Genomic DNA, 257626 nt, shown 5'->3' on the forward strand with positions numbered 1-257626 from the left:
GAAAGAAAGAAAGATCTCATATACCCTACTTCTTCCATTTTATTTTCCCCACTTATCTTCTCTTCCCTTTCCAACTCTGCCTCTTCTCCCCTTTTTACACTGCATTCTCCTTTTACCCTGATTTGTACTTTTCCTTTCCTTTCTCTTTCCTTTTTTAAAAAACTTTTTATTTCACATTGGCACATAGCCAATTAACAGTGTTTAGTGATAGTTTCAGGTGCACAGCAGAGTGAACCAGCCGAACATCTACATATGTCCATTCCCTGGTGGCTCAGTTCTAAGCCACCTACAATGAAGGAGCCACAGGAGACGTGGGTTTTATCTCTGGGCCATGGGAAGATTCCCTGGAGGAGGGCATGGCAACCCAGTCCAGTTTTCTTCTTTTGGCTCTGATGGTAAAGATCTGCCTGCAATGCAGGAGACCTGAGTTTGATCCCTGTGCCAGGAAGATCTCCTGGAGAAGGGAATGGCAACTCACTCCAGTATTCTTGCCTGGAGAATCCTATGGATAGAGAAGCCTGGCGGGCTACAATCCATAGGGTTGCAAAGAGTCAGACACGACTAAAGCAACTTAGCACACTTTCAACCCCAAACTCCCCTCCCATCCATGCCACAACATAACACTGAGCAGAGTCCCTTGTGCCATACAGTAGGTCCTTGTTGGTTATCCATTTTAAATACTATTTTTGTTCCTTTCTGTTTTTTCCCTTTGGCTTAGTTTCTTCACCTCTTAACAGTCTATTGAACAGCCAGCAATGGCTTTACTGTTTCTATATGAATGAGAGAACTGCTACAACTATTTAATTCTACTGACCGCAGATTTTTAATGCTCTTACCATTTATCTTTATGGGCCTTTCCAAAAGGTTTTTCACTAGTGAATAATCATATACAGAATTAAACTTTCTATGGTGGACACTGCTGATTATCCACAGAAGTCTGTTCTCCCTTATAGTAATTATTGCTAGAAATAAGTGCCCAGGTGCAATAAAATGTACATGGAGATGGGATCTAACAAGGTTTTACTTAATACTTTATTGTAATATGTTGACTTTGCATACAGTAAAATGTGCAGTTTTTGGTGTACAGTTCTATGTGTTGTGAAAGAGGAATAAAGTCATATAATCACCACCACTGGCTTCCATGGTGGGTCAGTGGTAAAGAACCCACCTGCCACTGCAGGAAATGGGGATTCGATCCCTGGGTTGGAAAGATCCCCTGAAAAAGGAAATGGCAACCCACTTCAGGATTCTTGACTGGGAAATCCCGTGGAGAGAGGAGCCTGGTGAACCTGGTGTGTCCATAGTGTCACGAAAGAGTTGGACATGACTTAGCGACTAAACAACAATAATCACTGCCATCACAATCAGGGAACATAATCGTTTCTTTACCTAAGAAAAGGTTTCTCATGCTACTCCTTTGTAACCAAGTACCATCCAGAACCCAAACCCACAACCAACGATCTGTCCTCTACCCTATGATTCTGCCTTTGCCATAATATTATATATTTGGAATTGTACAGTATGCAGCCTCTTAAGTATGATTTTTTAAATCTGGCATGATGCATTGAGGTTTACTCTTGTTTTTGTGGTATTAATAGCTTTTTTAAAAATATTGCTGAGTAATATTCATTTTTATGAATGTAATAGAGTTTACCACTCACCAGAAGACATTTGGGTTGTTTCCAAATTCTGGCAGTTATAAATTAAACTACTATGCACATCCTTGTACAGATTTTGAATGAACATAAGTTTGTATTTTTCTTGGATAAATATCTAGGAATAGGATTGCTGAATCACACAGTAAGTGTATACCTGGTGGTGGTGGTTTAGTGGCTAAGTGTCTGACTCTTAAGACCCAGTGGACTGTAGCTCACCAGGCCCCACTGTTCATAGGATTTCCCAGGCAAGAATACTGGAGTGGGTTGCCATTTCCTTCTCCAGGGGATCTTCCTGACCCAGGGATCAAATCCAAGTCTTCTGCACTGCAGAAGGAACCAAGGAAGTTCAGAGTGTATACTTAGCATTATAAGAAAATGCAAACTGTTTTCCCACGTGACAGTACCATTTTGGATCCCCATTTATCACATGTGAAACTTTTAATTGCTTTGCATACTCACCAGCATTTAGTATTGGTAATGGCTTTTAATTAAATTTATATAATTAATCAATTAAGCTATTTAACAGATGTGTGGTGATACTATAGTTTTAAATAAGTATTCATTATTCATAATGAATAATGATGACAAACATCTATGTGTTTATTTTCCATTTGTATTTCTATTTTGTTAAAGTGTCTATTGATATCATTTGTCATTTTTGAAAAACTGAAATGTTTGTTTTCTCATTCCTAAGTTTTGAAAGTTCTTTATTCTAGATACCAGTTTTTTGTCAGTAATGTTTTCTCAAATATAAATATTTTCTCAAATTCTGTGGATTTTCATTTCATTCTCTTTATAGTGTCTGTCAGAGATGGAAATACTGTAAATTTGATGAAATACACTTTATCAACTTTTTTAAAAAATGACTTAGCGACTAGATCATCAGTATTTTGCAAACTTGCTATTCATTTATTAGTTCTAGGTGCTTTTTTATAGCTTCCTTTGGAATTTCTATGTAGATAGTTATGTAATCTAAAAGTAGAGAAAATTTTATTTGTTCCTTTCTTACCTGCAAGCTAGTTATTCTTTTACTGTTTTATTGCACTGGTTAGAACTTCCAGTATAATACTTCATAGGAAGGGTGGAAGTAGATATCCTTACTTCATTATTGATCTTAGCAGCAAAATTTTTAGTCTTATCAATAAGTGTTAGGTAGAATGTAGGGTTTTCTGAGTATTTTTGTAGATGTTCATTATCAGTGGCAAAGCATTCAATCATTCATCATTTAAGTGGGAGGCAGAATACAGGTTTTGTGTAGATATATTTTATTAGGTTAACGAAGTTTGTATTCCTAGTTTGCTAAAGGTTTATATCATGAATGGATGTTGAATTTTGTAAATTGCTCGCTTTCTGTATCTGTTGAGATAACTTTGTAGTTTTTCTTCTTCTAAAGTTATGAAATACATTGATCGTTATCCTTGAATTCTTAGGAAACAGCCACTTGGTCATGATGTATTATCCTTTTAACACATGGTAGGATTCTATTTACTAATATTTTGCTGAAAAGTCTTGTGTTTGTATTCTTTTTTAAATTTATTTTTGATTATTCTTGATGGATAATTTTATCTAGTCTTTATTTCTTGTAATGTCTGTGTGTGGTCTTGGTATTAGGTAGTGCTGGAGTCATAACATAAGCGGAGATGTGTTTCTTCCTTTTCTTTTTCCTGAGGAGATTATATAGAACTGGTGTTATTTCCTCTTTGAATACCTGGTAGAATTTGACAGTCAAACACTTTGTATATGGAATTTTTGTTTTAGTTGTTTCTTTTTGAGTGAGTTTTAGTAGTTTTTCAAAGAATTTTGAAAATTCATTTAAGGGATTATTTTATTTTATCCACATTTCATATTATGGTCATAGAGAAACTGGTAGTGTTTGCTGTTTGTCTTTTTAGTGTCTACATGGTCTATAGTAATAGTTCTTCTTTCTTTTCTGTCATTAGCAATGTGTATCTTCTCTGTTTTTCCCTGAGAGGCCTATCATTTTTATAATTTGATTCAAGTAATTGGCTTTTAGTTTTATTTATTTTTTCCTAAACTCCAATACTTTGGCCACCTCATGCGACGAGTTGACTCACTGGAAAAGAGTCTGATGCTGGGAGGGATTGAGGGTGGGAGGAGACGGGGACGACAGAGAATGAGATGGCTGGATGGCATCACCGAGTCGATGGACATGAGTTTGAGTGAACTCCGGGAGTTGGTGATGGACAGGAAGGCCTGGTGTGCTGTGATTCATGGGGTCTCAAAGAGTCGGACATGACTGAGCGACTGAACTGAACTGAACTGAACTGAAAAGTCTAAGTCACTGATTTCCGCTTTTTTTCTGTTGTTATTTTCTTTGTTTTGAATTCAAAATTTGGTCTTCATTTTTTAGTTTCTTTAAGTGGAATCTTAAATGACTAATTTGAGACATTGTTTCTAGCACAAACTCTTAATTAATTATATTTATATCAAATGTAAATAGTCTAAGCACATTATATATCTATCTATATATAATATATCATTTCAGTCGCAGAGTCGTGTCTGACTCTTTGCAACCCCATGAATCATAGCACGCCAGGCCTCCCTGTCAATCACCAGCTCCTGGAGTTCACTCAAACTCAGGTCCATCGAGTCGGTGATGCCATCCAGCCATCTCATTCTCTGTCGTCCCCTTCTCCTCCTGCCCCCAATCCCTCCCAGCATCAGAGTCTTTTCCAGTGAGTCAACTCATTGCATGAAGTGGCCAAAGTATTGGAGCTTCAGCTTCAGCATCAGTCCTTCCAATGAACACCCAGGACTGATCTCCTTTAGAATGGACTGGTTGGATCTCCTTGCAGTCCAAGGGACTCTCAAGAGTCTTCTCCAGCACCACACTTCAAAAGTGTCAATTCTTCGGTGATCAGCTTTCTTCACAGTCCAACTCTCACATCCATACATGACCACAGGAAAAACCATAGCCTTGACTAGACGGACCTTGGTTGGCAAAGTAATGTCTCTGCTTTTTAATATGCTCTCTAGGCTGGTCATAACTTTCCTTCCAAGGAGTAAGCGTCTTTTAATTTCGTGGCTGCAATCAGCATCCGCAGTGATTTTGGAGCCCATAAAAACCAAAGTCTGACACTGTTTCCACTGTTTCCCCATCTATTTCCCATGAAATGATGGGACCAGATGCCACTAATTCCTGATTTAGTAGCCCACTACAAATTTTGATATGTTGTGTGTTCATTTTTATTCAGTTTAAATGACTTTTAAACTTTTCCACAACTTGCTTAACCCTTACAGCATTTAGAAGCAAGTTGTTTAATTTTCATTTGTAGGAGGGAATTTTCCATATATCTTTCTATTATTGACTTTTCCCTAGACTTCCCAGTAAGTACAGCTAAAAATCCTGGACAGCATATCGAAAGCAAACAGAGAAGACTTTGAAAGACAGAGAGAAAGAAGGAAGACTAGGGGCTCGGCATTGTCACCGGCAGAGTTCCTTCCTGATACTGTTGCTGTTGTTGATTAATATCCCCTGGCCTGGGTGCTGCAGAAGAAAACGTGGAAACACCAAGGTAATGATGATTAGTTGCTCAATAGTGTCCAACTCTTTGTGACCCCTTGGACTGTAAACCGCCAGGCTCCTCTGTCTATGGGATTCTCCAGGCAGGAATACTGGAGTGGGTAACCATTCCCTTCTCTAGGGGATCTTCCCAACCTCGGGATCGAACTCGGGTCTCCTGCACTGTAGGCAGATTCTTTACCAGAATCTGAGCAACCAGGGAAACCCTTACTTTACCACTAGCACAAATGTGTATAGCAAAAAATCTTTCAAGAAAAACTGACTCTCTCTAGCCAAAGGACCAAGAAGGTGGAAGATGAGCAAGAAAGAAATCTGTTAGCTGCTAACAACCCTAATGCAACCCACTAAAACCCTGAATAAATAGTTGCCATATGTTCTTCTTCCAAGGCTGAGGAGGCTAGAGTTCACCCTCACCCAGCTGTAATGACTCTCCTCACCTCCTCCCCCTGCCTGCGGTATCAGTAGAGAGCATGGGGACACGGACTTCAGTGTCCACCTGGGAGTAATGGGGAAGTTCCACTTCTCCCCAACTGGCCTGGTGTTAAACATCTGCTAAATCAGAGGTTTAAATGAGTCTCATGTCAATACTGAACATGTCCAGAATACTACCAGAATCACTCATCCTAAGAATCAGTAAAACCATAATATATAAGTGTGTGTGTGCATGTGTTTTAGCCACTTGGTTGTGTCCAAACTCTTTGTGACCCCATGGACTGTAGCTCACTAGACGACTCTGTCCTGGGAATTCTCCAGGCAAGAATACTGAAATGGGTTGCTATTTTTTTGGTCCTCTGGAAGGAAAAAAGATTTCTCTTTGAGTTTTTGTTATCTTATTTGCTGTGCAGTGGGCCACCCTTGGGTCAACGTAGGGTGATAAGGGGAGGAAAAAATTTAAAAATTCACTATCATACAGATTATTTGATTCTTCTTCCCAGTCTCCCTGCTACTTTTTAATTTTTAAAGCTCTCAGGAGGGCACTTTTGTGTCTTGTCCAGAGTTGTAATTGGGCTAGAGTAGATGGCCAGAGTGGAAATCTAAACACATTTTGAAGCTAAGTTGTTAGTCAACCTGCCCTAGGTTTGAAGTTGTGAAAGATCTGTGACAAATTACCTGGCGCAAATCTTACCTATGAAATTTGGACTCTAAAATTTTGACTTGTTTTTGGTCTATGTCTGTTTTGCAAATAAGATCATCTATATGTGGAATCTAAAATTTTGACTTTTGAGGAATTGGTAAAATACATTGAGAAGGAGAGGCAAAATAAGGAATAAGTGGCCAGAAATACAGTCCTCTGATTACAGCAAATTGCTTTCATGAAAATTAAACCCCTGATGGGGCTAAGGGAAAAAAAAAACAATGTCAGACAACATAAAGCAGTTCTTCAGAAACCAAAAGGAAATGTACTGACTCTGCACATTACCAGATTGCACATTATTGCTAGCTGGGAAGAGAAAAACTCCTTCCGTACAGGTGACCAGCTTGCCTAAAAGGTCTTGTCAAGTTCATTCTATTTGTTCCAGCTTGGATAAATTTAAATTCATTAGTACTGTTGGGGAGTGGAAGAAGGATGTGTGAGGAGGGTGCTGAGTTTGCTCTACCCAAGTGGTGAAAGAAAAGATGATTGACTTGAGTCCTACGGGAGGGGTCCAAGGCTATATGCTATGGCTAAACTAAATAGCCTTGGGTGATACAGTTATAGCATACTGGTGAATGATGTACTGCAGCACTTGTTCTGTAGAGCTAGGAAAAATCAGGAGACCAAAAACAAATCTTTAGGGATATGGTGATTTACAATGTGAAGAACTAGCATTATGACAAAAATATTATTTGGAAAGTGAGAAACAAAAGAACCATATCAAAAAAAAAAAACAATAAAACCTCCTAAATGCAAAAACCTGTAGTGGCATTACCTATGTACCTGAGTGCATAGTTGGAGTAAATACACTTGTGAATGAAGGGCGTTGCCATTGTGTGCAATATCTGTTGTTTGATTTTAATTGGTCATATTAATTATGGATTTTTAGAATTGCCTACACTCTCCTCCCTGCTAAATACTAAACAATACCAAGACCTAAGAAAATAACAAGGACTTTCAGTTTTAATTTTTAAATGTTTTAAATTTTAATTTAAATATTTTAAAGGATATTAATTCTCAGCAACTTGCTCTGCAACCATCCTCTCTAGTCTGTGAGGCAAAAAAAAATACAAAAACAGGTGACTCATGGAGATGAAGTGCTGTTTATTGTGATTAAAGCAAGTAGTTCTGCTGATCACTCCTGCTGTGTCACATGTGTGGAAAGCTGCTCAGAAAATGCAGTAAGCTGACTGGGATGTTGTTATGCTGCTGCTGCTGCTAAGTCACTTCAGTCGTGTCCAACTCTGTGTGACCCCATAGACGGAAGCCCACTAAGCTCCCCCATCCCTGGGATTCTCCAGGCAAGAACACTGGAGTGGGCCCTCTCCAATGTGTGAAAGTGAAGAGTGAAAGTGAAGTTGCTCAGTCGTGTCCGACCCTTAGCGACCCCACGGACTGCAGCCTACCAGGCCCCTCCATTCATGGGATTTTCTAGGCAATAGTACTGGAGTGGCTTGCCATTGCCTTCTCCGGGGATGCTGTTATAGTCTTGGCTAATACTTTCTTTACTGTCCCAGTCTTAGAAGCAAGTCACGCAAAGTTCTCCTTTTACGTAGAACTCACTGATATACATTCACCATCCTCTCCCAAGGGTTATTGAATTTTCCAGTGTCTTTTGACAACCTGGGGAGGTTTAGCCCAACCACAGTCAAAGGCTGTGAATATATGCATTAATGATCATATAAAGGTTTCCCTCTCAGAGAAGGAAGACCCCAGGATTTGAAAACAGCACTGGTACATATGACTAGTTGAAGATGGTTAATATAAGTGGCTAACACACAGAGCTGAGCTCATCAGTTAAATGACACAGAGCTGAGTTCATCACCTAAACGCCTGGAAATTCCTTGGGTTGGAGACCATGAGAGGCCACCCAAGGCAGGGAAGAAACTGACGTATTTGCCAAGCCCTGCTAATAAGATAGTCTTCGCGGGTGGCGCTAGTGGCAAAGAACCCACCTGCATTGCAGGTTAGCCGTAAAAGACACAGGCTCAATCCCTGGGTTGGGAAGATCCCCTGGAGGAGGAAACAGCAACCTACTCAAGTATTCTTGCCTGGAGAATCTCAAGGACAGAGGAGCTAATAAGATACAGAACTTATGGGGCACTTTGGGTTTGGGGGGACACCGTTGACTGTTCCTGAGCATCTTGCAAGCACTAATATATTAAATGACAAGAAAGAAATCTGAAGATCCAAAGCAAAACCAGGCTTTTTGAGAGACTTGCAGAGGAGGGTTGTAGCCTCAAGTAGTACCATTTGGATTAGCCTAATACACAGATAATTGTGGAGGCTTTTACTATCTAAATACACACAGACTAGTCTCTTGCAGAAGTCTTTAACACTACGCTTCCCTGCCCAAGTGATAGTTGCTGAAATATTGGATTCAAGGTTCCCTGATGCTGAAAAGAGATACAACTCTTGAGAGATAATTATCAGCCTTTTACTGGGCATTAATGGATATGTTCCTGCCACTCAGGGATTTAAAATAATTCTGAGATTCGAAATACCTTCATGTCTTGGGCAATGTCAGAATCATGCCATTTAGAAACAAGCAGCTCAGAAGAGCTCAGTATTAAAATGGAAATGATATATATAGGAATATCCCACAGACTATGGCCCTGGGGATGTATTAAAACATTGCATCCATAATTATATCACCACCCATAATTATATAGCCAACCACAGGAGCCTCCCAAACTGGCAGCTCTTAGTGCTAAATGATTTGAATCATCGGTTTCTCTTGTTAAAGCAAAGTCAGTTTCCTGATTTACTGATAGAAGTTTCCAAAGTGGAGAATGCTTTGCAGTCTAGAAATTTGTCCCATTTGATCAGTGGGTCAGAAGACCTGGGCTGCTAAAGCAAGGGGGAGTTTGAACAGCCGTTGAAATTGAGGGCAATATATCTGTGATACAGCAAGATCTTGGTCTTACTAAGATCTTAATGTATAGTCAGGCAATGCTTTGTGGAGAATGTAATTATGAAAATTCCTATAGGAATTCCAAGGATGAATTGAAGTGGCCTATGTAGATGCCAATGAGGGAAGCCCAGTGGGTGCCTCAGAAGGGGACTGGAATGTAGAACTGTCATTGTCCAGCCCCTGAAAATAGCTACCCAGATACATGAACTGAGCTGCATGAAGATGCTCAAGTTATGAAATGTCGGTGAAAACATGACAAATTCCTTTGCCTCCTCCTGAAGCTGCTAATGAACTAAAAGACATGAAGATGCTCAAGTTATGAAATGTTGGTGAAAACATGACAAATTCCTTTGCCTCCTCCTGAAGCTGCTAATGAACTAAAAGATGGTAGAAAACGTCAAGAAGAAAAGATGGCTGAAGACGGCTTTGGATAAGAGTCTCTGAGTTCAAGAGCCAGCATTTAGCCAACAAGTGGATAGTAGGACTCTCATGAGTAGACCTAGCTGGCTTCCAGTGGGTCCTCAGAGTTGGTCTGTGTTTCCCCAGTGACCTCAGCAATGGCTGAGAAACTCATTTAAGGTATGGGGCACCAGCTATGCATTAGCTGGTCCCCAGGACCAGAGTTCATTGGACCAAAGTATGCATTTAGTTGCTGGTTATGTACAGAACTGGACTAAAGAAAGTAATAACATGTGGACAGATGTCCCTGAACCACACACAGAGTAGAAGTTTGGTTGAGAGCTAGAATGACCAATTAAAGCACCTAATAACAAACCTGGGGGTGATAAGGCAAGAAAAGATGGCTGACTCATATGGATGAATGCGTGTTTCATCTGATTATATGGGTAGTAAATGGGAGACACCTTTGGACAAGTTTCTGGAATGCGTATTGGGAAGAAAGGAGTGGAATTTGATGCACTCACAATTCTGCTTTCTTCCTGTCTCATAACATTTTTTTCTTGTTTTCCCTCATTCAAATGGGCTGGTTCTGAGACTGCTCTTGTGGGTCTGGAAAAGGAAAATAGTATTCAGAACACTATTTTTTAAAAGAGAAATGTTTTTAAAAATTATTTGTTTACTGTTGGCTGCACTAGATCTTTGTTGCTCTGTGCGGACTTTCTCTAGTTGGAGCAAGTGGGGGCTACTCTCTAGCTGTGGTGCGTGGGCTTCTCATTGTGGTGGCTACTCTTGCTGCAGAGCACAGGCTTGAGGCACGTGGGCTTCAGCAGTTGTGGCTCCCAGGCTCTGGAGCTCAGGCTCAGTAGTTGTGGCACAAGCAGTTTGTTGTCCCGCAACATGTGGGATCTTCCTGGACCAGGGATCAAACTCATGTCTCCTGCCCTGGCAGGCTGATTCTTAACCACTGCACCACCAGGGAAGTCCCAGAACACTGTTTTATTTGCTTTGAATTTGACTAGGTGTATTCTTAAGGGAACAGTGAGGTGGGTGGCATGTCATGTGCTTAAACCAGACTAGTGGTGGAAACAGGCTCATCACCCTTACTCTAACTCTAGTCCTGTTTTTTCAGCAAGGACAGAAGAGGAAACTCTGGCAAGGCTGTGCCTGCAGCCTGCTCTATGGTTAGGCAGGAACTCTCAGCCAGGAAGGCTGAAAAAAGGTAATAAATGAAAGCAAATGGAAACTGCAGGGGATGGAAAGGAATTAGGTAGCTGGGTGATGATGCTAGGAATAGGCATCATCACATTTTTCCTGGGAGAACATTCTCAGAACAAGAGAATCAATACTCGTAGCTGTTTCAGATGTACTGTTGAGTCATAACCAAGGCTAGGCAAAGCCCCCAGATTTGTTTTCCCCTGAGAAGGAGAACTGGACTGAAGCCATACTATAAGATTCATCTGAAGAATGTACTTGGGAAACTTGGAGAAAAGCTTAATCAACAGCATCTTATGATGACTCATTTGAATGAGAGCAGGTTGCAAGTGCCATTTGGGTGATGTTCTATTGATTGTGTTTATTGTATTGAATCTTTTGTGGTTTTAAAAGACACCTATCTTTGAACTGGAAGAGGAATCACAGGTTTAGCATCTATAGCTGATACCATGGCTTGCTGTGAACCAAGATGACAGCCTGCTGAGGCAACTGGGTATGATGGGAGATAATTTGCTGCCTGCCTTAGATATCAGGATCTACTTTGTTCTTTCAACAATACCAGATGTGAATGCAGATAGAGTGATTTACAAGCCTGTCTTGATAGAATCGGGATGATCCTCCAGAGGGCGAATACTGGTTTGATATGATTATCATATATCATTGGTAATTTATGCCTGGAACTTCAAAAAGAAAAATTATGGAGAGTTTTACGGTTTACTCAAAATGAACTGTATCTAGGAGTTTCATAGGCTCAATGAACACAACTTCTGAATGTCACTCAAACCACAAACATATGGTGGGAAACATCTGTTGTGCCCTAATTAATATTGGCCACAGTCTACCAAGAGGGACTTTCGGGTTTGGGGCATTGGATTTGGTACATGAAGACAAGTGGAGATGGGGGTGGTATTATGATAGAAAAGATCTGTTAAGCTGGAAAATGATAACTAGTGAGATAGCTACAGGCTTGGCATTGGGTCTGGAAAGATGAAGCAATAGGAGAACGGACTTCCCTTATTTCTAATCTGATGGAGGGCCAGGCTTGATAACATCTCTGCGGGAAGGCATGAACCTTGGCATGTTGCTTACAACAGAATGTGATATACTTAAAAGGGCAGTGCCCAAGGGTACAATGGAGGTTGAGACTGGGGCGGGGACATTTGCAGAAAAACTGAACCCAGCCTAAGCTATGGCAAGATATCACTGGAAAGTAGGTTCTTATTTTTGGTTCCATTACACCATGGTGCCATAAATTAAAAAGATATTTATATTCCCTGTGGCATATGTTGGTTAGATTTTGACAAGGATCATTGTTGACCACACAGAATAGCAGGCCCGAACTCCAAACCTTACGAAATTGAATCTGCATTTTAACAAGACCCCCAGATGAACTGTATGTGCATTAAAGTTTGGGAGACACTGGAATAGGCTTTTTTTAATCCTTCTTATGGTATAGGATTGCTTCTATTTCTATCAGTAGATCTGAAAGAATAACTAGGGACTTTGCCTGGTTTTAATATTTGTGTGTGTGTGTACTCAGTTGTTGAGTCGTGTCTGACTCTTTGCAACCCCATGGTCTGTAGTCCGCCAGGCTCCTCTGTCCATGGAATTTTTCAGGCAAGAATACTGGAGTGGGTTGCCATGCCCTCCTCCAGGGGATCTTCCCAATCCAGGGATCAAACACACGTTTTTTTGTGCCTCCTGCATTGGTAGGTGGGATTCTTTACCAATAGCGCCACCTGGGAAGCTATATTGTCTAGTGTAAAAGAGACTTGTCAAGTGCCAAGTGTTTATCCTTTCCCTTTTTTATCAGCTTCCCTTGTGGCTCAGCTGATAAAGAATCCACCTGCAATGCAGGAGACCTGGGTTCGATCCCTGGGTTGGGAAGATGCCCTGGAGAAGGAAAAGGTTACCCACGCCAGTATTCTGGCCTGGAGAATTCCGTAGACTGTATAGTCTGTGGTGTCGCAAAGAGTCGGACATGACTGAACAACTTTCACACACTCACTCAAATGTCTATCCACAATGCCGAGGTTAAGTTTTTCTTGCTTCATTTCACCCAAACATCTCTATCGGTAGATGGTTGGGGACAGCTCTGAGTTTCACTCAGACCACAAATACACAGTGGGAATATCTGTTGTGCCCAGATCAATACTGGCCACAGTATACTAAGAGGGACTTGTGGGTTTGTGGAGTTAGACATAGCTACATCTAAATTCTCTCCTGGCTCCTTTGACCTCATCTTCCCACATTTCATTTTCATCTTACAACTTGTATTAGAGGTCTCCTGAGACACGGAACCAATGGAAAATACATGCATATATATATATATATATATAGCAATCATGCATATATATATATATATATATTCCTATATATAGGAATTGTCTTACATGATTATGGAGGCTGAGAAGTGCTGTGATCTTCCATCTGTCTGTAAGCTGGGGACACAGGAAGAAGTTGGTGGTATAATTCCAGTCTGAGTCTGAAGGCTGGAGAATCAGGGGAGTTGATGGTATAAATTCCGGTGCAATTGATGGTATAAATTCCGGTGCAAGATCAAAAGATGAATAATCCAGCTTGAGCAAGGAGGCAGAAAGACAGAAGGGAAAAATTCCTCCTTTCTCTGCTTTTTGTTCTGTTTTGGCTCTAAATGGATTGCATAATGCTTACCCATACTGGGGAGGCCAGTATATACTTTACTTTGTCCACTGATTTTGAAGGAGGAAGCACAACAGTCTATATCTTGAAAGCAGGACTCTGTCTTGGGCTGGACTGTGGACCTTGAGCTATACGCCCAGTATCTATGGAAATGACATACCAACCGGAAAACCAGGCCCCCAGAAGGAAGAGCCCCAGGACTCTCCATCGCCTAAAAGAATATCCTAATTATTTGTGTAACTGAATAAAATCATACATTCTATTATGCTTACTGGGGTATGACCACAGTTCAGTTCAGTTCATTTCAGTTGCTCAGTCATGTCCAACTCTTTGTGACACTGTGAACTGCATCATGCCAGGCCTCCCTGTCCATCACCAACTCCTGGAGTCCACCCATACCCATGTCCATTGTGTCAGTGATATCCAACCATCTCATCCTCTGTCGTACTCTTCTCCTCTTGCCCTCAATCTTTCCCAGCATCAGGGTCTTTACAAATGAGTCAGCTTTCCACACCAGGAGGCCAAAGTATTGGAGTTTCAGCTTCAACATCAGTCCCTCCAATGAATACCCAAGACTGATCTCCTTTAGGATGGACTGGTTGGATCTCCTTGCAGTCCAAGGGACTCTCAAGAGTCTTCTCCACCACCACAGTTCAAAAGCATCAATTCTTCGGCGCTCAGCTTTCTTATAGTCCAACTGTCACATCCACACATGACCACTGCAAAAACCATATCCTTGACTGGATGGACCTTTGTTGGCAAAGTAATGTCTCTGCTTTTTAATATGTTGTCTAGGTTGGTCATAACTTTCCTTCCAAGGAGTAAGTATCTTTTAATTTCAAGGCTGCAGTCACCATCCACAGTGATTTTGGAGCCCAAAAAATAAAGTCTGACACTGTTTCCACTGTTTCCCCATCTATTTCCCATGAAGTGATGGGACCAGAGGCCATGATCTTAGTTTTCTGAATGTTGAGCTTTAAGCCAACTTTTTCACTCTCCTCTTTCACTTTCATCAAGAGGCTCTTTAGTTCTTCTTCACTTTCTGCCATAAGGGTGGTGTTATCTGCATATCTGAGATGATTGATATTCCTCCGGGCAATCTTGATTCCAGCTTGTGCTTCCTCCAGCCCAGCATTTCTCATGATGTACTCTGTATATAAGTTAAATAAGCAGGGTGACAATATACAGCCTTGACATATTCCTTTTCCTATTTGGAACCAGTCTGTTGTTCCATGTCCAGTTCTAACTGTTGCTTCCTGAACTGCATGAAACCTTCCAGGTTTCTCAAGAGGCAGGTCAGGTGGTCTGGTATTCCCATCTCTTTCAGAATTTTCCACAGTTTATTGTGATCCACACAGTCAAAGGTTTTGGCATAGTCAATGAAGCAGAAATAGATGTCTTTCTGGAGCTCTCTTGCTCTTTCAATGATCCAGCAGATGTTGGCAATTTGATGACCACAGGTCTATTGATAACTGCCCACTGTTAACTACCTAGGTTAAGGCCTATGATCACAGGTTAACTTTGATCATATCTTTATTTTTCCTTTGTTCAGACTAGTTTCAAGGAAACTTACACACTTAGGGTATATAACGTTTTCACAAAAACTGGTCAGGGTCCTTGGCTAAGAGGAGACTCTGCTTTGGGCCCACCAGTGTAATAAACTGCACTCCACTATCTGCATTGTCCTTCTGAGTGAGTTTGTTTCCTGGAATGCATGGCTATAACAATTTCAACGCTAATCTCATGAAGAAACACCCTTACAGACACACCCAGAAATAAGGCTTAATTCTGGGCAACCTGTTAGATTGATAAAGAAAATTAACCATCACACAATCAAAGAAATTCTTTTGTTCTCCACCTTTTCTACGTTTGTCACTCCAATTTTAACTCTAGGTGCTGTGACTGTAAGAATAATTGTAGAATTTTAGAACTAGAGGGACATTCAAGATAAGCAGGCACAATTCCCTAATTTTAGAAGAGAGAACTATGTGGCCTAGAAAAATTAAGTGACTTTGTAATCTATTGTGGGTGGAATTTCATATAGTGTACATATTGACATTTAGGAAAAATAAATAAATTATGCCAGATGGAGTGGGCAGTAGTCTCCAATGGGTCTCATAAAATAGATTATCTTACAAAGTACACAAAGAATCTATTTGAAAAAGGCGCTGTGATAAAAATCACCCTAGGCCACTGAAACAGCATTCAATACAAGTTTCCCTCTGGATGTTTTTACTGACAGGAGCAAAGATATTGGACTATGGAAGGTGGTTAGGCTCACCACTATACCATCAACACCCTAAGGTATTTGATTCTGAAAGAGAGGAAATGTCTTTGCTTTAGGCTGTGAACTTGGGAATACTGACTTGTCTTGATAAACACTTTTTTCTGTTTCACAAGCACTTTGTATAACATAAAAGTCTGTCTTACGATATGGTAGTGGAATTATGGGTAGGAAAAGTCACTGAATACCGGTTTTATCTCCATTAATAACACAAAAGACGATTAGTGCCAAAAAGGATGGGATTTAAGCAGTGTGTGAACTGGGACTGTGTCTGTTTTGTTCATAGTTGTATTTTTATACCTACATAGTGGTTTGGCCTTGAAAGATAGCCTTTTATTTGTATTTGATGTTACTTAAGTCATTTAAAATTTAACTGAGGAGGGAAATCATGTAAATTTAATATATAGGTGGGAAGCGTAAGGTATAGTTCGGGCCGAAGCAGAAAAGAAGGAGAGATGACCTCAACGGAAGCAGGTTACCTTTATTCAGGCAAGGAGGGGCAACAGTTGGCCTAACAACCAGACTGAGAGCAAGAGGGATCAGGGAGGCTTCATATTGAAAGGGAGGTTTGTGGAAGCGATAAGAGAAACTTTAGTCAGGCGGGATGTTTTGGGTATTCTTTAGTTAAGATGGCATTTGTAGTTGGGAAGGGGGAAGATAAGTCCTCTGGGCAGAGGGTGATAAGTCCCTGGCACATGTAGTGGGTGGAAGGTTTCTGGACAGGGAGTGATAGGTCCTTGGTAGATACAACTGGCTTGGAGTATCAGGGCGGGACCTAAAGTTCAATTTCGTTTTCCCAGAAGTTAGATGATTCAGCAAGGGCCTTTGAGACTGTTGTTTTCTTTTCTAGGCCCAAAGACTCCTTCAGGAAGACAAAATGAAAATTCAAACCATGTTGAAATTGTTCTAGAAGCACTGCTAAAGGAGGTTTATAGATATTGGCATAAAATCAACCAGGGGAGATATGACCGTGGCTTGGAATATTGTGGGGAGAAATGAACATTCATGAAAAAGATGGGATTTGAAGATGGGCGAGATCTACACAGGCAGAATGTTAAATGAAGCTTGTATAAACAAAGTAAGCACAAGAAAAGTAGGAACATGAATAGAATAACTTGGTTGGAGGCAGTGTCTTGCATGGGAATACAAGTCTGAGAATAATGATTGGAACAATTATGGTGCATGCATCCTGCTCAACTATGGATTTGTTTAGACACACATACATGGAAACTGGGAGTCCTTGTTTAATGGCAGGATGACACAATTAAGAGTTTCTTAGAAATAAGCATGTCAATAGTCCACAAGATGGAGGAGCAAAAGGGCTGCAGGCAAGGATTAGTTTAGGAGATAAAATCAGAAGCAGACTCTTGGGAGCAACTCAGGAAGATTGGATTCGAAAGATACACAAAAAATTAGCCGAACTTAGTACCCATTAGATTGGAGAAGGAAATGGCAACCCACTCCAGTGTTCTTGCCTGGAGAATCCCAGGGATGGGGGAGCCTGATGGGCTGCCGTCTATGGGGTCGCACAGAGTCGGACACGACTAAAGCGACTTAGCAGCAGCAGCAGCAGCAGTACCCATTAGACGAGATACATTCACTAATGCTTCATTCTTTCTATCTGTAACCTAGGGACTTAGAATTTTCTTAAAGAAAGATGAATACCATATGTAGAGTTAATCAATAATATAGTCTTTTCAATGTGAACAGATTAACACACTTTTATTAGCAATCTCTGAAGGTATGGGGGAAGAATAATATCCCAATACCCTTCAGTTCTGCTGCTTAGGGTTACTCCATGAGGGAATTACCCCTTTTTAAAAAGTTTTTCTCAAGATATTTCTAGGCAGACCTTGAAAAAGAATAAAATGTTGTAAATTGTTGAGCCTTTATATGCCTCAGATTGCTCCATTGAAAAATGAGGATAACAACATATAAGCACCCCAGGAGCTATCCTGAGGATTAAATGAGTTAAAACATGTGAAATGTCCCACAAAGTGTCTCAGGATGTCTTAGCTCCCTTCCCCGACTCTTCCTCCTTTTTATATTTACTCCACCTGAAGTAGCCATTTTTGAAATCATGCAACTGTTATACCAAAATGGCATTTCATCCCAAATACAGTTTGTTAAAATTGTATAGTATCAAATAATTAACTATCAGCTCACAAAATTTTGATGTTTCATGACCAGATTTCTCAGACCACCTCAAAAGTACATACCACTTGAAGGAACATGTATTTTTTTTTATACACCATGGGTCAGGCCTTCCTCTGTTCTCATACTCAGTTCAGTTGCTCAGCTGTGTCTGACTCTGTGAATCCCATGGACTGCAGCATGCCAGGTTTCCCTGTCCATGACCAACTTCTGGAGCTTGCTCAAACTCATGTCCATTGAGTCAGTGATGCCATCCAACCATCTCATCCTCTGTTGTACCCTTCTCCTCCTGCCTTCAATCTTTCCCAGCATCAGGGTCTTTTCCAATGAGTCAGTTCTTCACATCAGGTGGCCAAAATATTGGAGTTTCATACTTTATTCTTTAGTTATTGGAGTCTCACACTTTATTCTCTTATATTCTGTGGCATTAGACCCTCTGGGGTTTCATTCCACCTCTCGGACCAGTCTGTTTCTAACTCTTCTACAGACTCACCCTCTTCTATCTGGCTGCCTGAATGCAGAGTATTCATCTCTCAATCCTGGACACTGTTTTCTCCTCTGTGTTTTCCTTCACTAAACAATTTCATCTATGTCAGCCTCTGCACACATGCATGCTAAGTCACTTCAGACTATAGCCCACAAGGCTCCTTGTCCATGGGATTCTCCAGGCAAGAATACTGGAATGGGTTGTCATGCCCTCCTCCAGGGGATCTTCCTAATCCCAGGATTGAACCTGCGTTCTTACGACTCCTGCATTGGCAGGCATGTTGTTTACCACTAGCACTACCTGGGAAGCCCCATGTAGGTCTCCAGTTCCCAAGTATATATTATGCCCAAACCTCTCCTCTGAGCTCCACATACAAATGGGTCCCTGCCTAGAATATATTTCTCCTTGGATTTCTCAAAGGCACCACAAATCCACATGTCCAAAACAAAACTTAAGTCCTCAGATCCAACTTGCTCCTTTTCTAGTATTTGCTGTCTTTAAAAATTGCACCTTTTATTATTTAGCCAGAAAACTATGAGTTATTCTCAATATATATCACTCTCATGTCTATTACCAAATTCATCACCAGCTGCCATCAATTTTACCTCCTAAATGTATCTCTAATCAACCCTCTTTTTTTTTTTTTAATATCTATTTGTTTATTTGGCTGCACCACGTCTTAGTTGCAGCATGGGGGATCTTCAATTTTTGTTGTGGCATGCAGCATCTTTCAGTTGTGGTATGTGAGATCTAGTTCCCTGACCAGGGAACAAACCTGTGCCCCCTGCATTGGGAGGGAAGTGCCCCTTGCAATGGACCACCAGGGAAGTCCCAGTTCTCTTTTCTTAATCTCCACTGCAAACATCCCAGACTCAACGATCTCCCTGAACATCCTTTGGCTCCTCTACTTAATTAATATTTTCTTTCTTTTAAGAATTTATTTTCTGTTTTACAAAGTGAATAAAGACATCAGGTAGTAGCTTAAAATAGTAAATGAATTTAAAAAACAAACACACAAATAAACAAATAAGTGCTCCCTGCTCCATCTATTATTCCTTACTCCACGTAAATCACTTTAAGCTCTTTTGTTAGATAATACTCCATTTTTCTAAATAATGTGCTTATGTTGCCTTTTCTTGTTCTCAAAAAAAAAGATTATGGATTAAATTCTCTCTGAGGATTTTGTTATTTTATACCCCCATTATACCTTACCCTTTTTTTTTTTGGTTAAGTTAGTATTTATTATTTATGTTATTAAGATTATGGATTGAGTGTATGAAAATGTTTCTTTTCTTGTATAACTTTTTACTTTGATCAGGAGTTAGTTATTACATTATTTTCACGTTGGCTTAGTTTTTTATGTACCTGTTCGTATTTCAACTCCAAACTAGTTAACACAAGTGTCTAATCTCAACACATTCAAACATAACAGGAGGTTGCTCAGTTTCTTTTTCTTTCCTTTCTTTCTTACTTTTCTTCTTCTTCTTATTTATTTATTTTTTGAGAACTCTTTTCTCAGACCCTCTGTATTCTGGGTCCAGTTTAGACTGGCTACTCTCTTTCCTTCTCTTTTCCAGTTCTCTACGGTTTTAACTGAGCACTCTGCTCTTCTCTTAGCATATTATTAATAGTTATACTTCTTTCGAAAAATTCTTTGTTACCGCAGAGATTGCAATACACATTTCTAGTTAATCTCAGTCCATTTTAAACAACGCTGTGCTGCTTCATGTGCAGTGCAGGTACCTCTGAGCAGAGTGTTTCCGGTTCCTCCCTCCTGATCCTTCCTCTGACATTGCTGGCCTTCATTCTACTTATTGGAGAAGGAAATGGCAACCCACTCCAGTGTTCTTGCCTGGAGAATCCCAGGGGCGGGGGAGCCTGGTGGGCTGCCGTCTATGGGGTCACACAGAGGCGGACACGACTGAGGTGACTTAGCAGCAGCAGCAGCATTCTACTTATACATCTGCTGTAAATACCCTATAAATTGTTATTGCTATTACTTTTAGCAATCATCTTTAGCTGCTGGGAAAGATTGGGGGCGGGAGGAGAAGGGGACGACAGAGTGAGATGGCTGGATGGCATCACCGACTCGATGGACATGAGTTTGGGTGAACTCCGGGAGTTGGTGATGGACAGGGAGGCCTGGCGTGCTGTGATTCATGGGGTCGCAAAGAGTCAGATACGACTGAGAGACTGAACTGAACTGAAAATAAGAATAAGAAAGATAAAAGGTTTTCATTGTACCTTCATTTATCCCTTCTCTGATGCTCTTCATTTCTTTATGTAGCTCTGAGTTTCTGACCTATACCATTTCCTTCTCTCAAAGAACTTGTATTAATATGTTCTGCAGGGTAGATCTACTGGTGATGAATTCCCTCATTTTTTGTCTGGGAAATTCTCTTTAATTTTTTCTTTTCACTTTTGAAGAATACTTTCACTGAGTATACAATCCTAGGTGACTTTTTTTTTCCCTCAACACTTTAAATATTTCACTACATTATCTTCTTTTTTTTTTGGTACATATATTTTTTTTAATTGGAGGCTAATTATTTTACAATATTATATTGGTTGGTTTTGCTACACATTGACATTAATCCGCCCCAGGTGTAGATGAGTTCCCCCTTCTGAACCCCCCTCCCACCTCCCTCCTCCCCTTATCCTCCCTCTGGGTCATCCCCACATACCAGCCCTGAGCAACCTGTAACATGCATCAACCCTGAACTGGCGATTCGTTTCACATATGATAATATACATATTTCAATGCCATTCTCCCAAACCATCCCACCCTCACCCTCTCCCACAGAGTCCCAAAGACTGTTCTATACATCTGTGTCTCTTTTGCTGTCTCGTATACAGGGTTATCATTGCTTGTATAGTTTCTGATGAGGAATTGGTTGTAATCCTTATTGTATTTCCTCTGTGTATAAGGCAATTTTTCTTCTTGTTGACTTATTTCAAGATTTTATGAGAAAATGTCTTTGATTTTTGTAGTATGTGATAAGTTTATATGCAGGTTTTTTTTTGTGTGTATATTTATCTGGCTTGGTGTTCGCTAAGCTTTCTGGATCTGTGGTTTGGTGTCTATTATTACTTTTGGAACATTCTGAACTATTATTACTTCAAGTATTTCTTCTGTTCCTTTCTCTCTTAGTTTTCTTTCTGATATTCCAATTAAACGTATTTAACACCTTTTAAAAAGTTGTTTTTGGCTATTTGTTTTTTCTTCTAGTTTTATTGAGATATAATTGACATACTTCACTGTACAAGTTTAAGGTGTACAGCATAATGATTTGACTTATATGCATCATGAAATGATTATCAAAATAAGCTTAGTGAACATCCATTATCTCATATAGAAACAAAACTAAAGATAAAGAAAAAATTTTCCTTGTGATAAGAACTCTTAGGATTTACTCTTTAAATCACGTTCACGTATAACATATAGCACTGTTAATTAAATTTACCATGGTGTACATTATATCCCTAGTATACTTATTAATCTAATAACCACAAGTTTGCACAATTTAACCACCTTCATTCAATTATTCTCTCCCCACTCTGGAATCTGGTAACCAAAAATCTGATCTCATTTTATAGGAGTTTGTTTGTTTTTGAGGTGTAACTGATCTATAACATTATGCTAGTTCCTGTTATAAAACATAGTGATTTGATACTTCTATATATTTCTATACAAAAATCACTTTGATATATCTAGTTACAATATGTCTCCATACAAACATATTGCATAATTATTGACTATAATCACCACAGTGTACATTTCACACTCATGATTCATATATTTTGTAACAAAGTTGTATCTCTTAATCTCCCTTACCTATTTCTTTCCTCCCTTGACCCCCTCCCCTCTGGCAACCAACCACCTGTTCATTTTTCATATCTATGACTCTGTTTCTATTTTATATTTATTCATTTGTTTTTTAGACTCCACATGTAAGCAAAATAATATAGTATTTGTCTTTCTTTTATGATTGATTTCAGTTGGCATAATTCTCTCTAGGTCCATCATGTTGTTGCAAATGGCAAGATTTCCTTCTTTTTTTAATTCCATAGCATATATGCATATATATTACATCTTCTTTATTTATTCATCTATCAGTTGACACTTAGGTTCTTCCATATCTTACCTTTGTAAATAATGCTGCAGTGAACATAGGGGTGCATATAGCTTGTCTAATTAGTGTTTTGGTTTTCTTCAGATCTATACCCAGATGTGGATTTGCTGTATCAGATTGTAGTTATATTTTTAATATTTTGAGGAATCTCCATACTGTTTCCCATTGTGATTGCATCAATTTATATTTTCACTAGTGGTGTGTGAGTGTTCTCTTTTCTCTACATCCTTGCCAACACTTGTTATATGTAGACTTTTTAACAATAGTAATTTGACAGATATAAGTTGATATCTCATTGTAGTTTTGATTTGCATTTCCCTGATGACTAGTGATGTTGAGCATCTTTTTGTATGCTCGTGGGCCATCTCTATGTCTTCTTTGGAAGAAAAGTTTATTCAAATCCTCTTCCCATTTTTTTTTACTTGAGTTACTTATTTGTTTGGTGTTGGGTTATATGAGTCTTTGTATATTTCGGATATTAATTCATTGTCAGATACATTGTTTGCAAATATCTTCTCCAACTCAGTAGATTGCCTTTTCATTTTGTTGATAGTTTCCTTTGCTGTGCAAAGCTTTTTAGTTTGATGTAGTTCCACTTGCTTATTTTTGCTTTTGTTTCACTTGCGTGAGGAAACATCCAAAAATATACAGCTTAATACTGATGTGAAGGAGAATACTGCCTATATTTTATTCTAGAAGTTTTATATTTGGGTCTTAGATTTCAAGACTTTAATCCATTTTGAGTTTACTTTGCATATAGTGTGAAACTGTAGTGCAGTTTGATTCTTTTGCATATAGATATCCAGTTTCTCAACCCCATTTATCAAAGATACTGTCTTTTCTTCATTGTATATTCTTGCCTCCTTTGTCATAGATTAATTGCCCATATAAGTGTAGGTCCACTTCTGGTCTCTCTATTCTGTTCCAATTAATCCATGTGTCTGTTTTTGTGCCAGTACCCTGCTGTTTTGATTATTGTAGTTTTGTAGGATATTTTGAAATCAGGTTGCATTATACTTCCAGCTTTCTCAAGATTGTTTTGGCTCTTTGGGGTCTTTGCGCTTCCATATATTTTAAAATTAGTTGTTCTAGTTCTTTGAAAAATGCCATTGGTATTTTGATCGGGAATATGGTCATTTTAATAATATTAATTCTTCAAATCCAAGAAAACAGTATCTTTCCATACGTTTGTATCATCTTCAATTTCTTTCATCAGTGTCTTTTGGTTTTCTGAGGACAGGTCTTTTGCCTCCTTAGTTAGATTTATTCCTATGTATATTCTTCTTTTTTATGTGATCATAAATGGGATTGTTTATTTGATTTCTTTCTGATAGTTTGTTGTTAGTGTATAGAAATGCAACAGATTGCTCAATTAATTTTAATTGCAACTTTATTGAATTTACTGATGAACCTTCATTGTTTTTTGGTGGCATCTTTAGAATTTTCAATATATTATAGCATGTCATTTGCAAACAGTAATAGTTTCACTTTTTCCCTTCCATTTTGTATTCCTTTAACTTTTTTTTTTTTTAATCCAATAGCTGTGGCTAGGACTTCCAGTACTATGTTGAGTAAAGTTTGAAAGAAAGGACATCCTTGCCCTGTTTGCTCTTACGGAAAATGCTTTTCACCATTGAGAATGATGTGAGCTGTGGCTTATCAGATATGGCCCTTATTATGTTGTGGTATATTCCCTCTATGCCCACTTTATGGAAAGTTTCTTTATCATAAATGGATGCTGAATTTTGTCTAAAGATTTTTCTGCATTTATTGAAAAACATTTAACTTTTAGTTTTCAATTGCTTTGTGTGGTGTAAAACATGGATTGATTTGCAGATGTTGATCCATTCTTTGATCCCTAAGATAACCCACTTTAACATGCTGTTTGTTCCTTTTACTGTATTGTTGAATTCAGTTTGCTAATATTTTGTTGAAGATTTTCCACCTATGTTCATCAGTGATATTGGTCTGTAATTCTCTTTTTTATGGAATCTTTGTCTGGTTTTAGAAAGTGATTTAGATAGTGAAATTCACTCGGTTGTGTCTGACTCCTTGTGACCCCACAGACAGACAGAATATCAGACCATCTTACCTGGCTCCTGAGAAATCTGTATGCAGGTCAAGAAGCAACAGTTAGAACTGGACATGGAACAATGAACTGGTTCCAAACTGGGAAAGGAGTGCATCAAGGCTGCATATTGTTACCCTGCTTATTTAACTTATATGCAGGGTACATCATGTGAAATGCCAGGTTGGATGAAGCACAAGCTGGAGTCAAGATTGATGGGAGAAATATCAATAATCTCAGATATGCAGATGACACCCTTATGGCAGAAAGTGAAGAAGAACTAAAGAGCCTCTTGATGAAAGTAAAAGAAAAGAGTGAAAATGTTGGCTTAAAACTCAACATTCAGAAAACAAAGATCATGGCATCTGGCCCCATCACTTCATGGCAAATAGATGGGGAAACAATGGAAATACTGACAGACTTTATTTTGGGGGGGGCTCCAAAATTACTGCAAATGGTGACTGCAGCCATGAAATGAAAAGACGCTTGCTTCTTAGAAGAAAATCTATGACCAAATTACACAGTGCATTAAAAAGCAGACATATGACTTTGCCAAAAAAAGGCCCGTCTACTCAAGGCTATGGTTTTTCCAATAGTCATGTATGGATGTGAGAATTGGACTATAACGCAAGCTGAGTGCTGAAAAATTGATGCTTTTGAACTGTGGTATTGGAGAAGACTCTTGAGAGTCCCTTGGACTGCAAAGAGAACCAACCAGTTCATCCTAAAGGAAATCAGTCCTGAATATTCATTGGAAGGACTGATGCTGAAGCTGAAACTCCAATACTTTGGCCACATGATGCGAAGAACTGGCCATTGGAAAAGATCCTGATGCTGGGAAAGATTGAAGGCAGGAGGAGAAGGAGACGACAGAGGTTGAGATGGTTGGATGGCATCACCGACTTGATGGACATGAGTTTGAGCAGACTCCATGAGATGGTGATGGACAGGGAAGCCTGGCGTGCTACAGTCTGTGGGGTTGCAGAGTTGGACATGACTGAGTGACTGTCTGGTTTTGGTAGCAGGATGATGCTGGCCTCATTAGAATGAGTTTGGAAGCATTCCTTCCTCTGTAATTTTTTGGAACAATTTGAGAAGCATAGCTGTTAAATCGCTGAATGTTTGACAGAATTCACCTGCAAAGCTGTCTGGTAATGGACTTCTGTTTGTTGGGAGGTTTTTTTTTTGTTTTTTGTTTTCCTACTTATTCAATTTCATTACTTATAATTTGTTTCCGGTGGCTGCGACGAGAAGACTGTATACATGGACATCACCAGATGGTCAACACTGAAATCAGATTGATTATATTCTTTGCAGCCAAAGATGGAGAAGCTCTATTCAGTCAGCAAAAACAAGACCGGGAGCTGACTGTGGCTCAGATTGTGAACTTCTTATTGCCAAATTCAGACTGAATAAGAAGAAAGTGGAAAAACCAATAGACCATTCAGGTATGACCTAAATCAAATCCCTTATGATTATACAGTGGAAGTGAGAAATAGATTTAAGGGACTACATCTGATAGACAGAGTGCCTGATGAACTGTGGATGGAGGTTCCTGACATTGTACAGGAGACAGGAATCAAGACCATCCCCAAGAAAAAGAAATGCAAAAAAGCAAAATGGCTGCCTGAGGAGGCCTTACAAATAGCTGTGAAAAGAAGAGAAGGGAAAAGCAAAGGAGAAAAGGAAGATATACCCATTTGAATGCAGAGTTCCAAAGAATAGCAAGGAGAGATAAGAAAGCCGTCCTCAGTGATCAATGCAAAGAAATAGAGGAAAACAACAGAATAGGAAAAACAAGAGATCTCTTCAAGAAAATTAGAGATTCCAAGGGAACATTTCATGCAAAGATGGGCTCGATAAAGGACAGAAATGGCATGGACCTAAGAGAAGCAGAAGATATTAAGAAGAGGTGGTGAAAATACACAGAACTGTATAATTTTCTGATCCTCTTCACGACCCAGATAATCACGATGGTGTGATCACTCACCTAGAGCTAGACATCCTGGAATGTGAAGTCAAGTGGGCCTTAGAAAGCATCACTACCAATAAAGCTAGTGGAGGTGATGGAATTCCAATTGAGCTATTTCAAATCCTGAAAGATGATGCTATGAAAGTGCTGCACTCAATATGCCAGCAAATTTGGAAAACTCAGCAGTGGCCACAGGACTGGAAAAGGTCAGTTTTCATTCCAATCCCAAAGAAAGGCAATGCCAAAGAATGCTCAAACTACTGCACAATTGCACTCATCTCACATGCTAGTAAAGTGATGCTTAAAATTCTCCTAGTTAGGCTTCAGCAATACGTGAACCATGAACTTCCAGATGTTCAAGCTGGTTTTAGAAAAGACAGAGGAACCAGAGATCAGATTGCCAACATCTGCTGGATCGTTGAAAAAGCAAGAGTTCCAGAAGAGCATCTATTTCTGCTTCATTGACTATGCCAAAGCCTTTGACTGTGTGTCACAATAAACTGTGGAAAATTATCAGATGGGACCACCTGACCTGCCTGTTGAGAAACCTGTATGCAGGTAAGGAAGCAACAGTTAGAACTGGACATGGAACAACAGAATGGTTCCAAATAGGAAAAGGAGTATGTCAAGGCTGTATATTGTTACCCTGCTTATTTAACTTATATGCAGAGGACATCATGAGAAATGCTGGGCTGGAGGAAGCACAGGCTGGAATCAAGATTGCCGGGAGAAATATCAGTAACTTCAGATATGCAGATGACACCACCCTTATGGCAGAAAGTGAAGAAGAACTAAAGAGCCTCTTGATGAAAGTGAAAGAGGAGAGTGATAAAGTTGGCTTATAGCTCAACATTCAGAAAACTAAGATCATGGCATCCGATCCCATGACTTCATGGCAAATAGATGGGGAAACAGTGGCAGACTTTATTTTGGGGGGGTCCAAAATCACTGCAGATGGTGATTGCAGTCATGAAATTAAAAGACGCTTACTCCTTGGAAGGAAAGTTATGACCAACCTGGACAGCATATTAAAAAGCAGAGACGTTACTTTGTCAACAAAGGTCCGTCTAGTCAAGGCTATGGTTTTTCCAGCGGTCATGTATGAATGTGACAGTTGGACTATAAAGAAAGCTGAACACCTAAGAATCAATGCTTTTGAACTGTGGTGTTGGAGAAGACTCTTGAGAGTTCCATGGACTGCAAGGAGATCCAACCAGTCCATCCTAAAGGACATCCGTCCTGAATATGCATTGGAAGGACTGATGTTGAAGCTGAAACGCCATTTGGCCACCTGATGCGAAGAGCTGACTCATTGGAAAAGACCCTGATTCTGGGAAAGATTGAGGTCAGGAGGAGAAGGGGATGACAGAGGATAAGATGGTTGGATGACATCAGTGACTCAATGGACATGGGTTTGGGTGGACTCTGGGAGTTGGTGATGGACAGGGAGGCCTGGCATGCTGCGGTTCATGGTGTCGCAAAGAGTCAGACATGACTGAGTGACTGAATTGAACTGAACTGATAATTTGTTTCTTCATATTTCCTTTTCTTCCTGGTTCAGTCTTGGGAGAGTGTATATTTCTAGGTATTTGTCCGTTTCTTCCAGATTTTCCATTTTACTAGTATATATTTCTATGCAATGTCTTATGATCATTAGTAATATTTCTGTGACATTGGTTCTAACTTCCTTCATTTCTGATTTTATTTATTCAGGCCTTCTTTTTCTTTTTATTGATGAGTCTAGGCTAAAAGTTTATAATTTTATCTTTTCAAAGAATAATCGTTTTGTTTCATTAATCTTTTCTATTTCTTTGGTTTCTATTTCACCATTTCTTCTCTGATCTTTGTGCTTTATTTCCATTTACTAACTTTGGGTTTTGTTTCTTTTTCCAGTTCCTTTAGGTATATGATTTGATTTTTATTGGACATTTTTCTTATTTCCTGAGGTATGCTTGTAATGCTATAAACTTCCCTGTTAAAACTGCTTTTGCTGCATCTCATATTTTGCATCATTGTGTTTTAATTTTCATTTGCCTCCAAAATGTTCTTTTGTCTTTGGTTTCTTCAGTGATCCATTTGTTGTTTAGTTGTATATTGTTCAGCCTCCATATACTTGTGTTTTTTACATTTCTTTTTCCCTTGTAGGTAATTTCTTGTGACATAAAATTATCAGAAATTTTCCTTTTTTTTTTTTTTTTTTTGCCATGCAGCATGTGGAATATAAGCTCCCTGACCAGGATTGAACCCATTTCCCATGTGTTAGAAGCACTGAATCTTAACCACTGAACTACCAAGGAAGTCCCAAGATTCTTGATATGATTTCAATTTCCTTCCATTCACTGAGACTTGTTTAATGTTGTAGCATATGATTTATACTGGAGAATACTCCACATGCGCTTGAAAATATTGCATGCTCTGCTGCTTTTTGGATGGAATGTTTTATATATATGTAAAATTCTTCTGGTCCAAAGTGTCATTTAAGCCTTATGTTTCCTTATTATTTTCTGTTTGAATGATCTGTCCATTAATGGATTGGTAAAGTCCTCCACTATTGTGTTACTGTTGATTTCTCCCTTTCTGCTTGTTAATATTTGCTTTTTATATTTAGATGCTTCTATGTTGAGTGTCTATATATTTATAATTCTAATATCTTCTTGGGTTGATCCTTTGATCATTACACAATGGCCTTCTTTGTCTTTTATTACAGTGTTTGTGTTATAGTCTATTTTGTCTTATATGAGATTGCTACCCCGGTTTCTTTTGATTTCTATTTGCATGATATAATTTTTCCCATCGCCTCACTTTCAGTAGGTAGTTGTCTTTAGATCTGAAGTAAGTCTCTTTTAGGGAGCATATATATGTGTGTATCTTGTCTTTTTATCTATTCATCCATTCTATGTTTTTTGATTAGAACATCTAGCCTATTAAAATTTAAAGAAATTACTGAAAGGTACATACTTTTGTTATTTTTTTATTCGCTTTTGCTTTGTTTTTGTAGCTCTTTTTTATTCATTTCTTTTTCTTTTCCTGTCTTCCCTTGTGATTTGATGACTAGCTTTAGTATTATGTTCAAGTTCCTTCCTTTCTATTTTTTTTTTTTTTTGTGTGTGTGTTTATGCATCTAACATAGATTTTTGGTTTGTGGTTACTATGAGGTTTATATACAACAATCTCTACATATGTGTGATTAAGTTCCTGATCTCTTAAGTTCAAATGCATTTTAAAAATCCCATATTTTTGTTTCCTCCCCCACTTTCACTGTTTTTGACATCATACTTTACATCTTGTTGTTCTGTGTATTCCTTAACTACTTGTTGTGGAGATAGATACTTTTATGACTTTTGCCTTTTGATCTTCCTACCAGCTTTATAGGTGGTTGATTTACTACCTTTCCTACATATTTGCCTTTACAAGTGAGTTTTTTCTTCTTGTAATTTTCATATTTCTAATTTTGGCTTTCTCTTCTTTTGCTTAGAGAAGTCTCTTTTAACATTTCCTGTAAAGCTGGTTTGGTGGTGCTGAACTCTTTTAACTTTTGTTTGTTTGTAAAACTTGTGATCCCACCATACAATCTGAATGAAAGCCTTGCCAACCAGAGTATTCTTGGTTGTAGGTTTTTCCCTTTCATCATTTAAAATATATACTGTCACTCCTTTCTCACCTGCAATTTTCTGTTGATAAATCAGCTGATAGCCTTATCAAAGTTCCTTTGTATATAACTTACTATTTTACCTGGCTGCTTTAAATCTCCCTTAGCTTTAACTTTTGCGATTTTAATTACAGTATGCCTTGGTGTGGTTCTCTTTGTATTGATCCTGTTTGGGTCTCTCTGTGTTTATTGGACCTGTATATTTCTTTCCCATGTTAGGAAAATTTTCAGTTATTGTATCTTCAAATATATTCTCAGCCCCTTTATCTACTTCAATAATATGAATGTTAGACTGCTTGATGTTGTCCTTGAGTTCTATTAAACTGCCCTCGTTTCTTTTTTATTCTTTTTTCTGTTCAGCTTCAGTGATTTCCACTACCCTTTTCTACCTAGTTGTTACATTCCTCTGTATCATCTAATCTACTGTTGATTCCTTCTAGTGTACTTTTTATTTCAGTCATTATATTCTTTATCTCTTTTTGTTTTCTCTTTATATTTTTAACTGTTAAAAACTTTCAACTTCTCTGTTCGTCTAATTTTCTTCCAAGTTCTCTGAACAGCTTCATTGGCTCAGTGGTAAAGAATCTGCCTGTCAGTGCAGGAGACATGGGTTCAATACCTGATGTGGGAAGATCCCTTGGAGAAGGAAATGCGATCCATTCCAGTATTCTTGCCTGGAAATCTCCATGGGCAGAGGAAGCTGGCACGCTGTGGCCCATGGGATTACAAAGAGTTGGACACAATTTAGCGACTGAACAACCAACAACCAAGAGGTATTAGTACCTTAAGCTCTTTATTGGGTAGATTTCTTATTGTCATCATCACTTTACTTCATTCTCCAGGGATTTTATCTTGTTCCTTATTTTGGAACGTATTCTTATGTTGCCTCATTTTGCCTACTTTGCTGTTTTTATTTCTATGTATATGGTGGGTTGGCCGTTTCCCAACCTTGGAGAAGACGCTTTTTTTTGGGAGATGGGGAGACATCCTACGCATCCAACAGTGTACTTGCCTCTGATCATCAGAACTATCTGCTCCAGTGGTGTTGTCTTTGTGGTCTGTGTGCGTCCCTCTGCTGTCATGGGCTCACTACTGTGAGCAGTCAGCTAAGTGTGGCTGGCCCTTGGTCCACTTGATTGCCAGGCCTTGTCTTGTGTAGAGGTTGGTGCCAGATCACAAGGTGGCTTGCTACAGAGCCCTATCATGTCTCAGAACTATTGCTGGCCCACTGGTGGTTGGAGCTGGGTTCTGTGGCAGAAGCTGTCAGACCAGGGATCCTGAATTTAATTTTGTCCTGGTGGTAGATGGGTCCAGTTCTTGATACAGCTGGATGTGGTGTTAGATTTGTCCCAAAGCTGTTGGATCCCAAGGCAGCTGGCTAAGGAGTTGAAAGTGTCTTGGAGCTGGTGTTGGTCTGCTCATAGGCAGAGCCAGGTTCTGGGGTCTCTGGTTGCATGGCCGTGAGGGTCCTAGAGCTGGTGCTGGCCCTCTAGTCAGTGGGGCTAGTTCCTAACCCTTCTTACTGTGAGATCAGGAGTGTCTCAAAGCTTGTGCTGCCTTGCTGGTGGGTGAGGTCAGATCCCAGGGTGAGTGGCTGAGGTGTCCAAGGTGTCCCAGAACTGGTGTTGGCCTAGTAGTGGGTGGGTTGTATCCTTACATGGCAAGCTGCAGGGCTCCCACAGTCCTGAGACTGGTATCTGCCTGTTGGTGGTGGGTCTGTGTCCCTACCTGCCTAGTTTCTTGGCCATAGGAGATCCAGTGCTGGTGCCAACAGTGCAATAGGTGGGGCCAGGTTCTGGCATGAAAAAGCTAAAGGGAATATTCCAAAATGGTGATTTCCAGCAACATTTTTCTCATGGTAGAACAAGCTTCCGCAAATTACTGTCACCAGTGTCCTTGTCCCCAGGGTGAGCTCCAGTTTCTTCTTGCCTCTCTGGGAGGCTCTCCAAAAGCAGTGGTGAGTCTGTCCCAGTCTCCTTTCACATTATTGCCTCTGACCTGTGTCCTCAACCGTTTGAGACTTTGTGTGCATTCTTTAAAAGTGAAGTCTCTATTTTCCACACCCCTCTGGATCTTCCTTCTCAAGAGTAAGACCCATTGACTTTCAAAGCCAAATGTGCTGGGGCCTCATCTTCCCAGTGTAGGACCCCCAGGCTAGGGACGTCTTCCCTTCCCCTTGTTCCTCGGGAAGAACCTCTGAAATTGTAATTATCCTCTCATTTGTGGGTTACCCATTTAGAAGTATGGGTCTTGGCTATATCATGTCTCCACCCTTTCTGCCCACCCTTTTGTGGTTCCCTCATTATATCTTTAGTTGTAGAATATCTTTTCTGCTAGTCTTCTGGTCTTTCTCATCAAAAGTGTATTGTATATAATGGTAATTATATATATATAATTACCATGGGGTTGCAAAGAGTCAGACATGACTGAGTGACTGAACTGAACTAAATAATATATTGTATATAGTTTTAATTTTGGTATGCCTGTGGAAGGTGAACTCGATCTTCCTACTCCTCAATCTTGATCATCCTCCAGGAAATGCCTATTTAATATCTTTTGAATTAACTATTTTCTATTGGACACGACTGAAGTGACTTAGCAGCAGCAGCAGCATCCCACATTTTAGTTTGGGAATTTACTTAGACCTGTCTTCTAGCTTGCTGATTCTATCCTCAGGTATATGCAGTACTGATAAGCTCATCAAATATATTTTTTATTTCCATTATAGTGGTTTTGTTTTCTAGCATTTCCATTTGATCCTTGCTTAGAGGTTCTATTGCTCATCTTACATTAGCCACTGGTCTTGTGTGCTATTTACCTTTTTTATTAAAGCTTTTAACATCTTAATCACAATGATTTAAAATTTTCTGTCTGATAATTCCTACACTTGGGTCATATGTTCTTTGCTGGGTCTGGTTCCAGTGCTTGTTTTGTTTTTCATGCTGTTTTCTGTTTTCTTGTCTTGTAATATATAATGTATAGTTGTCTTGCCTTATTATTTTTTGTTGAAAGCCAGACATGATGTATTGAGTAATAAGAACAGACATAATTAGGCCTTTAGTGTAAAGTTTTGTGATAATTTGGCTGAATTTTTGCCCATGTTTAGTAGCTCGAAAGTGCTATTGGCTTCAAATTGCTCTAACATCACTTGTTTTAACTCATCTATCACTGTCAAACACAAATGAGCGACTTCACTTTCACTTTTCACTTTCATGAGTTGGAGAAGGAAATGGCAATCGACTCCAGTGTTCTTGCCTGGAGAATCCCAGGGATGGTGGAGCCTGGTGGGCTGCCGTCTATGGGTTCACACAGAGTCGGACACGACTGAAGTGACTTAGCAGCAGCATTGACTTGGGGCTTCCCCTAAGTGCTTTCCTCAGAGAGAATTTGCATCTTGTAACTTTTCAGCTATATCCTCTGCTTAGAAACTTATTAGTCTGGTGGTAAGGGATAGAAGGCTATGGCTTTTCCCCTGATCATGTATGGATGTGAGAGTTGGACTGTGAAGAAAGCTGATCGCCGAAGAATTGATGCTTTTGAACTGTGGTGCTGGAGAAGACTCTTGAGAGTCCCTTGGACTGCAAGGAGGTCCAACCAGTCCATTCTAAAGGAGATCAATCCTGGGTGTTCATTGGAAGGACTGATGCTGAAGCGGAAACTCCAATACTTTGGCCACCTCATGTGAAGAGTTGACTCACTGGAAAAGACTCTGATGCTGGGAAGGATTGGGGGCAGGAGGAGAAGGGGACGACAGAGAATGAGATGGCTGGATGGCATCACCAACTTGATGGACATGAGTTTGAGTGAACTCCGGGAGTTGGTGATGGACAGGGAGGCCTGGCGTGCTGTGATTCATGGGGTCACAAAGAGTCAGACGCGACTGAGCGACTGAACTGAACTGAACTGAAGGGATAGAAGGAGCTTCCCCAGTAGCTCGGCTGGTAAAGAATCCACCTATAGTGCAGGAGCCTGCTGTTTAATTCCTAGGTCAGGAAGATCTCCTGGAGAAGGGATAGGCTACCCACTTCAGTATTCTTGGGCTTCCCTGGTGGCTCAGATGGTAAAGAATCTGCCTGGAGTGCAGGAGACCTGGGTTTGATCCCTGGGTTGGGAAGATCTCCTGGAGAGGGCATCACAACCCAATCCAGTATTCTTGCCAGGGGAATCCCCATGGACAGAGGAACCTGGTGGGTTATAGTCCATGGGGTCGCAAAGAGTCGGACACAACTGGGCAACTAAGTATGGCACAGCACAAGGTATGGAGGAGGGCAAACGTTCCATGATATTATGATCAAAGACCTGTGTCCCTGGGCTGTAACTTCACAAATGTTACATAGTTTTGTTTTCTCAGCTTAATCGAGGCAGGAAGATACCTGTGGGTTAAAATGGGAGAAGTGCTCTTCCTCTAGATGTGATAGAGATATGATAGGACTTTGCTATCAAGAATCTTCTGAGCATATTTTACAATGGTTACTCTTCTCTACCCCTACCAGAGCCTTAAAAGGATCTTTCTCAGTTTTTTACCCTGAGAGCCTGGTGGAATTCTTGGAGTTGAAATTTACAAAATAGGGACCCACCTCATTATTACTTCTAGGAGTTTCTGACTCTTGCTAGTCCACAGTCAACTTCCAGAAATTCCATTTTTACCAACTCCAAGTTATGATGCTTTGCTCCGACCAGTTTTTGGCTCCACATCTTCTACTTCAAATAAACAGATCTCAGCTCTGACTTTGGATCTGCCTATGTCTCCAGACTGGTGGTTTGCCTTGTGACCTCAGTTCTCTGATGGTGCAACAGAAGTTGATTTACAGCTTGTTCAGCTTTCTGGAAAGGATGGGAGTTACAACTTCCAAGTTACTTTTGAGCTAAAACCAGAAGTTATTAATTGTTCTTCTGGTCTGAGGCTATTTCCCTAGGAATTCCCTTTGTTCCCCTCTTGTATGAGAACCTTGGATTTCTGGATCCTTAATTCATTTTTTCCTTGGTAAACTTATTTTAGTGGACTCTTTCCAGTATCTTACCAGGAAAGAGTGCCCAGGAGTAAAATTTTTAAGACTTTTGAAAATTTGAAATCTGCATTTGAAAATTCTATTCTACCTTCAGGTTTGAGTCATATGTTGACTCTACAGAGAACTTGAGAACTATAAAAAAATTCCTTAAGAATTTTGATGACCTAACCCCATTTCCTTCTGGTTTCTAATGCTGTTTTTGATAAATCTAATACCATCATTATTTCCAGTCTTTTGTGTTAAAAATAAAATCTTTCACAATTTTTTCTTCCTTGCTTTCTAAAATTTCACTGTCATATATCCTTTGTTGTGGGTCTTTTTTATTCCTTAGGTTGAGTCCTTGATGGACTCTAATTTTAGGACTTTTTAAGTATGTCTTTGAAATTTTTCTCCTAGTTTTTTTCTCTTCCATTCCTATTATTTTGGATGTTTATTTTTCTGCTTGAGTCTGTTCTTTTTTGCTTTCTTTTATCATTTTGATCTACTTTCTAGGAGACTTCTTCAATTTTGTGTTTCAACTCTTCTATGAATTTTGTTTATGTTTGTGTGTGTTTACTGTGTTTTTAATCTGATCATCTGAATATGTCTTTTTTTTTTTCTTGCTTCATGGATTGTCTCTTAACCCTGTGAAGATCTTATTATAGTTTTTATTGGAGATTTTTCCCACTCTGGGTTGATTTTTTTTGTACTTTTTTTATATCCTTGACTCCCCACTCTTATTTAAGATTGAAGCCTAACAAAGAAGCCAGTGGGTCTGTGTGAATTGACCTTTACTACTGATGGGAAATAGATGGAAAAACAGTGGAAACAGTGTCAGACTTTATTTTTTTGGGCTCCAAAATCACTGCAGATGCTGATTGCAGCCATGAAATTAAAAGACGCTTGCTCCTTGGAAGGAAAGTTATGACCAACCTTGATAATATATTAAAAAGCAGAGACATCAGAGACATTACTTTGCCAACCAAGGTCCATCTAGTCAAGGCAATGGTTTTTCCCGTGGTCATGTATGGATGTGAGAGTTGGACTGTGAAGAAAGCTGATCGCCGAAGAATCGATGCTTTTGAACTGTGGTGTTGGAGAAGACTCTTGAGAGTCCCTTATACTGCAAGGAGATCCAACCAGTCCATTCTAAAGGAGATCAATCCTGGATGTTCATTGGAGGGACTGATGCTAAAGCTGAAACTGCAATACTTTGGCCACCTCATGCGACGAGTTGACTCACTGGAAAAGACTCTGATGCTGGGAAAGGTTGGGGGCGGGAGGAGAAGGGGACGACGGAGAATGAGATGGCTGGATGGCATCACCGACTCTGTGGACATGAGTTTGAGTGAACTCCGGGAGTTGGTGATGGACAGGGAGGCCTGGCGTGCTGTGATTCATGGGGTCGCGGAGAGTCGGACACGACTGAGCGACTGAACTGAACTGAACTGAACTGATGGGATTCACCACAGGGTGTGAGGTAGGGATATGGCTATTTGGATGGAGACTGCCTGCATATATCACAACCTGTAGGTCTTCTTCTTTGTGCTGGTCAGTCTCTATAGAAAGTTGGTCTCTTACGTTAAGCCAAGCTAGAGGACACGACTGTTCCTAGAGAACAGTTACTTCCTTCTAAAGACTTTCAAACGAACCTCTTATTTTCTTTCACCCATTATCTCCATCTTCAGAGGTAACAGGTACTTCTATTTTCTGAGCCTTTGAAGAACTCCATCGTGCCAATTAGTTTGACTCTTGTTGGCGTCAATCTATACTGCCCCATCCTAGGTGCCTACACACACACACACACACACACACACACACACACACACAATATCACTTGAAGGCCCAGAGTTTTCTCCATTCTGATAAATCAGTTATCATTCTTCAATTGCTTACCCGCTTGTGAACTTCTTGACATCATTTTTCTGCTTATGTATCCTTTCCTTTTCTCTTGTTTTCTTGAGTTTATTCCTTTACTGTCCTTTTAGCGAGGTCACAAGAGGGAGTAAAGATAAGCAAATGCATTTATTCGGAGTCTTTCTCACGTTACAACCCTATTTACTTCGGTATTGTAACTGGTTGTGAAAAGGGCATGTTTTTTTCTCTTCATTCCAAGTTATTCTAACAACAAGATCTTGAGAGGAGACTGAAGAAAGAATGACATTTTTGAATTTTTAAACTTCTAATGAGATACTTCTATGTGACTATTAATATTTCTCTACACACCATTAGTGTCCAAGCTAACTTGTAAATTGCACCTGACCCATTCACTCTGATCATCTTTCTGCATTTTGGTCTCTCTTGACTGTTCAGTGAGAGGGGCTCTTTTTCTTTTTCTCTCTCTTCTCCACGGCTTCAATTCTGTGATGGATGTATCTTAGATCAGCTCTCACAACTCCAATGTCAAAAAAGTGCTGCCCCGTCAAGTTTACTTATGATATCAGGTAGTTTTGCCAGTGGTGTTTACTGGTCCAGTAAAAGACATTTATAGAGCAAACCCCGCTTGTGTGTACTCAGATGCAGAACTGTAAAACAACACCTAAACTGCCTACTGAAAGTCATATAAGCCAGAGAGCTAAATATCAGGTAAAATATTTTATTTAAAATATTAAACATGGGTGTTTATGCTGCTGCTGCTGTTGCTAAGTTGCATCAGTCGTGTCTGACTCTGTGTGACCCCATAGACGGCAGCCCACCAGGCTCCCCCGTCCATGTTCAAGGGATTTTCCAGGCAAGAGTACTGGAGTGGGTTGCCATTGCCTTCTCCGATGGGGGTTTATACCTTTCCTTAAACAGTGCTGCCTTAGCAACAGCCAGAATAAATTTGAGATGCTCAGATTTATTAAGAAAGTAATCAAGCGACAATTGTTTGTTGAGTATATATGTGTTCAAGCCTGAGATGGCACCTGGAGGAATATGAAAAACACGTCAAATATTGTTCCTGCTCTTCCCCAGAGATTGATCCTCCTTTGGATGAAAAGCATAGGCTTGTTATTTGATACATGATATACAATATTCTTACTGCCCTGTTGCTGAGACAAAGCTACATATGAAAAATGCTAGCAACACAACACGACACATCTAAATGTTTAATCCTCTGTCAGAGACAAGCAACACTACAGACACTCAGATCAGGAGGTCAAAGGGAATAGAAGCAGAAATCAGAAATGTTTATTGAGTCCCTACACACAAAGTCTGTGTTTTAGGTGATCTGGGAACACAGAGAGGGAGAAATTCCTAGCTCCTTGGATTGGCCTTGAATAATGCACTGTATTTGTTTGGAGGGAGAAAAAAGATATCCCATGCAAGAAGTACACAGACCAAAAAACACAGTGACAAAAGTGATGCCTGTGTGACTTGGAAGGAGGACAGGCAATGGTCCGCCTAGATTCAGTGTTCATGCTCCAGAGAAGCAGGTAATGAGGCTGGATTGTAGGGAAATAGAATCTTAGTTTTCAGAAGAAGGAAAAACAGCACACTGCATCACAGAAGCTCCTCAGTTTAAGGCACAACTTTGCTGCATTTTTTAAATAGGGAAACATTCACACAGCCCCTTCATAACCATACCATATTTGTGGTTGCTGTCCTATTGATTTGTAGTCTTTAAATTGGAATAGGCATATCCCTTGGACTAGGGGGAAAAAAAGAGAAATTGGGATAGTCTGGGTTTGATTTAAATCACTGGAACAAAGGAGGCATATGATTTAAGCAGTCTGGCAACTATGGGACACATTTCCCTGGCCTCCTGGACCGCCCCGTTCCCCGAATTCCCTTCCCAGAGCAGAAGAAGGTGGGCTGGGTACTTTGCCGGACTTCAGTTCAGTTCAGTCACTCAGTTGTGTTTGACTCTGCGACCCCATGAATCACAGCACACCAGGCCTCCCTGTCCATCACCAACTCCCGGAGTTCACTCAAACTTATGTCCATCGAGTCTGTGATGCCATCCAGCCATCTCATTCTCTGTCGTCCCCTTCTCCTCCTGTCCCCAATCACTCCCAGCATCAGTCTTTTCCAGTGAGTCAACTCTTCGCATGAGGTGGCCAAAGTATTGGAGCTTCAGCTTTAGCATCAGTCCTTCCAATGCTGGACTTCAGGTAATCATTATTTCAAAGACTCTGGATTAGGCTCCACTGTGTAAGATATAACTTTGCGATTTCGCTCTTTTTCGTCTCTCTTGATTTGCCTAAAGTAAGTAGGAGGGATTTCTGGGGCACGCTTGCAGGAGGAGGGCAGTGGGCCTTGGAGGGAAGATAAAACTTTGGTGGTGATTTTTGATAAATAACTTTCTATCAACTTCTCAAGTCCCATCTCCCAGTAGAGAAAGATACATCAGGCCACCTAACAGTCACTGTAGATATGAGGGACGCGGCAGCCAAAGTGAGCTTGAGCAGCTGAAGCTATGGCCTTAAATCGTGGTCTCCTGACGACGAAGGCGACCCCGTTAGCAGGCTGCGGGATTTCTTTGTCCCTGCACACTTCATGCTTGACGCGATGCCTAAGCAAACAGAACAGGCAACCGCTAGGAGGTAGCCGCGCTATTCGCCCGGCCGCCAATGGTAGCAGACACGATGCCGGCCCGGGCGGGTGGCACTTTTCCAAGGTCGGGGTTGCGATAAGCTGGTCGGTTGAGCTAGAAAGACGTCGAGGAACAGAGGGCCCTGTCGTCTAACAGGGAGAGAAGGCGACGGTGCCTCCAAGACATGGTCATGTCCCGAGGTCGGCTCGCTCGGCCACCAGCCGATTTCACATGTGGATGCGGCAGCGCCTTTCCCCGCAGGGCGGCGGCGAGGCGGAGGACCCCGGGGTGCAAGCGCCTCCTCGTGCGCGCGCCGGCGCGCGGGCCCGCGAGCGTGTGTGCCCGCCTGCGCGCGCGCACGGGCACCGCCGGAGCCGCGGCTCCGGGACCGGGGAATGGGGGTGGGGGCCCAGCAAGGACTCAGTCTCTGCCGGCCTCCTCGCGCCTCGCTGCGGGTTAATAACCAACCAGTCAGAGAGAGCCGAGGGTGACGGCGGCGGGGTGACAGCCCCGGCGAGCCGGCTGCGTGTCGCAGGGTCAGGCTATCCGCCAGCCTCGGCCACGCTCAGGGATTTGAATGTATACATTTTGGGGGAGGGGGGTTATTATTTATTGTTTTTATTGTATTGTTTGGCTCTACCTCCGGAGGGAGGGAGAGGGGGGTTCGCTCTCCAGCCGAGCGTCGCGGATCTGAACGGGTCAAAGGAGGCAATTTCGCGGGTGGGGGAAGGAGGGAGACCTCGATTTCCACCAATCCCCGGGCGTGTGTCTGCGAAGTCCCGGGCGCCGCGGAAGGCTGCGGCGCGCCGCTGAATCCACTGATGAGAGCGAGTTCTTTTCTTCTCCGGGCGGGGTGGGGAGCGGGGGTCCTGGCAAGCCGGGAGGAGAAGCCCGGGGCGGGCTAGCGGTCCCGGCCGCCGTGGAAATTTCCAAGGACTTGGCGCGTCCAGGGGGCGGCGTGGGGCGGGCCGGGGGGGGTGCCTGGCGGCTCAGCAGCGCGGGAGGCGGGGAGAGGCGGCGAAGGGCGCAGGAGCATCGCTCGCAAGGGGACGCCGCGGGCCAGATGTCTGCGAGGAAGCCGAGCCTCTCCCCGGACCCACGCCGAGGGCGACGGTGATGCTGCAGAACCCGCGGGAGCAACACCCCGCCGGCGCCCGCCTTCTGCAGGGAGAAACGACCATGGCCATAGCTCGTGACTTGCTCCCCAGCCACTTCCCCTAGCAAGACATCCTTGGAAAAGTTGCATTGGAAAAAAAAAATCTTTGCGCTGACCTTTGGGGTCCTGGGCGCCCAAGGAGCGGGGGTCCCAGTGCGTGCAAGAAAGCGGAAGGTGTGTGTGCATGGGGGGCTGGCGGTGGGGGGACCCTCCGCTGCCGCTGCGCCTAGCCTGGTGCTGAGGCTCCGGCCCTCGCCCCCAACCCCCACCCGGGACCCCCGGGGCTGCGATGAGCCCCTGCGGGCGGGCCCGGCGACACACATCCAGAGGGGCCATGGCCGTCCTGGCGTGGAAGTTCCCGCGGACCCGGCTGCCCGTGGGAGCCAGTGCCCTCTGCGTTGTGGTCATCTGTTGGCTCTACGTCTTCCCTGTCTATCGGCTGCCGGACGAGAAGGAGATCGTGCAGGGAGTTCTGCAACAGGGCACTGCGTGGAGGAGGAACCGGACAGCGGCCGGAATCTTCAGGTACTCCTGCCCTCGCGGCTCCACCCCACTCGTGTCCTTTCCTCCCCGGGGCGCCAAGGACAGTGTCACCGGCGAGGACTGCCTCGCAGCGGCCCTTTCATCCCGATCTTCTTATCCTCCTCCCTTTCTTTGTCGTTCCCCAACCTGGAGACGGTAGGCAGGTGGCCTTTCCCCAGACCTTAACCCGGAGAGATGGGCGGACACCTGCCCTGGCCATGGAAAGTCTTTTCGCCTTTCTTCCTAAGCCTGAATGGTAGTCAGCGATTTGCCGATGACCGAGGGGAAGAAGAAGCTAGGCTAACTTTGTCCCTTGAACTTAATCAGAATGTATCTCGGGCTCTGTAGAAGTTCAGAGCAGTGGAGAACTAGAAGCAGGTACCAGGCATCTTCCTGGGATTTGGTGAATGGTTGGTAAGAGAAGTCACTAACAAGGGAGTCGTGGACAGTGAAAACATGGACACCCAGCCTGGCTCCGCTGCTTTGTGCAGTGAGCCCATAATAAACACAGGACGCTCGTTGATAACCCTGTCTGCTAAAGAGTCAGGGACTGGGTGATTTTTACTGGGGCTTTATCAACTTTCTAATAATGGATATTATATCCTCATTGTACCCTCCCCAAAACTAAATCTTCAGAAGGAGGAGTTAATTGCCTCCAAGGTCATGTACCTTTGCGGGATCAGAGCTGGAATTTTTGTCACATAAAGCAATTTTGCTCGGCTTACACGGTGGCTGTCTTCTGGTGACCGGGAGATGTGCTTTAGGCAGGGAGTTGAAATCAGAAAACACACAAAACTAAAACCAGCTTGGAAATCAGAACTCTGAGGATCACTCAGAGGTCGAAGTTTCCCTTCCTTTCTGGGACGTTCAGGTTAAGGGTCTAAAAATGAGTTCTTGGCAGGAGGGACTGTGTGGGAAAACTCGAGGTGAGGCAGACCTGCTTCCCTCTGCTTCTTCTCGGGCCTCCTAGCCATGTTGAAGGGACACCCTGGTGCTTCTCCCACTGTCAGGGCCCCCTTTCACCTTCAGACCCTTCAGCTGAAGATGCGCTTGGCTCTTCCTGTGATGGCTGCGGTCTGAGGATATAGAGGGGGTAGACAGTGCTTTCCTATGTGGAGCAAAGGAGTATAGGGCCAGGTGAGAACCTACTGAAACAGTTTCACAGCTGTTACAAATGCTCAGAAACATCTGCAAATTAAAAAAGAAAACAAACAAACTTTGAAAACATGATTTCCCTCCCTTTCTCAGGCCTGCTTCTGGAAAGAAGGTCAAAGAGGTAACAGCCAATCCTTGCAGGGAAAGGCAGCGGAATTCTCTAAACTGGGAATTTCCTTTGCTCTCTTTAGAATTCTGCTATCATTAAGTTTAAAAATAACCCCACTCCCCATAAAAATATATAAGCTCATTTTCTCTCACCTTCATGGTATTGATTGTTCTACTCAAAGGGCATAGCATGCAGCAGTTCTTTGCTCTAAAGACAGAAAGCACTTTCATTTCAAGTAATATAAGGAAATGAGTTCAGAACTTCCCATTCATTTGCAATGAATGAGCCCATTTTTTTGTATAGGAGGAGCAAGAATGAATCTCTGTTAGAGACTGGATTTCTTTTGGAGGACATCATCAAGAGGAAAATGCTTCATTTTCTGAGAATCTCAGGCGGGTTGTTCCTGAGACACACTTGCCTCTTGCTGTCTGTAGCCTGGGGTGATGTTCAGTGTGCTTGGCTGGCATGTGGGCTAGTCTCTCTGTGCAGAAAATTACTTATGAAAATCCACATGAATTTGAGCAGACTCAGGGAGATAGTGGAGGACAGGGAAGTCTGGCATGTTATAGTCCATGGGGTCGCAAAGAGTCGGACATGACTTAGCGACTGAACAACTACAACAAATAAAAACTATGTGAACACATATCTCTCAAAGCTAGTGTTTATAAAACTGTGTAAGAGGTACCGTTGAATGCATGCTACTTGACTCAGGCAGTAAAGAATCTACCTACTGTGCAGGAGACCCGGGTTTGATCCCTAAGTCAGGAAGATCACCTGGATAAGGGAATGGCAACTCACTCCAGTATTCTTGCCTGGAGAATCCCATGGACAGAAGAGCCTGGCGAGCTGAAAAAGTTTGGGCTTCAGAGTCGAATCCTGAGTTTATAGACTGCCATGACTAGGTAAACAGCAGAGTATCTTCAGCAAATTACTCTATCTTTTTGAGTTTTAGTTTGATTGTGAATAAATGGAGATAATAATATCTACCTTGCAGAGTTGGTGTAAGGTTTAAATAAAAAACAAAACAAAACACTGACTGCCCAGTGTCTGGCACATATAACCAGTTAATAGTATCATTCCAGTTGTTGTAAATTGTAAGTTGTATATGCTACAACTTAAATAAGGACACTTGGCCAGGCCAGAAGAATTTGGAATGTTTCACCTGGCAGATTGGCAAAGAATCCCCCCCTTTACACTGGAGCTAATAAACAGGGAGGAGGATTTTGAAAGATAGTCAAAGTATCATTGTTTGTTAAGTCTTTTTTTTTTTTACTCTGAATGTTTAATTGATTTTTTTAACATCTGGATCGTTAGTACGTAGATAGTAATGTTGTTCAGTCGCTCAGTCGTGTCTGACTCTTTGTGACCCCATGGACTGCAGCATGACAGGCCTTCCTGTCCATCACCATCTCCCAGAGTTTGCTCAAATTCATATCTGTTGAGTCGGTGATGCCATCCAACCATCTCATCCTCTGTCGTCCCCTTCTCCTCCTGCCCTCAATCTTTTCCAGCATCAGGGTCTTTTCTGATGAGTCAGTGCTTCACATCCAGTGGTCAAAGTATTGGAGTTTCAGCTTTAGCATCAGTCCTTCCAATGTATATTCAGGACTGACTTCCCAATATCCAGGATTGACTGGTTTGATCTCCTTGCTGTCCAGGGACTCTCAAGAGTCTTCTCCAAAACCACAGTTCAAAAGCATCAATTCTTCGGTACTTAGCCTTCTTCATGGTCCACCTCTCACATCCATACATGACTACTGGAAAAACCATAGCTTTGACTGGACGGACCTTTGTTGGCAGAGTGATGTCTCTACTTCTTAATACACTGTCTACGTTTGTCATGTGGTGGTGGTTTAGTTGCTAAGTTGTGTCCGACTCTTGAGACCCCATGGACTGTAGCCTGCCAGGCTTCATGGGATTCTCCAGGCAAGAATACTGGAATGGATTGCCATTTCCTTCTCCAGGGTATCTTCCTGACCCTGAAATCAAACTGGGGTCTCCTGCATTGCAGGCAGATTCTTTACTGACTGAGCTATGAAGGAAGCCTTGTGAGCTATGAAATTTGTCATATGTTTGTTAAAGATGAAACAGGTCAGCCAGAAGCCTTTGTTGTGTTAAGGAGACACAACTTTGGGAAACAGGTATCTGTGTTTTCCAGTCTGACAAATCTTCTGCACAAATACAAACACATGTACATAAATGTACAATGTATACTTATGTGTGGGGATATATACACATTTATCCATAAACCATGGAATGATGTATGTGTATGTATTGACATAAATACATATATTCATATATGTATGCATGCACCTAACTCTTTGTGATGCTTTGAACTGTAGCCCACCAGGCTCCTCTGACCATGGGTTTCTCCAGGCGAGAATACTGGAGTGGGTTGCCATGCCCTCCTCCAGGGGATCTTCCTGATCCATGGATCAAATCTACAGCTCCTGTGGCTCCTGCACTGCAGGCGATTCTTTACCATTGAGCCCCCAGGGGAGCCCATATTCACAGATGGGTTCCCTGGTGGCTCAGACGGTAAAGCATCTGCCTACAGTGCAGGAGACCCGGGTTCGATCCCTGGGTTGGGAAGATCCCCTGGAGAAGGAAATGGCAACCCACTCTAGTACTCTTGCCTGGAAAGTTCTGTAATTGCAGCCAGTCAGTCCACCCATATTTAATGAGTGACTACGGTGCACCAGATATGAGTTAGGCCCTCGAGGTTAGCAGTGGACAGGATGGACAGCTGCTTTCTTTGAGACAGCTTACCTCCTCCTGGGTGGTGACTGACAAAAACATATGAGGAAAGAATATGATGGTTTAAAGTCTTGTAAAATACTGTGAGGACAAAAGAAAGTGTTTGGTAGGTTTATAAGCATCAGAATTTCAGATTCCATTTTGCCTTTTGTGCTTCCACTTACTTTTGTGATTTTCTTCTCCAAGCTTAGAACTTGTAAAGTGCTGATCCCTCAGAGGGGAACTTTGACAAATCCCCCGGGAGGATGGGGAGCAGCAAGAAAGTAACCAAGCTTTAAGAGTTTTACTAAACAGAAAGTTTCCTTCTCATCCACATAGCGGTAGAAAGATATATAAATCAGTTTGCCCTATCATAGAAAGTTAAACGTTCGAGGCAACTCTTGATGCTTCTGATTAAACAGTCAGGTAGTATGTTCTGTGTTATGTGCTCAGTCGTGTCCTACTCTTTGGGACCCCATGGACTGCAGCCCACCAGGCTCCTCTGTCCATGGGATTTCCCAGACCAGAATACCAGAGTGGGTTGCCATTCCCTTCTTCAGGGCATCTTCCCTGATCCAGGAATTGAACCCGTGTTTCCTGCATCTCTTGCATTGGCAGGTGGATTCTTTACCGCTGAGCCACTTGAAAGGTCCTTAAGTAGCATGAGGAGAGTGGCATTTGTCTCTTCTGTCAGGTCCTTACCCACTGTGTTTGTTCCTCGGAAATAAACTTCTGTTCAGGGTTTATGTGCAAGACTTTATTCTTGGCACCTGACGTGGTAACAGTGACAACAAAGCCAAAGAATTGTTAGGCCCTTGTCATGTGCATGGTGCTATGTTCAGTTCAGTTCAGTCACTCAGTCGTGTCCGACTCTTTGTGACCCCATGGACTGCAGGATGCCAGGCCTCCCTGTCCATCACCAACTCCCAAAGTTCACTCAAACTCATGTCCATTGAGTCGGTGATGCCATCCAGCCATCTCATCCTCTGTCGTCTCCTTCTCCTCCCGCCTCCACATTCTTTCCCAGTGTCAGAGTCTTTTTAAATGAGTCAGCTTGTCGCATCACTGGCCACAGTAGTGGAGTTTCAGCTTCGGCATCAGTCCTTCCAATGAATATTCAGGACTGATTTCCTTTAGGATGAGATGGTTGGACCTCCTTGTAGTCCAAGGGACTCTCAAGAGTCTTCTCCAACACCACAGTTCAAAAGCATCAATTCTTCGGTGCTCAGCTTTCTTTACAGTCCAACTCTCCCATCCATACATGACTACTGGAAAAACCATAGCCTTGCCTAGATGAACCTTTGTTGGCAAAGTAATGTCTATGCTTTTTAATATGCTGTCTAGGTTAGTCGTAACTTTCCTTCCAAGGAGTAAGCGTCTTTTCATTTCATGGCTGCAGTCACCATCTGCAGTGATTTTGGAGCCCCCCAAAATAAAATCTGCCACTGTTTCCACTGTTTTTCCATCTATTTGCCATGAAGTGATGGGACCAGATGCCATGATCTTAGTTTTCTGAATGTTGAGCTTTAAACCAACTTTTTCACTCTCCTCTTTCACTTTCATCAAGAGGCTCTTTAGTTCTTCTTCACTTTGTGCCATAAGGGTGGTGTCACCTGCATATCTGAGGTTAGTGATATTTCTCCCAGCAATCTTGATTCCTGCTTGTGCTTCATCCAGTCCAGCATTTCTCATGATGTACTCTGCATACAAGTTAAATAAGCAGGGTGACATTTCCCGATTTGGAACCAGTCTGTTGTTCCATGTCCAGTTCTAACTGTTGCTTCCTGACCTGCATTCAGATTTCTCAAGAGGCAGATCAGGTGGTCTGGTATTCCCATCTCTTTCAGAATTTTCCACAGTTTGTTGTGATCCACACAGTCAAAGGCTTTGGCGTAGTCAATAAAGCAGAAATAGATGTTTTTCTGGAACGCTCTTGCTTTTTCGATGATCCAGGGAATCTTGGCAATTTGATCTCTGGTTACTCTGCCTTTTCTAAAACCAAGCTGAATATCTGAAAGTTCACGGTGCACATACTGTTGAAGCCTGGCTTGGAGAACTTTGAGCATTACTTTTCTAGCGTGTGAGATGAGTGGAATTGTGCAGTAGTTTGAACATTCTTTGGCATTGCCTTACTTTGGGATTGGAATGAAAACTGACCTTCCATAGCTATTTTATAAAGCATTTTATATTTGTCCCCTGGAGAAGGAAATGGCAACCGACTCCAGTATTCTTGCCTGGAGAATCCCATGGACAGAGGAGCCTGCTGGGCTACAGTCCGCGGGGTCGCAAAGAGTCGGACACGACTGAGCGACCTCACTTTCACTTTCACTTTATATTTGTGCATTCTTTGTTTTACAGTTGAGGAAATGGAGGTTCAGAGAGAACCATTCACAAAGTGATGGGGTTGGGATTCCACCTAGAGCTATTAGACTCTAAGCAAATGCTTGTTCCCTGATAATCTTGGGGAAATGAAGCATTGCTGATGTCTCTTACGATCTGGCCATGATTACTTTTCTGCCATCATCTTTCATCAGTATTCCCCTTTATGATTTAGTCAGATTGATAAAGGTTACAGTCCCTGAAACAAGCCAGGCTGTGTTGGTTTTGCTTGTACCATTCCTTCTACCTGGAATCTTTTCTTTCAAGACCACAAGGCCCAGCCTTCATGGGGCCAATCCTCACTCCTCTCTCCATAGTGCCTAACAGTGATTAAGAACAAAGTTTCCGAAGTTAGCTGTGTTCAAATCCTGATTCCACCGTTTGTTTTGTTCTTGAGCTAATCAGCCTTCATGGTCCATTTCCTCACACATAAAGGCTGGCTTTTTGTAGAAGTGTTGTGAGCTTTAAAATAGATAGTGCGTTGAACATGCTGAGAACTGTTTCTGGCATATAGAGTTGGCCCTTTGTGTCCACGGTTTCCATATCTGTGGGCTCCACCTCAACAGGCTGAACCAGCTTCTGGTCGAAATTCAAGACCTGTGGTTGGCTGAATCCTCAGATGCAGAACCCGCAAATATGGAGGGCAGACTCTACTAGCCATTGTACATAAGGGACTTAAGCACTGGAGGATTTTGGGAGCTGGGTGGGGGTGGGAGGGTAGCGAGTTGGGAGGGAGTCCTGAAACCAATCCCTTGAGGGTACCGAGAGCCCACTGTAATAAGTGCTTAGTTCACATTAACTTCCCTCAAGGCAACTTTCCTTCCTTCTCCCCCAGGCTGTGTTAGACTCTTCTTTAAAACAAACCAAACAAAACCAACCAGAAGAAAACATTATGCTGATTATTGCATTTTTTTCCCACTGACCCGAAATATCTACTACGTTTCTACCACTATTACCATAGAAGGTGCTGGAACCACAACAGTGAACTTAACAGAATCCTTACTTTCCTGGAGATTTATAGGCTGATGAGGGGAGACATAATAAACAGATAAATATATAAGTATCGGGTAATTTCTCAAGCTGTATTAAAAGTACCAGTTTATTTGTCTGCCTTTTCTGCCAATTCCTTCATATTTGTGTACCTGGAGCTGAGCATGGTTACTGTCACACTCGTTTTTCTTGAGTTACTGCGTGAATGAACATTTTATAAAGGAGTGCGCCCAGTTAGCCAGTTAGTTAACCAGCAAGGATTTATTGAGGTTTGACACTCTGCTTGGCTGTGTGGGGTCAAAGGAGTAAACAGCATCCTCTGTAATTTCTAAGAGTTCTTCCTCTAGAACAGTTTCCTAGTCTACTGCTAACACCCGTATATGTGTGTGTGTGTGTGCTCAGTCGTGTCCGACTCTTTGTGACCCCACGGACTGTAGCCCATCAGGCTCTTCTGCCCTTGAGATTCTCCAGGCAAGAATACTGGAGTGTATTGCCATGGCCTACTGCAGGGTGTCTTCACCCCCCAGGGATCAAACCTGTGTCTCTTGTCTCTCCTGCAACAGCAGGCGATTCTTTACCAACTGTGCCACCTGGGAAGCCACTAACATCCTGGGCTGGATAATTCACTGTTTTGGCGGGTTGTCCTGTACATTGTAGAATGTTCAGCAACACCCATGTCTTCGGTCCACTGAATGAAACAACCAGATATTCCTGCAGACTTCCTGTGGCGGGCAGAACGGCCCCTGGTTGGGAATCACTACTTTAGAGAAACAAAACCAATCCAGTTGACGGGATTTAAGAAATCCAGAAAACATCATGCAATTAACAGTGAAATGCAAACTGAATGCTCGGACTACCAAAGGAGGAGTGAATGAATGGTACTTTGATAGATGGCCAGGTCTTGCTTAGGGAAGGGTAGGGAACCCCGGGACACATTTGGGGAGATTTATGATAAGCATCTGTGTCTTTTGAAAGCTTGTATGTGAGCTTGTCAGTCACTGCCTTAGACCTTGGCGAGAGGAGCCCATGCTTCGTGTCCTGTGTTTTGGGGAAGCTCACTTTGCTCATTTCTAGTCTCACCCCTTCTCCGTCAGGCAAGGCTCAATGGGGTCTTTGTAGCCTGCCTGCCCCCAGGAAGCGTTTCCCCTTCTCCATCCTAAGGGTGACTGCCCCACGGCTATGTGTACTCCTAGACCCCCAGACAAGGAAGAGCTCTTTGTGAGAATGGGAGGCTGTGAGAACAACTTGCCTATGGGATTAGAGGGATTCATGTGTACACATGTGGGGAGAAGGTCTCCTTGTGTTGCCATGTTTCAGTATGAAATGCCCTGGGATTTGAGAGGCCTAAATTTGAATCTGGCATTCCAGGTTGTCATATAGGTATGTTTGTCCAGGGAAAAGATTAGGAGAGAATATATATTTTACTTGTTTGTTAATGTGATTATAACTTTTAATTAAATATTAGACACATTTGTAATACCTTTGTCTTCTGCCTTGCCAGTAGGGTCTTTTTTTGTTCTTTTTGCGATATGAGAGCCTATTCATCTTCATTTTGCAGAGGCATGTTTAGGAAGCTAGTTGGATCAACTGGATAATTGTGTATGTTAGCATGGCCAGTTTGTCTTCTGACAGAGTTCTGTTTGGAAGCCAGAGCTGTTGTATCAAACTAAGAACATGCAGATTGGAACCTGCTAAAGGAAGCAACATAAGCTTCCCACTGGGAGGGCAGGTACCTCCGTCAGCATCCAGTTTCCATTTTGGGGAGAAGAAACCCATGGTCGAATTGATTTAGGACAAGGTTTTAACACTCAGAGAAAGGCGAGTCCAAGATATGTTACTTACAGATCTAAGAAGCCAGGGGGCGCTGTGAGCTGGGGGTGGGGCTGCCCTCCATCCCAGGCTAGGAACGGGAGAATAAGAGAGCAGTTTTATTGCTATTGTTCAGTGGCTCAGTCGTGTCCGATTCTTTCCGACCCCATGGACTGCAGCACTCCAGGCTCCCTTGTTCTCCACTGTCTCCCTGAATTTGCTCAAACTCATGTCTATTGAGTTGGTGATGCCAGCCAACCATCCCATCGTCTGCTGCCCCCTTTTGCTTCCAGCCTTTGGCAGCATCAGGGTCTTTTCCAGTGAGTGGGCTCTTCACATCAGATGGCCAAAGTATCAGAGCAGGGTAACAAGCATCTATTACTTATAAGGTGGTTGCGAGTTGGGGGTGTCTGGAACTTTTCGCAGGCTTAAACTCTTAAGTGGTTATTTTAAAAGGTGCCTGGGAAAAAGCAAAGAGGGAACTTTTGGCAGGCATCCTAAACTTGAGTCCTCAGACTGTCCAGACTCTTTGAGTGTGAGCAGGGTTATCATACTGTAAAATGCCTAGGCAGCAACTCAGTAAATCAGTTTTTTTTTTTTTTTCCTCAAGGGTCATTTCTCTCATCACAGCTGTGGATCATTTTGGAAGTGATGCTGACTATGCATGTATCATTAATGTGGTCCTTAACAATGAAGTTGATCTATTTACAGGAAAATCCTTTTTAACTTTTTCATTCTATTTTGTCTCTTCTGGGAGCTGTGTGACCTTGAGCAAGCTGCTTAACCTCTCAGTTCCTTTGTTATGTCATCTGAAAAATGGTGTACTTTGCTAACCCACTTCCTAGGTTTATGATGTTAATTAAGGGAGATAATTAGTGTACAGTCTGTAGCCATCCTCAACCTGGCTTGGCGAGATGACAAAATGCTCCCACCTGGAAAGAATCTGGACTTCAGAGCCCCAGAGAATCAAGTTTTAATCCTAATTCTGTCATTTATTAGCTTTGTGACCTTGAAAAATTTATCTGGCTTTTCTGAGCCTTAGCTGTGGGTGGCAGGTTTTACCTTGAGAGGATTAGGTGCTGAATAATTGCTAATTATTAAGCCATAATGATGAGAAATGCTGCTTCCTGAGCCACATCCTATGCCTATTATTACACTTTTAGTTAATAGAATAGATGACAATAAAATGTGACCTTATGATATCGTTCTTCCATAGTGTTAGAATGAAGGCTGCTGTAAAATGGCCAGGAGAATTTTAAGGGAGAGTGCAGGCCCCTGGCATAAATCACCGGTTCATTCATTCATTCCTATATCTACATTTAGTAAATGCTTCTGTGTGCCACTTAGGTGCCGATGAAAGTTAGACATGGTTTATGATTTTATAGAATTTACAGTTGCATCAAGTGTCATTAGTTAAGTCACTAAGAAATTGAATCATGTGTTCCGAGGGTGAGAGTTTGTTGTAAGTAATCATGCTGAGTTTTGAAGCAACCAATTTTCTCCCCTTTCTGTTGGACAGTCTTCTGGCTATGGCACTGCATGAGAGGGAATCAGCCAAGACCGTAAGAGCTGTGTCACTCCTTTAATTAGGTGCCAGGAGGAAGCCGAAATGAATTCAGAGCTACAGCTCTCCATTATTCAAAGCTTAAGTAACAGACTGCAAGCCAGAGATTTATTTCCAAGTGAATGTAATGAGAAAGGGCTTGTTTTGAACAAAGTGCTTGTTTCAATTATTAATAAGACAAATGTATACATGATTTTTGTATCCCTCATGTTTATTTAAAAAATTTATAATGTTTATTATTGGTCTGATTTTGGAAGTCAGAGATACCGGCTGTAGGAAAATTTTAAATGTAGGAAAAAGAAGAAAACAATCACTCGTAATTCTGTCCTTCAGAAGTACTCATTGTAAACAGTTTTTTTGTGTTTGCATGTGAATGTATAACTAAATTGTATTTATTTTGTATATTTGGTTTTATATCCTTTTAAAATCATTCAGTGTTATATCTGTAACAGTTTCTCATATAATTAATTTTTAACTTACAACCTTGTGATAGTTTTGTGATTTTCATTTTGGAAAAAGATTATTTACCTATGCTTTTAAAAAAATGTTATTTGAACAAATTACTTTCTTCAAAAGGATCCTTTAAAAGGGTATTGACAGGATATGTTAGATTCTTTTAAAATTTCTTCATATATATGGTGAATACTGAATGTGTTAGTTGCTTACACGTGTCTGACTCTTTGAGCTATAGCCCGCCAGACTCCTGCTGTCCATGAAATTCTCCAAGCAAGAATACTGGAATGGGTTGCCATTCCCTTCTCCAAGAATCTTCCCGACCCAGGAATTGAACTGGGGTCTTCTGCATTGCAGGCAGATTCTTTACTGTCTGAGCCACAAGGGAAATACTGAATATGGAAAATCAAAAAGCCTCTTTAAAGAGTTCTTTCTCAAAGTTGACATTTAATGATAAGAGCAATACTGTTTTTATTTGTGAAAGTGACTGACATGTATTCACCCAAAGAGAAACATTGCCAATATTTTGGTATCTGTTCTTCTAGATTATTCATTCTATGCCTGTGTATGTATACAATGAATTTGGACAGTACATTGTGAATATTTTTGTAGTAACAGTGTATGTAGATCTACATCATCCCTTTTTAATGGCTGTAAGATTTTCCGTTTTTGGGAGAGTTAATTTATTTAAGTAACCACTGTTATTGGATATTCATGTTGCAGTTTCTCACCTATGTAAATAATGCTTTTATGAACATCCTTGTATAATTTTAAGTATTTATTTATTTTCTAAGTATGAATTTCTAAAAGTGGTTTCTTGATAGTTTTTCCCCACTACCATCAGTTCTTTATAACTGGTTTGGTTGTTCATAGGAAATTTGACTTCGGCTAAGGGCAGATTTGAGGTTTCCTCCATTTCAGTGTGGATAGCAATTGGGTAAATAGTCAGGCATACAATGATTGTTAACATTAAATGATGAAATTCCCCTTAGGGAATTTTCAAGAAGCCAAAGCAGCTAAGAAAGAGTCCCACAAAACAGGATACTTACAGTGGCAGTCTTCCCTTACTGAGCATGGCAGGCCTATTAATAGCTATGAGGAATTTATTTAGTGCAATGGAGCATGTACCTTTATCTGCCATGGTTATCCTTCCCATTAGCATGGTCTGTCACGTACTTTTAAAAAGCAGTGCCTTATTTTGTAAATAAGTTCATTTGTATTATTTTTTCAGATTCCCCATATAAGTGATATCATATAATATTTGTCTTTACTTAGTATGATCATCTCTAAGTCCATGCATGTTGCTGCAAATAGCAATATTTCATTCTTTTTTATGGCTGAGTAATATTTCATCATAGAAATATGTGTGTGTATATATACACATATATATTATATATATATATGTGTATATATCACCGGAGAAGGCAATGGCAAGCCACTCCAGTACTCTTGCCTAGAAAATCCCATGGATGGAGGAGCCTGGTAGGCTGCAGTCCGTGGGGTCGCTAAGGGTCGGACACGACTGAGCGACTTCACTTTCACTTTTCACTTTCCACTTTCACACATTGGAGAAGGAAATGGCAACCCACTCCAGTGTTCTTGCCTGGAGAATCCCAGGGACGGGGGAGCCTGATGGGCTTCCGTCTATGGGGTCACACAGAGTGGACATGACTGAAGTGACTTAGCAGCATATATATCACATCTTCTTTACCCATTCATCTATTGATGGACATTTAAGTTATACATCTTGGCTATTGTAAACAGTGCTGGTGTGAACATTGGGTTTCATGCATCTTTTTGAATTTGAGTTTTCATACTTTCCAGCAAGCAGATGGACAGACACAGAAAACAAACTTGTGATTATGAAAGGGAAAGGAGTGGAGGGATAAATTAGGTGGATGGGATTAATATTAAGATACATGCTACTATTTATAAAATAGATAACCAACAAGGACCTACTATATAGCACAGGGAACCATATTCAATATCTAGTAATAACCTAAATAGAAAAGAGTCTGATAAGAATATGTGTATGTGTGTGTGTGTATACTTTGCTGTATATCTGAAACTAACACAATATTGTAAATCAACTATAGTTTTTTTTTTAAAGCAGTGCCTTTATGAGATCCTTTGTATCATTTTCCCAGGACTTAAGCAGTTAAATAAAACTGTGATTTAAAAGGGAAAATGGAATTCCCTGGCAGTCCACTGGTTAGAACTCTGCACTTTCACTGCCAAGGGCTCGGGTTCAGTCCCTGGTCAGGGAAATAAGATCCCACATGCTGCATGATGTGGCTAAATAAATAATAAATGGAAAGAAAAGGAAAATGAACTTTTGCTTCATTATAGAGATTTCAAGGAAAATTGCAAATGTGTTAAATAAAGCAGCTGTATTTTCTGACTCTGTTAAGAGTTTTTTTCTTGTTTATTGAAATTAAAACTCTTGAGCTTGAATCTGGAGCAGATCATACCCACATGAGTGGAGGGTGAAGGTTCAGTAAAAAGGCAGAAAAACCCCATGATGATATTTGGTTGGGTTGGGTTTTTGGAGGTTGAGTGATGATGATTGAGTTGACATTGCCTGTCATTCCTGTCCATGTCCTTGTCCCCTTGCGCCTTTTTGAAGCAACTTACACATTATTGCTTTGGTGTTTTAGGGTCAGAGATTCAGTCTTGTTTTAATTTGTTTTAGATCCCTCATCACGGTCATTACAAATTTAAGAAGTATTTGTTGTCTGAATAAAGATACTAGATTGTCCACAGCTGTCTGAATACCTTTCAAGGGTAGTTTCTTTTGTTGCCTAATATTAAGATTCCATGTCATAAATATTCACTCCCAATTCATTCATTCCCTCCTCCACTCATTCCTTCCTTCAGAAAATATTTCTTCAGTGCTTTCTATGTGCTGGGCGCTGTTGCTCGGCCCTGGGAATAAAGAAGTTAGTCAGAAGGACATGGGCCTTTCTGCAGAGAACATAGAAGCACACAGTATTTATAGGAACAGCTATGGATTCCAAAAACCCTCTCAATTCCTTTTGTGGAGGAAAGCCAAACGTAGGTTGACCTTCACTTTCAGAACTGAGCTGTGTATGTCTGTATTCGGTGGAGTCCAGAGAGAGCCCCACTTCCTCCTCCGGCGCGCTGAGGTTTTGACCTGCATGGGGAGATGCACCCAGAGGTCTGTACACAGTTCAGTGCTGTAACATCTTTTGACTCTGGGTAAACTATGCAACATATGAGATGTCAGAGAGGAAAAGCTCTTTAAAGCATTGCTAAAAGATACATAAGGGGAAAGCACAACAATTGCTGATGTAATAAGAGATGGAGTAGCCAGCTAAGTTGGATGAGCAGCTGATCTGCCCTCCTCTGGCCAGGCTGCCATAGTGAGAGGGAGCTCAACAGGATTTGGAGAGGCAGGAAGTAGGAGGTGTCCACTGGGATTGGGGAGCCTCAATTTGTAGGTAAAAGCATGGTCATTTTATTCTTTTCCTGGTAACTGCTCCAACTACGCCTTGTCAAATCTATCGCTTGACCCTCACCCTTAATCCCCTTTAGGATGCCAATGGATCTGTGACCAACCTGGCCAGATTTTATCAGTTTACATCCATCTTGATTATTGGGAATAGTCTTATTCTGTTATTTAGCTCAGTGATGTTGCTTTTAAAGCACAATGAAAACTCTTGTGTGTCTCCCACCTCTGCTAGCTTTGAGGGCTTCCCAGGTGGCACTAGTGGTAAAGAATCCACCTGCCCATGTGGGAGATGGAAGAGACTTGGGTTTGACTCCTGGGTCCAGAAGATCCCTTGGAGAAGGGCATGGCAGCCCAGTCCAGTATTCTTGTGTGGAGAATCCCATGGACAGAGGAGCCTGGAAGGCTACAATCCATAGGATCGCAAAGAGTTGGACATGACTGAGTGAGCACGCATGCACGCATTTGGGGTGTGAGTGTGCAGGGCACCCTCTGCTGCAGAGCCCCAGTCCGTCCCCTGCCTGAGAGCTACTCCCTTCCCACTGTGCAGGGAGGACAAGACTATTTCACAGTTCTTCTCCTGGTGACTGCTGCTTTTCATGTGAACCCTGATGGGCTGCCTGCATCTTTTTTTTTTTTTGGCTGCACGCCACCATTCAGTTCAGTTCAGTTGCTCAGTCATGTCCGACTCTTTGTGACCCCATGGACTGCAGCACGACAGGCTTCCCTGTCTATCACCAATTCCCTGTCTATCACCAATTCCCGGAGCCTATTCAAACTCATGTCTATGCATCAGTGATGCAATTCAACCATCTCATTCTCTGTCATCCTCTTTTCCTCTTGCATCTTCAATCTTTCCCAGCATGAGGGTCTTTTCTAGTGACTCAGTTCTTTGCATCAGGTGGCCAAAGTATTGGAGTTTCAGCTTCAGCATCAGTCCTTCCAATGAATATTCAGGACAGATTTCCTTTAGAATGGACTGTTTGGAGCTCCTTGCAGTCCAAGGGACTCTCAAGAGTCTTTTCCAACACCACAGTTGAAAAGCATCAATTCTTCGGTGCTCAGCTTTCTTTATAGTCCAACTCTCACATCCATAGGTGACTACTGGAAAAACCATAGCTTTGACTAGACTATCTTTTGTTGGTAAAGTAATGGCTCTGCTTTTTAATATGCTGTCTAGGTTGGTCATAGCTTTTCTTCCAAGAGCACCATACACAGGCTCAGATGCCTGACTAGGGATCGTGCTTGTGCTCCTTGCAGTGGAAGTGCGATTCTTAATCCCTGGACTGCCAGGGAAGTCCTTGCCCATATCTTTTAAGAGCAAATTGTCCCTGTTCCTTTGCTTGCTGAGAAGTCTTCTAAGGTGGAAGAAAGATGCTGTCCTTGCCATACCAAAGGGAATTTCACCACCTTCTGCTTCAACCTCACCATATCTTTCCATGTCTGTTTCTTCTTCCCAGACAGCAGGACCAGCACATCAAAGCATCTGGGCTGAAGTGACAGTTTCTTTTTTAATGCAGACCCTCAGGGCTTTGATAAGTGGTTCTTTTGTTCCCCCACCCCTCTTCTTCCTTAGTTGGCAAGGAGGGAGAGGGATGTCTAGCCTCTCTATAGAGTGGAGAAGCAGTGGCATCATCGCAGGAATGGGATGCTCATTCCTCCTACACCTTCCAAGTGTGGCTCAGTGGCATGGTGCCAGTGCTGCTCCTCTGTCAGGTACCATCACTTACAGGCCTTGTAGAGAGGTGGCTGCTCTGACTTCTGGCAGCTTCCTGAACTTAAAAGATGGGGAACTTATAGCCCATTTTGGTCTCAGTTTTGGGCAATGATCATAATTCCTGGATAGAAGAAAAACCTTCATGTTTTGTTCTACTTGTCCCCTGGATGAGTTTGTGCATCCTTCTAAAACTCAATTATTGTGTATTGTTTCTTAAAGGATCCTCATGGCTCCAGGAACAGTGAAAGGTTCAACCTAGTTGATTCACTTTCATCCTGAGCAGGTGATCAAGGTCTCACATCACAAAAGGCATCCATGCTCCCCTCCCTCTCATTTTGGGGGTTTATCACGAGGCTTTCCAGCTGTTGCCTCATAGTTTAGGGTCAGTCTTCTACTGCCAGTTGGTTCTCATTTCCTTTTCCTTTCACTTGATAAGCTTTGCTGTTGTTGTTTAAAAGCTTTGTTGTTCAGTCACTCAGTTGTGTCCAACTCTTTGAGAACCCATGGACTGCAGCACACCAGGTTTCTCTGTCCTTCATCTCCTGGAGCTTATTCAAACTCATGTCCATTGAGTCGGTGATGCCATCCAACCATCTCATCCTCTGTCGTCCCCTTCTCCTCCTGCCTTCAGTCTTTCCTACAGTCAGGGTCTTTTCTAATGAGTCAGCTCTTTGCATCAGGTGGCCAAAGTATTGGGACTTCAGCTTCAGCATCAATCCTTCCAATGAATATTCAAGATTGATTTCCTTTAGGATTGACTGGTTTGATCTCCTTGAAGTCCAAGGGACTCTCAATAGTCTTCTCCAACACCACAGTTCAAAAGCTTCAATTCTTCAGCACTCAACCTTCTTTATGGTCCAACTCTCACATCCATACACGACTACTGGAAAAACCACAGCTTTGACTAGACGGACCTTTGTCGGCAAAGTAATGTCTCTGCTTTTTAATATGCTGTCTAGGTTTGTCATAGCTTTTCTTCCAAGGAACAAGCGTCTTTTGATTTCACAGCTGCAGTCATGAAGTAAAAGCTTGGGGAGCATGAAATGAAAATATCTCCTGCCGTATCAATAAATAAGAAATGTCACAGCCATCATCTAATTCTGGCCTCCAAATGTGAATGAGGGCTCCCTAAACTATGATCCAGTGGATGCTGCCACCCATCAGGATGGTTGCTGAGGAGCTGGGGGAATGCAAGAAGCAAGATGAACAAGGAAACAGAATTGGCCGCAGATAACTGAGGTGCATATGAAAGGAATGAATTCAGTGAGCCCAGAGACTTGAATCTTCTCATACATAGAATGCTAAATTCCTTAACTTGATACCTGATCTTCGATGTTCAGACTGCCCCGTTCCCTTTGTTGCAAACTGGAATATAGCCTGACTTCCTCTCCTGCCTCTTTGGAGCAGTTTTATGAGAGCTACTGACATGCTGTCTCCCTGGCTGGGAGTCCTAAACATTCCCACCAAATAAAATAACTGTACATTCAAGTTGTGACTATATTTTTTAGTCGAGAGGGGACAGACCAAACAAGTGTGTTGGCCTAAGCCAATCCTATGGAAGGATACCCCTCTGGCCAGGTACCCCTAGTCTTGATTATTTCGGAATCTCCCTCTTCATCAGGGTAAGGGAGTATCCTCCCTAGTGCCTCAGCAGGGTGCTCTGACTCCAAGTTTTCTCCTTTCTCTCTTTTTCATAGACATATAGTTGATTTACAATGTTGTTACAGATGTGCAGCAAAGTGATTTATATATATATATATATATAATATATATCTACTATATATCTATATATTTATCTCTAGGTATACATATCTACTCCCAGGTGGTGCTAGTGGTAAAGAACCCTCCTTTCAGTGCAGGAGACATAAGAGACACGGGTTCAATCCCTGGGTCAGGAAGATCTGGAGAAGGGAATGGCAACCCACCCCAGTATTCTTGCTTGGAGAATCCATGGACAGAGGAGCCTGGCAGGCTACAGTTCATGGGGTCACACAGGGTCAGACATGACTGAAGCAACTTGACATACACACACACACACACACACACACACACACACACATTATTTTTCAGATTCATTTCCCTTAAAATGACATTAGAAAATACAGCGTATAGTTCCCTGTGCTATACAGTAGGTCTTTGTTGGTTATCTATTTTGTATATAAGTAATGCTGTGATTCATGGGGTCGCGCAGAGTCGGACACGACTGAGCGACTGAACTGAACTGAATGTGTGTATGTTAACCCCAAACTTCTAATCGGTCCCTTCCCCTTCCCAGTTTTTTCTTTTCTTATTTTTTTTTTGATGATGGCTATCGTGTGCTGATAGTGGGGTCCTTAATTGCTAATGAATGTGCCTCAAGCCCTCCTGGGGGACTGACCACATGTCCAGTGTCACTCTTAACTCAGAATATAGGTAACTTAGCATCTGTGTCTCCAGTTTTGGACTTCAACCATAATTCCAGCATAAAATCCCACTGAAAATCTTGTTATGGAAAAAAGAGAACTTGTAGATAAGCCAGAAGATAGCTCCTGGTGTATCAGATCTCAAGATTTAGAACTTTAAGCACTCTGAAAGATTCTCTTTACATTTTAAAAATAGAGATGCAATATGGAAAATTAAGTTTATATTAATTAGCATTTATTGAGCACCAGTTACATGCAAGCACTGTGTTAGATGCTCTCATACACAATATATCCATCTAAGGCTGGCCTTTAAAATCAGCTCCATTTTTCAAACAGTAATGCTGATATTTTTAGTAGTATTGTCATTATTTATTTTGTGTCTGCCATATGCCAAGCCCTGCTTTAAGCACTTTACACAGTGTTAACATTTAACATTCACAAATGCTCTGGGAGAGAGAGATTATTGTCCTTATTTTATGAAGAAACAGGCTATGAGTAATTACTTGCCTAAGTCCATTTAGATTGTAGGTGGTGTTGAGAGCTAGCGTTTAATGAGTGCTTACTATGTGTCAGATCCTCTTTTAAATACTTTTATGTGTGTTACCATCATCCTAGGAGCTTTGTAAGTTAGTCCTTCTCACTCTGGAACAACACAAATTTATTATTTTACATTTCTACAGAAGAGAAGTCTAACATGGGCCTCCTCTCAGTGGGCTTAGATCAAAGTGTCAGCAGGCTTCGTCTCTTTTTGAAGGTTCCAGAGGAGGGGCCATTTCTTTCCTCATTCAGGTGGTTGGCAGCATTCACTTCCATGTGGTTGAAGGATGGAGGTCATCATTTCTTTGCTGGCTGCCAATTGAAGACTGTCTTCAACTTCCAGAGTTTGTATGCTCTTGCTTAGTGACTTGGTTGTGTTTGACTCTTTGTGACCCCATGGGCTGTAGTCCACCAGACTCCTCTGTCCATGGGATTCCCCAGGCAAGATGCGACTGCATGGACTGTAAGTCCACCAAGCTCTTCTGTCCATGAGCTTCTCCAGGAAAGAATACTGGAGTGGGTTGCCATTCCCTTCTCCAGGAAATCTTCCCGATCCAGGGATTGAACCCAGGGCTTCTGCATTGCAGACTGATTCTTTACCACCAGAGCCACCAGGGAAGCCCCAGAGGCCACCCTTATTCCTTGGCCTATGTTTCCCTTCTTCCTCCTTAAAAATCCCCAGGGACTTCCCTGAGGACGGAGTGGATGGGAATCCACCTGACAATGCAGATGACTTGGGTTTGATTCCTGGTCTGGGAAGATCCGACATGCCGAGGGGCAGCTAAGCCCGTGAGATACAACTAATGAAACCTGCACCCCTGGAGCCTGCGCTCCATCCACAGCAAGAGAAGCCTGAGCACCCCAAGGAAGAGTAGTCCCTGATCGCTGCAACTAGATAAAGCCTGTGTGCAACAACAAAGGCCCAGTGCAAGCTAGTAAATAAGTAAACTAAGAAAAAGGAAAAACTCCCAAGAGCTGGCTGGGTTCCCCATCCCACCTCTCACTTCCTGCCCATGCCTTTTTTAAGATGATATTTTTAAAGAGCAGCTTTAGGTTCACAGCAAAATGGAGAAGGTTATAGAGATTTCCTATATATCCTCTCCGCCACATATGAATGTCCCCATTATCAACATCCCCCACCAGAGTGGGACATTTGATGCAATTGATGAATTGACCTAATTACCCAAAGTCCATAGTTTAACTTATTAGAATTCACTCTTGGTGTTGTACATCCTACAGGTTTAAATAAATGCATTATGACACGTATCCATTATTATAGGGTCATACAGTGTACTTTCACTGCCCTATTAATGCTCTGTCTATTCCCCCCTGTCCATTCCTCCCAACCCCTGGAAACCACTGATCTTTTACTGACTCCAGTTTTGCTTTTTCCAGAACGTCCTATAGTTGTGTATATACATATATATATGTATATATATATATATATATATACACACACATAGTATATGAGCTTTTCAGATTGGCTACTGTCTTTTATTAATATGCATTAATGTTTTTCCGTATCTTTTCACAACTTGACAGCTCATTTCCTTTTAGCCCTGAGTAATATTCCATTGTGTGAATCTATCACAGTTAATTCATACATTCACCTACTGAAGGGCCTCTTGGTTGCTTCCAAGTTCTGGCAGTTAGGAATAAAGCTGCTATAAACATGCATGTGCAGATTTTTGTGTGGACATAAATTTTTAAACTTCTGTGGGGTAAATATCAAGGAGTTTGATTGCTAGATTGTACGGTGTGTGTGTGTGTGTGTGTATGTACTCAGTTGCATAAGAGTATGTTTAGTTTTTGTAAGAAACTGTCAATGTATGGGAAAACCAACCAATATATTAATGTAAGGTAATTTGCCTCCAATAAAATAAATTAAAAAAGAAAAAAGAAACTGTCCAGTTGTCTTGCAGGGTGGCTGTACCATTTTGCATTCCCACCAGCAACAAATGAGCGTTCCTGTTGCTCCACAGCCTCACCATCGTTTGTTGCTATCAGTGTTCCAGGTTTTGGCCCTTCTAATAGATGTGCAATGATATTTCATTGTAGTTTTAATTTGCATTTTCCCTATTACATATGATGTGGAGCATCTTCACCTGTTTATTTGCCATTTGGTGAGGTGTCTGTTAAGGTCTTTGGCCCATTTTTTTCAATGTGAGATCTACTGCAAGGAGATCCAACCAGTCCATTCTAAAGGAGATCAATCCTGGATGTTCATTGGAAGGACTGATGCTAAAGCTGAAACTGCAATACTTTGGCCACCTCATGCGACGAGTTGACTCACTGGAAAAGACTCTGATGCTGGGAAAGGTTGGGGGCGGGAGGAGAAGGGGACGACGGAGAATGAGATGGCTGGATGGCATCACCGACTCTGTGGACATGAGTTTGAGTGAACTCTGGGAGTTGGTGATGGACAGGGAGGCCTGGCGTGCTGTGATTCATGGGGTCGCGGAGAGTCGGACACGACTGAGCGACTGAACTGAACTGAGATCTAACTGACATGTAACATTATGTTAGTTTCAGATATACAAAATAATGATTCAATATTTGTATGTATTGTGAAATGATTACCACTCTAGGTCTAGCTAAAACCCACCACCATTCATAGTTACAGAGTGTGGGTCCTTCCCACGCCAAACGTGGAATCCCCTCTCTCCCTTTTCCTTCTCCCGCCCTGTAGCGCTCCAAGATGGAAGCCAGAGATTGAGGGGAGCCTCGGTCTCGGCAAGAAAGGCGCCCGGGATTAGCCCCTCCGGGGGTCTAGGTCCGAAGGAGCAAGCCCCAAAGAAGAGGGAGCGGACCGCCTGCCCCACAGCCTCCCTCGCCCGGAGAGAGACACTCAGACGCAGCGGGGGTTCTGTCAAGCCAGTTCCCTTTTATTGGTGTAAGCTTCTGGTATATATAGGCAAGCGCGGGGTTTTTGAAAGAGGCTTTCCAAGCACATTAAAGCATGCAAGGGGAGGTGTTCAGGAGCCAATTAGAATTTTTTGTGGTTATTTGGGGCCGCGCCCTCCTGACATCTGTCAGGCGCCATCTTGTTGTGAGCACATGTTAGGCGCCCTATAACAGTTTTCTTCTTGTGATGAGAACTTTTAAGCTCTACTCTCTTAGCAACTTTCAGATATACAATACAGTATTACTAACTGTAAATACTAACTGACTTCCTAAGTGGCTCAGCTGGTGAAGAATCAGCCTGCACTGTAGGAGACACAGGAGACTTGGGTTTGATCCGTAGGCCGAGAAGATTCCCTGGAGGAGGGCATGGTAACCCACTCCAGTATTCTTGCCGGGAGAATCCCATGGACAGAGGAGACTGGCAGGCTACAGTCCATGGGGTCACAAAGAATCAAACACAACTGAAGTGACTGAGCTTAGTACATTACTCTCACTGTGCCATATATTATATACCGAGAATTTATTCATTTTAAAACTGGGAATTTGTACTTTTGGCCTGTGTCACTCATTTTACCCACTTCCACCCCCAGCCTTTGTCAAATAGCAATCAGTTCTCTCTATCTATGAGTTGGTTTGTATTTTTTGTGTTTTTTTTTCCATTTAAAATTTGAGTTATTGTTTTCTTGTTGATATATTTTGGATAACTCATTTATCAGCTATGCTTTGCAGATATTTTCTCCCAGTTTGTGGCTTATCTTTTCATTCTCTTGACACTCTTTCACAGAGCAGGACTTTTTAATTTTAATAGAGTCTAGTCAATTATTTGTCATGGATTGCACGTTTGGTATTGGATCTAAAAATCATTACTACATCTAAGGTCATTAGGTTTTTTTCTATGCTATCTTCTAGGAGTTTTATAGTTTTGCATTTTACATTTAGGTTTGTGATCTGAGTTATTTTTTGTGGAGAGTGTAAGTTTGTGTCTAGATTAATTTCTTTTGCAAGTCAGTCAGTCAGTCAGTCAGTTCAGTCGCTCAGTCGTGTCCGACTCTCCGCGACCCCATGAATCACAGCACGCCAGGCCTCCCTGTCCATCACCAACTCCCGGAGTACACTCAAACTCATGTCCACAGAGTCGGTGATGCCATCCAGCCATCTCATTCTCCGTCGTCCCCTTCTCCTCCCGCCCCCAACCTTTCCCAGCATCAGAGTCTTTTCCAGTGAGTCAGCTCGTCTCATGAGGTGGCCAAAGTATTGGAGTTTCAGCTTTAGCATCAGTCCCTCCAATGAACATCCAGGATTGATCTCCTTTAGAATAGATGTCCAATTATTTCAGTACCAGTTGTTGAAAAAACTGATAGTCCTATTTTATTGATGGAGAAACTGAAGCAAAGAGAGCTTAAGGACTTTGCTCAAGCTTATGCAGTTAGTAAGAAGTCTGTCTGACACTAGAGCTCATGGGATCTAAGGTTCTGGGGCTTCTTACTATGCTGGATGCCCCCTTTGCTGTAGAACCAATATCAACATTCAGGGCTTTCAGTTAAAGCCTACTATATTTCCCTGTGTGTGTGTGTGTGTGAAAGTGTTAGTTGCTCAGTTGTGTCTGACTCCTTGCCCTATGGACTGTAGCCCGCCAGCCTCCTCAGTCCATGGGATTCTCCAGGCAAGAATACTGGAGTGGGTTAGCATGCCCTTTTCCAGGGGATCTTCCTGACCCAGGGGTCAAACCTGGGTCTCCTGCATTGCAGGTGGATTCTTTGCTCTCTGAGCCAGCAGGGAAGCCCATATCTCCTTATATAGCAGTTTTAACAATGAAAAGAATCTCAAATGGTAAAATTTCAGTCTGTGCAGGTGAATTATCACTTGCTGTATCTTTGCTTATATTAGTATCCAAGACTGTTATCACCTGAGCACTTTTCAAGGCTCCTGCAAGTCAAGCAAAGATCTTGGGTTCAAGTCAGTGGGAAGGTGCCTCCTTCCTTCTCTCTCTGCCTAACATCTCTTATTCATCCCGATGGCTTAGTTTTAGGATTAGTTTTATTTTTTTCTTTCTTATCTAGCTGTTGTAGCTTACTTTCTTAATTCTCATTCATATCTCTGAGAAGGATGTTATGATACCAACTATGCCATGGTCAGGGAACTGAAATCTATAAAACTGAGAAACTGAAGTGGGACAGCCAGCCACTTGGAGACCTTTTCTCTGTCACCTGAAAAGGGAAGTTACCCTCTCTCTTTTATCCATTGCTGAAATCCCCAGGCGCTTCTCTTTTGGTGTCAGTCTCTGTGTCTGAAATGGAAGCCATGTGATAATATTTTCAGTTATTCTAAAAGGTAATGCATCAATCCAATATGTAATTTCTGCGTTTTGATAATTCTTTATTAAGGTAATACATTTTTATTGTAAAAGTTAAAACTCACAAGTGTGCATTGAGCAAAGAGAAAAGTCTGCTCAGTCTCATTCCCTGTAGGTAAACAATGTTTTGATGTGTATCTTTCTGATGTTTCTTTTGTTTAGAGTGTAATTTAGTACCCAAACTGGATACATGTGGTAAATACCATCATTATTCCAGGACAGCAATAAAATATTACTATTTCAAACAAGCTGGAATGTATTGAGATAGCCCCTCTACTTTATATAAGTGTTTTTATTCATATCTATGTAAACATAAGCAGAAGATATTAAGAAGAGGTGGCAAGAATACACAGAAGAACTGTACAGAAAAGATCTTCACGACCAAGATAGTCACGATAACGTGATCACTGACCTAGAGCCAGACATCTTGGAATGTGAAGCCAAGTGGGGCTTAGAAAGCATCACTACGAACAAAGCTAGTAGAGGTGATGGAATTCCAGTTGAGCTATTTCAAATCTTGAAAGATGATGCTGTGAAAGTGCTGCACTCAATATGCCAGCAAATTTGGAAAACTCGGCAGTGGCCACAGGACTGGAAAAGGTCAGTCTTCATTCCAATCCCTAAGAAAGGCAATGCCAAAGAATGCTCAAACTTCCGGACAATTGCACTCATCTCACACGCTAGTAAAGTCATGCTCAAAATTCTCCAAGCCAGGCTTCAGCAATATATGAACCGTGAACTCCCAGATGTTCAAGCAGGTTTTAGAAAAGGCAGAGGCACCAGAGATCAAATTGCCAACATCCTCTGGATCATGGAGAAAGCAAGAGTGTTCCAGAAAAACATCTATTTCTGCTTCATTGACTATGCCAAAGCCTTTGACTGTGCGAATCACAATAAACTGGAAAATTCTGAAAGAGATGGGAATACCAGACCACCTGACCTGCCTCTTGAGAAACCTGTATGCAGGTCAGGAAGCAACAGTCAGAACTGGACATGGAACAGCAGACTGGTTCCAAATAGGAAAAGGAGTACGTCAAGGCTGTATATTGTCACCCTGCTTATTTAACTTCTATGCAGAGTACATCATGAGGAACGCTGGGCTGGAGGAAGCACAAGCTGGAATCAAGATTGCTGGGAGAAATATCAATAACCTCAGATATGCAGATGACACTACCCTTATGGCAGAAAGTGAAGAGGAACTCAAAAGCCTCTTGATGAAAGTGAAAGAGGAGAGTGAAAAGATTGGCTTGAAGCTCAACATTCAGAAAACAAAGATCATGGCATCTGGTCCCATCACTTCATGGGAAATAGATGGAAAAACAGTGGAAACAGTGTCAGACTTTATTTTTTTGGGTTCCAAAATCACTGCAGATGCTGATTGCAGCCATGAAATTAAAAGACGCTTGCTCCTTGGAAGGAAAGTTATGACCAACCTTGATAGTATATTAAAAAGCAGAGACATTACTTTGCCAACCAAGGTCCGTCTAGTCAAGGCAATGGTTTTTCCCGTGGTCATGTATGGATGTGAGAGTTGGACTGTGAAGAAAGCTGATCGCCGAAGAATCGATGCTTTTGAACTGTGGTGTTGGAGAAGACTCTTGAGAGTCCCTTGGACTGCAAGGAGATCCAACCAGTCCATTCTAAAGGAGATCAATCCTGGATGTTCATTGGAGGGACTGATGCTAAAGCTGAAACTGCAATACTTTGACCACCTCATGCGACGAGTGGACTCACTGGAAAATACTCTGATGCTGGGAAAGGTTGGGGGCGGGAGGAGAAGGGGACGACGGAGAATGAGATGGCTGGATGGCATCACCGACTCTGTGGACATGAGTTTGAGTGTACTCTGGGAGTTGGTGATGGACAGGGAGGCCTGGCGTGCTGTGATTCATGGGGTCGCGGAGAGTCGGACACGACTGAGCGACTGAACTGAACTGAACTGAACTTAACATCCTGGAAATAGGTGTTTCTGCTCCTCAATTATCTCCACAGGATAGTGTCTTTTTTTTTTTTTTTTTGATTGATAGAAAAGATTTATCTTGTAAAGATACCAGTTTTCTCCAAATCTAAGGCATATGTGTAATGCAGTTACAACCATGATATCAATGCTATTATCTTTCTTTTGTAACTTTATGAAACTATTCAGTGTTTTGAAAGAAGAGTAAATAAGCAATAATGGAATTATGCGGGGGAGAGAAATAGGTATGATTGGGGACAAAGGGTGAGAGGGTACTTGCCCCAGCCTGTAGTGCAGGCATGTGAGGGCTGCACTGGTCTTAAGGGTGTGTGGTGCATATGCGGAGATGGACCAGACTGAAAACAGAGCCAAGGGTGTATAAGAAAGACACGGCAGGACTGACACCCCGATCATTGTGGCCTAGTTGTGGCTTCAGTCTTCCTTTAGAGATGAATCTTCAGGGTTACTGTCTGGTCTGTGGGGTCAGGGGCGGGGGTGGGTGCTGTGTGTGATTTTTGAAGGCTGAGGCAATATTAATTGTCCATATCAAATTTAGGCTAGGGAGGGCCAGTTAATAGATATCATAGGTGCTCAAGTCCCCTAAGCCACCCTTTCTCTCCAATCCAGATGGAGAAATAATGATGTTTCACAAACAGATTAAACAAAAAAATATAGCTAATCCTGAATTTAAATGTTAAACTCAGTTCAATTCTGGACAGATTAAAATTTTGCTTGTTGACTAGTGTTAGTTGTTAGTCGTGTCTGACTTTTTGCAACCCCATGGACTGTAGCCCACCAAGCTCCTCGGTCCATGGGATTTTCCAGGCAAGAATACTGGAGTGGGTTGCCATTTCCTTCTCCAGGGGATCTTCCTGACCCAGAGATTGAACCCGGGTCTCCTGCATTGCTGGCAGACTCTTCTGATTGCAATTCCTATTGCTTTCTTCTCATGGCAAACAACGCTATGGTGGCCTCACTGGTAGGAAAACATAAAAGTGGTGACAAAAATCAGTTTTTATTTAGATGTTAAGTGTAGAGAAGACCTTTTTGGCAAGCATGAAAGCAGAAGGAGAACACGATCAGTTGCGAAGGACGTTTGTACCATTGAGGCCACCACAGTGTTGTTTATAATGGGAAAAAAGCAGTAGAAATTAGAATCAGAAAGAAGTGGGAAATAAAGAAACCTTGGTTCAGTCATACTCTTCTGGGGTGGCAAAGAGAATTGCTCACGAGGTCATGAGATCTTGTTAAAAGGAAAACACAGTGGAAGAAAGCACTGTTGTTGGTAAGTCACTAAGTCATGTCTGACTCATTCTGACCCTGCAGATTGTAGCCAGCCAGGCTCCTCTGTCCATGGGATTCTCCAGGCAAGAATACTGGGGCAGGTTTCCATTCTCTTCCCCAGGGGATCTTCCTAATGCAGGGATTGAACCCACGTCTCCTGTCTCCTGCGTTGGCACCAGGGAAGCCCAATAAAAGTCTGCTTTTTGCAAAAAAAGAATTAAAAGGAAAGGTGTTTTTTTTTTTTTCTTTTTTTCTGTAAACACAAGAATCGGGCAATCACCTGCACTAGTTTTTGTTTTGTTTTTTCTTTTTTGGTTTTTAAACCTTCTTATCATGATTCCAGCAGCCTAGGATATTTTCATCTGGTATTTTTCTGATTTAACATTTTGCATTTAAATTTTAGATCTGTCTGTGACTAATTTTAGTATAATGAGGTAGAGATCCAGTATTTCCCCCATATGTTCTAGCATCATTACTTAACAACAAAGCAGAAAACTTACCCTCCCTGCACTGATTTGAAATGTCCAGTTCATCCATGCTAAATAATCCTCTATGTCTGGGTCTGTTTTGGAAGTTTCACTTTCCTTGCAAAACTCTGTCTCAGCAGTTCTGTTTTACAATCCTGCTGTCTCCATTGCTGTAGCTTTATAGTAAAGGCTAGTCATCATTTCCTTGTCAGAGTGTCCTTTGTAGTTCTTTCATGTTTTTCTCTTACGTACACTTGAGATTGCTTTTGAAGTTCAGGTGATTCCTGTTGATATTTTCATTTGAATTTCGTTAAGTGATACGGTACAAAATTGACATTAAATATGGCCTTAAAAATGACTTTGGAAGCTTGTTTGCTCCCCATCTCCCTCTTTTCTTCCGCTTCCTTCCTGCCTCTCTGTCTCCCTCCCCAACCCCTGTCCACCCTCCCACTGCTCGCCCACCCCTCCCCTCCCCCCTCCTCCTTATTCTTCCTTCTCCTCCTGGTTTCCTCCTCCTCCTCCCGTGCTCCCCCTCCCTCTCTCCTTCCCTTCCTCTCTTCCGCTGCTCCTCCTTTTCATCCCCCTCCCCCTTCCTTGCTCTTCCTCCTCACCTTCCTCCCAGTCTCTCCCATCCTCCCCTTTCTCCCGCTCTTTTTCCACTCTCTCCCCCTCCCCACTGCTTATTGCCTATAGATCCTCTAAATCTGGTCACCAAACCTCATCCCAGATTGCCTCCTGTTGGAATAGTGGTGGTGGGATCCCGCGGTTGATATAACAAACATCCAGATAAACCATTATGGTGACTGGAAACAAGATAAGATGGACCTCTGGCTTGAAGAAGCAGCAGCTTTCATCATATAGCACCTCCTCTTTTTGAGGGCCTTTGGGAGGAGGGACCTGAGTTGGTTGGTTTGTTTGCCCTAACCATTTTCGTCTTCTCCAGATTATTTGAAGTCATTATTTCTTCACTCCCTCAAGAACTCTTGCTGCATCTTCTCCCCTTAGTCTTCACTACCGTAAAGTCATCAGTTGGAGAGGGAAACACAGCTCACTGTGAAAGGCTTACATGAATCTGGTTTCTGGAAATGTCATTATTTTAGGAGGGAGCACGGGCGGGAGGGCGGGAAAATAGTTTAGATTTTTGTGGGGAAATGGAAAGCAAGAGGCAAAATAGAAGTTCTGTTCAGAAGAGAGGAAATTGGTGATAGGTTTGAAACATCGGTATGTGTTAATTTTGTGGGTTTTTTCCTCTGCACGTGTCTTAGTTCAGAGAGAGATTGGCTGCTCTGAACCAAGTTTTTTGTTAATGAAGCACCGGTTTATCATAAGTGGTTGGGATGGGGCTGGATAAGGAGTAGGAAAAATGAGAAAAATAGCAACTTCTTACTTGCAAGTGATAGAATTTCAGCTCTGCTTAGTGCATCTTTTATTCAGCAAATTATTATTGATCTCCTTCTATGATGATGCCTTTGAGGAGGGATACAGAGAAAGGGTAAGGCATAGTCCCTGACCTCCTAGTGCTTGCAGGCAGTGGGTCAGACAACTCAGTGATGGTACTTGGTGGTAGAGAAGACCACTGAACCTAGGCCTGAAAGACGAGTGGGATTTGAATTGGCAGAGAAATACTAATAGCACACTCTGCGACTAAGAAGTGCTTTCTGGTTGTGAGCTAGTTCTGTCGGTCTCAACAGAATTATGTAAGTGTGAGAATGAGAGAGAAGCTGAAGCAGTTCGGATGGGGCTCAATAGGTGTTTGAGAGCCTCTGTAAGATCCTGGATGTGGAAGTTACTCAGTAACTGTGATTAGGAGCAGATGTCTGGTAGTGGCATGGAGGCAGATTGGCAGAGGCAGGAATGTGAGTTAAGAGACTGGCATGCCAAGAGCTCTATGTCAAGTGTGGAGATGGAATTGGCATACAGTGGAGATCTAGGAGACTTAGGAGATGCTCAGCACATACACACTATTGATACTATGTACTTTTTAAATAACTAATGAGAACATCTTCTATAGCACAGGGAACTCTACTTAATGCACTACGGTGATCTGAATGGGAAGGAAGTCCAAAAGGGAGAGGATACATGTCTATTGTGGCTGGTTCATTTTGCTGTACAGTAGAAACACAACATTGTAAAGCAACTATACTTCAATAAAAATTAATTACAAAAATAAAAGACCTAGCAGAAAACCCTCTGGACTGAAATATGATTTGGTAGTGTTAATGGAAGAAAAGGAAGATACAGCATAATTTAGATTTGAGCCTCAGGTGCTACTATACAAATCTCGACCAATGGACCAATTTGGCATTATCTGCATACTCTCCTCCTGAGTCATGGGGTCTGCACTGGAATCGAATTTTCTTCTGCTTGTTGAGCCAGTTATCATTCCATCTTCTTTAAATCTTTGCCCCATTTTAGATGGGATTCTCAGTGCGTTCCTGTAGCTCTTTCTTTGGTTATGTGTTGACTTGTCCTTAAGCGATCCTCCAGAAGATTCTCCAATGAGTGTAAAGTCAAAGCTGTCACCATGATGGCATAAATAGAGGGGCAGTTAGGAACCTCTGTTAGGAGAGGTTTCCTTTTCTGTCTTTGATACTGTGTTTGAGAGCTCTTGGATGAGTGAAGATCTACAGTGAATGCTGGGACCAGTGATCATAGGCTTCCCTGGTGTCTCAGTGATAAAGAATCCACTTGCCAATGCAGTAAACACACATTCGATCCCTGGGTCAGGAGGATCCCCTGGAGAAGGAAATAGCAACCCACTCCAGTATTCTTGCCTGGGAAATCCTGTGGACAGAGGGGCCAGGCAGGCAACAGTCTGTGAGATCGCAAAGAGTCAGACACAACTGAGTGACTAAACAACCACCACCAGTGATCGTGGAGGAGGGAAGGGAGAGCATAAGGCTAGGCCAGTTCCATGTTAGTCACTTGGTCGTTTGCTCTGTTCTGGTCCATGAGCTCTGGCTGTTTGTGCTCCAGGTGGGCCTGAGCTAGTAGGGTCTGGATGGATGGCAGAGGCAGACATCTTGGCATATTTATGCCCTTCCTTTATCCATCTTCTGATAAACCAACTCAGTGCTCTAAGGATCACAGGGCACTTATTCCAAATGCACCCCGTTCCTTTCAACACACTCAAACATAGACACAGACACGTATACGCACATGCCCACATGAAGCAAATACTTTTTCACTAGACAAACATTTAATAAAAATGAAAGTCACTAAATTTGCGTTATCAGTGCATCCCAAGGCATAATCAGAGCAGGTCTGCTGATGCCAGGTATCTGACCACTAATTGGTAGCCCATATGGCCTAGGACCTTCCTGCTGGCAACACATGCCCTTGGCTTCATGAACATTCCTAGCATATTCCAAATATAAAAGTACCTGATGAGAAGTTTAAAGTACTTTCCATTAAAATTGGGAAATTGAGCTTAGGCACACATTCATCGATTTTGGTACAGATTAGTTTACATTTCAGTAATTCTCTTTTGTTGTTGATCATCAGGGATGTCTGGCTTAGTAGTCCCTTTCCCTGAAATAGGGTGACATTTGTGGACAAGTGGTTACCCAAGTCCTTTGGCACAGGCTGGAATTCTCTTCTCATTTTCTGCTCCCTTGGATCTTGTCCCATTTTCTCTTCCTGATGGTTTCTGTGTGGAAATAAGTCCTCCATCATTTGTTCTGCATTTTTCCTATTTTCTTGTTGGCAGAACTCATGTGTTTATTTGGTAGCTTTAATGCATGAAGTCTTCTTGTCCTTCTTTGTAACCTAGTTTACTTTATGTTGAAAAATGAATTAAAATTGTAATAGTAATAACAGTTAATTAGTTTGAGCAATGTGACAGGTTCCCCAAAAGGAATTTCTTTGACTGATCTTGTTTCGTTTTCTCTACTTACCTATGCGGTAGATACTGTTTTACTTATATTTCCAGTTGAGAAAACAAACACAGGCTTAGAGAGTTTAAGGAACGTGCCCAAGGTCTCCTATGTATTAAGAGTAGGACCAGCATTCAAATTCAGGTTAGCTGGCTTCTGAAGCTTACTAGCCACGAGCTATAACTGTACCAGCACACTTATGGATGGTTCACATTTCAACTGTAACTAATAGAGGTATGTCTCAAATTAAAGTTATTTGAAAATTATAGCACATGACACTGTCAATGTAAATACTCATCTCTACCTGCCAAAGAAGTAGTCTAATAATGAATGAGAAACTAAAGTTGTTGGCTAAATTAATCAAAAGTTCTGCTTAAAATTTTAAAGGATCTAAAAATTGAAAAGAATATAGGATGCTTGGTTTAGCAATGTTTTTTGAATTTGTCCATGATTATTTCAATGCATTTTAGGAATTCAAGTATTAAATTATTTAAAAAAAATTTTTTTCCCATTTCTGTCATGCCTTTACTTGGTCGGCACGCCATATACAAACATCATCTGCCTTTTGGTTAATCCAGCAAACACTAAAGTAATTTATATTTACAAACAAGAGCAGTAGCCATTGAAAATCACAGCCAGTTCCCCACAACACTGATGATGTGCTGATATGACACGTCTTTTCTAGCAATTGTGGGAATCTCAATACTGCCTGTGTCAGGCACAAAGGAAGCATTGTTCTACAGCCAAGTGTGGTACAGCAGCCAGGCTTCTCTGTAGAATGTTGAGTGGGAATTCTTGATACTCTCTAAAAATGTCATAATTCTAGTATTTGAAGACTAAATTTTTCATAGCTCTCAAAAGTTAACTTGGTAGATTGTTGGGAGGTGGTGTTTTGTCATATAGTAACATCAGACTCTGGTAGAGAGACTTGTTATTCATCAACTGGAACTCAAGAAGTGTCTTACTGTTTATGTCACTTTGTGTCCTATCGGTAAGACCTGTTGGTCTAGTATCTTGGCCAAAAGGGATGGGGGAAGGAGGTAGGAGTTTAAAGCTGATTAGTTTAAATATTTATGTAGAGAAGTGTGAGGATCCTATATGTATTAACCCTTTACCTTTGTAATAAGCAGTAGAATTTAAGAAATATTTCATCAACTTGAGTTTGATTTAAGCACCCATAAGTCTGGTAGGTATGGTGTGGTTACCAGCATCGGTATTTTCCAAATGGTTCAGTTCAGTCACTCAGTCATGTCTGACTCTTTGCGACCCCATGGGCTGCAGCAAGCCAGGCTTCCCTGTCCATTACCAACTCTCAGCTTGCTCAAACTCATGTCCATCGAGTCGGTCATGCCATCCAACCATCTCATTCCTCTGTCATCCCCCTCTCCTCCTGCCTTCAATCTTTCCCAGCATCAGGGTCTTTTCCAGTGAGTCAGTTCTTCTCATCAAGGGGCCAAATATTGGAGTTTCAGCTTCAGCATCAGTCCTTCCAATGAATATTCAGGACCGATTCCTTTTAGGATTGACTGCTTTGATCTCCTTGCGGTCCAAGGGACTCTCAAGAGTCCAGCATCACAACTCAAAAGCATCAATTCTTCAACAGAATGAAAACCACAATCACAGAAAACTAATCAAACTGATTACATGGACCCAGCCTTGTTTAACTCAGTGAGACGGGTCATGGTGGAGAGTTCTGACAAAATGTGGTCCACTGGAGAAGGAAATGGCAAACATTTGGTATTCTTACCTTGAGAACCCCATGAACAGTATTTGCCAAATAGTGAAGTGAAAGTAGCTCAGTTGTGTCTGACTCTTTGCGACCCACGGACTATACAGTCGTGGAATTCTCTAGGCCAGAATACTGGAGTGGGTGGTCTTTCCCGTCTCCAGGGGATCTTCGCAACCCAGGGATCAAACCCAGGTCTCCTGCATTGCAGGTGGATTCTTTACCACCTGAGCCACAAGGGAAGCCCATTTGCCAAATAAGCAATAGAGAAGGAGAGTAAGCAACTTGTCCAGCATCATACTTGCTAATTACTCTCCCTTTTGAATGTCTCTCCTCTTCTTTTTGTTGTCGTTGTTTAGTCGCCCAGTTGTGTCTGACTCTTTGCGACCTCATGGACTCTAGCCCACCAGGCTCCTCTGTCCGTGGGATTTCCGAGGCAAGAATACTGGAGTGGGTTGCTGTTTCCTTCTCTAGAGGATCTTCCTGACCCAGGGATCGAACCTGCATCTCCTGCATTGGCAGGTGGATTCTTTACTACTGAGCCACCACAGAAGCCCTCTTACCTTTCTGCTGGTGGGATAAAGTTTAAACTTATTAACCAGTCATATAAAGTCCTTCATAATTTAATCTGGTTCTCACCTACTTTTTAAGTTCATTCTCCTGTGTAAACTAATGCATGCTCATTTGCCATGTACATTTTGCCTTCTCAGAGTACTTGTGGCTCTGTTCATTGTGTTCATGGTTACTCAAATTTAAAACTTAATGGACTAGAAAATTACCAAAGAAATTAGGCAGTGGACATTAATAAAGTGGATAATTTTATATTCTGGCAAGTAAGGAAATTATAAAATACCACCATTTCATTAAAGACTTTACACATTACCAAAAAATGTATAAAGGACAGGGATGTCCCTGGATGTCCAGTGGTTAAAACTCCATACTCCCAATGCAGGGATAGAGCGGGCACAGGTTCTGTCTCTAGTTGGGGAACTCAGATCACACATGCTGTGTGGTGCGGCCAAAAAAATGAAAAATAAAATTTGAAGTAGAAAGGACATAATCTCAGGAAAAAAGGCTGCTAATTAAAGTAATATATAAAAGCCTCATTCATTGCCTGTATTCTCATTTTACCAGAGATGGTTGAAAAAAATGTTCTGGACTGGCCCTGGCCTGTGGAATTTAGGAGCTTGGTGCTTTTGTCCATGCCGTTTTCTTGGTCAGAAAATCTCTATTTTTCTCATGCTTCAAGCCTTTGGTCTGTCTGGCTAAATCCTTAGTCTTTCTAGTCTCAGTTTACGCGTTGACCGTAGAAAATCTTTTTCCATCTTCCTCCACCTATTCTTTCCCACACAACCCAGCGCCCTAGTTATCTCTCCTCAGTGGTGTTCTGTGCATCCTCCTCCAGACATTGATAAATGGTGCTGAGGTTGTTTATTTGCTGCTGTCTCTTGAAAAAGACTGTGAGATTTCAGAAGACAGAGACCCATCTTATTCACCTTCATTCATAAGGTTCATATACAGTCTTTGCACACACTCGGTGTGAAATGAGCATTTAATCAATGAATAAGGGGCTGAATGAATGCATGGCTATCTGGGTCCCTTTATGCCCGTGGCTTGTGTCGTGTTCATCTTTTGTGGCCTGCAATTTCAAGCACAGAGGATTTATTCAAACAAACACAAGCACTCATTGAACTGAATTAATTTATGGATTTTTGACCTCATCAGTTCTCTTGTTTTTCTTTGTCAAGGAAAACTAATTACATTCTCCATTATCAGAGTGTCTGGGAAAAGTCTGCAGCTGCTGTCTAGAGTACTTCCACAGGCCATAATGCTTCTGTCAGCTTTTCTGGTCAGTTTGTCTTTTTCTTGTAGTCTGTTCACTTTTGGTTCACTGTGTCAGTGATCACATTTTTATGTATTTTTATGGCAAAGGAATGTTAAGACATGCTATAAAGGAGGTATGGAGAATATTTAACATTTGTTGTAGTCTGATCTTTCTAAATCCACATGGGCTTATGACGCTTTTCCCTTTTGTTATTATTCCTTCAAAAAATACATACCTTTTTTGCCTTTTAAAATTTTTGTCAAAATAATTTATCCAGAAAGGATAGCCACAGTTTGTCTTGAGATTCAGTGGTGCTGCAAGCCTCCTCTTTTGGGGACATACAGTCTCTAGGCAGTAGGAGGTCCTGGGCTGAGCACTTTCCCCGCTCACAAGATGACTTTGACTCATGTTATTTCACTGACTTGCTCAGTCACAGTGGGACCCATTCATCGACCCTTCTCACAGAGACGCTCCATGTAAACAGCGAATTACTGAGAGCTCTTCTAAAGTTGTGCAGCCACAGGAAGGCCGGGCTTCAGTCTGGGCTTGGGTCTATGCCTTGGGAGAAACATTTGCTCCTCTTCTTGAAACTCTCTTCCTTTGCTTCCCATGGCATGCCCTTTTGATATGAAAATACCCCAATTTATACTGTCAGAATAATAATAACAACAACTTGTGAGCACTTCCTATGTACTAAGTACTTTATATGTCTTTTTTTTTACATTTCTTTTTCTTTTTATAAGTACTTTATGTGTCTTATTTACAGTCTTTTCATTAGTTATCAACTAAATTTTCCCCATTTTATAAATGAGAAAATTGAAAACAAGAGTGTAAAGTAGTTTGGCCAAACTCTGCTGTAAGTGGCAGAGTTAAAGCCGAGTGATCCTAAAGCCTCTGTTTTTTCCAGCACTGTGCCTCCTTCCTCATCAGGTGACCTGGGTTTTCTGCTTCTGCTTAATTCTTATAAAGAGAGATAAAGTACCCGACTATGGGATTGTGTTGAGAAATAAATGAGGTAGCATATATTTGAAAGGACTTGGCATAGTGTCTTGTGCATCATAAAAACTGAATACTTTTCTTGTGGTGGTGGTTCAGTAGCTTAGTCGTGTCCGACTCTTGTGACCTCTTGTTACTCTTGTAACCCGCCAGGCTCCTCCGTCCATGGGATTTTCTAGGCAAGAATACTGGAGTGGGTTGCCATTTCCTTCTCCAGGGGATCTTCCCGACCCAGAGATTGAACCTGGGTCTCCTGCATTGCAGACTGACTCCTACGTTGCAGGTGGATTCTTTACTGACAGAGCTACATAGGAATGCTTTTCTTAATTCCTTCTTTTTTCTCTGTGTCCTCCTTTCTTCATTAGCCCGACCTCACCCCCTAGTTTTAGATATCTCCCAATGGTCTGTTCTAGATTTGTTCTCTTCTGTAGCTCTTGACGCGATATTGTTAGTTTTCTCAGGTTGAGTGTAAGGAATGTGACTGTGATTCATTCTTTCATTATTATTAGAATCAAATAAAAGTATTGGGAACCAAAGTTCCAACCTTGGGACATAACCACATTTAGGTGATGGGAGGAAGAACTGCTATTTTTGTCAGGAAAGAGAGAAGAAGCAAACAGGAGGTGGTTAGGTGGGTTGATAAACTGTTTTGGATATCCAGGGCAGAGAAACTTATAAGAAGAAAGCAGGTGGTCAACAGTGCTTAATGCTAGAGTGGCCAGAATGAGTTTAAGGAGTGAGGAAAGGCTGTCTGACTTGGTTTGGTCATTTGGATATATTTGAAGATGTTAGAGAGGGTAGTTTCAGTCAAGTTGATGCACTGGAGGCAAGTGAAAAGGTTAATGAAGAAATAGAAGCAATGAGTGCATTGAGATGTTTAGTTTATAAAAGTCCTCAGAGAGATTTTAGCATATCTTAAAGAAGGAGGCATTTTTTGGGGAATTTTTCTTTCATTAAGGACAAATACAAATATTTTTATGGTCAAAAGCTAAGGACTTAGATAAGAAGGAGCCTTGGAAGAAGCAAGAGAGAGGAGGTAAGTGATTAGTCAATCTAAATTAATTTTAAAGAAAATCTGAAGATATGGCCTTAAGATCACAGGGAGAAAAAAATATTACTGACACTTTTCTCAGTGTGGATGTATTGCTTTTTAAATTTCAATTTCCTTTTTGTCCTTTTAAATATTTTCAGATTTTCTATAACAAGCATTTATTACTTTAAATTTATAAGAGCTCTAAAAATTAATCAAATTTAATCTGATAAAGTAACAAAATGGTAAATATAAATACATAATGTGAATGAATAAAAATAAATACGACAAATGTGATAAATTGATAAAATAATAAAAATGATAACTTTCAGAGCACTACAAATGTATAAAAACATATAATATAAATAATAAAAGTCCCTACATATCCTAATAACCCACTTCTGTTTCTTTAAAGCAACCATCATCAGAATGATTTTCCCTGGCAGCCTTTTGGTTTTATACACATATGTTTTCAAATCAGAAAACATTATTGGCAATCACCAGTAAAGAAGCTCTAAACTGGAAAAGGTTAATACCACCTGGCTTCTGGTTTTCTGACCTATCTTGAAAGACTAATAAATAATAAGAGAAGAATATAAATATGAATAAACTTGTAAGAATGAAGAAAATGGAAGAGGAGACAATAGCAGACAAAAGACATCAACACGACTTTTGGAGATAAGAAGCAGTTGGCCCAATCACGTCTGACAACATGTAGAGTTCAGAAATTTGAAATACAACAGGGTAACCCAGCAAGAAGGAAACCAGTTTATGTTGCAGAATTCCTGATAGACTCAGCAATTAGAGGTGAGTGCCAAAGACACTAAAAGCAGGAAGATTGATTGAAAGTGCTCCTGATCTCCCCTTGCCCACAGACACAAGGACTGCCTTTGTCCATGTGTTAGATGACTAGAGATGAGACAGAGAGGCCCTGCACCTGGGACATCAGCTGAGAACAGGAGAGTTAAGAGAAAGGTTGTATTCTGGAGTGAGACATAAGCCTCCTCTTTTCACTTAGCTCTTAGAATGTTATCAACCAGGCTTATGCTGATTGGCCAAAAAGTTCATTCTGGTTTTTCCATAGTATCTTTTTGGCCAGTCCAATAACATCAAGAAATTGGAAGATTCCTCAATGGGAAAACTGACTAGTAAAAGATAAACCGATGTGGATACTGACATTTAGGGATCCTCTCATGAAATGACTGGGTCCCTATTGGATCATACTCTGATGAGGCTCAGCAGTTGGTAATTACACCCAAACATCTTTTATCCATCAGTTTAGTACATTATTTTTAACTGTTAACACATATAAATCTGTAAATATTTTTAGAAAATTTTTAACATGAAAGAGACTAGTGTAAACCAACAGAAAAAACATACATGAAACAAATGATAAAGAAGCAGAAGAATATATAATGATATGGTTATGAGTCTCACAAATTACATTGCATTAACAAAGGTTAGGAAGCTATAAACAAAACTTTTTGAAGACCAGAAAGAACTTTTTGATATTAAAAATGTGGTAGTGGAAATTAAAAGTTGAGTAGGTGGATTTGTAAAATAATGTTTAGAAAATAATTCCGTCTCGAAATAGGAAAGAAAAATAAGACAGTGAAAAAATGGGAAAAAGGTGAGAAGTTTGATATGGAAAGAGAAGTATAGAAGAAAGGGAGGGTAAAATTTATTAAAGACATAATATAAGGTTGTTTCCAGGACTGAAGGATGCATTTCCTGATTGCAAGGGAAAACCAAGTGTCTAGCACAGTGAATGCAAAAGACCTGTCCAAGCCATATTATTGTGAAATTTCAGAATCCCTAATTTAGGATCTTAAGAAGATGAAAAATGATTAAAATCAAATGATTAGAGATACGAATGATCCCACATTTCTCAACAAAAACACCGGAAGCTAGAAAACATGGATAATGCCTTCAAAATTTGAAAAAAAAAAATTCTAAATTGTAATTTTATACCCAGCCAAACTGAGTAAGAGTGTTTTCAACATTCAAAGAGTCAAAAATGTACTTTGCTGCACTGTTTCTCGAGAAAGAAATAGAGTATATGCTATACCCAAATAATAAAGTACTAAAAAAAGAGAAAATATGGAAAAGGAACTGAATAATACAATACAGAAAAGAAGGTGAAGGCAGTTTTCAAGATGACAGGTGTTTATCAGAGCTCAAAAGGAAGCAGCCCAGATTGGAACTGGAGGGCAAAGGGCTCCAGAAGAGATGTTCCCAAGAAAAAATATCAGACTGACTGATTTCTTGATGTGTTTGACCACACTGTCAAAAGTTTACAGTTCTTTGAAGAATTAGAAGGGGAATTATTGGAAGGTGCATGTTATTAATAAATGAAGCTAATGAAAAGAGTTAGGCAATAGTTAACTCCAAGAAGAGCATATTTTAGAAAGCCTTCATGACAGGAAGTACAGTGATAGTACTCAGCTATTAAATCATACTTAGAGATTCATAATACTGTAATAATGTTGGCTAAGTTAAAATGTTTTATGTATTCTTTAAGGAGTGTGGAATGAAGAGAAGCCTGTGCATGTTAATTTGGGGTGGGACTGGAAAGTGACATCTTCATATTCCATAGTTCAGTCAGCTGATAGTACAAATAATTAGAAAATAAAAATAGCATTATTTGAATGGTAGTCAGAAATAGTAAAACCATTGCTTTTTAATCTAGACATCTTTGTGAAGAATATGAAAGGGAACATTTGTTTTTGTTGCCTTATATTAGTTTAAACTCTGTAAATATTTTGTGTAACAATATTTTTTTGAATCAAGAGGAACCTCATTAGTATAGAATTAAAAGTAAATACTTGTAAAAATTTATCCCAGGAAAACAATCATGTATATGTTTCAGTTCAGTTCAGTCACTCAGTCATGTCCAACTCTCCGTGACCCCATGAATCACAGCACGCCAGGCCTCCCTGTCCATCACCAACCCCCGGAGTTCACTCAAACTCATGTCCACAGAGTCGGTGATGCCATCCAGCCATCTCATTCTCTCTTGTCCCCTTCTCCTCCCGCCCCCAACCTTTCCCAGCATCAGAGTCTTTTCCAGTGAGTCAACTCGTCTCATGGGGTGGCCAAAGTATTGGAGTTTCAGCTTTAGCATCAGTCCTTCCAATGAACACCCAGGATTGATCTCCTCTAGAATGGACTGGTTGGATCTCCTTGCAGTACAAGGGACTCTCAAGAGTCTTCTCCAACACCACAGTTCAAAAGTATCAATTCTTCGGCGATCAGCTTTCTTCACAGTCCAAATCTCACATCCATCCATGACCACAGGAAAAACCATAGCCTTGACCAGACGGACCTTTGTTGGCAGAGTAATGTCTCTGCTTTTTAATATACTATCAAGGTTGGTCATAACTTTCCTTCCAAGGAGTAAGCGTCTTTTAATTTCATGGCTGCAATCAGCATCTGCAGTGATTTTGGAGCCCAAAAAAATAAAGTCTGACACTGTTTCCACTGTTTTTCCATCTATTTCCCATGAAGTGATGGGACCAGATGCCATGATCTTTGTTTTCTGAAGGTTGAGCTTCAAGCCAACCTTTTCACTCTCCTCTTTCACTTTCATCAAGAGGCTTTTGAGTTCCTCTTCACTTTCTGTCATAAGGGTAGTGTCATCTGCATATCTAAGGTTATTGATATTTCTCCCAGCAATCTTGATTCCAGCTTGTGCTTCTTCCAGCCCAGCGTTCCTCATGATGTACTCTGCATAGAAGTTAAATAAGCAAGGTGACAATATACAGCCTTGACGTACTCCTTTTCCTATTTGGAACCAGTCTGTTGTTCCATGTCCAGTTCTGACTGTTGCTTCCTGACCTGCGTACAGGTTTCTCAAGAGGCAGGTCAGGTGGTCTGGTATTCCCATCTCTTTCAGCATTTTCCACAGTTTATTGTGATCCACACAGTCAAAGGCTTTGGCATAGTCAATGAAGCAGAAATAGATGTTTTTCTGGAACTCTCTTGCTTTCTCCACGATCCAGTGGATGTTGGCAATTTGATCTCTGGTGCCTCTGCCTTTTCTAAAACCTGCTTGAACATCTGGGAGTTCATGGTTCACATATTGCTGAAGTCTGGCTTGGAGTACTTTGAGCATGACTTTACTAGCGTGTGAGATGAGTGCAATTGTCCGGAAGTTTGAGCATTCTTTGGCATTGCCTTTCTTAGGGATTGGAATGAAGACTGACCTTTTCCAGTCCTGTGGCCACTGCCGAGTTTTCCAAATTTGCTGGCATATTGAGTGCAGCACTTTCACAGCATCATCTTTCAAGATTTGAAATAGCTCAACTGGAATTCCATCACCTCTACTAGCTTTGTTCGTAGTGATGCTTTCTAAGCTCCACTTGGCTTCACATTCCAAGATGTCTGGCTCTAGGTCAGTGATCACGTTATCGTGACTATCTTGGTCGTGAAGATCTTTTCTGTACAGTTCTTCTGTGTATTCTTGCCACCTCTTCTTAATATCTTCTGCTTCTGTTAGGTCCATACCATTTCTGTCCTTTATCGAGCCCATCTTTGCATGAAATGTTCCCTTGGAATCTCTAATTTTCTTGAAGAGATCTCTTGTTTTTCCTATTCTGTTGTTTTCCTCTATTTCTTTGCATTGATCACTGAGGAAGGCTTTCTTATCTCTCCTTGTTATTCTTTGGAACTCTGCATTCAGATGCTTATATCTTTCCTTTTCTCCTTTGCTTTTCGCTTCTCTCCAGGTCGGTAGGTGCCCAGTATGCTACTGGAGATCAGTGGAGAAATAACTCTAGAAGGAATGAAGGGATGGAGCAAAAGCAAAACCAATACCAAGTTGTGGATGTGACCTGTGATAGAACCAAGGTCCAGTGCCGTAAAGAGCAATACTGCATAGGAACCTGGAATGTTAGGTCCATGAATCAAGGCAAATTGGAAGTGATCAAACAGGAGATGGCAAGAGTGAACATAGACATTCTAGGAATCAGTGAATTAAAATGGACTGGAATGGGTGAATTTAACTTAGATGACCATTATATCTACTACTGTGGGCAGGAATCCCTTAGAAGAAATGGAGTAGCCATCATGATCAATAAAAGAGTCCGAAATGCAGTACTTGGATGCAATCTTTAAAACGACAGAATGATTTCTGTTCGTTTCCAAGGCAAACCATTCAATATTACAGTAATCCAGGCCTATGCCCCAACCAGTAACACTGAAGAAGCCGGAGTTGAACGGTTCTATGAAGACCTACAAGACCTTTTAGAACTAATATGCAAAAAAGATGTCCTTTTCATTATAGGGGACTGGAATGCAAAAGCAGGAAGTCAAGAAACACCTGGAGTAACAGGCAAATTTGGCCTTGGAGCATGGAATGAAGCAGGGCAAAGGCTAATAGAGTTTTGTCAAGAGAACGCACTGGTCATGCAAACACCTTCTTCCAACAACACAAGAGAAGACTCTACACATGGACATCACCAGATGGTCAACACCGAAATCAGATTGATTATATTCTTTGCAGCCAAAGATGGAGAAGCTGTATACAGTTAGCAAAAACAAGACCAGGAGCTGACTGTGGCTCAGATCATGAACTCCTTATTGCCAAATTCAGACTTAAATTGAAGAAAGTAGGAAAACCACTAGACCATTCAGATATATATATGTTTACAAATCTGATAATGTGAATGTTCACCACAGTGTTGTATATAGCATCAATATATTATAAACAGACTAAATTCCCATTTCTAGAGGGCAACTACTGAGCATTTTGTTTACTGCTGTGTCTGGAATCTCTGATTCATGATAAGTACTCAATAAATATTTGTTGAGTATTTACTGACTAAGGGAGTAATTGACTTAATGCATAGGAAAAATGCACACAAGAATCTATTAATAGTGATTCTCTCTTCCCGGAGGGATAATGTTTTTTTGTATTTCCCTCTGTTGAATGCAAAATGGCAACCCACTCCAGTGTTCTTGCCTGGAGAATCCCAGGGGCGGGGGAGCCTGGTGGGCTGCCGTCTATCGGGTCGCAAAGAGTCAGATACGACTGAAGCAACTTAGCAGCAGCAGCAGTTGAATGCAGTCTTGTTCACCTCTGAGGACTGAAAGCATTGAGAGTAGGCTTATCTGGTCTCTAGTTTTCAGCTTCTTATTGTCTTTTGTTGACAAGCTAAAAAAAATTTTTTTTCCTTTAATCTATCATTTTTCCTTCTCTTTTTTCAGTTATTTCTTTATCCACTCTATCAAATGACTCATTCCATCTACACTTGTAATATCCTTTATTTTCTCAAGTGCTTTTAGCTTTTAAAAGTCATCTCCACTTTTGTTTCCATTTTTAAGCACATGCTTCTCCTTAACTGTTGTTGTCAACTCTCTCAATACTTTTCTATCTAGATAGGGTCAATGATATCCACAAAACAATTCAAAATTGAGTACGAATGTAGCGAACCTAGCAACAAGAAGAGGGATGATAGATGAAATAAAAATGCCTGCCTGATTGTTTTCACAACATGTTGCAGGTAAACTGAGTTTATGCATTTGACTTGGACAGCAAGGTATATTCTCATCTATGGAAGTTTATAGGGTGGACAGTTAAAAATAGATACTAGTTATGCAAATAGCTGACTTGTTTGTGGTTTGATTTGATATAGAGAAAGAAAATGTAACTCTAACTCCAAGGAGAAATCAGCTAACACATCCCTATGTCTCTCCCAAATACTTGTTCCTTTAAGCATACATTTAATGGAAACTAGATGATGGTCAGTTGAAGGTTGTTGACAACCTCAATGGCTGATATTCTGTGCTGAATAAAGAGAGACCCATATGTTTTAGGCAAGCAGGTGGCACAGTTAATATTCTGGTGAGAAAATTGAGAATCCCTGGTTTGTGTTGTTGCACAGAATTCCATCCTGTTAAAATGGGTCATAATGCAAAAACCAAAATTTTTCTCAGAAAATAATTTTGAATATGTTCAAATACCAGAATGGTTATTCACTGAAATGCCAGGTGTGTGTGCCATAAATCATAGAAGAGACAGCCATGGTCTGGAAAAATTTTAGGACTAATGCTCCAGTTCTGCACTGAAGGCAAAGCTGAGGAGAATCCAACAAACTTGACTCCTGGGCTTGAACTTCTAAAATTTACCACTTACATCATCTTATGTTTGTTGGTTCAGTTTCCTAGTTTAGAAAAATCTATATAGTTTGGAAGACTTATGTGGTTTCTATCACATTTATCTCCTTTTTGTTTGTTTTGTTCGTTTCTTGCCATCTACACTTGTAATATCCTTTATTTTCTCATTTCTTATCTTTCGCAGAAAATAATCTCAGACCTCAGCATTATTAGAATAAGAAAAAAGTGGTTCTGAAGAGAGATGTTTTTGTTTTATTTCAGCATAATGACTTACATGCATCATGAAAGGATTATCACAATAAGTTTAGTGAGCATCCATCATCTCATAGCTACAACATTAAAGAAATAGAAAAAATATTTGTCCTTATGATGAGAACTCTTAGGATTCACTCTTTTAACCTTTATATATATCTGTGTTAATTATATTTATCACGTTGTACATTATATTCCTAATATTTATTTATCTTGTAACTGGAATTCTGTAGAACTTTCATCCGATTGCCCTTTCCCCACTCTGTCACCTCTGGAAACTGAAAATCTGATCTCTTTTTCTGTGAGTTTGTTTTGCTTTTGAAGTATAATTGACCTACGACACTATGTTAGTTCCTGTTACACAACATAGTAATGTGATATTTCTATACATTTCAAAATGCTCACCATGGTAAGTCTAGTTACCATCTGTCACTATACAAAGATATTACATAATTACTATCTTCCCCATACTGTACATTATTTTTTAAATTTTATCTTTTATGGAAGTATAATTGATTTACAGTGTTGTTTTAATTTCAGTTGTACAGCAAACTCAGCTACATATATATATATATATATATAATACACACACACACACACACACACACATGCGTGCATGCTCAGTTGCTTCAGTTTGTCCAACTCTTTGTGGCCCTATGGACTGTAGCCTGTCAGGCTCCTCTGTCTATGGGTATTCTCCAGGCAAGAATACTGGAGTGGGTGGAGTAGGTTGCCTCCAGAGGTCTTCCTGATCTCAGGACTGAACCTGCATCTCTTATGTCTCCTGCGTTGGTAGGAGGGTTCTTTACTCCTTGCACCACCTTGGAAGCCCATATAAATACATAATTACATATACTTAAGATTCTTTTTCCTTATAGGTTATTATAAAATATTGAGTATAGTTTCCTGTGCTGTACAGTAGACCCTTATTGATAATCTGTTATATGTATAGCAGCCCCACACTGTACATTTCATACCTGTGGCATTTATGTTGTAACTATGAATCTGTACATCTTAATTTCCTTCACCTATTTCTCTCCTTTGCTGACGCCCTTTCCCTCTGGCAACCACCTGTTTGTTCTCCATATCTATGAGTCTCTTTCTCTTTAGTTACATTTGTTCATTTGTTTTTATATTCCATATATAATTGAAATAATACAGTATCTGTCTTTCTCTGTCTGATTTCACTTTTTAACATAATACATTCTAGATCCATCCGTGTTCTCACTAATGAGAAGATTTCACTTTTTATGGTGGAGTAATATTCCATTGTTGGAGAAGGAAATGGCAACCAGCTCTGGTATTATTATTGCCTGGTAAATCCCATGGACACAGGAGCTTCATGGGCTATAGTCCGTGGGGTTGCAAAAGAGTTGGATATGACTTAGCTACTACACAACAACAATATTCTGTTATATATTACACTACATCTTCTTCATCCATTTATCCATCAATGAGCACTTAGTTGCTTCCATATCTCGGCTAAATGCTTGGTGCCACTGGACTCTGGGTATGAGAAACACTTCTGCCCACACCTGAGAAGCTAGGCCTTCTGGGCCCACTGCAGGCTCCAGGCTACAGCCTGAACCGACTTCAGGAGTGGAGAGGGGGGCTCCTTTGACAGATGAAGACATAGAGGCTCAGAGCTGAGTCACTTGCCTGAGGACACCCAGCCAAGGAAGAGCTGAGACTAAAGGACCCCTACAGAGAAGGGCCTGGCCCTACCAGGAAAATGTGGATGGATGAGGGAGCAAAGGAAAAATACGTGATATCCAGAGTGGCAGCTACTCCCAAGATCTGTCCTGCTGCTATAACAGAACTGTAATCGGATGCACTCCCAGCCTCCCTTGCAGCGAGGTGTAACTATGGACTGAGTTCTCACCGGTGAAACATAAGCAGAGGTGACATGTGCCAACACTGGGTCTGGGTGGGTGCTCTTCCACATGCCCTTCCCTTTCCCATGAGCTGGAGCACTGATGTGCCCTGTGATACAGCTTTGGCCATACCCAAGGTGAAGGCAATGCAAGAAACAGAAAGAAAACAGAGTTTCCAAGTGATCCCATAGAAGTGTCCAAAGAAATAAATTGTTTTCTCTTTTTAGATAGCTACTGTAGCTTGAGAGAGTCGGACACGACTGAAGTGACTTAGCAGCAGCAGCAGCAGCAGCAGTAGCTTGAGATCTTTTTGTTACAGCAGCCACATCTGTTTAACTCTCATTGACTCAATCTTTGCTTCTACTAGAGTCAAGTCCTCCACTTCCCATGAGGAGATGGTGAGGTGGTTCTGGGCCAACAACACACACACTCACACTGTCCAAATGCTTAACATTTATAGCTTTTAGAATTAGTGTTTTCATATTTCAGATAAATGCCCAGGAGTGGAATTGCTAGATCATATAGTAGTTCAGTTTTTAACTTTTTGAGGAACCTCCATACTGTTTTCCATCGTGGCTGCGTCAGTTGACATTATCACCAACAGTGTATGAGGGTTCCATTTTCTTTATATCATCGCCAAAACTTGTTATTTGTTGTCTCTTTGATGATAGCCATTCTGACAGATGTGAGATGATGTTTTATTGCAGTTTTGATTTGCATTTCTCTGATGATTAGTGATGTGGAGCGTCTTTTCATGTGCTTGTTGGCTATCTGTATGTCTTCTTTGGAAAAATGTCTATTTAGGTCCTTTGCCTGTTTTTTAATTGGAATTTTTAATGTTGAGTTGTATGTGTCTTTTGTGTACTCTGGAATTCAAACCCTTATCAAATATATTTCTTGCAAATATTTTCTCCCATTTAGTAGGCTGCCTTTTTGTTTTACTGATAGTTTCCTTTGCTATGGAAAACATATTTTTTTAGTGTGATGTAGTTTCATTTACTTATTTTGGCTTTTGTTTCCTTTGTTTAAGGACATATTGCTTAAGACTGATATTGAAGTGCTTAATGCCTGTGTTTACTTCTAGTCATTTTTTGGTTTCAGGTCTACATTTAAGTCTTTAATCCATTGGTAGCTTATTTTTTATATAGTGTGAGAAAATAGTCCAGTTTGATTCTTATGCACGTAGCTGTTCCATTTTCCCAACACCATTTAATGAAGAGGCTGTCTTCCCCCATTGTTTATGCTTACCATCCTTGCCATAGTCTAATTGACCAACACAGACAGCATATTAAAAAGCAGAGACATTACTTTGCCAACAGAGGTCTGTCTAGTCAAGGCTATGGTTTTTCCAGTAGTCATGTATGGATGTGAGAGTTGGACTATAAAGAAAGCTGATCGCCAAAGAATTGATGCTTTTGAACTTTGGTGTTGGAGAAGACTTGAGAGTCTCTCAGACTGCAAGAAGATCAAACCAGTTCATCCTAAAGGAGATCAGTCCTGGGTGTTCATTAGAAGAACAGATGTTGAAACTGAAACTCCAATACTTTGGCCACCTCATGTGAAGAGTTGACTCATTGGAAAAGACCCTGATGCTGGGAAGGATTGAGGGTGGGAGGAGAAGGGGACAACAGAGAATGGGATGACTGGATGGCATCACCGACTCGATGAGAATGAGTTTGGGTGGACTCTGGGAGTTGGTGATGGACAGGGAGGCCTGGTGTGCTGTGATTCATGGGGTCACAAAGAGTTGGACATGACTGAGCGACTGAACCGAACTGAACTGAATTGATCATTTAAGTGTGGGTTTGTTTCTGAGCTCTCTATTCTGTTCCATAGATATGTGTATCTGTTTTTCATCATTGTTATGCTGTTTTGATTACTGTAGCTTTGTAGTATAGTTTGAAATCAAGGATACCTTCAGCTTTGTTCTCTTTTATCAAGAATTGCTTTGCTCTTTGGGGTCTTTTTTGTATTCCATACAAATTTTAGAATTGTTTGTTCTAGTTCTGTGAAAAGCACCATTGGTGTTTTGATAGTGATTACATTGAGTCTCCAGATTGCATTCGAAATGCAATAAATTTTTGTTTATTGATTTTGTATCTTGCAGCTTTGCTGAATTCCTTGATGAGTTTTATTAATTTTTTAGTGATGTCTTTAGGATTTTCTGTGTATCGTGTCATGTCATCTGCAAGCAGTAACAATTTTACTTCTTCCTTTTTGATTTGGATTCCTGTGATTTTTTTCCCCCTGGTCTGATTGTTGTGGCTAGGAACAAAAAGAGGGAAAAAATTAAAAAAAACAAGTGTGCATAATAGATCTTCTTATACCTAAGTTTGATGTTAAATGATTATGAAAGGAGTCAAAATTAGAGGGCTTAATCAAGTGAAATTTCTCTGGATAAGAGAGAGAGAGAGAGGTGATGGAGAAAAGGCCAGCTTTTGAGTTCAGTTCAGTTCATTTCAGTCGCTCAGTCGTGTCTGGCTCTTTGTGACCCCATGGACCGCAGCACGCCAGGCCTCCCTGTCCATCACCAACTCCTGGAGTTTACTCAAACTCATCTCCATTGAGTCGGTGATGCCATCCAACCATCTCATCCTCTGTCGTCCCCTTCTCCTCCTGCCTTCAATCTTTCCCAGCATCAGGGTCTTTTCCAATGAGTCAGCTCTTCGCATCAGGTGGCCAAAGTATTGGAATTTCGGCTTCAACATCAGTCCTTCCAATAGTCTAGAGGAAATGATAGAATTGTATCTGGGGGAGAGACAGATATTGAAGTTTCTGTTGTGTGGTGACCCAACCCCCTCCATCACAACTTCAGTAAAATCCAAATATTTGTATGATTTTGGAGTTCACAGTCTGTGGATGATGCCATAAGAAGTTTGGTGGTGAGGACAGATTCTGCTTCTTTCACTGGAGTAAAAGCCACGTACACAATCTGACCTGATCCTCCTTCCGTGAACCCCTCTCCCCAACCCACAATCTAGCTTCGTTGGTTTCCTTCATGTTCTTTGAATATACCAGGGCCACTCCTGCCTTGAGATTTTTGTACTTGTTTGTTCTCCCCAAGTGCTTTCTCTGGGATATCCTGGATATCTATATGACTTACTTTCCTCATCTTCTTCTGAGTAAACTCAGTTACCCAGTGAGGACTTACTGAGCCCCCTGTTGAAAATTAAACCCCACTCCTTACCCACATACTCCATTTATCTTTTGTCTATCTTCTCTGTTAGGATTTACAAGGGCAAAGTATTCCCACCTCTCCTTTCCCCAGCTCTCATTATGGCTATAGTGCCTGGAATAGCACTGGGCACATAGAAAATGCTCCATAAATATTTATTGAGTGAATCAAATAATGAATACTGGTCAAAGGAGTCCAGTCAGTTTCAGTTACCAAAAAAAGCAAACAGGTGATTCTCAAAGGATAATATTAGAGTTTTTCTAGTTGTATAGATATATAAGGATAAGTAGGAAGATTGCAGGTAAGCACTTATTGAGATTCTTCCTGGAAAAATTTATGCTCTTCAGTTCAAATAATCATATGTACTTGTTAAGCACATTACAGAACAAATATGTGTTTGGGAAAACCAGATCATCTCTGAAATACTTGTTTTCCAAAAGTTTCTTCCTTAAAGTCTGCTCTGCCTGTGGTAGAGAAATGCAATTTACACGTGGCATAAATTGACCTCTCTTTGGAGTACTTTTTCCTTATTATGCAGTCATTTCAAACGTGAAGAATAAAATGCCGCTAAATAAAAGATTGCTTGCCATCACAAGTAGTGCGCAAGAGTTGTTTTTCCCTGTTTTTCTAGTCCTGGCAAATTACACAGAAGATTAATCTTTGAGAAGCTTTTTTATTATAACTGTGGAAAAGATTATTGTAAGCAATAAGCTCATGAAAGTAATTCCCCTCCACACCATTCAAGAGAATTTTGCAGAGAAATAAGATGAACACAGATCTCTCCCCTATATTGAGGGGGCATTTTGAATCTCGTAGGTCAGGGATCTAAGCCATCTTTGGGACCGTCCTGTGGACAGAAGATGTAATCTTTGCCACAGAGATGGTACTGTCGCCACCTGCTCCCGCGTCTGCTGCAGGCAGGGCCCTGCTGTTCGTTCCCTTCAGAGCAACTTCTAGTGCTTGTTCCAGATCCCGGACTCTCAGTCAGCAGTGACTCCTGATTTTTAAACTTGCTTCAGAATGGGTAGTTTAAGACACAGATTTCGTTAGGGCAAAAAAAAACACCTCAGGGTGGTCTAAACTCTACCTGCCATAATCTCTGTGAAATCTGTGATTTACATATATAAAAAAAGAAACTTGTTTGATTTCTCTTAGGCCATTAGATTCTGCAGTTAAAGAAAGGCCCTCTTTTATAGGATTCTCTGTTTATCTTCTACTCTTAATGGAGTGAACATATAATTTATCATCCAAATAGGGACATGTTTGGGAATGGAAGGGGGATAGCTATTAATAATTATATCTAGAAGGCAATCATAACCTCAGATCATGGGAAACAAGCAGAATCATATGGTCCCTGATTGTTAAGGAGAATGAATACTTATGGAAACCATATAATGTGCTAAGCATGTTATATATATTACCCCACTTTCAAAACCATCCTCTGATGTGGTTATGTGGGCACATTTTTAGCAGTGAATCTGGGCTCTGACATTAACCCAAGGAGTTAACATATACTAATCTAAAAGGAATTTTAAGAACTCAGTAAAGTTTATAATAAGAACCATTGATTGGATGGAGGAAATGCGTTAGATACACATTACGGCCAAAAGCGAAATGTTAAAATCAATACTTGATTGAAGTCAGATAGCGTTAGAATAGAAAGAACTTTTTGGAGGCAAGATTAAAGTCTGAAAACTTATCTAACATTTTAGAAGTCAAATTTTGAAAGTTTGACAGTGGTGAAGGAAACAATTTATCGGCACCATTCACTGATGGAGCACTCCTGTGGTCCCTGTGCTGTAGGCCTGTAATCCCAAAGACATGCTCACTTTGATCAGAGTAATGTTTGTTAGTGCACAGTGTAAGGAACTTTGGATTCACCCGTCATTGAACCTTAAAAATCCTGATCTGCTGCTACTGAAAATGTTTACTTACCTGTAGCAACTATTTTGTCAGGCTTTTGTTTTTCAGTCTCCGTAGACTAAAACTGTAAAGAATTGACTTCTTCAATTTGAATTTTGACGAGTGGGAACAAAATGTGCATTGAGGTTCTCTTGATTCTCTAATGTCTTTTTTTTCTTTTCTTCCTACTTGTAATTTATTCATCCAGTTGATCAGCATATATTAAGCACTTATTTGGTGTCTTAGTCACCATATAAGGAAATGGAGACACAGCAGGGAATGAAGACAAAAGTCTTTGCCCTCAAGGTTTTTAAATCGTGGGATTTGGGGAGACAGATATAAGTAAAACTATAGATAAAACATATAATGTATAGGGACTTCCCTGGTGGTCTAGTGGCTAAGACTCCATGCTCTGAGTGCAGAGGGGGCCTGGGTTCAATCCCTGTTCAGGAAACTAGATCCTACATGCTGCAACTAAGACCCAGTGCAGCTAAGCAAATAAATATGAAAAAAAAAAAAAAAAGAAAGCATATAAATAGTATTAAGTGCTTTTAAGAAGAATAAAACAATTAAGAAGGATATGAGAATTTGCTGTTATGACTGGGTCATGATGATTTCTCATGATGTTTGTGGGGTTTTTATTTTCATGAAATTGTTAGGGGCAAATTTGGCTTTTGACAATCTTGCATATGAAGAGTTCCCAACTAGGGCTTTTTTGCCCTGAACAACTCACTTTCTAAATGTAATTAAATAACTAAAAATCAAATATAGTTCTTAAAGGTTATTTTGTTTAATATTTTGAATGCTAGTATATCAACTAATTATACAAAGATTTGGGTTTTCATGTAATTTCAACTCAGTTATACTGTCTTATATTATTATGTCGAATTTTATAAATACTTACTGGCCAAAAAAATGCAGTATTTTCCTTAAGGTTATCTTCTAGGCACACTTAATATTTCCTTTAACTGACAGTTTATTCTCTTCTGTAATCAATAATCCTTCATAACTTTTGTATGTAAAATTAATTGCTTTCACAATAAATTTATTATTGCAGCATTTTCCTCTTATGGTATTAAAAATATTTATTTATACTTCACCTGATGGATAGAATTTCAATATAGAAAGCACATAAGGAAATCCTCATTCCATTTACTCCTAGGTTGCTTATGGAATTTTAAATTACACACTCAGTTATAAACAGTGAACTTTTATGATATTTCCTGTTTGGGTTACTTCAATACCCTGTTTAGATATGATGATGAAGGGTGTGATCACACAAGCCTTTGTCACATACATGTTCAGGAAGGCCAGAGATGGCATCAAATCAGATGTTTAGCTGAGTCTAAAGCTGAACTCTTTCAAAAGTTATGACCAACCTAGATAGCATATTAAAAAGCAGAGACATTACTTTGCCAACAAAGGTCCATCTAGTCAAGGCTATGGTTTTTCCAGTGGTCATGTATGGATGTGAGAGTTGGACTGTGAAGAAAGCTGATCGCCGAAGAATTGATGCTTTTTTTTTTCTTTTAACTACAGCACACAGAAAACCAACAAAGGCAGGAGATACAGACCATTTACTTATGAATGTGTAAAACTCAAGGAAGTCCACATTATTCCCACAACATGTTGAAAGTGCTTCAGAATTCACACAAAACTAATTTTCTTTTGGTTCTGGTTAAATTATATATACCAGTTTATAACAAATGGTAAAATCTGTAACTCTGTTCAAAGTTTTAAAAGATTACTTAAGAATAGATTCTTGTATTTCTATGCCACATTTATAGTTCTGGTTTCTCATTTCTTAATTAGTAAATTCAGCGTGCAGTTTCTATCCCAGGCTAATTTATACACTTCCGGAAGGAACGGCCTCTTAAATCCACAGAGTGTTGAGGTGGGGAGCCCCCAACCACGTCAGATTTGTTTCACATATGATAATATACATGTTTCAATCCATTCTCCCAAATCATCCCACCCTCGCCCTCTCCCACAGAGTCCGAAAGGCTGCTCCACACATCCGTGTCTCTCCTGCTGTCTCGTATACAGGGTTATCATTATCCTCTTGCTATATTCCATATATATGCGTTAGTATACTGTATTGGTGTTTTTCTTCCTGACTTACTTCACTCTGTATAATAGGCTCCAGTTTCATCCACCTCATTAGAACTAATTCAAATGTATTCTTTTTAATTGCTGAGTAGTACTCCATTGTGTAAATGTACCACAGCTTTCTTATCCATTCATCTGCAGATGGACATCTAGGTTGCTTCCATGTCCTGGCTGTAATAAATAGTGCTGCAATGAACACTGGAGTACATGCGTCTCTTTCAATTCTGGTTTCCTCGGTGTGTATACCCAGGAGTGGGATTGCTAGGTCGTATGGCAGTTCTATTTCCAGTTTTTTAAGGAATCTCCACACTGTTCTCCATAATGACTGTACTAGTTTGCATTCCCACCAACAGTGTAAGAGGGTTCCCTTCTCTCCACACCCTCTCCAGCATTTATTGCTTGTAGACTTTTGGATAGCAGCCATTCTGACTGGCATGAAATGGTACCTCATTGTGGTTTTAATTTGCATTTCTCTGTTAATGAGTGATGTTGAGCATCTTTTCATGTGTTTGTTAGCCATCTGTATGTCTTCTTTAGAGAAATGTCTGTTTAGTTCTTTGGCCCATTTTTTGATTGGGTCGTTTATTTTTCTGGAATTGAGCTTCAGGAGTTGCTTGTATATTTTTGAGATTAATCCTTTATCAATTGCTTCATTTGCTATTATTTTCTCCCATTCTGAAGGCTGTCTTTTCACCTTGCTTATAGTTTCCTTTGCTGTGCAGAAGCTTTTACTTTTAATTAGGTCCCATTTGTTTATTTTTGCTTTTATTTCCAATATTCTGGGAGGTGGGTCATGGAGGATCCTGCTGTGATTTATGTCAGAGACTGTTTTGCCTATGTTCTCTTCTAGGAGTTTTATAGTTTCTGGTCTTACATTTAGATCTTTAATCAATTTTGAGTTTATTTTTGTGTATGGTGTTAGGGAGTGTTCTAGTTTCATTCTTTCATTCAGACAGTATGGTACTGTTTCATTCTTTCATTCAGACAGTATGGTACTGGCATAAAGACAGAAATATAGATCAATGGAACAAAATAGAAAGCCCAGAGATAAATCCATGCACCTATGGACACCTTATCTTTGACAAGGGAGGCAAGAATATTTAATGGAGAAAAGACAATCTCTTTAACAAGTGGTGCTGGGAAAACTGGTCAACCACTTGTAAAAGAATTGATGCTTTTGAAATGTGGCATTGGAAAAGACTCTTGAGAGTCCTTTGGACTGCAAGGAGATCTAACCAGTCCATTCTAAAGGAGATCAGTCCTGGGTGTTCATTGAAAGGACTGATGCTAAAGCTGAAACTCCAATACTTTGGCAACCTCATGCGAAGAGTTGACTCACTGGAAAAGACTCTGTTGCTGGGAGGGATTGGGGGCAGGAGGAGAAAGGGATGACAGAGAATGAGATGTTTGGATGGCATCACTGACTCGATGGACATGAGTTTGAGTGAACTCCGGGAGTTGGTGATGGACAAGGAGGCCTGGGGTGCTGTGATTCATGGGGTCGCAAAGAGTCGAACACGACTGAGCGACTGAACTGAACTAAAAGCTGAACTCTTTAGAAGTAGAACTCTTCTTCAAGTTTGCTTTCTCAAAGTCAGTTCTTCCTCAGGAGGGGCACAATAGTGTCAGTCACTGGAGTGGGAGCCTCCCAGCCTTCATCGTGTCTGGTGACTAGAGCAATGAACATGGCATCTAAGAGATCTTAGCAGGGTTCACGTTGCTTTGTTGTTTAGTCGCTCAGTTGTGTCCGACTCTGCAACCCCATGGACTACAGTACACCAGGCTTCCCTGTCCTACAGCATCTCATGGAGTTTGCTCAAACTCAAGTCCATTGAGTCGATGATGCCATCCAGCCATCTCATCCTCTGTCGCCCCCTTCTCCTTTTGCCTTCAGTCTTTCCCAGGTATTTTCCAATGAGTCAGCTCTTTGCATCAGGTGGTCAAAGAATTGGAGCTTCAGCTTCAGCATTTGTCCTTCTAATGAATATTCAGAGTTGGTTACCTTTAGGATCGACTGGCTTAATCTCCTTGCTGTCCAAGGGACTCTCAAGAGGCTTCTTCAATACCACAGTTCAAAAGCATCAATCCGGCGCTCAGCTTTCTTTATGGTCCACCTCTCATGTCCATGCATGATTACTGGAAAAATCATAGCTTTGTCCGCAAAGTGATGTCTCTTCTTTTTAATATGCTGTCTAGGTTTGTCATAACTTTTCTTCCAAGGAGCAAGCGTCTTTTAATTTCATAATTGCAGTGACTGTCCGCAGTGATTTTGGAGCCCAAGGAAATAATTTTTTCCATTTTTTCCCCATCTATTTGCCATGAAGTGATGGGACAAGATGTCATGATCTTAGTTTTTTGAATGTTGAGTTTTAAGCCAGCTTTTTGACTCTCCTCTTTTACCTTCATCAAGAGGCTCTCTAGTTCCTCTTCACTTTCTGCTATAACTGGGTATTATTAACTGAGTGATTGGATTTTCACTCTTATTTGTCTGTTAGACTCTCAGTCTTTCTGGCACAGTAAGCCAATATGGTCCTTTTGGCTTTGTTGATATGAATGGCTTCCACTGGTAGGCGATAAGAACCTGAGTGAGTTTTTAGCATGTGGCTCCTAATTACTTAACTTCACAAAACAACTATAGTGTCATTGGTAGGAACTCTGCTGAAACTTGAATTCAAATAATAAAAACCACTTGCATTTTAACTTCAATGCTCACCTTACACTCAACAGGTAAAAATTAATAATCTGAAGATTTAAACTTGAACATAAAAATGGATTTACTTTTGCCATTTTAACCCTGCGATTTTATTGCCTGCCACAAAAATTGGGCTTCCTAGGTTGCCCTAGTGGTAAAGAACCGGCTTGCCAATGTAGGAGACATAAGAGACATAGGTTTGGTTCCTGGGTTGTGAAGATCCCCTGGAGGAGGGCATGGCAACTCACTCTAGTATTCTTGCCTGGAGAATCCCATGGACAGAGAAGCCTGGTGGTCAGTAGTCCAGAGAGTTGCAAAGAGTCAGACACTACTGAAGCAACTTTGTTCGCAGGCATAAGAGAGGCAAAGAATAGGCAGCATCAGTGCCAAGCATGAAAAAGGATGTGGGAATAAAAATTGCTAAACATTCTAAAAGCTGGTATGTGTCTTCTCTCCAGGATCACCCGCAGGTTGGCAGGAGATGAAGCTCAACTTTCTTTTCCCCCAAACCTAGCAGTATTAAGCAAGAGCCTAGTAAAAATCATTGCTACCACTACCCTGATTCCCACTCGTACTGCTGGGAGAACTATTTCCACTTCTGCTTTTGCTTCTGTGGTTATATAGCCATATAGCTGGTGAGCTCATGGGGCCCTTCTCAGGCTTGGGGGGATCAACACACTTCTACGTTGTAGTCTCTTTTCAGCCACCCTGTAGACAATGGGCCTGACAGATGGAGATGCAGAGGCACTCTGGATGGAGCATAGAGGGAACAGTTCATAAGATTCTAGGAGAAGCACTCCCATACTGCAAATAGTGCTATGATTGTTATGAATTTGAATTCATAATTCTTTCTTGAATTTTTAAAAGTATTTGTATGCCTGTGATGCTTTCTATTTTTGTCCAGTGTTTAGTTTCCCTCCTCAAAGTATAGTTTCCCTGAGCATGATGATGCTGTAGGAAAAGGTGTGAATTTGTGTCCGTCTAAACACACAATTTGATCGATAATTAAACAAACATTTATTAACCTCATGAACTTGACTTGAGCAAGTCTCTTGGACTGAGCTTCAGTTTCATCGTCTGTAAATTTAGGGTAATGTAATCAGCTCTATCTTAGTTTTTTTATGAGGATGAAAAGAGGAAGTCGTTATGTAAGTGGCTAGGACACTTACATATCACTCTCCACCGATAAAGATTAAATGGGGTCATCTTATGTAGCTGGAACAAATTTTTTTTTTCTGAATTTTCTGAAGCACTTTGTGCTAAATGGCAAGTTTAGCTTGGTTTGGAGGCGAGAGCTATGGTCTGGCTGAAAGTAAGTACCAGACATGAAGTGAAAAGACCTGGGAGCAAAGCCATGCTCCACCCTGCTTTGCTAGTTATGTGCCCCAAGTTAAATTACTGAAAAAAAAAAAAAATCCTAAAGCTATGTAGCTCCAAGGTCACTCACTGTGAGAATTAAGTAGAGAAAGATCTAGGAAGGCACCTGGCATGTTTGGCTGGTGTTTAGAAAGCATTTCTTCAGGGAAGAGAAAGATAAGGGTGAGTCAGAATGGTCCTGAATAGGCAGACTTGCAGAGAGGAAAAAGCATGTCCCGCAATCGCCCTAATACCGTTTCCTCAGATGTGAATTGGGACTAATAATAGTTAGTGCTAGTCACTCAGTTGTGTCTGACTCTTTGAGACCACATGGACTGTAGCCTGCCAGGCTCTTCTGTCCATGGAATTCTCTAGGCAAGAATACTAGACTGGATTGCCATTTCCTTCTCCAGGGCATCTTCCTGATCCAGGGATTGAACCCAGGTCTCCTGCATTGCAGGCAGAATCTTTACCTTCTGAGACACCATGAAAGCCCATGTATTCCCTTAATTATCTCTTAGGACCACTCCAAGAACTAAAAGGTATTCCATTTCTGGTTATTTCCATTTAACCAGAAAAGGATTAAGGGCTCAAAAATTTCCTCACCTCGCAAAGCTCAGAGTCACGCCTAAGATAATTCTCATAATTTTTATTTGTTAGTTTATTTATCATTGATTGTGCTGGGTCTCACTGTGCAAGGGCTTTCTCTAGTTGCCCCTCTGCGGTGAGTGGGTGGCTACTCTAGTTATGGTGCATGGGCTTCTCATTGCATTGGCTTCTCTGGTTGCAGGGCACAGGCTCACTTTCCCCGAGGCATGTGGGATCTTAGTTCCCAGATCAGGGATTGAACCCGTGTCCCTCTCACTGGCTTGTGGACTCTCAACTGCTGGACCACCAGGGAAGTCCGCAGTTCTCATTTTTAAAGACAGTCTTAAGCCATGTCTTGTTCTATGTTAACTGACGATACTACCCAGGATGCTCTTTTGAGAAAATGAAGGCCGTTCACTATAAAACTTTCCTGCCTCTGTTCCGGCTGCCTTTTGGGTAATGAAACACAATAAGAATTATTGAACATGGAGGAGGCAAGAGAAGAGGGGCACTTGGGGGAAATGGGATGGTGATGTAGGAGCAAGAGGGACACAGATGCTAGCAAATGTGAAAGAAGAAGGCCAACTTCCCCAGACCCCAACCCTGTCCTTTCTATTGAAATCTTTGTGAAGTTCCCCTGGTGCCAACCAAAAAGCACCTGAGAAAGCACCAGGTGGCGGAAAGAACCCGACCATGATTCGGTTTATTTGTCTCTGCATTGAGCTTGAACTTGATCTACATGCTGCACCTGTATGTCCTTGGGGGAATTCCCAAGAGTAGTTTCTGAGACCATTTCTGAAGCCCAGTAACATTCCTGAGTTACAGAGTTAGTAAGTTGCAGAACGAGGTTTTGAACCCAAGTCCAGTTGCCCACAAATCCTCATCCTCAGATTTTGCATCCAAGGATTCAACTGATGGGTGGATAGAAAGTATTGGGAAAAATTAAAAATGCCAAAAGATCTAAAAAGCAAACTTGAATTTGCTGCACACTGGTCACTACTTAATGGCATTTACATTGTCTTTATAACTATTTACATAGTGCATGTATTGAATTAGGTATGATAAGTTATCTAGAGATGATTTAGGGTACAGGGCAAGAGATGTGTAGGTTATCTGCAAACACTGTGCTGTTTTATGTAAGGAACTTGAGCATCCTTGGGGTTTGGTATTTAGGTGGAGATGGGGTTATGGAACCAATCCTGTGAGACCGAGCATGACTATATTCCAATTACCTGCCGCTTTTCAGCTCCAAGCTTGGGTACCACTGGTGGCTAAAGATGTCTGAGCCGGCAAGTCTACTTGGGGGTGCCATTCAGAAGTGGTTTATGTCAGCAGTTTATTTTATTGGTCCTTCTAGAAGTGACACTGGGGAATAAGCTCTTTTATTCCTGAAAGCTCAGTGAGGAAACAGAGTTGGTTTCTGACAGGCTTTGAATTTGAGGAGAATGTGAAGATTGGCTTGTAGAATAGTGGCCTCCATGTGAGGGACCAGCAGAGGAACAGCTGTAAGCCATCCCGGGTGGGTGGGTTGGGAGACCCAGGAGACCCAGGAGACCCTGGTGTTTCAGAGAGAAAGGGAGTAAGGAGGGAGTGAGACTTCTCAGCTCCTTCCTGTGCTCAGCTGTGTCCCACCCTACGGAGAGGTCAGACGAAACAAGAACAGGAAAAGCTCACGAGATCTACCAGCTGGAATGCAGGTTGCTTCATCAGTGCCTGAAATCACATCCCTCATCTCACTCAGGTTCTGTTCCGAGATTTCCCAGGGCTCATTCTTGGATCACATCTTCAGTTTTGGGAAGTGTACCCTTTTTAGGGCCAATCTGTGTATTTCCTACTCTGTACAGCTCTCCTAAAGTCCCTGATCTCTGAAAGTCACCACTTGATGGTTACATCACCATGAAGAGATGTTAACCATCCAAGCCTTGGATGTTTAAATCCATCGGTCTGCAATTATAATGATTATTTTTGCTTTCAGACACATTTCAGCTGCATATGAGAGCTGATATTTTTCTTTGTTTCTGTTTAGTTATATCAGTTTCAGGTGTACGGCCTTATAATTTGACATCTGTATACACTACAAATTGGTCACCACCACAAATCTAATTACCATCCATCACCAGAGAGGTGACCCCCTTCACTCATTTCACCCATGCCCAGCCTCTTTCCCTTCTGGTAACCACTAATCTGACCTCTGTAATTCTGAATTTGTTTTTGTATTATTTTGGTTTTTCATTCGTTTTTATAGATTCCACTTGGGAATGAAATCAGTGTTTCTCTGTCTGACTTACGTCACTAAGCATAATACCTTCAAGGGTCATCCGAGTTGTTGCAGATGGCAGGATTTCGTTCTTTTCTATGACTGAGTAGTATTCTACAGTGTACCACATCTTCTTTATCCATTCATCCATCGATGGGCACTTAAGTTGTTTTTATATCTTGGCTATTGTAAATACTGAAGAAGGAAATGACAACACACGCCAATATTCTTGTCTGGGAAATCCCATGGACAGGGGAACCTGGTGGGCTACAGTCCTGCAGTCCGTGGACTCGCAAAGAATCGGAGACGACTGAGCACGCACATGATTACGTGATTGTTAATTCAGTTGACCCTTGAACAATATGGGTTCGAACTGCTGTAAGGTTCACTTCTACATGTTTTGTTTTGTTTTCAATAAATACATATAGTATCGTACAATGTGAGGTTGGTTGAATCCATGGATGGAGAACTTCAAATATGGAGGGCTGACTGTGGGACTTGAGCATCTGTGGGTTTGAGTATCTGAGGCAGATCTTGGAACCAGTTCCCTGCAGATACCAAGGGACAACTTTAATGCTGTAGTGAACATAGGGAGTGCATATATCTTCTTTTCAAATTAGTGTTTTTGTGCACATGTGACAAACACCCAGAAGTGGAATAGCTGGGTCACATGGTAATTCTAGTCTTAATTTTCTGAGGCATCTCCATACTGTTTTCCATAGTGGTTGCACCAATTTACAATCCTACCTGATGTCTTTTCTTCTGAAACTTTTAAAAACATTATGAAATATTCCAGTCATGCATTCTGATGGCTGGAAGGGTAAATGAATAATTGTCTAATCACTCTGGAGACACAGATGCTTTTGTAAGCTGGTGCTGAGGTAAGGCTGCACATCTCTCTGGGAATGACAAGTGAATGAGTCTGCTGCTCACTTAACCTGCTGTTCTTTTCTCTGTTTTCTCTCCTAGGAAACAGATGGAAGACTGCTGCGACCCCGCCCATCTCTTTGCTATGACTAAAATGAATTCCCCCATGGGGAAAAGCCTGTGGTACGATGGGGAGTTTTTATACTCATTCACCATTGACAATTCAACTTATTCTCTCTTCCCCCAGGTTAGTAAAGAGTTTACTGCCTTTCAATACAGTTTCTTACATGTCTTGATATCATAGGAAAGGGATCACTGACCTTTTCTTACTAATCAGATCTACTTCTTTTCATCTTCTTTCTTCTAAAAAAGAATTATTTATTTACTTTTGACTGTGCTGGGTTTTCATTGCTTTCTCTTGTTGCTCATCACCAGCTCCAGGCATGCAGGCTTCAGTAGGTGTGGCTCCCAGGCTTAGTTGCCCTGTGGCATCTTCCCGGAGGACCAGGGATCAAACTTGTGTCCCCTGCCTTAGTAGGCGGATTCTTAACCGCTGGACCACCAGAGAAGTCTGTATTCTCTTAATTATAAGTTCTTCCCTTTATAACTGTCATTTGTGTGTGTGTGTGTGTGTGAAGAAGTCAAATATTGTTTTGATACAGGGGCAGCAGTAGGGTAGTATAGAATAACAGATTTCCTAGGGCTTCTGATTTGAGTCATATGAGACTGAAGGAGGCAAGCAGAGAAGTGTTTTGAGGTTGGCTGTGATCCTGAAGATTTGCAATACTGGAATATTTTCTTAAGGCTGGTATTACTCTCAGGGAGTGGGGACCATACGGTCAGAAGTTGCTTCTTAGAGCTTGTGAATCTTAACCCTGTGGTTAGATTACTGCTCTGAAGTGGAGGAGTGGTGGTGATGGAAAGAGTATCTGACCACTTTTGAAGTGGTCTAAATCAAGCTTTGCTCCCTTAATGTTTTTCTCTGTGGTTTTCCAAGCACTGAAATCAAATGTTTTATTAAAATAGATCTATGTAGCAATGGACTTTCCCAGTTGCTTAGTGGTAAAGAATCTGCCTGCAATGCAGAAGACATAGGAGATAGGGGTTTGCTCCCTGGGTTGGGAGGATCCCTTGGAGGAGGGCATGACAACCCACTCCAGTATTCTTGCCTGGAAAAGTCCATGGACAGAGGAGCCTGGTGGGCTACAGTCTATGGGGCTGCAGAGTCAGACACAACTGAAATAACTTAGCATGGCACAGAGCGTCTATGTAGCAAGTGAGGGGGAAAGAAAGGAAATCTTTATTTCTAGGGAGCCATAGAAATCACTAGGTGAATGGTGGAGTAGGAGTCATGAGGTGGCTCCTGAAATTACTTAGAACAAGAAGTTACTGCCATAATTGTGGTTTAGCAATTAGAAAAACACAGTGGCCACTGCCACTAGCAGAAACGGGCCCCAGAAAGTTGTTTCAACTCACCTCCTCCCTCCAGACCTTCCTCAAGTGCATCTAATGGGTAAGATTAATTTGCATCCAAAACAGTAGTTGCAGAGAATCCAAGAGGGGCAGCTTTCTTTAAAGCAGTCAAGCTTTAGCAGGAAGCTAGAAAAAGAGTGGAATTGAGGTTGAGTAAGCCAATTTGCAGTGTCTTCTTTGTGCAAAAACTGATACCAACTTGCTATGAAATAAAGATGAGATAAGGAAGCAATCTCCTTTAACAGCTCATCAAATAGAAAAATACTTAAAGAAATCCATATAAATTTTAAAGATGAAGGCTTTCAGTCATACTAACTGACTCTGTGCTAGGAAATAGATTTGAAGAAAAGAAATGATTAAAGAAATACAAACTAACCTCCCATCTTATCAGTAAGTTGCAGCAGTAAGATAGCAGGAAAGATTGTCCTTTTCAAGTGCATACACATGAATTCTGTGTCTCTCCCTGCCAGCTGCGAGATCAAGGAACCGTCCCTGAATAATAAAGGAAAAGTGCTTTTTTTCTTAGAAAGCGTTAAGCCATTATATCACTGTGTGTGCACAGTCATTCCAAAGCCCTGAACCAGTTCAATGGGTGGACTTGAAAAAAATAGTTACATGTATATTCTTCTGATGAGATTCTGAAATGACTAATTAATTTAAAAAAACCCTGGAAAATCAGTTTGCAGCAACACAAAGGGTATATATCCCTATGCCCTCTATTTCTTAGTGAAAGAATTCTAGTTTGTTATCAGGAAGCTAAAGTGTCAGTTAATTGTTAGGCTTCATTCATGCTCCCAGTGGGAAGAAAGTAGCATAGTGCTCATTAGGCAGAAATGCAGGTGAGTGAGCTGGGCTCCATGTTGTCAACTGAGTATAACATCTCTCCTTTCCCTGTATTTCAGCAAAATAATGCTAAATCACTCCTTCTCTAACTGAGATGTATAGCTTTATATTACACTTTTAATTATGTATTTTAATGTATTTAACTATGTATTTAATTATGTATTATATGTCTCCCCTAAAGGCTCAATATAAGTTAGCCACCGTTATTATTGGTATTATTCCTTTGCCCATTTTTATCCACTGCTTTTATTTGTTGTTGCCGAGGTGCAATCCAAGATTATGTGTTTGATGTGGAAAGTAATAGGTCCTGAATCAAGGTTGGAGGGTCCACAGAGGCCTGTAGAGATGGTGTGTATTTTGTAATTACAGTTAGTGGCTTCTTATTTGTACATCTTACAACATCCCGTGGCTTTATTATCTGCTGCTGCTGCTGCTGTTTAGTCACCAGGTCGTGTCCGACTCTTTTGCGACCCCATGAACTGTAGCTCACCAGGCTTCTCTGTCCATAGGATTTCCCAAGCAAGAATACTGGAGTGGCCATTTCCTCCGCCAGGGGATCTTCTTGATCCAGGGTTCAAACCTGTGCCTTCAGTGTGTCCTGCTTGGCAGGCAGATTCTTTATCACTGAGCCACCTGGGAAGCCTGCCTTTAATTTATGCAGTTTCACCTCCTATGCAATTATCTGCATAGTTATCTATCACAGTTTTCTAAAATTCTTTATTTGCTGATGTCAATACTATCTTGTGAGGTTTTGTGGAAACTCATTTTTGTGCCTTGTACAGTGCTTTGCACTCAGTGTAGATGTTCATTTCTAGCTGTTCGTGGTTGCCAAGATCTCCTTGGAAACATCCCACCTGGGCTGGACCACTGTTCTGCTCTGGCTTGAACTACAGGAGACCAACAGGACAGTTCAATGTAGTTGTTTCCAAATGGTTCTATAAATGTATTTTGAAGAGATACTTCTTGATTATTATTAAGTATGAGGTGGTGCAGTGATAAAGAATCCACCTGCCAATGCAGTAGCTTCAGGAGATGTGGGTTCAATCCTTAGGTCAAGAAGATCCCCTGGTTGCCATTGCAGTATTCTTGACTGGGAAATGCCACGGACAGAGGAGCCTGGCAGGCTGTAGTCCATGGGGTCGCAAAGAATTAGACACGACTGAGCGTGCACACATGCACCCTTTAGACATGAAGGGCTGAATTATAATCTTTATGTGGGTTTTCTAGAATATACTGTGTGTGTGTGTTTGGAGGGGAAGGTGTGTTGGTAGGTGTTCCCACTTTGAGGATACTTTAGGATCCCTCCGTCCCCTGGGTTGGAATCAACTCCTTGCTCTGCCTGTCTCTTTGAAGCTTGCATGGTCCATATTTGTAGGTAATGCTGAATAAATACTATTTTGGGGCTTCCCTAGTAGCTCAGCTGGTTAAGAATCCACCTGTAGTGCAGGAGACCCCGGTTCAATTCCTGAGTCAGGAATAGGAGAAGGGATAGTCTACCCAGTCCAGAATTCTTGGGCTTCTCTGGTGGCTCAGCTGGTAAAGAATCTGCCTGCAATGCGGGAGACCTGGGTTCAATCCCTGATTTGGGAAGATCCCCTGGAGAAGGGAATGGCTACCCACTCCAGTATTCTGGTATTCTGGGCTGGAGAATTCCATGGACTACTTAGTCCATGGGGGTTGTAAATAGTTGGACATGACTGAGCGACTTTCACTTGGCTTAAAACATATTTTTGCCCAGAAAGAGCATAAATTTCTTTGGGAATGAGTGAGGAAGTAGCAGGAATGTTAGAAACCACAACTGTGCTAATAAAATCTGAGAAATATTTTTCTTTGGTGTAATAAAAACATGGTAAGCCTACCATTCTCTTACATTGTGCTGGATAGTCACGTGATATACATCACAAACTAGATGAGTCATTTTTCCTCAAAATATCCACCCAAGGCCATATGTAAAGAATCACATAATTAATGCACCTCAAACAGACACTCATTTCCAGTTTCTTTGGTTGCCATAGACTTCCACTTGGCCTAGATCCACCATACCCTTGGCCGGTGGGAAACCCAACAGGACATGTTGAAGCAATTTTGTCAAAATGACTTTGTTAAAATGAAAATACACATTTTTATTTTCCTTCTGAGTAATGTGCTTAATAGAATCCTCTGAGCCTCTGGACGTTCACACAGCAATTTTTTTTTTTCTCCTAACAAAATTTAGATTCAACTGTATGATCTATGGCTTTCAGTAATTCAGCTTTTTTACTTACCAATATAATGGTAGTCATTTTCCAAACATATATCATTTCAACTGAAGGAAACTAAAGAGACTAATGTTTGGTGGGCATAGATCTTTGCCAAACCAGTGTTGGTTCATGCTGTCAGGCTTGTGTTTGGCTAAACTTTGGACCTCTTATGATTCCCCATGGCTTTATTATCAAAGTTCTCCAATTCTGACACAGGGGCTTAACGAAATAGGTACTTATTTATCTCAAGCAGTAATTCGAAAGTAGGTGAGTAGTTTAAGGCTGGGTGGTGGCCACACAGTGCCATCTGGTTCTCAGGCTCCTGCTTGAACAGCCTTAGCTGATGGCCACGTAACCCAGTTTAGATCCAGGATCCCTGTAGGATGGAGAGGAAACAGAAAAGGAAAATATGGACAGACTCCTGCTGATGTGCCAGTGATCAGAACTGAATCTCATGGCTGTGTCTAACTGAAAGAGAGGCTAGGACATTTTAGTGTTTCAGCTCTGGACAAATGCACTCCATGTGCTGAACTGTGCATGCGTGCTAAGCCGTTTTAGGATTGTTTGTGACCCCATGGACTGTAGCCCGCCAAGCTTCTCTGTCCATGGGATTCTCCAGGCAAAATCACTGGAGTGGGTTGTCATGCCCTCCTCCAGGAGATCTTCCCGATCCAGGGATCAAACCCGTGTCTCTTATGTCTTCTATGTTGGCAGGCAGATTCTTTACCACTAGTGCCACCTGAGACTCCATGTGTTGACCTGCACTATCTGCCTTAGTTTTTTTCACGTTGGCTCACCTTATCCTCATAGCAACTCAGTGTGATGGTTACTGTGGCCTTCATTTCATAGGTGAAACTGAGAACTGAGATGGGCTGAGTAACTTACTCATGATTCTAGAGACAGCAAGTGGAGGGCCAACATGTAAAACCTGGCCCATCTGATTTCCAGTGTATTATTGTTTATTCTTTTTTTTTTTTCTTCTTGAAAAATCATAGGTTCTGGCAGTTTATTGTTAATTTATATCAGTCACCTTGAAACCATTTAAAGTTTTTCACTTCCCTTAGATGAATGTTCTTAAAGGAAATGGAGAAAATCTTTTTGTAGCTATCTAAGAGAAAAAAAATATAGTTCAGACATGCAGGCTCTAGGATCTTCTGCAGCACTGTAGTTTCCCGTTGACTTTGAGTGCCTTTATGTCCCACTTAAGAAGGAGAAATAAAACTAGTCCCTTTATTTTGGTTTCTATTAAATGGGTTCTTGGGTCCAATTCCAATGTGTGTGACTGGAGACTTCCCCACACCACCAAGCAATTCTCAGACACCAACTGGTGGTCTTACAATTCAGCTCAATCCTGACACTACATACCTGGAATTAGCATCACATTCCAAGGACTAAGAGACGCAGGTTTGATCCCTGAGTCAGGAAGATGCCCTGGAGGAAGGCATGGCAACTCATTCTAGTATTCTTGCCTAGTATTCATGGACAGAGGAGCCTGGTGGACTTCATGGGGTTGCAAAGAGAGGACACAACTGAAGTGACTTAGCACGCACACCAAGGGCTCAGTCCAATAAGACTGCTCTCCACTTCAAACATCAGTGGCAAGCCCAGGTTATGGCTTGTGCTTTTGACTGACTGACTATGCATTGGAGGTTCCAGTGACTCCTTCCAACTCAGGCTGCCAGTTGCAAGTCCAGGTCTTATCCTGATTGACTTCTGACTGACCCTCTATAAATCAGAGGTTCCTACGATCTCCTTGAGTTCTGTGAGTTTGCTGGAACTGCTCACAGAACTCAAGGAATCCCTTTACTTGCTCCATTACCGATTTATTACAAAGGCTATTAGAGGATACAGATAACAGCCTGATCTGATGAAGAGTTACATAGAGCAATGTCCCCAACAAAGGAGCTTCTGTTCTTGCGGACCTTGGGGCCTTGCTTGGTGGCAAGTGGAAGCACCCTGTTTCCACAACCTGGAAGTTCTCTGAACATCATCCTTTGGGTGTTTTATGATAGTTTTGTTATGTCAGCATGATTGATTAGCACATTGGCCATTGGTATTTGATTCAACCTCTAGCCACTCTCTTCTCCCTGGAGATCCAGGGAGTGAGACTGAAACTTCCAATCCTCTGCTCATGATGAGTTGCCTTGACAACCAGGCCCATCCTTAGGTGATTTCTGAAAGTGACCTTCATTAACATAAACCCGGTTGTGGTGTGAAGGGGCTTGTTATGAATAACAAGACGCCCATTTCACCTTTATGGCTCTGAAGGAGTTTCAGGAACTGGGGACAAGAGACCAAATATTATGAAAGATGCTCCCTTCACTCATATTACTCAGGAAGTTTCAGGGGTTTGGGGAGCCATAAGGCAGGAACTGTGGATGAAGACCAAATATCTTTCAGAAATATATTTTGGTCATCTGAATGACCAAATATATTTGCTCCTTATAAATCACATCACATCTGTCACAGAGAAATCCAGGTTCTCAGAGGGAAGCACTTTATTCTCTGTATATTGCTTCTTTATTATAGGAATCCAGAACACGATTCCACTGCCGTTAACTACCTCAGGGCATTTATTCTGTCATCATTGGTTGAACATGGGCATTAGAGAAAAAATATGTAGGGAATGGAATCTAAAGATCTGGGTTTTAGACCTGGCCTTTCTATGATGGTATTTGTCATCTTAGGCAAGTTATTAGTGGTTGTAACTATTCTCCGCCTGAATTTTAGAATTTTCAGTTCTGGATTGATAATACCTGGTGTTCATATTTCAGTGTTCTTATGAAAAACAAAGTTAAAATGAGGTTAGGGATGTAAAAGTACTTTGTAATGAATGCATGATGCAAACATAATAATGTTACTTTTATTATCTTTTAAAACATTTATGGCATGTAAGCATTTCTTAGGAGTTTTGGTAATAAAGGAACCAATGGGGGAGTGGAAGCACTAGAAAAGGGGTCAGTTTTCCGTTCTGGTGAGTAGTGAGGAGATAAATCTGTTGAGTCTTGGATTTGGGAAAATATAAAGGAGTGATGGAGAATGCCTCAGACTCTGGCAGTCAGACATTTGTATCGTTATTGTTGGATAATAATGATGATATGCTGAAATGTGCTGTTAGAAATATTCAGTGTGAGAAACATTATTAATTTCTAGTGAATTAAGATTCTGTGTCTAAACAGTGGAGTAGCTACTGTTCTTCATACTGTTCTATAACTGAGAAGATAAGGAGAGTGGGTCATCCCAGGATTTCCACATATCTGTTATCCTCAGAGGAGAGGAAAGCACAAGATTAGAAGTGAGTTGTGGATGAATCTAGAGTCTGTCATTCAGCGTGAAGAAGTCAGAAAGAGAAAATACGAATATAGAATATAGCACGTATATTGGGGCTTCCCTGGTGGCTCAGTGCTGAAGAATCTGCCTGCCAATGCAGTAAATGGTAGTTACACTACCATTTGTAAGACAGATAGCTAGTGGGAGCCTGATGTATAGCACAGAGAGCTTGGCTTGGTGCTCTGTGATAACTTAGAGGGCTGGGATTGAGGGGCGGGTCTCAAGAGAGGAGATACATGTGTACCCAGAGCCGATTCACATTGTGGTACAGCAAAAACTAACACAACGTTGTAAAGCAATTATACTCCAATTAAAATAAATATAAAAGGAAAAAAAAAAAAGAAGTGAGTTGCCCCACAGAGTAGTTGAAGGTAAACTGAAAGATGTGTTTGTCTTTCAAACTTAAAAATAATTACAAATTAATATCTTTCTCTAATGAAAATTGGGTTTCCCTGGTGGCTCAGATGGTAAAGACTCTGCCTGCAATGCTAGGAGGTCTGCGCTGGATCCCTGGGTAGGGAAGATCCCCCGGAGGAGGAAATGGTAACCCACTCCAGTATTCTTGCCTGGAGAATTCTATGGACAGAGGAACCTGGCAGGCTACAGTCCAGGGAGTCGCAAAGAGCTGGACATGACTGAGCAGCAAACACTTTCACTTTTCTAATAAAATTATCACAGGTTGTCTATGGTTAAAAATAAAATGAAAATGAGATGTAACGAGTGGCCTATCTTGCCATGGTGTGGACCTTTCTACAATGTTTGACAGTGTATAAAGTTTAGTGCAAAGACTGATCATGGCTCAGACTTACAACTTCCTGGAAACAATTGAAAAGCCTGCATGGCACTAGTTACCACTGAGTCAGATCTCATCCGCAGGTCTGATGGGAGCGATAACTCTTTTCAGGAGGTTTGAATGTTCCATAGAACATTTTCTTCTTAGATTTGTTTGACATGACAGGGTGTTTTCCTGCAGAGAAAGCTGGTATATCTTTATTTTTCTTCAGCTGGTATCTTTATCTTGGTCCTTCTTACGGGCTAATGTCCAGATGTAGAGAGGCATTTCTGATTTTTATTTCATTTTGAGCTTTTGTTTTCATACCAGGAAGCCTCTGTTTCTTTTTTGCTCTTGATGTACTCATTTGCACTTCTTAACTCTGTTAGGGATCTCTTAACATCACCGACTCTATGGACATGAGTTTGAGTGAACTCCGGGAGTTGGTGATGGACAGGGAGGCCTGGCATGCTGTGATTCATGGGGTCGCAGAGAGTCAGACACAACTGAGCGACTGAACTGAACTGAACTGCATAAAGATACATTTGATTAACTTAGAGCATATCAAGACTGAATTTTCTCTGACTTAATTAATTTGGTCAGGGAATAAAAAAATACAAAATGAGTATGGAAAACATTTTCTTAATGTTTGTATCTGTTCAAATCAATTTAATCTCTTTCTTCTGATAATTGGCCTGTAGTCTTTAGGTCCCTTAGGAGCTGATGGAATGTTCTTGTCATCCTTCATGGCCTGACGCACCTTCTTATTTGCAGGTCAGAACTTCAGGGTAGACTTGCCTGACAGGGTGAAGAAGGGGTAGGGAGGGGATAGAATAGGGAAGGGAATTTAGCTATGGAGACTGAAAGGAGGTCCAGCCAGTAGTAACCAAGTAGATTAAGATTCTCAATCTAGGTAACTGTTGGCAGTAACCAGGAGATAATAAGAAGCAAAAGAAAGACAAATACTATATGATATCACTTATATGTGTGGAGTTGAAAAGATGACACAAATAGACTTACCTCCAAAACAGAAACAGACTCACAGATGTAGAAAACAGACTTGTGGTTGCCACGACGGAGGGGGAGTGGTGAAGGGATAGAGTGGGAGTCTGGGATTAGCAGATGCAAACTATTATACAGAGAATGCATAAACAAGGTCCTACTGTATAGCACAGGGAACTGTATATTCAATATCTGTGATAAATCACAATAAAAAATATGAAAAAAATGTATATATAACCAAATCACTTTGCTATACAGTAGAAATTAATATTTTAAATCAACTCTACTTTAATAAAATAAAAAAGAAATGAATGGTTACCAAAGGGGAAAGGGAGGAGAGGGAAGGTTAAATTAGGAGTTTCGGATTAACATATACATACTTCTACATGTAAAAAGATAAACAACAAGGACCTATTGTGTAGCACAGGGAACTATATTCAGTATCTTGTAATAACCTGTAATGAATCTGAGAAAGAATAGATGTGTGTGTATACCTGCATCAGTTTGTTGGACACTTGAAAGTAACACAACATTGCAAATCAATTATACTTCAATTTAAAAAAGAAAAAAAAAAGTGATGTTCCACTAGTGTGAAGCTCTATCCAGAGAGCCAGATTCAACTGTCATTGATTTCAAGTTTCCAGCCAGTAGGCTAGACGTTTTGGCAACTTTAGGGAGGTACAGACCAGAGGGGGGCAGGGTGCCATCCTTCTAGAGACTTGGGAGCTTTAATCCAGGCAGGGACCCAGGGGAATAGGATGGACATTTCTAGCATGGAGATTGTTAGGACTTGGCCAAGTCATAATGTCCCTCCGCACCAAGCTGCAAAAACAAGGAGCATGTGATTGAGGCCCTCTCTGGGGCCAAGTTCAAGTTTCCTGGCCACCAGAAGCTCCACAGCTCCAAAAAGTAGAGAATTACTGGCTCTTTCCCTTTGCCACACCACCGAAGTTTCTGGTGTCCCATGGGCTGCTGTCTCGCACGGTGTTATGGGTACTGTAAATAAAAGCCGTACCCAAAGTCTCCCTTTTGCCAAGGTATCTCAGATGCTAAGATCTACATCTTTGACCTGGGGCAGAAGAAGGCAAAAGTGGATGAGTTTCCACTCCATGGCCACATGGTGTGGGGTAAGCATGAGTAGTTTTCCTCTGAAGCCTTGGAGGCTTCCCTTATTTGTCGAGCAATCACATGGTGAAAAGCTGTGGCAAAGGTGGTTTTCACATCCTGGTGTGGCACCACCCCATCATGTCATCTGTATCAATAAGATGTTGTCCTGTGCTGGAGCTGATAGGCTCCAGACAGGTATGTGTGGTACCTTTGGAAAGCCCTAGGGCACAGTGGCCAGGGTCCACATTGGCCAAGTCATAATGTCCATTCCCACCAAGCTGAAGGACAAGGAGCATGTGACTGAGGCCCTCTGCAGGGCCAAGTTCAAGTTCCCTGGAGGCCAGAAGATCCAAATGTCCAGGAAGTGGAGATTTACTAAGTCTAATGTGGATGAATTTGAAAACATGGTGGCATGAAACACTGTCTGTATGGCTGCAGGTTCAAATACATCCCTATTATTGTTGTTCAGTCCCTCAGTCATGTTTGACTCTTTGCGACCCCAGGGACTTTGTGACCTCAGCACGCCAGCTCTCCCTGTTCCTCATCATCTCCCAAACTTTGCCCAAGTTCATGTCCATTGTATCAGTGATTCCATCCAGCCATCTCATCCTCTGATGCCCTCTTCTCCTTCTGCCCTCAGTCTTTCCCAGCATCGGGGACTTTTCCAATGAGTCGTCTGTTCCCATCAAATGACTAAAATACTGTAGCTTCAGCTTCAGCATCAGTCCTTCCAAGGAGTGTTCGAAGTCAATGATGTTAATTTCATTCCTAATCCTGGCCTGCTGCTGCTGCTGCTAAGTCGCTTCAGTCGTGTCCGACTCTGTGCGATCCCATAGACCACAGCCCACCAGGCTCCCCCGTCCCTGGGATTCTCCAGGCAAGAACACTGGAGTGGGTTGCCATTTCCTTCTCCAATGCATGAAAGTGAAAAGTGAAAGTGAAGTCGTTCACTTGTGTCCAACTCTTAGCGACCCCATGGACTGCAGCCCACCAGGCTCCTCCGTTCATGGGATTTTCCAGGCAAGAGTACTGGAGTGGGGTGCCATTGCCTTCTCCAAATCCTGGCCTAATTGGGACAATTTTTGAGAACAAGGCAGAGGCACATTTCTAGAACTGAGTCTGAGCTGGGCACCAGGAATCTGAAAGAGCAATGTGGGACTGAGTTTTGAAAATAAGACAGAGGCCAAGTTACCAGCGTCACACCACAAGGCCGGAGTCAGAAGACCATGGGTAACTTGATGGTGGTTCCCACAGCTTTAGGTGGCTACTTACCCAGATCATTTCCCTGAAGCCAGGGCTGGTCCACATTTCCCAGGGCTCAGGCCACGTCTGCAGTGGCCTGAGTGTGGGTTGAGGCTGAGAATTAGGCCTGATAAACAACAATTTTCTAGACAAAATATTAAGTTCTTACCCTCTCCTGGGTCACCTCTGTGGAGACTGACAGTACAGAGGACACAGACGTTCAGTGAAGGAGAGAATCTGGGCAAATTGTTAACCAAGGCAATGTATTAGTAGTTTGTCTGAAAAATATGGGACTTCCCTGGTGACTCAGACAATAAAGAATCCGCCTCCAATGCAGGAGACCTGAGTTCGATTCCTGGGTGGGGAAGATCCCTTGGAAAATAGAATGACTCCCCACTCCAATATTCTTTTCTGGAGAATTCCATGGACAGAGGAGGTTGGTGGGATAGGTGATGGGCTAAGTGTGGTGAAATTTTAGGATGGATAGCGTGTGGATCAAGATTCGCTGACTGTAATGGAAACAGAAGTGCTTTCTGAGGATAACTAACATTTTATATTCTGAAAACTATTACATGTAAAATTTTTCTTGCTACATTTTATTTTTCCTGTCTGCTGAGACTCATACTTTTAACTCTTTGCTAAGGAAAATAAAAAGGTGCTGAACAAAAAGACAATAGCAAATTAAATTCATTCGAGAATTTTTACTCTGGGCGATCTGCTGTTAATGCACTGGCTAGCAGTTCCTTATAAGTATATGACTATTTTGCTTAAATTTTCCTCTTCTTAGGGTTCAGTCTACTCTAATGAGTTGGCCAAAAGTTTCATTCCCGAATGAACCTTTAGGCTAATCTAATACAATTTGGAGTCTTATCTACTATTTAGATGATAGCACATTCACAAAATATTGTTATTCTGGAACCGTAAAACGTATACATTTCCTAATTGTTTTTTTTTCTTGTTAAAGCCTAACATAGATGTTGACTGTTACACACAAGGTCATTAAGAATGAAGTAACTGCAGTTGGCAGGTGCTTCCAGGTGAGATGGAGATTGTTGGAGTGTTTCAAACCTGAAGGCCAGTGATATGTATGGACTCCAGGGAAAAGTATAGTATTTCTTCTTTAATAAAATAAGCTTTAATCTTAATTTTATTTGTATTTACTTATTTATTTACAAATATCTATTGGTACTGTTCAAGTGTCTTTTTTTAAAAGAAGTAGCTCTGATTAACAATATCCTGTTAGTTACGGGTATACAGCACAGTTGTATGTATGTACATCTGGATATACATATGTAGTTTTTTCATATTCTTTTCCCTTGTTACAAAGAATTGAGTATAGCTTCCTGTGCTTTCCAGTAGGTCCTTGTTGATTATATTAAACATATGGTACTTCTATGTGATCCATGAAATTTAGCACAAATTGAGAATCCACAGCATATAATCAGAGTTGAGTTAAATTTTAAAATAAGGCTTTGCTGCCCCAGAAATTCCCTTTCATGTGTGTTGAACTTTCCACCAAAATGAATATGCCTTTTTGCCAGCAAAACTATGCTTTCCTAAAATTTGGGTAATTCTGTATAAAATAGAGAGTTGACACATTCATTCATCAGGCATTTATTAAGCAACTTCTGTTGTGTACTAGGGACTGGACTCACTCCTGGGGAGGTGGTGGTGAGTGAAAAGAGACCTTTTCCCTCCCCTTATTTGGGTCCTGTCTTCAGTGTCCCAGAGGCTCCTTACCTTCCACATGTTCAAAATTTAACTCCCTCCCTCCCCATCAGCTTCTCTTTATTCCCTGCTGCAGAAAATGACACCATAACCCACTCAATCACTGGAGTTGTACTTATGTTTGAGTCCATCCTCTGTACCAACCACTTTTCCAGTGCCGTTTCCTTTTGTAATATCTCTTGACTCCATCCCCTCTTTCAGGACCTCTCTGCCACTGCAGTAGGTCAGGGTTTTTCATCTGTTACATGGGTTCATTCAAGAACAAGTTTCACTGTTAACGAACTTGCTCCCTCCAATGCCCTGTACCTTGATGCCAATGGCTGTCGTTACAAAATGTAAATGGTTTGTGTAACTTCTCTTAGGCTGCTCCTCTCTGTTTGCCATGCAAGCAAACAAAAGCAAGTGGCTAAACTGAACACTCACCAAGCCTGCTGGAGCAGGGTCAGATCAGGAAACTCATGGAGAAGGACAAGTAGCAGCTGGCAGATATTCTGCTGCCGTTTCATGATTAAAAATGATGAGATTCTAGATGTTCTAGACTCCAGGAGAGGGACCCTTAAGCTAGGCTGGCATATTAATCATTGAATTAGGAGTACTAATCCTTCCCCTCATTTGATTCAAAAAGTGTGGTATTTTTGTACTAAGATATAGCAGAGCTTGGCTTTGGCTTGGTTTATCAGCTCAGTGTTTGTGGGTGATGGAAAGCCCTCTGTAGTCATGACCAGCACCCAGAGGACAAACCTTGCACCCATGGGTGAATAACATAGCTTGCCAGAAAAGGATTATCAATTGGCTCAGGGATGGGTAAGAGTTGGCCTCTTCCCTGGCATGGTGGGAGGGCTGGGACCCTGCCTTGCTATTGGCCTGGATTGAGGGCCTTCAGTGCCAGACCACTGCTGGCCTCAATGGTGCTTTTACCACAGGCCACTTCCTTTTCTAGACTGCAGGCGCTCAGTCTTGGACAAGTTAATCCTTCCTGATTACCACCTATAGATAAAGGTCAGACTTCATTCAGTGGCATACAGGCCTTCAATATCTGAACTCTTGGAGAATATAAGATGGTATCAGCTTAGTAATAGCCATCCACCTTCTTTCCCCTGCTGCTTATTACTTTATACAATTGATTCTCAAACAACACGGGTTTGAAGTGTATGGGACCACTTATATGCTGAATTTTTTCAGTGGTAAATAGTAAAGTACTACTTCATCTCCTGTGGGTTGAAACTCAGGTTCGGGACCATGAATACAGAGGAACCATGAATACAGAGGAACCATGTATAAGAAGGGCTGATTATAAGTTAACATGAGAATTTTTTTGATTGAGCAGAGGATTGGGCTCCCAAACCACCCCTCCCACTACATTCAAGAATCAGCTGTGCTCTGTGATTACCACGTGACTTGCATTTCCCCTCAAAAGTTGTGCTTTTTGATTCCCTCTGCCCAGCATATTCTTCCTTTCGTTGTCTAATAGGTTCTTCTTCATCTTTCAAGATTCAGCTAAAGCATCATCATATGTGTATAATGTTCCCAGTTTCCTCTCCAAATCTCTGTTGCCTGCCATGTCAATTAAAAATCTGTTCTCCCCGTCCTCTGCCCTGCCCAAATTTGTGTATATCTCTGTCACTGTACTACTGAATAGCAGTGATTTGTTCACATGCTTTCTGCACACCAGAAAGCTTCTGAGGGCAGTATCCAGACAGGGCCTGGCACGCAGCATGGCAGATGGTAAGTGAAAACAAGCGGAATGAACAATAGAAGGGAAAGTTGTTCATCCAGGGCCTTTGCAACCACGTGACTGCAGCTTCATTCTTTTGAAAGAGATGCTGCCTGTGCTGGAAGGACCCAGGATCAGTCCTGTGAAGCCCACGATACTGGGAGAAGGAAAGGGAGTGGGTGTTAACAGTGATCCACGTTGTGTGGGATATGGCATGTCTGAGATCACTTCAGGTTTCATTCTAGTTTTGAGACAAACAGGATCATACAGTTTTAAAGTTAAGCCACAGTTTTGGTGCGGGACATGTAGTTGTTATAGTAAGTCCCCTACATATGAATGAGTTATGTTTCAAGGACACATTCATAAATCCAATTTTTTAAAAATCCAACAAAGTTAGCCTAGGTACCCAAATAACAATCGACTATATAGTTATAGTACTGTAATAGATTTATAATACTTTTCACCCAGATAATACATAAAAATACAAAAATAAAAGCATTTTTAGTCTTATAGTACAGTACCTTGAAAAGTGCAGTAGTACAGTCCAACAACTGTCATATGGGGGCTGGCATCAAGTGAACAGGCAAGAAGAGTTACTGACAGGAGGAGGGAGAGGCGGTGGGAGACAGTAGAGCAGAAGGATCGTCAGCAACAGGAGACGGAGGGCCAGCTGCAATTTCACTGATGCCTGACAGTGATGAAACACACATTCACATCTTTGAAAGTTTGCAACTTGAACGTTTGTAAGTAAGGGGATTACTGTATTTTATTTTAGTTTGTTTTGCTATTATTAAACCAGTTTTCAAATATATTATTCTTGAGAAATTGTTATTGGATAGAGCTGAAGGGCATTTGAATGTTTGTGAAGATCCTTTCTTTCTCTTTCACGTCTCTCTTCCTTATTTTCCACCATTGCCTCTCCCCTTCCTGTTCCAGGTGACAGTGGCGTCTTGCCCGGGATTTTATAGTCGCCCCTTATTGGCCTGCTTCTATCTAGTCTGGCCTCCTCTCCAGTCTCCAAATTACAGCCTGAGTGACTTATTTTAGAATGCAAATCAGGTTGTGTCATCCCATTGTTTAAATGCCTTGATCAGCTATCCCACTGATTTCAGGATAAGACAGACTCCTCGGGCCCACAAGGCTCTGCCTACCCTGTTCCCTGCCTGGGGCTCTAGCATCAGTTTGCACGGTGTTCCCTCTCACCCTGGACTCTTCACCTTTCTGGCCTGCTTTCAGTCGCTAATAAATGCTATGTGCTCTCTTTCTGTGCAGCTTTTTGATGCTCCGTCCCTTTCCCTGGAAGGCTCTTCTGTTCTCTTATCTGGTTCACTCATGTTAATCCCTTGGATCCTGTTTGAGTATCAGTTCCTCCAGGTACCTGTCTTCAGATACCTCTCATTCATCACTTCAGATTCAGTTGTTTAAGTATTTGATTCAAGGTTCTCTCTCATTTGAGACAGTACTCACTGTCCCAGGAACAGTATTTAATTTGGGAGGATAGGGAGCTCTGTAATACTTTCTATTACCGAGTCCCAGCTCGTATTGCTTGCCGCACGACAGGCCAGTCTGTGGAGAGATGAGATGTTTGGACAAGGAATCATGACTTTATCCAGAAAACCCGCAGACTGAGAAGATGACAGACTAGTGTCCCAAAGATCCATCTTACCCAAATTCGGATTCAGGCTTCTTTACTAGAAGGGCAAGAGGTATGGCTAGTTTTTGCAAACTTCTTGGTGCAGAATCCTTTTGTTCTTGTAGTTGTCTCCACAGGTCAGGTAAATATGCAAGAAGACAAATGTTATTCTCTAGGACATCCTGTAAACATCCAGGAAGACAAATGTTATTCTCTGTTTTGCAACTTTTTATCTCGATGTGAATGAAAGTGTTACAGCCTTAAACGTCAAGCCTGGGAGGCAGAGCTTTGAGAAAGGGCTATTGTGTATACTTCAGGTTTGGTCTCTGTTATAGTATCTCAATTATTACCTTGAAGCTTGGGATGCGATGGAGGTTCAGTAAATTTTAGTGGAAGGAATGAAGCAGCTTGATTTTACTGCGTAAAATCACCAACTTTAATCCTGGTAGACCTCCCAGCTAGGTGTGGCATATATATATACACACTCACATATATATTTACATATAAGAAACTTGGAGTTCATTATCACAGAGCAGAGGGGGAAAGCCCCACATTGGATGCAGTCACTTGAGAAACCCCTAAATGATTGTCTGAGACTGAAGCCTGTAAGAGAAGCCTGGTGGTGATGCTCAAGTAGGGTTGAACAGCCCAAATAGACATTAAACCCTGATTGTTGCTGCAACTATTATTGTCCTTAGGCGGTTATTTATCAATACAGGGTCTCAGGTGTTGCACTGAAAACAATCTTGCAAGGCACCACAATGAAGAAATTGCTCCTCTTTCCAAAGATTTAAAATCACTGTTAGTGATGTCATACTCAGCCAGGTTCTGCCCTCTACCCAAGCAAAACTAAAGGGCAGGAGCAGTGGTGGAGCTAGAAGAGCAGCTGTCCCCTGGGTCTCCTCCCTGCCTGGAGCTGGCAGCCTCAGGCTCTAGGTCCCTGTGTTGGGGCCATCATGCTCTTCTTCAATCTTCCAGCCATCAGATATCCCAGCACCAATTTTCCTGCAAAACGAACGTGTGGGATTTGTATTTTGAAATGACGGCTCTTGCAATACCACCATCTTTTCAATTAACATACTCCTTCCCTGCTTATTTTCAAGGTATCTTGGCCCAGCTGCTGGAGGGAAACATTTTTTAGTCTTTGTAGCACTGCAGAACCAAGATGTTTAGGAAACAAACCAATCAATATAGCTCCCAAACAACCTCTTGCCAGAGACCATAATAATATTTTAGCCCCTTGGAACTCTAACAAGGAAAAAGATTTCAGCCAGATAATAGACACTAAACTAGTATGTTGAGTGTGGAGTTAGAAAAATCATCTTTTGACTTGAAAACTTGACTTTTCTGGGAAGTAGTAAAAGCCACCAATTAAGTAATCCTCTTAGACTTTTTCAGATTGTAATCCCATTTAATGGAAAAAAACTTGCAGTTAAAGTAGTGGAATGCTCCATAATATTAGAAGGAAGAAGATAGAACAGGTCAAAAATTAAAAGTGAATGACAGGCATTAAGTTATTAAGGCATTTTATCACTTCATTGCTGACCTTTCCCTTAAGAAACAAATAGAGGCAAGGAAAGGTTTAGAACATGAAGATTTAGGTCCATAAAATTAAATCATGGTGAGGATTTGTCAGCTGTGAGGTGGATTAAGTGAGGACTAGGAGACCTTGGGGGCAGGAAAGGCAAACTGTTATCATATTAATAAAAAATAGTGGCATTAAAATGTAATGGATAATGTCATGTCTTTAAAAAGAGAGTGCCTGAAGGAAACTCGGGTTTTATGTTTTAGTTTGTAAAAATGACTGGAATCTTGGTGAATCACGCTTGCAGATAGTTGAGAGAAGTTGTAAACTGAATAGGGCAGGAGTGTGTAAGCCATGAGGATAGGCAGAGAAGATATGGCTGGTGGGCACTGGAAAAACGATGGAAAACGGGGAGGAGATCAAAGCAACATGGTTATTGGTTAAGACCAGTCCATCCTAAAGGAAATCAGTCCTGAATATTCATTGGAAGGACTGATGCTGGAGCTGAAACTCCAATACTTTGGCCACCTGATGCGAAGAGCTGACTCATTAAGGTTAGTAATTGCTAATATTTACTGAGTAATTTTGAAGTGCCAGGTTTGGCACGTTTTTTAATTATCATCTTATCTAATTCTCTTAATACCTCTCAGAAGGTACTTTTATTTTCATTTTATAGAAGAGAAAACTGAGACTCAGGTTCAGTAAAAATCTCAAGGTCACACAGTTGGTGGGAGTATCTCTGATTCTGTCATTTGGTTGTGCGTTACATCCTCCATGACTTTTGAGTCCTTTGCATGACCTGGACACTTAGAGAATGATTGACAAATAATATAGGTGTATTATGTTACATGTATAAATATGCAATCTGTTTATGTTATTCTTCTATCTGTCTACAAAGTTTTCTTCAGTTAGGATGTGTTTGAGAAGTGCTGAGGGTTAAATTGACCAACCTCGAACTTTCTATTGCTAGTGCTGCTGTGGGGTTGGCATTATGTTTAGTACACTTGAAATCATTCTAGCCTTGAAAATCACCCTGTCAATGCACATTTTTTCTCACTAAGTCAGTTAAGGGCTATGTGAGCCAAAAGGTCCATCAAAGCTGCTGCTGACAAAACAATGAAAGCTTCATTTACTTGAGAATCATACTGGTAAGTGCAAAAAAGAAAAAAGAAATCTGTGTGTCTCTGGGAAATGAAAGACATCATGGAACTATCCTACGGCACATGAAAGGCTGCCATAAATGCAGGAGAGACAGGGTAGCAGTGAGGAGTGTATGCAAATGAAGAGGGCCAAATAGAGAAAAGACATAATGGAGTTTCAAATATGTTTCAATTTACTAATTATGACTCTGCAGCAAGCATATATGCAAATAAAGCAATGAGTATAAGCTGCTTATAACTCCTCTACAAGTTCCTTAATTGCAGTACTTCTATTTAGAAGAAGAATATGTTGAACATATTTTTGTTTTAATTCACTGTTCTTATTTTAAATTAGAAACAATAGGTACGTTTATTTAAATAATGTATTATTTCTAATTTAAAGTAAATTTATAAAACTGTTACCTTTTAAGTAAAATGTCTAATAAATATTCATGAAAATCAAATATGTTAAATAAAATCTATGAAAGAGTGAGTTAATTATATTTTTGTAATTGGTGCCTCAGATGGTAAAGTGTTTGCCTGCAACGCGGGAAAACTGGGTTCAGTCCCTGAGTCAGGAAGATCTCCTGGAGGAAGGCATGGCAACCCATTCCAGTATTCTTGCCTGGGGAATTCCACGGACAGAAGAGTCGAGCGGGCTATAGTCCATGGGGTCTCAAAGAGTCGGACACGACTGTGCGACTGACACACACGGTGCTGTGCCGCTGTAGTTGGCTGAGAACTTACCACGTGCTAGGCTTTTTGCTAAACGTTTCATCTGATAACGGTTTTATCATCTCCATTTTCCATGTAGAAGTTAAAGCTGAGAGATGTTCATGTGACCCAGGTCTCCCAGCTAGAAACTGGCTCCAAGCTGAGTCTGGATTTGAATTTAGGCCCATTGATGCCAAACTGTGAATATATCCATTTAAACTGCACTGCCTTTCTTCAGATTAAGTAACCACCACAGGATGATTACAACACAATAAAGTCTCTCTCTTAGTGTGTCTGGGACAGCTGTAAGTATATAAGGAGATTTCCATTGTGCTTTTCTTATGGAAATGGATGAATACTTGTTCAGTTGCTAACTTTTATTGATATGACCCAAGTTATTTTCAGTGCAGGGTACACTGGTGTCAGTGAACCTGGTACAGTTTTTTTCTGGTGAAAAATTTCACAGTGTATATCAAAAGCCTTAAATATGTGCTTGTTATCTGACCCAGTGATTCCATATAAGGATTTACTTTAAAATAACTGATCAAGTTCTCAAGGTTATATGTGTCAGGTCAGCATATATATTCCTCATGTGGAATTCTGTGTGTATGGGTTAGGGATGACAATCCATGAGGAATTCTGTGTGGAATGGGTTAGGGATGACAAGCTTTCTGGAAGGCAATCTTGAAGAAGCTCTCGCATGGTGCTTTACTTAAAATTAAGTCAACTTGTTTATACAAAAGGAGAAAGAAGAATGGATTCATCTGTTCTTCCCCATCCACCTTCCTGGATTTGCCACAATCTGAAGATGTTTATAGTAGTGTTATTTAACACAAGTGAAAAATTAGGAACCACTTAAAATACTTACGGGACTTTCCAGGTGGCCCTAGTGGTAAACAACCCACGTGCCAGTGCAGGAGACGCCGGAGACTCCACTTCAATCCCTGGGTTAGGAAAACCCCAACGGGAGGAAATGGCAACCCACTCCAGTATTCTTGCCTGGAGAATCCCATGGACAGAGGAGACTGGCAAGCTATGACCCATAGAGTCAGACACAACTGAAGCAACTTAGCACTAGCACCAAAATACTCACAGTACGGAATTGGTTAAATTATGAGCCACCTCTCCAGTCAAATAATATCCTGGCATTAAAATAATGCCCACCATATCTTGTTAAATAAGATATGCTCATATCTTTAAATAAAGAAGGCAATGGCAAACCACTCCAGTACTCTTGCCTAGAAAATCCCATGGATGGAGGAGCCTGGTAGGCTGCAGTCCATGGGGTCGCTAAGGGTCAGACACGACTGAGCGACTTCACTTTCACTTTTCACTTTCCACTTTCACACATTGGAGAAGGAAATGGCAACCCACTCCAGTGTTCTTGCCTGGAGAATCCCAGGGACAGGAGAGCCTGGTGGGCTTCCGTCTATGGGGTCACACAGAGTCGGACACGACTGAAGTGACTTAGCAGCAGCAGCAGCATGGGCCCATACCATTAAATAAGATATGCCCATCATATCTTGTTAAATAAGCTTGTATGTTGCAATAGCAGGGATAAGATGATCCCATTTTGGTTAGAAAACAAACAACTGTTTGGAATGAGAGGCTTCAGCCACTAAGGGTTGAGAAATCACAGTGGGTAACATCTGAATATGACAATATTATTTTAAGGTAAGGCTTAGGGAGACTTCTCAAAAAACTTTCTGTCTGTTTCTTCATGTCCTGAATTCTTCACAGACTGCCTTCTGAAAGGACCTGTTTCTTCTCTGGGCCTAAAAAGGGGAAGAGAGTCTTCCTCAGTTTTTGGCTAAAGGTTCTCTAACACATGTCTTTTCCTCTGTATTTCTGAATAACTTAAGATTTACTCTCCTCTGTAGCTTCCTGTGCCTAGTTGCTCAGTCGTGTCTGACTCTTTGTGACCCCAGGGACTATAGCCCACCACGATCCTCTGTCCATTGGATTCTCCAGGCAAGAATACTGGAGTGGGTTTCCATGCCCTTCTCCTCTAGTTTCCTACTCTTTGAACAAATATAAATCTGCTAGGGCCCTCCCTGGGTTCTAGAGGAAAAAATTGCTACCAGCAAGACAAAACTGGCCCTCGAATATATTTTGTTTGGCTTTTACTGTGTGTGTTTTTTTTTTAAAGCCATATGAACTATATGATCAGTATTAAAGACTGGATTTCATATAAAAATATGGATTTTTAGTTTTCGTTAGAAAAAGCATCAGTATATCTGGCAGCACTGGGTCCCAGTGCCCATCAACAGAGTATGGATCAGGTCCTGATCTTTTTGGTTTGATCAGGTGTCCTCTGTTTACCCCAGTCCTCAGAACTCCTTATTGTTTTCCTTCCATTCTGCTTGTGCTTCCAACCTGGATTCTGTAGATGTGTGATTTTGCAACGTCTCTATGCTAGACTCTTTTTAGCTCAGCTGTGTATCCTTAACCCTTATACCAGTGGTCTGAGAAAGTTAACAGATTTGCTTCATTTGCTTATATTCTTGGCATTTCTGGGTAGGTAAATCAATCATCTCAATGGACATGGGTTTGAGCAAGCTCCGGGAGTTGGTAAAAGACAGGGAAGCCTGGCCTGCTTCAGTCCATGGAGTCACAAAGAGTCAGACACGACTGAGCAACTAAACTGAACTGAAATCAATCAATCAAATGAAAACATCTATATATACTGACCACAATAAGCATGTAGATGCTTTCATCGTACTTACTGTGGTTAGTGTATAATGTCTGAGGACATTAGGAGTTACAAGACATGCTTTATACTCTTGGGTGGCTTATTCTCCATTTGTGGAGGATTATTGTATACGTACAATGGAGGACAGCAATTGATACCAAATGCCTAGTGTCTAGAGTGTCTGGTTAGAGGGAGTGACAGTGCCGTAGGGCTTTTGGTGGCAGTGGGCAGGACTGTGGATGACAATCCCAGAAAATGAGATCGGTCAGGGGAAGTTCTAAGGAAGGAAGACCTTAGCCTGTATTTGAAAGTTGGCAGAATCTGGTGACTCACAATCTTTATTGTGCACATGAATTTTTTAGAACTTCAGCTTTTTCACGGGCTTCCCTTGTGTCTCAGCTAGTAAAGAAGCTGCCTGCAATGTGGGAGACCTGGGTTCGATCCCTGGGTTGGGAAGATCCCCTGGAGAAGGGAAGGGGTACCCACTCTGGTATTCTGGCCTTGAAAAGAGTCAGACACACCTGAGTGACTTTCACTTTCACCTTTTCAAGCTGTACTCAGAGATAGTGATTCAAGAGGGCTGAGGCGGGACCAAGAATATTGTTGTTGTTTAGTCGATTCGTTGTGTCTGACTCTTTTGCTTCCCTGTGGACTGTACCCCACAAGACTCCTCTGTCCATGGGATTTCCCAGGCAACAATACTGGAGCGGGGTTGCCATTTCCTATTCCAGGGGATCTTCCTGACCCAGGGATCAAACCGGCCTCTCCCGCTATGGCAGGTGGATTCTTTACCGCTGATCCACCAGGGAAGCCCAGGACCAAGAATCAATTCAGTTCAGTTCAGTCACTCAGTCGTGTCTGGCCAAGAATACTCATCTCAGTTATGCATGGCAGGGTGATTCTGATTTCCTAGACAAGAATACTGGAGTGAGTTACCATGCCGAACTTCAGGGGATTTTCCCAGCCCAGGGATCGAACCCACATCTCCTGCAGTTTCTGCATTGCAGGCAGATTCTTTACCCACTGAACCATCTTTTATATATAGTAGTGTGTATATTTCAGGGCTTCCCAAGTGGCTCAGTTAATAAAGAATCCGCCTGCAATACAGGAGACTCAGGCAGACACCAGTACGATCTGTGGGTCGGGAAGATCCCCTGGAGGAGGGCATGGCAACCCACTCCAGTATTCTAGCCTGGAGAATCCCATGTACAGAGGAGCCCAGCAGGGCTACAATCCAAAGGGTCACAAAGAATCAGACATGACTGAGCATGCATGCATTCCTGTATAAAACAGATAAATAATAAGAACCTACTGCATAGCACAGAGAACTCTGTTCGATACTCTGTAATAACCTATATGGGAAAAGAATCTTAAAAAGAATAGAGACATGTACATGTATAACTGATTCAGTTTGCTGTATACCTGAAACTAATGAAACATTGCCAATCGACTTATACTTCAATAAAAAATTAATAAAAACATTTTTTAAATGAGGAAATCAAGCGGGGAATATTCTCTTCCAGAGTAACTGGCTTCTGAGCTTCCTACTTCCCCTAACTGCATTTTTAAAAAAATCTGTCATCCTTACTTGTGAGAAAAAAGGGAAAGTTGTTTCCAGAGCACCCCTTTTCCCAGTTTTGCTCTCTTAATCATCTCCCAGGAACCCCCCCACCCCGAACCCTGCCACAAACCTCCAATCAGCTAAATTTTACAGCCTCTAAATTCCATACTCACATCCTTACCTCTGTTTATTTCACCCTCCCACCCTCCCCGGTTCCTTCAGTGTGGCCCATGTATGTCAGAATCACCCTGCCATGCTTATTAGAGATGAGTATTCTTGGTCCTGGGGTTCCCTGGTGGATCAGCAGTAAAGAATCCACCTACCATTGCAGGAAATGTCAGTTCTATCCCTGTGTCAGGAAGATCCCCTGGAATAGGAAATGGCAACCCCGCTCCAGTATTGTTGCCTGGGAAATCCCATGGACAGAGGAGTCTGGTGGGCTACAGTCCATAGAGTCGCAAAGAGTAGAACATGACTGCAGCGACTGAGCATGTGTATATGTCAGTCCCAATATCCCAATTTTCCCCTCCTTTTTCATTTTTAATGGAAATCGTTATATATGGGACAACACTGATTTTTAAAAAATTAATAATTGATAGTTAACTATCAGGCAGTCGATCTGGTTTTGCTAGTTCAAGTGCTTAATCAGTTAAATTGGATTAACGGTTTAACAGTCTGCTGCATTACTGAGTAACTGTGCACTATTTATAGTTGAAAACAAAACAGATGTCTTAATTCCCACCATATTTTAGTGGAATAAACATTGAACTGGGGGTCAGGGGTTTTGCCCCAAAACATCATACGGTAACTGGTTTACGCCTGGTTGGCACTCAGTAAATACTTGACACATTTTCTTAGCTGAAAGGTGTTGATGTTCGTGGTTCTTCATTCCTGGGGGAAAAAGGAGTTTGACTAGGTTAGTAGTTTTCTGCAGTATCAAATTCCTTGCTCTGTCTCAGTGTCACTTTCAAAACTGAGAGAGACCAAGAGGTCAGTTGGAGAAGGAAATGGCAACCCACTCCAGTTTTCTTGCCCAGAGAATCCTATGAACAGAGGAGCCTAGTGGACTATAGTCCATGGAATCGTGAAGAGTCAGACGTGACTGAACAACTAACACAAGAGGTCAGTGTGGAAGGATGACCACCTTGACCTCAAAGCAACATCTTCTCATTTGTTTTTCTATTTCTTTTTCTTTTTATGGAGTTTTTCTTCATACAATCTTGTTGGAAAAACAAGAGCCTTCCATTTCAAAGCAAACAGAATAACAACATCAACAGTAATAAGTTTAAAAGTCTCTGAAGTATTAAAGAAGTGATTTGATTCAATTCCACACATACTTACAAGCCTCTGTGCAGAGCTTTAATACCCAATTCTCATGACTCATTGAGGATAAGTGAATTATAATGTTTTTCTCTTCTGCTTTAGTTTTTGGAGTATTTCCTTGAATTTGTAGGGGATCTTAGTGGACATAAACCTGCAGACACTTCATAAATATTAACAGTGAAAAATAATTTGGTTGGTAGATAATAGAGGAGGGAAGTTGTGAGGAGGGGAGAGGAAGAGGCCCTGGAGAAGCCTCAAACGTGTGTGCTAAGTTGCTTCAGTCATGTCTGACTCTTTGCAACTCCATGGACTATAGCCCACCAGGCTCCTCTGTCCATGGGATTTTTCAGGCAAGAATATTGTAGTGAGTTGCCATTTCCTTCTCCAGGGGATCTTCCCAACCCAGGGATCAAACCCACATCTCTTATGTCTCCTGCATTGCATTGGCAGGCAGGTTCATTACCACTTGGGCGACCTGGGAAGTCTCCAGCAAAAGTATAGGGAGACAAGAAATTAAGGCTCTATTGGAGGTCATCAGTTGTAAATAAAATGTTGTGGAGAGAATTTGGGGTGTGAGCATAGATGATGTGGTTTGAGTAAAGGATGAGCAGGAACTTCGGCATGCTGACGGGTCCTGAGTGTCTCAATGAAGATCTCAAACATTTTTGCCTGTGAATAAAGAGCAAACATATTTTGTGCTTTTTTCTTTTCATAGGGAAGTGATTCGCACTAGCCTGTGTTTCTATGAAGATTTACTGTGGGCTAATTGCTACACACATTTAATGAGAATTATTTGACACACTGTGAACACCTGTGATACCATCACCTTTGTCTCAGAAGAATAAGTAGTGTATGAGAGTGAAGGAGGAATGGTAGACAAGAACCAGAAACTGACTAATGTTAACCAGCCACTGTAAAAGTATTTATGAGGGTGGAAAGAGAAGAGGCATAGAAGAGCTTTTGCACAGTTACATGTGAGGTGATATTGAGAGATGCGCAAACGTTACTCCCAAGGTTTCTGGGCTGTGCTGCTGAGAAAATCTGAGTCGATTAAGAATAACTTACCAATCATTTATCTTGTGCTAGCTAGACATAACCCATTTAATCCTTACAACTATACAAGGTGGGTACCATTATTACAAATGAAGAGACTAAGAAACTGTTGTCAGGTAACTTGCCAGCGGTCACAGAAGAAACATTAAGCCAAACTTGGATGCAGGCAGGCAGGCAGGCTCTAGGGTGAGGCTCGTCAACAGGAAGATGTGCTGCCTGTATTTGTAGAAGAAGAAGCTTTTGGTGGGACTTTCACCTTGTGAGTTGAGAAGACAAAAGTCTCACCGTGATACAGGGCGTAGATTCTTCTGTGGCAGCTGCCACTTTCTGCTCCATCACTAAGAATAACTGCCCACAACCTTTGTAATGTGCATGCCCTTCATATTTCTTTTCCCCTTGGTTTTGAGAATTTTTGAAGTGTGGCCAAACTCTGGCTTATAGTGTAGGGAAAGCTTTCCTTACAGTTTTAGTTTCTGTCAGAAACTACATCATTAACAAACTTAAGTTAACCAGGAATTGAGTATGAAATGTTCAATAAATCTGCCAAGTGGCCATCTTGTTACCTACAGTGAATTTGTGTGCCTGACACACAGTGATCCAAACAAACTCAAATGTTGCAGTTTGAAACAGAGAAAGTTTTATTTCAGGGCCATGCAAGGAGACAGTTTGCTTATGCCCCCACCCCCCAAACTGGAACTCCTCAAAGAGTTTCAGCAAAGCCCTTTTAAAGCAAGTTAGAGACATTACTTTGCCAACAAAGGTCTGTCTAGTCAAGGCTATGGTTTTTCCCGTGGTCATGTATGGATGTGAGAGTTGGACTGTGAAGGCTGATCGCTGAAGAATTGATGCTTTTGAACTGTGGTGTTGGAGAAGACTCTTGAGAGTCCCTTGTACCGCAAGGAGATCCAACCAGTCCATTCTAAGGGAGATCGATCCTGGGTGTTCATTGGAGGGACTGATGCTGAAGCTGAAACTGCAATACTTTGTCCACCTCATGCGACGAGTTGACTCACTGGAAAAGACTCTGATGCTGGGAAAGGTTGGGGGCGGGAGAAGAAGGGGATGAGAGAGAATGGAATGGCTGGATGGCATCACCGACTCTGTGGACATGAGTTTGAGTGAGCTCCGGCAGTTGGGGATGGACAGGGAGGCCTGGCGTGCTGTGATTCATGGGGTCACGACTCGGACACGACTGAGAGACTGAACTGAACTGAACTGAGGGAGGGATGTGGTTAGTTTGTTGCAAACTTCTTGGTGTCAGAATTCTTTATTCTTGCAGCTGTTTACATAGGTCAGGCCATGATATTCCTGTAAACCTGCAATGAAACAAAAGTTATTCTCTGTTCTGCAACTTTTGTCTCCATATGAATGGACTCTTTAAAGGTCAGAACCCTGAGAATAAGCCATCTTGTACCATTCTTTTACAAAAGATGCAAAGTCAGCTTGACTAAGCACAAGAAAAGGAACAGATCTAGTATGGAGTCAGATTTGCTCTTTTCTATTATAATCTAAACTGATGTTTTATAGTTGGCTTCCAGAATTTATATCCAGATATGTGAAAAATACATAATACAACAGTTGCAACCTAAACTGATGTTTTATTTTGTAGTTGGCTTCCAGAAGTTATATACAGAATAATGGATACGTGAAAATACATAATACTCCTTAGAATGCTTAAGTGTTATTTTTTTAATAATGAATTGAGTCAAATAGTTTAATAGGGAGTTCAGTTCAGTTCAGTCGCTCAGTCGTGTCTGACTCTTTGTGACCCCATGGACTGCAGCACCTCAGGCCTCCCGGTCCATCACCAACTCCCGAAGCTTACTCAAACTCATGTCCATTGAGTCGGTGGTGCCATCCAACCATCTCATCCTCTGTTGTCCCCTTCTCCTCCTGCCCTCAATGTTTCCCAGCATCAGGGTCTTTTCCAATGAGTCAGCTCTTCACAGCAGGTAGCCAAAGTATTGGAGTTTCAGCTTCAACATCAGTCCCTCCAATGAACACCCAGGACTGATCTCCTTTAGGATGGACTGGTTGGATCTCCTTTCCATCCAAGGGACTCTCACGAGTCTTCTCCAACACCACAGTTCAAAAGCATCAGTTCTTCAGTGCTCGGCTTTCTTCACAGTCCAACTCTCACATCCATACATGACCACGGGAAAAACCATAGCCTTGACTAGATGGACCTTTGTTGGCAAAGTAATGTCTCTGATTTTAATATGTTGTCTAGGTTGTTCATTGCTTTTCTTACAAGGAGCTGCTGCTGCTAAGTCACTTCAGTCGTGTCCGACTCTGTGTGACCCCATAGACGGAAGCCCACCAGGCTCCCCTGTCCCTGGGATTCTCCAGGCAAGAACACTGGAGTGGGTTGCCATTTCCTTCTCCAATGTGTGAAAGTGAAGTCACTCAGTCGTGTCCGACCCTTAGCGACCCCACGGACTGCAGCCTACCAGGATCCTCCATCCATGGGATTTTCTAGGCAAGAGTACTGGAGTGGCTTGCCATTGCCTTCTCCGCTTACAAGGAGCAGGAGTTTTAATTTCATGGCTGCAGTCACCATATGCAGTGACTTTGGAGCCCCCCAAAATAAAGTCAGCCACTGTTTCCACTGTTTCCCCATCTATTTGCTATGGAGTGATGGGAATGGATGCCATGATCTTTGTTTTCCAAATGTTGAGCTTTAAGCCAACTTTTTCACTCTCCTCTTTCACTTTCATCAAGAGGCTCTTTAGTTCTTCTTCACCTTCTGCCATAAGGGTGGTGTCATCTGCATATCTGAGGTTATTGATATTTCTCCCGGCAATCTTGATTCCAGCTTGTGCTTCCTCCAAGCCAGCGTTTCTCATGATGAACTCTGCATGTAACTTAAATAAGCAGGGTGACAATATACAACCTTGACGTACTCCTTTTCCTATTTGGATCCAGTCTGTTGTTCCATGTCCAGTTCTAACTGTTGCTTCCTGACCTGCATACAGGTTTCTCAAGAGGCAGGTCAGGTGGTCTGTATTCCCATCTCTTTCAGAGTTTTCCACAGTTTATTGTGATCCACACAGTCAAAGGCTTTGGCATAGTCTGTAAAGCAGAAATAGATGTTTTTCTGGAACTCTCTTGCTTTTTCCATGATCCAGAGGATGTTGGCAATTTGATCTCTGGTGCCTCTGCCTTTTCTAAAACCAGCTTGAACATCTGGAAGTTCACAGTTCACATGTTGCTGAAGCCTGGCTTGGAGAATTTTAAGCATCACTTTACTAGCGTGTGAGATAAGTAAAATTGTGCGGTAGTTTGAGCATTCTTTGTCATTGCCTTTCTTTGGGATTGGAATGAAGACTGACCTTTTCCAGTCCTGTGGCCACTGCTGAGTTTTCCAAATTTGCTGGCATATTGAGTGCAGCACCTTCACAGCATCATGTTTTACGATTTGAAATAGCTCAACTGGAATTCCATCACCTCCACTAGCTTTGTTCATAGTGATGCTTTCTAAGACCCATTTGACTTCACATTCCAGGATGTCCGGCTCTAGGTGAGTAATCACACCATTGTGATTATCTGCGTTGTGAAGATCTTTTTTGTACAGTTCTTCTGTGTATTCTTGCCACCTCTTCTTAATATCTTCTGCTTCTGTTAGGTCCATACCATTTCTGTCCTTTATTGAGCCTATCTTTGCTTGAAATGTTCCCTTGGTGTCTCTAATTTTCTTGAAGAGATCTCTAGTCTTTCCCATTCTATTGTTTTCCTCTGTTTCTTTGCACTGATCACTGAGGAAGGCTTTCTTATCTCTGCTTGCTATTCTTTGGAACTCTGCATTCAAATGGGTATATCTTTCCTTTTCTCCTTTACTTTTGGCTTCTCTTCTTTCCACAGCTATTTGTAAGGCCTCCTCAGACAGCCATTTTGCTTTCTCTTGGGAATGGTCTTGTTCCTTGTCTCCTGTACAGTGTCACAAACCTCCATCCATAGTTCATCAGGCACTCTGTCTATCAGATCTAGTCCCTTGAGTCTATTCCTCACTTCCACTGTATAATCATTAGGGATTTGATTTAGGTCACACCTGAATGGTCTAGTGGTTTTCCCTGCTTTCTTCAATGTAAGTCTGAATTTGGCAGTGAGGATCTGAGGCACAGTGAGCTCCCATCTTGATTTTGCTGACTGTGTACAGCTTCTCCGTCTTTCGCTGCAGAGAATATAATCAGTCTGACTTTGGTGTCAGCCGTCTGGTGAGGTTCATGTGTACAGTCTTCTCTTGTGTTGTTGAAAGAGGGTGTTTGCTATGTTCAGTGCGTTCTCTTAGAAAAACTCTGTTAGCCTTTGTCCTGCTTCATTCTGTACTCTAAGGCCAAATTTGCCTGTTAACCCAAGTGTTTCTTGACTTCCTACTTTTGCATATATAAATACTCGGGCTTCCTGGTGGCTTAGAGGGTAAAGAATCTGCCTGTAATGTGAGAGACCTGGGTTTTATCCCTGGGTTGGGAAGATCCTCTGGAGGAGGGCATCACAACCCACTCTAATATTCTTGCCTGGAGAATCCCATGGTCAGAGGTGGTGGGGTCCATGGGGTCGCAGAGTCAGACTGAGCTACTCTGCACAGCACAGCACATATAAATACTCAACATCATTCAGTTTCCAGAGATGCATCCTGTGTAGCAGGACTATTAATAGTGAACTAGTATTTTTATAATCATACTTTTATTAGTGGAATGGGAAATACAGATCTTAGCAACAGCTTTCTGGAAATTCATTTTGTGTAATTGAAGAACAGTTAACCTTTTTTAAATGGAAGGGATGTGCAAATATTCTATCATTAGTATTTATAAGTATATATCCCCAGGCAAAGTTTTGGGTAATGCTTTTTTAAAGCATTCAATAATTAAATATCTATAACGAGAAGCATTTGTCTTTGAAATAAATTGACTAATTACTAGATCTTTTCATCATAAAAATGCTTAAGCATGCAAAGTTAAAAAAAAATTTAAAAAACAGCTGAAATTTTAATTTTGACTTCCAAGGGCCTGGTTAAATAAAACTGAAAAAACAAATACCGGAAAAACTTATTTACTCGAAAGCACCAAAGCTGCTTTTTATTCAGCTGAAACTGAACACGCATCATTATTTTACATGTTTATCTGGGTGCCATACTTGCTAGGAATTTGCTTGTGGGAAGTTGGCGGTCTCTAATTGAAATAAAGTGGGGTACAGAGATAAAGAGATGTGTGTCTGAAGAATATGGTTGGAGGATTGGGGTCTTAATTGATGGACTGGTTAGAATGTAATCAGGTCCTTGAGCAGGGCAGTGCAATTAAATACGTCAAGGAGGGCATAATTAGATGGGTGGCTGAATGGCATAATTACATTCATAAGAGGGGGGCTGTAATTAGATGTGAGGCAGGGGGTGTATTTAGATGCTTAGGCTGAGAATATAATTAACATAGGGATGATAAATTAAATTATGTGTGTGGGTGAAGCATAATTATATGTGGGAGTCCATGTGGATAGGTGGGTGAAGGTACATAGAAATGAATGGGTTGGACTGCAATTTGATGTGAGTTCATGTTCTTTTGGACAAAAACTTGATATTTTCATCAAGTAAGGGCAAGCATATGTTTTGACTTCATGAGTAATAGCAGCTGACATCTAGTGGCAGCCTTTCAGGCCATTCTGCTGCTGCTGAGTCACTTCAGTCATGTCCGACTCTGTGTGACCCCATAGACGGAAGCCTACCAGGCTCCCCCGTCCCTGGGATTCTCCAGGCAAGAACACTGGAGTGGGTTGCCATTTCCTTCTCCAATGTGTGAAAGTGAAAAGTGAAAGTGAAGTCGCTCAGTCGTGTCCGACCCTTAGCGACCCCACGGACTGCAGCCTACCAGGCTCCTCCATCCATGGGATTTTCTAGGCAAGAGTACTGGAGTGGCTTGCCATTGCCTTCTCCGTTAGGCCATTCTAAAGGGCTGCAAATCAAAACTCCCTGTTTTTCTATTAAGACTTGAGACTCACATCCAACAATGACATTGATTATTCTTCTTAATCATGGCACTTGACGGTGTTCTAAGTACTGAAAGGTTTGGTAAATTTTCCAACTTGAAAACACAACTGCATGACAAGGAAGACTTATTTTTCCTTCCTATCAAAGAGGAGTTTGAAAGGTAACAAAACAAAAGATTTCCCTTGAATTGTGAAGTATGAAAGTAGAAATGCCAACTCTTCTAGCTAAAAGTATCAGCATAAAGTTACGTGCGTGACAAAACCAACAAAATTTAGCTTGACAGCCTCATCTTTTTTGTTTATGAAACCATGTTTATTCAGAAATATTTATTGCATTTCTCCCCTTCCCTCCAAGTATAAAAGCAACAAGGTGAGGATTAGAGGTTGTAGATACAATAGTAATAGAGGGATAGAAGAAACTTAGAGGAAGAAGGATCTAGAGCTGATTAAGTGAAAATCACTCAGTGAGTCTGAGAAACTTATACTGAATCTGTGAAGTATGGTGAGAGTTATAATAACATAGTATTCTATGTTACACTTGGTGTCTTGTTGCCATCCTCAAAAGCAAGAGAGCATTTTAAAATACAAGTTCAGAAGCTGGCTTGCTTAACTATAAAGCCATAAGTAAAAGCACAAAATATGTCCCAGGCCTTTAGGTGGAAGAAAAATGTCACAGTGCCCAGCCTATGGTAATTCTAGTTTGACCTCATAGGGTCAGACACTCCTGCTCAATACAAAGGAGGAGCTAGTGATGTAAGCCTGACATCTCCTTGAAGAAGGTGGTCTTTTCCCCCTCTCTCACTTCCCTTTGATTATAAAATTGTAGCCCACTTAATCCTGGGGACAGAGCCCCCTTGCCGGCCCATTTGCATCTCTCACAAGCATCCTATATTAATACATCTACTTCTTGTCTATCAAAAACATACAAGTTTATTGCTTACAGAAATTTGTTGATATTAAAGTGTTTTAATTGGCCACTAGTCTGCTTAATCTGATTCAGTCTGTTACTCAATTTTCCTAATGCTGGGCACCCCAGAGCTGCTTCTCACCTGTTGAGGGCCTGAGTTATTTCTGGTTGAACTTCACTGTGGAAAGAATCTAAGTGGGACACTTACAGGATTTCAAACTTTTTGACTTCCTGGTGTTCCTACTGCTGCTGCTGGTGCTGCTGCTAAGTCACGTCAGTTGTGTCCCACTCTGTGAGACCCCATAGATGGCAGCCCACCAGGCTCCCCTGTCCCTGAGATTCTGCAGGCAAGAACACTGGAGTGGGTTTCCATTTCCTTCTCCAATGCATGAAAGTGAAAAGTGAAAGAGAAGTCACTCAGTCGTGTCCGACTCTTAGTTACCCCATGGACTGCAGCCTACCAGGCTCCTCCATCCATGGGATTTTCCAGGCAAGTGTACTGGAGCCTAGATCTAAGGTTGTGCATGCATGCTAAGTTGCTTCAGTCGTGTCCGAGTCTTTGTGACCCTATGGACTATAGCCCACCTGTTTCCTCTGTCCATGGGATTCTCCAGGCAAAAACACTGCAGTAGATTGTTTGGCCTTCCTCCAGAGGATATTCCTGACCCAGGAATTGAACCTGTGTCTGCTGCAGCTCCTGCATTGGCAGGCGGGTTCTTTACCATATGCAAAGTCCCTGTCTTTAAGGTTAGTTATATTTATTACTTCGATGTAGGGACATTACAGCCTGCACCCTAGTCCTCAGTCTTGTCCTACCATGGTTCTGTAGAACACTTTTTATTCTTTGATTCTGAGTTTACATCAGTGTGTGATGCTAGTTTTTTTACATTGAATGCCTGAAAGTTACCCTCTGTCTCCAAGACTATTGTAACTTAATTTTCAATCAGAGTTGCTCTTACTGAAATGTTCTATATTCCCATAAGAATAGTTACGGCAACATTTTTTAGCCCAGTTCTTTCTATACGAAATGGTTTGTATGTTTATTTTTCCCTGTGCCTGTCCTTCCTCCCCTCTTCCCAAGGCCAGCTCCAACTCCTAAGAGTTTTGGAGATTGATGGTGGTTAACTCAGCTCTTCACAGAGGTAGTGTAATTATCACTCAGGACATCTAGTTAGGTCTGTGAGATGGAAGATGGGTAAGGTGATCATGGTCACTGTGTCTTACTGCTTTGTTGTCTCGCGTGGGTTGCCCATGAGGAGGAGGAAGAAGTGAGGCATTTGGCTTTGGAAATGACTTGTTAAATCAGGCTTTTAAGGGCTTCCCTGGTAGCTCAGCTGGTAAAGAATCCACCTGCAATGCAGGAGACCCCGGTTCGATTCCTGAGTTGGGAAGATCTGCTGGAGAAGGGATAGGTTACCCACTTCAGTATTCTTGGGCTTCACTTGTGGCTCAGCTGGGAAGGAATCTGCCTGCAATGCAGGAGACCTGGGTTAGACCCCTGGGTTGGGAAGATCCCCTGAGAAGGGGAAGGCTACCCACTCTAGTCAGTATTCTGGCCTGGAGAATTCTATCGGGTCGCAAAGAGTTGGACATGACTGAGCAACTTTCACTTTTCAAATAAGGCTTTTATTCACTTGATTATAAAATCCATTCCTGGATCCTCTGGAGTTATTTACATAAGGCAGAAAGAATCAGGTTTAAGTTCTTCAGTTATTTTTTTTTAATTTATTTTAATTGGCTGCTAATTACAGTATTGTATTGGTTTTGCCATACATTGACATGAATCTGCCCCGGTGTACATGTGTTCCCTATCTTGAACCCCCCTCCCCATCCCTCTGGTTAGTTCTTCAGTTTTTAATAGCCTTTGTCAAAAGTCATATTCTCAGCCAGGAATATTTTCACAGTTGGCATTTTTGTTTTTTTTCTGAAAAAGTCTTCCAGCCTGTAACAAGTCTTTTTACCTTCATTCATGCCATAAGACATCAGTGACTCTAATTTTCATCTTTTATTTTTTCAATCTTCCTAAGATTATCTAATAGGCCAAAAATCTCAACTGTCTTTCTTATGCCTAAAAACTTAAGTCCTCAGGTCCCAGTGTCATTTTCTTCAGAAAGATTTTTTTCTTAACCTTATATAGCACTCTGTACTTTCCTATTTGTTAAATTTTGTGTTTCCTCTTTCCATGAGGAGGATATATGTCTGTTTTGTTCATCAGTTCCTTTCCAGAATTCATAACAGCTCCTGCTCTATAACAGGGCTCAACAAATAATTGTTGAATTAAAGGCAAGTCAGGCATCAGAGCTATTTAAGAAGAGACAGACAGTGTAGGCTATGGACCGTGATAAGGATAAGGTAATCTCAGAAGCAAGATTCTGAATGGCTTCATTAATTGACTCTTATTTAGAGAGTGGTAGAATTTGTGTTTGTTCTTAAAGTTTGGAGATTAAATTGTATATACATTATGGCAGAAGATTTAAATAGACATGTTTTTCAAAGAAGACATACATATGGCCAATGGTCACATGAAAAGATGTTCAACATTGCTAATAATTAGAGAAGTACAAGTCGAAACTACGGTGAGGTACCACCTCACAGTGGTCAGAGTAATCACCATTAAAACAATCTATAAACAGTACGTGGTAAGAGGATGTGGAAAAAAGGTAACCATCATACACTGTTGGTGGGAATGCAAATTGGTGCAGCCGTTGTGAAAAGCAGGGTGGAGATTCCTCAAAAACTAAAAATGGAGTTGTTATATGATCCAGTAATTCCATTCCTGAGCATATGTCTGGGCAAAGTGATAATTCAAAAAGATATATGCACCCCTAAATTCATAGCAGCACTATTCACAATAACCAAGACATGGAAACAACCTAAATGTTCATCAAAAGACAATGGATAAAGAAGATGGAATACTGCTCAGCCATAAAAAAGAATGAAATAATACGATTTGCAGCAATATGGATGGACCTAGAGATTATCATACTAAGTGAAGTAAGTCAGACAGAGAAGAACAAATATATGGTATTGCTTATATGTGGAGTCTTATGACAAGTGAACTTAATATACAAAACAGAGACCCACAGATGTGAGAACAGATTTGTGGTTGCCAAGAGGAAGGGGGAATGGGGAAGAAATGAAGTAGGAGTTTGGGATTAGCAGATGCAAACTATTATACATATTATGGATAAAGAACAAAATCCACCTGTATAGCACAGGGAACTATATTCAATATCTTGTGACAGACCATAATGAAAAAGAATATAAGTAAGGAATGTATGTAAATGTGTAACGGAATCACTTTGCTATACAGCAGAAGTTAACATTGTAAATCAACTATATTTCAATAAAATATGTTTTAAAAATAAATAGAATAATATATCCATTATAACGTTAAGAAAATGCCACTGTTTAGGTCAGACACTGTTTAAAGTAGATTGGATGCTCAACGGAACTCTTTGGATTAAATATAAATAATTACCTTATTGAACAAGCTGCTGATCATCTCATCTATTCTTAATTTGTGTGTAGAGCAGTGAGCAAAAAAAAAATATATATATATATATGGTACTTGGAATGATTCATACAAACACGTGGATTTAAAAACTCATTGACTGGGCTCCCTGGTGATCCAGTAGTTGAGTCCACCTTGCAAGGCAGGGGACACCTGTTCAATCCTTGGTCCAGGAAGATCCCACACGCCGCAGGACAGCTAAGCCTGTGCGGCACAGCTGCTGAGTCCATGCTGAGCTCGGGAGCCACAACTACTGAGCTCATGTGCTGTAACTGCCGAAACCTGTGCATGCTGGAGCCTGTGCTCTGCAACACGAGAAGCCACTGCAATGAGAGGCTGGTGCACTGCAACTGGAGAGTCGTCCCTGCTCTCCAAAACTAAAGAAAACTCGTGCACAGCAACAAAGACCCAGCACAGGCAAAAGTAAAAATGATAAATAAATAAGATAAATAATTATTTAAAAAAACCTCTTTGGTCAAAGTAGTAGATACACCCTCAAAGGGCCAATGATAAAAAAAATGCTTTGTTTAAAATCTATATGAAAGTGAAAGTGAAGTCGCTCAGTCGTGTCCAGCTCTTTGCAACCCCGTGGACTGTAGCCTACCTGGCTCCTCTGTCCGTGGGATTCTCCAGGCAAGAGTACTGGAGTGGGTTGCTGTTTCCTAAAACCTTTGAAATTGAAAGCCTCTTACACAAGGAAAAACTACATGTAATAGTAATGGTCCAGCAATGTAATGATATTTTTTCTCCAGAGAATTTCATTTTTTAGTGTTTAGTAATGTACTAATCTCATTTATATATGATTTCAGAGTTTTCTGATAATTTTCAACACCTCAGTTCATTTTTAATTTTCATAATCATACTGAGAGACAGATGGGATGGTTATTATCATGCCTGACTTCCAGTGAAGCACTGAGAGATTGAGGGGCCTGGCAATCCATAATCTGAATCCAGATGGTTAATATAATATAATCATTAAAATGTTGGCCATTAACAGATGGAATAGTGACAGGGGAAAATACTTGGACAAAGATTTATAATGTGAATTGGTGGTCATGCAGTATTTTGAGCCCATGGCTGTAATCAATTTGCCTAATCTGGTCTTTCATTTAGAGTAGTATTTTTAAGGTCAGCAAGAGGAGTGTTGTAGCAAAGTACTGTGTTCTCAGATCGACTAGATATTTCCTTACATGGATGCACGGAGATACCTTTGAAAAGAAAGAATGAAGTTAGTACCTTAATAAAATTACTCCTTAACAGAATCATCATCTTTATGTGGAAATGGATTATCCAAAACATTATCAGTTCTTTCTATGTGATGCGTGTGTGCTAAGTTACTTCAGTTGTGTCCAACTCTTTGTGACCCTATGAACTGTAGCTCACCAGGTTTCTCTGTCCATGGGATTCTCCAGGCAAGAATACGGGAGCAGGTTGCCATGCCCTCCTCCAGGGGATCTTTCCAACCCAGGGATTGAAACCACATCTCTTTTAGTTTCCTGCGTTGGCAGGTGGGTTCTTTACCACTAGCACCAACTGGGAAGCCCCCCTTTCTATGTAATAAACACCAAACGGAGAACATCTTGTTCACACATCATTCTAATAAGCATTGATCATTGCCAAGTTTAGATATTTTGCGTCTTAAATAGAATAATGATAGTATTATCTCAATTAGTTAAAAAAATTTCACAGTATTTTCCCTATCAAGTTTTTCCTTGTTAAACTTTGGTGAGCTGTTTTGTTTGCTGCTGCCAATGCCCTGACGAGTGCACTCAGGGCACTAGAGAAACAGTTATTGAAATGAAATTGCTGTGTGAGGGCCAGTATTGACCAAATGAAGAGGAAGTAAGCAAATATTACCAGCTCAAACTCATAAGTGGCTTCCTCCTCAACTAGGCTTCTGTTCAAAGGCTTTGAAAAGTATATGTATTTATATACATATAGAAGGGGCTTCCCTGGTGGCTCAGATGGTAAAGCGTCTGCCTGCAATGCAGGAGACCTGGGTTCAATCCCTGAGTCGGGAAGATCCCCTGGAGAAGGAAATGGCAACCCACTCCAGTATTCTTGCTTGGAAAATCCGATGGACAGAGGAGCCTAGTAGGTTACAGTCCATGGGGTCGCAAAGAGTCAGACACGACTAAGTGGCTTCACTTTATGCATACAGAAAGATTACATATGTATGTGTGTGTATTCAGTCTTGTCCGACTCATTTGCAACCCCACAGGCTGTAGCCCACCAGGCTCCTCTGTCCATGGGATTTCCCAGACAAAATGGAGTGGGTTGCCATTTCCTCCTCCAGGGGATCTTCTCGATCCAGGAATCAAACCCACGTCTCTTGAGCCTCTTGCATTGGCAGGCAGATTCTTTACCACTAGTGTCACCCCAGATAGGTAAACACCATAGAAAATAGGTAAATTTTCTGCCATAAAAATCATCTGTGTTAAGATAGATTTTGAGAATCCCTCTTTACCACTGGTTCCCCCAAACTCATGGAATCGGAGTATTCTGTGGCTTGAACAAGTCAGTAGACCTTGCTAGGAGAAGGAAAAAGGTGAAAGAAGAAGGGGAAGGATGATGGGGGACCACCTTGCTAGTGGCTTGGTGAAACGCTCTACCTCTGTCATTTCATGTTCCTGTGCAGCACGTTCCCTCTTTCGAGACAGGAAGTGAAATGTCAAGGGGTCCCACAATCTGGAAGTTAGGAGGTAGTATTTTTGTACCCAGGTTTATGCTGTTACTACTGCTTTCCAGATTTGCACGTTCTGTGCCCAAATTCTTGTTGAGAAAACTGAGATTGCCAGCCGATCTGGTCCAGGGACTTTTCCTTAACAACGGGGGTTGGGTGGGGGTAGGAAAGTGGGGCTTAAGTTGGCTTTTACAAAGCAAACTAAATATTAGTTGAGCATGAGTGAGACCACACTTTTCACATAAACTATATGCAAATAGTTGTAAATATCCACGTATTACTCACTGTACTCAGATCAGGCTTCCGTCCTCACTTCTGAACCAGATCTGTCCTGGTGAAGGTTACCATTGACCTCTGTGTTCAAAATTCCATGGCAATTTTCAGCTCTTATTTTATATAATCTATCAATAGCATTTGCTGCAGTTTTTCCTGCTCTTCTTGAGTATCTTTAGATACTTTTTAAAAAAAGAAAAAAGAAAAAACTTACTTCTAAGACACGTTACTTTCCTGTTTTTTTTCCTCCCGTTCCTTTGGCCACTCCTCAGTCTCTTTTACCTATTTCTTCTCAGTCTCCTAAATTCCTTCTTGTTGGAGCATCTGGAGATTCAGGTCTAAACCTCCTCTCTTTCCTGTCTAAACTCGCTCACCAGGTAGTCCTCTGATTTTAAATACCAGTTGTATGCTTCTCACCCCCAGCTTTCTATCTTCAGGAGAAATTGGTTCCCTGACTGTATTCTCATATATTCAACTGCTTATTTGACATCACCACTTAAATGGCTAACGGAGATTTCATATTTTACGTACTTAAAAGTGAACTCCAAATCATCTCACCCAAACTTGCTTCTCTGTTATCGTCCATGTCACAGTAAATGGCAAGTCCATCTTTACAGTTGTCTGAGCCCCAACCTTGGCATTGTTCTTGATTCTTCTCTTATCCTATTTTCATTGCAACTCCGGTCAGCTCTTCCTCCAAAGCATCTCCAGAATCTGCTTACTTCCGGCCACCCCCACTGCTCAGACTCTAGCCCCGGCCACCATAATCTGTAGCCTGTCATTGCTGTGCATGGCATCTTGCAGCCTGTTCACTCAGCAGCAGAGTGATTGTTCCAGAATATGACAGAATGCCACTCCTTTGCTTACCCTACCTTGACTTGATTCTCATCTGAGAATAAAACTTGGAGTCTTTACAGTATCCTCCAAAGCCCATAGAATTTGTTCCCCAACCTTCCTACCAGCTAAGTCTCTGATCTCTTCTCTGTCCCTTGCTTACTCATCTCCAGACACAATGGCCTCTTTCTCTTCATTTAAAACCCAGGAGTGTCCCTCTTCCATGTCTGCCCCAGTGACTCCCCAGGTACCTGAAAGGTTCACTACCCCCTCACCTTCAGGGATTTGCTTCCATATCTCCTGACCACCCTAGTTCAATGGCAGGTTTTCTTCAAAAGTATTTCCTGATTTTCTCATGCCAGTGATTTCTTTCTCTTCACCATATGATATTCTGTTTATTTTATTTAATTGTCTTTATCATCCATTTCCCACTAGAATCTGACCTCCTTGTGAACAGAGATTATTATGCCCTGGTCACCCAGGACAGTGCTTGGAACACAGTAGGCATTCAGTAAATATTTGTGGAATAAAAGGGCAGTTAACTTGAGCATAAATACCTTAATCCACATCTAGCAAATTATAGATCTTAACTTGTGTATTTCTAGTATTGATTCAAATCTTCCTCCCAGGAGTGACTGAGAAAAATGCAATGTATCATCCTGGCTCATCCGGGAGAGTTGGCGTGCAGCCCTTTGCCTGACCCTCTCTGTATCCTGCTCTGGAGATCACTGGACAATCTCCGGAAGTCTTTCCATCTGCAGGCATATGCTTAGACACTGCAGTTTCAGTGCTGTATCTTCATCACCTTTCTTGTCAGAGCTCTGGCTGTTCCTTTTACAAACTAGAAATCAAGGAAGTTAAATTTCCTTCTTGGGTTTTGCTGAGTTCCCCTCAGCTCCCAGTGACTATGTACCCTCCTGGAATTTCATTTTTCTGCTTTAACTATTTATATCTATGTGCATATGGTCATATAATCATTTATTCTTTTGGTGTAATCCATATGATGCCCTCAGATTCATCAACAATGGTGACTTAATATGGGCATGGTTATTTTGTACGGATATAAGGTCTTCCCCCAGAGACTGCCAACCGCTGTGCCTGGTTTCAGCAAGCAGGAAATGCTGTGCTGGTGGTTCTTGCTGACCCAGCTAAAAGAGACTGAATGTCACATTTCACTTCCAGGGCCTGTTGCTGGGTTTTGATAGTCCCTGGTACTATAAATAGCACTCCAGGGAACATTCAGGTACATGGGACATTTTCTTTGCAGTCCACGTCAATGTCTGCAGAAAGTCACATGCTGCCTGGTTAGACACAAGTCACTTGCCCCTGAGTCGCTCCTAAGTTCTAAACAGACCCTACTCGGAGTGTGCATTTGCTCATAAACACTGCTCTTGCTCTCAGCATACTTCTGCACTTCTGTTGATGCTGCTCTCCCTGCCTGCAAAATCCTACTCATCCTTAAAGATTCATCTCAAGTAAGAAAGCTCTCCCTGAGTTGGCTTCACAGATGTGCCTTCTCGTCCCTCTCTGGCTTCTCCACAGAATGTGAAACATTCCTGTTGTACAGCGAGGTCACCTTCAGAATACAGTCTGTTACATAAGCTTATATATTCACACTCTCCTCACATCCCAAACTGTGAATCCTGAGACCTGTGACTTCACTGTCTTTGTGTTTATCCCCAACAGTTAGCATAGGAAATGCTTAGCAATGTTTGTTGAGTGAATGACTGATTGTATGAACAAATGAAAGTGCATCTAAATAGGTGAGTAGAATTCATTTGAGTTTGTTCCCAGCTCAGTGCCTTTGAAAAGAATCCAGTGTCTAGTGGGGATTTTTCCATTTTCCTTAGCAGTCACTCCCTATTATATGCATGGTCAGTTTGATACCCAAAATGTGGTTGTATTGAAATCCACTTCAGGGAGTTAAAAAGAAATGTTTCTATTTCAAAGGAATGGGCTAGTTTGCTCCTTGCAGGCTTCCTGGCATCTTTCTTTCTATGCACTCTTTTCACTCTGCCCAGTCTTCAATCAAATTCTCCAGCCGGGTCTGCTGTAAACAATGATTTGGTGAGCGGTTGTGTGTTCTCTGCAGTGAAAACCCGCCTTGTTTTCTGTTGCTAGGCAACCCCATTCCAGCTGCCCTTGAAGAAATGCGCGGTGGTGGGAAATGGTGGGATTCTGAAGAAGAGTGGCTGTGGCCGTCAAATAGATGAAGCAGATTTTGTCATGCGGTAAGAGAGAGCTCCCACAGCGTGGCCTCCGCCTTCTCTCCTCTCCCTCATCCCTCCCACCAGCCCCGGGGCCTTTGGAGACCAGTCACTGGTGATTGATCAGCTGTAGCTTCTCTTCTGAGAAGGCAATGGCAAGCCACTCCAGTACTCTTGCCTAGAAAATCCCATGGATGGAGGAGCCTGGTAGGCTGCAGTCCGTGGGGTCGCTAAGGGTCGGACACGACTGAGCGACTTCACTTTCACTTTTCACTTTCACACATTGGAGAAGGAAATGGCAACCCACTCCAGTGTTCTTGCCTGGAGAATCCCAGGGACAGGGGAGCCTGGTGGGCTTCCGTGTGTGGGGTCACACGGAGTTGGACACGACCGAAGTGACTTAGCAGCAGCAGCAGCAGCAGCAGCTTCTCTTCAGCTTCCCTCCAAGTTCACATACAAGTGAGTTGAGGAGAGGACCAGGGGAACCAGGAAACAGGCCCCAAGAAAGCACAAAGAAAAGAAATGCTCAGAGGTCAAGGGGAGATACCTAAAGTGGAACACTCATCTTATTTTAGATGATACAGTTGAGTGACTGCAACTTTAAAACTTGTCCTTAAGACGAATTCTCAGTGAATAAACTATTTCATTAGTTCATTTCATGCTGCACACTTTACTGCTTTGTTTTTCACAAAAGTATTTGGAAGTGGTGAGTGGAATTCGAAGAGGCAGTGGATCTGTGCAGGACTAGGAAAACTGGAAGGAAGGAGGGGGAATACATTTTGAGCAAGGTGGCAGCTTAGTAAGGGGACTGAGTGGAGTAGTGACATGATGTCGCTTGTACTGGAAAACAGGAGGTTCCCGCAGGGGTGTGTAAAGGGACTGCTGGGACACACCCAGCCGAGGATAGAGACCGTGACACTGAAAGGGTGCCAACCTGCACCATTGGGTGATTCTGACCAGAAGGAAAGTCAGTGAGTGATCAGATGGACACAGGCTTAGGATTGTCTGGGGGAGTGGGGAGAAGGGTGAGGAGGGACAGCGTGGCTGCAGAGAGCGTGAAGGACACACTTTGGAATCTGAGCTGGAAGGAATTTGGCCCTGAGAGGCATGGAGAAAGGAAGGGGTGCAGTGGGGCCATATGACAGGGCCATTCAGAGCTGAGGGAGTGGAAGTGGGAAAGATAAAAGAAGATGGAACAATGAGAGTTAGTGTCAAAGAATGGCCCGCTGGAACATGTGACTTCTTAAGAATCTGAAGTCAGCTTCTCTGGGATGAGCAGATATGTTGGAGACAAAGAGGACACTTGTTACTGAAGAAATGTGGGAGCTTGGAGGCTACTCTGGGGAGGGTCTTACCTGATGGCCCCAAAGTCTCCTTGAAGTGGGAATAAGTGAGGCATTGAGGCTTTGTGTTGGTCGCTCAGTCGTGTCTGACTGTGGTCTGCCAGGCTCCTCTGCCCATGGAATTCTTCAGGCAAGAATAGTGGAGTGGGTTGCCACTTCCTTCTCCAGAGGATCATCTCAACCCAGGGATCGAACCTGGGTCTCCTGCATTGCAGGCAGATTCTTTACCTTCTGAGAAGGCTTTGGGGCCAGGACAACTGACGCCTCAAGCAACACAGAGGGCGGAAAGCTGAAGGGGGGTGGAGGTTGGGGTTTTGTGTTCATTTTTAAGGATAATAAGGATAAATAAATAATGGTCTAAAGTGACAAAACAAACAAAAGAAAGGGAGCTGAGGGAACACTTAGCCACCTCTGGGCTCTGAGCTAAGCAGAGTAGGTGAGAGTAAAGCTTTTCTGAGAGTGTTTCAAGGAAGCCATTTCAAGGGGAGGGTCAGGTTCCTTCTGAGAGAGCAAGGGTTGGGCTCCTCAGAAGACTTCATCTCACTGGTGAAGCCTGCGGCAGAGGGGGAATCCTTTTCTATCTTTCCTTTATGGAGGTGCCCTGCCCTAGTTTTTCCAGTGTGAGACTGTGTTTTCCTCTCCACTGTAATGATTAATTTTTGCAATAAAAATAGAAGACAAGAAAGATAATGAAAATAGAAGAGAGGAGAAGAGAAAAATGTAGTTCTCTTGATTCAGGTCAACATCTGCTTAGTGGGTACCTGATCTGTATTGGGTCTTCACTGGGGTTGGAAATGGTATGTTGGACAGTTCCATCATGGACTTAGAATCTGGAGCTGTGTCATTGCCGAGGTCAGGGTGGCTTAGAGGAAAACCATGAGTGAGTGGGGTCCTTCTGTGGGGAAGGGGTGTCTGGATGGAGCCCTCTGTCCCTTCCACTCTGGGCACAGGCCAGCCTTCCAAGCTCTAATGTGGGAAGGACACCAAGACTCCACAGGGTTGTGAGCCATGGGGTGAGCATGGTAAGATGGTAGCTATAGAAGCGGAGACGATCACCTGGAGAGCAGAGTGGAGGAGGAGAGCAGAGGCACTCCCTCTGTGACACTGGCATTAGGGGGGGTCTGATGGCCATGGAGGCCTCGCGTGCTGTGATTCATGGGGTTGCGGAGAGTTGGACACGACTGAGCGACTGAACTGAACTGAGTGCAAAGAAAACGTGGAAGAAGGACCAGCCCTTGCACAGACTCACTCTGTGACCCACAGCACACCATGGTACCTTTGCTGCAGCTCAGCTTTCTGATAATCTTGCAGAGGTGGCTGCAGACAATTCCCTAAGCCTTTCCATTGTGGAAACTTTGATTCCGTGATAATGTGACTATCACACAACTGTAACTCATTCACGTAGTCTAGTTTGATTTTTCATATTGCTCTCGAGTATAAGTTGACTTGCTTTTACCAGAAACTATGTAAGGAAGAAGTGGAAATATTATATTCACAGATTCAGGAAAGTTAAGTGATTTTAAGACGTCTGAGTACAATGTAGAAGGAGGCAGTACAATAAATGTGTTTTCTTAAATTATTCCGGAGCACACATGTGTGTGTCACCACATTTAGGAAGATGGTAGAAGTTTATTTATTAAACTTAATGTGCAGAAGATCAGTCTTAAGCATCTTATGGGGTTATCCATATTTATTTATTATAAATACACAAGACTACATTTGCATTGTATACAATCAATGTTGATATATTCACATTCAGAATTAATAAGTGCCTGTGATTAGGGTCGGAGAAGGCACTGGCAACCCACTCCAGTACTCTTGCCTAGAAAATCCCATGAACGGAGGAGCCTGATAGGCTGCAGTCCATGGGGTCACTAAGAGTCAGACACAACTGAGCGACTTCACTTTCACTTTTCACTTTCATACCTTGGAAAAGGACATGGCAGCCCACTCCAGTGTTCTTGCCTGGAGAATCCCAGGGATGGTGGCGCCTGGTGGGCTGCCGTCTATGGGGTCACACAGAGTCGGACACGACTGAAGTGACTTAGCAGCATCAGCAGCAGTGATTAGGGTGCACAGCACAGGATTAAACAATGTTCATGGGATGTTCATGGGATGATGAGAGAGGTGAGGATTGAAAAGAATTCAAAGAAGGTAGAATCAAAACTTGCCTAGAAAATCCCATGGATGGAGGAGCCTGGTAGGCTGCAATCCGTGGGGTCACAACTGAACGACGTCACTTTCACTTTTCACTTTCCACTTTCACACATTGGAGAAGGAAATGGCAATCCACTCCAGTGTTCTTGCCTGGAGAATCCCAGGGACAGGGGAGCCTGGTGGGCTTCCATCTATGGGGTCACACAGAGTCGGACACGACTGAAGTGACTTAGCAGCAGCAGCAGAATCAAAACTAGAGGTATGTGTGCATGTGCCTTTGATTCAATTTCGAGAATGGTGCCATTGTCATAACACATTTGAATCTTTCAGTTCAGTTCAGTCGCTCAGTCGTGTCCGACTCTCCGCGACCCCATGAATCACAGAACGCCAGGCCTCCCTGTCCATCACCAACTCCCGGAGCTCACTCAAACTCATGTCCACAGAGTCGGTGATGCCATCCAGCCATCTCATTCTCTGTCTTCCCCTTCTTCTCCCGCCTCCAACCTTTCCCAGCATCAGAGTCTTTTCCAGTGAGTCAACTCGTCGCATGAGGTGGCCAAAGTATTGCAGTTTCAGCTTCAGCATCAGTCCCTCCAATGAACACCCAGGATCGATCTCCCTTAGAATGGACTGGTTGGATCTCCTTGTGGTACAAGGGACTCTCAAGAGTCTTCTCCAACACCACAGTTCAAAAGCATCAATTCTTTGGCGATCAGCTTTCTTCACAGTCCAACTCTCACCTCCATACATGACCACGGGAAAAACCATAGCCTTGACTAGACGGACCTTGGTTGGCAAAGTAATGTCTCTGCTTTTTAATATATTATCAAGGTTGGTCATAACTTTCCTTCCAAGGAGTAAGCGTCTTTCAGAATCTGCAGTGATTTTGGAGCCCAAAAAAATAAAGTTCTACACTGTTTCCGCTGTTTTTCCATCTATTTCCCATGAAGTGATGGGACCAGATGCCATGATCTTTGTTTTCTGAATGTTGAGCTTCAAGCCAACCTTTTCAATCTCCTCTTTCACTTTCATCAAGAGGCTTTTGAGTTCTTCTTCACTTTCTGCCATAAGGGTAGTGTCATCTGCATATCTGAGATTATTGATATTTCTCCCAGCTAAAAGCTTTATTTTTAGTTCATGTCAAATAGATGGGGAAGCAATGGAAACAGTGACAGACTTTATTATTTTGGTCTCCAAAATCACTGCAGATGGTGACTGCAGCCGAAAAATTAAAAGTCACTTGCTCCTTGGAAGAAAAGCTATGACCGACCTAGACAGCATATTAAAAAGCAGAGGCATTACTTTGCCAACAAAGGTCCGTCTAGTCAAAGCTGTGGTTTTTCCAGTAGTCATGTATGGATGTGAGAATTGGACTATAAAGAAAGCTGAGCAATGAAGAATTGATGCTTTTGAACTGTGGTGTTGGAGAAGACTCTTGAGCGTCCCTTAGATGGCAAGGAGATCCAACCAGTCCATCCTAAAGGAAATCAGTCCTGAATACTCATTGGAAGGACTGATGCTGAAACTGAAGCTCCACTACTTCGGCCACCTGATGGGAAGAACTGACTTATTGGAAAGACCCTGATGCTGGGACAGATTGAAGGCAAGAGGAAAAAGGGATGACAGAGAATGAGATGGTTGGATGACATCACCGACTCAATGGACATGAGTTTGAGTAAGCTCGTTGGTGATGGACAGGGTAGCCTGGCGTGCTGCGGTCCATGGGGTCACAAAGAGTTGGACACGACTGAGTGACTGAACTGAATTGATAGTTTATGGGACTTCCCCAGTGGCTCGGCAGGAAAGAATCCACTTGCAATGCAGGAGACATGGGAGACACGGGTTTGATCCCTGGGTCGGGAAGATCATCTGGAGAAGGAAATGTCAATCCCCTCCAGTATCCTTGCCTGGAAAGTCCCAAAGACAAAGGAGCCTGGCAGGCTACAGTCCATGTGGTCACAATGAGTTGGACACGACTGTGCACACACACACACACACACACACACACACACACACACAAAGAATTTATAGTATGGGAGTAATTAAATGTTGATTAATTGTAAATTATTCTTACTTGACCACTTAAGGATCTATTTATACATGGTTGATTAATACGCATTTTGGGGGCACCTTGCAAAAACTGAGGTAATAGCATGTGTTCAAAATGAAACACTTAGAGAATACGATTAGAAACATGTATGTCTGATCCTAGACTATAGGGAACATGGACCGTTACAGTGAAAGACGAGATCCCAAAATAGCCTTACCTATACACATTAGTGTACCCAATTACAGTTCAAGATGTTTTCCAGAATTGTAACAATGCCATTAATTCCTTTGCTTGGACATTTTAATGCTAAAATGTACCTTCCCATATTTCAAAGTAAACATTTGCTCTGTAACCAAAAGTGACACTTAAAAAAAATATTGTTAAATATCATTTATCTTGCAGTTCTGAAAGACAGAGGTAACTAATTATATCCTGCTGCGAAATTGGGTGGATCAGGAATATGAGTGAAGACCATATGTGAATTATACTCAATTATATGTGTTTTATGTATTGAAGTATACATACAATTTAAAAAGGAATTTTTAAATGCATTCTATTCCAATCTACCCATTCCCCACCCATCTCCACTCCCCACTTCAAAGACTTTTCATTTCTCATCAATTCTGTGACCACATCCTCTATGATCCCAGGCACAGTTACTAAGATACTTCAGCCAGTAATATCCGTTCATTGTGCCAATAAGCAATAAAGCAAAGTTTGAAACAGTTTTATACAATTATGCCTTATAAGAAACAATTTGACTGTATTAAATGTGCCTTTTATGTAAATCTATGTAATTATCAATTTAGGAGTTGAGCTAAAATTACAGGGCACTTTTTTTTTCCCTGAGAGCTGCAGGGAGGTATCACAGGCATTCGCACTTGATGAGAAAGTTTACCCAGAAGAACAGTTATTTATATCAGAATACAATGGCATTATTTTCCAGAAATGAATGTATAAAATATTATCATGATTGTTTTAAACATTTCACTATGTTGTAGAATTTGGCAACAAGTCTCTGGAAGTGTATTTCTGTTTTGCTTTGTAATAGGAGGTGTCTGTATAGTCAAAGGTGTGATTTTTCCAGTAGTCTTGTACGAATGTGAAAGTTGGACCATAAAGAAGGCTGAGTGCTGAAGAGCTGATGCTTTCAAACTACAGTGTTGGAGAAGACTCTTGAGAGTCCCTTGGACAGCAGAGAGATCAAACTAGTCAATCCTAAAGGAAATCAACCCTGAATATTCATTGGAAGGATGGATGCTGAAGCTCCAATAGTTTGGCCACCTGATGCAAAGAGCTGACTGATTGGAAAAGACCCTGATGCTGGACAAGATTGAAGGCAGAGAAGGGGACGATGGAGGATGAGATGGCTGGATGGCATCACCGACTCAATGGACATGAGTTTGAGCAAACTCTGGGAGATGGTGAAAGACAGGGAAGCCTGGTATGCTGTAGTCCATGGGGTCACAAAGAGTCTGACATGACTGAGTGACTGGACAACAAAAAGGAGGTATGAAGGGATCCAGACGTATGAGCCATGGATAAACCTACAAGGAACACACAGAAAAACAAAGTTGTTATTCATGAACACCAACTCCTTTCATTTACTGATGATAGAATAGGTTGACTGCACTTTCTTGCAATAGAGTTTACAGTTTTAATATAGTGAGATTGATTTTCAAATGTTATGAAGGGCCATCAAGATCGAAGGGGAAGTGATAAATTAGGAGTTTGGAATTAGCATACACACACTACTATATATAAAAGAGTTAACTAAGAAGGACCTACTGTATAGCACAGGGAATTCTACTCCATATTCTGTCATAACCTAGGAATTTGAAAAAGAACGGAAATATGTCAATATATATGTATAACTGATTCACTTTGCTGTAAACACTTGAAATTAACAGAACATTGTAAATCAACTATATTCCAATAAAAACTAAAAAAAAACTAGGTAAATAACTATATTCATCCAAGAAAAGAGAGAAAAAGATTCTCAAATTCTAGCCTGTGTTTTATCCTGGGAGTCCTGTTCATCTTGGCAGAGATCAGTTGAATCCCAAGGTCAGCAACATGGTCAGATGAGCCTGGCCATTATGAGTAAGCTCATTCCCCAGCACAGCCCTCAGAAACTGCATGGATGTGATGGGACCGTTAGAATGTGGATGCCTCAAGTAGGCTCTGAGACTCAGCTCCCCACAGGCTTCTCACAATGCCCATTGTGTTTGCTTTCAATGGACACTCAGCAAAAGTCACCAACTGGCTGACTCATTACTCTGTGGGGAGTTGTAAGAAGAATCAGGATCTTATTACCAAAGAGCAGATGAAAGGAAGATTCCAAATCAAGTGAGACAAACTTCTACCTCAAATGCCCTGATGTGGTGGGAGTCACAGGGGTAAATACAAGACACCATCAAGGAACTTGTGCTGATCAGCTGAGTTGATTCTGAGACAACCCCATGTCCTGGGGGAAATTTGCCCGGGATATTTTAATAGTTGGGAAATGGCTGAAGCCTTGATATTTGTAAGATCGCTAACAACAAATAAATGATGCTTTACTTTGCTGAAATAATACAAAGTGAGAGGTGCTTTGATGGTTGGAGTCAACTTAGAGACATGGCTGGAGAGGAGAAATCAGGACTCAGTAATAAAAGAAAAATCCGGTGGAAGCTATAGACTCATTTGGGGTGGTCATAAGTAATAAATACATATTTAGTTATATTTATACGATCGTGGAAACCCACTCCACATTTTTGGGGCTTCCCTGGTGGCTCAGTTATAAAGAATCTGCCTGCCTATGGTGCAGGAGACTCGAGTTCCATCCTTGGGTTGGGAAGACACCCTGGAGGAGGAAATGGCTACACACTCCAGTATTGTTGCCTAGAGAATTTCATGGATGGAGGAGCCTGGCAGGCTACAGCCTATGGGGTCACAAAGAGTCAGACATGACTGAGTGACTGAGTTACCAAGATATGATATTTCTGATATGGAATATTTTTGAGCTTTTACTATGTGTGAGGCATCAAGGTAGGGACTTTTTAATACATTTCTTACTTTAATCCTTACACCCAGCTTATTGGAGAGGAAAAGTCATTATCTTCATTTTGTAGTGGGGAAACTGAGGCAGATGTCATAACTTGGGTAACAGCCCACTAGTAGAAAGCCATGAGATTGGATTTGCAGTTGCAGCATTTTCCATTGTAAGCATTCATAAGACATTGCGGTCAAGAAGAGCATCCAGGGCAGGGTGGGGTGTGTGGGAGGGAGGAGGGGCTGTTTCTGTCACCTGTACTCTTTCCCTTGTCTAGACTGGGACAGTGGAGAATCACTGCATTCTTTTGGATGACAAAACATTTTCACTGGAAGTCAACTATACGTTGGTCATGCATGCACTGATTTAGGTTGCAGAGTTTGCCTCGGATGTACTCTCATAATTTAGAATTTGGGAAAAGAATGAAAAACACAAGCAAATACAATTCTTCCTTTTCTCTTGAGACTTGTTGGTATCCACAGAGAGGACTATAGGTCCTGTACCTACTAGGACAGGGGTCCTCAACCTCTGGGCTCTAATGTCTCATGATCTGAGGTAACGCTGATGTAATAATAGTAGAAATAAAGTGCACAAAGTATAATGCGCTTGAATCATCTTGAGACCAGCCCTCCCACCCAGCTCGTGAGAAAGTTGTCTTCCATGAAAATCAGTCCCTGGAGCCAAAAAGGTTGGGGACCACTGCCCAGGAGCCACACCCCCCAAATGCTCATTTCAAGTCTAATGCACCCTGACTTATCACCTCAAAAATATTTTGAATGGAATAAATGCACTCTAGTTGTGTCTTTTTCCTTTAGTAGACCCCTTACCTCTCTCTCTGACATGATTTTCTTTCTTCTAACACATAAATAGTTTTTATGACTACATTCTGAAGATGCTGTAATAGTCATCTAACATCTATTAAAAGGAAGAGGTGACAAAAATCATTTATTTGTGAATTGAGCTAGACTGAGTAAATTCCTATTTGCCATGATGGTTGACTTGTTTTAAAAGTATGTAAATCATTCTGAAGTGCTTCTTTTTGTTTCTCTAGATGCAATCTTCCTCCTTTGTCAAGTGAATACACTAAGGATGTTGGATCCAAAAGTCATTTAGTGACAGCTAACCCCAGCATAATTCGACAAAGGTAAGAATTTATGACTTCTGCTTGTGAGGAATTAGAAAGAAGGCTTTCAGGGTATTTAACATCTTAAAGACAGTGAACATAAATCAGTTTGGGAAACAAAGACAAAAACCATCTGGACAGGCAGGAAGGATGAAGGAGGGAATTGTAAATAAACTAGGCAGGATTAAGGGAATCCAAACACTGTTTCATGCTTCCTCTGGGTTTCTGTTTTTTGCCTTTAGAGATGGTAAAAAATAACATGCAAATCCACCGTTTTGCTCAAAGAAGTAATAGGATATCATGTTTACTCATTACTACTACTTTCCAACTTGTTGGCTTCAGTCCCAACTCATTGATTGGCATTGATTGGTGAACTGAAATCAGATCGGTTTTATTAAAGACAAAGAAATGACCACTTTGCTGCATCTGCGTGCATGAAAATAGCAATATTGTGGGAGTGTACAGGAATGTGTGATTATATGATATTGCAATATAGTACATCACATGATATCCAGTCAGTTTGGGGGGAGGAGATGGGAAATTTCTGCTCTAGTATCAATTCCAGAAATCTTGGCAGCTGCTGTGGGAGCTTCTGGGGGTCAGTCTCTAGCTGATGAAGCCCAGCGGTGAGCAGTGAGCTGTTTTTCCAAGGACTGCTCATGTGGAGAAACTTGATCTCTGTGAAAAGAAGACTTGAGCATCACCTTTATGCTGTCCTGTATACACCAGCATTAAGGGTAAAATATCCAGACAGTCTGCGGGCAGGCACTTGTCACCTAAGGAAGTCTTATCTGAGTGAATAGCACTTGTGTGTCACTTGATAAACAGTGCTGCGCTCTTTGTTTCAGTTCTGAAGTAAGTGTTCCCATAAAATAGATGTTCAGAAACACAACCAAACAATTTTTAATTTGACAGATAGCATGAAATTACACTTCCAAAATGTGCCATTTACTTCTTCTTCAATAATGCATCAGACTGCCTGTTTTCCAGTATTGAAAACATTATGTGCTATTCATCTTTTAAATTTTTGTCGTTTTGTTGAGTTAAAAATGATACATTATTTTTTACTTAATATGCGTTGTTTTCTGAATACAAGAAAGCTGAGTGGGTATTGACTCTGTATTTTTTTATTCTGTAAATTGCCTGTGTTTTTTGCTAATTTTTTTTCTTTTTAAAAACTATTTTCCTGTTGATTTATAGGAACAGTTTATATTGTGTATGTAGCAAATATTAATGTTTTCTTCTAATCTGACACATATTGTTTAAATTATGCTGTCAGAATTCAACATTTCTATACAGTGAAATTTGTTAGTCTTTTTCTTTAAAAAATATTTCTGTATACAGTCTTCCTTACCACTTCCCCTTCAATGAGAAAATATTATCCTAATATTTTTTTAATTTATTAATTATTGCTAATATTTTAGTGCATTTATAGTTTCATTTTTCATTAATAAATTTAATCCATTTGAATATCTTTATTTTTATAACAATGATCTTAATTTTCTCCACAAAATATTTTATCATTATAAGAAATTAAATGAGAAAAATAAGAAAAAGATGGTAACAAAAAATTCACCCCAAACCTCACCATTTGTAGATAACTATAATTAACATGAAGTGAACTTTTTTCAGATATTTCTTATATTCTTCAGAACTTTGAGTGTACTGTTTCATTGTCTTCTGGCACTCAAAGTTGTCAGTCAGAAACTTAATAGAAATTTATTCATTTGTGTTTGAGGGAAATCTTTCTTTACCTCTTCCACTTAAGTTTTTATACATTTCTTTTTATCATTGAAATTCAGAAAGTTTACCAAGACATGTTTTATCTTAGAGTGGGTCTTTTTTCATTAATGTTGCTTGACACATTAATGGAGTTCCTTTGAGTTGGAAGACGTGGGATGTAGTGGTTGGGAGTCTGTCCACTAAAGCATGATGACTCAGGTTGCACTTCCCTCTCACCCACTCACAGCTGTGTGAGCCTGACTGAGTTACTTAACACTTTCTCCTTCAGTTTTCTCATCTATAAAGCAAGGATAATTCTTACATAATAGACATGATGAATTAAACTATGTATATATGTATATGGTAAATATGTGGGTATATCTGCATCAATATATTATATCTATGCTTATTTATGCCTGCTATATGTAAGCAATATATAAATGTTAGTTATCATTAGTATTGTTTTTCATGTTTGTGAGCATTCTCTCAGATGCCTGATTATTTCTTCTTCTCCATGTTTGCTCTCTTTCTAGTCCTCCTATTAGGTGGACATTAGAACTTCCAGGCGTATAGCCATTATTTGTAACTCTTTCCTTGTACCATGTAGCTTTGTGTGTGTATACGTTTGGGGGTGTGTGCGCACATGTGTATTATGTCCCAAGTATTTTAGTTGCGTTTATTGTGCTACGTAGTCTACTACTTCCATTTTTTAATTGTGCTTTTGTTTTCCATGAGCCAAATTACTTTTCCATAGCATTTTTTATGGCTACAATGTCCTCTTAGGTATCATCAAGACAAGTTTTGTGTTTTTGTTCTTTCTATAGGCAGATTATTCCTCCTATTTTTTTGGACTTAATGCTACATGGGTGATTTGACATTTTCTAAAATTTGTACTTTACTTTTCTGTTCATTTTTATATGATAAGCCTTTTTGCTGTTGGTGTATATAGATGTATTATTTTCATAATAAAAGTTGGTTTTAAAAATGTCACTGAAAACTAAAAACGCCAGTCAAATTTGTGAGTTAGTAACTTACCTGAATGACCCAAAATCAGTGCTCTGTATTCTTTTTAGTGTGATTTGTTTGTTGACATAGCTAATGTTGCATAGCAAGGAATTAGTAAGAATAAGAAAATGAAACATTTCTCTTTTATAGTTTAGTTACTGACCCTTACTCAGTCTTGGTTTTTTGTGGTTATTTTATTTTTGAGGGGAATGGAAGGTCTGATCAGGAAAATATTAGAAAATCACCAGTGATGATGGTGATGTCTCTTTAATTCAACTAAGTGGGTTGAGGTTCTGGGGAAATTGGGAAGGATTCATATCAGATACAAGAGAATGAGCAAAAGATCAAGCAAATACTTGCAGAATTATTTTTCTTTGCTTATTTAAAATTTTAAAAATAATTTCAGATTCACAAGAAGTTGCAAAACAAACAAACAAAAATGTGTAGGCAAGTCCTTTGTACTCTTCAACCAGTTTACCCCAATGGCAGTGTCTTGTATAACTGCAGTATACTACTTTAACTCTCATTTTGAGTAGGAAATAAAATCACTTTTAAAAACAAATAAATGTTCTTATGAAGGGGAATGAAACATTCAGTACATTACATTGAAGGACAAAAGATTCTATTTTCCTACCTGAATATGTAGAATTGGTGATAAGATTTTTAAAAACATGTGAAAAAGAGTATCTAGAACAAGACTTTTTCCAGTGGTCATGTATGGATGTGAGAGTTGGACTATAAAGAAAGCTGAGCACCGAAGAATTGATGCTTTTGAAATGTGGTGTTGGAGATGACTCTTGAGAGTCCCTTGGACTGCAGGGAGATCCAACCAGTCCATCCTAAAGGAGATCAGTCGTGGGTGTTCATTGGAATGACTGATGTTGAGGCTGAAACTCCAATACTTTGGCCACCTGATGCAAAGAACTGACTCATTGGAAAAGACCCTGATGCTGGGAAAGATTGACGGCAGGAGGAGAAGGGGATGACAGAGGATGAGATGGTTGGATGGCATCACCGACTCGATGGACATAGGTTTGGGTGGACTCCGGGAGTTGGTGATGGACAGGGAAGCCTGGTGTGCTGCGGTTCATGGGGTCGCAAAGAGTTGGACAAGACTGAGCAACTGAACTGAACTGAACTGAAAAAGAGTATCTAGAACGAGACTTAGAGCAAGATGAAAGAGAGATTGAGATGGTGATTTTGAGAAATGTTTTAACCATAGCAGGAGAAAGCAAAGTATTTCTTTCCATTAAGCACAATAATTTAGTGTTTAAAAGGAAAAAAATTTAATATAAAAAAGTAATACCAGACAAGCAAGAGTCGTTATGATTAATCTCAGGTCAACATTTAGTCAGTGTTTTGGCATGCCAGGTTCTGCGTTCTTTATGTGCTTTGCCTCATTTAATCCTCAGAATAATCCTAATAAGGGAATATTTTAATGGGTGCTTTTACAGAATACAAGATGTAAATTTTGTCATCTGCTCATGTTCAGAGCTGCTACTCATCAGTCTGGGACCTCACCCAGACTCGTCTCAATCCAAAGTCACTCTTAATCAGTGACCATTGCACACCTGATCTTTCCAGATAAGCCATATATTGCACAAGGAGACAATTGAGTTTTCACAAGTTATGTCATTTTGGAAAAGGGAGTGGAAGTTTTTTCACTTAACAAAATGTATTCAATGTTGCAAGGTTTTTGAAGACAAAATCAAAATGCATACTGCAGTTCCATTTTGTGAAATAAGGAAAAACATACCACTTACAATAACATTAGAGAACTTTCTGTACTTAACAGTTAGCCAATAGGCATTCCTTGATGGTCCAGTGGCTGGGAGTTGGCACTTTCACTGTCGGTGCCTGAGTTCAATCCCTTCTCAGGGAACTTAGATCCTATATGCTGCAACTAAGAGTTTGCGTGCTGCAACTAAAGATCCTGCATGCCACAACCAAGATGGAAGATCCCCCATGACCCAGCTAAGACCCAACACAACCAAATAAATATATACATATTTTTTAAGAATAGAAATTTTCACTCAGTAAGAAGGAGCTCTGCTATAGCCTTTGTCAGGATATCTTGTCTAGCATACATTCTCATTTTTAAAAAACAGCTTTATTGAGGCACAGTTGATATAACCCCAAAACTGCATATGTTTATTGTGTACAATTTGATGAGTCTGGGCAGATGCAAACACCCATGATACTGTCACCATAATTAAGGTAATAAACATAGCCATCACCTCCTAACATTTCCTTGTGTCCTTTTTTTTTTTTTTTTGAGTGTGTGGTAAAAATAAGAACACTTGATGTGAAATCTGTTCTCTTAACAAATTGTTCAATGAGTAGAAAGTGAATTCCTTTTGACAGCACCCAGAATGAAAGGATTAGTTGAGGTGTCTGGGACACAGATTGGAAAGGGCTTTGCAGTTGCAGTCACCCTCTGGATTGCACCTTTATGGCCTAGGAGAAATGAGGTTATTCTAATGTGGCAGCAGAGTCTGTTGGATTTCTGGCCCCATTGCTGTCATCGTCTTCTTTCCTTTGCTGAGTCTTGCAGGTAGAGGCAGTAAGGATCCCTTCATGAATTTACTCTTCATTAACATATAGCAGCTCTAACCCGTTGGTCTGCAAACATTTTTGTTCAAATACTCTTTAAAAGAACTAAGGGAAGTTCAAGAGGGAAGGTGCATTACATATATCTATGGCTGATTCATCTTGATATATAGCAGAAACAGCGTTAATACAGCATTAATATTGTAAAGCAATTATCCTCCAATTAAAAATAATTTTTTAAAAATATAATTTTTAAAATCCAACATTATTTCCTTCATCTTTTAAAAGTTACCTACTATTTTTGGCATAAAGTTAAATTGTTGCCAAGTATGTACTTTTAGTGCATGCTGCATTGTGCCTGTTTAAATATATGGTTACAAAATCTCAGAAGTACAGATTTAACTTTTTGTATGCTACATGTCCTCAGAGCAAAGCCAAAGCTCTTTGTCAAATTGATTCATTAAATTGAGTTGGCTTTCTGTCAGGAAAAAAAACTGCCTTCTATTCAGTTAAGTGTTACATATAACACTTATAAGGTTATATGTTAGTTAACCTTATATGGTTGTATATAACCTTATATGGTTACAAGGTTAGCATATAACCTCACTTCTAAATTCTAATTATTCAACATATAAATAAGGTATAGAAATTGCCAAGTATTGTCCCCCAGATAAAATAAGGCACAGCCTCTTTCTATTTCTTATAAACATCTTTTTGCCTTTTCTCAGAGGTCTTTCAGAAGCTATATACCTTACAAATGTTTCTTTCCTGGGTGACCAGCTGGTTTTTGCACTCTGGGGCAATGCATCATTATAATATTTGGGATAATAGGAGGTATGTCTTTCTTTTGTGAAGTGGAAAAGGGAAAATTATGAAAGTGGAGTTTGGAAATATAATTGTTTAGACCATCAGATTAGTCTTGAGTAAATGTTTTCAAAAAACATGTATGTAGGGGTTGAGGATTTGAACATTCATGGGGGGAAGGGGTGTTAATATGGGAGCTTCACAGGAACAGAGTTGCAGAGGTGCTCATTCAATAAATATAGTTTGAAATCTACTCTGGGACAGAATATACAGAGTTGAAGAAGATGGACAACTTATACCCTGAAGTTACTCCCAATTAAGAGATGTTCTGTGGTCTAAGTGTCCATAAGGGGCTTAAGGGGATCTCTGAACCCCTTTTGAAGTTTACTTTAAAAATTTATGTGTATGCATTATATATTATTTATCGGATTTTTCAAGGTTTCCATTACTCTTAAGAGATTTAAAATTCACTGGCCTAAATTGAAGCATTCTATCCTAACATGATATAAATGGAGAGATTATAGTTCTCAAAGCTTGTTTCTCAGTTTCTGAATAGAATTGAAAACTCAGCCATTTTGCCCATAACAGAAGGTCAATACATATCTGGGCCAGTGATAATTAAATAAGTAAAAACTGGAACTTAATTGATTGCTTTATTATGATATTAAGAATTTACTTTCGAACTTTGAGACTTCAACTTGGGAAGTTATTATTTGCAGTAACAAAAAAGAGCAGGAGTGTTCTGTATGTGTGTTTCCATGTAGGCATATTAGAGACAGCAGTATCAGGGTGAACAGCTTGGGGTCAATAATTGTTTATCTTTGCTCTTGAGATCTCAGCAAATATAAATGGGCTTCCCTGGTGGCTCAGCAGTAAAAAGTCTGCCTGCCAATGCAGAAGATGCAGGTTTGATCCCTGGGTCAGGAAGATCTCCTGGAGAAGGGAATGACACCCACTCCAATATTCTTGCCCGGAGAATGCTGTGAACAGAGGAGCCTGGAGGGCTACAGTCCATGGGATCCAATGGTTATCACCTCTAATTTTACTAAAAGCAGGTGGGATTATGGAGATATTATCTGGGAGAACAATTATTTGTTTTATTGATGTACTTTAAAAAAAATAATTTGAGCTTTGAGGAAAATGACTTGGGTCCAAAAAAGGTTATAGCAACTTCTGTTTAATATTTTATATGACTCATGCCCTAGACTGTGTTCCTAAAGCGTCCTCATTTCTTCTGCCAGCTGACTTCTTTTTCCTTTTCTCTCCAAACTTAGAGCAACTTATCAGTGTTTGTACCAAGTTTTGGCAGTCACTGATAGCCATTCTGTCTTAACATCTGCCATGATGTAAGGGAATTTAAAAGACAGATGCTAAAACTGGAACTAGAGAGAACAAACAGAAGACAGAGAAGAAATACCTCTGAAAGAGTGTAGATCTGTGTGGAGTTTCAAACAGATATAAGCTCTTAAGAAAACATTGAAATTAGCAGTATTGAGTCCTCAGAGACAAAAAAATAAAAATTGTGGATAGACATGCCTGAGAACTTATTGAAATTTTCAGATGCAATACATTACTAAGTATGAAATTCTTATAGGAAAAAAAACAGAAATCAAAAGTCAGTAGTAAAACATGAAAATTACATAGATAGCTAAAAAAAAGCCAAATAGGAATTTTAGAAATGAAAATATAATTGCTGAGATGAACAGACATCAGATTAGACATACCTGAAGAGAGTATCAGTGAACTGGGAGATAGAGCAGATAATTTGCTGGATACGAGATATGCTAGAAAATATGCTAGATTTGCTAGAAAATATGAAGATAAGACAAAGAAACTTGGATGATGGAATAGAAGTTGCTCAGTCATGTCCAACTCTTTGGGACACCATGGACTGCAGCCTGTCAGGCTCCTCCATCCCTGGGATTTTCCAGGCAAGCATACTGTAGTGGGTTGCCATTTCCTTTTCCAGGGTATCTTCCTGACCCAGAGATTGAACCCCAGTCTCCTGCATGGTAGGCAGACTCTAACATCTAAGCTACCAGGGAGGATGGAATGAAAAGGACTAAAATCCAGTCTTTATTTAAATGGAATTGTGGAATTATAAAATAGAGGTGCAATGCAAGAGACCGGAATTCAATCCCTGGGTCAGGAAGATCCCCTGGAGAAGTGAATGACTATCCATTCCAGTATTCTTGTCTGGAGAATTTCATGGACAGAAGAGTCTGGCCATCTACGGTCATGGGTTCTCAAAGAGTTGGACATGACTGAGCTACTAATACCTTTTACTACTTTCAATGGCTGAGACATCTTCAGAATTAAAGAATAATATACCCCAATAAATACAGAAAGCAAGGTATGCAATTTAGTAAAATTGAACTAAAGATAATAAGAAGCTTTTAAAAGCAGCTAGAGGAAAAAGGACATTATCTGCAAAAGAATGATCATTAGACTAAAAACAGACTTCTCCAACAGTCAATGGAAGTCAGAAGACAGTGGGACAAGATCTTTCAAGTGCTGAGAGAAGGAAGCTATCAACATAAGAGTGTGTACAGATTATCTTTAAAATAATATAAAACATTTTCTAGAAAAACAGTAAAATTATTTATCATCAGCAGACCTTCACTGAAAGAAATTCTAAAGATTGTATCTCAGGAAAAACGAATGTTACTTCAGAAGGAAAATTTGAGATGCAAAGAAGTTGGTAAAGATATAAACAGATCTAAACAATCCTCACCTGCGTGAAGTAATATTTATATGTTATCTTTACATATGATATGTAGGAGCCACAGATATGGAGAGCCTACTTTAAGGGATGTGGACTGGGTCCTGGAAGCAAGTCCTCGCACATACCAAGGGATGACTGTATTGGAAAATAGCATCACTTAAATTGAGAAGGGGAGACTGAAATTTTTTAAAGCTCTTGTTTCAGTTTTTGTTGCGCAATAGCAAGTCATTCTCCACGGCTTAAACAACAGTCGTTTTATTGTCTTTCAAAGTTTCTGTGGGTCAGGAATTCAGGAAGGACCAGGCTCGGGAGATCTGATGCATCAAATCAACTTCAGAGGGTGGCTGGCGTTGAAATGGTGAAGGATTGGAGCAGCTGGGGTAGGCTGGGCATCTCTCTTTCTCCTTGTAGTCTCAGGAATCCCTTTGTGGTCACTCACAGCATGCTAGCTCAGGACAGTTGGACTGTTTGTACAGTAGTTGACTTCCACCAAAGCTAGTATCCAGAGAGAACATGGCAGAAGTCATGGCGTTTTTATAACCTCACATTGGAATGACATATAGGTCAGTTCTATCACACTTTTGTAGGTCGAGGCAACCACAAAGACCCACCCAGGGTTGAGGGGAAGAGTCCTGGCACAGATCCTCCTGATATTAGGAGAAGTGTCAAAGTCACATTGTTAAAAGAATATGACTTTGTTTGTGGTCCAGAGGTTAGGGGTCTGTCTGCCAAAGCAGGGCATGCTCAAGTCTGGTCGGATCCCACATTCTGCATGGAACAACTGAGACCTTGTGTTGCAACTGCTGAGCCTGTGCTCTAGAGCCCGTAGGTAGGTAGGTGATGTCGCTCAGTCGTGTCCGACTCTCTGCGACACCGTGGACTGTAGCCTACCAGGCTTCTCCGTCCATGGGATTCTCCAGGCAAGAATACTGGAGTGGGTTACCGTTTCCTTATCCAGGGGATCTTCCCGACCCAGGGATCGAACCTGGGTCTCCCACATTGGAGGCAGATGCTTTAACCTCTGAGCCACCAGGGAAGCCCCACACTCCTCAACAGAAGAAGCCACTGCAATGAGAAACTCACGCTCTGCAACTAGAGAAAGCCCATGTGTGGCAACGAAGACCCAGTGCAGCCCCCACCCCCCCGCAAAAGAATATGTGTGCTGTTGTGCTTAGCCACGCAGTCATGTCTGACTCTTCGTGACCCCATGGACTATAGCCTTCCAGGCTCCTCTGTCCATGGGGATTCTCCAGGCAAGAATACTGGAGTGGGTTGCCATGGCCTCCTCCTGGGGATGTTCCCAACCCAGGGATTGAACCCAGGTATCCTGCATTGCAGGCAGAGTCTTTACCAGCTGAGCCACAAGGGAATCCTTGTGTATGCTAGGTCATCTTTGGACAACATAATCTGCTACTGTCTGCCTTACATCACAACAATTCATATCCCTCGACCATTCAGAATAAACTTAGCTCCTCCATGAAGACTGCCAAGACTTACTTCATCACAGCATCAATTTCAAGTCCCAGGATCTCCAAAAAGTTGAAAGAAGGGGCAGCAACAATAACAGAAAGCCAAAAAAGAATAACTTGAAAACTAAAGTACAACAAAGGGGACCCTAGAAGATAAAATCGATTCTCTGAAAAGTTGACGAAAATTACCTAAAAGAGACATTTTAACATTTTTCTACAAATCTGTCCTAAAAACAAAGAGAAAAATCTCTAGTGTGTGCCAGCACACATATCATGCTGTAAGTAATTTGAAAACAGTTGCACTCTTCAGATATCCAAAAATATAGCAATGGTTTTGTAACTTGTGTCCATGTTGATGGAATATTATGCAGTGATGTTATGGAATAATGTTCATGAATAATTTTAGCAAATGGTAAAATGCATATTTAACTGAAAAATAAATATATAAATGCATGTGCTTCAATTATAAAAAATTACATGCCTAAGGAGATAAATCAACATTTTCCAATTTTGCTGCAAAGTTTTATAATAGGAAAAAATCATTAAAAAGCAAGCCTAGTTATTTTATATTATCTATATTAAAAAGCAGAGACATTGCTTTGCCAACCAAGGTCCGTCTAGTCAAGGCTATGGTTTTTCCCGTGGTCATGTATGGATGTGAGAGTTGGACTGTGAAGAAAGCTGATCGCCGAAGAATTGATGCTTTTGAACTGTGGTGCTGGAGAAGACTCTTGAGAGTCCCTTATACTGCAAGGAGATCCAACCAGTCCATTCTAAAGGAGATCAGTCCTGGGTGTTCATTGGAAGGACTGATGCTAAAGCTGAAACTTCATTACTTTGGCCACCTCATGCGACGAGCTGACTCACTGGAAAAGACTCTGATGCTGGGAAAGGTTGGGGGCGGGAGGAGAAGGGGACGACAGAGAATGAGATGGCTGGATGGCATCACCGACTCGATGGACATGAGTTTGAGTGAACTCCGGGAGTTGGTGATGGACAGGGAGGCCTGGTGTGCTGTGATTCATGGGGTCGCGGAGAGTCAGACACGACTGAGCGACTGAACTGAACTGAACTGAACTGAATATTAATTCATTTTGATGATATAGTAGCTCCTCCAACAACAGAGGAGCAAACAATAGAATGAAGCCCTGATTGTGTGTGTGTGTGTGTTCCTGCTTTTGCTGATCTAAGTGGGATTGGCTTGGTCCCCAGATTTTATATACCAAACTCAGAAAGTTAGAACATTCTATGCCTCTTTTCGGGAACATTGTACCAGGAGCAGTAGAAGTGAGCCTGGCGCTAAGACCCAGCTCCTGACGTGGAGTAGTTTTCACATCATGTCCATTTGTTTCCTCCCTTTCTCTTTACCTCTTGTTATTGTTACTCAGTCCCTAAGTCATGTCCAGCTTTTCACAACCCCATGGACTGCAGCATTCTTTCCAGCTATGAAGTTCTGATCCTCAGAATTAAGTAGCTAGTCAGGTCAAGTGTATCTGTAAAAGAATAATTAGTACTTAATTAGTACATAAATATTGAAGTAGCCTAAATTCTCATGATACTTTCATGCAGGTCCATTGAGAGTAGGTTACACTCCAGTGAGAAACCTTAAGGGGTTGACCCAGCAGGGTTACTAGGTTTATATTGACTTGCAACACGTTGAATTATAAGAACATGCCTCTGTAAATTTTTATTACTAAATTGCTTTAATTTGTTTAGTAGAACTTTTAAAAAATAAGAGGTCTATTCTTTGATTGAACCTATAAATTGTGATATGCATTCTAACTTAAATGATATCTGGATATGTCTCATATCTGGATCTGTGTATCACACCTGCACACACAACCACAGCCCATGAGGACAGACGTCTTAAGGAACAGAATCATGATGTAAATTATTGATGTGGGAAGAATGTACACTGGTGAGAGAAAGAACATATTTGATAAATATGATCCCTGGGGGCTCAGACGGTAAAGAACCCACCTGCAATGCAGGGGACACAATCCCTGGGTTGGGAAGATCCTCTGAAGAAGGGAATGGCAACCCACTCCAGGATTCTTGCCTGAAGAATTCCATGGACAGAGGAGCCTGGTGGGGCTACAGTCCATGGGGTCACAGAGCGTTGTATACTACTGAGCTACTAACAAGCATGCGTGCATGCACACACACACACACACACACACACACACACACACACACACACACACACACACTGCAAGTACTAATGAAGGGAAGGGCAAAAAGAAGGGATACACACAAGATAAAATAATTGATCAGAGGAGTCCAATTTCATATTATACCATTAGTGAAACTGAGCTGCCTTTTACAGTCTCTGGTGACCAGTTAGAAGCTGAGGCAGAGTTGACACTGCCTAAGTAGGGTGTGTGCATTGTGGGTCCTGCATATGCTAAGTTGGTTGACATTTAAAATATAACCAAAATGTTGGAATGCCTGTTGTGTATAAAGGAAGGCATGGAAACAGCAATGAGTTGCCAATTTGATTTATAAACAAGTTATTTCAGAGAAATGCTGAAAGCAACTCTATATTTTCTTGTAAGGCAGCAAAATAAAGCGAAGGAAGAAAATACCCACAAGTAGATGAAGCTGTATTATAAATAGTTACCAAAATGGGTGCAAAATGATTGTCTCTGTATCAAATGTCAAACAGCGCAAAGTGAAAGTAGGAAAAATTGCTAGTTCCTTTTTGTGTTGCCTGTGTGTGCTCAGTTGTTTCCAACTCTTTGTGACCCTATGGACTGTAGCCCGCCAGTTTCTTGGAATGGATGAAAGAAATGTCTAAGTGAGGAAGAGGCTAGTGGCAACTTCTCTGGTGATCCAGTGGTTAAGATTCAACGCTGCGAATGCAGTGGGTACAGGTTTGATCCCTGATCAGGGAGCTAAGATCCTACCTGCTGCGTGCCTAAAAGAGCAAAAAAAAAAAAAAAAGAGGCTAGTGCAGGACTATCTGTAGCACTATTGTAAAATCATTGAGTTTTAGTTTCATTGCAGTATTATTTTTTTCATCTATTATTGTTAAATAATATAATAACATCTCAGATCTGATGAAATATGATTTCTTTTATATAAATAATACCTGCTAATTACTGAGAAATAGAAACGATTAGGTAGAAGGAAAGAATAAATGGAGAAAGAGTGACCCATACCAGAAGAAACACTAACCATTGCATAACCATTAGGTATATAGGACTGACCCATGGAGAGGCTAGTAAGACAAGTATTAGCATTATCCTGATTTTTCGATGACAGGCAAGAGAAGAGATTTGCTTCAATCAAATATAGTGTCAAATTGGCTTGAACCCAGGACTTTGGACTGTTTTATTTTCCTGGAAAGTAGTTGGAGAACGATCACCTAGGGGTTTATAGTTGCTATCACAGCTTATATTTAATTGTTATCTCTGGGAGAGGAGGGAAGAGAAAACTCCAAGAGGCCAGGAAGGAGTTTACCATTTAAAAGGGAAAGTGAGAATTTTTGATTAGGAAACAACTGGGTGAAACTCCTGAGGAGATAAAAAAAGTGATTTATGCATTTGTAATACTACATACTGCAGCCAAGAAATTAAAAGATGCTTTCTCCTTGGAAGAAAACCTATGAAAAACCTAGAGTGAGTGAGTGAAGTCACTCAGTCATGTCCGACTCTTTGTGACCCCATGGACTGTAGCCTATCAGGCTTATCCGTCCATGGGCTTTTTCAGGCGAGGGTACTGGAGTGGGTTGCCATTTCCTTCTCCAGGGGATCTAAGAATTGATGCCTTTGAACTGTGGTATTGGAGAAGATTCTTGAGAGTCCCTTGGACTCCAAAGAGATCAAACCAGTCAGTCTTAAAGGAAATCAACCGTGAATATTCATTGGAATGACTAACGCTGAAGCTGACGCTCCGATACTTTGACCACCTGATGGGAAGAGCTGACTTATTCTAGACAAGACCCTTGATGCTGGGAAAGATTGAGGGCAGGGGGAGAAGGAGGCAACAGAGGATGAGATGGTTGGGTGGCATAATAGACTCAATGGACATAAATTTGGGCAAACCCTGAGATACGAAGGACAGCGAAGCCTGGCATGCTGCAGTTCATGGGGTTGCAAAAAGTTGGATATGAGTGAGTAGCTGAACAACAGCAAAATTACTGTAGTACTAAGATTCTGACAGCAACAGGAGATACAGAAGAATCTCGATAAATGTTAAAAAAAAAAAAAAGGAAAAACAGAAGAAACCACAGGATTACTACTGAGACATGAAGAGTCAGCAAGAAAAAGACCCTGGCCACTGCAAGTTAATACAGAAAACTTTCGTATTAAGGCTGAATTTACCATCTCTCCTATTTCCAGTTGTTTTGCTGGGGGCTGTTTCAAAGAGAAGCACCCCATCACTAAATACTTGCTTTTCTTCTTGTAGCTTTAAGCTCACCCCTAAGCATTTCCCAGGCTTCACCTGTGGCTCAGCAGTAAAAGAATCGGCCTGCGAACGCAGGAGACTTGGGTTCCATTCCTGGGTTGGGAAGATCCCCTGGAGAAGGAAATGTAACCCACTCCAGTATTCCTTGCCTGGGAAATCCCATGAACAGGGGAGCCTGGTGGGCTACAGTCCACGGAGTCACAAAAGAGTTGGGCGTGACTTAGCAACTAAACAACAGCAGCAAGTATTTCCCACCTGCACAAAAGGAAATTGATTACTCGTTTTCAGGGTAATTGTGATTACCCCTCACTGGGTTCTCTTCTTCTATTATGATTCACCTTTTTACAATCAATTCTCACAGCCAAATTATCCTGTGATATTTTAACTGAGATCTTCTTTCAATGCTTCCAATTGCTTTCCTTCAGATGAGGCCCTTGTCATCGCCTTCTAGTTCAATGTGCCCTGTTGTGGGAATACTCTTCCACGGGGCACCTCCTCTTCTGGACCACTCCTGCCATTTCTCCACTGGAGCTGACTTCCACTCTTCTTTGTGACCACTCAGGCTTGTGAGCCACACTGTCTGCTTAGTGTGCTTTTTTCTCATACTGGAGTAGTTTCTGTTCTTTCTTACTGTCCTCACCTTCTATTAACGGTATTTATCAGTCCAAAGAAACGAGCTTTCCTATATGCCACTAAGAACTGGTAGGCAGTTCCACAGCATTTTTCAAATCCATTTACTCTTCCACTTCTAGATGATTATATACTGTCTTCTCTCTCAGACTTCCCGCATCTCCTGCTCATCCCCCTTCTTCAAGGTAATAACCTTGCTTTCCACTTTCCAGAGAAAATAAAAGAGATGAGAAGGAAACCTCCCTGCTCCCCCTCCACAATCTCTTGCCTGGAGTTAATTCACTTCTTATTCCTTTTTTTTTTTTTTTTAAAGTACCTGTTTATAGTTCAGTTCAGTTCAGTTCAGTCACTCAGTCGTGTCTGACTCTTTGCGACCCCATAAATCACAGCACACCAGGCCTCCCTGTCCATCACCAACTCCCAGAGTTCACTCAAACTCATGTCCATCGAGTCGGTGATGCCATCCAGCCATCTCATTCTCTGTCGTCCCCTTCTCCTCCCGCCCCCAATCCTTACCAGCATCAGAGTCTTTTCCAGGGAGTCAACTCGTCGCATGAGGTGGACAAAGTATTGGAGTTTCAGCTTTAGCATCAGTCCTTCCAATGAACACCCAGGACTGATCTCCTTTAGAATGGACTGGTTGGATCTCCTTGCAGTCCAAGGGACTCTCAAGAGTTTTCTCCAGCACCACAGTTCAAAAGCATCAATTCTTCCGCGATCAGCTTTCTTCACAGTCCAACTCTCACATCCATACATGACCACTGGAAAAACGATAACCTGTTTATAGTACAGCTTCCCAAATCTTAACCATTTGTTTAAGTCAGCAGTCCCCAACCATTTTGGCACCAGGGACCAATTTCATGGAAGAAAATTTTTCCATGGACCAGGGATGGCTGGTTGCTTCAGGATAATTCAAGCTCATTTTATTTATTATGCTGCCATTGGTCTGACAGAAGACAGAAGGCAGAGCTCAGGCAGTAAGTAGTGCAAACGGTGGGGAGCGACTGTAAATACTGATGAAGCTTTGCTCACTCGCCTGCCTCTTCCCTCCTGCTGTGTGGCCCAATTCCTAACAGGCCTCAGGTTGGGGAACCCTGATTTAAATGACATTTAGCTGTATCAGCAATTTCAGCTTTTTTAAAGAATGAGTCCTGGAATCTTTTCACGTGTTCTAATATGTGTGTGCTGCGTGCTCCATGTCCAACTCTTTTGCAACCCCATGGATTGAAGCCCCCCACGTCCCTAAGTCCATGGAATTTTCCAGGCAAGAACACTGGAGTGGGTTACCATGCCCTTCTCCAGGGGATCTTCCCAACCTAAGGATGGAACACGTGTCTCTTGTGTCTCCTACATTGGCAGGTGGATTCTTTACCACTACACCACTTGGGAAGCATCATTCTAATCTACTAGATGCAAGTTGGTAGTCTAGAACCTTTCTGTGTGTGTCTGTAGGTGTGTCTGTGTGTGTCCGTGTGTGTCCGTGTGTGTGTAATCTTCCTTTACTATCATCCTAAAGAATCCCTTCACCTTTTACGTGTATTGATCACTGAATTCATGTAATCTGTATCATCTTGCTTGGATTACCTCTTCAGTTTGCTGGTGCATAGTCTCCAATAGCTTACCAACAATAGGTACAAGGGGATTAAAGGTTTTGAGACCCTGTGCATCTCAAATTTATCTTTATTCTACTCTCACACTTGGTTGACATTATTGTTAGAATTTTACTTATTGTTTAGAAATCCTTTTAGCATTCAGAAAGCATTTCTCCAGGATTTTCTAGATTCCAGAGTTGCTTTTGAGAAAAGTGATGTCATTCTGATTCCTTACTTTTGTATATGACCGCGAGTTCTGTTTCACCTTGCATTCCAAGCTAGTCTTATCTTTACCTCCTCCTCTTTGTGCACCCCCAGTGTTTTGAAATTTCACAATGATGTGCCTTGTTATTATTGGCCTACTTTCATTTATCACGTTAGAACTCTGTGGACCTTTTTAGTCTGAAGGCTCATGCCCTCCCACTTTAGGAAATTTTCTTGGGTTATTTCTTTAATTCCATGTTGTTACTTGTTAGTTCTCATCTTACTTTTCCTAGTAGTACCATGTGACACATTTGATCCTTCCTCTTAATGCGTCTTTATTTAGCTTCCTGAAGCTTCCTTCACTTAGCCAGCTTCACTTAGCTTCACAGTCTTGATTTTGCTTCTCAGTAGCCTTTTATTGCTTATCTTCTAAATCTACAAACATTGGAGTGGCCCAGGAGTCTATCCTCTAACATTTTTCACTGTTTGTTCATTCTCTACAGGATTTCTCCCAGTTTCATGGCTTTAATTACTATATGTACTCTGATGACTCCTAAATTTGTACTGCAGCCAGGACCTTTCTTTCATCTCCAGGCTCATATAACCAACTCCCAGCTTGGCTAATCTTTTGGATATTGAATATGAATTTCAAACTTAAAATTATCTCTGCAGAACTGTTTTCCCCCCTCTTTAAGACCCATGGTTACTGTCATCTTCTTTGTCAGAAAAAACTATGAAAAATTTTCAGTTGTTCAGTTCAGAGGATTCTACTCATTCAGTTCATAAAACTTCATCTATCTTGGCTTACCTCTTTTTTGCATACCTTGCATTGGATTAACTCCACTGCCAGTGCTGATGAACCTTCTTTTAAACATTGTAACCATTTTTCACCTTATCCACAGCCACTACCTGGTCCAGGCCACCACGGTCTCTTTTCTGTTTTATGCAATAGTCTTCCAACAAATTTTTATCCTTCCACTCTTACCACGTGTGCCATTCAGTAAGCTATTGTTTCTTAGCTACAGACACAATTTCCTATTCAGTGTTTTGTGATGTTGGAACCACGACTCTACAAATCATATTTTTCCTTTCCAGCTGGTTCCCTAAGAGGCTTTCCAATAAGGGGTAATAGACAGAGATTGGAGGAAGAGGGCCTTTCTTCTTCCTATTGGCATCCTGTGGATTTCCTGTCTGTATCCTTGAGTTTCCTGTTTCCTTATGATTCTTATAGCATCACCCTAACAATCGTCCCTTTCCGTAGCAGTAGCTGAATCCAATTGGCATTTTTTCCAACACTTTTAAGCCAGTCACCACACAGATAAGAAATTCTTATTCTTGTCTTCTTGTAAACCCACATTAACCCAATCTAAGCAATAAAGCCTGTTGTGTTAGCATAAAATGGAAGAGTTAGTCTTGGCCATCCCAAATTCTTTTGTTTCCTTATTCTCTTTTCAGGCACTTTCTTCCCACAGGGGCTGGTTTTTCTGCTGTAAAATTTTGCCTCAGCCTTAAAACAATTATTTTCTGTGATGTTCTTCAGCTCAAGCTTGGAAAAATGGCTAGTATTTGTTAATCTGATCAGTTTCCTCTTACCTGTCTGGGAGTGCAGGTGTTAGTGACAGGGGTAGTGATGGTAGCACAGATGGTATTTCTTATCAGGATCTCCAGCAGAACATGGGTCTTTGGAAAAACATATGCAGGATTATAATATAATTGTATATTTAAATATTTACATTTGGAAAATTTAAGAAACGTTTTTGTTGTTTTCACAATTCAAATTAAATGAAATCATGTTCAGCAACATTTTCTTTTGGTTGTTTGGGATTTACAGATTTGTGATTCTTAGTGGAGGTCACAGCTGCCTTGGGGAGTACAGTGTAGGGACAGTGGTCCAAGGGACCTTAGTGTTTATTTATTTTTGGCTACATTGGGTCTTTGTTTCTGTGTGAGGGCTTTCTCTAGTTTTGGCACATGGGCTTCTCATTGTGGTGGCTTTGCTTGTCATGGAGCATGGGCTCTAGGACTCTGAGGCATGTGGAATTTTTCTGGACCAGGGATGGAACGAGTGTGCCATGCATTGGGAGGTGGCTTCTTTACCACTGAGCCACCAGGGAAATTCATAATGTTTATTAAAGAGAAATTTGGTTTGAGAAACTCTGCTTCATATTTTCTCTTTCTCTTATTTCAGCATCCTATCTCCCATTCCAATGATGAGGAGTTCCTTCTTTACAAGAGCCCTGTCCCAGAGGCAGGACCCTTTGATTCAGATCTTTTCAACGTCCAGTCCCTACTCTTTTTTCCCTAAGACAGTTAACAAGTCATTTGATGAACAGATCTTTATTGACATATTAATGAGTGATAATGAGTTAGTGTTTTACTCCTCTCAGTGTCTTTATGGAACCACCTGGAGGAATCTAAGTGCTTTAGCAAATGAGAATAATTCTCTAACTCTGGAAATGGCAGGCACCTCCACTATCTTAGGAGTGGGAGATGGGGAGGTATTTTCTGTGAAGGATTGGAAAAGAGTCAACTTTAGGGCTGTTTATGTCACAACAGGTATACAGCTGGTTATTCCTAGAGCTGACCCTGCTACCACAAGATTAATGATGGTTTTTGGAGAACTAATGGGAAACAGACTCTGCTTTTTTACTATATCACAGAGCCTGTGGTCTGCTATTGTCTTCTAAGACCAGAGGCTCCTGAAATGTTGTCTCCTTCTTAGGTTACATCTCAGCTCATCACTGCAACAAATTCTGTGAAACAAAAAGGCTGCCTTTTTCAAATCTTTGCTATATAATAGCCTGTGCCAGTTATCACTAAAAAGTCCAGAAGGCATAGTCTTCCTAACAAATTCTCATTAGATACTTGTTTTCTGATTAGAAACACTTGTGTTATCGTGCAGGAGCTTTCAGTTATTATTTGTTTGAACATTTTTCTCCTTCCTTGAGATGCTTTTCTTTCTTTTTAAATTGAAGTATAATTGATTTGGGCTTCCGAGGTGGCTCAGTGGTAAAGAATCTACAGGTCAATGCAGGAGATGTGGGTTCGATCCCTGGGTCAGGAAGATTTCCTGGAGAAGAAAATGGCAATCCATTCCAGTATTCTTGCCTGGGAAATCCTGCGGACAGAGGAGCTTGGTGGGCTACAGTCCATGGCATCACAAGAGTTGGGCAAGACCATACCATCACCTCTACTACCATGGTGTAAGAATGGCCATGGTGGCCAATTTTAAGCTACAAGTGTGATGTCTAATTGGAATTGAGAAGTGCAAATGACTCATGTGCCTTTAGGAGCTAACTTCAGCTGGATCTGTTATTCACAATTTGAGAAAATAGTTTCAATATTCTCTTTGAGATCATATAACAAAATCCTTGGTATGTATTGTATACTTCTTATATTAGTTTCTTTGTGTTGCCATAACAAACTGGGTGGCTGAAACCAACAGTTGTATTGTCTCGCAGCTCTAGAGGCTGGCAGTCTGAAATCCAGGTATCGACTTGTAGATTCATCATTCCAGTTTCTGCCTTTGCCATCACATGGCATTCTCCCTGTGTGCGCCTGCGTGGCTGTGTCTTCTCGTCTTACAAGAATATCAGTCATTGGATTAGGGCCCATCCTAATCTGTTGTGACCTAATTTTGACATAACATCGTGAAGGCCCTATTTCCGAATAAGGTTGCATTCTGAGTTTCTGGGTGGACAAAGATTTTGGGAAGGACTCTATTCAACCCAGTGTAAGGATTAATACATAAAACATAAGAAAACAAGGACTTGCCTGGTAGTCCATTGGTTAAGAATCCACCTTTCAATGAGAGAGATGCAGGTTTGACCCCTGGTCAGGGAACTGGACTCCCACGTGCCTCAGGTCAACTAAGCCCACATGCCACAACTGAAGAGAAGCCTGCAGTCCACAACCAGAGAAAGGAAAGATTCCTCATGCTGCAATGAAGGTCCTGCATGCTGCAACTAAGACCGGATGCAGCCAAATAAATAAATAAATGAAATCTTAAAATAAGAATCAGTTTTTTTAGAAAAAGACACCAACCACACAAAAATAACATTAATGTTACTATTTATTTGTTCTGAGGATGGAGTGCTTTCTGCTGGCAGAAATCACAGGAAGAAGATTATCCCAGAACATAAAGTAGAAAATCCAACAATAATTTGGGGGAGAATTTACATCAGCTATGAAAAGAAAAAGGGTAAAACTCTTCCATATTTAAAGATAGTATGCAAATAGACACCAAAAATATTACAGCCCAGGAGCTAATTGGATATAAAGGTGGAAGAGTCAAAAAGGAGTAAGTGCAGAGGACTCATAAGATGAGTAAGTATTCACAGTATTGACAGTTAAATACAATTACATCAAAATAACAAGCCATCTATTTTTAACCTTCGGAATAGCAAAAATAAAGAGAAACAATGATGATGTTCATTCTCACGGGAGAATAATGGGGGACTAAATTAGTGCAATCTTTTCTTTTAGAAAAACAAAAGAATTGACATGTATTAAGAACTTTAAAAAAATGCTCTTACCTTTTGAATTAGTAATAACACTTCTGAAAGTCAATCCTACAATGATAATCTTGAAATCTGTATGGCAAAACAAAAAAAAAAAAGGAGGGAGGGAATCAAAGAGTTAAGTCTTTTTTTGAATAATTAGAAACACTCTATTGTTGAAGATTTATTGTGGCGAATGTAATCCATTCTAGCTAGTCTAAGCATAAAGGGACTTTTAAAAATGAATTTTAAAATCACTGGGAGGCTGATGAAACATTGAGGAAACAGAGAACTCCAAAAGCTACACTGCAGAACAAGTGTGATCAGTAGGGTGCAGAGCAGGAAGCCTGCCTCAATGAGAAACCACACCAGCAGCTGCTAGCTCCAGACTTCCAGCTTCTTTAGTCAGAATCTGACTTGCAAATAAAGACAGTTGTTTCCAGTTTTGTTTTGCACTCCCGAGACTGAAGTTGTTCATTTGGCTGAATTTCCACAGGAAATGACCAAGCAAAGACACCCAGTTGGAGTTAGTTGAGTTTCCGCAGCCTCGGTGAGGTCCTTCTGGTCTTTTTCTCCCTATTCTGTAGAATTTCCTGCAGCCAATACTTCTTTCTCCTTGCTTGCCTCAACTATGATGTTCAGATCAGAAATGGCAATCGGAGAATATCTGTCTCTTAAAAAAAGCTAAACACTTGAAAAAAGAACCTAGAATCTTCAACTGAACAGTCACTATGAAAATTGTTAGAGTTGGACCACAAAGAAAGCCGAGTGCCAAAGAATTGGTGCTTTTGAACTGTGGTGCTGGAGAAGACTCTTCAGAGTCCCCTGGATTGCAAGATCAAACCGGTCAATCCTAGAGGAAATCAGTCCTGGATACTCATTGGAAAGACTGACACTGAAGCTCAAGCTCTAATATTTTGGCCACCTGTTGTGAAGAACTGACTCTCTGGAAAAGATCCTGTTGCTGGGAAAGACTGAAGGCAGGAGGAGAAGGGGACAACAGAGGATGAGATAGTTGGATGGCATCACCGACTCAATGGACATGAGTTTGAGCAAACTCCAGGAGTTGGTGATGGACAGGGAAGCCTTGCATACTGCAGTCTATGGGGTTGCAAAGAGTCGGCCACAACTAAGTGACTGAACTGACTGAATATTACTCACTTTTCTTCCACACTGAGTTCTTATTTAATTAATATCCCTTTTGTATTTTGAATGAGTAATTTTTACCAACTATGACAAACACATAAACTCTTTAGTGTCTTTTCTGTCTTCCTTAAGTGTTGGAGATTTTCTTTTTGGAAAATTAGGGGCTTTCTCATGTACATCGATTCCTGGAATAAAACTACTCAAGAAGAGCCAAAGGTTTTTGTTTTTGTTTTTTTTCCCTGTGACTCCTTCTTGTGAGTCAGCTTCTCTTGCTGAACGTTTCTCTGGACCATGATTTTCCAACTCAGCATATGACCTAACAAGACTTTTCTCAGAGATTCTGAGGAGCAGTTAACTGCTCAACCTAGTTGCAGGAAACCCTTATAGGATGAGGCTAAATAGTATAGACTAATGTGTTAAAAATAAAATTAACACAAAAGCAGATATAATAAATCAATGCATTTTTCCCCAAAGTCATCCTTCATACAAATATATTTGTTCAGTCATCCTAAAACACTGAGATTATAGAGCATGATATTAAGAAGATTTCAACATATGTGCTGTTCTTTTTTTTTTTTTTAACCTTTCTTTTCCAGTTTTGAACAGTGGGAGAAGTTGATATTAACCATGTTTTCAAGAGATAGGGGAATGAGTTTTGTGTATATATAAAATATGAAATTTGTTATCAAAATACTTTCTAGCTTAGGTAGGCAGTGACTCAGGACAGATAGAAATGGAATAAATCACTATTTGTCCCACATCTACGTGTAAGTGCCAAAGATGGTTAACTTTAAAAGATGATGTAATCCACTAAAACTTGAATCACAACATTAAAATAGATGTTCTGTTTTCAACAACTGTAATATAATTAACTCATAGCCTCTGTTCTTACCTAGCCATAGAATCAACTGTTTTGCAACCTGCTGAGGTTTGTTTGGTGCTGTTTGCAGTTCATGATTAGAAAGACTTAGAGATGAGAGGAATGGGTGTATAATTAGTCCTTGAAGCTGAAGAGAGCATGTGGGACAGACCTTTTCACCTCCTCTTCTTTGTTATTTTCTTCCCTTTGCTATTTCTCTCTAGATTGTTGTTCATTGTGGCAGATAAAGAATGGAGTCAGTGATAGGGAAAGAAGTGAAGTGATTTTTGTTCCTTTTCTCTTTATTTCTCTAATTCTGTAGCACATAAGCTTTTGATCCCCTGATTTTATCTTCCCATTTGTTTTTGGTAGCATTTTTCATTCATCTCTTCTTCTTCTTGTCCCTTTGTTTCCTATTCTTCTGTTCTCTTTCTTTTTTTCCTTTCTTCTCCATCTGTCCTCATGCCTCCTTCTGTTTTTTCCAGGTGATGGTATACATTGGAGAGTTAGGGTATTAAGAGAGTGTATGAGCAGGGTGTGTGTCAGAAAGGACCACATGTCTCTCCAAGGTGACTGGTAGCCCAAGTGGAGTCCATGTTGGTGCTGGGAGGTGAATTAAAAATGACTGAAGAGTTTTCCCAAAGGTGGGCTTGAGATAATATCTCCAGATCTCCATAGCCTCCCTGGATATTTTGAGAATTATGACATTTCCATATTTCCAGTAGAAAGATACAAAAACATTAGAAATGCCAATGGAGGGGGAATTATCTGGCAGTTTAGTGGTTAGGACTTTGCACTTTCACTTCAGGGGCATGGATTTGATCCCTGGCTGGGGAACTAAGATCCTGTATGTGGTGCTGCCTGGCTGAAAAAAAAAAGTACCGATGGAGAAGAGGCCCCAGATTGGGGAAAGGCAGGCAGCCATGGATTACAGAACAGCAGAGGGGACCATGACTTGAGTGGAAGTCAGCTTGGTGTCCAAAAAAACCAGAGATACTAGCCACGTCTCAGAGACACTAGAGCTAAACCCTAAGAATCCGATAACAGCAACCACACCAACTTAGAGATGACCAGAGAATCCATTATTTCTATGAGACTCCAGAAGGGAGAAGAGCAGGAGAGACTTCCTGAAAGAGGAAAAGTAGCTCTGATGGAGTTTTGCTTTTTATATTTTTAATCTTATTTTATTAAAGATTTAAAAAATTTGGACCATTTTTAAATTCTTTATTGAATTTGTGACAATATTGCTTCTGTTCTGTGTTTTGTTTTTTTGGCCACAAGGCATGTGGGATTGTAGTTCTCCTACCAGGAACTGAACCCAAGCCCTGCATTGGAAGCACAGAGTCTTAACCACTGGACCTCCAAGAAAGCCCCAAGTTTTGCATTTTAAATGGATAAAATATTTACCCCAAAGACTGTTTTACTTCAAAAGACATTGAATTACTTTAAACTGACAAATTGAAGGTTTTCTTGTCATTAGTAAGAATCTAACAAGATGAAGGCAACTGTAAAGGGTAAAAAGTGAGTGAGACTTTTCTGAGTAGTATGTAAATTTCAATCCTGCTTTTAGGGGTGTGTATGTGTGTGTGTGTTTGTGTGTGTGTGCTGAAAGATGGAAATCAGTGTGTTAATAGAGGTCAACTCTGAATGGTGAAATTGTTATGTGATTATTTTATTTTTCCTTCTCATCATTTAACATGTATTTATTGAACATTTACTATACGCCAAACATGCTTCTTTATGCTTATTTCTTAATTTCTCTACAATTATACAATTACTATGTTTTGCTTTTGTTAAGAGAAAAACATCATTTAATGCTACTTAAGGGGTTGGGGGCAGGAGGAGAAGGGGACGACAGAGAATGAGATGGCTAGATGGCATCACTGGCTCGATGGACATGAGTTTGAGTGAACTCCGGGAGTTGCTGATGGACAGGGAGGCCTGGCGTGCTGTGATTCATGGGGTCGCAAAGAGTCAGACACGACTGAGCAACTGAACTGAACTGAACTGAAAAATGAATTTATCCAGTTGACTCGTAGATGTGGTATTTCAATGATCTGTATCCCACCATGTGAATTGTAACCAAGCCTTGAAGTTGGATTCTTCTCTTCCCAAGTATATGTTTATGAGTTTAGTTAATTATAAATTCCAAGCTTCTCAGTAATCATTTTGTAGAGTTTATACAGAGCTTACTTCCTATACAGAACTTTTCATTCACAATTTTAGACCTACCATGTTATGATTATATACAAATCAGAATTCTGTCTTGATTTTCAGAAGTAGAGCAAGCTTGCTGAGTAGCACGAAACCCTAGTAATCAAATGATCGTACACAAGAATGGATTAGAAAGGTTCAGTGGAAGTTAAGTCTGGTAGTTGATTATGTTTTAGAGATAATGACCTCTCTATGTAATGACCACATCAAATACAATGAGTGTTCTTTGCAGATCAGTCATGGACACCCTGACATGTCTTGTGGCTGCTTGTACAAGTAATCTTTGCAAGGTACAGGTGGCACAGCTAGTGGGATATTTCCATCAGCTCTCCTGTGGCTATTAAATACACTCTCTGGTAGCTTTTGGGATTTGTAAATGATTAGTTGATAATGATTTCATTTTTAAAAATTCTCATGAAGAAATCTCCCCAAATTAGTCATATCTTTTGGTGGTAGTATCTAGCATTCAATCTGCAAAGTCATCCAAAGTCGAGTAGAACATGAAGTCTTTGTTTCTTTGGATCAGTCAGTGGACTGCATAGTGATATCAAGTGCCCCTGCCCTCAACTATTTCTTGGCTCTTAAGTTCAACTGATTATCCTCCTCTACGCCCCCACCTCCAGATACCTAGAGGGAAAGGATCCTTTTCTTCAGACTCTTCCCAGATTTTCAGTTTGAGTTGAGTTTATACCACAAAAGAAAAATGCAAGTTATCTTCTAACTTTTTGATTGAGAAGTAATCAAAGAAATAAAGACTCTACCCACTCCAATATTCTTGACTGGAAAATTTCATGGACAGAAGAGCCTGGCAGGCTACCATCCAGGGGATCACAAAGAACTGGACACGATCGAGCGACTAACACATTCACATTCAATGACATTAAGACATTATTTAATTTAGATTTATGACAGTGGTTTTTATTGACAGATTTTTAAATTAAATAATCAAATAATGAAATATATCATTAATTAAGTAAATGTGATACCTAGAATAAACATTAAAGATGTTTGTGCAAGTGATTCCATTAACTGTTTTAAATTACATTTTAGAGGGCACAAATACATTCTTTGTGATAAATAAAGATGCTACATTTTACGGTATTTTGGAGAAATCTCATTCTTTTATAAAACTTTGATGATATTTAACTTTTCTCTTTTTGATTATATAAAAGATTCTTTGATATTCTTTTTTTTGCTGTCAATAAATCTCTGACAAATTGCCTGACACTGACCATTTTCACTGACCCTTAGACTTATTCTTTTCTTGTTATTTCCAAGTGTTCATTGACAGTTTGAATATCAGTCATGTATTTAATTTTTTTCCACAAAATAATAAAAATTGACAAATGTACAGTTAATCCTCACTTCAGTATTCTAGTAACGCCTATATAAACTTGTGCCAGCCATATCCTGCCTAGGAAGTAGCTTTTCTGCTCATTTATAACTTGTTCCTTTGGCAGTAATATTTGCTTTCTCTGAGTTCTTTAAGAGTCAGTTTCCCATCACTTGTTCTCACCGACAGAAGAGGTAGAAAGATGATGACAGTGATGGTGATGATAATGCTGGTGATGATGTTGATGGTGATGATGGTGTGAATAGTGATGATGGTGACTGCAGTGGTGATGGTATTGATAGTGATGATGATGGTGGTGATGATGATGATGGTGGTGATGATGGTGAATATGATAATGGTGATGATGATGATGATGATAATGGTGATGATGATGATGATGGTGATTGTGGTGGTGATGGTACTGATAGTGATGATGATGGTGGTGACGATGTTGATGGTGGTGATGATGATGATTGTGGTGATGATGGTGAATATGATAATGGTTATGATGGTGATGATGGTGATTGTGGTGGTGATGGTATTGATAGTGATGATGATGGTGGTGATGATGTTGATGTTGATGACGGTGAGAATACGGATGATGATGATGATGGTGGTGATAATGATGATTGTGGTGATGATGATGAATATGATAATGGTGATGATGATGATGATGATGGTGATTGTGCTGGTGATGGTATTGATAGTGATGATGATAGTGGTGATGATGTTGATGGTGATGACAGTGTTAATAGTGATGATGATGATGGAGGTGATGATGGTGAATATGATAATGGTGATGATGATGATGATGATGGTGATTGTGCTGGTGATGGTATTGATAGTGACGATGATGGTGGTGATGATGTTGATGGCGATGACAGTGTGAATAGTGATGATGATGATGGTGGTGATGATGATGATGGTGGTGATGATGATGAAAGAGAAAAAATTGTAAGAATTCTTATGTGCCAGACACTCTTCATATCATACATATGAACTCAGCTAGACCTCACAGTGACCCTATAACTAGGTGCTCTTGTCATCTCCATCTTTTTTCAGAGAAGGAAAGCTGAGGCATAAAGAGATGAAATAACTTGCTTGAGGTTGCATAGTTTGCATTAAGCAAGGAAGACACTGAGTGTGTAGTCTTTTCAAAGTACCCTCTCTATAATTGGAAGGCCATCACTGTATTAAAATCTTTGTGAGATACAAATATGGCAAAATCTTTTGGCTTTTAAAATGGAATCTATTTTTTAAAATACAGTATTACTGTTTTGTGCTAACATTGCCATATATTTTTACTTATATGGTCGCATTCCACAGATTAGAATATACCTCACTTACCAAGAGAGTTCCAGAAAAACATCTATTTTTGCTTCATTGACTATGCCAAAGCCTTTGACTGTGTCGATCACAATAAACTGTGGAACATTCTGAAAGACATGGGAATCCCAGACCACCTGACCTGCCTCTTGAGAAACCTGTATGCAGGTCAGGAAGCAACAGTCAGAACTGGACATGGAACAACAGACTGGTTCCAAATAGGAAAAGGTGTACGTCAAGGCTGTATATTGTCATCTTGCTTATTTAACTTATATGCAGAGTACATCATGAGGAACGGTGGGCTGGAAGAAGCAGAAGCTGGAATCAAGATTGCTGGGAGAAATATCAATAACCTCAGATATGCAGATGACACTACCCTTATGGCAGAAAGTGAAGAGGAACTCAAAAGCCTCTTGATGAAAATGAAAGAGGAGAGTGAAAAGGTTGGCTTGAAGCTCAACATTCAGAAAACAAAGATCATGGCATCTGGTCCCATCACTTCATGGGAAATAGATGAAAAACAGTGGAAACAGTGTCAGACTTTATTTTTTTGGGCTCCAAAATCACTGCAGATGCTGATTGCAGCCATGAAATTAAAAGATGCTTGCTCCTTGGAAGGAAAGTTATGACCAACCTTGATAATATATTAAAAAGCAGAGAGATTACTTTGCCAACCAAGGTCTGTCTAGGCAAGGCAATGGTTTTTCCCGTGGTCATGTATGAATGTGAGAGTTGGACTGTGAAGAGGGCTGATCGCCGAAGAATCGATGCTTTTGAACTGTGGTGTTGGAGAAGACTCTTGAGAGTCCCTTATACTGCAAGGAGATCCAACCAGTCCATTCTAAGGGAGATCGATCCTGGGTGTCCATTGGAAGGACTGATGCTAAATTTGAAACTGCAATACTTTGGCCACCTCATGCGACGAGTGGACTCACTGGAAAAGACTCTGATGCTGGGAAAGGTTGGGGGCGGGAGGAGAAGGGGATGACCGAGAATGAGATGGCTGGATGGCATCACCGACTCTGTGGACATGAGTTTGAGTGTACTCCGGGAGTTGGTGATGGACAGGGAGGCCTGGTGTGCTGTGATTCATGGGGTCGCGGAGAGTCGGACACGACTGAGCGACTGAACTGAACTGAACTGAATTTTCTATCTTAAAAGAAATCAGTATCTATTTTTAAAGTTTACTGTGGCGTTAAATTCCCACAAGGATGGAAAGTAGTGAAGTAAGTAAAGTGTTTATTGCATGCATGCTAAGTCCCTTCAGTCATGTCCAACTCTTTGTGACCCTATGGACCGTAGTCCGCTAGGTTCCTTTGTCCATGGGATTTTCCAGGCAAGAATACTGGAGTGGGTTGCCATTTCCTTCTCCAGGAGATCTTCCTTACCCAGGGATCAAACCTGTGTCTTGTATGTCTCCCACATTGGCAGATGGATTCTTTAACACTCATGCCACTTGGGAAGTCCAGGCTTTAAATATGGAAATTTACAGAAATGAATATAACTGCTACTCTGAGAACTACAAAAGAAGCCACAAAAGAACACCTTTGATCAGAAAAATAAGCACAATTTTATTTGTCCTGGAAAACAATGAAATATTTCTAAATAGTTCCTGAGATTGAAAAATGATTATTTGATTCTTAGAGGGTTTGATGTTTGTCAAGAATTATCATATTCTTTTTACAGGAAAATGAACCAGCTTCTAATGAGAGATTTGTATCTAAGTGCATTATTCAGTTTCTAATTACCCATTTTCTGGTAAGGCAGGGTAATAATTTGTGTAAAAGCTAGTGAAAGAAAATGTTGCTTGACAAATGTGAAGGCAATCATAAGTATCCCTTGTATTCCTGAAAAAAAAAAAAAGACATTTTGTTCTGCAGCATATTTTGGAATGTATTAAATACATTCTGTGACAAAGATGCAAACATGCTTAGAAATTCATTGATTCCTGTATGCATTTATTCACAATGAATGCCTGCACTGTGTCAGGCACAGTATTTGGCTTAGGGAACACAGAGCTAAAGGATATTAGCCTTTTCTGAAGGAACTCAGTAAAGGAACTATAAAGAGAAGATTACCTGACAAGGTAATTAGTACCTTAATAAAACTAAAGTGCTCAAAGAATGCTAAAAGTTAGCTACCTAATCGAGGCTTGGGGTCATGGAAAACTTTCTCTAGCAGATGCTATGAGTTGAGTCCTGAAAGATTAGTAGAAATTAGCAGGGCAATGGGGGTGTTCACTTCAGACAGAAAGCTAGCATGTACAATGGCTTGGGGGCATGAGTGTGTGTGGACTGCTTGAGGAACATCAGGTAATTGGCCTGAGCAAAAGCAGAGTGCTGATGATGATAGCAAAAAGAGATGCTGGAGAAGTAGACAGGGATTATATCATGAAAGGTTTTGAATATCCAGATTGGTTGGACAAGTTAAGGACAAACCATTGAAGAATTCCTCCTTGATAGGGAGTGATATGGTCACAATGGGACTTGGGGCAGTGACTTGGGGAGCCTTGAGAAGGATGGACTGGAGACTGAGGGATCAGTTTGGATGTTGTTGCTATGATACAGAAGAGGATTTATGATGATCTGAAATAAAACTGTGGCATTGAGGATATACATCAGTTCAGTTCAGTTCAGTTGCTCAGTCGTGTCCAACTCTGAGACCCCATATGCTGATTGCTCTAATGAACTACTCCAAATCTTTATTAATACAATAATATAACCTTTCCCATCCAAATATAATTTGAGGTCATTTGAGGAAGGGGAAGGGATCAGTTCCATGCTATCATTTATGAACCTAAACTTCTCTGCAGTGGTTCCACCATTTTCCTAGGGCCATAGAATCCTTGACTATGTCTACTTTATTCTGTCTTACTGACAAAAGAAAGACTAGGGCAGCAAATATTGAGTATTAGGGAGAGATTTGAGGGTCCTTGCCAAAGTGTCACACAGCAGTTCTGTCCAGAACACATTATGTGGCTCTACCCAGCCACAAGGGATTCTGAGATATAGTCCTTCTGTGTGCTCTGGAGCTTGGTGAGCATTGTTCTGTCACTTAAGTCATGTCTGACTCTTTGTGACCCCATGATTGCAGCACACCAGACTTACCTGTCCTTCACTATCTCTTGGAGCTTGCTTAAACTCATGTCAATTGAGTCAGTGATGCCATCTAACCATCTCATCCTCTCCTGCCCTCTTCTCCTTTTGCCTTCAATCTTCCCCAGCATCAGGGCCTTTTCCAGTGAGTTGACTCTTCACATCAGGTAGCCAAAGTATTAGAGCTTCAGTTTCAGTGTCAGTCCTTCCAATGAATATTCAGGGTTGATTTCCATTAGGATTGACTGGTTTGATCTCCTTGCTGTTCAAGTTCTCAAGAGTCTTTGATAGCACCACAGTTCGAATGCCTCAATTCTTCGGCACAGCCTTCTTTATGGTCCATCTCTCATATCCGTACATGGCTACTGGAAAAACCATAGCTTTGACTATACATATACATATATATATATATATATATATGTATATGTATATGCATAAGTATGTAATTTATGGGTGAGCACATAGCCATATTCAACTATTTTTAGTCTATAAAATGTCCATTTCATGTGGCTCAATCTGTATGTAATAGAGATAAGAAAGTAGACTCAAAGGATGTTATAAAAAGGAAAATAGTGAGCAACTGGGTGCAGAAGCTTCGAGAAAGGGAAGAATGTATGTTTTATGGCTGGGTTGAGTCACTGATAGTTGCTTGTACCATTTGTTCACATAAGTAATGTGGTCATTGCAAAAGATAATGAAGGGAAGATGCTGAGTTTGAGATGCTTCCTGTAGATCTCCACAGGACATGCTGTCTCATTTTCTTCAGACCTCTGCTAAAATGTCGCTAAATAAAATAGCAGCACGCCACCCTCTCTTTCCCTATTATCCTCTATTTTCTTTATGGAACTCCCCACATAGTGTTCATTTTTTGCTTATTAGTTGTTTCTTCTCACTCAAATACAGGCTCCTAGAGAGCAAAATGACTTCATTTATATTGTTCACCACTCTCTTCCATATTGCATAGAACAGTGCCTGGCACGTTACAGGTACTCAAAAAACAAATGTTGAGTGTGTAAATGAATCAAAGTGGAAGTTGCCAGCAGTCTATTGGTTGTAATAATAAATGCTAATGTTTATTGATTATTGACAATGGGACAGATACTGCTCTAAATACATTGCAAGTATTAACTCATGTAATAAAGCATCCCTGTAAGCTAGATACAACTAGTATCTCTGTTTTACAGATGAAGAAACTGTAGTACATACAGCTTAAAGGACTTGACCAAGTTCACAGTGCTAGATATGAGATTCAAATGTAGGTGTTAGGGTTTCAGAGTTTACACTCTTAACCACTATGCAATTCTGACACTTAATTTTGAAATGTTTGAGAGCTGAACTGGAGCCTGAGATTAGGAAGTTATCAGTGCATGTGTACTCAGTTGTATCCAACTTTGTGTGACCTTTTGGACTGCAGCCCACCAGGCTCCTCTGTCCATGGGATTTTCCAGGCAAGGCTACTGGAGTGGGTTGCCATTTCCTCTTTCAGGGGATGAAGTCATCAGATGAATTTAAATGTAAGTAGAGGTCAACTATGCATTGAAATTTTTTTCAGATTGACCTGGAACGCCTATCCTGAATTTGCCAGAATTCATTGCTCTCCCCATTATTTTGGGAATTTCTATAAGCTTAAATTTACAGGACCATTGTTTATTGCAATTACCTATTTCCTTTAGTTACTTTCAGTTTACTTGTCTCCTCATAGGATTTCCTGTGACTGTTCCTCTCTTTCTGCTTCACATCAGTGTAGACATGGATGAAAGCTTTCTTTCGCTAGCTTTTCCAGAATAACTGTTCCCAAAGGGATTATGCAATGTAGCAAAATTTATAGAAGGTTAGAGGTAAGAGAGCAGAAACACTGCAAAACTCTAAAGCAAAGAATATAAAGAGGAAACATCTGACATTTCTGTTTGTAAAAGTATTTGAAGGACAATTCTTCTTCTCAGTACCTGTCACTGAGAAGGTCCCACTGGGTGTATTACAGCTACTCACTAGTCTCTCAGGGTGTTGTTGCTCTTTATTCCTTTCTTAAGTTCTCCCTTCATCTCACCCTTTGGCTCTCTCCATCCCCAAATTCCCCTTAATTACATATGAGGAGAGGTTAGTTATCACTTATTTTCCTTTCCGTTTCCAGGACCTATTCTTAAAATATAACTTAACACCCAAAAGCACCCTCTAAACTTGTTGTTCAGTTGCTAAGTCATGTCCGACTCTTTGTGACCCCATGAACTGCAGCACGCCAAGCTTCCCTGTCCTTCACTAACTCTCTGAGTTTGCACAAACGCCTGCCCATTGAGTCATTGATGCCATCTAACCATCTAATCCTCTGCTGTCACTTTCTCCTCCTGCCCTCAGTCTTTCCCAGCATCAGGGTCTTTTCCAATAAGTCAGCTTTTTGCATCAGGTGGCCAGAATATTAGAGCTTCAGCTTTAGCATCAGTCCTTCCAATGATATTCAGGGTTGATGTTCTTTAGGATTGACTATTTTGATCTTCTTATTGTCCAAGCGACTCTCAAGAGTCTTCTCTAGCACCACTTAAACAAAGGGAATTATCTTTCCAAAAGAGACTCTGGTGTCTGTTGTTAAGATGATATTTTCTACCCTATTACAATCCTAGTTTGGGAAATGAAAGTGAAGGAATATTCCCAGAGAGTATGAGTGACTTGAGATAAGAAGAAATCAGTTATGGATGAAAGGAAAGAGATCAGGAAGCAGCTAGAGAAAGATATACTTTTGAGAAAATTTTTGTTTGTTATTAGTTGGTTTTCAGTGAGGAAGACTTGGTCAAGAGCTCATGTTGGGGAAATGGGCCAGAGGGAAGAAACAGATGAAGAAAAGGGCAATAAAGATGATAACATGGACCAAATCCTTGAGAATGTGAGAAGGAGTATATGCGAGATCATGGGAATAAATTCCATACAGTGGAGGAAGGATCTGTGTTCCCATGAGGGAAAAGCTACACAGTGTAATTGAAAGAGTGTTGAATCAAGAGTCAGATTGAGCTGAGCTGAAATCTGGAGCCTACTATATACATTCCACCTATGAAACTTCGCTGGAATACTTAACCACTTGCTCCTTAGTTTCCTCCACAGCAGAAAACAGGCAATGCCCTTTTCATAGAGTTACTACAAGGCTTAAGTAGGATAACACGTGTTAAACAAGCATCTTATGATATAATTTATTATTTCTGTAATTTGATTATAGGTCTTCCTGTTTCTTATCTGAGACTATCAGTAATATCCTAAAAAAGAGACCATATCTACTATATTTGTTTTTTCATCTACCTCAAAGGGATTGTGGTTCCATGGTTTCATTGTCATTCAGAATTTTGAATAAGTTTTGAGGGTTGAGCTGTTATTATTGGGTCAGACCTGGTCTGCATGACATTTACTTAACCATTCAATTCAGTTCAGTTCAGTTCAGTCGCTCAGTCGTGTCCGACTCTTTGCGACCCCATGAATCACAGCACGCCAGGCCTCTCTGCCCATCACCAACTCCCGGAGTTCACTCAAACTCACGTCCACAGAGTCGGTGATGCCATCCAGCCATCTCATTCTCTGTCGTCCCCTTCTCCTCCCGCCCCCAATCCTTCCCAGCATCAGAGTCTTTTCCAGTGAGTCAGCTCGTCGCATGAGGTGGCCAAAGTATTATAGTTTCAGCTTTAGCATCAGTCCTTCCAATGAACACCCAGGATCGATCTCCTTTAGAATGGACTGGTTGGATCTCCTTGCAGTCCAAGGGACTCTCAAGAGTCTTCTCCAGCACCACAGTTCAAAAGCATCAATTCTTTGGCGATCAGCTTTCTTCACAGTCCAACTCTCATATCCATACATGACCACGGGAAAAACCATAGCCTTGACTAGACGGACCTTTGTTGGCAAAGTAATGTCTCTGCTTTTTAATATACTATCTAGGTTGGTCATAAGTTTCCTTCCAAGGAGTAAGCATCTTTTAATTTCATTTATTTTTAGTTAGAAATCCTTTTAGATTGGACATGTACATTCCATTTTCAGATCCACTCCCTCTTGTCTGATTTTTTGTCCCTTTACATATTTTCCTAATTAGCTTGGCCCTGGACGTGTGAGTTTTCAACCCATGATCTAGATTGATTTCTACTAAAATAGCTGATGCTGCCGAAAACGGGTATGTTGTTGAATCTCCAGGTAGCGTTTTCTATGTTCATTTCGCATGATCTCTCCTCAGCATCTACCACTGTTGACAAACTTCTGAAACTCTTTTCTCTTCTGTTATTGATCCCATTCCTGGTGTCCCCTTACCTCACTGCCCATCATACCTTTTGCTATAATTTCTACCCACATTGCCCACCATTTAAATGCTATGATTTGTCAATATTTTCTTGGGTTGGTGTATTGTTCTTCTGGGTGATCCTGTGCCCAGAGTTCAACAGGTTCAAAACTGGGTAATAATCTTTCCCCTCAAACAACTTTCTCCTCTTGTGTTACATATCATTATAAGAGCCACAAGAACCAAAACCACCGACACACCTTAGAGGGACAGAAATCTAACAACTGGTACAGAATTCACACTAAATCAGCATGGACACTGCATCGTAGACCTCACCACTGCTTTCCAGTGACCAGCACTTTTCAGTGTTCCTTTCAGTCAGCAAGGTCAGCTTCTCCTTCCTCTCCTGTAGCTCTGGGGGTAACACCCTCATCATTTTCCTCACAGAGTGATGAGCGCTACTTAGTCTCCATTTTTCCTTATGAGTAAAGTCTCAACCTTGATTGGCAGTGAAGAGGAACTAAAAAGCTTCTTGATAAGGGTGAAAGAGGAGAATGAAAAAGCTGGCTTAAAACTCAACTAAAAATAAACTAAGAGCATGGCATCTAGTCCTATCACTTCATGGCAAATGGAAGGGTAAAAAGTGGAAACAGTGACAGACTTTGTTTTCTTGGGCTCCAAATCACTGCAGACAGTGACTATAGCTATGAGATTAAAAGCTGCTTGCTCCTTGGAAGAAAAGCTATGACCAAACTAAATAGCATATTAAGAAGCAGAGACATCACTTCTCTGACAAAGGTTGGTATAGTCAAAACTATGGTTTTTCCAATAGTCATATACAGATGTGAGAGTTGAACCATAAAGAAGGCTGAGCACCAAAGTATTGATGCTTTTGAAGTGTGGTGCTGAAGAAGACTCTTGAGAGTCCCTTGGGCTGCAAGGAGAACAAACCAGTTAATCCTAAAGGAAATCAACCCTGAATATTCATTGGAAGGACTGATGCTAAAGCTGAAGCTGCATCATTATTGTGGTTTATAATATAAATGGCATTATTTTGAGAGAGGGATAACTTAGGTAAGGCATTGGGGTTTTTTTTTTTTCTTTTTGCAGCTTGAGGCGGTTGTAAAATAACTTAATGTAGCTTTTTGCAACTGTGTATTCTATAGTATTTTTTTCATTTGGTGATATTTTAACTGTTAATGTTTATGGCATTGTGCTTTATACCATTTATTAAATTTTATAAATAAAAAAAAGATAAAGCTGAAGCTGCAATACTTTGGACACCTGATGGGAAGAGCCAACTCGGAAAGATTGGAAACATGCTTGGAAAGATTGAGGGCAGGGGGAGAAGGGGACAGCAGAGGATGAAATGGTTGAATTGCATTACTGACACAATGGACATGAATTTGGGCAAACTTCAAGAGATAGTGAAGGACAGGGAAGCCTGGAGTGCTGCAGTCCATGGGGTTGCACAGAGTTGAACACAACTGAAGTGACTTAGCACGCACACACATGCATCATGCTGGCTTCATCTCTAGCTACTCCCAAGGTGCTAAAACTCCATCATATTAAAGTGTTTGCACTTCCCAGAACCCCTTCTCTCCCTCTGTTCCTTTGCCCATGCTTCTCTCTCAGGCAGAAATGCTCTTTTTTATTTTCAATTTCATATACATAGCTAACTTCTGCTCAGTCTTCAAAATTCAGTTCAAATATATCCATCTCTTAAAGGCTTGTCCTAAATTTCTCTCTAAGAGGAACATCCTCTAGCAACATCCTCAGTTTAGGTTTGAAAGCTTCAGCCTACAAATATTTTTAAAGTTTGCCTTCTTAGGGCATATTTTAATATGTACTGTGTATGAAGAGAATAGCTTCTTATGATGTGTTGTGTCTGGTAAAACATTTCTTATGGAAGAGGCACCCCTGTAGGTTGAGAAATTCCAGAGGAGGAAGGTATTATAAATTAACAGAAAAATCAGTGCTCATTGACAGAGAAAAAGGAAGTAACAGCTGGTAAACAAACAGCTGCACAGAGATATAAAAATGACAGCAACTATGAACATGGTAGTTTATCCAAAATATTAAAAAAGCAAGCAAATAACGCAAGGAAATGAGCTAACTTACTGGAAAATTGCTGAAATGTTTGAACAGGAGGTTAACTAATAAGCAAAGTGTTCAAATGGAAATTACAGAGAAGAAAATTAGAACAAATATTCTGTGTAAGAGAAGTGAACTTTTAAAGCAAAATGTGTTTAAGAGATAAATTAACCTAAACACTTGCTGACTCTTTTTGTAAATGTGGTTTATATGGTACCGCCGCCGCAGCCGCCGCTAAGTCACTTCAGTCGTGTCCGACTCTATGTGACCCCATAGACGGCAGCCCACCAGGCTTCCCTGTCCCTGGGATTACAGACATTATAATAGTATTAAAAACTTAAAACGAATAATATTCCACCCTAGTCCCAATTTATTGGTGTGTTGGAAAGAGGAAACTGAACACTCCAAATTGTTTTACTTTGCATTTATATGATTATTAAGATGCCTGACCTTTCAAAAGGAAATATCTAATAACACAACTAACACATAAATATATTTATTGTCTAAATTTAGTGCAGCATTCCAGATAAGGCTGGACCTTCTACCTATACCCCTATACCCACTGCTTTCCCCAGATGCAACCATTGTTTTGAGTTTAATATATATCCTTGAAACGTTTTCCCATGCATTTACATACATATGTGAAAATATATATCTTTATCCTGTATGATAATCCACTACAAAAATTGCTATAGTCATTCTGCATCTTCTTTGTTTTTCATGTAACATTTTGTCTTGTAAATATTTCTGTCTTCACACAAATAGAGCTGTGTTATTAGAGAATTGCCTATATACATAGAATGGGGGCTTCCCTGGTGGCTCAGTGGTAAATAATCCACCTGCCAATACAGGAGATGCGGGTTCAATTCCTCCAGAAGATCCCCTGGAGAAGGTAATTGCATCCCACTCCAGTATTCTTGCCTGGGAAATCCCATAGACAGAGGAGCCTGGAGGGCTGCAGTTCACGGGGTCACAAAAGAGTTGGACATGACTTAGCAACTAAATAACAAAAACACTGCTTATAATGGACATAACGCTATTTGTTTTGCCCATTCCCTGAGTGATGGACACTTAGGTTGTTTCTGATTTTCTGCATACTTCAGGAAACATTCATGAATATTAATTTGGTGCCATGTGTCAGGTAGCTTTCTTAGTGCTATGGATTTAGCAGTAAACAAAATCAAGTCCTTTTTGTATACTTTCAAGAGGATACAGACAATAAAGAAAGATATATATAGATATATCATCATGTAGTGATATCAGATAGCATGCTGGGCTACAGTCTATGGGGTTGCAAGAGTCAGACACAATTTGGCGACTGAGCATACACACACGTGTTCTGGATTTTGGCATCCTCAGAGATAATGTAGTGGTATCTCAGTGTTGTTTTAATTTGAATATCCCACTGCAAGGAAATCCAGCCAGTCCATCCTAAAGGAGATCAGTCCTAGGTGTTGGAAGGACAGATGCTGAAGCTGAAACTCCAGTACATTGGCCACCTGATGTGAAGAGCTAACTCATTTGAAAAGACCCTGATGCTGGGAAAGATTGAGGGCAGGAGAAGGGGACGACAGAGGATGAGATGGTTGGATGGCATCACTGACTCAATGGACGTGTGTTTGGGTGGACTCTTGGAGTTAGTGATGGACAGGGAGGCCTGGCATGCTGTGATTCATGGGGTCGCAAAGAATCGGACACGACTGAGCGACTGAACCGAACCAACTGAATAATATATGATGTGGAAAGTCTTTTCATGTGCTTATTTGCCATCTGGTGAATTGTCAAAGTCTTTGGCCTATTTTTTAATTGAGTTGTTTGCTTTCTTCTTGTTGTGTTTTAAGAGTTCTTTGTATATTTTAGATAATAGCTCTTTGTCAGCTATCTCCTTTGAATATATTTTCTCCCAGGCCATAGCTTGTCTTCTCATTCTCCTGACATTGTCTTTCATGGAGCAAAAGTTCTTAATTTTTATGAAGTCCAGCTTATCAATGATTTCTTTCATAGATTGTGTCTTTAATGTTTTATTTAAAAAGTTATCGCCATACTCAAGGTCATCTAGATTTTCTGTTCCATTATGTTCTAGAAGTTTTATAGATTTTCATTTTACATTTAGACTTATGTTGCATTTTGAGTTAATTTTTGTGAAAGGTGTAAAGTCCGTGTCTAGATTCTTTTTTGGCATGTAAATGTCCTCTTGCTTCAGCACCATTTGTTAAAAATACTGTCCCTGCTCCACTACCTTTGCTCCTTTGTCAAAGACCTACTGTATTTTTGTGAGTCTATTTCTGTGTTCCCCCTTCTGTTACATTGATCTATTTATTCTTTTGCCAATTCCACAGTATCTTGATTCCTATAGCTTTAGAGTAAGGCTTGAAGTCAGATAGTGTCCATCCTCCAACTTCATTCTTTTCTTTCCATATTGTATTCACTATTCTCAGGCTTTTGCCTCTCCATATAAGCTTTAGAAATGATTTGTTGATAGCCACAAGAGAACTTACCGGACTTTTGATTTGAGTTGCATTGAATCTATAAATCAAGTTTGGAAGAATTGACATCTTGAGAATATTGAGTCTTCTTATTTGTGAGCATGTAGTGTCTCTCCATTTACTTCAGTTCAGTTCAGTTCAGTCGGTCAGTTGTGTCCGACTCTCCGCGACCCCATGAATCACAGCACGCCAGGCCTCCCTGTCCATCACCAACTCCCGGAGTACACTCAAACTCATGTCCACAGAGTCGGTGATGCCATCCAGCCATCTCATTCTCCGTCGTCCCCTTCTCCTCCCGCCCCCAACCTTTCCCAGCATCAGAGTCTTTTCCAGTGAGTCAACTCGTCGCATGAGGTGGCCAAAGTATTGCAGTTTCAGCTTTAGCATCAGTCCCTCCAATGAACACCCAGGATTGATCTCCTTTAGAATGGACTGGTTGGATATCCTTGCAGTATAAGGGACTCTCAAGAGTCTTCTCCAACACCACAGTTCAAAAGCATCGATTCTTCGGCGATCAGCCTTCTTCACAGTTCAACTCTCACATCCATACATGACCACGGGAAAAACCATTGCCTTGACTAGACGGACCTTGCTTGGCAAAGTAATGTCTCTGCTTTTTAATATACTATCAAGGTTGGTCATAACTTTCCTTCCAAGGAACAAGCGTCTTTTAATTTCATGGCTGCAATCAGCATCTGCAGTGATTTTGGAGCCCAAAAAAATAAAGTCTGACACTGTTTCTACTGTTTTTCCATCTATTTCCCATGAAGTGATGGGACCAGATGCCATGATCTTTGTTTTCTGAATGTTGAGCTTCAAGCCAACCTTTTCACTCTCCTCTTTCACTTTCATCAAGAGGCTTTTGAGTTCCTCTTCACTTTCTGCCATAAGGGTAGTGTCATCTGCATATCTGAGGTTATTGATATTTCTCCCAGCAATCTTGATTCCAGCTTGTGCTTCTTCCAGCCCAGCGTTCCTCATGATGTACTCTGCATATAAATGTACTGCAAGGTAACAATATACAATATACAACCTTGACGAACACCTTTTCCTATTTGGAACCAGTCTGTTGTTTCATGTCCAGTTCTAACTGTTGCTTCCTGACCTGCATACAGGTTTTTCAAGAGGCAGGTCAGGTGGTCTGGGATTCCCATCTCTTTCAGAATGTTCCACAGTTTATTGTGATCCATACAGTCAAAGGCTTTGGCATAGTCAAGGAAGCAGAAATTGATGTTTTTCTGAAACTCTCTTGCTTCCTCCATGATCCAGCGGATGTTGGCAATTTGATCTCTGGTGCCTCTGCCTTTTCTAAAACCTGCTTGAACATCTGGGAGTTCACGGTTTACATACTGCTGAAGCCTGGCTTGGAGAATTTTGAGCATGACTTTACTAGCGTGTGAGATGAGTGCAATTGTGCGGTAGTTTGAGCATTCTTTGGCATTCCCTTTCTTTGGGATTGGAATGAAGACTGACCTCTTCCAGTCCTGTGGCCACTGCTGAGTTTTCCAAATCTGCTGGCATATTGAGTGCATCACTTTCACAGCATCATCTTTCAAGACTTGAAATAGCTCAACTGGAATTCCATCACCTCCACTAGCTTTGTTCGTAGTGATGCTTTCTAAGGCCCACTTGACTTCACATTCCAAGATGTCTGGCTCTAGGTCAGTGATCACGTTATCATGACTATCTTGGTCGTGAAGATCTTTTTTGTACAGTTCTTCTGTGTATTCCTGCCACCTCTTCTTAATATCTTCTGCTTCTGTTAGGTCCATACCATTTCTGTCCTTTATCGAGCCCATCTTTGACTGAAATGTTCCCTTGGAATCTCTAATTTTCTTGAAGAGGTCTCTTGTTTTTCCTATTCTGTTGTTTTCCTCTATTTCTTTGCATTGATCACTGAGGAAGTCTTTCTTATCTCTCCTTGCTATTCTTTGGAACTCTGCATTCAGATGGTTATATCTTTCCTTTTCTCCTTTGCTTTTCGTCTCTCTTCTTTTCACAGCTATTTGTAAGGCCTCCTCAGACAGCCATTTCGCTCTTTTGCATTTCTTTTCCATGGGGATGGCCTTGGTCCCTGTCTCCTGTACAATGTCACGAACCTCCGTCCAGAGTTCATCAGGCACTCTATCAATCAGATCTAGTCCTTTAAATCTATTTCTCACTTCCACTGTATAATCATAAGGGATTTGATTGAGGTCATATCTGAATGGTCTAGTGGTTTTCCCTACTTTCTTCAATTTAAGTCTGAATTTCGCAATAAGGATTTCAGGATCTGAGCCACAGTCAGCTCCTGGTCTTGTTTTTGCTAACTGTATAGAGCTTCTCCATCTTTGGTTGCATAGAATATAATCAATATGATTTCGGTGTTGACCATCTGGTGATGTCCATGTGTAGAGTCTTCTCTTGTGTTGTTGGAAGAGGGTGTTTGCTATGACCAGTGCGTTCTCTTGGCAAAACTCTATTAGCCTTTGCCCTGCTTCATTCCGTGCTCCAAGGCCAAATTTGCCTATTACTCCAAGTGTTTCTTGACTTCCTACTTTTGCATTCCAGTCCCCTATAATGAAAAGGACATCTTTTTTGGGTGTTAGTTCTAAAAGGTCTTGTAGGTCTTCATAGAACCGTTCAACTTTGGCTTCTTCAGCATTACTGGTTGGGGCATAGACTTGGATTACTGTAATATTGAATGGTTTGCCTTGGAAATGAACAGAAATCATTCTGTCGTTTTTAAGATTGCATCCAAGTACTGCATTTCGGACTCTTTTGTTGACCATGATGGCTACTCCATTTCTTCTAAGTGATTCCTGCCCACAGTAGTAGATATAATGGTCATCTGAGTTAAATTCACCCATTCCAGTCCATTTTAGTTCACTGATTCCTAGAATGTCGACGTTCACTCTTGCCTTCTCCTGTTTGACCACTTCCAATTTGCCTTGATTCATGGACCTAACATTCCAGGTTCCTATGCAATATTGCTCTTTACAGCACCAGACCTTGCTTCTATCACTGGTCACATCCACAACTGGGTTGGTTTTGCTTTTGCTGCATCCCTTTATTCCTTCTAGAGTTAGTTCTCCACTGAGCTCCAGTAGCATACTGGGTACCTACCGACCTGGGGAATTCCTCATTCAGTATCCTATTATTTTGCCCTTTGTTACTGTTCATGGGGTTCTCAAGGCAAGTATACTGAAGTGGTTTGCCATTCCCTTCTCCAGTGGACCACATTTGGCTGTGGTCCATGTGATCAGATCGGCTAGTTTCCTGTGATTATGATTTCAGTCTGTCTGCCCTCTGATGCCCCCTCACAATACCTACCATCTTATTTGGGGTTCTCTTACCTTGGTCGTGGAAAATCTCTTCACAGCCGCTCCAGCAAAGTGCAGCCGCTGTACCTTACCTTGGACGTGGGGTATCTCCTCAAGGCCGCCCCTCTTGACCTTGAACGCGGAGTAGCTCCTCTCGGCCCTCCTGCGCCCGCGCAGCCACCACCTGTTGGACGTGGGGTAGCTCCTCTCGGCCGCCAGCCCTGGCCTCAGGCGTGGGGTAGCTCCTCACGGCCGCGCCTCTTTGCATGGTTCCTTGCGCCGGGGCGGCGTCTCTCGCGCCTGCGCCATTTACTTAGATGCTTGATTTTTATTTAGCTCATTAGAGTTTTACAGTTTTCCTCACATAGATTTTGTACATATTTTGATAGGCTTCTAGCAAAGTATTTCATTTTGGGGGTTGCTAGTATAAATTGTATTGTTTTTTATTTCAAATTCCACGTGTTATTACTGGTGCATAGGAAAGCAATCCTGCAACCTTGCTATAATCACTTATTAGCCCCACCAGCTTCCATTCTTTCAGATTTTCTATATGTGTTATCTGCGAAGACAGTTTTGCTTATTTCTTCCACATCTGTGTACTTTTTACTTACTTTTCACATCTAATTGTATTAGCAGTGACTTCCAGAATAATGTTGAAAAGTAGTGGTGAGATCCTTGACTTGAAGATATCTTTGACTTGTTCCTGATGTTAGTGGGGGAGCTTCCAATTTCTCATCATAAAGTATGATGTTAGGTGTAAGGTTTTTGTAGATATTCTTTATCAAGCTGATGAATTTCACTTCTATCCATGAAGTTTAACTATGGATTTTTAGAAGTTATCTAGTCTTTTTTTGGTTTAAAAAAATAATTTTTCTGTTGGTTCTCTTATATATTCTAATAGGAAATTATGTCATGTTTACAGTTGACAAATTTCCTTTTAAAATATGTTTTCTATGGTATCTGGTCCCATCACTTCATGGCAAATAGATGAGGAAACAATGGCAACAGTGAGAGACTTTATTTTGGGGGGCTCCAAAATCACCGCAAATGGTGACTGCAGCCATGAAATTAAAAGATGCTTGTTCCTTGGAAGAAAAGCTATGACCAACCTAGACAGCATATTAAAAAGCAGATTGCCAACAAAGGTCCATCTAGTCAAAGCTATGGTTTTTCCAGTTAATTCATGTATGGATGTGAGAGTTGGACTATAAAGAAAACTGAGTGCTTAAGAGTTGATGCTTTTGAACTGTGGTGTTGGAGAAGACTCTTGAGAATCCCTTGGACTGCAAAGAGATCCAACCTGCCCATCCTAAAGGAAATCAGTCCTGGGTGTTGGAAGGACTGATGCTGAAGCTGAAACTCCAATACTTTGGCCACCTGATGTGAAGAGCTGACTCATTGGAAAAGATCCTGATGCTGGGAAAGATTGAATGCAGGAGAAGGGGACAGCAGAGGATGAGATGGTTGGATGGCACCACTGGTTCGATGGACATGAGTTTGAGTAAGCTCTGGGAGTTGGTATTGGACAGGGAAGCGTAGCATGTTGTAGTCCATGGTGTCGCAGAGTTGAACACAACTGACCAACTGAACTGACTGAACTGATATGTATTTTTATTGTTGACTTCTCATTTTATTATATTTTTGATCAGATGATCTGGACTGAATGGTGGTAATTATTTTAATATATTTGTGTATACATATATATCATACTATATGTTTTCTTTTCTGATATAATATCTGATCATTTTAGAAAGTTTCTGTTCATGTTTAAAAATAATAGTTTAAAATTAAAGACTTAATTATAATTATGAATTTGTGAAAATCTATCTGAATTTTTTGGAGAAGGCAATGGCACCCCACTCCAGTACTCTTGCCTGGAAAATCCCATGGATGGAGGAGCCTGGTAGGCTGCAGTCCATGGGGTCGCAAAATTCAGACACGACTGAGAGACTTTTTTTCACTTTCATGCATTGGAGAAGGAAATGGCAACCCACTCCAGTATTCTTGCCTGGAGAATCCCAGGGACGGGAGAGCCTGGTGGGCTTCCGTCTGTGGGGTCACACAGAGTCGGACACGACTGAAGCGACTTAGCAGCAGCAGCACCTGTATTTTAATTAGTTTTGCTATGTGTATTTTGAAACTATCTGGTTAGGTGCATAAAGTTTCTTGACTATTACTTTTTTGGGTGGTATTGTTCTTTGGATTAATACACATTCATTTATTTTTATGATTTATTTTATTGAGGTACAGTTGATTTACAGTGTTGTGTTAATTTTTGCTATACAGCAGAGTGATTCAGTTGCACGTATATATATTCTTTACTTCATATTTTTATGATTTAAAAACTTTAGATTCTAACTTTACCAAAATGTGTACACAGTTTTCAAGATCAAATGATATGACAAAGCTTCATACAGAAAGCAGCAATCTCCTGTCATATACTCCCTCAAGAAATGTTCCAAAACTTCAGCTTCTCTAGCTGATTTTTCTCTTGTCACATTTTAAAGCCACATGATTAATTGTAATTTAAATTTTTTTCCCATTTATCTATTGATTTCTTATGGAGAATTAAGATTTTTCTCTCTTAAAGTGCTCCTCACAGCACCACTCCCCTCCATACACTTACACTTTCCTAATCTCTCAATCCAGGTATATCACAATCAAATCAATAGTCAGTGCTTACCTTAGTGTCTAAGTCCTGTTCGCATCTGAGACCAAAAAAAAATCTATTACAAATATTTAATATTTGGTTCAACTTTTAATGATACTTCCCTGATAGCTTGATAGCTCAGTTGGTAAAGAATCCGCCTACAATGCAGGAGATCCCGGTTCAATTCCTGGGTCAGGAAGATCCTCTGGAGAAGGAATAGGCTACCCACTCCAGCATTCTTGGGCTTCCTCTGTGGCTCATCTGGTAAGGAATCTGCCTACAATGCGCTAGGCCAGGGTTTGATCCCTGGGTTGGGAAGATCCCCTGGAGAAGGGAAAGACTACCCACTCCATCCAGTATTCTAGCCTGGAGAATTCTATGGACTGTATAGTCAATGGGGTCACAAAGCGTCTGACATGACTGACTTTCACTTTCAACTTTTTAAATATTTCCCCAAAGTGAATAAAGACTTTTGATGCAACAGTCACTAATTCATCTCCAGACTCTCATTAGAGCTGCAAATCTTTTTTCATTACTGCCAGCGTGTAATCTATCAGGGGCTCTTTTTTGTTGTTGAGACATCCTTTTAAAAGCTTTTTCTCTCACTGAAATCTGATTGATGGCTTTCTCAGCCTGCTGTGTAAGCTGACTTTCCAGGGCTTTCCTTTACCAGAATCCATCTGTTGTTATGTTTGTTAATTACCAATAGCTCTTTCTTACTACCTAAATGTTCTCTTTAATTTTATAGCATCCCAATCTTAGTTCATGGGTGTGAAAATTATTACTATTTCTAAACAAATTATAGACTTTCAAGAGTCTTCTGATCTTGGCCTTTTCTGAGTTCTTGTTTTCTTCCACTCTGTTCTCTAACCCTCATGTTGAAGACTTCCCTTCAGCATCTTCTCATCCTGAGTATCTGTTCTTGTTTGGAGCTCTGTGAGAGACTGGACATGTTGACAGGTGGACTTCACTCTCAGTTGAAGAAAAAGTGGCAAGGTGGCTTTCTCTTGGGTGACTCTCAGATGTCATAATATATAGGTCTCTGTCTTGACCCATCAGTGTCAAGCCTGGTTTAAGCCTGGCTGCCAATATTGTATGAGTTGAAAAGAAGCCTCAGTTTTCCATAGGCTGGGCCAGCTATCATCTGTGCATGCAGCCACCACCCTTCCCTACAGATCGACACTCCCTCCTCACTACACACAGTGATGATTGGCCAGGGCAGGATTTTAGGGTTCAATGCACCTGCATGTTCCTGCTGCTCCATAATCTGAATAATAACCTTGTTGATTGTTCCAAGACTCCTACATTCTCCAGGGTCTCCTGCCTTAAGGCATAGGGCACAGGTAACTTTTAGAGCAATGCTTGGCAAATTAGTTTACGTTCTGCTTTTTTTATGTAAACTTTTTGTTTTCAGAAGTATCCAGATGTGGGAATTCACTGAAGGTTTGCTTTCTTTTAGTATACTTGCCTTGAGAACCCCATGAGCAGTATCAAAGGCAAAATGATAGGATACTGAATGAGGAATTCCCTACGTTGGTAGTTGCCCAGTATGCTACTGGAGATCAGTGGAAAAATAACTCCAGAAAGAATGAAGGGATGGAGCCAAAGCGAAACAAATACCCAGTTGTGGATGTGACTGATGACAGAAGCAAAGATAGGTCCGATGCTGTAAAGAGCAATACTGCATAGGAACCTGGAATGTTAGGTCGATGAATCAAGGCAAATTGAAAGTGGTCAAACAGGAGGTGGCAAGAGTGAATGTAGACATTCTAGGAATCAGTGAACTGAAATGGACTGGAATGGGTGAATTTAACTCAGATGACCATTATATCCACTACTGTGGGCAGGAATCCCTTAGAAGAAATGGAGTAGCCATCATGGTCAACAAAAGAGTCCGAAATGCAGTACTTGGATGCAATCTTAAAAACGACAGAATGATTTCTGTTCATTTCCAAGGCAAACCATTCAATATTACAGTAATCCAAGTCTATGCCCCAACCAGTAATGCTGAAGAAGCTGAAGTTGACCAGTTCTATGAAGACCTAAAAGACCTTTTAGAACTAACACCCAAAAAATATGTCCTTTTCATTATGGAGGACTGGAATGCAAAAGTAAGAAGTCAAGAAACACCTGGAGTAACAGGCAAATTAGGCCTTGGAGCATGAAATGAAGCAGGGCAAAGGCTATTAGAGTTTCGCCAAGAGAATGCACTGGTCATAGCAAACACCCTCTTCCAACAACAAAAGAGAAGATTGTACACATGGACATCACCAGATGGTCAACACCGAAATCATATTGATTATATTCTTTGCAACCAAAGATGGAGAAGCTCTATACAGTTAGCAAAAACAAGACCAGGAGCTGACTGTGGCTCAGATCATGAACTCCTTATTGCCAAATTCAGACTTAAATTGAAGAAAGTAGGGAAAACCATTAGACCATTCAGATATGACCTAAATCAAATCCCTTATGATTATACAGTGGAAGTGAGAAATAGATTTAAGTGACTAGATCTGATAGACAGAGTGCGTGATGAACCCTGGACGGAGGTTCGTGACATTGTACAGGAGACAGGGACCAAGGCCATCCCCATGGAAAAGAAATGCAAAAAAGCAAAATGGCTGTCTGAGGAAGCCTTACAAATAGCTGTGAAAAGAAGAGAAGCGAAAAGCAAAGGAGAAAAGGAAAGATATAACCATCTGAATGCAGAGTTCCAAAGAATAGCAAGGAGAGATAAGAAAGCCTTCCTCAGCGATCAATGCAAAGAAGTAGAGGAAAACAACAGAATAGGAAAAACAAGAGATCTTTTCAAGAAAATTAGAGATATCAAGGGAACATTTCATGCAAAGATGGGCTTGATAAAGGACAGAAATGGTATGGACCTAACAGAAGCAGAAGATATTAAGAAGAGGTGGCAAGAATACACAGAAGAACTGTACAAAAAAGATCTTCATGACCAAGATAATCACGATGGTGTGATCACTCACCTGGAACCAGACATCTTGGAATGTGAACTCAAGTGAGCCTTAGAGAGCATCACAACGAACAAAGCTAGTGGAGGTGATGGAATTCCAGTTGAGCTATTTCAAATCCTGAAAGATGATGCTGTGAAAGTGCTTCACTCAATATGCCAGCAAATTTGGAAAACTCAGCAGTGGCTACAGGACTGGAAAAGGTCAGGCTTCATTCCAATCCCAAAGAAAGGGAATGCCAAAGAATGCTCAAACTACTGCACAATTGCACTCATCTCACACGCTAGTAAAGTCATACTCAAAATTCTCCAAGCCAGGCTTCAGCAATATGTGAACTGTGAACTCCCAGATGTTCAAGCAGGTTTTAGAAAAGGCAGAGGCACCAGAGATCAAATTGCCAACATCCGCTGGATCATGGAGAAAGCAAGAGAGTTCCAAAAAAACATCAATTTCTGCTTCATTGACTATGCCAAAGCCTTTGACTGTGTGGATCACAATAAACTGTGGAAAATTCTGAAAGAGATGGGAATACCAGACCACCTGACTTGCCTGTTGAGAAACCTGTATGCAGGTCAGGAAGCAACAGTTAGAACTGGATATGGAACAACAGACTGGTTCCAAATAGGAAAAGGAGTACGTCAAGGTTGTATATTGTCACCCTGATTATTTAACTTATATGCAGAGTACATCATGAGGAATGCTGGGCTGGAAGAAGCACAAGCTGGAATCAAGATTGCCGGGAGAAATATCAATAACCTCAGATATGCAGATGACACCACCCTTATGGCAGAAAGTGAAGAGGAACTCAAAGGCCTCTTGATGAAAGTGAAAGAGGAGAGTGAAAATGTTGGCTTGAAGCTCAACATTCAGAAAACTCAGATCATGGCATCTGGTCCCATCACTTCATGGGAAATAGATGGGGAAACACTGGAAACAGTGTCAGACTTTTTTTTTGGGGGGGTTCCAAAATCACTGCAGATGCTGATGGCAGCCATGAAATTAAAAGACGCTTACTCCTTGGAAGGAAAATTATGACCAGCCTAGATAGCATATTAAAAAGCAGAGACATTACTCTGCCAACAAAGGTCCGTCTAGTCAAGGCTATGGTTTTTCCCGTGGTCATGTATGGATGTGAAAGTTGGACTGTGAAGAAAGCTGATCGCCGAAGAATTGACGCTTTTGAACTTTGGTGCTGGAGAAGACTCTTGAGAGTCCCTTGGACTGCAAGGAGATCCAACCAGTCCATTCTAAAGGAGATCAATCCTGGGTGTTCATTGGAAGGACTTATGCTAAAGCTGAAACTCCAATAATTTGGCCACCTCATGCAACGAGTTGACTCATTGGAAAAGACTCTGATGCTAGGAGGGATTGGGGGTAGGAGGCGACGGGGCCGACAGAGGATGAGATGGTTGGATGGCATCACCGACTTGATGGACATGAGTTTGAGTGAACTCCGGGAGTCGGTGATGGACAGGGAGGCCTGGCGTGCTGTGATTCATGGGGTCGCAAAGAGTTGGACACGACTGAGCAACTGAACTGAACTGAACTGAACTGATAGATTTTTAAAAATATCTTTTCTCTCATTTCTAGAGATTTGCTGTAGGAGAGAAGAGCTGGACCTTTAATCTTGCCTGATTCTATTCAGTTTGCATCTTGACTGACAACCTGAAGCTGAACATTTTATGAATTTCAGTTCCCTCTAATTTTCTGTTTTTGTCCATTTTCATGTCGGTGGCTTCCCTGGTGGCTTCTGTCATAAAAATAAATCTACCTGCAATGCTGGAAACCCAGATTTGATCCCTGGGTCAGGAGGTTCCCCTGGAGAAGGAGATGGCTATCCAATTCAGTATTCTTGCCTGGAGATTCCATGGACAGAGGAGACTGGTGGTCTAAAGTTCCCGGGGTCTTAGGGTCGCAAAGAGTTGGACATGACTGAACTACTTTCTTTCTTAATGTTTCACACTTTCTTTCATAATGTTATCAACATTAACATTCTGTTTGTCATGTTGGCTGAACATATTTTTTGGAGTCATTCCCTTTTTTATTTCAGTTATCTTATTTTTCATGGCAATGAAATTTCACATCTCAACATAATTTTGCCAGTATTTTTCTTTGGAAAAAGTACTTTGTAAATGATAAGATTTTGATTGTTTTCTTTAGTTTTTCTTGTATTCTTTAGTGTAGACTTTAAGTATTTATCCTATCTTTTTTTTTGAAATTTTCTTGTCAAGTACAAATATGTTTCCCCTCAAATTCCCAAACTGTTAACTATTTATATTGACACAATAAGGAGAAGGAAATGGCAGCCCACTCCAGTATTCTGGCCTGGAGAATCCCATGGTCAGAAGAACCTGGCAAGCCCCAGTCCTTGGGATTGTGAAGAGTCGAACATGACCGAGTGACTAACACTTTATCTTGACATTATTTATTAACTAATTTTAAAGAATTTCATCAACTTTATACTACCACATATTAAATTCATTTGTCAAATGTGCTGTATTCCTGTGCTTTGTGTTGTGTTTTTCTACTACATGTCCATATTCATGATATATTAATCATTTGTATGCTTAATGATTTATTGACTGGTCAGTTTCATTTTTCTTATTTTTCAGTTGTTATTTAATAGTTTTCCATTCATACAGTATACAGCAATTCCGAGCTATTCTGAAGAATGAGATAGATAAAAATAATAAAATACATAGGTTTTTTTTTTTTTTAACCATGCCAATAAAATTGGGAGTATAGTACATTCAAGATGTGTGTTTATTTTCAGGGTTAAAACTCAAGGAAGGAAGACTGCCTTCTTCGAGAATAATCAGTCAGCTTTAAGACAGGGAACACAAAATCAATTGCCCTGATTTTATTGGAGCTGTCTGTTATTCTTTTTAGTATGTAGTCCACTGCAAAAATAGGGATACATTCCAACCGCCAACAGAATCCTATGGAATACAAACCATTCTGTACAGCAATGAGGAGGGAATGCAAGCAAGAAAGGGAACAAGTAGGAGTGTACTTCCTGCTCTAGAATGTTGATGATGAAAATGAGAGGACTAGAGGGTAGCTCTGGGAACAGCCTGGGCATACAATGAATTTTCTTGTATTAAGTTAGAACCATGTTTAGTAGATAAAAGGGAATGATTGAATAGAGATGGAGAGTTTGACTGTTTTCACACCCCCGCACTGGGGGGTGTGAAACAGCCTGTTTCACAGTTTCTAAGAGAAGCTTCTTCCTCTTAGAAATGCAACAAGGACGAAATTAGAAGATGTAAAGAAAGAGATGCCCGTAGATAGGTACAGAGAGTTAGATAGCTTATGTTGATGGTGTTGATCTTCTGAATAACTATAGCCCCTGACACCTGCATCAGAAGCAGGGTGGGCTGGATAAAAATTCACCTCCCTGTGTGACTGTCATCAAAGTCTAGGAATCTGTGATACAAATTATTCTAACTAAAGTTGGAGAACTAAAGTTCAAATTAAGTAGGAGGTAATCTGCACTGAATCTGCAGGATATGTCTACATGATCGAGAAAGCATTGGTGAGCAGCAGATATGGATGGGCAATGGAGAGAGAAAAAGAATTATTAGGCAGAGTCTAGACGGCTTCCCTCATAGCTCAGTTGGTAAAGAAACTGCCTGCAATGCAGGAGACCTGGGTTCGATTCCTGGGTGGGGAAGATCCCCTAGAGAAGGAAATGGCAACCCACTCCAGTATTCTTGCCTGGAGAATCCATGGACAGAGGAGCCTAGCAGGCTACAGTCCACTGGGTCACAAGAGTCGGACACGACTTTGCGACTAAAGAGAGAGAGAGATTGAAGTTGGAAGTAGGGATTTGTGTTGAAGAGGCTGGCCCAGCTCCATGATAGGGATCAGTGTGCTTCCATGGCTTCTTATAGGGTAAAGTAATCACACCTAAAAATCCTGTTATCACTTCTCTATTTATCAGGGCCCAGGAAAAGTTGCTAAGGCAGACAGACTGCTGAATCAAGGACATGAAGAAAACTTGAGCAATTTCCCTTCCAACAGGATTGAGAGACCCACCTTTCTTGGCAGACAGAGTTCATAGCACTAATTGCAACATAAAATCCTGTGGATTTGTGTATTCAGAATTTCAGTTTCACATAATTCTGATGAGCCGTGCCAACCTGTCAGACCAGACTTTCCTCTACTGATATGGCTCAGTTCCATTCTCAGATGCTGCTGCTTTTTTTTTTCTTTTATAATTTCATATACTTATTATATTTGACACCTTTCCTGCATATATATATATGTCTTGACTTCTGTATACATGTGCACTACCTCATTCTCTCTGATAGCTACATAGTATTCCCTAATTTGTTTTTTTTTAATTTATTTATTTTAATTGGAGGCTAATTACTTTACAATATTGTGGTGGCTTTTGCCGTACACTGACATGAATCAGCCACGGGTGTACATGTGTCCCTCCATCCTGAACCCCCCTCCCACCTCCCTCTCCACCCCATCAGATGCTGCTTCTTTACTTGCATGTAACCTGAGACAGATGACTTCCATGTGGAAGAACAAGAAGTTGCAAGGCCCTCCTCTCACTCACTGTCTTTTTCATTTGCTCTACATCAGCAATCCCTTAACTGGTCTCCAGGCCATCAGCTGCTTCCTTCCCCAGATCACCAGAGTCACCTTTCCTGACAAAGACTGAGAGCTAAACAAATGATGGAATACTTACAATCCAGGTAGTAAAGTGCTGTGCGTCCTCACTTCCCATCATCAGTTCAATTCAGTTCAGTTCAGTCACTCAGTCGTGTCCGACTCTCCGCGACCCCATGAATCACAGCACGCCAGGCCTCCCTATCCATCACCAACTCCCGGAGTTCACTCAAACTCATGTCCACAGAGTCGGTGATGCCATCCAGCCATCTCATTCTCGGTCATCCCCTTCTCCTCCCGCCCCCAACCTTTCCCAGCATCAGAGTCTTTTCCAGTGAGTCCACTCGTCGCATGAGGTGGCCAAAGTATTGCAGTTTCAGCTTTAGCATCAGTCCATCCAATGAACACCCAGGATCGATCTCCCTTAGAATGGACTGGTTGGAACTCCTTGCGGTACAAGGGACTCTCAAGAGTCTTCTCCGACACCACAGTTCAAAAGCATCAATTCTTCGGCGATCAGCTTTCTTCACAGTCCAACTCTCACATCCATACATGACCACGGGAAAAACCATAGCCTTGACTAGACGGACCTTTGTTGGCAAAATAATGTCTCTGCTTTTTAATATATTATCAAGGTTGGTCATAACTTTCCTTCCAAGGAATCATCAGAGTGCAGTCCAAACAAATGAGAGACACACAAGGGTTTCTGCAACACACCTCGTCTTCCACCACTGCCTCTACCAGTCATCCCTGCCTCGCTCATTCCAGAGACACAAAATCTTTATCACAGGATCTTTATCATTGTTTCAGGACTCTGTGCACCCTTGCAGTTGGTATCTTTTATAGTTTCGTGATTTTTCTTCTTTTGTTCCCCTAAGGAAAGGTATTTAAGTGCCATCCCCTCGATGTAGCTCTTTTTGGAACCCACTCTCCCAAGGCAGAATTATTTTTTCATCTGTATTCCATAGTAGTTTATTCAAATGTAAACTATTGTACTTAGAACATTAATGTTATTATATTATGTGCTTAATATATAATGTTATTATATTAATGTGCTCAGTTATATTTTTGTTTCTACAATGGACTTGAATTTCTTGAGATCAAAAATTTTACTTCCCCAATGCCTGACATATAGGATGTCCACCATAAGTTTTAACTGAATACATTTCAATCAGAAATCCTCCTATGTAATCCAAATTGAAAGAACATGGAAAAGTAGAGTTCTTTGGAGCCAGCAATATGAGTAGCTCTCAGCTACCTTATTTAATAGAAACAAGTCTTTCTTTTTCCATATATTATTATAGTTGTAGCATTCATTGATAAAGCTTCGTACCTGTAGAATCAGAGCATTTCAGTGGGAAGAATATCTCTGAAATGGTTCTTTTGATTTGCAGATGAAGAAAAATGTCATGTGTTTATGTCTGCCCCACAGGTAGCTTTTATCAAGTCTATTCAACAACCAACAACCTTTGTGAATTCATGAGTATTAAATCATTTTTATATTCCAGGCAAGTAAATTCTAAAAGAGAACAGCATGTGCAATGCATGTCAGTTCAAACAGAATCTCATTAAGAAGTCTTAACCTGAGTGTAAGATGTTGGGGTTGGGGAAAGCCAGGCTACTTGATGAGAGATAATTGGTAAGTTCAAGGTGGATTTTAAATCAAGAGAAGTGCTTTTTATGTTTTTTGCAGAGATGACATGCCTATCAGGCATCAGAAGAACTGTAGAGTGGGTATTGATGAGATACTTTTCCCCAGGTTTAATTGAGCCTCTTCTCTTTGATAGGTTTCAGAACCTGCTGTGGTCCAGAAAGACGTTTGTGGACCACATGAAGGTCTATAACCACAGTTACATCTACATGCCTGCCTTTTCTATGAAGACGGGAACAGAGCCATCCCTCCGGGTTTATTACACACTGTCCGATGTTGGTGCCAATCAGACAGTGCTCTTTGCCAACCCCAACTTTCTGCGTAGCATTGGAAAGTTCTGGAAAAGTAGGGGAATTCACGCCAAGCGCCTGTCCACAGGACTCTTTCTGGTGAGCGCAGCCCTGGGCCTCTGTGAAGAGGTGGCGATCTATGGTTTCTGGCCCTTCTCTGTGAATATGCATGAACAGCCCATCAGCCACCACTATTATGATAATGTCCTGCCCTTTTCTGGCTTTCATGCCATGCCAGAGGAATTTCTTCAACTCTGGTATCTTCATAAAATTGGTGCACTGAGAATGCAGTTAGACCCATGTGAGGACACCTCACTCCAGCCCACTTCCTAGGGACTGTGGACAAAGAAAGGACTGAGCCAGAGTATTTTTGTTAGGTTTTCTACGTAACTTCAAAAGGAAATGATCAGGTCATTTCATGGACTTGCATTGACCACTTGGGAAAAAATGACAGAAGAAACCCAAGGGAAACTCTACTTTTACTATTGACTTTGAAGACAAAAAAAGAAGTGAACCATCCCATGGATTATTTGGCACATGGTGGATTTGCAACTAGTAACATGCTGATGAAGTGATATTGGTAAAGCACATTTACATGAGAAGGTACAGTTCCCAAACTAGACCAAACTCTAGTTACTGAAGCTGAGGAATTAAGGTAGATTAAATGAAATGCCAGAGTAGAAGTGTCAGTGGTTATCAACCTGAACTGACTTAGTTTAAAAAAAAAAAAAGCTATCTTAATCAGACTAACATTAGAACTATAGGTTTTTTAAAAAGTCTTACTTAATTTTGCCCTATTTAAGGGCAGTGAGTAGGTGATGGGGTACATTTAAAAAAAAATCCCTTACTGAATAATATGGATACAAAACACTACAGCTGATAATTGTAATTTGTTGAACCAAGTCTTTGTTAACTAGAGTTCCCCCTCCCTTCCATTTAAAAAAATTGTTAAATAAGAATTGCTTCTTCCCCTTTTGTCAAGTCTACTTAGACAATGTGAAACATTGTTGAATTTAGATTGTGTTGATTCATTGTCAGGAGGGCCAGTCACTTTCCCTCCTCAGAATTTAGGGCATAGACTCAGTTTTAGGTCTGCATTATGCAAGCCTATTTGCATTGTGTGTGCTCAGTCGCTCAGTTGTGTCCTACTCTCTGTGACCCCATGGACCATAGCCTGCCAGACTTCTCTGTCCATGGGATTTGGAGTGGGTTGTCATTTCCTATTTCACAGGATCTTCCCGATTCCCTATTTCACAGGGACCGAAACCCAGATCTCTTGCTTATTATTTTAGTGCAGAAAACTACAAATGCAAGTGCATTATTTGTTTGCAAATTGGCATAATTGTCTTCATAATTTAATGTTCAGAGATGAAGTAAAGCACATGACATCAAGCTTAGTCTCTGGAAGACAGACCAGAAGATACTTTTCTTTCTGCCATGGTAAATAGGTTCTCTCCAAGATGAAGCGTATGCATGCACACATAAAAGCATGCATAGCCTCATGTACACTCATACACACACTCAGACAAAACTCATTCCTGTGCAGCTATGAAAGTGGAACCCATATGACCTGGGATAGCAGAAATCTGTAACTGGTGTTGGAGAACTATTAATGCATTATGTACTACCTACCACACCTTGCTACGAGACAAACCAGCTTACTGGTTGCTGCTCTAATGCTCATACCAGCATGAGATGTGAGCCTTACCCCCAAATCACTCCAAATGAACAGAACTGTTTTAGTGTATGTGACTCCCCCCACCAACAACATCTCATGAGTAAATCCTGTGTTACATACATATGGTCATCAACACATGGTTCACACCAGTAAAGGGATGTGAGTTAGTAGTTGTTGATTCCCTTAGTAACAGGTAGGACAGCTTAGAAGGGTTGTTAACCTCAGCTTTGACACACTGCACACAAACTCTGTTGACAGTTTACAGGCAGCCAGATGTGTTTACATACAGAGAAAGGTAAAAGAAACCTCACATGGTCTTTGTGTTTGGGGATGTCTTAATCTAAAAGGAGACAGTACATATCACTAAATTGATTCCTTTAAGTGTCACCAAAATGTGGGTAAACTGTACCCAAAAGTTCTGCTTCATTTTCCATGGAAAAGACTTAGTATACAATGTAGACTAAACCAGGTGGCAGTTTTGGGTGGGTTCATTTAAATAATACTGAGATAACAAAGCCCTTGGAAAAATTCAACATCATTGGGATGTGGTGGTGCTCCGTTGCTCAGTTGTGTCCAACTCCTTGCAACCCCATGGACTGTAGGCCGCCAGGCTTCTCTGTCCGTGAATTTTTCCAGAAAAGAATATTGAAGTGGGTTGCCATTTCCTACTCCAGGGGATCTTCCTGTCTAGGCAATTTCTAAATAAGATTGAATATTGAGGTTATTATAGAGATCAACAGTTAAAATATGACTGGTGACATAACACAGATTCTATTGATACTTAGAAAGTTAAGAATTTAAGAGTATTGATTCTGTGCAGATCCAATTTGCTCTTTTGATCCTATTTGGCAGCAAAAATGTAATGAGAATGTACTATGAGTGAGTTGCATTAAATATGCACTGTATGTGCAGTCCTGAATATATTTCCTCTTTTGAGCTATTATTATTATTCAATAACTACCTGAAAAGGAATGCATTTTTACCTATACATTTCATCAAAATATAAAAGGCCTAACAAAAAACACACATAAAAGTTAATAAAATAAATATCACTCAAAGTACTGCTTTAATTGTTGACATTGTTAAAATCAATAATTAATGAACTCCATCGAGCTCATGTGTCTTGGCTCCATTGAAGATGTCCTCTGGAAATTTTGCATTTTGTAATTCCTGGGCTAGGTTTGTGCAAGAGATTTGTACAGTGGTTAGTTGTACATTTGGGGCTTCTGAAAGGCAAGCAAATGGATAGAGTATAATTTGATCACGGCTTCTTAACTGGGGTGATTCTCCTCCCCTGTCTGGTGACATTTGCCAGTATCTGCAGACTTTTTTGTGGGATCTTATTTCCCCCACCAGAGATGGAACCCAGGCCCTCGGCAGTGAAAGCTCAGAGTCCTGACCACTGGATCACCAGGGAATTCTTAGGAGACATTTTTGATGGTCATGGTTTGGAGGGTGCTGCCAGCATCTAGTGGATAGAGGCCAGGGGTCCTACTAAAGATCTACAATGCACAGAGCAGCCCCCCAACAAAGAATTACCCACGTGAAAATCCCAGTAGTGCCAAGGTTGAGAAACCCCAGATTAGACCAAAATGGTATTTTGATTATTCCACATTGTCTTCACTTATATGCTCATGTCATTCAAAGTATGACTACAATTTAGTGAGAATGTTTTCTCAGAGTAGATTACAGTTTAACGTTATTTTATAGTGATAGTTCACAAGTATGCCATACATATTTCCTTTTCTGTGGTTAGATATATCTCAATCTAGGAGTTGTGAGTGTGTGTATTTATGTGTGTGTACATGTGCTTATAGCATAATGTTAGTATATCCATCCTTACTGGAATATATGTGTTCCTAAGTGAGGATCTTTCTAGAATTATCTTGCACAGTACTCTGGCATACTCTATTACTCTTAAGTTAAATTCTAAACTCCCATTATTTTATTTTTTTGAAATTGAGACCTTCAGAATTGGACCTCATTATTTACCAAATTTGGTTGATTACATTTTAATGTTACTGACCCTTAAGATTCAGCTCAGAAGAGATTTGGGTTGCAGCAGACACATTTCATAAGAAAATATTTCATCACTTTTGATGCACATGCAAGGAGAAGGCATCATCCTCTCACATATTAGTCTAATTTTTAAGTTATATTTTAGTGGCAAAAATTAGGTTGCTCCATGGGGATAAATGAGCAGGTGAAGAGGCTGAAAATGAGTACCTGATGTGAATTTTTGTTTTTATTAACTCCAGTTGGAGAACTGCACTGATGTTATGTATCATGAGTAAGAAAGACTTATGTTTGATTTTAATTAGACTTTGGTCAAATTAAGATGCCTGAAGGAGTAAGTCTTTCATAAGAAAGTAATTTTTTGTATGAAAGATTTTTTATGGAAGAAGACACTGGACACATGCTTTCTATAGAGTATTTGACCAACAGTTTATACAACATTGTGCATCTAAATTGAAAGTAACACAGGAAGTTAAGTGCGTCCTGGATTTTGCTTCTGTATAGTTTACTTCTACCTATTTTAACAAGGGCAAATGATTCAAAATGGTACAGAGATCCAGAGTGACAGATGTTCAAATAGTACTCTGTGTTTGGCTTTGTGATGTTTTATGCCCTTTTCTGGACTAAAAACTTGTTTAGGTTAAATATAACTTGTATCTGAAGCAATGGGCAACCTGGCTTAAAAATCTATATGGAAAATAATTGGGGAAATCCTAGCATTCTGAATTTGCCAAAAGTATTCTAAGATTAGTCCAAAGCTTTACAGGAGTGTTAGTGATAATTTCAAATAGAAATAATAACCCATGACACTGTCAGCAACTCAGGTAGGTTTGTCATTTTATTATATACCACCTCCTGTTTCTCAGTTTGGAAAATCAGTCACCTAGGGTTTTAATTTCCATGTTTAAAAATACTGATTGTATGAAAAATTTAACTGATAAACCCTTGTTAGGAGGGACCTAAAGAGGAAAAAAGAAAGTCACAGTCCACTGAAAACTTCAGGAAATGCTTATTGGGTTGTATAAAAACTTTCCCACCAGAATCAGGTAATATATGCTCTCTGTCAGTAGAGTTTCAAAGATCAAACTCTTAAGAGGATTTTTATGGGAGCTTTAGGAAGAGCATGTGAAGGAATAAGGCTTGAGATCAATACTGTGCTTTTTATTTCTTCGTTTTCCCAGTGTAGCAGTCTCCTCTGAGATTATCTGATTTTGGTGGGCACACATCAGGGATGGACATGGGCAGACAATACCGAGGCACCTGCAATGTTGGTCAAGTCTCTTACAAAATGAACAGTGTGTGTGTGTGTGTGTTAGTCACTCAGCTGTGTCTGATTCTTTTCAACCCCATGGACTATAGGCCACCAGGCTCCTCTGCCCATAGGATTCTCCAGGCAAGAATACTGGAGTGGGTTGCCATGCCCTTCTCCAGGGGATCTTCCCAACCTAGGGATCGAACCCAGGTCTCTTGCATGGCAGGCAGATTCTTTACCCTTTGAGCCACCAGAGAAGCCCCAAATGAACAGCAACTACAACTGAATATGACTAGCAGTTTAGGCAACTTCAGTTACCAGCATGCTGTGGTAAAGAAGAGGCAAATGGAAAGGAAGAAAAACCCAGTCCCCAAGCTTTCCACGTACAAAGGGTCAGAGAAGTCTCTGCTCTTGGCCTTGGCCTTCCAGCACTATCTCTGTCTACTACCACGAAAGATCTCCTAGCTCTGAGATCACGCTAGTAGTCTTGTGTCTAGAGAGTTGGTGTGCAAATTTGCTGGGAAGTTTAAAATTTTACACTGCCTTAAACATTTCTTTTCTTTTTTTTTATACTTGTGCTCTCTAAATTTGGGTGTCCCATGACAGAATTCTGATCATCTTGACCTAATTATGGCCCTGCCAACGTTAATTAAAAATGAAACTTTTTCCCCCAACTCTGATGCATTTTTTCTAAGTTCCCGAAGCTGGGAAAATATCAAATATTCTATTAGTTCTCCAGTAGCCTGGAGAAAGCTCTGGAGACACATGCAAAGACCTGTTTATAAATTCCTAAATAAGAAGCCATGTATTTAGGTTGAAAACAGTAAAATTTCTATTTTGTAAGTGAAAGGAAATTTATGTGGATCTCCAACTGTTTTGGCCATTTTTTTTCCTATCATAAGAAAATGGATACTACTGACTTTACTCCCAGCCTAGGCCTATCTGAATTTTTACCTGAAATAAATACATGAGTGGAAAACTCATTCAAACATAACACAAAAATTCTGCTTGTCATTGCAATAAGAAAAAAAAATATGTGCTTCCATTTCCTTCTGATTTTCTGGTGCCAGCATTTCTGATTTCTTCTGCTCTAATAGTTAAGGAGTAAACAACATTATAAATTAACTTATAATACTTGAGATCACTTGTACAATCGCCAAAGCCCATAACTATAAATTCTAAAGCACAAAAGAGGAATTATATTTTGGCTATGGTCACTCATTTACCTACCTCCTGTATTCATATTGATCTCTACATTGTGCTAAAATTCTTTCTGACTTGCTTTCTTGTTGAAGCTATGATATATAATCAATAATGTGTAACTACCTGGAAGTTTTATAGAATACTGTCTAAATGTATTGATCATATCTCTTTCTGCTTCTATATAATTAGATTTTCTCCAGTTATTTGTCATTTTAAAAGCTCATGTTTCACATGATGTGAATAAACATTTAAGAGATGTGATTTTATCCAGGGCAGAGAAAATTAGGAGATAGATATGTCTGTTTTTCTCTCTACCATAAGAGAAATGGAGAATTGTCATTAAAATAAAGAAGTTTAATGAAAATGATAGAACAAAAATCAGGGCTGTAATTGAGAGGGACCACTGGGAGGAATCTTTATTTTTTTAATCAAAGTACATTTGCTTACAATGTTAGTTTCTACTGTACAGAAAAGTGAATCAACTATACGTGTACATATATCGCCCCATTTTGGATTTCTGTCCCGTTTAGTTCACCGTGGAAGATTGGGTAGATAGAGTTCCCTAAGCTATACAGTAAGTTCTCATTAGTTATCTATTTTATACACAGTGTATGTATGTCAGTGGGAGGGATGTTAGTGTGCAGTGAAGAGGAAGTGAAGTGAAGAGGTGGTTGTCCTTGTTGTCTGCCCCAAGAACCTTTTCAGAACGTTTTAAAGGAAATACATTGTCATGCAACTGTTATTCCTAATGATGGAAATATGCTAGAGGAAGCAGCATGAGACTGTGCAACACTTGGGGAAAAAAGCAGAAGTGATACCTCTTTACCTACTTGGACCCTCAGGGTCTAAACTCTTCCCCACTTCCTGTCCTCTCCATGTTGGGTTTTCCTTGGTGTTTGAGCCTGAATATGCAAACACTCCCATTCTCACACCCCTTGCCCATCTCTACCTTGATGCATACTCACAAAATAAGGTGATTTTGATCTTTTGTCATGATGAGGCAGCAATATAGTAGCAAGTGTCACCTTGAACTTGACCTTTTGAAACACGATCACCATGTGCTATGCATAAAGTTAGCTTTAGTTCCTGCTCCCACAGTTATACCTCAGTAAAAGGCTTTTATATTCTTTATTACTTAGGCAGACTAGATGTGTTTTCTCTCCTATGTGCTAGTGTAAACACACACATACACACACCCCTTACATTAGTTAGGCCCATTGAAAGAGAAAGATGGCTGACCTGATTGGGGGTGGCAGAGGGTGCCTTAACTTTTTCTGGCTTGGCTCCCACTTTCTTATGTGTTTCCTTCATGTACCCCTGTCACTCTAGAGGTGTAACCATGTCTGTTCCAAGTTGTATCTTTATCATCAGCAAGAACTCTTACAAGTGTAGTGAATGTGACTATTTTATATAAATGCACAATAGTATCTAGGCCTTGGAGACGTCTGATAACAGTATGTAAATATCCTTTGTTGAAGTAGTAGAACCTTCTCATAGGGAATGCCTTAGGTGATAGCCGCAGAAGGACATGGACTGAAAATGCTTGTTTTTTCAGCAAATTCTAGCATTCGTGGAAGCAAGAAAACAACTTTTTTCCCGTTTCCCATTTATTCTGTAGCACCAATCCATTGGGACTTTCTTGTTGAAAGGTTTCTAGAGACATCTCTTTCATAATGTGTATTGTTGTTGTTTAGTCACTAAGTCATGTCAGACTCTTTGTGACCCCATGGAATGTAGCTTGCCAGGCTCCTCTATCCGTGGGATTTTCCAAGCAAATATACTGGAGTGGGTAGCTATTTCCTTCTCCAGGGGATCTTCCTGACCCAGGGATGGAATGCATGTCTCCTGCATTGGCAGGAGGATTCATTACCACTTAGCCACCAGGAAAGACCTTATAATAATGTGTATAGGATTCACAATTTGTGATGATTGATGACCATTGAGGTACATCAGAGACACTAAAAAGGGGTGAGAAGAGACAACACTGAAGCTCCACTGAAGAGCTAGTCTAGGGGCTTCCCTGGTGGTCCGATGGTTAAGAATCTGCACTTCCACAGCAAAGGGCATGGGTTCCATCCCTGGTCCGGGAATTAAGATCCTTCCTGCCAAGTGGCATAGCCCAAAAATTAAAAGGAAAATTAAAAAGGAAAAAATAAAAAGCTTGCCTAAATTTTTAAAAGTCTGGAACATGACTAGAACTTCAGTTACCAAACAACATAGTTGGTCTGAAAATCTTTGAAAAAGAAAATATCTCTTTAACTTGATCATTGAACATTATATATTATTCCACATGTGTGAAGGCTATTTTTCAAGAGTAAATTTGCAGAGACTAGAGCTCAGAAAAAAATAGAAAAATTCAAATAGACTTTCTCATGCAGTGTAGTCTGACTCCAAGTCGATAGATACAGTAATTCTGGAAAAGATGTTAGATTAGACCATAAAATTGAAATCACTTTTGAACTGTATGTGAAATTACTTCTTCCTAATAAAGCCAAACTCCCCTGGCAGTAGGTATGGGGAAAATCAGTGCTCTTCATTAATTTTTTTTTTTCAGTTTCATAGAAAATGTAGCAGGTAAGAAAAAAACTTTAATTGGTACTTTTTATAGTATGACTTGGAAAAAATGGTATCTCTGTTGGTTCTGCTGAGTTGTTCTTTCCACAGAATTTAAATGCAATGTCATAGGAGGAGGTTTGCTGTTAAAACATGTCTTTTTCTTTACTGTGTTCATTGTAATTATGGCTGGTACTGAGAAGTTTCAGCAAGTTTCAATTTCTCTACCTCCTTTACTTGGAGAAATTTTGGAAATGTACTCTGTGAATAAAATGTTTTTTTATATAGCTTGTGAAGTCTTTTTATTTCCCAGAAGCATTTGGGTAATTCTGTTTTCTTTTCTTCCTTTATTTTTTTATGCATATCAGCTACACTGCTTTTTTTTTCCTTCCAGGTGCAAACTCAGTGCTATTTAGTGAAAAATTACTTTAGAAATAACAGAATTATAAACGCTGTGTCTAGGATACAAGGACATTATTCATACTTCTTATGCCGGTGAAAGTTACTATCTACTGGGCAACATAAAGTAGGAAGAAACTTGAGTATTTGTTTAACATGGTCTAAGTACATGAGCCTACCTTTTCCAGGGATAACATTTTCCTTAATGCAGTAACTCAGTATCAGTATGTGTTTCCTTGCAATACATTAAAAAATCTCCAACAAGGTTCAAAATATTTCAATTCAGTGATTTCGACAAGCCTAAGTGTACCTTCTTGCCTGAATTATTTAGATAACTGCTTCAAACTCCCATTTTCCCTTGAGCTCTGGTGGCCCCGTTCCACCACTTTTTCAAGAGGGAGAGACATCAGGAAAAATGACCTTGGCCCATCCATTCCTATACACTTCGCCTCACACATGACCAGGTGCTTTGTGCAGTTCTCCTTATTAATTCTCTGACTTCATTCTCACATAACAGCTTTTTGGACTGTACCTATTTTAGGGAAGGACATTCTATTATCTAATGTTAAATCTTCATGAGGTTTAGCTGAATCATTTGGGAGAAAAGGACAGAGCTCCAGCATAAATGTGGGTTACTCTAATCTATTCTCAGATCACATGAGAAAAATAGATCTTGCTTGTTTTCACCAACTATCATTAAGTAAAAAAATCTAGGTATTACTGAATCCTGCTGTTCTACGTTATTTCGATCTAAGCCTTCAAAAGCAGATATTAAGAGTCCAAAGGCATTAATTACTCAAGAATTCCTAAACCGAAGTGGAGGGTAATTACATGTCACAGACTGCATTTTTGCTTGAAAAATTATTATTTGGATATACAGTTAGATTCTTGATGATAAAGGTCTAAACACATAGGATGATTGAATCAAATCTTGTGAAGTTCATTGTGAGTGATCAGGAAACCATGGAATGAAATTGAGGCCATATCTCCTTATGCTTAATGCGTGAGTCTGAGACATATTAACCAGTTTCTAGGATTTTGAGAATATGGGAAAACAAATACTTTGTTAACTCTTCTATATAGATAGAAAGTTAATTTCTGTCCTCCATAAGAATCATGGTTTCCAGGCATGAATTAAAAAATCAGCTTCAATATTTGGAAACTTTTTCATCATAAACAATGAAATCAAAAATTATGTTACAAAACAAGTAAGAGTTTATTGGTCTCAAGATATTCTTCAATCAAGAGGATTCTAACCTTTGTGTGTGGAGGAAGAGGGTACAGTAAGAATGGAGTATGAGTGTTCCTTTGGTGAGTCTGCTGTAATTAACATCACACCAGGTGAATTACTGATCTGTTTTTAAATGGTTTTATATTGGCCTATGCTGTTAATGCTTGGGCACCCAGCAGTGGTGAAAGTCAGATTATTGATTATATGCACAATCTCCATCAGTTCAGTTCAGTCACTCAGTCGTGTCCAACTCTTTGTGACCCCATGAATCACAGCACGCCAGGCCTCCCTGCCCATCACCAACTCCTGGAGTTCACTCAAACCCATGTCCATCGAGTCGGTGATGCCATCCAGCCATCTCATTCTCTGTCGTCCCCTTCTCCTCCCGCCCCCAATCCTTCCCAGTATCAGAGTCTTTTCCAGATCTGTTACTAAAAGAACTTTGTATGTAGAAAACTATCAAGAACTGAGAAAAGAGATTCATGGTATCTGTGCAACATACTGTTTTGTCTCGATCTCTTATAAAGGTTAAGACTGAAATGGGGGCAGTTAATGCCTTAAAAGGTCAAGAGTGGTTTCAGTGCTTTCCATCATGGAGATGCAGCAATTTGTTCTCATTAAAGTAGACATTTATTCTGGATTTGTCTTTACTGTCCTCAATGCTTCTGCTATCACCACCATCTATCTATGGCTTATGTATATATTACATATTTCTCCATCGACAGAACGACTTATGTACCATATTGGTATATATAACACACAGCATCCTTTTGACCATGGACATATTTTACAGTAACTGCAGACACAAAATTAAAAGACGCTTACTCCTTGGAAGAATAGCTATGACAAAGCTAGATAATGTATTAAAAAGCAGAGACCTTACGTTCTTGACAGAGGTCCGTATAATCAAACTTATGGTTTTTCCAGTAGTCATGTATGGATGTGAGAGTTGGACTATAAAGAAGGCTGAGTGCCAAAGAATTGATGCTTTCAAACTGTGGTGCCTGAGAAGACTCTCTTGAGAGTCTCTTGGACAGCAAAGAGATTAAACCTGTCAATCCTAAAGGAAATCAACCCTGAATATTCATTGGAAGGATTGATGCTGAAGCTGAAGCTCCAATACTATGGGCACCTGATGTGAAGAGCTGAGTCATTAGGAGAGACCCGGTTGCTGGGAAGGATTGAAGGCAGGAGGAGAAGGGGATGACAGAAGATGAGATGGCTGGATGGCATCACCGACTTGATGGACATGAGTTTGAGCAAGTTCTGGGAGATAGTGAAGGACAGGGAAGCCTGGCATGCTGCAGTTCATGGGGTTGGAGAGTCGGATACAACTTAGTGACTGAACAACAACAACAATATTTTACAGCAAAATAAGTGCAGAAAGGAGCTTATGTCTATGGAATTAACAAGTATTACTCTTTATCACAAGAATAGCAAGGAGAGATAAGAAAGACTTCCTCAGTGATCAATGCAAAGAAATAGAGGAAAACAAAAGAATAGGAAAAACAAGAGACCTCTTCAAGAAAATTAGAGATTCCAAGGGAACATTTCAGGCAAAGATGGGCTCGATAAAGGACAGAAATGGTATGGACCTAACAGAAGCAGAAGATATTAAGAAGAGGTGGCAGGAATACACAGAAGAACTGTACAAAAAAGATCTTCATGACCAAGATAGTCACGATAATGTGATCACTGACCTAGAGCCAGACATCTTGGAAAGTGAAGTCAAGTGGGCCTTAGAAACCATCACTACTAACAAAGCTAGTGGATGTGATGGAATTCCAGTTGAGCTATTTCAAGTCTTGAAAGATGATGCTGTGAAAGTGTTGCACTCAATATGCCAGCAGATTTGGAAAACTCAGCAGTGGCCACAGGACTGGAAGAGGTCAGTCTTCATTCCAATCCCAAAGAAAGGCAATGCCAAAGAATGCTCAAACTTCCGGACAATTGCACTCATCTCAAACGCTAGTAAAGTCATGCTCAAAATTCTCCAAGCCAGGCTTCAGCAGTATGTAAACCGTGAACTCCCAGATGTTCAAGCAGGTTTTAGAAAAGGCAGAGGCACCAGAGATCAAATTGCAAACATCCGCTGGATCATGGAGAAAGCAAGAGAGTTTCAGAAAAACATCTATTTCTGCTTCCTTGACTATGCCAAAGCCTTTGACTGTGTGGATCACAATAAACTGTGGAACATTCTGAAAGAGATGGGAATCCCAGACCACCTGACCTGCCTCTTGAGAAACCTGTATGCAGGTCAGGAAGCAACTGTTAGAACTGGACATGGAACAACAGACTGGTTCCAAATAGGAAAAGGAGTGCGTCCAGGTTGTATATTGTCACCTTGCTTATTTATCTTATATGCAGAGTACATCATGAGGAACGCTGGGCTGGAAGAACCACAAGCTGGAATCAAGATTGCTGGGAGAAATATCAATAACCTCAGATATGCAGATGACACTACCCTTATGGCAGAAAGTGAAGAGGAACTCAAAGGCCTCTTGATGAAAGTGAAAGAGGAGAGTGAAAAGGTTGGCTTGAAGCTCAACATTCAGAAAACAAAGATCATGGCATCTGGTCCCATCACTTCATGGGAAATAGATGGAAAAACAGTGGAAACAGTGTCAGACTTTGTTTTTTGGGGCTCCAAAATCACTGCAGATGCTGATTGCAGCCATGAAATTAAAAGACGCTTGCTCCTTGGAAGGAAAGTTATGACCAACCTTGATAGTATATTAAAAAGCAGAGACATTACTTTGCCAACCAAGGTCCGTCTAGTCAAGGCAATGGTTTTTCCCGTGGTCATGTATGGATGTGAGAGTTGGACTGTGAAGAAAGCTGATCGCCGAAGAATCGATGCTTTTGAACTGTGGTGTTGGAGAAGACTCTTGAGAGTCCCTTATACTGCAAGGAGATCCAACCAGTCCATTCTAAAGGAGATCAATCCTGGGTGTTCATTGGAGGGACTGATGCTAAAGCTGAAACTGCAATACTTTGGCCACCTCATGCGACGAGTTGACTCACTGGAAAAGACTGTGATGCTGGGAAAGGTTGGGGGCGGGAGGAGAAGGGGACGACCGAGAATGAGATGGCTGGATGGTGTCACCGATTCTGTGGACATGAGTTTGAGTGTACTCCGGGAGTTGGTGATGGACAGGGAGGCCTGGTGTGCTGTGATTCATGGGGTCGCAGAGAGTCAGACACGACTGAGCGACTGAACTGAACTGAACTGAACTCTTTATCACGGGCTTCCCAGGTGGCGCTAGCAGTAAAGAACCTGCCTGCCAATGCATTAGACACAGATGTGGGTTCAATCTCTGGGTTGGGAAGATTCCCTGGAGAAGGGCACTGCAAGCCTTCACTCCAGTACTCTTGCCTGGAAAATTCCATGGACAGGGGAGCCTGGCGTGCATGGAGTTTCAAAGAGATGGACATGATTGGGCAACTGAATAACAACATGCTTATATTGCTGTTTAATTCAGAATATTTTCTAATTACCTTGTGACTCTTCTTTAGTTCATGGGTTTTAGACATACACATTTCAATTTCCAAATATATGAAAGGTTTACTAGTATATTTTTGCTGTCTCTTTCAAATTTAATTCTCTCATGATCAGGAAATATGCTATGCATGATTTAAATTTTTTGAAGTTTATTGAATCTGGTTTTATAGCCCAGCTTCCATGAGTGCAGTTGTTGGCAGGAGTGTACTAAACTGCTTACTAGGTCAAGTCGTATCCTTACTCACACTTTACCTATTTGCTCTTTTAGTTATAGTAAAAAGAAGTGTTTTCTGAATGTTGAGCTTCAAGCCAACCTTTTCACTCTCCTCTTTCACTTTCATCAAGAGGCCTTTGAGTTCCTCTTCACTTTCTGCCATAAGGGTAGTGTCATCTGCATATCTGAGGTTATTGATATTTCTCCCAGCAATCTTGATTCCAGCTTGTGGTTCTTCCAGCCCAGCGTTCCTCATGATGTACTCTGCATATAAGTTAAATAAGCAAGGTGACAATATACAACCTTGATGTACTCCTTTTCCTATTTGGAACCAGTCTGTTGTCCCATGTACAGTTCTGACTGTTGCTTCCTGACCTGCATACAGGTTTCTCAACAGGCAGGTTAGATGGTCTGGTATTCCCAACTCTTTAAGAATTTTCCACAGTTTATTGTGATCCACACAGTCAAAGGCTTTGCCATTCTAAAGGATATCAATCCTGGGTGTTCATTGGAAGGACTGATGCTAAAGCTGAAACTGCAATATTTTGGCCACCTCATGCAACGAGTTGACTCACTGGAAAAGACTCTGATGCTGGGAAAGGTTGGGGGCAGGAGGAGAAGGGGACGACAGAGAATGAGATGGCTGGATGGCATCACCGACTCTGTGGACATGAGTTTGAGTGAACTCCGGGAGTTGGTGATGGACAGGGAGGCCTGGCGTGCTGTGATTCATGGGGTCGCGGAGAGTTGGACATGACTGAGCTACTGACCTGAACTGAACTGAACTGAAAAAGAAGTGTTAAAGTTTCCAAGTGTATCCCATTTATTTTTAGTTCTATAAAACTTATCCTTATGTACTTTGCAATTCTGTTGTAAACTACATACGCTGAGGAATCTGAGTCCAGGCCAAACAGTTGTCTGATCCTTTATGCCCCAACCATAGGTAATTCAAGGCCTTGCCTGGCAGGCCTCATGAGGAGAAACTGTTCCGGCCTCACCAGGTTTGTACACAGACAGTGCACTGATTTTCTGGAGTCCCTTGGCCTGCAAGAAGACCAAACCAGTCAAGCCTAAAGGAAATCAACCCTGAATATTCACTGGAAGGACTGATGCTGAAGCTGAAGCTCCAATACTTTGGCCACCTTATGTGAAGAGCCGACTCATGAGGAAAGATCCCAATGCTGGGCAAGATTGAAGGCAGGAGGAAAGGGGGATGACAGAGGACGAGATAGTCAGATGGCATTAGCAACTCAATGGACTTGAGTTTGAGCAAGCTCCTAGAGATGGTGAAGGACAGGGAAGCCTGTCATGTGAAGTCCATGGGGTTGCAAAGAGTTGGACACAACTGAGCGACTGAACAACAGCAAAGTCACTTTACTCTCTCCTGTCCTTTTATTCATGTTTTCGTGTGCTTTGGAATAAGTGTTTATGTCCTCCTCAAATTCAAACATTGAAATTCTATCCCACAGTGTGATGGTATTAGGATGTAAGACTTTTGATTTAGGGCTTGAATTAGGATTCAATGAGGGTGGAGTCCTCATAAATGAAATTTGTGTATATAGAAGAACCACCAAAGAATTTGCTTCCTTTCTCTGCTCTCTATCATTTGAGGACACAACTAGAAATCAGAAATTTGAAGCCTCAAAGATAAGCCTCACAAGAACTTGATCATGCTGGCACCCTGATCTGAGACTTCTAGCTTACAGAAATATGAGAAATAAACTTTTGCTGTTTATAAGCCACCCAGATGTAGTACTTTGTTTTAGCTGCTCAGACTGACATGAAGACACTATGTATATTTTTACTATGTATCTTATGCAATGCAATTACAAAACCTTGCAATGCAGTATTGTTCTTTCACTTTGTCTTTCAAAGAAATTGGCATATTAAAATATACTTTGCATATTTACCCCCATTTACTAATTTCATGCTTTATCATTCTTCCTGTAGAACTGGTATCATTTCTCACAGCTTGACGAAAATTCCTTTAGCTTTTCTAATAGTGCTGGCAGTAAAATCTCTCAGCTTTTGTTTATCTGAAAATGTCTGTAGTTCATCTTCATTTTTGAAATATGTTGCACTGGATATAGAAATATAGCTTGTTAGTTTTTAACATTTAAAATATGTTACTCCATTGTCTTCTAGTTTACTTTGTGTTTGATGAAGATTTTGCGAACATTATTTTCATATTATGTGTGATTTTAGCTTCTTTTTCACCTTCTAACTTCTTTTAGAATATTTTTCTTTATTTTTGTGTTTTAGCACCATGACAGAGATTTTACATTAGGATTTAACAACAACAAAGTCTCCAGTTCTAGATATCACCAGAATGTGCTAAACTATATGTGTTCTTATATTTTTCAGGCCCCATTTAACTAACCTTTTCACATCAAGAAGATTGTTGTTAGTAGTTTAGTAGGGCAGGAAGCGTCAGGCCAAGTAAATTGTTGTACCTGAGGACTTTTCCAGTCCTCTTTGCTCTGATTGTTAATAACTTGACAGGCTTATTATTGCTATTGCTATTTAATAGACAAGCTACCTAAGGTCTCTGTGGGAGATGAATATTACACTTCATCTTAAAAGAAAGGTTAGAACAGAATTGGGTTGCTAATATATTTTTAACAGTTATATTTTGGGGTACTTTATGTACCACACAATTTACCCATTGTAAATGTATAGTTCAATGAATTTTAGTAAAATTTATTGTTGTGAAAGCATTACCGAAGTCCAGTTTTATAATACTTTTATAGATCCCCCAAATTTCCTAATTCCAGTAGTCAACCTTGGCTCTCAGTCTTAACCCCAGACAACCATGAATCTGCTTTCAGTCTCTATAGTTTGGCCTTTTATGGAAACTTTATATAAATGACATTTATATAAATGAAATAATAAAGCTTATTTAAATAAATGCATTTGTATTTTATATAAATGAAATAATACAGTATTCAGTTCTTTATGTCTGGTTTCTTTCATTTAGTAAAATATTTTTGAGACTTATCTGTTATTGCATGTATCAGTAGTTTGCTCTTTTTTATTGCTGAATAACATTCCATTTCATGCATTAAACACATTTTGATTATTAATTCTTTAATTTATTAATGTATATTTGGGTTGGTGTAGGCTTTTGGCTATTTTGAATAATGATTCTATAAACATTTGTGTGCAGATTGCTGATTTACATGGTAATATTTTCCTTTTAAGAAACTATTAAAACTATTTTGCAAAGTAGCTATACCATTTTACATACCCAACATAAACATGTGATTGTTTCTTCACATACTCCATGACAATTAGTATTGTTAATCTTTTTAAAAATATCCCTCTTCTCAATGGGTATAAAGTTAAAAAGTTCTAGAGATCTTTCGTACAACATTGCATCTATAGTTAACAATATTATACCATATACTTAAAACTCTGTGAAGAGGGTATATCTCATGTGATATGGTTTTTACCACAATAAAAAATGATAGAAAAAGAAAGTAAACAAAAATATCCTCCTTAGAGTATGTATAATAATATCTCTATGGAGTTTTCATTTCCCTAATGACTAATTGAGTATATTTTCAGTGTTTGTTAGTCTCTTATATATCTCCTTTGGTGAAATGTCTATTAAAATCCTTTGCATTGTACATTTGGAGTGAGGAGTGTTTCACTATTGAGTTCTTAGATTTAAAAAAAAATATTTTTTATGCATATCCTTTCTCAGATTTGCAAATATTTTTTCTTGTCTGAATTATTTTTTCATTTTATTAATGATGTCTCTTGAAAATAAAAGAATTTTAACTTTTATGAAGTTCATTTTGTTTTTCCATAAAGATAGCACTTTAGTGTCATCTGAAAATAAAGACACATGTATTTATTTTTTTCAATATGCTTTTAATTCTAAAGAATTAATTTAAGAATTAAATTAAAAGAATGCCTTTAATTTTATTCTTGCCTTATTAAGTTGGCTTCAACTACAAGCATAGTGTTGAATAGAAATGCAGAGAATAGATGTCTTTGCCTTATTCCTGATCTTAAATAAAAACATTTCCTCCTTCAGGATTAATATGATGCTAGCTCTAGTCTATTTGTTTGGTATATGCCACTTACCAGAATGAAAAATGTGAATTCTATTGCTAGATTTTTTTTAGAATTGTTACCATGGGTTACTGTTGCTACTTACAAATGCATTTATGTGTACCTATTGAGATGTCAGTCAGTTCATTTGCTCAGTCGCGTCCAACTCTTTGCGACCCCATGGACTGCGGCACTCCAGGCCTCCCTGTCCCTTACCAACTCCTGGAGTTTACCCAAACTCATGTCCATAGAGTTGGTGATGACATCCAACCATCTCATCCTCTGTGATCCCCTTCTCCTCCTGCCCTCAACCTTTCCCAGCATCAGTGTCTTTTCAAATGAGTCAGCTCTTCACATCAGGTGGCCAAAATTGGAGTTTCAGCTTCAAAGTAAGTCCTTCCAGTGAACACCAGGGACTGATCTCCTTTAGGATGGACAGGTTGGATCTCCTTGCAGTCCAAGGGACTCTCAAGAGTCTTCTCCAACACCACAGTTCAAAAGTATCGATTCTTCAGTGCTCAACTTTCTTTACAGTCCAACTCTCAAATCCATACATGACTACTGGAAAAACCATAGCCTTGACTAGATGGACCTTTGCTGGCAAAGTAATGTCTCTGCTTTTTAATATGCTGTCTAGGTTGGTCATAAGTTTCCTTCCAAGGAGTGCATCTTTTAAGCTCATGGCTGCAATCACCCCCACCTGCAATGATTTTGGAGCCTCCCCAAAATAAAGTCAGCCACTGTTTTCACTGTTTCCCCATCTATTTGCCATGAAGTGACAGGAGCAGATGCGATGATCTTAGTTTTCTGAATGTTGAGTTTTAAGCCAACTTCCTCACTCTCTTTTTTCACTTTCAACAAGAGGCTGTTTAGTTCTACTTCGCTTTCTGCCATGGGTGGTGTCATCTGCATATCTGAGGTTACTGATATTTCTCCCAGCAATCTGGATTCCAGCTTGTGCTTTATGCAGCCCAGTGTTTCTCATGATGTACTCTGCATATAAGTTAAATGATCAGGGTGACAATATACAGCCTTGACATACCCCTTTTCCTTTTTGGAACCAGTCTCAAACTACCACACAATTGCACTCATCTCACATGCTAGTAAAGTAATGCTCAAAATTCTCCAAGCCAGGCTTCAGCAATATGTGAATCGTGAACTTCCAGGTGTTCAAGCTGGTTTTAGAAAAGGCAGAGGAACCAGAGATCAAATTGCCAACATCCGCTGGATCATGGAAAAAGCAAGAGAGTTCCAGAAAAAACATCTGTTTCTGCTTTATTGACTATGCCAAAGCCTTTGACTATGTGGATCACAATAAACTGTGGAAAATTCTGAAAGAATTTAAGAAACCTATATGCAGGTCAGGAAGCAATAATTAGAACTGGACATGGAACAACAGACTGGTTCCAAATAGGAAAAAGAGTACGTCAAGGCTCTATTGAGATGTACTTGGATGCAATCTCGAAAATGACAGAATGATCTCTGTTCATTTCCAAGGCAAACTATTCAATATCATGGTAATCCAAGTCTATGCCCTGACCAGTAATGCTGAAAAAGCTGAAGTTGAATGGTTCTATGAAGACCTACAAGACCTTCTAGAACTAACACCCAAAAAAGATGTCCTTTTCATTATAGGGGACTAGAAAGCCAAAGCAGGAAGTCAAGAAACACTTGAAGTAACAGGCAAATTTGGCTTTGGAGTACAGAATGAAGTAGGGCAAAGGCGAATAGAGCTTTGACAAGAGAACTCACTGGTCATAGCAAACACCTTCTTCCAACAACACAAGAGAAGACTTTACACATGGACATAACCAGATGGTCAACAATAAAATTAGACTGATTATATTCTTTGCAGCCAAAGATGGAGAAGCTCTATACAGTCAGCAAAAACAAGACCAGGAGCTGACTGTGGCTCAGATCATGAACTCCTTATCGCCAAGTTCAGACTTAAAGTGAAAAAAGTAGGGAAAACCACTAAGCTAATTAGATATGACCTAATCAAATCCCTTATGATTATACAGTGGAAGTGAGAAATAGAGTTAAGGGACTACATCTGATAGACAGAGTGCCTGATAAACTATGGACAGAGGTTTGTGACATTGTACAGGAGTCAGGGAACAAGACCATCTGCAAGAAAATGAAATGCAAAAAAAACAAAATGGCGGCCTGAGGAGACCTTACAAAAGGCTGTGAAAAGAAGAGAAGCCAAAAGCAAAGGAGAAAAGAAAAGATATACCCATTTAAGTGCAGAGTTCCAAAGAATAGCAAGGAGAGATAAGAAAGCCTTCCACAGTGATCAATGCAAAGAAATAGAGGAAAACAATAGAGTGGGAAAGACTAGAGATCTTTTCAAGAAAATTAGAGATATCAAGGGAACATTTCATGCAAAGATGGGCTCAATAAAAGACAGAAATGGTACGGATATAACAGAAGCAGAATATAATAAGAAGAGACGTAAGAATACACAGAAGAACTGTACAATAAAGATCAGGACCCAGATAATCACGATGGTGTGATCACTCACCTAGAGCCAGACATCCTGGAATGTGAAGTCAGGTGGGCCTTAGGAAGCATCACTATGAACAAAGCTAGTGGAGGTGATGGAATTCCAGTTGAGCTATTTCAAATCCTAAAACATGATGCTGTGAAGGCGCTGCACTCAATATGCCAGCAAATTTGGAAAACTCAGCAGTGGCCACAGGACTGGAAAAGGTCAGTTTTCATTCCAATCCCAAAGAAAGGCAATGCCAAAGAATGCTCAAACTGCCGCACAATTGCACTCATCTCACACACTAGTAAAGTCATGCTCAAAATTCTCCAAGGCAGGCTTCAACAGTATGTGAACTGTGAACTTCCAGATGTTCAAGCTGGTTTTAGAAGAGGCAGAGGAACCAGAGATCAAATTGCCAACATCCGCTGGATCATGGAGAAAGCAAGAGAGTTCCAGAAAAACATCTATTTCTGCTTCATTGACTATGCCAAAGCCTTTGACTGTGTGCATCACAACAAGCTATGGAAAATTCTGAGAGAGTTGGGAATACAAGACCGCCTGACCTGCTTCTTGAGAAACCTGTATGCAGGTCAGGAAGCAACAGTTAGAACTGGACATGGAACAACAGCCTGGTTCCAAATAGGAAAAGGTGTACGTCAAGGCTGTATATTGTCACCCTGCTTATTTAACTTCTATGCAGAGTACATCATGAGGAACGCTGGGCTGGAAGAAGCACAAGCTGGAATCAAGATTGCCGGGAGAAATATCAATAACCTCAGATATGCACATGACACCACCCTTATGGCAGAAAGTGAAGAAGAACTAAAGAGCCTCTTGATGAAAGTGAAAGAGGAGAGTGAAAAAGTTGGTTTAAAGCTCAACATTCAGAAAACTAAGATCTGGTCCCATCACTTCATGGGAAATAGATGTAGAAACAGTGGAAACAGTGGCTGACTTTTTAGGGGGGCTCCAAAATCACTGCAGATGGTGACTGCAGCCATGAACTTAAAAGATGCTTACTCCTTGGAAGGAAAGTTATGACCAACCTAGACAGCATATTAAAAAGCAGAGACATTACTTTGCCAACAAAGGTCCAACTAGTCAAGGCTATGGTTTTTCCAGTAGTCATGTATGGATGTGAGAATTGGACTGAGAAGAAAGTTGAGCGCTGAATATTGATGCTTTTGAACTGTGGTGTTGGAGAAGACTCTTGAGAGTCCCTTGGACTGCAAGGAGATCCAACCAGTTCATCCTAAAGGAGATCAGTCCTGGTTGTTCACTGGAAGGACTGATGTTGAAGCTGAAACTGCAATACTTTGGCCACCTGATGTGAAGAGCTGACTCATTTGAAAAGACATTGATGCTGGGAAAGATTGATGGCAAGAGGAGAAAGGGATGACAGATGATGAAATGGTTGGATGTCATCACCAACTCAATGGACATGAGTTTGGGTGGACTCCAGCATGGTGATGGACAGGGAGGCCTGGTGTGCTGCCGTTCATGGGGTCACAAAGAGTCAGACATTACTGAGCAACTGAACTGAACCAGATACAGCATCAACATATGAAAATCAATTTCATTTTTTATCACTAGTATTTTCTAACAGCTAGAAAATTCAATTTGTAAAAATAGTTGTTCTCTTTCATAGCAAGAAGGTAATAAAAAGTTAGCCCTTGACAAATACTACAAAATTTCACAGGTCTTTTACAAAGTAATTTGCAAAATATGTACATATATGGCACAACTTCTTTATCCATTCATCCACTGATGAACACTAGGTTATTTCTGTGTCTTGGCTATTGTAAATAAAGCTGCTATGAGCATGGGAATACAGATGTCTTTTCAAGTTAGTGCTTTTTTTTTGCCTCTGGATGTATTCCCAGAAATGTAATGGTTAGATAATATGGAAGTTCTAGTTTTAATTCTTTGAGGATCCTTTACATTGTTTTCTATAGTGGTTGCTGTTATGCTGATTTATTACTTGTGCTCATTATCTTGATCTTGTTAATGTTTTTATCATCATCAATATGATTTGAGAAATATTTCTACCTTAGAGATTCATCAGGATATTCAATGTACCATTATTACTGTTTCCATTTTTACTTCAAATGAATCATGTATCTTTACAAGCAAACTCTTTCTGTTCCAAAAAATCAGGAGTGTGATGACAAATTAACATCTTACTGATAGCCCTACACAAAGTACAAATAGATCACATCGTCACTTGTTACTCTAAAGTTTCTCTTATCTATTCAGAGGGAGAGTTGCCAAATTTCCTGCCTGAATTGCTCAGCACATAATAAGCAATCTTTTTGCGTGTATCTCAGTAATAGAATGTAACACAGCTCCATTGATTCTGGGTCTCTTCCCCCTCTTAGGCCTTGTAGGAAGCTTTATTGTTGTTGTGCAACACAATCTTAATTTTTCAAAAAATAATCAGCTTACGCTAATTGATTTTAGTGTAACTTTCCTGTGTTTCTTGCATATGCACTAGCTTTATGTTTTAAAGACAGGTGTGGCTCTATCTATATATATGTATATGTGTGTGTATAAATATGGATGTGCAATTGTTAAGTGTATCTTAATATATATCTTTCAAAAGATATTCAAATGACAGATAAATTTAACAAACTTGATATAAACAGTGCTCATAACTCAACTGATGTGAGATGTGCCATAACCAAGTATGTCTTCGTGTAGACAATGGCAACTATGTTAGGAATACTGCTCAGATAAGAGTGATCGTGAAAGGCATCTATTTTAAGATGCTGTTTGACTTCAGAAATGTGAAAAGGTGTATGTTAGAATCAATAACATGTTTTATTTTCCATTAATGGGATGAATGAAAAGGCATTTGTGAAAGAGACTGAAGCAGTCAGTGCTGCTGTCGAGGAGAATTAATGAGTTCTAATATTCTAAAACCCATCTTTCTGTCTCAGAAAGAATAAATCAGAGAGAGAAGAAAAAAAAAAGGATCTTGCATTAAAGGAGTGAGTCTGAGATGGTTCCTTTGAAAACTCACTCAAATTGCTGTTGACCTGGGCTCCTTCACACAGCTCTTTTTGCACACTAGGGGGCTCTCACACACAATGACATGTCAAATGAAAATATTGATAGCTTGGTTGTTTAGTTTTTATGTCATGTTAACTCAAGAAATACTTATTGATCATGAGTTATTATCATTACACTGATCTTTTTGAGGAATATAAAAATTACTGTGGTCTGCACCCAGTCTGTAGGAAATTTGCAATTTGGTAAGGGAGATAAAACATGTATAAAAATTAGAATAAATGAAGCCTTGAAAGAAATGTTGGCAAGCTAAAACAAAGAATTCTAAAAATTCAAAGGAGTAGCGAACGTTTGCTCAGTTTAAGTTTCACTAACTTGGAAAAACAGTGGCATTTCCATAATGCAGTGGCCAGCCCCAGTATTTCAAATGATTCTTCTCAGTGGGGTTTGAGCAAGAATCAGCCACTTCTTGCTAGTGCCTTCAAGGGACAGCTGAGGTAGTGGTGGCAACATGTGCTTATTCTTGTCTTTCTCTCCCCTTTTCTCTTCACAGACTTCCCTTCTATCTGTGTCTTCTTTCTGGAAGTAATTATTCCAAACCATAATGACCCAACAGTGACTGTAATATGCAGTCTTAATCTTAAGGGTCACATTGTGGACGCTTAAGAATTTGTCTATCCCAGCTCCAAGGTAATTTCTGGAACATATTTTTCTCCCCAGGAAACGATTGTGGCCATCAACACCTCTGATTAATAATACTAAGTTGTCCACCCCAGTTCCAAGGTAAATTCTACAACATTTTTCTCCCCAAGAAATTATGGCCATCAACACCTGTTACTAGTATTACATACTATTTATACATTTTCCAATGTTGCCAAAACTGCAACGAAATGTTCAACTCCCTCTGAATTAAAGAAGCAAATTGGCAGAGCAGGAGCAGAAATAGAGGTAAATAAATATTGACCTCTTTCCATTACCATCATGCCTACACATTTTTGCCCACTTCCTACCCCAGCTATACTCTGACTTTACTTTCTGAGCTCTTAGACCTCCCAAAGCTATAGTCTTCAGGACATTTTGAAATCTTACTCAATTCTAGGGGCCCAGGGCAAAAAGATATCTCTATTTTCTTATTTTGGCTTTCCTTCTTCATTGAGAAACTATCTAAAGATTCATTTAAATTATTTATTTAAAAATCCAAATTTAAAAGAACCATCAGATTTTAAATGTTCTGAAAATCCTACTCTCGTATAACCTTCACTCAGAGGCAACAGTCATTAATGTTTTGCCCATATTTATCTATCTCTCTAATCATTGCTACTGTTATTATTGATGAAACATCTCAGAGTAAATTCCAGACACCATAATCTTTTAATCCTTTAATTCTTCAGCATATATCTCCTAATAACAAGGACATTTTCATACATAACCACAGTATAAATATAATTTCAGAAACTTAATACTTATAATGATGTAATAGTATCATATAAGTATTTTTCTTCATACTTTATCAATTGTCCCACTCGTGGTCTTTAAAATTAGTTTTCTTTTTCCTGTTCCAAGATCCATTCTAGAATTACATATTGCATTTAGTTGTCATATCTTTTTAGTCTCCTTCAATTTGGAACTATTTTTCTGTCTTTAACAGACAGACAAATTGAAAAATTTTAAGAGTTTAGAGTCATCAGAAAGTCTCTGAGTTTGGGCTTGTCTGATAGCCTCACCTGATTAGAGTCTGTTAATGCATTTTTTGGCCAGAATGCTACACATTCTGAGAATATTATATCAAGAGGCATATAATTCCTCTCCTTAGGGCTTGAAAAATTTTTTCCTCCCTAAGCTATATGAGTATTCATTAAACCCAACCTCACCAAAAAAGTGTGCTGTCTAGCTTTTGAATTTTTTGCTAATGTGGTAGGTTAAAAAAATGGTATCTTAATATAGCTTTTAAAAATCTTTATTGAAGTAGAATTTAAAAGGAATAACATGAATACATTTTAAGTGTACAGTGTGATGAGCTTTTGGGCAAATGATGTGAGGGACAGATATGTCCATCACTCTAAAAAGTTTCTTGTTCTCCTTTTCCGTAAATTTTCCCAATACTGGCCCCAGAAAACTACTGTCTGCTTTCTGACACTATAGATTAGGTTTTTGTACTGTAGAATTTCACACAAATGGAATCATATGGACACATTTGTGTCTGTAAGGAAGAAAATACTGGTGATATCCGTATGGTAGATTACACAAAGAAAATGAGATTTATTTTTAGTATGATTGAATTCAGGCTAGATGACCTGAAATATATAGATTATAAGTAAAACTGAACTCTTCTAATTTTAAATAAAATACACTTTCTATTCTAAATGTTTTAGTTGGTCTTCCTACTATACCAGTATAATACGCTATAAAGGATGGTAGAATTTTACTATCTGTAGGAATCTTAAGACATCATTTTTATAAGTTCTACCTTCAGTCTGTAATAACTTTTTGTAAACCTTCTGTGACAAGGATTCTGTATCTTCCAAAGAAATTAATCTCCATTTAAAATAACCTTCTTTCTCCCTTGGGATGCTATAATGAGATCAGTGGTTATTTCTGGAAAAAGAAAAAGACTGAGTTTAATTCTACCTTTCCAAATAAATGCATCCTGAGCAAGTGTTTCAAGGGTTATATGAGTGGGGAGAGGGGATACAAGCACTCTCACTTATAAAACTGTCTTTTCTCTAAAGGTCCTCAGTTTGTCAAGGGGCACATTGCACTAATGATTTTATTGAAGCGTTGATTTCATATCATCTTTTCATTGTGTCATAGGTGTCTCTTCTGGGGTTTAGGAGAAAAAAAAGAACTTTGCATCTTTGATACTTCATTTAGCACTGACTTCACTGGGTGTTAGTGCTGCTTTTAGCAATCTTTGAAAGTACGTGGGTGAGCACGATGAACAAACTCAGCTGATGCAATAAAGGAAGATCCATTTGATTGAAACATCTAATAACCCCCTCACAAATCAATCCCTACCATACTTGTATTCATGACTAAGCTTCTTGGTAGCTATGAATCAATACCTGTGTGAGATTCAAAAGAAGAAAAGCAATTAATCTTCAATGCTAGAGAGAAATATGCACTGTTCTGGTGTAAAATACTTCCCCAAACTGAATCTTGTCTGCATAAAGTGTATCTCTGATTCAACAGCTAAATGAGGAAATAAAGTCCTGATACTTAAAGTCAATGATGCTTTGGTTTGCTTTGCTTTTCAGATGGTACTTTTGTGGGGCCGGGAGGGAAGTTGATAGAAAATGAAACACAAGGAGGAGGGGAGAGTGGCAGGCTGGGAGGGTAGAGAAAATAAGGGCATGTTAAACCACTGAAAATACGAACATAAAAAAAATCAGTAACTTTAAGGCCCAAGATGGTAGCACCCATGTGTGTCCCGGAAGTTGAAGCTGTGGTGTCTCTGGCCTGCCCTGCACGCCTGCGTGGCTGTTGCCAAGAACCGCAAGATGGCGAGTTCTAGCAGGTGAGAGGGACAAGCCAGTGACCTGTGAGGAGACACGCGCCTCGCTACATCACCCACCGCGAAAACTGGCCATCCCTGCACATAGGTAACTTGGATGGGGAGGGCCATACTGCAGAGCAATCGGTGGAAGATGTTTTCTTTCGCCAATTTCTGATGGGCATCTTCCCAGCCTGCCTGGCCAGCTTAATCTAATGTTCAGGGCTAATCAGGTTTGCTCAACTCTGGGAAATAGTGGACGACAGAGGAACCTGGCCAGGCTGCAGTCCATGGGGTGGCAAAGGGTCAGACAACGACCTAGAGACTCAACAGCAACAACCAAATTAGGTGGAGATCTGTGACCTGGTCCCTGCCACACAAGTTCTACTTCCTTGTGGGCTATGATGAGACACTGTCCCACTTTTACAAATGTCCTGTGCCTCTCCAAACTGTGCCCTCAAAGGTTATGTATATCGATGACAATCGTCTTTTTTGAGGGTAGGGGGGAGGACAAGTGCTAGCTTGCAAAGGACAGAAACTTGTGGAGAGGGGCTGAAGTAGAAATAGGAGAAAGATATCCACTCAGAGTAGGAAGGCTGTGTCTACAAGGTGGCTGATGAATAAATGGCTCTTCCTCTTGTCTTGTCTCTGGGTCCTTCTAAAGAACTAGACTGGGGTTTCTTTGAGGATGCTCCAGGGTTCTCAGGTAGGATGCCAGTTACCTGAGGTATGGGTTATAGCTACAGTTCAGTAGTATCTTGTGCCAAACACTGTGTCAGGAACTTTACCTGAAGATTTTTGCCTTCTCTTAAAATGGAAAGATCTAATTTTTGGTGATTATAAAACAATGTTAATTAAAAAAAAAATCAAAACAATAGGGATATGCGTTAAATCAACCGTGTCATTTACTCATAATTCTGCCTCAGAGAGAACCACTGTGAACAATTTGTTGTGTTTTGTTTTCAGATATACTTTCATCCCCCAGAAATACTATAGTGCATACTCATCATTTATTAAATAAGTTTTTAGCTGTGCAAAACTAGTAACTCTAATAAGAAAGACACCAACACAATTACATGATATTTCAAATAGTTTGGCATTGTTAACTTTAAAACTGCTAATCAAATTTCTAAATAAAAAACTTCTAAACAATTTGTATAGATAAATGATTTATCAAATAATTTCAGTAGCATTGGTAAAGACCAACCTCATATTGACTACACACACACATTAAATAGGAAAGAGTCTGCAGTAATCTTTGACTGTCAGGTTCTACATATTGAAATATTTTCCTTGATAATTTTAACAGCTTCACTGAGGTAAAATTGGTATACAGTAAACTGCACATGTTTAAAGTATACAGTTGGCATATGTACACACCTATGAAAAACATCACCGCAATCTACATAATGAGTATATTAATCACAACCAAAAGATTCCTTGCATACCTTTGTACTTCTGCTTCCTGCCTATCCCCACCTCCTTCCAACCCCTGGCAAACAATTTATACATTTTTTTAGGATTTTCTATAAATAAGATCACACAATGTATACTCTGCTTTCTGGCTTTTTATCTAGCAAAACTACTTTGAGATTTATCCATGTAGTTGCATGTATGTGTGCATGCTCAGTTGCTCAGTTGTATTCGATTCTTTGCAACCGTATGGATGGTAGCCCACCAGACTTCTCTGTCCATGGAATTTTGGCAGGCAAGAATACTGGAGCAGATTACCATTTCCTACTTCAGGGGATCTTCCTGACCCAGAGATCAACCCACCTTTTCTGCATTAGCAGGCAGATTCCTTACCACTGAGCCACCTGGGAAGCCCCATGTATCAATTGTTTATTCCTTCATATGGCTCTACCATGATTTGTTTTTCCATTTACTTCCTGATGGACATGTGTTGTTTTGTTCTGTCTTGTTTCTCAGTTATTGGCTATCAGAGACCAAATTGCTATGAGCTATATGTACATATCTTTGTGTGGATGTTTGTTTTCAATTCTTATACCTACGTGTGAAATGTCTGGGCTATGTGATAGCCCAGATGTGTTTAACTTTCTAAGAAACTACTAAACTGTTTACAACATGGTAATAACAAAATTTTACATTCTCACTAGAGACCTAGTTCAGTCAATTAAATTTAGTCATTTAATAAGAAATATGTGGTAATATGGGCAGGATAAACTACTAATCCCCTGTTTCCAATGTCTTAAAAATCTATTGCTTCTTGGTGTCCAACTCTTGTGACCCCACTGCCAGGCTCCTTTGTCCATGGGACTTTCCATGCAAGAATACTGGATTGGGTTGCCATTTCTCTCTCCAGGGGATCTTCCTGACCCAGGGATCAAACCCTGGTCTCCTTCTTTGCAGGCAGATTCTTTACCAACTGAGCCACCAAGGAAACCCTATTGCTTCTTAAATCTTCTATTTTGTTCTTTTGTGCCTGTTTTGTTTCAAGTTGGAAAATAAGCCAACACCCAGGTACTCCATCTTTGCCAGAAACCTCTCTCAATTTATATTAAAGGCGAGAAAATACTGCGTGAGAGAAAAATAAAACAGTGAAGTAAACAAATAAATTAAAAACCAATTTTCACTTGCCAATACTGCATTGGAATAATGGCTGTATCTGTGTTCAGCTGAGAATTTTCCCTACCAGTGAAGGCAATTTAACAGTGTCAGGACTCTCTCAGCGAATTCCTCAGGCTCTGTCCTCCTTGGCCCAGGGTGATTTTCTTTCCACTTCCTCATATAACAATACGCGTTTAGAGTCTAGATGAGGACCTCCTCTTGAATGTATAAATAGGAAACTGGCCCCTCATAGAGAAACCTCTCCTGACCACCCAAATCAAAGTACCCCCTAGTTAGTCTGTACTGCATCACTGTGGTTTTTTCTTTGTATTTTACTTATCATAATATTTTCTATTTAAAAAAAAAATATCTGTCTCTTGAACTAGAATTCTTTTCACGAAAGCACAGACTTTACAATCATATTCAGATTCTATGTCCTATAGTCAGAATAATGTCTAGTGCATTAGAAGTGCTTGAAACAATATGGCAGAAGAGTATTTTCTGCCTCTGGCCTTGAAGCAACTGTTGCTTTATTAATACAAAAAAAAGTGTCCTTAAAGAAAAAGAAACATTAAAAAAAAGTTGGTATCACAAGGCAGCTCTGTATTCACTGACATCCAAACTCCTTTTTACTTCATTTCTTGTATTACCTCTGAACCTTCCCTGAAATCTTCTTGTCTGATCTCCTTCTGCCTGTTACTGTTCCTGTTGCTTCACATGTCCTGTTTGGGAACACTTGAGGTCTTGAGGTCACTGTCATCCCCTCCCTTGGTATCAACATCATGAGAGAAAGAAAAAAAGAAATACTTTTTTTCTTTCTCCCGACATCCTGCTACCAAATCCTAACTCTCTTTCACAATCCTATACCTGGAAACACCTTTCCATTTCCTTAGCATCCTACTCATTTCAAGCCAAGCTATTTGAAAGATGCCTTAAATGGTTATCTGCTTTGAGTTCTCCTTTTGCTTTAGTTCATTTCATATATGACCAGCAGATATGTTCCTAAAGTAAATTCTAAATGTGTTATCCTATTCAAAAAGCAGTATTTCCTAAGCAAAGGTGAAAATTAGGAGCCTACAGTTCTAATGTAGATGGAATATATATTTTATTTGGCTTACTCAGTTTTTAAATTTTTAGACGCTTACTCCTTGGAAGGAAAATTATGACCAACCTAGATAGCATATTAAAAAGCAGAGACATTACTTTGCCAACAAAGGTCCATCTAGTCAAGGCTATGGTTTTTCCAGTGGTCATGTATGGATGTGAGAGTTGGACTATAAAGAAAGCTGAGCACAGAAGAATTGATGCTTTTGAACTGTGGTGTTGGAGAAGACTCTTGAGAGTCCCTTGGACTGCAAGGAGGTCCAACCAGTCCATCCTAAAGGAGATCAGTCCTGGGTGTTCATTGGAAGGACTGATGCTAAATCTGAAACTCCAATACTTTGGCCACTTGCTGCGAAGAGCTGACTCATTGGAAAAGACCCTGGTGCTGGGAGGGATTGGGGGCAGGAGGAGAGGGGGACAGCAGAGGATGAGATGGCTGGATGGCATCATCGACTTGATGGACGTGAGTTTGGGTAAACTCCGGGAGTTGGTGATGGACAGGGAATCCTGGTGTGCTGCGATTCATGCGGTTGCAAAGAGTCAGACATGGCGGAGTGACTGAACTAAACTGAACTGAAGCAATTAAATGACTTTACATCAAAACCAGAACTTCTGATTTTTCATGAAAACTTAAAAGATCTGCAAGTCCTGGGCCCAGGCTGTCATGAAGCAATAAAGAGTATTGAGTACCTTGAGTATTGAGTACCTCCTAAAGACAATACAAGTCCACTCCAGTTTGTCCAAGTCCTTAACTGTCCCTTTTGATTCCTGATGCTGGGACTGATTTGTTACTTACGTGTGTGCTTGTGCTGTTGTTTTTCTTAGAGTGGAGAAATATTCTCTTTCCTCATATCACTTTCAAAGATAAGAAGATGAAAGATAGCCTGAGAAGCTATATGTTTAAATTATAATTGAAAAGCAACATATTTGCTTAGGGAAGTAAAGATAATTTCTAAGTGTTTAATATAAATGAAGTGTATGTCTGTGTCTTATACTCAGCCCTCTTCACCCACTTACGTTACCTACCTGGCCTCTGTTGTGGTGAGAATTTGTGACCCTGTCCTATTTCAGATTGAGAACAGACTCCTCAATTGGGGGTCCAGTACTGTCAGGGTGGAGACCTAGTCTGACTTTTTAACTTCATCTTCTACTGCTCATATTCTATCTCCAACTCAAGTTGTTATAGCTGCACTTCTCAGCTACTGTCCTCTAGGCCTAAATCTCCCTCCTTCAGCGCCCCCACAACTCCTTTCTAAATAAAATTCTTACCCACCTCAGTTCAGTAGAGTTCAGCTCATTCGCTCAATCATGTCCAACTCTTTGTGACCCCATGGACTGCAGCATGCCAGGCTTTCCTATCCATCACTAACTCCTGGAGCTTGCTCAAACTCATGTCCATTGAGTCAGTGATGTTATCCAACCATCTCATCCTCTGTCGTCCCCTTCTCCTCCTGCTTTCAGTCTTTCCCAGCATCAGGGTCTTTTCCAATGAATCAGTCCTTCACATCAGATGGCCAAAGTATTGGAGTTTCAGCTTCAACATCAGTCCTTCCAATGAATATTCAGGACTGATTTACTTTAGGATGGACTGGTTGGATCTCCTTGCAGCCCAAGGGACTCTCAAGAGTCTTCTGCAAAACCATACTTCAAAAGCATCAATTCTTTGGTGCTCAGCTTTCTTTATAGTCCAACTCTCACATCCATACATGACTACTGGAAAAACCGTAGCTTTGACTAGATGGACCTTTTTTGGCAAAGCAATGTCTCTGCTTTTCTTACCCACCTACACTTTGTGAAAATCTTCCCATCTTTGAGGCCCTGGTCAAAGTCCACCGTCTCCAGGACCCATTACTGACTGTTTATTAGATGCTCTCTCCCTTCACTCAGCTGCCAGAGCACCATGTTTCTCCTTCACAGAGCCTGGATCTGCTCTTGGATTTAGTTCCCTACTGAGGATTATGCCTAGGCTTCTGGAAGGCCCCAGATATGCAAATCTTGCTTTTAGAAATGGAGGGAATAAAGAGAGTTTATTTACAATAAGTCCCCTACATTAAAATGAGTTCTGAGAGCACATTCTTAGGTCCAGTTTGTTTGTAAGTCCAACAAGCTTAGCCTCGGTACCCAACTGATACTAGTTAGCTATATAGTACTATACTGTAATAGGTTTATAGTGCTTTTCATACAAATAATACATAAAACCAAACAAACACAAATAAAGCGTTTTTAATCTTATAATACAGTAGCTGGAAAAGTACAGTAGTCCAGTACAACAGCTGGCATACAGGGGCCAGCATCCAGTGAACAGGCAAGTGTTACTGACTGGAGAAGGAAGAGGAGGTGGGAGATGGTAGAGCTGAAGGATCGTCAGCAATAGGAGATGAAAGGCTAACTTCCACTTCATTCATGCCTGATGTTGATGGCACAGGTTCTGGTTCCTTGCTGAATTTAATTCTGTCTACCCTTTTGAAAAAATGATCCAGTGAAACCTGGGTTCAGTTCAGTTCAGTTCAATTCAGTCGCCCAGTCATGTCCGACTCTTTATGACCCCATGAATCACAGCACGCCAGGCCTCCCTGTCCATCACCAGCTCCCGGAATTCACTCAAACTCAAGTCCATCGAGTCGGTGATGCCATCCAGCCATCTCATTCTCTGTCGTCCCCTTCTCCTCTCGCCCCCAATCCTTCCCAGCATCAGAGTCTTTTCCAGTGAGTCAACTCGTCGCATGAGGTGGCCAAAGTATTGCAGTTTCAGCTTTAGCATCAGTCCTTCCAATGAACACCCAGGATTGATCTCCTTTAGAATGGACTGGTTGGGTCTCCTTGCAGTCCAAGGGACTCTCAACAGTCTTCTCCAGCACCACAGTTCAAAAGCATCAATTCTTCGGTGATCAGCTTTCTTCACAGTCCAACTTTCACATCCATACATGACCACACAAAACCATAGCCTTGACTAGACGGACCTTGGTTGGCAAAGTAATGTCTCTGCTTTTTAATATGCTATCTAGGTTGGTCATTGGAGAAGGCAATGGCAAGCCACTCTAGTACTCTTGCCTAGAAAATCCCATGGGTGGAGGAGCCTGGTAGGCTGCAGTCCATGGGGTCACTAAGGGTCAGACATGACTGAGCGATTTCACTTTCACTTTTCACTTTCACACATTGGAGAAGGAAATGGCAACCCACTCCAGTGTTCTTGCCTGGAGAATCCCAGGGAAGGGGGAGCCTGGTGGGCTTCCGACTATGGGGTCACACAGAGTCAGACACGACTGAAGTGACTTAGCAGCAGCAGTAGCAGGTTGGTCATAACTTTCCTTCCAAGGAGTAAGCGTCTTTTAATTTCATGGAGTAGCTCTTTTTTTCTCATCATAGATATCATGGTCGCACTGGATTGGATTCTGAACAGCTTATGCAACCTTTGGGTACCGTTCTTTGTTCGGGTCCTGTGATTCAAAAACTAACGGTGGAGGTTTAGTTGCTAAGTCGTGTCTGACTTGTTGCAACCTCATGGACTGTAGCCCACCAGGCTTCTCTGTCTGTGGGATTCTCCAGACAAGAATACTGGAGTGGGTAGCCATTCCCTTCTCCGGTGATCTTCCCGACCCAGGGGTCAAATCTGGGTCTCCTGCATTGCAGGCAGATTCTTTATCATCTGAGCCACCAGGGAAAAACTAATAAGAAATATTAATTAAGAAACTAATAAGAAAAATTCCCTTGCCGTTTCCTGCATGGTAAATCTCTCTGGTTCTTCAGTTACCTCTTCTTCTTCATGTCTCTCTTTGTCCTTCCTCTGGGGCTCTAACTCCCTCAGGTCTTCATTAGTAAGCTCCTTGTGCTGTGGAGCATGGAGTTCAGTGTTATAAGAACAAGTGACTTCCACCATCTTTTCTCCTCAATCTGCTCTTTTGATTATTTTCACTTTTGAAATATCGTTATCACTTGGCACTTCTTAGTGGTACACAGCTACATCCCCACGGCCTTTTTGCTTGCCTCCAGATGTCCTGGGCTTGAAATAAAGATACTGTACTACTGTACCCTACACAGTACTATACAATGAAGTACACAAAAGTGCAACCACTTGTAGAGGATGCACGCGCATGACGATGTATACCAGACACATGACTTAACTTACACGATTGGACATGCAAAAGCACGTTCACATCTTTGAAAATTTGCAATCTGAAAGTTCATATGTAGGGGATTTACTAGGATGTTAAATATCAAATAAAAACTTCTAACATTTATAGACAAATGAAGACATTTTCCTCATACATTAGTGCACTTACACACAGGCACATGCTCTCGCGCAAGTGAGACCAGAAGGACTATTTCACACGGGCAAACACACACAGACGCATTCTGTGTGGTTAAGAGCAGATGTTTTCAAGGTAGTCATATTTACCACTGACTGTAATATTCTAAGTGTATTCTTAAGTAAATTACTTAATTCCCTTGAGTCTGTTTCTTTTCACTAAAATACTTGAGTTTAACAGTAGTTCTTATATAGTGTTGTTGTAAGGATGTGCATATAGAACACTACAGTGTCTGACATGTAATAAGTTCACTGTAAATGGAACTTGTTGTGATGGGGTAACATTTTGGTAATACTACCAAAATATTTGAAATATTTGGTAATTTTTAAAAATAATTACTATACTTTCCTCTTTTGAATTTCCAAGCACACGAACTTTACCTCAGTACTTTTAGAGGTAGGAAAAGGGAGTTGTGCAATGTTACAAAAGAAAGCAAATAAAAGATCATTTTCCACATTCGACACTGAAAACAGAATTATGCCTTAAGATGAATTCTAGTGAACAGTTTACCATTTTTAAAGAAGACTTAAACTTTTCCTTAATATTCTCCTCCCACCTTTATTTTTTAAAAGCCTATCAAGGCTGGCTTCTTTACTTTCCCAACCAGTCCTTCCAGGTGAGGGACTTCCTTCAGGAGGTTCAGGCAAGATGGCTACGGAAGAGGGTCTGCCCCGGGATTATGGGAGGAAGAAGAGGGAATGAGGACAGAGTTAAGGGTTTGCACACGTGTTGCTTTTGGCAGTCGTCATTTCTTGGTCATCATTGCCACACACACCGATACCCAGTCGTCACACCCACAAGGGCCCTGACCCTCTCTCAGGCAAGAGGAGAGCATTCCTATCTGTATGATGCTGGAAGGGGTTTTCCTTCCCATACATTTAGATCTCTTTTGGTCAACTTTCAGTTCTTGAGCTATCAAGGCTCTCTTACAGGACCATCCAGTGCTACATTGAAGCATATGGCTGATGATCAACCAGGCATCCTTTCAGCCCTTTTCTATCTCAAGATGTGTTCATTAAAGGTTTATCTAATCTTCCTCTCCACATATTTGAGGATGTGAGGATATTGTGTGTAAAAATAAAATTCAAATGATTATTAACATGTATGCAAGAAAATTATGCTTGAAATTCCTCCAACCTGAGGTAATTATCTCTAAAATTTAATGCATCTCCTTTTATATATATCTTTCTGCATATAGATACAGATTTATTGCTGTTGATGTTCAATCACTAAGTCATATCCGACTCTTTACTACCTCGTGGACTATGGCATGCTAGGCGTCTCTGTCTTCCACCATCTCCCGGAGTTTGCTCAAATTCAGGTCCATTGAGTCGGTGATGCTGTCTAACCATCTCATCCTCTGCTCCCCGTGTCTCCTTTTGCCTTCAATCTTTCCCAGCATCAGGCTCTTAACATCACGTGGCCAAAATGTATGTTTATGTAATTACATAATTTGTGCCATATCATGTTTGCGGTTTTTCTCAGAAACAAGCTTCTTGGTCTTTTTTATTACCTCTTTCTTCTTATGCAGTTGTAACATCCATGTGTCATAAATGTTTGCGTCTTTCTCTGACTTATATTATCATATACAGACAAATACATACGTGTACCCATAATACATGTATAGAAATGTAAGGCTTTGGGGGAACTGCTTGCTTTATAAAAATGGGATCATATTATGATATTTCTTTTTATGCTTATACCTTTGATGTATCTTTTTAATGGCACCATAATATTTTTACTATATGACTGTATCTAAATTAATATAACCACTTCCTTATTGATGAAAGTAAGGCTATTATATATTTACTTTGATTTGGATCTGTAGTTTATCTCATATTTTTATCAAGTTTTCTTTTTCAAAATCAATTTTAAGTCTTTTTATTATAGATAAAAACACTATCTGCCATAGTGTTTGGAAATAGTTTGCATGCATGCATGCTGAGTCACTTCTGTCACATCCGACTCACTGTGACCCTACGGACTGTAACCCATCAGTCTCCTTTGTCCATAGGATTCTCCAGGCAGGAATACTGGAATGGGTTGCTGTGTCATCCTCCAGCTGGAAATGGTTTATATTATCTTAATTTAGCTTGTAATCTATGATATCTTTTCCCATTGTCATTGTTCATTTGCTGAGCTGTATCCTACTCTGTGACCCTACCGACTGCAGCACGCCAGGCGTCCCTGTTCTTCACTATCTCCCGGAGTTTGCTAAAACTCATGTCCACTGAGGTAGCGATGCCATCCAACCACCTCATCCTCTGTCACCACCTTCGTCTCCTGCCCTCAATCTTTCCCAGCATCAAAGTCTTTTCCAATGAATTGGCTCTCCACATCAGGTGGTGAAAGTATTGGAGTTTCAGCTTCAGCATCAGTCCTTCCAAAGAATATTCAGGATTGATTTCCTACCCTATTGATTTTTATGATATCTTTTCTCATTAAACATTTATTTTCTACCTAGGCAAATATGTCTATTTTTTGTCTATGTCTTGTAATAAAATGTTATGCCTCCTGGATCCATCTTCCATTTATATTATTTTTGCTCTATTTCTTTTAAGTTTTGTGTTTTGTGATTTTCCTTTGAGTGGCTCTTATAGGTTACCTGTTGGGTATTCATCAAGAAACAATCTCTCCTTTGAATCACTTGATAACTTTTGTCATTGTGAATCATTTCTAAAGGTCTTTTTAAAAAGGTTTTAATAGAATCTCCTTAAATGCTCTGATTATTTATTTTCTAAATTTGTCAGTTATCTCTTCTAGCAATTCTAATCCACAAAGTTCTTCCAAATCTGGGTGTTCTATTTGTTTTTCTTCTTTCTGCCTATTTGCTGATGGATTATAATTACCCATTACTTATTTGCGTTTTTACAGCCTTAGGTCTCAAACCAAGCTTTAGGGACCCCACGTGGCACAAACCTACTGGTGAAGGGAGATGTACCATGCTCTGGGCCTGTGGGTCAGAAACACATTTACTGACAAATTGTTGATATCTAGTCAAGACACAAAGATGAGGTCTCCTCGTCTCAGATTTCCTTACTGCAAAGACTAAAGTCTCCAAGTATCAAATAGAAAGGAAGAAAAGAAGGAGGAAGAGAGAAAGAATGAAAGGAAGAAAGAAATAAAGAAAAGGAAGGAGAGAGAGAAAGAAAAGAGAGACAGGAGAAGGAAGGAAAGAGAGAAGAAAATAAAGAGAAGCAAGAGTAGGAATGCAAGGGGGAAGGAGGTAAGTTTATCTGGTAGACAATCTAAGATGAGCTCCCAGCCAACAGACAGCATTAATTCTTACCCATGTAGGGGAGCCATCTTGGATGACCAACTCAGTCTTCATGTGACTCTAGTCCCAGCTTCCATGAAAGACTCCAAATCTGAATTGACCAGCTGAGCCCTTACCATGATAAAACCCTGAGAGATTACACTATTACTTTAAAATGCTGCATGTTGGTAGTTGTTTGTTCATCAGCAAATATATAATGCAATAAAAATTGATACCTGTATGTGAGGTGTTTTTGTAACAAAAACCTAAAACATGTAACATTGATTTGGGGACTGGACAGTGAGAAGAAGCTTGACAGAGCATAAGGAAACTTTTATCAACTTCTGTGAGGGACTTTGAGGAAGTTATTATTGGAGTCCAGATGAGAAAGGATATATGGCAGAAAAATTAGGAACACCATTCACTGAATAAATTTGGAAAATAGGAATTCTTAACAAACAGGTAATTTTGCTAAGGAGAATTTCAGGCAAAATTTGAAAGTGATAAGTGGCTTCTTCTATTGTCTATAATAGAAATAGGAGAGAGTTGAATTGAAGAAGGAACTGTCCAGTTTTGTTTTTTTTTAAATCAGAATTTATGAAATAAGTCCCATGACAGTGTTTCTAGCTAGAAAAAGGTTCTCAGCATAAGAAATGACCTCAGAACAAGATCACATCTTTGGTGCTATCCACAAAACATGGTCTCAGGGTAAATATGAAATCTAAGATGGGACTGTAAAATCTTTTGCTGATAACTCAGATAGAATATTTGTGTGCCCCATAGACCTCATAGACAATAGACTTTTAAGAATCTAAAGAGCATGACTCTCAGGCCATATCTGCTAGAAAAAAAGGCTTCTAAGAATCTCAAAGACATCATCTCAAAGCATTCTGTTCCTCATTCCAAAGAAAAATCTGACCTATCTGGGAGATATTTCACTGTGTGCCTTTTTGTCTCACAGGCAGAGCAGCAATAATAATCACCGAAAGCTTACACCATTTTCCAAGAGCATTGCATTGGAAAAATAAAATAACAAACAAACAAAACCAACCACCTACTGGGACTTCAGGGACAGAAACAGTCCAAAAGAAAAAGAGCTCTTATAACCCCCAACCTCCTACAAGAACGAGTCATTCTGAGAAACGTGCTCAGCACTTAGAGCTCAGAGTGTAAAACCAAGAGCCGAGAACAACACAAGAGAAGACTCTACACATGGACATCACCAAATGGTCAACACCGAAATCAAATTGGTTATATTCTTTGCAGCCGAAGATGGAGAAGCTTTATACAGTCAGCAAAAACAAGACCGGGAGCTGACTGTGACTAAGATCATGATCTCCTTATTGCCAAATTCAGACCTAAATTGAAGAAAATGGGGAAAACCACTAGACCATTCAGGTATGACCTAAAGCAAATCCTTTATGACTATACAGTGGAAGTGAGAAATAGATTTAAGGGACTACATCTGATAGACAGAGTGCCTGATGAAATATGGATGGAGGTTCGTGACATTGTACAGGAGACAGGAACAAGACCATCCCCAAGAAAAAGAAATGCAAAAAAGCAAAAGGCTGTCTGAGGAGGCCTTACACATAGCTGTGAAAAGAAGAGAAGCCAAAAGCAAAGGAGAAAAGGAAAGATATACCCATTTAAGTGCAGAGTTCCAAAGAATAGCAAGGAGAGATAAGAAAGCCTTCCTCAGTGATCAGTGCAAAGAAACAGAGGAAAACAATAGAATGGGAAAGACTAGAGATCTCTTCAAGAAAATTAGAGACAAGGGAACATTTCAAGCAAAGATAGGCTCAATAAACGACAGAAATGGTATGGACCTAACAGAAGCAGAAGATATTAAGAAGAGATGGCAAGAATACACAGAAGAACTATACAAAAAAGATCTTCATGACCCAGATAATCACGATGGTGTGATCACTCACCTAGAGTCAAACATCCTGGAATGTGAAGTCAAGTGGGCCTTAGAAAGCATCACTATGAACAAAGCTAGTGGAGGTGATGGAATTCCAGTTGAGCTATTTCAAATCCTCAAAGATGATGCTGTGAAAGTGCTACACTCAACATGTCAGCAAATTTGGAAAACTCAACAGTGGCCACAGGACTGGAAAAGGTCAGTTTTTATTCCAATCCCAAACAAAGGCAATGCCAAAGAATGCTCAAACTACCACACAATTGCACTCATCTCACATGCTAGCAAAATAATGTTCAAAATTCTCTTAGCCAGGCTTCAGCAATATGTGAACCGTGAACTCCCAGATGTTCAACTGGTTTTAGAAATGGCAGAGAAACCAGAGATCAATTGGCCAACATCCGCTGGATCATGGAAAAAGCAAGAGAGTTCCAGGAAAACATCTATTTCTGCTTTATTGACTATGCCAAAGCCTTTGACTGTGTGGATCGCAATAAATTGTGGAAAATTTGAAAGATATGGGCATACCAGACCACCTGACCTGCCTCTTGAGAAACCTGTATGCAGGTCAAGAAGCAACAGTTAGAACTGGACATGGAACAACAGACTGGTTCCAAATAGGAAAAGGAGTACGTCGAGGTTGTATATTGTCACCCTGCTTATTTAACTTATATGCAGAGTACATCATGAGAGACACTGGGCTGGATGAAGCACAAGATGGAATCAAGTTTGCCGGGAGAAATATCAATTACCTCAACTATGCAGATGACACCACTCTTCTGGCAGAAAGTGAAGAAGAACTAAAGAGCCTCTTGATGAAAGTGAAAGAAGAGAGTGAGAAAGTTGGCTTAAAGCCCAACATTCAGAAAACAAAGATCATGGCATCTGGTCCCATCACTTCATGGCAAATAGAAGTGCCATGTTTCCCCAAAACAGTGGAAAACAGTGGCTGACTTTATTTTTTGGAGCTCCAAAATCACTGCAGATGGTGACTGCAGCCATGAAATTAAAAGACGCTTGCTCCTTGGAAGGAAAGTTATGACCAACCTAGATAGCATATTTTTCCAGTGGTCATGTATGGGTGTGAGAGTTGGACTATAAAGAAAGCTGAGTACCAAAGAATTGATGCTTTTGAACTGTGGTGTTGGAGAAGATTCTTGAGAGTCCCTTGGACTGCAAGGAGATCCAACCTGCCCATCCTAAAGGAGATCAGTCCGGAATATTCATTGGAAGGGCTGATGTTGAAGCTGAAACTCCAATACTTTGGTCACCTGATGTGAAGAGCTGACTCGTTTGAAAAGACCCCAATGCTGGGAAAGATTGAAGGCAGGAGGAGAAGGGGATGACAGAGGTTGAGATGGTTGGATGGCATCACTGACTCAATGTACACTGGTTTGGGTGGACTCTGGGAGTTGGTGATGGACAGGGAGGCCTGGCATGCTGTGGTTCATGGGAACGCAAAGAGTCGGACATGACTGAACTGAACTGAAGAAGGCAGAGCTTAGAGCTTCAGAGAATTATTCTAGAGAGGAGTACCAAACACAACAGAATTTCTCTAACTCACTGACATTATGTTTTTTTAAAGTAGAAATGTCTCCTACAGTTTCCTGCTCCCTGTCTTTCCATTGTATGTTGGGTGAGTATGAGGAGATAACCTGTCTCTTAGTTCACAAGTCTTCAGAATTGAGAGAATTGTATTCTAGGTGCTATACTCAAGAACCTTCAGGAGAGGGACTGGCTCCAAGGAGCTCCAGTTATGTCTATACCTGATTTAGGTAATGAGATCACAGACTTCAAGCTTGACCCTGATGACTTAATAGAATGAGGATTTAGAGGTCTTGAGAAGGTTTTGAGAGCATTTTGCTGCTTTCAAATGGACACGGAGATCAGAGGAAGATGGTAAGGGCTCATCTTCCAGTATTCAAGTGCCCTTTGGTCCTCTTCTCACTGAGTCTGGGCTGACCCCGTGTAGCTTATAGAATGCAGCTGAAGTGCTGCCACATGACTCCTGAGAGTCCGTTATAAGAAGCCTTGTAGTTACTGCTTTGGTCTCTTGGAAGGCTCACTCTCGGAATGCTTTGTCTTCAAATCCAGCTGCCATGCTGTAAAAAGCCCAAACCATATGGGAAAGCCACATACAAGCACTCTGATAGACAGCCCCAGCTAAACTCCCAGCTGACAGCCAGAATCAACTGCCAGCCATGTGAACAAACTGTTTTCTATGTCAAGCTCAGTCAGGTCTTCAGAAAAATCCAGTACTTAACTGCCATCTGAGAGCTACTACACCAAAGACCTGAAACAAGAACCACCCAGCTGAACATGGTCAACAAATAGAGGTAGGAAAGAACAGATTGTTGCTTTTAATTTCCTACAATTCATGGTGGTCTGTTACCAGCCATAGACAAATGGAATACTACCAAATACTTTTCCAATGTATTTGTAGGCAATTTATATACTCTTGCCAGTGAAGTATGACAATATCACATTCTGGCAAGGGTATGAATCAACTAGGATTCTTATATTTTACTGACAAGAGATTCTGGAGGATTGTATAATACTAGTTGTTTTTCTTACTATGACATATTTATTTATATATACTCACATATCCTGGAATCCACCCATTGAAGTGCACAATTCAATGGTTTATAGTATATTCACAAAGTTGTGCAAGCATGTCACAATCAATTTTGGAGCATTTTATCATCTCAAAAAAAAGAAATCCCATACATATTAGTAGTCACTCCCCATTTCCCTTCAACTTCTCCTGTTGAAGGCAACCACTAACCTACTTTTGTTTCTATAAAGTTGAATATTCTTGACATTTTATATAAATAGAATCGTAAGATTTGTAGTCTTTTGCAAATGGTTTCTTTCACTTAATGTAACATTTTCAATGTTTACTCACAGTGAAGCCTGTATTAGTATTTAATTTCTTTTCGTTGCTGAATAGTATTCCATTTTATAGTGTAATAGATGGAATAATAGCCCCTCAAAGATGTCCATATCCTAATCCACAGAACCTATGGATATGTTACCTTATGTAGCACAAGAAACTGAAGAGATAATTAAGTTATGGATCTTGAAATGAGGAAATTATCCTGAAGTATCCGAGTACACCTATAGAATCATAGGAACTTTATAAGAGGGAGGCTATGGGGTCGCTAAGGGTCGGACACGACTGAGTGACTTCACTTTCGCTTTTCACTTTCACACATTGGAGAAGGAAATGGCAACCCACTCCAGTGTTCTTGCCTGGAGAATCCCAGGGATGGGGGAGCCTGGTGGGCTTCAGTCTATGGGGTCACACAGAGTTGGACACGACTGAAGTGACTTAGCAGCAGCAGCAGCATGGGGTCAAAGTTAAAGAGAAAATGATGTGACATAGAAGCAGAGGGGGAAAATGTTTCAGATACAGGGCCATGAGCTAAGTCTAGTGAAGCTGAAAAGGCAAGGAAATGGAATTTCTCCCCCCAACCCCCAAAAGAAACACAACTCTGCATTTGAGTGGTTTTCACTTTTGGCTATTGTGAATAATGCTGCTGTGAACATTTGTTTACAAATTTGCATTTGGACACATGTTTTCATTTTGGGGTATATAATTGGGAGTGGGATTATTGTATTATATAATAACTGCATGTTTACCATTTTAACAAACTGCCAAACTATTTTCCAAAGCAATTTACCATTTTATATTCCCACCAAGCAGTGTCTGAGGGTTCCATGCTCTCCAGAAGTTGTCATCATTTATTATTGTCTTATTTATTATAGCCATCCTGGTGGTGTGAAGTCATCCTTAACTGTGCTTTTGATTTGTATTTCACTGATGGTTAATGATGTTGAGCAACTTTTCATGTGGTTATCATTCATTTGTAAACCTTTGGTGAAATGTCTATTCAGATTTTTTCATTTGTTATGACAAAAAGGCACTTGGGCCTTTTCTCTGGTTGTGGCTTGCCCCATGGCATGTGGGATCATAGTTCCTTGACCAGGGATCTAACCTGTGCCCCTTGCATCAGAAAATGGATTCTTAACCACTGGACTACCAGGGAAGTCCCCTAGATATTCACTTTAATCATCTGTAGGTTTTTTTAAGGAATTTTTAGGTGTATAATCATTTAAATTTTAATTTCTGCTCCTATTATTTATATCTTTCTTCTTCAATTAGTTCTTCAACAATTGACCTCTACTTTTTTTGTGCTCAACTAAAATGCTGACTATTTCCTTGTTGTATACATTTCTTTTTAAAGTTTAGACAAGCACAGAGATTGAACTGTGGTTCAATGAAGTAACTGGGCATTTCATTGCCATATGTAACTGAATCCAGAATATAACAATATTGGTGACAAAAGCTAAGACAAGACTCAGACAAGAGTTTATTTAGTCTAACCAAAACTTCCTGTGTACATCAAAACCCAAGATACTTTTTTACTTGGGTTTCCTTATTCCCACAGTATCTTTAGTACTTTTTATGTAAAGTATTTCTTGTAAGGTTTCTCTTTCATCACAGATTTACCTGCCAATTCCTCAAAAAAATCATATTTTTTTTTACCTTTATTGATCTCTTTTATTTCGTCTTTTTTTAAAAATTTTACAATATTGTATTGGCTTTGCCATACATTGACATGAATCCACCCCGGGTGTACATGTGTTCTTACTCTATTTCTCTTTTCTTCCTGAAATGCAATACCACCTGCTTCCTCCACTGTGTGCTAATATTAACCAGAAGAAGTTTAATTTTTCCAGACATTACCATAATGATATAATCCATTATAGTCACTAGAAGTCTCTCCTTATTTAGGCCCAAGGATTTGATGAACCTTAGTCCCTTAATGTAATGATTACACTCTGGTAGCTTGGTAGCTGTGTATGTAAACTGTCTGAGTCAAGTTGGAGGGAATATTTTGTAACAC

General features: G+C 40.6%; 1 protein-coding gene, 1 long non-coding RNA gene and 1 pseudogene across 2 annotated transcripts; 2 read left to right on the forward strand and 1 right to left on the reverse strand.

Moving 5' to 3' along the window:
- The first annotated feature begins 40815 nt into the window (after positions 1–40815).
- Positions 40816–221425, forward strand: ST8SIA1 (ST8 alpha-N-acetyl-neuraminide alpha-2,8-sialyltransferase 1). The gene is made up of 5 exons (XM_055394160.2): positions 40816–41455; positions 103480–103624; positions 146777–146886; positions 156498–156590; positions 212310–221425. The coding sequence occupies exons 1-5, from the start codon at positions 41220–41222 to the stop codon at positions 212794–212796; spliced, it is 1071 nt and encodes a 356-aa protein (XP_055250135.1). The 5' UTR covers positions 40816–41219; the 3' UTR covers positions 212797–221425.
- Positions 114002–114448, forward strand: LOC148777683 (large ribosomal subunit protein uL16-like; annotated as a pseudogene).
- LOC148777684 (uncharacterized) lies at positions 168007–178612 on the reverse strand. The gene is made up of 3 exons (XR_016037525.1): positions 178216–178612; positions 175274–175360; positions 168007–168337 (listed from the first exon to the last, which is right to left on the reverse strand). It is a non-coding gene; the product is annotated as an uncharacterized LOC148777684 (long non-coding RNA).
- Positions 221426–257626: the final 36201 nt, after the last annotated feature.

The sequence above is a fragment of the Moschus berezovskii genome, chromosome 6 (genome assembly GCF_049115385.1).
Source record: "Moschus berezovskii isolate FMDL1 chromosome 6, NW_MosBer_1.0, whole genome shotgun sequence".
Classification (NCBI taxonomy): domain Eukaryota; kingdom Metazoa; phylum Chordata; class Mammalia; order Artiodactyla; family Moschidae; genus Moschus; species Moschus berezovskii.

Coding starts and splice junctions, on each gene's coding strand:
- ST8SIA1 (XM_055394160.2), top strand. CDS start 41,220: ATGAGCCCCTGCGGGCGGGCCCGGCGACACACATCCAGAGGGGCCATG. Junction 41,456..103,479: donor ACAGCGGCCGGAATCTTCAG/GTACTCCTGCCC, acceptor TTTCTCTCCTAG/GAAACAGATGGAAGACTGCT. Junction 156,591..212,309: donor CCCAGCATAATTCGACAAAG/GTAAGAATTTAT, acceptor TCTCTTTGATAG/GTTTCAGAACCTGCTGTGGT.